The following is a 243,793-nucleotide window of genomic DNA, read 5'->3' as shown; positions in this document are numbered from 1 at the left end:
TTCGTCACTAGAGTTAGACAGGGAGTTCTAAGCTGATCTCCGTTCCTCAGCTGCATCCAGCTTCTACAGTGGTTATTCACTTCCGTTACCGATTGGGTTTTGCTCTGTTTCTACTTTTTATTGGTTCTTTATGAATTTCACATCATGCACCCCAATCCCACTCATCTCCCACCACCAACCACCCTTACAATCTCTCCCCACCCCCAAACAGAGAAAAGAAAAATCTCATGGTGGAAGCTGCAGTGCGTCACAGGGTGTCCCACGGTATTATACCCTTTGGTTCACACGTCTTTGCTTGCAAATGTGCATTGCGATGACTTGTTGGTCTGGTTCGAGGCCTCTGGCTTCTGCTACTCTGTCAATACTGGATCCTCACTGGGACTCCTCTCAGAAATCCTGTTGTTGCCCTGTGTCATGGAGATCCTGTACTTTGGGAATCTGTAGGACTGGGCCCTTCATGAATTCCAGCAGTTCATGGATGGGGTAGATGCTGGGGAGGGCCAATTCAAATTCCTGGATCTGGACCTGAGAGATATCTGAGCTGGTCAGCCCACTAGCTCTCTCCCTTACAACCGCAGGGCTGGCTCATCAGCAACTCCTGCAAGCAGGGCCAGCTCTAGCCTGCTGCCCAGGCAAGATGCGGGGCTGGCTCTCCCAGGTCCTGCAGCTGGTGAAGGACATAGACTGTTCTCCCACTCTCACGAATCTGGGACCAGCTCTCCTGCCTGCCATAGGTGGCAAGGGTTAAGAGGGGGTGGCACCTCTCCCCTTGTCACTCCATGACAGACAAGAGGCAGGGCCAGCTCTCCCCCGCTTACACCCCTGGAGTCATCCAAACCTCTGCCACCAAGGTCAAGGTCAGGCAAGGTGCGGGCTGGCTCTCCTGAGCACTGCAGCTGATGAGGAGCAGGGCCAACTCTCCTGCTCTCATGATCCCAGGGCCAGGTCTGCAGGTAATGAGCGGGAGGAGGAGAAGGGAACCCTAGTCCAAATCACCACAGGTCTCCCATGTTGCTGCAGGACCAGGGACCCTGACGTGGCTTTGGTGGCAGCACAGGACGTAAACCACCATGGTCCCAGGTGGCTACCAGCCACTCAAATCAGACTGTTCCTCACTACCCTCAAGTCTCCAGTTCTGCTTCTTTTCATTGTGCCCACACCTTTCTCTTTCTCTCTCTCTCTCTTCCATTTCTCCACCATTTACTTGCTCCTCTTAATGGAGCCCCAAGTCCTAAGCGTCTGGGGTCATCTCAGGAGTGGTCTTGGGAGTGCCATGCCCCACTCATGCATCATGGCTCTGGGCAGTGGTCATGCTAGGTAGGGGTCATCTCAGACATGATCTGCCCCCACCCCCAGGCCTGCACTGTACTAGACTGTCACCCAGCTCCCCCACACCCCCAGTGGCCCCATGCAATAGTTGTCTATCTCAGGCTCACTCCTGCCTGGGGCTTAGAGGTCCCAGGTGGGCTCCTTCTAGTCCCTGGCTTGCTAACCCTCCTGGGAGCCCACCCTGGCCTGCCTGGTGCTGAACTGGTGTCATCTGGGGCTCGCCGTTTTCAGGGAATGGTAGGCTGTTAATCATTCAGATGTACATAGGTCAGAACACTGAGCGTAGACATAGACTCCCACCTCTCTGCGGCCTACACTGCAGCCACCTGCAGGTCATTACTGATTGGTTTTATCACCTTTATTACCATAACTATGCGTCTCCTGGGGATGCTGGGAGTGTTAAACGCATAAGTGAAATAGCAGGTATACGAAAATTTAGAGCCAAGGAGTTGAGATGTTAGTTTCCAGGCCTAACATTTCAGAGCTAGTCTACCTTCCACTTGCCTTCGCTAGTCGGAAAGCGTTCTCGGGAATGTCTGAGGGAGCACTGGCCATGTGCCGTCCTGACCGATCTCCCACATTCAGGCTTATGTGACTCATGCGTTGATTCTGAATCAACACATGCTCAGGACAGGGATGTGCCCGCTCCTGCTCCTGGCTTGGCCACCTCATGAGGCTCAGCACATGAGCCGTGACTACAGAACCTCTACACAGAGAGGGTTCATCGCTGGCTCCTTCTGCGGCATTCCTGAAGATGACATCTCTGAGATGACTAACACGCTGACAGGAAGGGTAGACAGCTGTTCTTTTCTGCCCAAAAGGAGCAGGTCACGTTGGCTTCTGGTAAATGCTCAAGACTACAGGGGAAATTCTAAGACAACATTTTGGTCCTTAAGAGCACTTTGTTGGACATGTTCACCCTAAGCACTGGCCAGAGAGTAACTAGCTCACTTTTTAGTTATTAGAAATAGCAACTTGGGGCACCATCCTTACTTCAAGGGGAAAGGAGCAGTCCAAAGTTGCTACGAGATGAGTTTACCAATATTTTAAACTGAATATACAGAAGTTACTTAGCCTCCTGTAATCATCCAGTTCACCATGTTGGAAATCCATCACAAAAACTTTGAGCTGCGTTCAGTAATAGCATTGACTTTATCTTACGTCAAAGCATTGGGAAGGACTAGATCTATGGGAGGCTTGGTTTTAATTATTATTAAAACAAAAAATTATAGGGGGATAACTAAAAACACTAAGAAAATAAAATCATCGATCATTCAAACGCCTGTTTTTACACCTGCAATCACTATGATAAGGACTTTCCCCCATGGTTCTTCCGAGATGTACAAGTAGGCAGTGTGCGTGAACGCTGAATTTCATTATGGCAAAACAGACGTGAATGCTTCGCTCACGTTAACTCTGTTTTCTCCAACTCTTCCTCCTGAAGCTCACAGGACTCTCTCTTCTGTATCATTCATCTATGTTCTTATTAGTGATTCCATCCAGCAGGTGGCAAGTTTTATTTCAACATAGAAAATATATAGAACAGCCCTTCTTTTCTGAAAATACAGTTACCCAACAGTTTGCCATAACCTGCAGGTTTAAGAGAAGTGGAAACCCCCACTCTGACCAAGTCAAATCTCTTCTCTGTCTGAAGGGCCCCTGGCTACACAAATAAATGAGGGGATCAGAATGCTCATCTGTGGATTTATAGAATTTTTATGCTATTGGGACCTGGTCAAAAAAAGAAGCCCTACTGGACATAATGGTAAATACCTTTAGTCCCAGCAGTCAGGAGGCAGAAGCAGGCAGATCTCTGTGATTTTTGATCTAGCCTGGGCTACATAGTGAGATGTGGGGTCTAAAAACTTAATCCTAAATAAAATAATAAGAAGAATTAAAACAAGCCATGTGTTCACTCTGTTTATTGGATGCTTTTGCAAATTGTTTTATTGAGAATGGATTTATTGCCAGATGTGGTAGCACATGTGTGTAATCCCAGCCCTTAGAAGGCAGAGGCAAGAGGGTTGATGAGTTCAAAGCCAGCCTGGGATACCTAGAAAGAAATGGCTTATATTGAATGAAATACACAGAATGAATGAATTAGTAATGGAAAACCTGATGAATAAATAGGTTGTTCTTACATGAAAATGATTCTTGACCATGAAAACCTTCCGGGGTTTTTCTTTCTAGAACAATTCTCTGGGTTAGACCGAGCCCCAACCTACATTGTTGCACAATTTTCTAGAATTGTGCCTGTAGATAACAGAGTTGTGTTTTCAATATTCATCATATTTAAAATCTATAGAAAACTCGTGATGAGTTCTCCACGGTGTAAAGTTTATTTCTACAAATACTCCTACCGTTTTATATGGAAAAATGGGGAAAGGAGGAGACGAAAGGGGAAGAGGGGCACTTCCGTCCCTCTGGACTACAGATTCCAGTTGGAAGCATCCTCTCCTGTTGCATTTTACTAACCACATCCAGTTGGAAAGAGAAAAAAAATCCAGCAGTCCCAGAAAGCTAGTGAGTGGATCAACACAGAGCAAATGAGCACCGCTGTCTTAGGGATAATGCCTGCTTATGCTGGCTTACACACCAGAGGGTCCTCTAAGCCCCGCTTACAAACAAGTACTTAAAATCACTTCTCCCAAAAAGGTTCTGCCCATAGTTCTAAGCACCCCTCAAAACTACCAGATCTCAGTAGTTCTCTGGCTTTTCCAATTCCTTCACGGTGATGGCCCTGGTTCCCTGTGGGCTAGAACAGACTTCCCACAAACAAAATCAAGGAGTGCCTGTGTCTTGCCTTTACCTGAAAATGTCTCGAGGTTACAGTTCTGACCTGTCATCATTCAAAGAGATTAGCGCATCAAACTTTAAATGCGTTGGCAACGGAGCGCCTAAGCAAACATAACAATCAGTTACACGGTAGTAAAACCTCCAGGACCAAAAAGGCAAGCAGGAGCTTGTTTCTTTACCTTCCTACGGCAAAAAGGGGGATGGTCCCCGTGGGAAAGCCAGTCTTCACTTCTAATCATGATCTGAAGCAGGAGGCTGCGGCAGGGTGTAGATCAGTGGTGCCACTCCTGCCTGATTTGTGGGAGGCCCTGGGTTCCACCCCTAGAGTCAAGAAAAGAACTTGACAGGTTGGAAACAAGGGCCTGGTCACACTTTCTGCTCACAACAACTGTTACACAAACTCACACTCCACAGTGGAAATTAACTCAGTTCCTGATGCCTGTGTGCAGGAAGCATGCCTTCAAGCCCTTTGTCCCACCACACCCACTAAAGTCTAACTTACTGGATGAAGTTGAAGAAAAATACCAGAAAGGAAGTAAAGGAGGTGAACATGTGTCCTTGGTCTCCTTTGGGAAGGCTCTTGAATTCACCCGCCCCTTCAAATTTGGGGATCTCCAACCTAAAATGCCCTTCTTTCCTTCCTAGTCAACTCCCTTCTCCTCATTCTCACCTTCCCCAGCCCCACTCCAGCTTGATTTTGTGACTTTTATGTGGCCCTGGCTGTGCTGGAACACGCTCTGTATATCAGGCTGGCCTCTAACATCTGCCTCTACTCCTCTGGTGCAGGGGATTAAAGATGCCTGCCAGCACCTCCTGGCTAATGTCACTGTATCTCTCCACACTCTTCCTAATATCACTGTATCTCTTCATATTTTTCCTAATGTCACTGTATTTCTCCACACTCTTCCTAATGTCACTCTCTCTTCATACTGTACCTAATGTCACTGTATCTCTCTATATTTTTCCTAATGCCACTGTATCTCTCCACACTCTACCTAATGTCACTGTATCTCTCCATATTCTTTCCTTTCTCCTCCCCTTACTCCCACTCCCAATAATTCTTTCAGTGAGTTCTGTGCACAGGTCCTGCAGGTACACAGATGACTGCAAGAGCAGGAGCACCATTGACGGGAGTGAGAGAATCCGTGGGTCCCATGTTCAGCATGTTGACATTGACTGTCAGTAAGACATCCGTAAAGGTGGGTAGGGCAAATCGGAAATGCTAATCAGACATCCTTGGGAGAGAAATTTGTATTGGATAGCAAATGTGTGATGCCTGTAATTAGCAATCCAGGGAAAGATGAAACTAAAAACATTTCTCTTGGGGCTTAAGGACTATGAATGTGTCAGAAGCCAGGATGTAAGTGTATGGGAAGGTCTTGAGGATGAACAATGGAAGTGGTCAGATCTACTCCATGTAGAGGAGTGGGAAATGTCAGCCATTCTTCTTCATGGGGCCGACCAGCCAGGATGGTCTCCATAGGCCTTCACTGTGACCTTAAACTCTGAAGCTGGCCTTGCCTATGAATGGCAGCTCTTCTGATGTTAGTTTTCTTTGCTTTGGTGCATATTGATCTTTTGGCTGGAGAATAGTCTGATTCTTTATGTAAAAAAAAATTAAAAAAAAATAAATCCATGGCTACTTTAAGTCCTCTTGAGACTTCACATAATGGAGATTTTGTCAAATACCCAATAACCTCATTACATTTCTTTCCATACATGTTGCAGGACCAGGAACAAGCCTGGGGAAGGATAAGTCTGCCAACCTCAATAAGGTCAGCTTTACCAATCAGCTGGCTGAAGCCTTTTTGCTCTACTCGATACAAGATACTCTGTTAGAAGAGGAATAGCTCTTCTAACGTTGGCAGGCTAGGGTCCTTCAATGCCAAGAGCTTATGAGCTAGACCAGCAGACTCAAAAGCTTACAGTTACTGAGAACTAGCGGCTCATGGCTCCAGGCTGTAGGGCAAAGACTTGTGTTTCTAAATGCCCAGGCTTATTGCTCTAAGCTTTGATCATCAGTGGCCTAGTATTCAGTAGCTAACACATCCTAGACTTGAAGCAGTTAACAGCAGTAGCTCTTGGTACCCGCTAGTGCCAAAGTTCCTAAGTTATGGATGCTGGAATCCACAGTTCATAACAGCAGCCCATGTTACAGCTCTTGAGCCTTGTATGTTGCGGTGCTTGGTCTGAGTGTTACGGCTCATGAACCTTGGTATCACAAGTCCCATCTTTAGCTCTCACAGCCTCCTTTGTTCGCCTACCAGACTTTATCTCCCTCTGCCAGTCTTTGCTTCTTTCTACCAGCTTTGCCCCGAGCCATTGTCTGGAGTTGTCCACTTGCTACCACTGCTGCTGCCATTGTATTTCTACTGCTCAGCAGTTTCCCGCAGTATTTTCATCTCATCCCTCTCTACTTAGAATAAAAATCAAAAGGAGACAAAGAAAATCCACGTTGAAGGCTTTCGTGGACTGAATGCTGCACCACCAGATGATGAGGCAGGAAGGGCTCTCCCCGCTGACTGGAAAAGTAGGCTGAACAGCCCGGTCATATGATCAGGAGTGGGTGGGGTTAAAGTGTTGCCACCAATCCCAGCAGTCTTTCATGCAAATGAAATAGTGTGCTTGCACCAATCATAAGCCTTCTGTGGGCCACTACGGGAAGTGTTTTCTCTTTGGCTTTGGGGAAAATGGGCACAGAGACCTGGAGTCTGTCAAGAGTTGACGTGCTTGGAACACTGCTTTCTAAAGCTAGTGTAGGCTGTCTGGAGGAAATTAGGACTGAACCATGTCTTCAGCCGCAGCTATCAGGAGTGTGTAAAGTGTCCAAATTAGCCAGCAACAATGACAAATAAGACATCCATCCAGTTAGTAGTAAAGAGGGTATGCAGCTCAGGTCTGCCAGGGATAAAGGGTCTATCTACTGCCATCCAAGGGTCCCGCTCATTGATTTTGCTCATTTTCAGAAGAAAACGCAAAACATTATAGAGTATTTACAATAAAGTAACACGCAGCTTAGTACAAAATCAACCCTCTCAGCAGCTCTCAAAGCAATGAAGAGTGCCTAGCTGCTGCCTCAGTTCCTAAGGACAAGGTTAGGTTCCCCCAGACCTTTTCTAGTGAGCATGAATTTCTAGGGGGTACAGCTCTATGGTGGTGCTTGTTTGTATGTAATCTGACCTCGTCTTTGTTCTATTGCTGTGATAAACACCATGATCATAAGAAACGTGGAAAGGAAAGGGTTAATTGGTTTACCAGTCCAGATCACTGAGAGAGGTCAAGTCAGGGAACTGTAGCAGAGGTCATAAGGGAGTTTACTGGTTCTCTTCCCCACATCTTGTTCAGCCTGATTTCTTAAACAACCCAGGGGTGTCACCCCTTCCAGAGGGCTAGGCCCTCCCACACCAATCATTAATCAAGAAAATGCCCCATGGGCCAATCAACCCCAGCTCAGGTTCCCTCTGCCCAGGAGTCTCTAGTTTGTATCAAGTTTACAAAATCTGACCAACACATAATCCTAAGGCTCTAGAGACTGAAGCAGGAGGATTGTGGGTTCAAGACCAGCTTGGGTTATATACCAAGATCTTCTCTCAAACCTTTTTTTTTTTTACCATCATATAAGTACTTCATTGCTGTAGGCCATGTAGCCTATCTTATGAGAACTTATGAAATTATTTTCTGCTTTAGAAACACTTCCCAGTTTTTATGTTGAAATCCCTTTGACCTTGATTAGTCAGACCTTGGAGTTGGAAATAACCTCCCACAGGACACCTCTCCAACTCCATGTCTTTGAGCATCAAAACAGACTCAGGCCTTCCACCAGCCACTCCTTTGTGTCCTTTTATCCCAAAACGGTCCCACCGGCTGACAAAGAGCCAGCCTCCCCCCTCCCCGACCTACACAAATGAAAACTGCATTTCCCTGATGACTAAGGATGTTGAGCATTTCTTTAGGTGCTTCTTGGCCATTCAATCTTCCTTGGCTGAGAATTCTTTGTTTAGCTCTGTACCCCATTTTTAATAGGGTTATTTGGCTCTCTGGTGTCTAACTTCTTGAGTTCTTTGTATATTTTGGTTATTAGCCCTCTATTAGATGTAGGATTGGTAAAGATCTTTTCCCAATCTATTGGTTGCCGTTTTGTCCTAATGACAGTGTCCTTTGCCTTACAGAAGCTTTGCAGTTTTATGAGGTCCCATTTGTCGATTTTTTTTTTTTGGTTCTTTTTTTCGGAGCTGGGGATCGAACCCAGGGCCTTGCGCTTCCTAGGCAAGCGCTCTACCACTGAGCTAAATCCCCAACCCCCCATTTGTCGATTCTTGATCTTAGAGAATAAGCCATTGGTGTTTTGTTCAGGAAAATTTCCCCCTGTGCCCATGTGATCGAGACTCTTCCCCACTTTTTCTTCTATTAGTTTGAGTGTATCTGGTTTGATGTGGAGGTCCTTGATCCACTTGGACTTAAGCTTTGTACAGGGTGATAAGCATGGATTGACCTGCATTCTTCTACATGTTGACCTCCAGTTGAACCAGCACCATTTGCTGAAAATGCTATCTTTTTTCCATTTGATGGTTTTGGCTCCTTTGTCAAAAATCAAGTGCCCATAGGTGTGTGGGTTCATTTCTGGGTCTTCAATTCTGTTCCACTGATCTACCTGCCTGTCTCTGTACCAATACCATACAGTTTTTATCACTATTGCTCTGTAATACTGCTTGAGGTCAGGGATGGTGATTCCCCCAGAAGTTCTTTTACTGTTGAGTACAGACCACATGAACTTCAAGAAGAAGGACGACCAAAGTGTGTATGCTTTACTCCTTCTTAAAAGGAGGAACAAAAATATTTAGAGGAGGGGATATGGAGGCAAAATTTGGAGCAGAAACTGAAGAATGGCCATTCAGAGCCTGCCCCACATGTGGCCCATATATATATATATATATATATATATATATACATATATATATATACACACACAACACACACACACACATACATACATATATATATATATATATATATATATATATATATATATATATATACACACAGCTACCAAAACTAGATAAGATTGATGAAGCTAAGAAGTGCGTGCTGACAGGAACAGGATATAGATGTCTCCTGAGAGACACAGCCAGATCATGTCAAATACAGAGGTGAATGCTAGCAGCAACCCATTGACCTGAGAACAGGAGCCCTATTGGAGGAATTAGAAAAAGGATTGAAAGAGCTGAAGGGGCTGGCAACCCCATAAGAACAACAATGCCAACCAACCAGAGTTTCTTGGGACGAAACCACTACCCAAAGACTATACATGGACTGACCCTGGGCTCCAACTGCATAGGTAGCAGAGGATGGCCTTGTTGGGCACCAAAGAAAGGAGAAGCCCTTGGTCCTGCCAAGGTTGGAGTCCCAGTGTAAGGGAATGTCAGGGGGGTGGGAAGGGGGGAGTGGATGGGGAGGGGAACACCCTTATAGAAGAAGGGGAAGGGAAAGGGATATGGGGCTTATGGACAGGAAACCTGGAAAGGGAATAACATTTGAAATGTAAATAAAAAAATCCAATAAAAATAATATTTATAAAAATAAAGTGGAAGATTAAGATCCAAAAAATAAAAATAAAAATAAATTAAAAAAACAAATGAAAACTGGAAATTCAAAGAGCATATTGGAGCATTTTTACTCCCTTGAAGGAAAAGTCTTCTCGATGTCCTTTTTCTGTTTCTGTGACAAAAGCATTGCTTTATATCTACAGTGTCACTGAACAAAGCAAACAGCCTTGAGTGCTGGTGCGAAGGCTTCTCTGCAGGATGTCAGTGTGGCTGCCATCAACCGGGATGCCTCTTCCCAGCAGTGCCCAGGCTCACCCTGGTTTCCAGTTAAAATTGTTTCCTTGCCTCCAGAATCACCCATTTAAATTTCATAATTTACATTGTGACAATATATTACTAATCAGTTTGTTTTATTTTGCTTTGCTTTGTTTGAGACAGGGTCTTATGAAGCTTAGGGTGGCCTTGAACTCATTAAACAGCCAAAGGGGACGTTGAACTTCAATTCTCTTTCCTCTTCTTCCCAAATCCTGGAATTACAGGCGTGAGCCACCAGGCCTGCCTTTACTAATAACTACTTGAACCTTATTGAGGATGCACTTACAAATTACATGAGAGTATTATAAATATTTATACTGAAGTTAATACCACTTGCTTTATAATGAGGTTTTTTCCCCCATTGTATCTTTTTTATCTTTGTCTTTGTCACTAAGGCTCTGTTGTATAATTTATGCTCTGGTGTTAGAACATCTCCAGCATTGCAGAACTGTTCATTTCATTCTTCCCTCCATACAAGAATATAAATAATTAATGGTGTCCTGGGTGTTAATAGACTTTGTTCCTAGAAAGAAGAGTTAATCCAGAATTTTCAGGGTACCTGGGAGACACAGACGTGGGAAACACAGCAGCGTTATGTGCACAGCATTCTTACAGACTGAGAATATTCAGTATCACAGGGGACACGGATGAGGCTGCTGCCTCTTCATTGTGTCATCCAAACTGTTATTCTTCATCCATTGTCCTTATTAGCGAAGGGCTTAGAAATAAGCACAACCCATTTCTTAGCTAAGGTGTAGGAAGAGAAGTCTGACATGGGCTTTTGAGGAAGGCTAACGGTTTCTAAGAAGACATAAAGGCATAATGTTACTGTGTATCCTGTAAAGATCATCCTTGTATTATTCAAATGCTGAGTTCTCTGTCCCCACATCTGGGTGCAATCTGGGCATGACATTGTAATGCTTATTCTAAGCATTTCCTGCCTCAGTGTTGTTAAGGCTAAGGAAGGTTATGAGTTCAAGACCAGCCTGGGCTACTGATATCTAATCAAGATTGCCAACTTGATTGGATTGAGAGGGCCTTGGGCATCAGTAAAGTACTTCTCTGGAGGTGTCTACGTAAACATTTCTAGAAGGGCTAACTAGGGGGAAAATATTGAAATGTGAGCTCCATCTCTCTGTGTGAGTCTTTCTGTCTCCTCCCACTCCCTGTTCCTGGCTGCTGTGTACCAGGCAGTAATGACTCTTCCCACCATGCCCTACTGCCATGATATACAGTGTCCTCGAACAAACCCAGAAAACTAACAGACCGAAACCCTCCAAAACATGAGCAGAGATAAACCCATCTTCCTCTAAGTTGCTCCTCAGCTCTATGGCCTACAGCCACAGAAAGTCAGATTAGCACAGAAAATTCATAACAGAAGTAGGTCACCCCTGCGACAACCTAAAGGGCAGCTTAGAAGGAATTTGCTGGAGGAATTCTGGATTTTTGGAAATGTTGCCTAAGGGGAACCTAGACTGCTAAGTAAGTGGCCTAACAGTCAATTCTAGGAAGAACTCAAAAGATCACAATGCCCATGGAAATTTACACCGTGCTCCTGAGGCTTCAGATGGCAATGCAGACTCCATTAGGACTAGAGTTGTTTGTGTTACATTAAGGAAAGGACTTGTCTACATTTTATCTGTGCTCTGACACTTTGTGGGAGGTTGAGTTTAAAGGTGCTGGACTAATTAAACTGGTGGAAGGAATTTGGAGGCATCTCGGCATTCTCGGCTGTGGCGTGGGTATTTATTTACCCGAGTTCACAGTAAGAATTGTTGACACTAACGAGGGCAATGGTTTGGAGGGGGAGATGTGTGAAGTCGAGGCCAAGGAGAGTGTGGCTGTCAAAGAGATTAGGTTCATTAAATAGAAGCCATGATCTCTCCACTGGATCAACAGCAAAGATGCTGTCAGAGCATCTCAGAAGAAGGCTGGACCCCGACCTATCACAGGCTCAAAGCCATGAAGTTTTGATTCACTGGAAAGAATTTGCTTTGAGAAGAAGTTTCAGGGCCACTTGTTTTCCAGGCTTCTCCGTCTAAGTACTGGGAAGCTGCTGCAGTCCTGGACCCAAAGGGCCTGGCTACTCCTCAAGGTAGTAGCAAACCCTGGCACCAATCAACTCCATTCTGAATTTGTAGGCAAAACACAACGTTCCAAGGTCACAACGTTACAAGGTCACGGAGGCTTCCACTTAGATTTCGAAGGAAAGTGTAGCGAGTAGTTTAAAAAAACAACAACCGACCCGCCAATGGCCAATGGCGGTCTCTCCGCCCCAGCCCCACCCAGCGGTTAGCGGTTAGCGACTGCTGACTGCTGAACCAAGCCAGGTTTTGGTTTTGCATTGGATACTTTTCTTGCTGGTCTCCTGTTCTTTGAAATGGAAATGTTTACTCTGTGCCATTGTATGCTGTACTGGTCTTTGTATTTCTTTTTGAGGTTTACAGGAACTCAAGGTAAATGTTTGCTTTGTGTCTCAGAGGAGAGTCTGCTCGACCCTGGAGTTAAGCCAGTGAGGGATCTGAGAGATAGAATGAATTTTGCATTAGAAGATGAGAAGATTTTAGGTCCAGGGTGAAATGTTACAATTTAAGGGGGCGTAATTAGGTATTAAATTTACAAGGGCTAAACTTAGATGGTTAATTTTGATCGTTGACTGAGAGGCTTAGGAGATCAATAAACGTATCTCTGGATGGGGGCCATTTCCAAAGAGGATTGACTGTGGTGAGAAGCCCCGCCCTGAATCTGAATGGCATTATCCCATTGACCAGGGGCCCAGATGAGCTCAAAGGAAGGAAAGGAAAGAGTTCACCAGTGAAGACTCTGTGTGCTTCTGGGCTGCCATGATTTCAACTTTGTCCTACTATCCCCCTCCGCCATCGTGAGGTATGGTCTCCCGGCAAACCAGACATACAAGAGTAGCTGCTATGCTTGAAGTCAAGATGACAGCTTCTCACTTAAGTTGTTTTTCTGCATTCTGTCACAGAAACAGAAAGTTTAGCCCAAGTATCCAGCAAGGCCTGATCTGAGGAAAATGATGAAAGGAGACAAAGAATGCTGATTCATACATGGAAGTCCTCAGAATGGTTCTTTGAAGCCGAAAATGATAACACTTCTGTAAGAAAACATATCAGAAAAAAAATCTCATGAACTTTGTTAATTTCTTATATATCATGACAATGGTAGAATTCATTGTAGGAAAAAAATCTAGTCCATGTTTTCAGAAAACCCCGTTAGGAGAACAGCAAGCATAGACAAGGAAAACTAGATATTTGATGAGGAATGTATATGCAGAATGTATAAAGAAGTATAAAATTTCAACAACACTAGAGCAAGCCAGTTTCTAAATAGACAAAATCTCTTGCTGAGTGGTGGTGGCACACACCTTTAATCTCTGAGTTGAGGCCAACTTGGCCTGGGAGTGAGTTCCAGGACAGCCAGGGCCACACAGAGAGACCCTGTCTCAAAAAACAAACAAACAAACAAACAAAACAAAAACCCTTACAAAGACTCACCAGGGAACATATGTGAACAGCAAACAATCTTATGGAAAGATGGTCCGCATCTACTCAACTACAGAACTATAAACTAAAACAATAGCAAAACGCCACTCCACAATCGCTGGAATGGCTAAAATCAACCAGATAATACCAAGAGCTGACAAGGATGCGGGACACCTAGAATTCTCTTACATTGCTCCTGGGAGAAGAAAGAATGCTGTGGGGGTGCAGGGAAAGCGTTCGGTTTGCCCTCGGAAGGTTTGCTGGAACAACACAATAAATCAACGGGAGAAAAGATACGCAGATGTCCTAGCTTGCAGAGGAGTGAGTCACCGCAGTGTGATTACACATGAAGCCAGTCAGAGCCCCATGTGTAATAATCTCATCACAGGGGAAAGGACGTGTGGGCATATAGATGATTCAGAAAGGTGGTAAATCATTATCGGGGAGCAAATGGGCCCCTTGGGATGTGAATGAGCCCGGGGAATAGGCACTGTCCTGTGACATAGTCCCCAAAGGTCAGGTTGCACTTCATGGCCTCTTTTTCTGTAAGTGGAACCTCAAGACGGAAACAGAAAGCTAGCAAGTCCTTTTGGTTCAATCTGGAGGGCATGATACATGACGAAGTACCATTTCCCCACCAAAGCTGCCCTAATAGGAGATGGGGGAGGGCAATGGGGGGGTCAAGGACCTTGATTCTAAGATTATATTTTTTTCTAGTTCAGCATGTAAAAACATCAAAGTACCACAATTTGAGGTGTCGTTTACTGAACCCCAGTAGTACAGCACAAAATTCTGTTACATCTTATGAAGCTAAATATGTATTTACCTGGCCCATCATTACACTTCAAGGTATGTATCCCAAGACAACTGATACAATCCAATGTCCATCACTTTAAGAACCTGAATTAAAAACGTATGCCAAGCAGTGGGAGATCATTCCATCGCAAAGTCAGCCCACAACATGGACGGACCTCGGATACTGACAGGAAAGGTGATACACTGCTTCGCCCATGTAAATTAAATGACAGTCGGGAAAAGGCAAAGTCAGAGAGAGACTAGAACCAGATCCTTGGCTGTCAGGGGCTGGAGACAGGACTAAAGTGGAACAGAAGTGAAGTTGAGGTTGTAAGGGAATTCTGTGCATCTTAAATGCCACGGTGGTTAGTTACTCCTGGACAAGCATTTGCTAAAATCCCTAGGGCCTAAGCTTGTATAGCTCAGTGGTAGAGCAGGTAAAGGCCGGGCCCAGTCCCCAGCAACAAAACCAAGCACATAAGCAAACTCCCCAAACATCACGAAGGGTGGATTTTCCTGAATGTCAACAGCTGAGTAGCACCTCACCACGGCCCGCTAAAGCACCGGGGTCCTCAAAGTCGGAGACCACTGGTGTGATTAGTTCGGGAACTTTTAGATGAGTGTTATTAACCATTAGCATGTGGAGTTGACGGGTGTGTCTGGCACCGAGACCTGATGCTCAGCCTGAGTGAATGTGCTGGAGACATACCCGTGGGGAATATACTGGCAACCACAGGATAGATAATAGGGTGCGGCCTTCGTGTTAATGAAGAGAGTCTTTGTGTGAACATGTCTGTGAAGGGCAGGCCCAGCTCTTGAATCATGGCCTGCAGCACAAAGGAGTGATCACCACCTGACTCAGGCTTTTCAGCTTTTTGGCCTAAAAGCATAAAAATCTGGAAATTAATCCAGCTGTCAAGTAGCTTCCTGCCGTTTTGTCGAACTGTTTTTATTTCTTGTTCCCCAATAGGGATCAAGCGGAACACACATTTCAAACAACTCAGTAAGATAACTCCGTTCTGAGGGCACATCTTCCCCTGTTTTGAGCTTGAGGCTCTGACAGGCTCCTGGGACATTGCTAAGCAAACAACATGGGGAGGAGTTGTCTGCCCTAGAGGTTTAACTCCACCAGGGTGGGCAGAGGCACGCTGCCGAGCTCTAGGCCACCAAGGACTCCCCATCGTGGCAGACACAAACGTTTTTCCTTCTCCCTCTAACAATGAGAGAAATCTTTCATCAGGTTAGAAAAGGTGTCTTCAAGATCTGTTTTGTGTTTCTATACCAGAATACCAGAAACTGGATACTTTGTAAAGAAAAGGATTGATCTCTGTGGAAGTCCAAGATTGGGGGAGCAGACCCTGGTGAGAGCCTTCTCCTTACATGACAGAGCGCATCGCATGGGCAAGAGAAAAAGAGAAAGGCTGAGCTCACTCCTGGTGGAACTGTTAACTAAAGGTGGCCCCGATCTGTTCATGAGGGCGGGTCCCCTGTGACCGCAAGGTCTCTGAAGGGTCTCACCTCTCAATACTGCTCTGAGATTAAGTTTCTAACACATGGCCTTAGTGGAACAGGCTCTGGCCATAGCAAAAGCAGGCAATTGCTAAGGTGAACACATCATGTATTTTTCTGGAGTAGATTGAGCTCTTTTGTTCCAAGAACATGATCGTTAAATAATTAGAAATAAATGTCAGGGTGTTTACAGGGTATGTGTCAGAAATAGCATATGGTGGTTTCTGACCACTTAGATGTGTCCCCTATAGGTGACATGTTCTAGTATGTGTCCCCTATAGGTGACATGTTCTAGTATGTGTTCCCTACAGGTGACATGTTCTAGTGTTGTTCTATTGCTTGGCTCCTAAGTTCTTCAAGCAGAAATGAGCCACTTTTAATTCTCCCATTTTCAACGTGATGGGGCATGAACAAAAGAAGGACTGGAAACAAAGGTAATAATCTCGTTATTGTTTTCATACCCCCTGGAAGGGAAGCTCTAACACAGCCAGGCTTGAGGAAGGTAACTTGGCAGAGAAGGGAAATTGTTGTGGTCGGCGGTCTCAGTCAGTCGGCTTGGAAAAATCCCAGCATCCTCCCAGCGTCGGGTGTCTCCTGCAGCCCAGAGGCCATCACTAAGTGCTATTGTCTGTCCAGCCTCACTGTTATTGCCTCCCACACTGAGCTCCTTCGTTAGTGTGTGTGTGTGTGTGTGTGTGTGTGTGTGTGTGTGTGTGTGTGTGTGTGTTTGCGCGCCCGCGTCCGCGCGCGCACACACACACACACACACGAACGCACACACGAACACAATCACAGACAACTTCTGGAAGTTAGTTTTGTCCTCCCTCCCATCAGGTGACTCCCAGAGATGAGATTCAGTGCATCAGACACTTTGACCTGCTGAACGGCAGCTCTAGCCTTTCACTCTGTTTAAAACCGAGCCTCTCTCTGAACCTCCACCTCAGTTATTCAGCTAGACTAGTTTGCCAGCCAACTCCAGGGATCCTCCTGGTTCAGCCTTCTTAGCGTTAGGATTACAGGCGTGAGCCATAGACTCAGGATTACAGAATCAGGATTACAAGCAGGAGCCTGTGCCCCGCTGTTTATCTGGATTCCCATTGGACCCTCAGGTTTGAGTGGCAGGTGTGTTGTCAAGTGAGTGCTCTCCCAGGCCCCTCCTTTTATCTTTCACCATTTCCCTGAAGCCTCGATAGGATACTTTGTCCCACTGTACTGTGCCTCGCTCTGTGCTATCAGTGGCATTCATTCCTCAGCAGAGAGCTGGCCGCTCCATTTCCTCCTTCAGAAATCCCCCTCACCTTTGGAACGATCAGACTGCCACATCCAAGCCTACTAGCCTACCCCTTTAATCTCCGTGCCCACACTATGCTGAACCACCTTTCCCTAAGCCCTACTCTTTTCCTCTGTACCCCATACTTGAGGTTCTTTCTCAACCTTAGCTTCTAACACCCACCCAGTGATATCCCAACCTACGGGACTATCCAAAGTTCTGGACATTTATAATCTCCCCTGTGCCGTATGCGTAATGAGTAGATTTGTACAACCGAAGTCCACCTCAGCTGGTGCACGCATGCTATAACGACTTGCTTCTGGTGCAGGATCAGCAGGCGGAGGCTCTCCTCTGTTGGCCAGCAAATATGTGTGAGGTTAGGGTGGATACATGAATTAATAGATCTGAGGTTGGAATCTGAAGAAAGGAAACCAGGTCATTTGTTGTTATAATAAAGGAAGCTAGGAGCACAGCTGGGGACAGACAATTCAGGACTTGTCATTGACCTCAAGCCACATGGAAAGGGAGACTGTTCTTGGTGACCGTCTCACATCCTTCTGGTAGCCAAGCTTCTCCACAAACTGTAGCATATGTCCTGATAATTCTTTATAGATGATACATTCTCTTCCCCAGAAACCATGGTCGTTAGGGAAGTCCAGGGAGGCGGATTGTCATCTAGTCCTAGTAGCAACAATTGCAAAACAGAAGTAATTTTTGTATTATTTTTAATTAGTGAATTAGTTCTTTTTAAATCAGTGGATTTGCTATTCAAAAAAAGAGTTGAATCATCAGATATAATATTGGAGTGGTTTCCCAAAATATATACAAAAAAAATCTAAAACTATTTTATCCCCCCCCCCGCTCCCTCTTGGTGTCTTTTACTTTTCTAACCCCCACCTCCACCCCAGACAAGGATTCTCTGTGTAGCCCTGACTGTCTTGGAACTCTGTAGACCAGGCTGGCCTCGAACTCAGATATTCGCCTCCTCTGCCTCTCCAGTGCTGGGGTATATGCCCTTTACTTATGATTTTCTCTTAGAAGCAGTGTGCAAATGAGTCCCCGGGATTTAAGGTCTTTGTCTGAAAGCACTATAGACATCACTGCTGACATGCTTTTATGGGAGGAAACAGAGGAGGTGGCATCTGCAGGACAGAGTCATCAAGAACAAACAAGTAAAGGAAAGTGTGTGCGTTCATGAAGATTTGAGAGGTGCTTAGCAAAAGCCCTCAACCCAGGCCACCAAACCTGGGGTTCTCTGTCATATTTCGGAAATGTGCCCATCACAGACTGCAGAATCTACCTGTTCTGGTCCTGCTCAGCCCGGAAGGAGTCTGGTCACATGCTGCCTACCTGCACCACATGTGAGCAGGCGTCCTTTCTCCTCGGCCTATTTTAAAGTCATCAGATGATTTCAGAAATAGGACTGTTTTTCCGGATGCCTTTTAAGGAACTTGGATTTGACTCCCAGCCCATCAAAAATTAATCAGTGTGAGGCTATGGGAATCGGTGGTTAAGAGCTCTTACTGCTGCTGTAGAGGACCCGGGGTTGGATTCCAGCACCCACAAAATGTCTCATGGTCATCAACAACTCCAGTTCTAAGGGGATCCAAGCCCATTTTCTGGCCTCAAAGGGTATGTCATGCGTGTGGCACACCTAATGTACGCAAAACACACGTGTGCATAGAATGGAAATAAACCCATCTTTTTAAAAAGTCAACAGGTGGCTCACTCACGTGGCTCTGGTTGCGGTCAGGAGAGACAGACCCCTTTCCCTCCGATGTCTTATTCACTTCTGCTTCCTCATTTCAACAGGAATCCCTTCATTTTCTGGTTATTCTAAAGCATTTCTAGTACCAAGAGTTTCACAGAACACAGCCTCTTTCTCCTCATGCACCAAGGTAAGTCTCACACGCAGTTTTGTCAAGAGCTGTAAACTATGAAGCCGGGAGACGTAGAGAGTGAGTACTGAATTTTCTTTTCCTTCTCCCCCAAAAGTGCCCAGTGTAGGATCTGTAAGCATCACACACACACACACACACACACACACACACACACACAGATATGTAGGAACGTGTGTCCTCATATATACACATAAGCTTATTCCCTGCCCAAAGAGTTCAATGGCCCGATTTTCCACGGAATATGGAGAATATCAGTAATACTATAGAATCCAGAAAGTGGGAAACCCGGACGTGTTTATGCAATGGTTGCTTGGCATGTTTAATACAGTAGCCATGGTTAGACAGTTGTCTTAATGAACAGGTTTCTATCTACTCTTAGTATCCATAACTCACACCAGTGTCATAGTGCTGCTGACTGGGGAAAAAACACTATTTTGCAGAAGTTCAGTTTTTATTCTTTGCGATCAGTCTGATCTGGTTGGTAATGCCTATTTTCCTCCTTTTCGAAACTCTGGGTGTGCCAGGCACAATGCTGCCCACTTTAATCCCAGCACTTGGAAGACAGAGACAGGTAGATCTGTAGGAGTTTCAGGCCAGCCTGGTCTACGAAGCACGTTTCAGACAAACCAAGTCTACATTATGAGAACTTATCGCAAAATAAGTATCAATAGACTTAAATGTAACAACGTGTAAGGGTTCAGAGGTCAAGTGGAACAGAGGTTCAGCCATCTATGAGATATAAAGCAACCTTTGGTCAGATTTCCCAGCTCAGGACTTCTCCTTTCTCTTCTATGACAATGAGGAGACCAGTGAGCTGCTCTGTGAACGGACACGCTCGCTGCCAAGCATGAGAGCTGCAATTCAAACCCTGGAACCACGGGAAAGGAGAACTGACTGCCCAAAGTTGGCTCTGACCTCCACACGTGAACCTTGGCGTGTGGACATCCCCAGAGAGAGAGGGAGGAGGAGGGGGAGGAAGAGGGAGAATAAATAAATGTAGTAATTGCTACAGGGATTGTATAAGATAATGTGTGTAAAATAATTGGCGTATAATAGGCCCCATGAGAAATTAGATTAGGGCCCCCGGTGTTCTTCCCCAAGGATCCACAATCCAATCTCCTGGAAAGTGCCTGTAAAGACTAGAAGTTTAAGAACACTTTTCAGGTACCAAAGCCCTTCGTGACCCCTGAATCCTTGTGTGAAGAGAGAACCTCGACGTCCGGTCCTCGCCTGCCACCCCGCCCTTCTCTCTGTACACAGTCTGTATAGAGTCTATACACAATCTGACTTCATCCCTGCTCCTCCAACCAGTTATGACTGTCCCACCTCAGAGCCTTCTGGCAGCCTTGTTCTCTGTCCAGGCTCTATAATACTCTAGACCTTCCGCTCACCTCTGTCACCTCCGTCACAGAGCAATGTAAATGACACTTACTTAGCCCTGCTCAAGATTTTGTATACTTTCATGGTTCCTCGCTCACAGTCCCCAGAACTGCTTTTTCTCAAAGAGTTGCCCCATTCCTAAGTTTGTCACCGTACATATTGTTTTCTTGACAACCAAATTGTGACACAGACCCCCACCCAGGTCTTAGCCCCCAACGTCTCTTGAATGTATCTGTATTGGGATAAAAAGCCTTTAAATAAGTGATTGATTTTAAAACGGGGACATTAGGAAGGAGACCTGATCCAATCTGACTGATGGCCTTCCAAGAAGAAATGAGGGGCTGTTCGATCACTTGGTTTGGAGGACAAGATGGTCTCTACCCTTTCTCGAGCATCCTTCTCCAACATGGGTGACTGAATGCCCGTTGCTGACAATCTTCTTCCTTTTAGGTCACCCTCATAGATCAGGTCACCTCTTCAAAGGAGCAACAGTCACCCCACCAGCTACTCAACCTCTCGGGATTTACCTATGCATCGGTTCGCTGTTTGACCCTCGTGCGTGGGGTCTGGCTTGGCCAGGTTGGAAGAGAGAGGTCAAAGGCACAGGTAGGAGAACCAGATCTTGAACACACATTCTCCATGGTTCTTTCCAGAGCTCAGAGCTCAGGTATCTTGGCCACAGGTCCCTGTGAGCAGTGATGTTACTGGACACACGGGTGCTGGGATTCAGGAACCCTATGTTGCCAAGGGAGGGGATTTCTAGGAATTGCTAGGGTACGGTTATTTTTCAGCTGTGAGGGTAGGGAGGAGTTGTGAAGGGTATTTCCCGTGGGCCAGCCCTTCATTCCCCTTTTCCCTCGGGTCTATAAATGGTTAACCTACTTGAGCTGGCAGGGGAAATTTTCTGCCCGTCTATAAAGTTTGGTTCCCGAAGGCAGATTTTTTTTTTTTTAAATCCAGCAAGTGTCAGATAATTGGAAGGGTGGAGTGAGGCTGCAAACCACGGCGCACCTTTGTCAGGACTTGTTTTTGAAGCAAAGCGCTGAAGGAAACAGGAGGGAGAGAAGAAGCGAACATTTTTGAAAGATCACTCAGCTTTAACACACCTTGACTGGGTCTGGATAAAAAAAAAAAAAATAGTGCCACGGCAAACTTCTAGAAGAAAAGCATCTGAGGAAGAAAGAGAGAGAAGGTGTCTGCTTGAAGCTTTTTCCAGTTCCTCCAGACTCCAAGCCAGGTGAGTTGCAGGAACACTGAGCGCTCTCTCTCTCTCTCTCTCTCTCTCTCTCTCTCTCTCTCTCTCTCTTTCCTCTGAGATTTTGGGTTGAAGCTTGCTTTCGATTGTAAAATGTTTACTGGAGGAAAAAAGATGAAGTTCGTGCCTGGCATTCTGTCTGAACCCGTTAATTGGTCATACATGCATGTGTGCACGCTGCTTAGATTTGGTTGCTTTTTAAGGAATACCAAGAAAGATCCATGTGAGGAGGCAAAGAGAAGGTCAGTGGAGAGCCAGTGGGCTCTCCCGCAAGGACTTTCCTCCGCTCTTGTCAGTGTTGTAAAGTGGCTCGTAGTAAACTGCTCCCGCCTGCTGGCATTCTCACCCTCTCTCTCTTCCACTGGACAGTGGAATGGCTCAGCAGGGGAGCTGGAGTGCAGGTGAGTGGTGGCCTCCCAGGCACAGCCGTGGCTGTCCAGGCCTCTGCTGTGGAAGGGTCACATTAAGCACGGGGGATTAATAGACATGGCTCTTCACCCTGTTATACCTCCCCTAATTTAAGAAAAAGTGAAATCTTCGAATGGTATAACTTTCTAGAGTCAAACTGGAAGGGAGAGAGGGGAGAGAGAGAGAGAGAGAGAGAGAGAGAGAGAGAGAGAGAGAGAGAGAGAGAAGTGTTTCAATGCTTGCACTCCTGATGGCCAATTTGGTCTTTCCCTTTCACCCCCCCCCCCAAAAATGAGTTTAGACTTATCAGTTTAGGTCTAACTGGACCACAGTTGAACTAACTGGCACGTTATCCCTTCACTTTTGGAGCAAAGCAAGCCTTTGCCGTCTCACTTCTCCCTAGAAGCAGTTACTCCACAGTCTAAAGTTCGACGCTGTTCCAGGTGCTTTCTGGAAAACTGGGCCTGATCCTTCCCCCCTCTGTGTTCCTGGAGCTGAGGCACGGATCTGAGTGGAAACTAACCCAATACTTGTCCATCTGCTCCTGGATGCCCTCAGACAATTAGGGGTTCTACCTCGCTCTTAGACCTTGCAAAATACCACGCAAATCAGACCAGCGTGTACTGGGGTCAGAGTCAGTGAAAAGCCCACTTTAAATCTGCAGGGAAGCTCCTTTGATGGGGTGGGGGTATGATCAGGTTGCCAAACACAGATTGTAACCAATGGGAAGAGGTCTGTTAGCAGCGCTTGGCTTATTTGCCACCACCAATGGCAGCCACAGTGGCCAAAGAGCTGACATAATTACAAGTCAACGTCTTACCTGTGGTCATGAAACTCTAAGGTGACCAAATGTAGCAGGCGGCAAGCTTGCCTCTGGATGTTGAGGAGATTAAACCCACGATATGAGCACCAGGACTCTGATTTCCCTGGTCCTCAACCTGCTTGGCTCCTGGGTGCTGTCAGGTCAATGACCAAGGCATGAGTTTCTCATTCTCCAGCAATTTCAGTGTTACTTTATTTCAAAATTTACAGTTTATAGAGATTGGGGTAACAAAAAGCTAAAAAAAAAAAAGAAAGACTTATGATTTTTTAGCAGAATATAGGAGCCTTTATTCCTAAGACTAAAAGCTAGAAATTAAAAAATGTATCTTCATTATTCTCCCTGTCTCAAGAACGGGTGTTTGTGTGTCCTTAGAAGATAAGGTCAAGGCCGTGGGTTGCTGGCACTGACCGTGCTTGGTCCTTATCTATATGTCTCAGACCATAGCCCTGTCAGAGCTGTGGCAAGTGGATCTGACACCATTCGAAAAGAAACGTAAAGGAAAAACTACTAGTCGAAGTAGAAAACTGTCTCCAAATTTTGTCTTCAGACATAAGAAAGTCGAATGGGGGTCAGTTGGATACTTAAAAAAAAGAACATTAGCCGTGAAGTAAGTATGAAGCAGTTGTTAAGAACACAGGGTAGGCATGTTCTTACTCATGGGAAGCTAAGAAAGGTTGACTTCATACGAGGATTGAGAAGGGTGCGCGCTAGAGGCTGAGAAATGTAGGGGAGTGGGAAAGACAGAGGCTGCCTGACAGCTGACAAAACACACCTCGGGGAACTGGTTCTCCTGTTCCACAGCACAGGGCGCGGTGGAGTTGGGCGCGGTGGAGTTGGGTGCATGGAGTTGGGCGCCGTAGAGTCGCCGATGATTTGTTAAGTATTTCATAAACGACTGGAAGAAAGGTTTGTAGGTACCAAGACTCTGAGAAGGGTCTAAGGAATGGAAACATTTACCATGACGAGATCATTGCGTGTACCTGCACCTAATCATAACACCCACATTGCCTATGTCACTTGAAAATACCCCTGAGAGCCAGGTGTGGCCGCACGTGTCTTTGATCCCAGCGCTCAGGAGGTAGAAGCAGGTGGATCTCTATGAGTTCAAAGCCAGCATGGACGGCACAGCAAGCTCCAGCCAGCCAGGGCTACAAAATGAAACCCTGTCATAAGTAAATAAAAACAAACGAAGGTCAGGAAAACATTAGAGATGGAAATTGGTATAACTTTGGAATTAAGAACTTAAACGACCCACTCCTTCTTGTCAGGGATGAAGCAGCCCCAAAATTCTAGGAAGTTAAGAATTGTGTTGGTTGACAAAGCTTCCATTAAGTGGTACTTTGGGAATTCCAGAGAATGGACAAGGCTGCCAGGAACGGCAGGCTCGGGCACGAACCCGGCTGAACTCTCTTCTCCCTACAAGTTCTTGGAATGATTCAGACAGAATTCCTGTGAGGAAAAACCTCTGTCCTGGGGAACAAACCTACCCCAGGGTCCTGTCTGCAGCTGTCATCCTCCATGAAATCATTAACTCATAGCAAGTCTCTTCTTTGACTTAAAATAATCCTGCCATCTCCAACAGTCAGGCAGGACCCAGAAATGCACAGCTATAGCATAGCCAACGTTAGAAAGACAGAATGCTAAGAGGAATGTGCCCACTGGGGCAGGTTCTACCCACAGTGCACTTTCTCCTGAGGAACTCGGGCTAAGAAATGACTCAAAATCATGAAACCTAGGAAGCCACAAAGCACCTATTGCTTTGTGCCTTGTGGAAGCTGGGGAAACCCTGGCTTTTCGCTAAAGAAACTATAGAAACAGAATATTTGTCATTACAATTTGGGGAGTAGACGAAGGACCTAGGCATGCCAGTTATTGTCCTGGATACAGAAAATCCAGCAGAATCAGGCAGGGTTAGCTCTGGGAGACTGGACTTCTCCAAGCTCACACCCACCTGCCCTCATAGCTACCAGGAGAGTCAGCCAATCCCATCAGTATCATGGAAATATCAAAAAACGACACATGTATAGTTAAAAGACTCCAACACTAAAACAAACAGTAATCTCAGAGTAAATTTCCTATTGATTAAGTACCATCCAAGACAGCCAATGATCTCGCTAACCAGCACCCAAGTGTGCTGAACTGGTGTATCTCCTCAGTTGCCTCCTAGTTCGTGGCTCGTGGTCAGTTTGAAGAATAATGGTGGTGGTGGTGTTACAAATCCAACAGGGGACAGCAGCAGTCCTGACACTATTAATTCTTAAACTAAGGATCTCAAAGAGGACACCCATCCTCACACAGACTGGCATGCGCCGTTCTATAGTCTACCACCGCCAGTCTTCCGGCGTGGTCACCAGCCAGCTCTTGCCTTTAATGAGACTAGACTCCCTTATTAAGCTGTTTTATGGAGCTGTTCCTCTTAGCTCCGGGAAGCATACCTGTGAAGGCATCTCGGATTCAGCTAACATTTTTTTTTATATGATGGTGCATTCTTTGTCTGGAGCGAGGTTTAAGAGACACCAATGAACAGGGAGGTGGCACACTCAGCCAGGCCCTAAAGCTAACTCTTGCCAGTCTCAGCTTATTCCAAGTCTGCTCCCCAAGCTGCTTTCATTTTGTCACAGTCTCAGCAAGGAAGTCACCTCAGGCTACACTATGACTTGTATAGATGACTCTGAGACACTTTTGCCTTTGTGGGTCCCTTCCTTCATTACAAACAAAACAAAAAACCTCCCAAGAAAATATAATCCAGAACAGACTGTATTTATTTCCATTCTGAGCTTAAAAGAAATTAAAATAACTTTATGGCTCCTCCTCAATGTACAAACACATGTGCACACGTGCGTGCACATATGCACACACACACACACACACACACAGCACAAACAAATAAACAAACAAAAAACCATGTTGTGGGACTGGAAAGACAGCTCATCAGTTAAGGGCACTGGCTGCTCTCCCAGAAGGGCCCAGGTTTGATTCCCAGCACCCACATGGCATCTCACAACCGTCACTCCCGTCTCAGAGGATCCTCTTCTGGCTTCCACAGGCACCAGGCATGCATGCAGGGTACAGATATACAGGCAGACAAAATATCCACACACAAAATTTTAAGAAACAACAAAAACCATGTTGTAGGGCCCACTCACCGCTGTGCCAGAGCAGTAAGGGGACTGGAAGCCATAAAGCAAGTGAAGAGTGCAGGAGAGAGCTCAGGAAGGGGCAGAAATGGCTCCAGTTCTACAATGCGGACAGCAATGCACTAAAGAGCTGGGGAAGAGACCGGGAGCAGAAGGGGAGGACCACAGGGAAAAGTGGTGAGGGAGTCCTCCCACAAGCTGACACTGAGCACTCAGGCAAGAAGAGCTCAGTGGGGATCCTTCCTGTCCGTTCCTCTGTGTGGGCCTTCAGCCCATAGTCCACCACCACCACCCCTTGTCTTCCCCGCCTGTTCCACCTGTGCGTAGGAACACAGCAGCCCAGAGCCTTTTCCTTCCACAGTAGGGCAAGAGTACAGCTGTTGGTTTGCATTGTCCTGCTTGTGTCTGCTTGTCAATCTCTGGGACTAGTCTGTTATGAGGGGCACATTTCAGACTTTGCGAACCAGAATGATCTAGGCAAGTATACGTGTGCACTGTTCTCACACTCAAACCCTAGCGCAGTGTGGAAGTCATATATTCACAGAGGTCCACCTAGAACACGGGATGCTTAAGTGTGTGTGCATGCATGCATGTGCGTGTGTGTGCATGCGTGCATGTGCCTGTATGCGTGTGTGTGCCTGTGTGCGTGCATGCGTGTGTATGTGTGTGTGTGTGCTCCTGTGTGTGTGAGTGCATGTGCCTGTGTGCTCCTGTGTGTGTGTGCCTGTGTGTGCCTGTGTGAGCATGTGTGTGTGCCTGTGTGAGCATGTGTGTGTGTGTGTGTGTGTGTGTGTGTGGTGTGCATGTAGAAACCTAAAGCTGACAACAGGTGTCTTCCTCCACAACTCCCCACCATATTTATTAAGACCAGGTCCCTTGCTGAACCAGGAGCTTGTCAATTCTAGCTAATCTAATGAGCCATCTTGTCCTGGGGAGCTCCTGTCCTCTGCCCATGCTTCTCGAGTGCTGGAATTACAAGCAGCCACCATACCTGTCTGGGTTTTTTGAGGGTCCTGGGTGATCCATGTTTGTCTCACAAGGATTTAATCCACAGAGCCATCTCCAGGACTGGAACAGAGAACAGTGCAAGGCACACGAACATGCACTCGTCAAAACCCCCAGTGCCTCACAGCACACCCTCCAGTCGTTCATCACCCTGGGAGAGCATGGATGTTACAGTTAGACAAAGGGTGGGGTACCTGGGCTGTGGAAGCCTTTGGAGGCTCAGCAGAAGGCAAGCTGTCTCACTAGATTCTAAAAGGGGTAGAGTGTAGAAGGGAATCATTGGGCTTTGTCTGTTACAATCAATGGCCAGAGTGGAGGCTGATGTCTGTACAAGTCATGCACAATAGTTAGCCGTTGAAAGCTAGGAAACAGGTTTTTTATTAGCTTGACTCTGTGTGCGTGCGTGTGTGCATGTATGTGTGCATGTATGCATGTATGTCAGGTGTGGACTAGACTTGCTAAAAGCAGTGGCTTCTGTTCCTGCAGGTGGCTATGGGATGGATGTGACCAAGAAAAGCATGCGAGATGGCACTGAAGTCACTGAGAGAAGTAAGTGGCCGGACTTCTTTTACTCAGAACCATTTCAGCTTATCTGAAAACAGTGTCCCTCTAAGTCCCCCACCACCGCTGTGTCTCTGCGCAGCGTCACAGACGCCACACCCTTTCCCAGGAGCGCTCCACTCAGTCTTTACTTTCATACATTTGATTATAATCAAATGAGTTCTGTGTCTTGTTCCGGGATGAAAATTGCCATTTCTGGGCCCAGGGGTGTGGCTCGATGGAGGACCACCTGCCTAGCACACACCTGCCTCAGATCAGGGCGCTCTCCTCAGTACCACAGAAAATGAAAGAGAAATAAAAACAGGAGAGGAGGAAGGGGTTGCGGGAGGAAGGAAGTAGAGATGAGAGGAGAAAGAGAAAAGGATATTTTTTTCCTGAGTAGGGTTACAAAGAGCAGAGTTTTAATGCATGCCTAATCTTCCGTGGTTTAGTGACTGCCCAATTCTCTGGTTTATTTAGCTCTTTCTCTACCTAGGCATATAGGACAACAGAAATCTAAAAGTATAATATCCTATGCCTTTTAATATGGGGCTGACACAAGTCTGGTCTCACCATCCAAATGTACACTGAAACCGGAAAACAGACACTTACTGTGTGGAACTGTCCAGATGATAAATTGAGGGGTATTTAAACTGTCTCTCAAGCAACTCTAAATTAGGAAACTTTTTTCACTTATTGTGTGACTTCCATTTATGTCCAACCACAACAAAAACAACAACAACAGCAGCAAATTCTAGCTCCAAAGACTTGGAAAATAAGTTATTTTTATGTGTCAAAAAATCCCAGAGGCCTATACAATGAGAGGTTACTGGGAGCTCAAAGGCCATTACTCAAATGAAGCCGCCGTCTTCCTGTGAGTGAAGAACTATCCCCCTCTATGTCTTCACTGCCGTTTCCACTGCGTTCAAAATCCCGCGTTTCCAGAAGGAAGGGAGAACTGACTGGGAGCATGTCATGTGGAGGACAGAGACAGATGGACGGTGTGACTGGAGCAGGCGCCAACCGCTGGCTTCACGCAGCACACAGTGGCCTGAACCATCTCCTTCCGGCCCTCCTCCCACACTGCTGGCTAAATGTGAGATCCAGGCCCCGAGCGGTAGAAGGAAAGAACTGACTCTTACAAATAGTTCTCTGATTTGCCCATGGGTGCTGTGACACATTCGTGCCCACACACACAGTGACCACAGCCAGATGAGGCCCCAACTATGAGAGAGTACTGATGGTCCTGGTATGGCTTTGGGAATCCACCCCAACCTCATGTTACTTCGGGGGAATGGGGTCCTGCCTCTGAAGGGATTCCCTCGGATCCCCTAAGCTGTTAGCACCTCTGCCTGACACCAGAGGAACTCCAGCAACATAAGGAGACACTCCTGAAAGTCAGCCCCTGGGATACAGGCCTGGCTAATTTCACTGACCTCAAAAGTGATCTACTCAGGCTGCCCTTCCTGTCCACACTGGTGAATGCCCTTGAGGGTTGCAGAAATGAACCATGGCAGCCTAGAGACACCCTCCACTTCATCAGGACGTCCAGAGTGAGACCAGCCAGGTCTTGGCTCCAGCTGGCCTACCAATCTTTGGGAAGGAACAGAGCTGAGATAGTCTTTGGGGATATGAGAAAAGGGAAGCTGGCCCTCTTTCAAACTCAAAGCTAGTCCTGGACTGACAGGATCAGTGGGAGGCCTTGATGCCAAGACAACTCATTCTTCCAGTCGGTGGATGACGTCCTTTGGCACCAAAAAGAAATGTTATATTCTGCGTTCATGGAGCCTCATTGTTGTTGCTGTTCATATTTTCAGATTCCTTGTCATAAGACACAGCTACCCAAAACCTTAATTGAGCCGAATTCTTTCAACCTGTGGCAGACTGCAGGTCCTGCCAAAACCCAGCAGTGCCAATGTCCCACATTTCAAATGTTATCCCCTTTCCCCGTCCATAGACCCCCTATCCCATCCTCTCTCTCCCTGCTTCTATGAGGGTGTTCCTCCACCCACCCACCCACCCCTTCCTGCCTCCCTACCCTGACATTCCCCTGCACTGGGGGGTCCAGCCTTGGCAGGTCCAAGGGCCTCTCCTCCCATTGGTGCCCAAGAAGGCCATCCTCTGCTACCTATGCAGCTGGAGCCATGGGTCTGTCCATGTGTCCTCTTTGGTTGGTGGTTTAGTCCCTGGGAGCTCTGGTTGGTTGGTATTGTTGTTCTTATGGGGTTGCAAATCCCTTACTCCTCCATTGGGGACCCTGTTCTCAGTCCAGTGGTTGGCTGCAAGCATCTGCCTCTGTATTTGTCATGCTCTGGCAGAGCCTCCCTGGATCCAGCCCATATACAGCCACCAAACCCAGACAATGTTGCTGATGCCAAGAAGTGCATGCTGACAGGAGCCTGCTACAGTGTCTCCTCTTTCCTTTGTCTTTTACAGTTGTCACGGAAACAGTAACCACAAGACTCACATCCTTACCACCAAGTAAGTGGCTCGGAGCTAGCGGGTCCCGTGTGAATCTGTGTGTAATCTGTGGCCTTGGTCATGAGAGTTTACTTTCCCGCTGAGAAAATCTAAACCCTCTGGAATATGCTCTTTTGCAATACTGATGTTAACAGACAAGGGCTACCAGCTCGCGCTGCGTGGTTCACGGTTGGAGACGCGGTAGCAACTGTTTGCCAGTGTAGTTTAAGGTCAATCCCATCACTCTCTGTAACATATTCACAGCCACGCCCCATTCTTCTCTGCTCTCCCTGGCCCCTAAGAACTACGTCTGCTGTCTGTCTTTATGGATTTGCTATTCGGCACAGTAAAATACTGGAAATCCTAAGCCTCCGTGAGCACTCCACTTTGGCTCAGCACTTCCTAAGTATTGGTGGATTCTAACAGCAGAGATTTAGGCCCGACACTACCCCTGGGCCCTGATGGAACCCGGAAGAGGGAGGACCCACCCATCTGTGGCCAGAGCAGGGTAGTAGAAGCCAAGAGGAGCCCAGAGCCACTTCTTGTCCTTCCAGCTCTTCTAGTGGCTGCTGTGTCTAGGTCCCTGTTGCGCACTTGCAAGAGGCAAGAACAGACTTCCTCTGAGATAAAGGAGCTTGGCATCTCTCTGCTGCCTAGGCTAATTTTCCTACCGAATAACTTTCTGGGCTGAAACCAGAAAGTTCCCATTCCCACAGAGCAGGACATTCCCTCCAGACATCTGTACTGAAAGTAAATAGGGGGAAAGAAAGGTCAGCTTGGAATTTGGAGGGTGGTAAAAGAGAGAGCCCAGCCAGCAGGATGCTGGTGAGAAGGAGGGAAGGCTCCTTCCTGTGACCGGGCTCCACCTTGAAGCTGTCACGTGCTCTTGCAGAAGGGAGCACCAGCAATGGATACACTAAGACAGGCTCTCTGGGTGGAGGAAGCCGGCTAGAGAAACAAAGTTTGACCCATGGAAGCAGCGGCTACATCAACTCAAGTAGGTGCCTGCGTGTCTGAGGGGCAGGGTGGTAGACAGAGGTGAGGAACGGTGAAAACCCACCCACCATCTGCAGTCAGCTTGTGAGCAGGACCTTTACCCTGTCTGCCACGACTCGTTCCACACAAATGAGTTACCCAAAGGACAAGGGAAGGTGAGACTCACACTCAAATCACCAGCATTAGACACCTACATGAAAATGGGTGAGGTTTTCACTAAATGTCCAGGACAGGTAACACCCAGGACACAGAGTCCCTCTACTTAAGCCACAGCTTTTAGGAAAGGCTGTGCATGGTTAAGGTTTGCAATCAGATTACCAGCAATACACGAAGGGTGAAGGCTGAGTTGCTCTGCAGAAAGACTCCAGTGACATGTTGTCCTGTGCTAGTGACATGTCGTCCTGTGCTACTACTGCTTTCTGCTGGGTGAGCACCCAACGTGAGCCTATTGTTCCCGAGAGGCAATTCTTCATGTGAAAGCAAAAGAAAACAGAAGTGTGACAAAAACATGCACACACATGCACACACACACACACACATACACATACACACACACACATACACACACATACACACACATACACATACACACATACATACACACATACACACATACATACACATACATACATACACACATACATACACACATAGACACACATAGACACACACATACACACACATACACATACACACACATACATACACACATACAAACACATACATACACACATACACACATACACACACATACATACACACATACATACACACATACACACACATACACACACATAGACACACATACACACACACATACACACACATACATACACACACACACACACACACACACACACACACACACACACACACACACACACTCCAGCAGCAGCAGCAGTTCTGGAAGTCACTAAGATATGGGAGAGAAAATAAGAAGGCAAATGGAACATTCAGAAGGGCCCGTCCAACGGGTTAACATCCAATCCCTCTGAGCAGGGGTCAGTGGTCCAGCATCAGGTCAACTCTAGGGTATCCTTACCACTTCCATGCACCCTGTGTGTGTGAAGACATCCTACCTCTCAGTGTCTGCCCCAAAAGTCTGTAACAGCCATCCTGCCTTCTATTCCTTTCACAGTGTCCCTCCCCTGGAGTCCCCTACCCCTCTCCCAGGGCCCTCCCTTAGCATCCAGGGGGTCATTTGGCTAACACCACTGTGTTTCCATGTCGTGGTACCATCTGGTGAGGCAGTGCCACGAGGGAGGCTATGCCCTCTTTCCCACTTGCAGGCGGAAGCCTCCGAGGCAACGCTTCCACCTCCAGTTACAGGAGAGCTCACTCACCTGCCTCGACCCTGCCCAACTCTCCCGGCTCCACCTTTGAAAGGAAAACTCACATGAGCCGCCATGGAACTTACGAAGGTATCTGACCTCTTCCCAGTGTAACATCATTCGCCCTGTGCACGTTGGCTTCTTGGCTTCTCGTGTGTCTGCACCCCTCCCCATCTTGCATCCACACTATTGGAAGATTCATTCATTCATTCATTCATCCATTCATTCATTCTTTTATCTACCTATTCACTTCTCAACTGACATGTCATCAATAGAAGAACACAGAAAGAGCAGTAAGGCTGAGTGGACGGAGGTTTCTGTTTTCCACTAAGGAAACCAAAGCCGACTATGGAGGTGGTGCTACTTAAGCCTGGGCCTCCTAGTCACAGTCACAAAGGACAGGACAGTTCAGGATGGGGAAGCCTTGGCATACAGGACAGCCCAGAGCTAAAACGGGACTGGGAGGCCCAGATTCTGTGCTAGGTTTAGACTTTAGTCTCCACTTAAGAAGATACAGAGCATTTTGAACCAAGCAGTGGATCATATTTGAGCCCCAGAAAGCTTGTCACTGTGGATAGGTGACAAATTAAAAGGAAATCTTCAATAGTGGAGAAAACTCTGGACTGGGACTCGGTGGAGAAGGAGGGGTGGGAGGGGTAAGAGGCAGAGATGACAGGCTTTGCCATTGATGAAATAGGAGGAAAATCTGGAAATAGCCTAGGCTTTCAAATGCGTATTGGGTTCATGATGGTGCCCACAGTTGAAACAGGAAACTCTGGGAGGAAGGCCCTGCTTGGGTGAATTCTGCTAAGGGAATTCTCCTGAAACACTTCCAGTTATGGGGGGTCACACTGCTATAGCTGGCACCCCTGCGCACTAGGAGCCTTATGGAGGTAAGTAGCCATTTGTACTAAGTGGTCCATCTCCTCTCCAGGGAGCTCCAGTGGCAACTCCTCACCTGAGTATCCACGGAAGGAACTCGGTAAGCCCTCTCCTTCTTTTCCAGTGGAATGTTTTAACAGTGCATGGTGCATATGCATGCACACACTTGCACACATGCGCGCACACACGCGCGCGTGCACACACACACACACACACACACACACACACACACACACACACGCCTCAATGGTGGGATGCCGGGCAGGGATACCAGGAGCCCAATAGCTTCTTTAAAGAGTTTGGCTCCTGCTGACTTGCTTTCCACTCCACTCTGAAGCATCCTGAGGGTGACTGCCAGTCCCATTAGCTTGCTGTCAGCAGCATTTGCTCATGACACCATTAAAATAGTTAGCTGTTTATACAAAGTTCACACTAGGACACACACACCCCTAGGGCCAGCACTAACTGCAGGGGTCCTTCTTTCCGTGGGCTTCGCAGAGGCCACCGAGGAGGAGCAGCAGCCTCCGTGTGCAAAGGAACACTCCCCAGCTCCTCCATTGCTCCTTCCCAGGGCCCACATCACTCATGTACGCCACCCTAAGCTGTGTCTTCACTTGACCTTAAGTCTTTTCTCGATGTACAGAAGAACTGAGGTTACAGAGTGATTGTAATTTTCTGTATTTGCTTACCTTGGGAACATCAAGGCAGGCTTTAATAAAGATTTAGCAGTCATTGGGTCCGTTTGACAATGTTCTCAGCTGGTCCAAATGCAACGCACACACACACACACACACACACACACTCACACTCACACACACTCACACTTACACACACTCACACACACTCACACTTACACACACACATACTCACACACACATACACACACATACACTCACACTCACACACATACACTTATACACACACACTCAAACACATACATGCACACAAACTCACACCACACACACACTCACACTCACACACAGTTACACACACTCACACACACTCACACACACATACACACACATATACACTCGCACACACTCACACACACATATACACTCACACATAGTCACACTCACACACACACACACACACACACACACACACAGACCTCTATCTCTCAGACGCCATGCTCTAAGCATTAGCTAACTCAACATTTGCTCAGTTAAATCACATTGAAATTTTGCAAAAACATTATCTACCCCTTCAGCATCTGGGAAACATTTCTTCAGCATCTGCCATACAGAACTCCCCTACATCCCCCCCAACACCCCAGTCTAGATTTAGTCACTTTGAAAATATCTCCAAGTGTCAAAAGTATTCAGCATGCCAGAAACGTGCCTAAGACCATATTTCTCTCTTTCTCAGCCTCTTCTTCAACCAGAGGACGAAGCCAGACACGAGGTGAGGACCAGCACTGAATTCAGTTCAACTCACTCTGAGCAGTTAGTACGCACCAGCCTGGAGCCAGGAAGCCGAGCGCAGAATAAGAACACGTAGCATCCCCTTGAGGAGCCTCAAGCACTGATAGAGTCTTGGCCAACTCCAAGAGCATGGGAAGGGGTTATCTGATAATGACCTACTGGGCTCCAGTGACCGTCTGGACGTCACATTGGTCCTCACAGCTACCCTTCCAGATGTGCTTTGATTGCTAAACGAAAGCCCCTTTGAATATAAACGAAAGCCCCTCTTTTCCAAATTTTTGCAAGGGATAATTTTGTAAAGCCATCGTCTAAAAATGATGCAGGAGAGAAAGGCTCTAGGAGAAGCCACCCCAGCAGAGCCCAGAGTGGCCACAGGAGCCCTGTGTCAGGCTGTGCTAAAGGCAGAGTCCTTTGTGGGCTCAACATGTTCGCCGTGGCCAGGCCCACCATGCCTCACTATCATCAGGAGCTTAAGTTCAGGCTACCCAAGCCACCCACAGCTTTAGGGTGATTGCTAAAACACACCCACTCTCTAACCCAAGCTAATACTGTTAAGCTGCCGGCTTACGGACTTCCTGTTGTGATGACTAACTGAACTTCGGAGGGTTTAGAATTCTTTTGCCTGTACCTTAAATGAGCTGGGAGGCAGGAAGATGCTGGATGCTGAGAACTGGGAAGAGGGTGGTGATAGTGCTCGGGGCCTCCTGGATTTCGTTAAATCTCAGGTTCCCGGGGGAGGGGGCTGCACAGTTGGCAAGTGGAGTGGGAAAGGGACATCCCCTTTGTAGTGACACTGGGGTTTCCTAGTGAAGAACTGAGAAATCACAAAGTAGCCCAGTGAGTCATGCTGTGCTCAGAACCCAGGGTCCAGGAGAGTGTTGCAGACTCCTACATCCATAGCGTCCGTGTCTCTTCTCTCCCCTTCTACAGAGAGCGAAATTCGAGTTCGACTACAGAGTGCGTCGCCATCCACCAGATGTAAGTGGTCACTGTCCTGCCACCATGAGAGTGTCTAGGAAACAGAGTAAATCAGATACAAGTGCAGCACAGTGAGCGGGGAAGGGAGGTGGTTAGGGACTATATTGTTTTCTCTGTCTCTCTGTCTCTCTGTCTCTCTGTCTGTCTGACTCTGTGTGTGTGTGTGTGTGTGTGTGTGTGTGAGTGTGTGTGCATGTGTGCACACAATTGTACTCAGTCATCAAACATCCTTGAGGGCTTCCTGATGTGGGCCCCTGGGTTAGGGTCTTGAGCCAGGTTGCTGAGTAGGACATGCCCTCTGGTTAGTAGATCAGAGTCTAATGGGAAAAGTGGCAAACCACTCTCGACACCCGTAGCTCAGCGTTAAAGGGAGAACAGCCCAGCGGATGGAGACAGAGGCAAGGGCCAGAGAAACAGCCTTCCTATGCTAGGGGTTGACTGAGGAGAAACTGAACGGTGGGTCAGGGTTAGGGCCGGAAGACAGAGCTAGCTAGAGACCTCCCAAGGGCAGTTCTCTAAGGGGTCCCAAAGGAGGGTTCAGATGAGAGAAGCTTTGGGAACTGAAAAACGTGGGTTTCAGCTTCATTTCCAAGGTCAGAGATTCACCAGTTTCAACGCACTGGATACTTTAGATCCCCCTTGCCCTTGTTAGAGGCTCCTTGGCAACATTAAACAATCCTGACCTCACACTCACACACTGGGATTCAAGGACGAGGCATAAAAGAAGGAAGAGCTGGTATGTGGCCTAGGACCCTGAGCGAGTGAGGCTGGCCCCAGAGCTTGACACCTGGTCATAGGATCTGAGCCCCTGTCTAACCCTTTCTCACCAGAGCCCTTCCAGGCTTAGAGATGTTAATGTTGATCCCAATGGATGGAGCTTTCTGGGGAGAGAGGAAGGGCACCTCCCAACACCTGCTGTCTATCCATCTGCTTGTCCCCTGCTCATTGTCCTTGCCCGATACTCTCTTCCTTCCTGCTGGCCACTCCGAGGGTCACAAGGACCTGGTTCTCCTGGCTCACCTTGCTACAAATAGAACCATCCAGATGGACCTGAAACTAAAGCAGACACGAATGCAGATGAAGAGAAATGTTTGGATGTTATAAACCTCAAGTCCCTTTGACACTGACCGGCATACCAGGTCATCCAAGGCACCATATTCAGGAGAAGGACGATTATTAAACTAGTTTCTTAAAGAGCCTAGCTCTCTAACACCCCAAACCCAGTGTCTTCCAGGCACAGACACCTCTGCGGTGCCTAGTGAGGTCGAGTCAGGAAATACCTTCCAAGGACTCGGAGCTCCTGTGTTTATGGCTCTGTTAAGGTTACAAACTGTCAGACTTATAACAGTTATAAATTGACACGATTTAAAATTATAAAGCAAACAGAGAGTGTCCCCACAGAGGAGGCAGACAGCTGCCTCTCTGTTATCAGAGGGCATTGGATATTCGTTCCCTGATCTTTGGACTTAGGAAAGGGCCCTGGGCCTGATGGGAAAGTCTGGGGCTCTTTGCAGGGACAGAACTGGATGAAGTGAAGCGCTTGCTGAAGGGGAGCCGATCTGCCAGTGCCAGCCCCACCAGGAACACCTCCAACACACTCCCTATCCCCAAGAAAGGCACCGTAGAAACCAAAACGGTGACAGCGAGCTCCCACTCAGGTAAGCTTGGCAGCTCCAGTCTGCTGTGGAGGTCATGGGGACAATGTGGCAGGTGTGCCCTGAAGAACTTCCAGTTTTGCCAGAATGGGGAAAAATACTGAACTCCTGCTCTTTCCACACTGTGGAAGTCTGGGCGGGGCCTTCTCATCCGCCCACTTCGTTATCTTCTGAGGATCTGGTACCCAACTCTAAATCCTTGAGATCCCCCTCCAGCAGGTTCTGAGAGTGCTAGGTGTGTTGGTGGGGTTCCCCAAAAGAGACTGAGAGGAGAGTTGTACTGTTCTCGTCATCATCGGGAATGGAGCATTTATCCTGCGCCTACTGTGCGTCAAGCCTTGAGAGAAGGCTCTGTACAAGAGAGGCATAGTCGATGCCATGGAGAGGACAGGGGTCGCTGGGAAGCTGAACAGGATTCCAAGACTAGGGTCACATGGGACGAGGCATTCTCAGCACCCTTAATGGAGCGTGCGTCTTCCATGAGAGAAATGCTTCTTCGGGATGACAGAAAGAGGAGTCGGCAGAGCCATGGGCAGGGATGAGAAAAGAATTGACATCTTCTGTGCGTGTCTGGGAAAGTCTTGATACTGTGACCTTCCTTGTGTGACTTCCCTATAAAGCCAAGCCTCCAAGCATGTTAGCAACGGCCTGGCCAGCCCCCTCTCCCATGTAATAGGTAGAAATTGAAGATCTGTGAAAAGCCTTGTCATGGACAGAGTGCCTTCGGGTCTGGTTGACTCACAGAGATGCTTTAATGATCTAAGCAAGAAAGCTACTGCGAGGGGCTGGGGATTTAGCTCAGTGGTAGAGCGCTTACCTAGGAAGCACAAGGTCCTGGGTTCGGTCCCCAGCTCCGAAAAAAAAAGAACAAAAAAAAAAAAAAAGAAAGCTACTGTGATCGAGGAGTTTTGTTGAGTCCATACCCTGCATTTGCTAAGGGTGACTATGAGTGAACTACCCCTTGACATCTTTGAAAATATTGGGGCAGTAAGGGAGTTAGTTGTCCCCATTGATGGAGACAGGCCACCAAGAGGTAGGGGGGAGAAAAGCTTAGAAGACACTAATGCAAACCAATATTAAATCTCACCAAGAACTGGCAAGAGTTTTGCGATCTAAGAGATCACATCTTGACTTCAGTCAAAAGTAGAGTGACTGATAGGAGTTCTCAAGATATGGGACGTTCAGTGCTAAACTTAGGGAAGACCCAGCAGGGAAGAGTTCAAATCTCTCCCAGTGAAGTATGTGTGCGTTCTGTTCCCAGTGTCAGGAACCTATGATTCAACAATACTGGACAGCAACTTTCCCCCCCACATGTGGTCTTCCACCTTGCCGGCAGGGTCCTCCATGGGGACCTATCACAACAACATAGCGACCCAGAGCACATCCCTCGTCAACACCAATGCCTACTCAGCAGGATCAGGTAGGTATGCCGGCTGGGCTCGTCACCCCCACATGGGGACGGCTGCAGCTCTACTCTGCTAATGACGATCTCCCTTGTGGTATGCCATCCCTACAGTCTCCTGGGAGGGGCTTTTCACGGCCTACTGGCCAAGGCATATCACACCAGATGCCCGTTCATTTCAACCTTATCAACTAGAGTCTAGCAGGTAATTTTTGTAGAGTGAACATTCTAGATGGGATAGACATAATGGGAGAAAAGGGATCAGAAAAACGTGTGTCAATGAGTGTGAATTGATTGTGGGAGTCTTGAACAACTCAATCAATTTTCCGACACCCCACTCTACAAAATGGAGCCACTAACAAGAGAGCCATTAACTGGATCCACCTGTCTACTCCAGGTCTGGCCATCCAAAACCATCTTTGTCTAGGACATAAGATACCACAGGGTAAGCCTCTGGTTCTCTGCATCAAAGAGGGAGAACTGAATACTAAGGTTTTGGTTTTTTCTTCTAACAACAGAAGTGTAACAAGACACACAAGCCAGATCCCAGCATTTCTTCTGACCCTCCCAGAGTCTGAGCTTTTGCCTTGCCCTAAGCCTTATTGTCACCTGCTTTCTTTTCCCACTGTAGTCTTTGGAGTGCCAAATAACATGGCGTCCTGCTCTCCCACCCTGCACCCAGGACTCAGCAGCTGCTCCTCAGGTCAGAGCCTTCCACCTTCTCACCTTGGTTGTCCCCTTATGCTATTTTGAAAAGAGTTTATTTGTGTTTATTTCGTGTAAATGAATGTTTTGTCTGCAAGTGTATTTGCTCACCATTACCGTGAACTGCCTGTCGGGGGCAGTAGAGGGCGCATGACCACCGGGAGCTAGAATCCATATATAGGCACTGAGAGCAGCACCAGTTAAGGCAGTCAAGACAACCCCCTCAGACATGTCCAGAGGCTGACTCGAGGTAGACAGTCCCTCACTGAGAATCTTCCCAGGTGATTCTAGATTACGTCAAGTAGGTAACTGGACAACCACAAGCCATGAGGTCGAAACTGAGGCAAGGATTTAGCAGGGTATGGTGATGCACGCCTTTGGTCCCAGAACCCCTGAGGGGAAGCAGGTAAATATTGAGTTCAAGACCATATTGGTGTACACAGTGAGTTCCAGGGCTGTATAGAGATACGCTGACTCAAGAGGGGGTCTTCAAATAAACCGCTTTAAATAAAGCCCAGTGGTCGTTTTTACGGTGTGCCAACCGGGCCATTGCCCCTGTGCAGACCTGGGGTTAGAGCAGGAGAAGGGGCGTGGCGGTGTTCAGTTCCTGCTTCCAACTTGCCTGCTCCTTAGTCGGAGTAGAAAACACCCAGCCCACAGGAAACACAAAGAGAATCCTGTAACACAACAGGAAGTAAGTGAGTTTGTAAAGAATAAGGTCTAAGAGGCCTTCCTGAAGGCAGTGGGCTTAAGAACTAGGACAAGATAGGACATTAAGCCCCACGCTGCTGGGGAGAGTTGATTTCATAGGCTTCCTCTGGGCTGATCAGACGGCTCCCGAGCCACCTTCCCAGGTTAGCCAGCTTATCGGTGCTATCTTGCGGTGTTATCTCTATGGTGTGTCTCAAAAGTGGGTGGGGGACCGGGGGTTTCAGTGCTTGAGTCAGAAGGGTTGAAAGGGAAGGTGGAAACCCTCCATGTTAGTGTTTCTCAGCTCAGGTGTCTGTGTTCAGTTCCCACACTGTGCACCAACTAGCTAGCCATAGAGAGCTACAGGAACGGGATATTTTAGGATTTCGAGGGAGGCTAATATTTGGCACCGCTGCTATGAAGGCACATGGCTCTTTCCCTGAAACAGTCATTAATAATGCTTACTCTGGATGGGAAATGATCACGTTACTAAGAGCAATGAAAACCAGTAAAGTTTTACAGTCTGCCAAAAAGAGTTCCCACGAAAATGATCTGGGGTGTGGGGTGGGAGGGAGGGGGCTCCAGGAGCCTTCGGACACCTGGGGAATCTCCTTATCTATCCTCCGTCTCTCTCACAGTGTTTGGCATGCAGAACAATCTGGCCCCCTGCTCTTCTGTCCTCTCCCATGGCACAACCACGGCTTCCACAGGTTGGTAGCGCAAGAACTGGGAACTGACAGCCCTCAGAGGCTACAACCTACCACAAACCTTTTTACAAACAGTTGAAAGGACCGAGTGGTCTTTTTCCCACCCATAAAACACAGCCCTCAGGGGCTGGGGATTTAGCTCAGTGGTAGAGCGCTTGCCTAGGAAGCGCAAGGCCCTGGGTTCGGTCCCCAGCTCCGAAAAAAAGAACCAAAAAAAAAAAAAATCCTTTCATAAAACACAGCCCTCCCTCCGAGCCTAGAGAGGCCAACTTTTATCCCTCACCATCTCTGGTATGAGTAAAATACACAGGGAGCCTGTAAACCGAGCCCCTCACCCTGCGACTCCTCGACTTCTCCTTCCCACACATCCCTCAGCCCAGCAGGTCAGGGCAGTGGTCTCTTGAGCTCACAACTCACTTTTCTGCAGCCCACTGCCACACAAATAAATCTTAGTGATCGTTTTTACGGTGTACCACCCGGGCCATTGCCCCTGTGCAGACCTGGGGTTAGAGCAGGAGAAGGGGCATGGCGGTGTTCAGTTCCTGCTTCCAACTTGCCTGTTCCTTAGTTGGAGTAGAAAACACCTAGCCCGCAGGAAGCACTAAGAGAATCCTGTAACACAACAGGAATTAAGTGAGTTTGTAAAGAATAAGGTCTAAGAGGCCTTCCTGAAGGAAGTGGGCTTAAGAACTAGGACAAGGGGGTTGGGGATTTGGCTCAGTGGTAGAGCGCTTGCCTAGGAAGCGCAAGGCCCTGGGTTCGGTCCCCAGCTCCGAAAAAAAGAACCAAAAAAAAAAAAAAAACTAGGACAAGATAGGACATTAAGCCCCACACTGCTGGGGAGAATTGATTTCATAGGCTTCCTCTTGGCTGATCAGACGGCTCCCGAGCCACCTTCCCGGGTTAGCCAGCTCATTGGTGCTTTCTCTCCTGCAGCATATGGTGTGAAGAAAAACGTGCCCCAGCCACCCACTGTCACCAGCACCGGCGTGTCCACCTCTGCCGGTGAGTACTAGTACCAGCTTCGAGGGCCCAGGCTGGCACACAGAAAGAAGTGCTCTGGTAGAACACATGGTGTCCTAGAAGAGAGGCGAGAATCCGTGCGTGGTCTGGGACCCACAGACACAGCTCACCCCAAAGGTCTCTTGGATGTCTCTACAGAGATGAGCACTCCCTTGGTGTCCTCCCAGGAGCAGGAAACTCCACCCCTCGCACCTGCCTACTGTCTGTTACACCCCAGCCACCACACTTATCTGGGAGCTGTTGGCCTTCTCCTATCACGTGATAAACCTACACGATAGGTTTGTCAGAGGCAGGGAGCCCAAAAGGAGCTGCCAGCACCTCACTGCTTTCTACAGAATCTTTATCAGTTTGAGTTCACTCCCCACACAACAAGCTGTTTCTTCCAGTGCTTAGATCCTGGTGGGTCACCTCCTAATCAGAAGTTCACTCATTCAAATTAAAATTTTGTGGACAAGACTCGTGGGGAGAGCAGGACAATCCAGGGAGGTAGAGCAGATTAGAAATACACAGTACACCAGACAGTTCCAGAGAATGACATGGTCCCCAAGCGAGCAAGTGATGTGGTAGACATGTGGTCCATGCACGAGGGGGTAGAGCGCTAGCATAAGGCTGCCCAGGATGACACAACTCTATCCAATTAGTTTAAGAAGGGCCTAGCTGGTGAAGGAGACCTCTACAAAATCAAGGAAGACCTTATGCCTACAGGTAGGGAGATAGCCCCATAAACCAGTCATCCAGCGCTGCTGATGTTGGTCTAACCTCATGATAGCCAGACCTAGCCGGTAAGATGCTTCGTAGCATCACTGTCTAAGAGACCAGGAGCACCCCCATACACGCTGGCGAACCTCCTTTCCTCCCCCCTCACCCACTTCTGTCCTCTACAGCCTGCACCACCAGTGTCCAGAGCGACGACCTCTTGCATAAAGACTGCAAGTTCCTGATTCTGGAGAAAGACAACGTGCCCGCCAAGAAGGAGATGGAGCTCTTGATCATGTCCAAGGACAGTGGGAAGGTCTTCACTGCCTCCCCCGCCAGCATCTCTTCAAGTAAGCCAGGGCGCAGGCAGAGCGGGTGGTGTGCGCTTCAGAAGTGCAGGAGGCCCAACACTCTCACAAGGTGGTTTGAACCGGTTGAGTCATCAAATCATAGGGATCTCACTTTGATGGGGAAAAAAAACTGACTGGACATGCCTGGAGTGCAGAGAAGCCAGGAAAACTTGAGTGCTCCCACAGGGAGTCTATGGGCAACAGGAGGCTAGCCACAGCCCCCAGTGAGGGAGATTAACCCAGGAAAATTAGACTAATTTCCTACTAGGCTGACCTTGGTCTTCCCAGGGAGAGTGGGGGGAGAAGAGACCAGATTATCACCAGCTCTCTGCACAGCTTCTTTTTCAGAGGACACCCTGAAAAAGGAGAAGCAGGCTGCGTATGCCGCTGACACATGTCTAAAGGCAGATGTGAACGGTGAGACAAATCCGACCCTGTCCACCTGACGTCAACAAAGTTGCATCTCATTGCTTTGTCTTCTGGGACCATAACACTGATGTGGGGTCAAGTGACCTCACCCAAGAGTGTTAGGAATGTAGAGACTTACTGGGTGGGAAACTGCAGTTTTAATATGGGAATGGGTGTGTGTGTGTGTGTGTGTGTGTGTGTGTGTGTGTGTGTGCACGTGTGTTGGGTACACTGTGTGGGATGCATGTGTGTAGGGGTGCATGTGTGGGTGTACAGGTGGAGGGGGTCACATGTGGGCATTCACTGCATGGGGTTTCACGTATGGGGGTGCACATGTATGAGGGTGAACTGTGTGGGGTACACATGTACATGCTTGTGTGATCTTCCACTCCTCGTGATCAGCTACAAACTTATGTATGTGCTTCTAGGAGACCTAAACACTGTGTCTACGAAGAGCAAAGCCATCTCGGCAGGTGAGTAAGAGTGGGGGGCCCTGCTGTGGAAGGATCTGAGGGTCCGGCCATGGTTAGCAGGGCAGACGATAGTGCATGTGAGGTGTTCAGGTCAGGCCTCCTAAAGGCCAGAAAGTAAGAAGGCTAGAAAGGGAGTCGACAGGCTGAGGGCTGTGGGTAACCACGGAGTCACAAAGACGATGTTTCCCAGGCTCCAACTCCTAACCGTCAGCCTGTGTGATCCCTGAGGCCCAGAGTCTCCCACCAGAATAGGCTAACAGGACAGGCCCAAGATGGTGCTGTTCCCCTGCGGTTTCGTCACCTCCTCCCCAGCCTTGGGGGAGAATGCATGAAGTTCCCATCTCCCTAAGAGAACTGCCAGCTTTACCTTTTGAAGCGTGTTCTTAGGTTCACGGTGCTAAGTGTATCTCCAAAGTACTGTGGGAACCACAGGCACGGTCAGTGAGGCACAGCGACCAGAATGTGCCGGTTTAGGCTTAATCAGATGAAGGCGTTGGGACAGATGTGTGTGGCACTCTCAAACAGTGAAGATGTATTAAAGCCAGCGCTGTGGGCTGAGTCCTCCGATGATTTCACTCCGTAACCCGTTCTATGAAGCAGGTCTTCTTTGAACCTCGTTTTATAAGGTGTCAGGGTCACACAGCCAAGTCTAGGGTTTTCAGACTTACTCTCCAGCCGTAACCCTGTGTTCATGAAAAGTTGCATGCACGTGATTTCAAATCATCCTCCTCCTCCTCCTCCTCTTCTTCCCCTTCCCCTCCTCCTTCCCTCCTCCTCCCCTCCTCTTCCTCCTGCCCTCCTCTTCTTCCTCCTTCTCCTCCTCCTCTTCTCCTCCTCCCCTCCTCCCTCCTCCTCCTCCCCTCCTCCTCCTCTTCCTCCTCCTCTTCTTCCTCTTCTCCCTCTTCCTCTTCTTCCTCCTCCTCCTCTTCTCCTCCTCCCCTCCTCCTCTTCTCCCTCCTCCTCCTCCCCTCCTCCTCCTCTTCCTCCTCCTCCTCTTCCTCTTCTCCCTCCTCCTCTTCTCCCTCCTCCTCCTCTTCCCCACATGACGTTACCAATTCTAAAGGCAGATAGATAGGCAGGAGCTCCCTGCCTTCAATTCTCTCTTCCTGTTTCTTCCTCAGAAAACCACAGCTACGACCGAGGTGTCGGTGGTGGCAGAGGCAAAAGCGGAGTCGCCGGCGGTGGTGGTGGTGGTGGCGGCGGCGGCAGCGGCGGCGGAACATGGGGGGCTGCACCTGCCTGGTGCCCCTGCGGCTCCTGCTGCAGCTGGTGGAAGTGGCTGCTGGGCCTGCTGCTCACTTGGCTGCTGCTGCTGGGTCTGCTCTTCGGCCTCATTGCCCTGGGTAGGTGTCAAGGCCGCCAAGCCTCTAGTCCCCAGCCCCTCTACCCTTTCCTAGGGATGGGAAACCACAAGTGGTCCTGAGTGTTGGGTCCACGTGGCTGGAGCTCACAAGCGTGAACCCAGTACAGATCACCATGCAGAACGCTGGGAGTCTAAGGTCCCAGGCTCCTTCACGGGTGGCCTTTAATAGGGCCACACTGCCCCGTGGTATTTCTGCCTGAGCAGTTAATCTCTTTCCTTGCTACCACCTCTCCACCTCCCAGAGGAAGGAGAACCAGCTTTGTTTGACTCGGTTCCGGTGGTGACAGGGCCAGGGTTCCTTGAGGTTCAGGAGGACATTGGTCACTATCGGCCACGAGGATTGTCTCTGCATCCGTATTGCTGGAATATGTACCCATGGGTATAAAGAAGGCCCCCAGACCCAGAGCCCCAGAGCAAGTGCCAGACTCAGTCCTCAGGGATGGCTCACGTGTGTCCCTCACAGCGGAGGAGGTAAGGAAGCTGAAGGCCCGCGTGGAGGAGCTGGAAAAGACCAAGGTGCTATATCATGACATCGTCAAGACGGACCGAAGCAGCAGGGACCGCCTCCAGGGTGAGGCACCCAGCCTGGGACCTGGATTAAGCAAGGCTGAAATGGACGACTACGGCCAGGAGGCCATCTGGCTGTTTGTAAGGAACAAGCTGATGACAGAGCAGGAGAACGGTGAGAGCGGGCTAGGGACAAGGCCAGGGAGCCCAGAACACTGGGTTTGGGTGGCCTTATGTCTGTCCTGGGGACACTACTCAGCCTCTCTCCCCCTCCCATCCTGTCCCTCATTACTCTAAGAGGCAAGAGGGAACTGGGCTGGGACTCCATTTTCACTGTGGGAAAACTGAGTCCAGGAGAGAATTGTTCAAGATCATTGAATGACAAGGGGGCGGAGGCTATGTTTCTAATGGCTAGCAGGTATGTGTGTGTCTCAAGATTCACTCTTTCTTGTAGGAAATCTCAGAGGAAGTCCTGGTCCAAAAGGTATTGGAATGGCCCGCCCTTTCCCCTGTTCTTAGTCCGGGAAGGAAGGCATGTTTCCCTGGGATTGGAATCTTTTTCCTCTGTCCAAACGGAAAAGTGTGGATACCACCTAACTGTCTGTCAGAAGGATCTGCAGTCAGTCAGACATCACAGCAGGGTTGGAAGCCTAGGCACCACACAGGAGAAGCCTAGTGGTCTGTGCCTGTGTGTCTGGCAGGGCTGCAGGGGTCGGCCTCTCCCTTTGATATGTGGCTCATATGTTGTCAGACCTCTGTGAAACACGGGCGTAAAAGTGGTTCTTGGTTATTGCACGATCTCACAGTATCGTCTTTCTGGTTTTAGGTGACACGGGGAGTCAAGGACCTAAAGGTAAATATTCCAAAGACCTTAAACACTGGGGAGGTGAGGGGTTAAAGCAAGCAGGAAACACCTCAGGCTGAGAAAGAAGATTTAACCAGCTACAATCCTCACCTGCTGGAAGAGGAGGTACCTGGTCCCACCGGCCCTTGCTGACACAAAGCAGCTTCTCTTGCCTAATTTCACTGGAAGTCTTACGAACTCTGGCGTGGGAAGGAACTACCCAGAGACTCTGGGCCCTTCCCAGTGGACATGGGCCCAGGAACCTTCTGTCTTCACCCCCAGGGGTTCTGCACTCAGGGGTGCCGTACCTAGGAAGCCCCATTCCAGGAGAAAGATTTCCCCTCTGACCTGACTCTGTTCTAACTCACTTCCCAAGAGATCCCAGGCAGGAACTGGGACCCTCCTTTGTCAGTCCTTCACTCCCGTTTGTCTCCTTCATGGTTCCCACACACGTCCAACTTCAGCACACACCCTGGCCCCCCACTTAAGTCTGCCTCCCAACGCCTGCAAGCCCACACTCCTCCTGACCCTACGTAGGATGGGAGCTTGGTGCTTCTGGAGCCTGATATGATGTCAGGTAAAGGGCAGGACTTCTGAATGCATCTGAACTTCAGAAAACCATCCAATTTTCTCTATAATTATGTCCCGGACAACTTATGGGGCCTAAGGATACAAGAAAGTATCTGCGGTTTTAGCAATTTGAATGGAACTGGATGTATCCGCTCCCGAGATCCCCATGTGAATCCTGCTAGTGGCTCCTCATGGGACAGGGCCAGTTCTCCATCTGACATCTCCTTTTCTTTTGTCCCCACAGGAGACCGTGGCCTTCCTGGGATCCCAGGTGTGTAACCTGCAGTGATCTCTGGTGCTGTTGGTTTGGGTGCGCTCAGTCCTAGCTGCCAACTTCAGGAGGAAGCACAGGCTGAGATCTTCTTTTACACCCACAGGTACCCCTGGGCCCCTGGGCCACCCCGGCCCGGAAGGACCAAAGGGACAAAAAGGCAGCATTGGTAAGAACCCCCTTTCCTAAGCGTTCATTTCCTCCTCGCTCTTAAGCATCCATTCAGTAGACCCTGTTTTAGAAGACAGCAGCAGAAACTACAACAGAAAAAGACAGAGAGCTGGACATGGAATTTGAAAAAGGAGAGGGCACAGTAGGCATACACCTAGGGACACATTCAGAACAGAGGGGACAACCGAAGCCAAAGCCCTGGAAGGTAGATGAGGGGGCTGGAAGCTGAAGAGGCAACGGGAGCGGCTAAGGGCAGCAAGCAACATACGACATCAAGGCTAAACCGGTGCAAAGACAGTTTGCCTCCTGGTGAACTGAGAAGGAACTTACAGATTTGGGGCAGAGGCAGGATGTCAGATACCCACAGGGTCACTCTGGTCCTGGGTTGAGCCAGGCTGCAGAGGAAGAGAAACAATAAAGGTCTAGAAGAGGCACTGGGCCATCGTTCTGCTGAGGAGGGGTTGTCTGTGGGCCATGGCATGGGACCCTAACTGTGAGGTTGACTATTCCCACCTTTAGGAGATCCAGGCATGGAAGGACCCATAGGCCAGAGAGGACTAGCAGGCCCCATGGGACCTCCTGGTGAACCTGGGCCTCCGGGGTCTGGAGAGAAAGGAGACAGAGGTAAGACGTGATGCCTACCCCCAAGGGGATGCATCCTCCCTCCCTACCGCACCTCCCTTCTCTGGCAGCATTGGCTGAACGCCTGCAGGGATGGATAGTCAGGAAGGTCCGTGCTACACCCTGCAAAGGCCAGTTACTAGGGGTGAAGTGTGGCCAGGCTGCAGGGTCTGATCCAGGGCTAAGGAAGAATCTGTGATTTGCGGGCTTACCCAGAGAGCGAGGTCTCGGGGAAGTGACCCTCCCAGAGCAGGTAAGGAGCAGAGCCAGGTCCTCCACAGAGCAGGAAGCACAGCCAGGTGTGGGGTGAGCCTTCCAGCCTCTGGGGCTGGGACTTAGCAGAGCAAAAGGCAGAATTCCTGAGTCAGAGAAGCCTAGAGCTTTAGGGAGCTGGGGAGGTTTTGAACTCAGCTTCTTAACCATAAGACAGATGTTACGGGAAACTGAGGAGGACACCAGGAATCTTTTGGTGCCTCCCCCTCCCTAAAAAAGACTGCTCGGGTAAAGTCACTGAGGACTGCTATGTCTGGGTGCCCGAGTTCATGGAGACTGAGGCTCATTAGTAGTCTCACCATGAGAGGCACCAAGTGGACCATTGGCAGAGCGGGAAGCCTCCCTTCCAAACCCCCGCCAGGGCAGGAGTTTCTCAGCATGCTTCTGCTGTTTCTCCTCAGGGATTGCTGGAGAACAAGGTCCTCGGGGTCTTCCCGGTGTCCCGGGTTCTCCGGGTCTCAGAGGTATGTCGTGAAGACCATCTCAAGTTTTCAGGGAGGGGCCGCATTCAGAGAAGCAGGACCTGGACTTCCCAAGAGTGCTGGTTGATAGCCCCAGATCTGTACTAGATGGCTACAAGTGTCCCTCCACAAAGGAGTTCTGGTTGTCAAGACTTGGGCTTCGATTTTGGCCTTACAGCCGGATGTGAGACAGATCCCTATGTCTGTCCAGTGACACATTATGTGGTGTCTAATGAGAAACCAGGTGATTTCTGCCTTGACTTGGACCTAAATACACACACAGGGCAGCCCAGGGGCAGCCTCCCCTCTCCACCTATGATCTAGACACGTGTCTTTCTATATCTTAGGAAGAAGCAGAGGTCTGTGGACCCTGCCAAGCTGCGTCCCCACAAGGGTCAGGCCTGGACCCTCTGGTGTACTGTCCTAGCAAGGACCCATACGGCCCTCAGAATGAGCTCCTGGAACTTCACATGCCCTTTTCACACTGGGGTCAGTTGTCCCAGCCAGTACTTGGCCTTCTGATGATTGTCTCTCTCCTGTTTCTCAGGTACCAGTGGCTCTCCTGGTCCCCAGGGCCCCCCAGGTCAGTGCTGCTTGTAAATACATGCTGCTTCTGTGGTAGAGAAAGGGATGTTGAAGGGAAAACCAAACATTTTGAAAGCAAAAGAAGTGATTGTACGAAAGGCTTCCTGGACATACAAAACGGAAGTCCACGGTGTAGCCTGCGGCTGAGCTTACGTGTCCTATCCAGATCACTGAGGGACTGGTGTCAGGTCCGAGACCTCCCAGTGGCTTCACTATCAGGAAGTTCCCATCCGGCTTCTGTCTTGTCCCATATGTGCCAAATCACCCATCCTGTTACCCGGAGAGCTTAAGCTACAGTCAGTGTCTCTGTCAGCATCATTTGGGGCATTCTAATGCCTGAGCCTGGTGAGTGGCAGGGACCAAGGTGACTGGCTCTGGGCCAGCAGGAGCCTAGAGAGATGAGGGAGTCCACCGGGAGCAGCCCCTGACTTCTGCTTCAAGGTGCATGTGCACCTCTGTGTATGTGTGCTGCCTGGCTTCCAGTTCTCTCCTCAGGGTATCCAGGCTTAAGTGTACACGTATGTCCAAGATGGGACAGTCACCTGATTATATGTTATCCTCTGTTGGGCAGGCTCTGTGGGTCCCCAAGGGCTCCGAGGTGAAGTGGGACTTCCGGGTGTCAAAGGTAAGCTAGGGGAGGAGCAAGAAATAAAAGCATTCTGTGGAGACCTCTTATTCCAGAAGAAGGTCCAGGGACTCAGGGTTCAGAGAGGGTCTGACAGACATGACCACAAGCCACCAAGTGCAAGGCAGGAGGTGAAACCAGTATGGGGTAAAAGCTGTCTTCAGAGACAGACAGACAGAGACAGACTGGCCCTTGTTGGCCATCCCCTACAGGGCTTTCCACACTAAGGTAACTGTCTCCCTTTCAGGTGACAAAGGACTCGTGGGACCACCAGGACCCAAAGGTATACAATTCCCGCCTCAGCTGTCTTCCCCACGGTCTGTTCTGCTGCCAGGCGCCCAGACACAACCTGTGTACAGGGTTCAAGGGCACATATGGCTCTGGGGTTGAGAGGGGGCTGAGAGTCCATTCTTCCCCAGCTTCTCAGAAAGGGAAACTGAGGCCCAAAGAAGGGAAACAAAGTATCCACATCACATAGGCATTGTCTAGTGGTCTTCACAGTGGTGAGGAGGCACACTCTGAGGTGTCTGCCCTCTGTGTGCCCAGGACACCTAAATTAGCCACAGCAGAGGTTGTGGGGGAATCATGTTGTGGGTGAATCATGGGTGGACCAGCTCCTCCAACATCATCCGTGAGCTGACTCTCCAGTATCCTGCTGCAGTGATCCGTGTCATGAAGGGAGATTGCTTTCCTTGTTCATAATTGATGATTTTCCCCTCCCCCTGTACCTTTAGGTGACCAGGGTGAGAAAGGACCCAGAGGCCTCACAGGTCAGTAACCCATTCATGACCTTTTAAGACCTAGCAATCACCAGAAGTAGGACAAATACAGAATTTCTGTCTTAGAACTGTCAAAGTACTTCTACTCTAAGTAAAGCTCTGACAAAAATTAGATACACCAGGGTTGGAGGTTAAGCATGTGTCTAAATGCAGTCCATTTAGCTACAAGCCGTGTCTGTTTGGTGCAAAGGCTAAAGCTGTCTTTGATCCTTTGGGGGAATCCGGCTGGGGAAATTAGGAATCAATTCCCAAAGCAGCCTAAAGTGTACACCAATCCGCCACTCTGCTGCTCACATCCTGCCAACTGCATGGCTTAAAGATGGCTGAAAGTGAGAGCACTTTGACCACAGAGGAAACCGCACTCATACATGTACCCCTCAGATTAGCCATGGCTTCTGGGTCAGTCTGAACCTGCTGCCTACGGGGCAGAGCTGAAGGGTGGTTCTGACCTTGGTGGCAACGCAGAGGTTGCCCCTCTCAGCTCCTCTGGGTGAAGAGTACGCAGGAGGAAGCAGGCAACTGTGTACTTCTAGTTGTGGAGACTCGATAGTTCACTAGCCTCCAGCAGCAGGTCCTTTGTTCTTTGCAGGGGAGCCTGGCATCCGAGGTCTGCCTGGAGCTGTGGGTGAACCTGGAGCCAAAGGAGCAATGGGTAAGTGTCCCGCAGTCTGAGCTGAGCACCCCAGGGGCTCTCTAGCTGCAGGTTTCTGGGAATTTCTCATAGTTCTGGAATAGGCATTGCCCTTCTTCCCTGGCTACTTCCTGTCTACCAAGGACTTCCAAGGTTTGAGGTTCCACAAAACCCTGCAGTGGTCCACCTCAGGGATGGCTTCCAAGCCAGATCCAGGCCATCACCCTTTGACTAGCCATGACTGAGATGCATATATCTAGACAGGGAGCCCAGCCTCAGCCTCAAGTCCCGCAGAAGCTCACCCCTCCCCACCCACTCCTGCAATTGGGATATGGCACTTTCACTACCATTCACTGACTAAGCATTAGTAAGTGCCTACTGTATGCCGGACAGTAAGCTACTAGGGTGTGGCATATTTCATCCCTGCAAGTTACGACAAAGCTTGTCAGTGGTGACAGGGACCACGAGGGGCACAGAGAGCTAGAATACAACCTGAGAAGAGATGGTTTATAGCCTGGGGCACAGAAAGAAGAAAGGGCATTTCAGATGTTCCTTAAATCCGAGAAAGTGTTTAATCATGGCCAGTTTGGAAAACTGTCCGTGCAGAGGTACCAATGGTGTGGCTAATGAGGGAAGTCCTAGGGGGACTCACGTTGGAAGGAAGTTAGGAAGTTGCTTAGGGGGGAAATGACAGGAACCCGAAGGACCTTCACATCTGGGTCCTTGGGTGAACGAGGCAGGCCCTGCTCTGGTGGTGCACTGGGGACACAGAAATACGCCTTAGGAGAAAGAAGCTGTGAGGAGACTGTGTTGGAGTGTATCACCAAGACAGGGCTCCTGAGGTTGGCAGCCATGGGAGAGCTGCATGAACCTTCCACCAAGGAGGCCATGTGCTCCAAGCCTAGTGGGACAGGAGAGTGTATTGAACAGACTTTACTTTTCTGCTCTACCAGGTCCCGCTGGCCCCGATGGACAGCAAGGTTCCAGAGGTTAGTCGCCATGCTGTGGTCTTCATGGTCACCAGCTGCCCTTGCCTGCCCTTGCTTTGCCCCCACACGCATGCCTGGGCCCTCCATCCTGATGACAAAGGGACATGCAGCAGTCTTGGTCACCGTGCTTCCTCCCGCCTACCTGCCAGCAAGCCGCTGAGGAAAACCCACTGGCTCGGAGGCACTTTCCCAAGGGAGAGCCATCCCCATATTTCATTCTCTCTGCAGGTGAACAAGGCCTGACTGGGATGCCTGGAGCCCGGGGCCCACCAGGACCCACCGGAGACCCAGGGAAGCCAGGTAATGAGACAGGAAAGGGACGTCACGGTCCTCTGTGTGTGTGCAACTAGGGAATGTTCCCGTGCGTGTTTGCACACTGGGGAGGTGGGAGGTACACGGATGCTGTATGGTGTGTGCGTGAACCTCATCGGGCTCAATACATAACTCTGACCACAAGTCGACATTTCGAAAAGGACAGATTAAAGTAAGCAAGGAGTTCTAGAAAGGGGCATGAGTGCTCTCAAAAATGAACACTTGAACTCAAGCTCAGGATCTTGCCCGTCTCCTCTCCTGGGGCTGTACCCAGGCCTTCACCAGTAGCTACAAGTCAGAAAGGAGAGACCTTGTTAGCATGTCCACTGAGAGGCAAGAGCAGGATTCTCAGGTCTGTGGGAGGAAGAAGTCAAAACCAGACACTGTGACCATTCACTCAGGAACCCTGACTGCTCAGCTGGTGCTCGGTGAAGTGTAGTGGTGGTGGTGTGTGTGTGTGGAGGGGGTGATGGCAGTATTTGGTGTCATGTGTGTATTTGCGTGTGCATGGGGACCCAGTACTTTCTGGACTCCTGGCTCTCCTTATGTTCCTGAAGCATCTATGAACTAAAATGGGCTCAAGACCATCGCCCAATGGAGCATCGGGTCATATCACAACAATTGCTCTCTGCCCAGAGATGGGAGGACTATGGGTCAGACCACTCTGAGGCGTGTCCTCCTGTCGCCTCTGACCCTTCACTGGCATTGCCCACCCGCTCTGCAGGCATGGTTGTGTTGTGTTGTGGCTTCTTGGTGCAGTCCTTAATCCTTCAACTCTTGGCCCGATGGCTTCTTTTCTGCAGGTCTCACAGGACCCCAAGGACCTCAGGGTGAGTCATTCAGTCCCTCCCAGATGCCATGTCCTGCCAGGCCAAACGCTATGACCAGCACCTCTGTAGTTACATGAACCTGTCCTTCCCTCTCCTGTCTCTAGCAAAACAGACTCAGGCTCCATCACAGTGAGTCCTGAGAAGGACCACAAGGGGAACCCCCCTACCCCACCCCCATGCATAGAACAATATAGGTGACGGTCTGATATCAGTAATGTCAGATCCTGTTTGTGGTGTGCGCTCTGTCTCTGGCAGGAACACTGAGGAAGGACGCTGCTGGCTAGGAAGTCTCTTAGCCAGCAGATGTGGATTACACACACACACACACACACACACACACACACACACACACACACATACACACACACACACACACCTGCATGCCACTGGCTCCCAGAGGTCCCTCTTAGATGGTGGCTTTATTGAAGCCCATTGGTAAAACCTGTTCAGGTTTAAGAAATCTTTACCACACCCAGCCCCTCACTTCCTCTAGTCAAAGATAGCGAAACCAAGCCCAGGCTATGAAAATGTTGACAATTGCTTCTACTCTGGACACAGCAAGACCCCCACAGCAGTAACAGGGAGAGGGAGAGTGACGGCTTTGTAACACAGGGTGACAGGAACCCCCCCCCCCCAGCCTCTGTCTGCTTCAACCCAACCCTGATGGGACTCCATTTCTTAGAGATAGACAGGGTTCTGGATGAGAGCTCCATTGAGTGAATCCTGTTGCTTCTGTCAGGCAGCCAGTGAGGCCAAGTTGAGTGGCAGAGTGCTGGCTGGTTACTGCCAGTGGGAAGAGAGGGAGGGAGGGCAGGGATCCAGAGCCTGGGCCTTCATCATCCTGACTGACTTGTGTTTAATCACATCAGGACTTCCTGGTACCCCTGGCCGACCAGGGACTAAAGGTACGTGATTTCTCCCAATAAGGTGGATCTTTTTTTTTTTTCTTCTCACCAGCCATTTTTACAGCTGGGAGAGTTTGGCAGGTGGGAGGTCTGCTCTGACCAGAGCCTAGACCAACAGTGGCATCTAGTGGCTCCAAAGGGCAGCTGAGAGGTGGGAGCACTGAGACCCTGAGAACTCAGGCCCACTTGCTCTAGGCTCAAACCGGAGACTCATTTTCAGTTCCCCCCAGTCCATGTGTCAAGAAGATAGGAAAGGAAGTTTGCTTGCTCCAAGCTGTCTAAACCTCTGTTTGCCTTTAAAAATGCCTGCATTGCCTCTAAAATATTCCTGTCATCAAGGCCCCATCCCACACTTACCTCAGGCTACCTGAGACTAGGGCCACCCTTGGCTCTACCCTCCACCCTATCCCAGGTGTGACCGAGGACAGCAGAGACGAAGAAAGAGCTCTAGGTAGGAAGGGAGAGGCAAGTCAAAGGCTCCAAGCGGTCTGACACAAAGTAACACTCTAGCTCAGTCCTGCCTGTCAGACCCCAGGCCTGAGCAAACCTAGGAACGCGGAGTGCTTGGGGACACACACTCTTTTCTGTCCTGCGTCCTCATGTTCCTGATCCTCGGCACTCTGACCATTACAAACACCCCCAAGTGGGACCTTAGATGGGGAAAAAAAGGCTTTAAAAACTATTATTTTCAATGAGCAGTTGAGCCAAAAAGATCTTGGAGGATAAATGATTGCAGGTGTAAAATACGACGGCCAAGTTCCTACTTCCCCGGGCCAGTAGATCTCTGGTGGCTTCAGAGGGTTAGAGATACCACAAAGTATTCCTCCTCAGGGACTTCAGGCTCTCCTGAAGGAGATGCACTGGTGAGGCTGGTTATCAACTGTTACAGTGTATTCTCACAGACCTTTCTCCTGCCTTGGCCCTGACCTCCTGCTGTGGGAACGTGAGCAAATCCCACCCTTGTGCTCTCCCTGAGAGGAAACCAAAGCCACCGTTCGTTCCACTGTGGGGCTTAACATAATTGTCCACACACCTTAGAGCCCATGGAAGGACCTGGTCAAGGGAGCCTCTTTGTTTAGTTCTGAGAATAAAGCTCAAGTATGGTAGGCAGGCTCTTTGACTGAGCCTGGCTCCCAGCCCCAGCATGCACGGTCTTCCCTACTCCTTTGCTGGCCCCAAGCCCATCCATGCATCTGTGGATCTCTAGTCAAGAGCTGCTGGAGTGGTAGATATGTTTGGGGAACATATGAATCCGGCGTCCTCTTCCCAGAAGTCCTTCACTCATGAATTCATTCTTGTCCCTCGAGACTAATGGCACAGAAGAGACGTGACCTCAGAACTGACCAGATTTGCCAGTTGCCAAAACTCTTTTCCTGGTGTCCTGTCCTGTCATCCAGGGAATTCGCGCATGGGATTGTGACTTTTATTTACCCTGTGATCTTCAGATCATTTTCTCGCCTATGACCATGACAGGAGGAAAAGATGGGGCGGGGGCTGAGGATGAGTCTCAGGTTAGTCTCCCGTTCTGGCCTCATGGAAGGGCAAATTCTTCCACAGCCTCCCAGGAGAACCCTTCTCTGAGAGATGACTGATGCTCTAAGGCCTGGGTCTTAAGTTGAGAGACGCTCAGTGTAGCGTAGACTCCCTTTATCACTAAAATCCCATAACTTGAGGGCAAGGGGACCACAAATGACCCTCAAATGCAACCAGAACCTGAAATTGACTCATCAAGTCAATTTAATCCTCTCGCCCACTCCCTCTGTCCTCCCAGGTGAACCTGGCGCTCCAGGCAGAGTCATGACTTCAGGTAGGCAGCGGAGGGTTCCTCCCTGAGTTCTACTCACCTGTCCTATGTGGGTCATCTAGGGAGGGACGAAGGTGGGCACAGACCATGTTGTGGCTCCTTGACCCGTAGGTCAGCACAGGGAAGGAAGGATGTCAGAGGGATGAGAAGCAGAGACTCCTGTCTTGCTGGTTTGCAGCCTACTGGGGGGCCTGGCACCTCTGAAGGTGACCTGTACTCCATGTTTGTTTTGTTTCCAGAGGGATCCTCAGCAATCACTGTGCCGGGACCTCCCGGACCTCCCGGTGCCATGGGACCCCCAGGACCTCCAGGGACTCCAGGTCAGTCTGTTCTCTTGCTCTGCCCCAATCAGCAGCAGGCTGTGGATACAATGGATTCTAGCCACATTTGTTCAAACCCTGACATTGAAGGCAGGAACTATGGAGACAGAGAGAGAGACAGAGAGAGATAGGGAGAGAGAGACAGAGAGAGACAGAGAGAGAGACAGAAAGAGAGAGACAGAGAGAGAGACAGACAGAGAGAGAGAGAGAGAGAGAGAGAGAGAGAGAGAGAACGCTCATGCTCATAACGGAGGAGCCCAGTGCTACTCTCAGCACTTAGAGATGAGAAGCTGAGACCCAGAGTGGGTAAATTACTCATCTAAGGTCACAAAGCAGACAAAGGGCAGGGGAGGTCTCCATCTGGATCATTCTGTCTCCAGAACCAGGGTACCTAGAAGGAAGGCTCCTGAACTCTTTGCTTCTTAGAAAAATAATACAAGAGGGTCTGGGTCATCCAAATGCCAGCTCTCTGTGAGGCTGCAGAACTATGTAGGAAACCTAAGAGGAAGTAAAAGAGCCTCACAGTTGGGTACAGCTGCCTTCTTACAAACGTAAACAAAACCAAAAAATACCGCCGAACTAAAACAAAGCAAAATGCTTCGGTGTAAAAAAAAAAATCGTGATTGGGATGCCCCTCCCCCATTTTCCAAAATGCCAGTTACCTTGTTTTATGTTTTGTTTAAAATATTTATATTCCAATTAAATACACAATTTATACCCAATGCAAGTGTACCGCGCTCCTATGTAAGCATGCTGTAGTGAGTGGTGGACATTTAAGTGACCTAGATGTCCCCAAACTGTAAAGAAATTATCAAAAGAGGCAGCCCTGCCCACCTCGGGGTCCGCTTCCTGTCAGCCTTACAGGACTGGCCTCTGGTTGCTAATCCTAAGGTAGCCAGCTAGTTCACTCTGGGAGGACTCCTGTGTCCCCAGTTGCCTGCCCTTTTCTCAGCTTTGGGGGATGGAGGGGCTGTGGTTTAGCCTTTTCTATAACCCTTTCCAGGTCCGGCTGGCCCTGCTGGTCTCCCAGGACAACAAGGTATGTCTCCCTCTGTAAAAATCACAAGCTGTGGGCTGGGTGAGGCCGGGATGGGGTGAGGGTGGGGTTTAAGTCCTTCAGTTATAGATGGGAGAGGGGATAGGAGGGCCCCCTGGACTTTCCAAAACATCGGGCTTCTCTTCACCATGGGCCTTGCAAAGCTTCCACCATCTTTTGTCTCTGCCCATATTTCTGAGAGGGTCAGGGCTCCTCAGGTCAGGATGCTCTGTAGTATTCTGGCCAAGGTTAAACAGACCACCATTTTCATAGTCCTTGGGCTTCAGACACCAGACTCTGATAACAACATTACCGTCCACCAATTTGTCTAAGTATCGGGATAACGATGGTGTTTGAAAAACTGACCTAAGTCACCATGAGCTTTGGCCAAAGTCAGAAGTAGCAGCCATCGTTGCCTTGGCCCTACTTTCTCCCCCCCCCCCCCCTCTATCTGTCTTTCCTCCTTCAACTGGAACGCAGCCTCTCTTCTCTAGATTCCGCCCTTCCTTGCCTCGCCCTTCCTCAACTAGGCCCCGCCCTGAGTCTGGCCCCGCCCAGAGTCTGTCCCCTCCCCACAGAAATCTACTGAAGCAGCGTGCATGCTAACCCTGTGTCTTCCCCACAGGCCCACGAGGGGAGCCGGGACTTGCTGGGGACTCCTTCCTAAACAGTGGCAGTTCCATCTCCGAAGTCCTCTCTGCCCGTGAGTGCACACGCCATCCAGGGCAGGGGTTGCTGGGGAGGGAATGGAAGAGATTACAGTGTTGTCAGGGCCCGGGCAGCTACACCAGTGAGTCATGGAGAAGTTTCAAGTCAGAGTGGCCATGTCCTCTGCTCTGCAGTGGGAGCCGGTAAGAACAGCAGAGAATGTCTTGTGTGAGAGGCACAGTCACAAGAATATGACAGCCAACAGGCTGTGGCCCTCCAGCAGAACCTGGGTCAGGTCAGACACTGGGAGTGAGTGTGACCGGCTGGAGTTGTCTCAGTCCCAGGAGGGCTGACTCTTGTGACCTCCTGTCGGCAAAGAGCCCAAGGGGGACTGCAGTTGGGCTCCCACCTGAACGCTTGGGCTGTCAAGCAATGAAGAAGCAGCCAACCCCAGCGGTGTGAAGCCAGTCAACCCCAGCAGTGTGAAGCCAGCGCATTAGGGGTTCAACATTTGGTTGGCGTCTCGCTGGATCTGAGCCATCCCACTATCCCCATGGAGAGGGTCTCAGTGACCCCGGCATATGGCGGAAGAAACAGAGATTAAGAGAGGATTTGCAAAGTTGCCTCAAGTCACCTGCTAGATACGCAGAAGTGGGGATTAAACTCTGGCTGGCTGACACAGAAGTCCCAATTCTTACCCATCACTCCACATGGCCATACTGTCAGTTGTCAGCCCTGCTCTGCTTCAGAATGGTGGCATCTCAGCAGATGGGAACCTAGGGGGTAGTTGTGCAACTGGGGCATGAGCTGTAGCCCAGACACTAGCCATCTTGGTAAAAGATTCGGAGCCTGGTGAGGAACCTGGCCCAACCTTCTGTTTCTATTTGCTTCTCTCCACAGAAGGTGTTGACTTTCGAGGTCCCCCTGGCCCACCTGGCCCACGAGGGCCACCAGGTAAGAACTCATTGCTCTTTGGAAGGTGGGGAGTCATGAGGCAGGTCATGAGGAAGCTCAGACCACAGGAGTTAATCATGCCCTTAAAGCAAGCACGTTCTCTTCCTTCTGCAGGGCCTTCCATTCCAGGCCCACCAGGACCCAGAGGCCCACCAGGTGAGAGCTGAACTCCTTGCTATGAGGGGATAAAGACAGGGGGGTGGGAGACAAGGAAACCCAGAGCCCAGAGCCCATGTTCTCCTGGGCTGGTTCTCAGGAAGAGCGTTCCTGACTTGATCCTGGTGGGGCTCTTGACACACCTGTTGGCATGACTAAATCCTGGGCTTCTTTTCCCTAGGGGAAGGCGTACCAGGCCCACCCGGCCCACCAGGATCCTTCCTGACTGACTCGGGTAACATTGGGGTCATCCAGTCACACCTACTCCTACCTCAGACCTAACCTGTCTGTGGTTCCACATCGATCTTCTCTGAGGGGAGAGTGAATACAGAATCGCCCTTGCTGCTTGTGGGGAAAATATGGGAGCCAACCCAACTATACTAGCAACCTGGCCGGAAGGGCGAGAACCAGCTCTGCCCCTGGGGAATGGCCACTGCACTCGGGGATTTGATGAAGTAGGAAGGATACAGGCACACAAACAGGGCAACATTAACAAAGAAATGGGGGGTTGGGGATTTAGCTCAGTGGTAGAGCGCTTGCCTAGGAAGCGCAAGGCCCTGGGTTCGGTCCCCAGCTCCGAAAAAAAAGAACCAAAAAAAAAAAAAAAAAGTGTCCACTAACAAAGAAATGGATGGAGTAAAGAAGAGTGTTGGCCACTGTGGAAGACCCATTCACCCATGCATGCACCCACCCACCCACCATCTGCATAGTCACCTTCCCAGTCATGCCCAACCCTTTGACCATGCAGATATCCCCACACATGTCCTTACGGATTCACAGGCACAGCGGATGTCAGAGAGCATCTGCAGTGTGCCCGGCTGTGCTAGCTGCTGCTTCCTCAGAAACAGCACTTCATCCACAGCCCCACTCTCCTTCCTTGCAGAAACCTTCTTCTCTGGCCCTCCAGGTCCACCTGGCCCCCCAGGTCCCAAGGGAGACCAAGGTAAGAACAGTGTCCTGGGGTCCCAGAAGCCATCATGTTGTGTCCTCTGCTCATCTGCCTGGTGACAAATAGTGTGGAGGAGACAGGTCAGGCAGGAGCGCTTCTTGATCCTCCTGCCACGGCCTATGAGCAGCTCAGCAGCCTGCAGCACGGGATGGGAGCAGGAGAGAGGCAGGGTGGTCAGGGACTCTGTCAGCAGTCTCCACCTGACCGACTGTGTGGAATAAGACGCCATGAGTTCTGTCTGAAGTCCCCATACCTTCTCACAGTGGCCAGTGGAAATCACAGTAGCTACTGGTAGGCGTCCTTGTACAAGGCCCTCCAGGACTCAGAGGACATCAGGGTACATCAAACACTACGTGGGGTAGGAGGTGAGGTGGCAAGAGCTGTCCCCCAAGGACTCTGAGCTTGTTCAAAGTGCATTTGGTCCACACAAGTGGATCAAAGAGTGACTGTGAAATGGACAAGTGTGTGCAAGTCTCAGTGCAGTGTCAACGTGCGTGCGTGCGTGTGTGCGCGTGTGTATGGATGTGTGTGTATGAGCGTGTGTCTGCTCAGAGTGCATCCCTCTTGGAGCAATTCTGGCCCTTCAGAAGCCTTCCCAAAGAGAGATACGGTATCTTTGCAAGCATGGAATGACCGCCCCCACTAAGGGTGCTAAACTTCACTGGGAGCTGCCCAGAGAAGGAGGTACACTCAACACTCTTGATTTGGGTTGCAGGTGACCCCGGTGTCCCAGGCACTCCTGGCATCCCTGGTGGTCTTTCTCATGGTAAGAACTAACAGAGACCAAAGTTCCTCTCCCATCCTCCGAGGGAGCCTGAGGGCTCCATTGCAGTGGTGATCCTTCCCTTCTCTGATTTGCCTGTTAACGATCTAGAGCCACCTTTAAGGAGGCCACAGGCTTGTGGGGATGGAAGGAAAGAAATGCAAATCCAGTGTCATCGATTGTGCCTGGGGACCAAAGAGAATGGAGCAGGCCCTTGGAGCTCCCAGGCCCTGAGAGGAAGGCGGCTGAGGTGGGGAGCAGAGTGCTGAAGGAAAGGAAGGGGCAGGACATCTGGCCTGGGCCAGCACCCAGTTCTGCCCCCTTGCAGATGTGCTCCTTCTGCTTGCCACCATCCTAGTTCCTCTATGGACAAAGCCTCAGACCAGGCAGGAACACAAAGCCCTGGCCCGACCTAGAGTGAAGGAGCTGAGTCAGGATGCTTTCTCTTCCGTCCAGGGACGTCGTCAGGCACTATGTACGCACAGGGCCCACCTGGTCCCCCAGGACCTCCTGGGCCTCCAGGATCTCTCAGCAGCTCCGGCCAGGAACTCCAGCGCTATATTGCAGAGTACATGCAAAGTGAGTGCCCCGCCCCCAACACACACACACACACACACACACACACACACACACACACACACACACACACACCCCTATACACCCCTCAGAGAGGAGGTTGAGAGGGATGGAAAAGGAATATTGGGGTGGTAATCTGTGTGAAGGCTGGCCTGTAGTCAGCTGACCAACATTCCTGTCCATACATGTGCCTCATCCTCATCCTACCTGGAAGTCTGTATGCACACATACAAATACACATATGCACGCATACAAGCACACATACGAGCACACATATGCACACGAACACATTTTCAGAAGTGTCCATGCCCCTCCCATCCCTGTGTATAGGTGATGTGTCAAACAGAAGGCTAATTGGAGCCCTGTCTGTTTATAACCTCACGAACAGCACAGGCCTTAGGCTCAGGCGCTGTGTGGACCAGGACAGGTTCTCTCTCTTCCTCCTGGGATCATACGGAAGTCAGATGCTCTCGGCAGCAGGCCTGACTGCTTCATCCCTTGTTGGCAGGTGACAACATCAGGACTTATCTCTCAGGAGTTCAGGGTCCCCCCGGCCCACCAGGTCCCCCAGGGCCTGTCATCACCATCACAGGGGAGACTTTCGACTACTCCCAGCTGGCAAGCCAGGTTGTGAGTTACTTGCGATGTAAGTCTGTCAAACTTCTTGTGCTCTGCTGCCCTCCTAATGTGTACCCCTTGTTCCCCGAAGCTCATCTCTTAATTCATGGGTTGTTCCACTCTTCTCCTGAATACATCACCTTTGATTCTACACCCATTATAGCTGGGCCACAGTGCCCATCCTCAGCAAACCCTGGGTCAGACTGGGACAAAGGCATAACAGGGGCGGGCATGCTAAGCATTTGACCACCATGTGCCCAAGTATGGACTCATCTCTGTTCAGAAAAAGAGACCTTTCAGCTTGGCAGTGTTTAGTAGGAGTCAGGCTAAAGAACATTCTAGAACATGGCACTCCCTATGAAAAGCCAACATCGATTGCTGGCCTCTTCTGGCCTCCTGACTAGCCTGAAATGCCCCATTCATTCATTTCACCCAAAGACAATGACCAATCGACTTAACCTTTCATAGTCTGGATGCAGAGGGTCTGCTCCAAGACCAAGGAGGTCAGCCAAGGTCTTCTTCCCACAGCATCAGGCTATGGTGTTGGCTTGTCCTCTGCCTCCTCCTCAGAAGATATCTTGGCCATGCTGAGACGTGAGTATGACAGAGTGGGGAAAGAGTAGGGCCTCTGTACTCTTTTTCTGTTCTCAATAGGACGGCACATGTATCCTGGGTGGTGAGCTCTGTAGGGCACATGTGTCACTGGGTGGTGAGCTCTGTAAGGGCTGCAAGCAAGAGGAAATCCTCTGTGACAAGTAGCCGCTCATTCACTTTTCTGCCTTATGTGCTGAGTACAAATACATGGAAAATGGGAGAGGGAATCTCACAGCTTCTTCCACTCCAGGCCCCTAGAGCCAGGCTGACTTCCGCTGACGAATGCGTGCTCACCAAGAACCAGGAACTCCCAGCTGTTATTGGGAACCAGGCTGGGCAGGTAGACCCAACTTGGCTCCTAGGTTGATCCATAAGGAATCCTCTCCTTTCCAGGCAATGATGTGTGGCAGTACCTACGTCAGCACCTGGTGGGCCCTCCGGGTCCCCCGGGACCACCAGGAGTCAGTGGAGATGGGTCCCTCCTGTCTTTGGACTATGGAGAGCTAAGCAGACACATTCTCAACTATATGTCAAGTGAGTGGTCAGGAGGGCACAGAGTACGGACAAGGGCATCCAATGCCACTGAGATGGCCCCACTGAGCACTCCCACCCCTGCCCACCAGCTGCGCTGACCCTTGCAGAGGCAGCAGTCTCCAGAGTTGCTCAGAAAGAGCAAGCCTGAGAGCACAGCAAAAGAAGCCAAGAGGAGCACATGGGTATACCACACCCAGCAGCTGGCAGTGTACCTGAGCCCTGCTTAGTGCTCTCCTCATTGGGTGCCACTGCCTACAGTGTGTCTGCATCCCGCTCCTCTCTACCTTCCTTCCTACCACCGTGCTTTCCCTTCCTCAGACCCCACTTTTCCTCCAAATTGCTATCTACCCTCCCCTATCCCACTTGAGTCTCCAACTACTTGGGATCTTGTTCCCTAGGTTCTGGGATCAGCTTTGGGCATCCTGGACCACCGGGCCCCCCTGGCCTGCCAGGAACATCCTATGAGGAGCTACTGACCATGCTCCGAGGTAAGGCCAAGCAGGAACATCCATCAAAAGGTTTGGGATGGAAACTGAACCCTTGGCTCAGGCTGTGACTGACTACTTACTGCCCATCGATGTCCCAGGGTCTGACTACAGAGACATCATTGGACCTCCAGGGCCCCCAGGGCCACCCGGGATACCAGGCAGTGCATGGTCCAGCATCAGTGTGGAGGACCTGTCGTCATACTTGCACAGTAGGACACTAGAGAACAGGGAGAGAAGAGCAGAGGGCTGCAGCCTGGCGTTGAGGGCATCCCCTAGTCCTCTAGGGCTGCCATGGAGAACTGAATTAATGTGCCCTTCCCCAGTGGAGCATGCACAGGAGAGCCCTGGTGCCCTGGATAGAGCCACATGGCTGTAAAGAGCCATGAGCCTTGGCAGGGGAGGAAATGGGAAGAAACAAAGCTCCTAAATATGGCCCTTGCAGAGCCTATGAACTATGGGATTAGTCACTGAACAAGGCATTGCCCTGTATTATGTTCTAATGCCTAGTGATGGTCTAAGAGGACACAGGATGTGGGGTGAGGGGTGGAAGCATCCCTTGGAAGCAGCCATTCCCAGATGATGCCTGAAAGGGACCAACTAGGCCTCGCCCACTCTCCTCTACTCCACCCCCAGCCCTCATCTCTTGCACCCAATCCATGGGGGGCCCAACGTAGGCCAAGGCCAGGCTGAGAATCTAGCTGTTCTGCCCAGGATCCTGACCTTCCTCTTTCTCTCCTCTCACACAGCTGCTGGTCTGTCCTCCATCGCAGGCCCCCCGGGCCCCCCAGGTCCCCCAGGTCCTCGAGGGCCCCCGGGTGTGTCAGCAGCTCTGGCCACCTACGCAGCTGAGAACAGTGACAACTTCCGCAGTGAGCTGATTAGCTACCTTACAAGTAGGTGCCTTGATGTCAGTCTCCCGCGCTCTCCCGCTAGACCTTATGCAGGATGTAAGATGGTCAGCAGTGTGGACAAACCAGTCTCTTTGCTCACCACCATCCTTCTGTGCATGGTCAAGGGCCTCAAAGTTCATTCTAGGGGGTGTTAACACTCCAGAGATCCCTAGCTCTCATGTTGTCCCCCACAGTCTGGGGTAATGCACCTTCCTACCCCACAGGTCCTGATGTCCGCAGCTTCATCGTTGGCCCTCCAGGTCCTCCAGGGCCACAGGGACCACCTGGAGACTACAACTGGGGTAGCGGCTCCTCAGCCAGAAGGGGCACTTCCTACAGCTCTTCCATGGGCACAGGGAGAACCAATGGTGGCTCCCTGGGCGAAGGTGGAGCCTTTGGTGCAGGAGATGGGGGCCCCTACGGCACTGACGTCGGCCCAGGCGGAGGCTACGGGGCAGCTGCAGGTGGTGGTGTATATGGCACCAATGGCGAATCATTCCGGGGCAGCTTCACTGGAGACCTAGATTATAACACGCTGGCATTGCGGGTGTCGGAGAGCATGCAGCGTAAGTCGGAACCTGTGGACCTTGGAGGGGGAGGGGCACGTGTGCACCTCAGCATCTGGGCTTCGCAGAACGACCCTGGCTTTTAATGTACTTGGACCATGCAGATAGCAACTCTGGAATGAGATGGGCGGGGACTGAAAGAGAGGAGACCCCATCCTAATTTTACATCATCTCAGTGCAAGGGACCCCAAGACAGACTGATACCTGAGTAATGGAGACCAGGGCACACAGCAAAGGGCTTGGTACTCTGCTCAGACCAAGTCTGTCAGGAGCGGGTGGGCTTTGTGGAAGTTGTTAGCCAAGAAGCTCGTTCTTTAGCTATCAGAGAAGGAAGCTACACGGCTTTTCCCTCAAACGGTTTCATCTAGTTTAGCTGCTTCGAGTGTGGCAGTCTGAGGGTGCTGCCCTCCTGCTGATGATAGTGAAGTGGTACCCTGGTATTCTGCAGGTCAGGGTCTGCTACAAGGGATGGCCTACACTGTCCAGGGCCCACCAGGGCCACAAGGCCCTCCTGGCATCAGCAAGGTCTTCTCTGCCTACAGCAACGTGACACAAGACCTCATGGACTTCTTCCGAAGTAAGTATATCTTGAGGGCTCTTCCAGCACTAGCCTGCTTAGTCTTGCATGGGGCCCAACAGACAAATACCAACTTAATAATCTTCTCCCCGTAGCCAAGAAGGTAAAATCTGTGACATCTAGCTCTGGTTCCTTGCACAAGTCTGGACACCATCACTATCTGTGTAGCTTTGAACAAACCCTTGACCTCCCAAGCCTCAGGCAAGCTCTAGTCTAAGGCTAGATTTTCTCCCTCCTTGCAGCATATGGCGCTATCCCAGGACCCCCTGGGCAGAAAGGAGACATGGGAACCCCAGGTCCCAAAGGTGAGTGACAGACAGCAGGGCTCACAGGACCAGTTGTTATGCGGCCTCTTACTGGGGTCGCCTGTGCCATCCTGTGCCATGCCTTTGGCTCTGTACTCAGACACTAGTGTCATACCCTTTCTGTCCTTCTAGGTGACAGGGGCCCTGCTGGACCACGAGGTCCTCCGGGGCCCCCGGGCCCCCGAGGGAACAAAGGAGAGAAAGGGGATAAAGGTAAGCACGGGCAGCGTGTGACTTCTGAGGTTCTGGGGTTCAGTAGAGAAGGGGTCATTTGAGAGAGTCAAGCAAAAACTAATGCAGAAAATGGTATTGCATAGCTGAGGAAAAGGGAAGACCAGAGCTGCTGCAGTGTGAGAAAGAACCTGGTAACAAAATAGCAAGATATCTTGAAGGGGGCAAGGTCATAGGTCATGAGGTATTTAACCCCTACTCGTCTCTGGACTTTCAGGTGACCAAGTCTATACTGGGAGGAGGAAGAGAAGTATTGCCATCAAGCCATAAGCTGCACCGGGCAGAGCCAAGTTCCTGGACCAGTTCTTGGGCGCCTATGTCCAAGAGTCACCATCCTGCTGAGACCAAGTCACCCAGCAACACGTGTTTTAGTCTGAATGAAATATATACATACAGCAAACTCAAAGACACACAAAGAAACAGCTCCATTGGTTGGGTGGACCTGCGGAATAGCTGCAGTGTTTAATATGAGACTTAGCTTCTCTGCTATATAGATCTGAGCTCCCTGGCTTCTTCAGCATTTAGCTCAGGCCCCTGCCAGGCCTCAGAAGCCAGTTACTGAAATGCTGGCTGTGGGATCTTGGAGCTTTGCCTAAAAATTAAGCCCAGAAAATGGAAAATGGGAATGGGGACCTTTGTGGGTGACGCATGATGGGTTGGGTAAGTTACAAAGGCTGCTGTCAGCCCCTTACTCCCCTGTCCGCTCTGAATTCTCCAGTCACAGAAGTGGTTCTTGCAGCTGAAGAAACTCGGAAGGTCGCTTCCTCAGAGGCGGCGACATTTCAGTTATCATGGTACGGACACCGATCACCTTCCCACGGGCTTACACGGTTTGACTGGTTGTAGCTGTGGCCCGTGTCCACAGGTACATGCCAGAAGTAACAATTATGACACCACACTAGGCCACAGCAGACAGGACAAGAGGGGCAGTGGGCAAGGAAGAAAAGAGAGTATAGAATTCTTGGCACTGGGGAAACATGGCTTCCACACCCCCATTCTGCACTAGGAAATGGCATAAAAGCCGGGTACGGTGGGTTTTAAGCACTTTTCACTGTCTAAAGCACTTGTATGTGATCTGTAAGATGAGAAATCATTTCAATTGTAAAATTTTTCAATTAAAAGGTTTTTTTTTCTTTTTTAATGTACGTTTAATCATGTGAGAAAGTTTAGAAAAAGAATCTGGGTTAAATAGGTCTGCTTCTAACCCTGTTTATCACAAATGGACAAGATGATTGGTTGTAGTTTTGGCCCAGCCTTTAGCATTTTATCACCGGGGTCTCTGAAGGCAGGCTTCTGAAAGTTACCTCCTCAACCGGACACACCAGACACAGCACTTTGTTGTCTCTAAGTTCCTTGAAATCTCAACACATTAGCAAGCTTCTCTGCAATGAATGTATGAGTGGAAGCCAAATATATAGATGAAGATGTCTGTCTAAGGAAAATACACATGCATAAAATGCCTCAAGAAAATGCACAGTAAAGCCAGAAGTCTGCACTCAGCACGGCAGTCTGTTCATTGGTTACAAGCCGTGACTCTCAATTGCTGAGCAATTAGCTAAGCATGGATGAACGGAAACCCACTTCCACACCTCTGCTCTTCCAAGTCTGGACTTACTTTCCTATATTCTCTCCTGAGGCCCTTACGTGCCATCCTAGAGGAAACGCACAATTTAGGTCCACTCCCACAAGCGGCTGCGAGTGGCACCAATGCATGAGCCAAGCATGAGAATGCTGCGTGGTCTTTTGGCTAGACTATCCCGATGGCTGCCCAGGGGGACCAACATGAGAATATTTGCAAACGAATTCATATGGACTTCACAATTTCAGATAACTTGCTTTACCTACCCATGGGGAAGAGAACCCCCTGTGTTTAATAATAAATGCATCTTTTAACTTTTAAAGAATTTATCAATTTCATAATGAAAACCCTATGAGACAGTACTTTTTACTTTGGAGCTCAAGTATTACTTATTCATGATTCCTACCTTGATTAATCAGGCCTGGGAAATGTTCCCTTGTAGTTAGACGTTAAAAAGACATCATCTAAAGGTCTTCGTAGAGTTGTGCACCCAGAAGAAATGGGAGGAAAGTCCAACTGTGCTACCTTCTCCAGACAAAATCCGAAGAGGACAACAGACATCAGCCATGTCTTCGGCGGGAGAGCAGTGGGTCTGAGCACCTCTCGTTTCACTGGGAGAGTGGGGAGTGATTGGAACGAGCTCAAGAGCACAGATCCCTCTGAGACTAGAGAGTGGCATCAAGAGCTCCTCCAGCCAAGCTGTACCCAGGACAAACCAGGCAGCCACGGCGTCTACTGAGTGGTACAGGCCATATTGATGACAGTGACAAGAGGGGGTTTTAGCATGTGATTTTTCATCCATTTGAAACAAATAATCTACCCCAGTGAGAAGAAAGGGAGATAAAAGCACATACTCATTTGCATGCCAACATAAACATTTTTAACATCTCCCAAAGGAGGAGTTTACAGGTTGGAAGGTACTTACCAGCAAAGCAAAATTTACGTTTGTCGGTAATGGGAGAGGGAGAGGGAGAGGGAGAGGGAGAGGGAGAGGGAGAGGGAGAGGGAGAGGGAGAGGGAGAGGGAGAGGGAGAGGGAGAGGGAGAGGGACAGAGAATATGTATATGTATATATATATATATATATATATATATATAAAATATATACAGACAACATCAGTAATAAACATGGAAGGCCAGAAGACTGGGAAAAAGAAAAGCTTAATAATATAGCTAGAACCAAAAGGGGAAAAAAAAAAGCTTCAAAGTGTCTCAGGCAGGACAATTCATTTTTAAGATTTTTAATTTAAAAAAATGATTCCCAAAAATAGATTAAGAAATAATTTTATTGTTTAACAATCCCATGATTGAAAAGGCATGTTTCTGATCCCAAATAGACAAGAAGCACACTGTGAAACAAAATTCTCTTTGAAAACTTAGCTTGTGAACTTATTATACTGCAAAGAATCACATTTTTTAAGCTGCAGCCAACATTTGAAACTGGTAAAACACTTTACTCCAAGCTTTGTAGCAGAAATTTTAAAGCATTATTAAAACCATGTCAGCCAAAGAACAGGACAGCAGAGGCATCGACTGTGGCCTGTCTTACGAGAAGCATTAAAAATCAGCACCCCGCATCCTGCATGGCCGTCTCCAGGGAGGACCAGAAGGGTCAGAGAGCTGAGGCCCCTTCTTCCACAGCAGCTCTAGGTGTTCTATTCTGCAATGTTTCTAGCTATTAATTTGGCCAAATTTGGCTTCTTAGAAGAGTCTTTGTCATTTAATAAGCACAGTGTAGGATGGGGAAAGTATGAAGGTGTGAGGGAGCGGGAAGAATACAAAAACAATCACTTCTGAGACTTGCTGATGCTCAAGAAATCAGAGAGCCTCCGCGAGGGTCTCCTGACCTGAGAGCGCGTGCTTGAGGAAACACTGCTTAGAGGTAGCTCTGGTTCTGCTCCTGCTGTCCTCACTCACTGTGTCCTAACATGGGAGAAGCTTCCAGTATCGTCAGCAACCTAGAAACACTCCCAACTTCCTCCTCACACGCAGAAAAGGTAAGGAAGAGCTGGATACGACTCCACCTAATACAACAGCTGATGGAGCAGCCCACGGCCTGAGCCTCGACAGGGTTAGGGAGGAAACCCTGTACGAGCTCTAGGAGCTGGACCTGCAGAGGTGGGGAGGGGTGAGGCGTGTCCACAGCATGCAGGGACTGGGGAGGTGACTGTTGACAATTCCCTTTATGCTCTGCATGGCACATTCTGCCACAGCAACCAAGCGACCTAAACAGGAACAGACTCACCGTATGAACGGATGCCTCTGCCCCTCGGCCCCTCCCCACTTGTACTTCATGCAGGAGAGAACAATCACCATTATCTACTTGGGGTAAGGCCTTAGAAGGAGTAGGCAAGTTTGCTTGGAAACAGCATGTTCTGTTACAAACACGTCCTACACATAACCTGAAGTGCTGAGATGAGTGTGCTCCACTAACAGTCCCTGCACACACAGGAAGGCAGCCGCCATGTTTGAAAGAAAACTCCAAGCAGGAGCAGGGACTCTAGAGGGCAGGCTTCAGGGAGACACCCTTTGCCCTCCCTCCCAGATACAATACTCTGAATGTCAAGAACAGGAAGGGGAGACGCTCAGATCAAATCATGTCTGGATTACCTGAATGCAACGGAAAGAAAACCCACTGACTGGGGAGCTGATCTGTAAAACTTAAAGGAGAAAGTGGTCTGAGAGCCTGCCTCCCCTCTCCTCCTCAAATAACTCATTAAACACACTGGGCAACATAATACCATCTTTTATCATAACAATATAAACAATTTCCATCATCATCCTAAATATTACTTTATAAAGATATATATTTAAAGGCTTTCAAACAGTTTCAACCCAGCATCTGAAAATAAAGCATTAAGAGTTCTGTATATAGTAACATATTCATGTGATAAGTGTATGAATTTACAACCATACATTATATATATAATATGTATATATATATTTATATAAAAAAAAAACAAAGTTGGCTAAAAGTTAAGGCTACCACCTACAAGGTTGTCCAGAAAAATTATGCTTGTCAAAATAATTATAAAATTAAAATTACACATGCATTTTTTAACCATCTAAACCAGATAAAGCTCAGCATCCAAAGTTTCAAATGAACTGCAAGAAAGTACTACAGACATCTACAGTTTCTTACGTGGACTGCTGTTCCCACATTACACTGAGACTTCTACTTTTCACCGACCTTGAAATATAAACACTGGTAACAATTTGGTACCCAGCACTCTTAGAAGAGAACAGGTTGCCAATGGCAGGCAGTGAGCAGCGTTCACAAAGGCGCTGTTTATAACACTGTTGACCTGACATGGGGCTGAGACTCTGAACTTCTAAAGGAATTAAGCGTGAGCATTTCCTCAACAGTCACATGACCAGCTACCACATGATAAAGACTTCAGACTTTTCCTACTCAAAGCAGTTAATTTAAACAGAGACAAACTAAAACCACAATGCTCTTGACTAACCTCACTGGGAACGACCCAGGGTCACTTTGGGTGTGTGTTTGCCTGATATGAACGCATATGAATGTCCTTTGTGGACAAACATGTCCCCTAAGACCAGCCTCAGAACTGCAGCTGTGACTGTGGCACAATGCCATCTGAGCTCCCAGTGACGGACAGAACTCGCTGAGATGCAGGCTCAGTCGACTCACATTTTAAAGCCAATCCTTCCATCTTTCCTTTGTTTTAGGATGTAAGTTTCTATTGAGAAGTGATGCTCAGTGAGAAGGGTACTTTGTTCCTGTTGACCAAAAGGAAAACCCCATTTACATATGTTTAAAATTTAGTGTTTTAGGCACTATCTTAATAAAATTAGCACCTTAATAATTAGCTCCTACCCACACAGGCTAATGTTTGTGACAAATTACTGAAATAACTTTTCTCTTTTAAAAGATTTTGATTCTGTTTAGTGATAAAAATATATCTATGTACTCGATCAATAATGTATTTCTGTAACTCATGGCTTTTTTAAATTAAGAGTTGGTTTACCAAAGAAAATTATTCCAATTCTACAGCAGAATCCTATCTATAGAATTTAGCATCATTGAGAAATCAGATAAAACAATATTTTTTAATACTTAGTGATGTAACAGATATGTTTTCCAAATAACTTTAAACATTATGTCTCTGGCAGTTTTCACTAAGAGTGTTAAAGAATACAGTATCTAAGGTTGATACACAGAATCACCTTAGGGATTCCCTGCAGATCTACGCTGCAGCGTGGCCTAGCATCTATCTTAGTTCGTTTGCTCTTCATCTTTGTTTAACAATAAAATCCAAGAAAGAAATTCTAAAAACCAAGATGAAGCAGGCGATTGTCTTTGTAGTCACACGCGTGGGAGAGAACACAACGATGCACTCAGAAGGCAAATCCAGATGAGGACACTGCTGCCGCTATGACCCAGTGGAATGTAAGGTGGGAATAGGGTAGAATTTGGAGATCCGGCTCTGCGCTGAGGGGTTGAGGCATTCGGACTCCCCGGTCATTTTAAAGAACACTTCCTGTTCCTGAAGTTTCCTGGCAAACTCTTCCTCCAGTGTCTTAAGAGGGAAAGACAGACAATTATGCACTGTTTCACATCGTACACAGATTTATCCTGACAACCAAGATTAGACCACTGCCAAGGTCTGGAGACATGGCTCAGTGTCTCTTGCGAGGACCAGTTCAGCTCCTAGTGCCCACACTGGGTGGCTCACAGTTGCCTGTGACTCCAGCTCCAGAGATCTGATGGTCTCCATAGGCACCTCAACTCACATGCACAAACCCACACCTAGATACGAATGCATAACTTTTTAATCTTAAAATAACCAAAATGAAAACAAACAAAAACAAACTTCTAGCCCCAAACATTTTATTCAATACTTAAGTTCACATACTTTGCAACAGCTCTGGGTTCAACACTGGCCGGTTCTCTGCTACAGAAGAGGGGCCCTAGCTAACTCACCTTGTTGGCATGCGCGTGAGCATTACACTAAGCTCGCAGCCTGGGAGCAAGCCTTTTAGTAAGTGTGGCCTGCCTATGTGTCAGTTACGGACACGTATGTCTCTCTTCCACACTGAACTACAAGCCGCATAAACCTAAGATCTAAACTATATTCATCTTACATCCCCACAATACACAGACGGTTTGAGTGGTGATGAGGTCACAAGAGCAGAGCCCTCTAAACGGGATTACTATTCTTTTAAGGGGGAAGCAGAGAGTTCTTCTCTGAAGAAGAAGGTGGCCCTCACCAAAACATGGCCATGCTGGAACTCTAGACACGGACTTCTCAAGCTTTCATCTTCTAGTATTTTGTTATGGTGAATGAATGAATGGTATCAGTAACTACAAATCAGTCATTTAAAGGAAAAGTGCTATTATTTAGGCTGAAACAAAGTACAAGAAGGTTCCCCAGTAGACGTAGAGCATAAGCTTAGCCATGAAGCAATGGTTAGAACTGACAGGCAGGACAGAGAATGTATTCCAGACAAGACAAGCCGGAGCCATGACACAGACACAGAAGCTGTAGGAAGAACTGTCTGCCCGTGCCACAGCACACAGAGTGAGAAAGCTTACAACGCACTGTCTCACTGAAGAGTATCAACCCCCTTCAGTGGCTCATGAGGAGAAGTACTCTGTTGACACCAGCCAAATAAGAATAAGGAGAGAAACTAAGGGTGACACCCGTGAGGACACGGCTGAGCAGCAGCAGAAGAGAGTACAGATTGGAAAGGAGTCACAGTTAACACCTTGTTGAATGCTAAGTGCCGCAGATTTCTAACCTGTGTGAGCTGGGTTTCTAATCTGGAAGTCACTCGTGAGAGAGGATGTGGAAAGCACACTTCCTGTTGCTAAGGCCTCAGGAAGGAGGGGAGGGGAGATAAATACTGAGCTCAATTGGTATCTGCTGGGTTTACGCTCGCCCATCAGATGTAAACAGGTGTGCCAAGGACTCTAAGCAATGGTCAGATCAGTGAGCGGAGACAAACTCCGTCTCAAAGGGGCCTATATTCTCATGGACTACAACAGTAGAGAAACAAACCTGGTGGCAAAGAATATAATCCAGAAAACTAAATAAATACGCCATGACACAGAAAGTTGAGGTGGAAATCAAATGATAAGGACCTCACACACAGCAGGAATGAGACGAGGAAGACAGGGCATCTAGAAGACTACAAAATGAGAGGGTGAAGTTCACACTGATAACAGAAACCAATGGGCTGGGTGCTGTGGGCATGCCTGCATCTCAGTACTGCCAAGCCTAAGGCAGGAGAACTGAATGTCTGAGGCCAGCATGGGACACAAGCAAACCCTGGCTCAAAACAGTAATAATAATAGCACCAAAGAAGAGAGGTAGCAATATAAACCCCTGTGGCCTCAAGTCCTGAGACTCTGCTATACACATCACTCCTTCAACTGGTTTCCCATCTCCTTTTTAAGACTTAGTGTCATAAGCACAGGCTAACCTTCAATTCATTGAGTAACTAAGGATGACCTTGAACCTCTGAGCCTCTTACCTCTACTTACTAAGTAGTACATGTCTGAACACTGAGCACATAGCAGGCAAGCACCCCACTGAGCCACATCCCCAGAACTTAATTTTCTTAATAACCTTCATGAGGAGACAGTATCGTCCTCATACAAATAGGGAAAATTGAGCCTAAATTAATTAAATTCAATTTAATTAATATTAAAATAAATATTAAGTGTCAAAATTATACAGAATAAGCGGTGAGAAGTCATACCTACATGGCTTTGTGATTTTATGCCCTCCCTCAGTACATACTAATTTTTAAAAGTTTAAAGATATCTCCTGGGGGCTGGAGAGATGGCTCAGCGGTTAAGAGCACCGACTGCTCTTCCAGAGGTCATGAGTTCAATTCCCAGCAACCACATGGTGGCTCACAACCATCTGTAAAGAGACCCAATGCCCTCTTCTGGTGTATCTGAAGACAGCTACAGTGTACTTATATATAATAAATGAATAAATCTTTAAAAAAAAAAAGATGTCTCCTGTACAACCTATGTCACCTTTGAAGTGTGCTTAAAACAAAGTCTGACACCTTTACAAGATCTCGGGCACATAGTGAAAACTAAGCACATGTTTACATGTAAAGAGTCACTGAGATGTACACCAGGCTACAAGGCTCATGTCACAAAGATGTGCACTGCAGAGTGACAGCCAGACACAGTGGTTAGCCAGTGCAATCAGGCCAGCAGCGGGGTTCCCTACAAACAAGGGGAATTGAGGGAAAGGGGAAACCAGCCATTCTTCTGTTTCATATCTTAAATTTAGTTCAAGGGCCGTGCTCCTGTGGCTCCAGCTGACACCTGCAGACTGCGGTCTCTGCGGTCCCCTCCCTAATGCCCTAGACCCTGTACTGCCAGCCAGGAGAACTACTTGTAATTTTCGACATGTGATAATATTTGTGCTCGTTCAATTTTCTCCACTGGTCCCATTCCCTTCCAGCCCACCCACCTGCCTCAGTTCTCATTCATGCTCCATACCTCACCCAGCTTCTACCTCTCTAGCCTCCTCACAGATTTCTGCACCCCTCCTGTGCTCACAAGCTCTGCTCCCCTGCATCCTGTTTACCTACCTCTCCACAATAACCCCAGCTTGCACTCACTGTTCATGAGCCCCTGAGCTTGGAGATAGTGTACCGCCTTTTCATCTCTATCCATCCCTGTCATGAGCCTGAGACAGACAGAGAAGTAAAAAACCAGCAACAGACAGCAATGCATGGACCACACAGCAGTGTAAGCACGGCTTCCACGTTACCTTCTTCCTGGGCCTCAGCTTCTCTCTCCACTCCTTGAGCTCTTGGCTGTGCTCCTCATCTAACTCCTTCAGTTTCTGAGTCTCATGTTCAACCAACAGGTGGCATTTTTCATTCTGAAAATAAAGTTGGTATTAAATTTTTTTCAGATCACTGAAGCAGTTTTTTCTCCCTGAGAAGGGGTTTCTCTGTATAGCCTGCCTCTGCCTCCCAAGGGCTGGGAGTACTTTTTAACAGATATAATTTTCTTTCAAAATAGCAAATTATTTGCTAAACATCATTCTATTATGGAAGTTCAAATTCTCCTTTAAAAACAATGTGCCAAAAGTAGTGAAACAGTCTATCTTATAAGTGTATAAATACCTTCACTGTTTTTGAAACTTTTATATCTTTTTGCAAAAATACTAAATATCATATAAAGTTGTTATTATAACATATAAAAAGGACTTAAGTAGAAATACATTAGGCCTTTGCTTTCTAGTTGGTAAAAAATTTTTTAATTATATTCATTCTACTCCAGTAAATTAACCAATATACAGAGTATCAAAGTGACCTCCTTCTCTCTGGAAGTGTAGGCATTGCCGGCACTCACTACATGGACTATGTATGCACACAGTATGAACTCTGAACGCCGTCCTCTCTAAGTCTAAACCACTACATTACTACTGAACAAAGACATGTTCCACATGTTTACTTTGTTCACAAAAACAAAAACAAAAAAGCCAGCCATATCCTTTTAAATGGGAAAAAATAAATTCAGAATCTTAAACATGCCATCACTAATACTAGAAGGCATATTTAACGACAGGTTCAAAAACTATTTCTCAGGTTTTACTTTAGCTCTATCGTTGACATTCATCTTGGTCATATGAAATAAAAACAAGGGTCTACAGCACTGCACAGCTCTCCTCGTGAGTCTACACAGGCAGTCCAAGCTTTTGATTCTAGCTCTTACATAACCAGCATATTGGAACTTGAGTTATCTTCCCCACAGTAGCCCTCAGTTAGCCCCATGGGCGCCCAGCCCCTGCACGTCCTGCTGCCGGGCTCCCGAGCTGACCTGCAGCTGGTGCAGCTCTCGGACGTTGGCTTCACACTGCAACTGAAGGTCCCGCATCTGACTCTCGTGTTTTTGATGCTGAGCCATTCTCTCATTTTTCTGTCTCTTTTCTTCCTGTGCAGCAAACTATAAATAAGACACACAAAACAGTTCAGTTAGGAAGCAGCATGATCTGCACACTCCAGAGTGACAACTAACAAAGCCTGAGATACTGACCACGAAGCTGGGACACTACCCTGTAACATAGCCTGCAGCCAGTATGACAGGTAAAGGCAGAGGGACAACCTTCTGACTTCAAGCCTCTGTGTTCTAACTGCTTAATGACTTCCAGTGGCAGAAGGTCATCTGTGGCTGGGCAAGTATCACGGGGCAGACATGTTTCTGACTGCAAAAGCTATTCAAGTTATCTCACCCCCATGCTCTGAGACCTGTCATGAGAGAGCACGATTTGCCCCCTGCGGTCCTGAGTGGGAAGACTAATTGGTACATAGCATGTACCCTGCCCATCCCAGAAAGTTAAAGTAACAGTCCTAAGCTGAGACCAAATGTCCAAACCCAATTATGAGGTACTTTTAAAGGTCATTCAAATGTGCTAAACCCTCAAAAGGAAAATAATCTGTTCAAATACCTGTTTAATTTTTTCACGGTCCTGGTCTGGTGTAGCTGTTGAGTTAATCCTCAAACTTTTTTTAAACATGGCCATTCGTGTCTTGGCTTCACTTCTCTGAATCTTGGGCAGTCTAGCTCGTTCCTGAGTCTGTCTGTTCTTCAATTCTTCAATAAGTCGTTGATTGTAACGCTGCATTTGTTCTGTTTCCTGAGAAGGATTTAAGCAGATGTAAACAGTGCAACTATAACTTAACTCTCAGAACCTGCATGCATGTTCTAAGACAGCATTTGTTACTGTCACCCTCCCTCACTGCATAATGAGCAACAAAATACTAGGCAAAAATAATTTATAAGAAAAGTTATTGGATGACAGTAGTGTTACAATAAAACTTTCCCAATTTCAGGAAAAACGTGTAGTGGTGTGAATATGCTTGGCCAGGGAGTAGCACTATTAGGAGGCTGCTGGAGTAGGTGTGGCCTTGTTGGAGGAGGCGTGTCACTGTGGGCATGGGCTCTTAAGAGCCTCATCCAAGCTACCTGGAAGTCAGTCTTCTCCTAGCTACCTTTGGAACAAGAGATAGAACTGTAACCTCTGAACTTGTAAGCCAGCCCCAATTAAATGTTGATCGTTATAAGAGTTGCCTTGGTTATGGTGTCTGTTCACAGCAGTAAAACCCTAACTAAGATAACATGTTATTAAGATACTTGAATTACAACTGGAATCAGGGAGGGAGATATACAATGAAGATTACAATTCATAAGATCTTTAAACTATTGTATAATCAACAAAAAAGTTATCCAAATAAAGCATAATCAATTACTCAAAACTCAATGAAATTTAGGGTAAAAGACAGGAATAAAGTCAAGAATCCATCCTCTAAGAAAATAAACTTCGCAATGAAATAATTTTAAAGTAAAACGCGGGAAGAAGCAAAAGAAGTTCCCTTTCGTTCACCTTCTCGTGGCGTTTAAGCAGCTGATGTCTCTGTATGAAATACTGATCTTTAAGTTGCTGTTTAAGCAGCTGGTGCTTTTCTTGTAAATGTCGTTCTTCAAGCTCCCAAATTGCAGCTTCTCGGGCTACAAGGAAGTAGTTTTCAAAATGTCACTTGGTTCTTTTAACTAACACTCTTCATTTTAGTATTTAAAGTATTTTATATATACTAACATACATACAAATTGATATTCTAAGGTATAAAGAAAATATTACCAACATAAAATAGCATTTATTATCACTTTTTATTTTATTTTAATGTCCTAAACTAAGAATCTTCTACCAAGAATGCCAAAATTCTAACTTAAAAACTAATCTGTTAGGAGGAATAAGGTCTTAAAATTCCATCCTATCATCTCCTCATTTTACACACACACACACACACACACACACACACACACACACACACACACACACACACCAGTAATTAGAAGGCATAGTGACTATATAAAATTATTCAAATAGATTTCTAGCTTATCTAGAAGGAAGTGTTTTTGGTTGGGTGGTTGCTTTTTGTCTGTTTGTTTGGAAGGAAGGAGGGAGGGAGTTCACGTCTGAGGTGCCGAGATGAGCCAGGCCCTCAAGTCCAGGGCACCATGCATACACTAAGTCCACCTGCTGTCACGGAGCTACATCCCAGTCGGCTTTAAGGATGCACTTGTGGAGACTTCCACTGTATCTCATGAGGCCTTCTTGCGTACAACATAAGTAGTGCAGCCTTTGCGTGTTGCTGAGGCCCTGTCTTGTGTGCCTGTGGGCTCCTACATACCTCTCAGGAGCTGCTGCTTGTTATTCAAGCACTCTCTCTCAATATTGGCCAACTCTGCCTTCTGCTGCTGGATGATCTTTTTCAGAGCGCCGTCTAACTCTTGCTGTTGCTTCTGAACAAATTCTTGTTCCTAATAGACATGGTTAACCATCTGTTAATACAGAGCTACTGAATTAAGCATTCAATTATCAATGTATTAGTTATGTATTTGGTTATCTATATATTAGTGGTTAGTGATGGTTCTTTCTTCTCGTTTGAAGACAGATAATGGAGACCCAGGCCTTGTGCATGTCAGGCAAGTACTCTGGCACTGAAATATATATATATATATCTCCTTATAAGATTCTAAGTGAAGTTCATAAAGCTGGTGGGATTTAAAATAAAAATCACAAAATTATATTATAGAGGGTCAACACAAATGTATTAGTTATCCAACACTCATCTAGAAAGTACTAAAATGTACAACATTCTAAATTCACTATTAAAAATGATACAAATAAAAATATACATCCCATTCAATTAAAATGCTCTATTCCATTAACAGCTTTGGGAAAATATCAAAATGACAGCTTCTAAAGCTGAATGTTTGCTACACTGCAGCATAACTAGGGCAAGAGTAAGAAATTCCTTAAGAATAGAAGCAATGAAGAAACACAGACCACAGTCAAACCCTATTTTTCTCTAAGAAATAAAACAAGGAAGAAGTCCCACACCCGCACTAACAGAAGAGGACAGTGCTTATCACCCATAACCTGTGCCTAAAAGGAATGGGTTGAAGACCTAGTGAGAATCAATGCATTGGAGAGACATAACGTAGTGGTAGGACTAAGAGACACCTTATGAAGGAATTCCTTATAAAGGAATTCTACCAAAACATTTTGAGACTCACTCATTCACTTAAATATACTTACTGAATGCCTACCATTTGCCACATTTATGCGTTTTTTAAAAAAATAAGTCTGGACCTGAGCCCCTTTGGCAACAATAGAAGATGGTGTTAGTGAAGAGGATGCACAAATAAAAATGTAGGTTTACATTTTAGGACTGAACAATACTTAATCAATCTGTAAACCTTTTCTCTCATGTATCCAGGAAACAGTCAAGCCCCAGCTCTGTTTCAGAGCTATCCTTTGTCACTCTGGATCACTGCCTGCCTGATCCTCAAGGCGCACAGGCTGGCAAAGCTCCTCCAAGAGCTAGCCGATGGCACTGCCTCGAGTTGGTCATTTCAGGCTGCTGTGAGGGAGTGATGTGGAGTTGCAAATATTACCGCCAGTTCATCTGGAGTGTCATGTATGTTTTATTCTGAATCTAAACACACAGTAGAAGACAGACAAGTGAAGTGTCTCTATAAAACGCAATTAGCTCACAGCCTAAAAGCTTCTATTTATGTAATCGTCTAGAATAAAGTCTTTTGGACTTTATTAAAGAGATGTGAGATCTGCATGCTGCCTACAAGCAGCTATAACAAACAACAGAGCTACTCAAGCTCCTCCTTTTCCTAGAGCAATTGTTTGTATTAAAATACTGTTTCTTTCAACCTCTGATGCAGATGTCAACATGCAAACCTGCTCAGTAAACGTCTAACCTCGAGGTACAGTAAGGAGTTCCTTCTGGTTAAGATTTTTATCATTGGTGAGAGATCATTGGTTAAGATTTATATCTATTTATGATAGATTTTTAAAATATCTGTATCAACAGCTTAACTAATATATATGTCAACTTTACATTAGACTCAGACCCACAGACCCATGCAATAAACACGTGTAAACAAAAAGGTGAGCAAAGGCCACGCTACCAGGTGCGTGTCAACTGTGAGCAAAGCCACCCTATATATAAGTGCGTGTTGGCTTCCCTGCACAGTGGTGGCCATGCTGCTATACTCAGGACTACACAAGGTGGGAGTTCAGTTCAAAGAGAACTTTCTTGAGGTATTTAGTACATGCTGGGCAGTGCTAGGTACAGGTTGACTCAGTACATGCCAGGCCCTGTGTCAGGTACAATGTAATTAAAATTTTTTTAAAAAGCCTTCAAATTGCACCAAGCTATTGGTCCCAAGTGCCAATAACCTTGAATCATTAGTCTCTTATGGCAGAGCCACATCAAAGACTTTTTTTTGTTTATTTACTTTGCGTGTATGTGTGTTTGGCCTCCAAGTACACACATGCACAATGTGCATGCTTGGGACCCATGGAGATCAGTAGAGACATTTGGATCCTCTAGATCTGGAGTTACAGGTGATTGTGAGCTGTCACTTGGGGACTAGGCAACAAAGCCCGGATGCTTTTAGAGCAGCAAGGCTCTAACTAGTAAGCCATCTCTCAGCCCAAGCAGCAAACTTTTGAAGGCTCAAAACTAACCACAGGGAAGTCAAAGCTGGGGACGAAGGGCTCAGGGACCTCAGAACAGGTCCCATGCTGCCCCCAAGACAGTCCTGCAAGGTAGCAGTGCTGAAGCGCCTTGAGTGCTTCCTGACCAGAGGTAGCAAGGAACCAGGTGGACTCGCAGCTGACTGAGCAGATAATGCAGGTCAGACACTACACAAATCTTTTAATAAATTTTTAAAAGCCAAATAAATACCTTAAAAAGACCCCAGACAGAAATTAATAGACTTCTTTACTTCAAATAAATGTATCCAAATTTAGTACTACTGCCCATTCACTAAACCTATCAACTTCAAAATACATTTGTAGTACAATTTGTAACTAGAAATTGCTCTTAGAAACAGGAACTAAGAGAAATTACCCATTCTAAAACATTTGTCTTTAAAAATACATATGGGCTTAATCAGTAGAAGTAACAAGAACCAAAAACAAAAAAACCCACACTAAGAAAGCCAAAGCCATTTCTAACAATGGCCTAACAATGAAGTCAATGGCCTTTAAAAGTACAAGCTCAAGATCTCATAAGTAATTTTATATCAGTTAGCCAACTGTATTAAAACTACAGCTTTGTACCTAAAAACTATCAGAAAAAGATTATGACAAATTAAATTATTTGTATGAAATTTAATCACTTACTCAACAAATTTACTCAGAAATGGTAATGATCAGAAAAGAAATTATAAATCATAATTTCTTGATTTAAAAAATATCTGCCAATTACCTTCTGAAATCTAATTTGGGAATAAGGAAAACAGAAATGGCTGAAATCAAGCTGTATTCTATCTACTCCAGTTATACATACCAAACATCGCAAACAAAAATTAGCACGTTATATTGGCTAGCCTTTCCTATGGCAACTGTGAGAAAGAATACAGTTTGAAATTTCAGACTTAATTTCAAACTACAGTAATTATAACAGTACCACAATATTTATTATTATTGAGAATTTGAATAAATGGACACACAGGAGTAAAATCACTACTTTTACCATGGCTTTTCTGACCATATCCATAATTAAGACATCTAAATTATATACATAATCAAAATGTCACTTCACACAAAGATAAAGATCTAAGCACAGCATTCGATTCCTCACATGTGCAAAGTTTATAAAATTCTACCAGGAAGATACTTTACTTTTCTTAAAAATCATGACAATTTCAAGTTAAAAATCTGTGGTGGGAAGGCAGAAAAACAGAGCCCTCCACGTTCTCCATCCAGCTCTGCACTGATGCCATGGATCACTGGCCTGCAGCAGATGGCCAGTCTTCTGTGCCCACATTCTGCATCTGGACGAAAGACATCCTCCAGCCTCCATGAGGATGGTGCCAGTGAGAACCAGATAGGAACTCCCAACATCACTGTTAACACAAAGTCTGCCAGACTACTACTGTTATTCCTGGCATGCACAGTCAGTGCTCCACATTTCAGTCAATGAAGTTAATAAGGAAAGGCACATGTGAGTCAAAGAAAGCACAGGTAAGAGAAGGCACCTCCCACAGCACGCGGACTTACGTCCTGCATTTGGGCGTTGAACACTGCACAAGATGACAACTGAAAAGACTGAATCATGACCTGAGCAACACCCTGTGGATCAGAATACAATGCACCTCCCAGGTGAGAATACAGGTAGGTATCTGAATGGCTTTGTGTAAATGGAAAGAATAATTGTACAAATGCTGGCTTTTAGACCTATAACAACGGAGAACCTATTTCCCATCTCTAGAATAAAAAGATGAGAACTCAGTCAGTAGCTTCCGAACTCTAATGTGCTACCCATTTGTAAATCAGTAGACTTCCCTTTTAAAAGCTCGTCCGAATAGATGACTGATTGAAAGACAGAAAGACAGGAAGATAGAGATAAATAATAGATAGAAGATAAAAAAAGATAATAGATAAAGCATAGATACATAGATAAATGATTGGTAGACAGACAGACAGACAGACAGACAGCTTATAAGTCAGGTTAAAAGTGGTGTTCTTAGGCCTGCAACCCAACCTGAGTGGGTACAGAACCTGCTTAGGCTCCTGTGAGCCTACAACAACTCTCAATGTTATCCTCTGAAAAAACACAAACAAGTGAAATATGAAAATAAAAGAAACAAAGGGAGGGAAGGAGAGAAGAAGAGAGAGAAGAAAGGGGGGAGGGGAAGAATGGGACAAGGAAAGAAAAAAATCCTTCTCTTTCGTGCACAGGGAAGCGGCCCCCTGAGCCCTGCAGCCCTTGCCTTTGAGTAAAAGGTCCTCTGAAGACAGTGTGAAAGCCTGTGGACTAGATGTCAAATATGTACCAACCCCACGGCTACACAGCCATGACTTAAGAACTCTAACAAAATCTAAAACAGACTGCAAAATTACCAGCTTCATATTTTAATAAATTTATCAAAGAAATAAATACATTTGAAATGCTACATTCTAAACACTAAATTTACAGAAAGAATATACCAATTGTTTTATCTTTCGTAGGAAAACATAAACCAGCCCCCAAAACATGTAAAGTCATTTAAGAAGGTGAACTAAAATTAAAGTACAGGATCACTCAATTTCACTCAACAATAAATTTGTATTCGTATGATATACTTATGGAACTAAAACCATCTGCTTTGTCCTTTTTCAGGCAAAACTACATTGCTCTTACCTAGCCTGAAATCTAAACTAAGCACAAGTATCCGTGTAGCCAGCTCCCTTTTCACTTTGTTCATAAAAACACCCAATAAAGCAGATGGCTAAGCACATGGACTGGGCAGAGTAGGCAGCCTGCGTGCTATGTGGGGGTCCACTGTCTGCCCTGGAGCTGAGGTTGTCTGGACGGGAATCATGCTTTTTTACCATTGCCAAACATGCCACCTTCCAAACACCTTCCAGGGCTTCTTCCCTCACCTCTAAGACAGGGTGAGAGACTGCGGCATCAGAGTAAGTGTTCTGTACACAGCAAATCCTATGTCTGTTACCGTGTCCCTCAACTAGTCACCCCACACCACAAGACAAAGTGTCTCAATGGCTTATAGCTAGGAAAATATTGGCTATATTGCCCTGAGTTTATTAAAATTGTAAATTCTAAGATCATAGTTCCCTTTTTTTCCATAGTATTAAAATATTATCAGCTCTGAAATGACATCAGGCAAACAGTTTTAAAATATCCTTACTGCATGCACGCACACAGTCAGTCATTTAAGCTTTAGTAGCAATCTATGCATGCCATGGTCCCTGATGGAGTTTTGTTACTTATGTGTTTCTTTCTAGGGTCCTATAAAGTCCAAAAGTTTAAAAATCATTTGTTATCACATAAAACCACATTAAAATAATATATTGAGGTAACATGGAAATTCTGTTATAATATTCATTTATTTGGTTAATTCGTCCCTCTTGTTAAAAAAAAAAACCAAAAAACTGTTCACTTAACTGTAAGATTCTTAAACCAAAAATAAATATACTAAAAATGTTGTTAAAGTTGATTATGTTCTTGATCTTTTTAAAAAGTAGCAAATGTTTGATCTATCATTTAATATTAAAATTTACTACTTTTATTCTAAATGGTTTTCTAATAGTCATTTTTTTTTCTAAGCATGGGGTTATATATTACCCTCCAATTCTCTCCTAAAGGTCTTCTAGCAAGCACTGGAACCACTACTTAAAAAACAAGCTGGGCTGGAGAGATGGCTCAGCGGTAAGAGCACTGACTGCTCTCCCAGAGGTCCTGAGTTCAGTTCCCAGCACCCACATGGTGGCTCACACCATCTGTAATGGGATCTGGTGCCCTCTTCTGGTGGGTCTGAAGACAGCAGCAGTGAACTCACGTACATGAAAACAAACACACACACACACAAGCAAGCGCTTCCATCATGATAAAACCAGCAAACAGTAGCCATTACCCTAATGCATTCATTTCTTTTATCTGTAATCAACTTCTTAAACATTTCACTTACTTTCATATTAGCAATTTAAAGATCACCAAGTATAAATTCAACAAACATACTTTAAAAAACGATCCCGGGTATCGATAGATGGGGAAAAGTTTGACATTAAATAATAATTACAGTTAAAATCTCCTCTTTCATCCTCTTTGCTGAGTCAAGAGAAAAGGCTGCTTCCTGGTTTTAGTAGCATGAAGCGGCTGCTGTTACCTGAGCATGCTGGCTCTGTGCAAGCTCCTCTTTCCTGCGCTTCATGAGCTCTTTTCTCAGCTCTTTGGGTGCTTTCTCCACTTCATTTATAACCTACAGTATATAAGCATGCAGGAGGTGGGGAGATGATACTTTCTCCACAGAAGCCGTGTATGTGAGCAGAAAGCTACAGATCAAGGTTAAAGCTGTTAAAAAGCTTCCTTTCAGCATGCATTAGCAGAAGCGAGAGTTGGTGGGAAGAACAGAAACAGAGAGCATGCTTGATCTCCATGCAGAAAGAGACAGCAGCACGCAAGGTTACTCCCTGCCTGACTGTCCCCTCGTATTAATCAGTGACAGAGTGCTTACAGCTGAGAGGACGGTGACAGACTCAGAAACTACAAACCCACCTATCCATACATTTAGGACTCAAAGCACACGAAAAGCTAATGCCATTTATAAGGTGCAAATTTACAACTGACTTGACAATACAGAGGAAGAGTACTAAATGCTCCACATCATGGCAAGGGTAGGAAAGGGGTCAAGAAGCAAGTGGGACTTCAAAGGCACAAGAGAAAAATCAATTTTTCCATAAAATATACCATTCATACATGGTATGACAAAATGCATATCGCTTACAACTTTTTGTAGGATTAGATAACATTCTCTTTGGTGGAAACTGAAGCCAAGTTGGTGAGCTTTAAAATCAGTAACATAAGGAATCTTAAAGTTTGGTAAACTATGATTTGTTACACTAAACCACATATATTTTAAAATGGAGCATATTTTTTAATTCCTTCTTCTTTATCAAAAGCCTAAAGGTGAGTTTCACGCAGCAGAAGCTCCAGAGCCCAGCTCTGAAAAACAAGCGCGTGTTCGCAAGAGAAAGAGCCCAGACTCCAAATCACCACATGCCACGGCACCCAAGAAAGAGACTGATTCTGATTCAACAGTGTCCTTAAAGTTCCCAACAATAATTCCTCATGAAACCAAATCACCAATCAGAGCGAGAGACTCCCAAATTGCAAGAAGTTTAGCAGTAAGGAAAAAATACACAATGAGATTATTCAATATAAACACAACACAATCTCAAACAGAACATCCCAAATTCAAAATAGTAACAGAACTACAGACTTACTCATCTAGAATTAAGTCTTTTAATTTAATGTGATGCAAATATTAGCCTCTCAAATGACCCAGGGTTTTTTTTAAATTAGCAAAGATTTTATCATGAAGCAACTCTATATAAAACCTAACAATAAAACAACCTCTTAGAAATGCTAACTACAGCGGATAAAGCTGCACAGCAGCATGTACATGTGCCCTGAGGAGAGCATCAGGTACTTGCTGTTAATGCTCAGTCCTGAGGAGAGCATCAGGTACTTGCTGTTAATGCTCAGTCCTAAGGACAGCATCAGGTACTTGCTGTTAATGCTCAGTCCTACCTGAATATATCCTCAGGAGTTAATAATATGATGTTCAGTTTTCCTCTTAATTAAATGTGTAAGTCAGATGCTAAAATCTTGGTAACTGAGACATGAAACAAAAGTGAAAATGTATTTCCTAGTTTGGCTGAGATATTTTCTTTCAACCCTAATAGATCTGACCGTAATTATTTTCCCCTGGGGTTGTTTATATACTGAAAATGTAAATCCCTCACCTGCACTGCAGATGTAAAACAAATCATAAAATCATCACTGGCAATCGCTTGGATGTATTTGATTTTAATCTAGGAACCTCTTTACTAGCTGATAACCAGCTACAAAACAACCCGGAAGCAGCTCGGGAAAGTCAAAACCTTGTTATAATCACATAATTTTTTTTCCCCAAAGGTATAGTAAGAGGTGCTATTTTGAATATCAAGCTATTCAGGTTTTGCTTGGTAAAATGTCTTAAAAAAAAATCAATAAACCTAATAAAAAAATTCAAATGTCAAGTAAATTGTAAATAATAATTCTGGCTGCTACCAGTAAATACCAAAGAAGTTAAGTTCTCTTGAAAAGGTATTTCCAAAGAAGGCCCTAAATATCGCATTAATAAGAAGGGATGGCAGAAAGAAATACAGCTTGGACTGTATTTGAAGACTTAGTTCAAAAACAGGCACTGAAACCTCTTTTATTCCCGATTTCTTGCCAGCAAAATGAGGATAATATCTGACTTTATTAACTGCCAGCCTATCACTGTTTGGAAGACAGAACAGAGGAACAAATAAATGAGTACTATTCAGTCACCCACAATTATCCCTAATTCCTTAGTCTGCGATTTGCATTTTAAAAAGCGGCTGTGGTAGTTAACAACAATAGCTACCCTTACCTCCTTCTTTCGGTTTCTTAGCATATTCTGGAACTTGGACAGCTCCTTCTCCTGCTCTCCTTTGATGCGCTTAGCTTCGTCTCTCAGGCGGTTTGTGTGTTCTTGTTCTAGTCGTTCAATTGTCTGTTTCTGCTGCTTCTCTAGATTCTCAATTTCTTGGTCATATTGTCGCTTCTTACTCTGTAAAACAATGCAGTCTGCTAGCATGCTAACTAATCATCAAATATCCAAGTATGGCACAATCTTCAATATAGAAAAACTTATTACAAAGTATGCAAGAGGGAAGGGAAGGAAGAAAGGAAGGAAGGAGGGAAGGAGAGAAGGAAGGAAGTTGAAGCCAGGCATGGTAGCACATGTCTGCAATTCTAGCACCTGAAAAGATAAGAATGAACACTATATACTGAGCCACTGTCTCACAAAATAAAGACAAAACAAAGTTCTCAAAAATAAAAGAAACTGAAAACAAAACAGTTTGCAAAAATCTATGCAGGGAAGACATAATTTCTAAAATTATGGAAAACAGAATAAAAGGACCACGAAAGCTCTGGGTGAGAATATCTCTCATTATTTTCTCAGGACACTGTTGTGGTGACCAAACACAAAATCAACAATGCCACACACCACAGTCCTCAACACTTAACACAAGACTGCAAAGGATTATAACTTAAACTTCCATATTATTCTAAATGTTTTTCTTCTAACATACATCAAGCTAGATATTCAACCAACCTTACTGAGATTCTGTACCACATTCCTAAATTCCCCTCCCAACTGCGAACACAGTGAGCCCTCAAAGTCTCCGAAACAAGTGCACAGCACAGCAGCGGTGACGAGGCCACGAGGGCCTGACTAACTGTACGAGCCCGGGAAGAAAGTAAATTCTGAAAAGCCACAAACAAGTTCTAATCTCAGCTCGAGCTAGATTGCCTTAAAACTTTAGAATCCAGAAAACTTGGACAGTTTCCTAGATGATAAAGGTATAGAAAAGGGTTTTCTAAGTAGAATTCTATTTGCCCAAGAATTAAGGCCAACAACTGATAAATAGGATTTCATAAAACTAAAAAGCTCCTGAAAAGCTAAGAAACAGTGAGCTGAACAGGAGGTACACAGAATGGAAGAGAGCCCTTACCAGCTCTGACTCTGACAGGATTAATATCCAGAACACACAACTCAAAATCAAAGAGCAACAACCAACAACCCATTTGAAACCGAGGCCTGAGTAGAGACTTTTCAAAAGAAGAAACAAATGGCTAAGAAATAGTTCAATAAATGTTCACACTCCCTAGCAATTGGGAAAATTACAAATCAGAAAAGTCCTTGAGACTTTTATCTTACCCCAATCAGAATGGCAAAAAGACCAATGGGATAAGTGACAGCAAATGCTGGAGGGGAAGTGGGGGAGTGGGTAGACTGCAAACTGCTACAGCTCCTAGGGGAAGTAGCGTGGAGAATCCTCGAAAAGGAAAAGTAAATCTCCCACACGACTGAACAGACCATTCTTTGGCATATGCCCAAAGGACCTGGCAGATACTTGCTACCTACCTGACAGATCCTACTAAATACAGACACTTGCTCAGCCATGCTTACTGCTGCTCTAACCACAGCTAGGAAACGGAACCATTCTGAATGTCCTTCAACTGGGGAGTGAATAGTGAAAATATGATACATACACACTATGGAATACTATGCAGAAGTTAAGAAAAATGAAACCATGAAATCTGTAGGCAAATGGATGGAAATAGAAAGGACTACATTGAGTTAATCCAGTCCCAGAAAGACAAACATCACATATTCTCCTTCACGATAGCTCTTAATTCAAATCTTCACATTTTACTCTATAACCTAGAGTCAGAAAAATAGCAGAAGCCAGAAAACTAGCAAAGGAGCATGGGGGAAGGTGAGTACAATACAGAAGAGAGTAGCAGGGAGCAGGGTAAATGTAATTTGAAGAGGAAATGGGAGAAATGGGGTGGTGGTGGGAGTGGGAAGTGGGACAAAGGTCAATGCGTAAGAGGAAGGAGGGTATAGTAAGAACATCTGAAAAAGTCATAAGAAATCTTTTTACCTATTTACCTAAATTATACACATAATATATCTAAGTCTATATGTGTTTATGTTTATATATGTGTGTGTGCACGTACACACACACACACACACACACACGCATAATCTAAATAAAATTTTCCCACCTTGGCCGACAATGTTTTTTCCCCCCAAAAGCTATAGACTATCTCACAAAAACCCCAAAACCAGGCATTAGAAGCCCCCTTATGAGCTGTTGGTCAGGGGAGTCCAAGAAACTCCCAAAATGCTATAGCTCACTGCAGCTGCCTCTGGCTGCCTCCTAGAAGTTGAAGGTAAATCCCTATTGCTGAAGACACCACCCATTTCATACACCAGACCAGAAGAAGACCCAGGCTGAATCTAACCTGAAAGCCTCCTCCCAAACGGAGCAGCTTTTATGGTACCAGAAAATCCCATGCAAGCGTTGTGTCCTGCCTATGTGTCCAGCTCTGATGCTTGCATCCTGCCTATGTGTCCAGTTCTGATGCTTGTGTCCAGCTCTGATGCTTGTGTCCAGCTCTGATGCTTGTGTCCCACCTATGTGTCCAGCTCTGATGCTTAGGAACTACACCAACCAGCACGGCAGGGTAACCACATGGCACTCATATCTCGGTGGTAACCAACATGCCTGGTACTGGAAACCTAGCCAGCTTATCTGGAGCTGTAGGTTTGGGGGGAGACCTACAGCCATCACTTCACAAACCCAGCATGATCCCTGACTGCACTTCACTGTTTGTCTTTATACCTACAGGCAACTAGCCTTCACCCCTCCACAGCAACAAACAAACAAACAAAATCATGACAGACCACGACATTAACTAAAACGCAGAGAACGAGTGATCATCTGGTGCCAGCCCCAGCCGACCCATCCACACGCAACTCCTGCACTCAAGGCTCAGGGACACTACGGAAGAGAGAGCAGACAACCGTAAGAAACAGAGGAATAGGGTATCTGCTATGAGACTGAGTCTCCCAGGAAGGTAAGGAACACTACACCCATGAACAAAGAACTTAGTTGACTAAGGAATGCTGAGAGTGAAGAAATGGCCTTCCCCAGAGACAAGCCCTCCAACTGATATGACACCAGTGGTTAGCCCTGAAATCATTTAACATATAAGCAACATTACACAAACTGGGCATGCTACAGTTGTACATTTAGGAATACACATATGCTAGAAGGAAGGAAAAAGAGGTCTGAGACCATGAATTTAAAGGGGAAGAGTTGGAGAGAGGAAAGGGAAAGGGGAATTTATGTAATAATATTTTAATTTCAAAATAGTTTTAAAAAAAAGCAAAACCCTAAGATTATAAGCTGAAAGACAAAACTGGAACCCGAAAGAGGCATTCAGTAACAGGGCTCTCTAAAACCTTGGTAAACAGTCTACCAGGCTCCTAATACTAACTTTCATGACATTTCAAATGAAACTTGGCTTACATGAATCAGTGAGAAGACAGGAATTGGAAATCCCTTTCAAGAAGCTGTGTTTCTAAAAAACCCCTCAGAAACAGAGGCCTGAGTGATCCATCACAAGAACAGGGAAACCTCCTCCTCAGAGATCAGTGTCTGCAGCTACTCTAGGGTCTCAAATGCACGTGGTCTCAGTCCCTGACGTCACACACAGGACCTAAGGCCTCACCAGCATCTCCTGCTCAAAGCGCCTGAAGATCTGCTCGCGCTGCTGCTGCAATTTCCCGTTGAGCTGCTGCTGGGCTTTCTGCTCTTCCTTCTGGAGAAGCCTTAGCTCTCGAAGTTCCTGACGCCTGACAAGGTGTAATAGAAAGAAGCAAAGTGTACTTTGGAGTAACAGTTTACATAAAAGCTTTAACTGTAGGGTTTTAAACCAAAAACAAATTTTCAAATAATCTAAAATTAACCAAGTATGTACTGCCTTCTCTATTCTTCAGGTTCCAGAAACAGCAAAGAGGTTAAAACTCATGTTAATTACATGGTTTCTCTACTTACCTGAGAAACCGCAATTCCTCGGTTTTAGAGTCGCTGTCTGTAACTATCTTTGATGTTGTCACACTCACTTCTACTCCATCAACAATAAATTTACGTGTTTTCTTCAATGTTTTCTTCTGTCTTCTTGTCTCCTGAGTGAGATTTCATTTGGGGTTAGGCTTTGTATAAATATCACCCATGAAAGATATTTTCTTCTTTAAAAATGAAGACGTCTCAACAGTCATGAATACTGCACGTATAAAACAATAGGAATCGTCTGTGCAACAGCTATTATCATCTCATACCTACATTGAGAACTCACACTCAACTTTGAAGATGAAAGAAAAAAACTTTAATTTTAAGTGAAATTGGGCATTCTGGTCATGTGCATATAAAATCCTATGACACTGCATAATTTGGCAAAATAATAATAAAAATTTCATATAAACAGGATAACTTTTACATATTAACCTTTTCATGTTTCACTTTGTGGATTCTCACCCCTACAGGGAGACAATTACTTTGTTTACTGGAGATGGAGGGTGTAGAAAGCCACACCCAGCACTCAAGAGTCTGATGAGAGGTTGGGGGGCTCCATACAAGATTCTAGAAAGAAACAAGAAACACAGGGAGGGAATGAAAGGGAAAAAAAAAACTATGAAAGGAGAAGGGGAAGAGAAAGAAGGAAACAAAGGGGAAAGGAGGGGACCAAAAGGGGAAAGAAAAAAAAGGAGTACCAAAAACTCCCTGGTGGAAGAACAGGCATGAAATTGAAAATGTGTCAGAATTCAGGTTTGACCCAGCACCTTCCAGCCACCTCACTTCTCCATCCTCCAGTTCTAGGGCCAAAATGTGCCTTCCAAACTGGACTACGGCAGCAGCCCCAGCTGCTAACACTGGCATGCTTTAAATGTATGCACATGTACCCGAGAGCACGCACACGCTCGCGCTCGCGCTCTCTCTCGCTCTCATAAGCACGCACGCACACACATTCCTTAACCTATAAATTTCACATTTCTCCAGTTTCTACAATAAGGGATAAGCAATTAGCATTCCCTTAGTTCTCACATAATAGCTACAGTGAAAGAGAACTAACTTCGCCCATAAACATTCAAAGTAACAAACACCCCCATTGCTACATACCCTAACCCTCAGGAGCTTTGTTAAACCTGCTAAGCTACACTGAGATATGTGCAAGAAAGGAGCACACTCTACCAAAACTTCTAACGATTATTCCCAGAATCTCTCTCCAATTCTTTTTGATTGCCTTATAACTCCAAAAGAACTAATAGAATTACTATTACACTGATATAATAGTGTTTTAGGTTGCAATGAACTAGAAACTGCCAAAATAACAAAGCAAAGCCAAACAAGGCTGCAGACACACTTACCTGCAGAGACACCGAGCCACTGTCCTTGGTTTTGCTCAGGAAGCTAGAGATGGACAAGTTCAGGTCACTGCTGCTGTTCTCCACAGTGGACCCAGTCCCTGAGTCCGTGTCATTTCCCTTTCCATTTTCAGGCTCTGGTGGCAGTATGGTTTCAGGTTTTGGCAAAGCACCCATTTCTCCTTTATTTTCTGTGTTTTCCGAATGAATATTAATACTGGGTATTAAGACAGGGGGAGGTTCACTGGGCTGCGATGCTGCAGGAGCTTGGGGCTCTGCTTTAATTGGCAGTTCCTGTGCATTTTCTTCTCTCTCCAAATCTACCTCCGTAGCAGCCTCCCCTTTGCTCCCTAGAGCCTGTTCCTCAGCACCAGTAACTCCAAGTCTCTCTAGTTCCTCAATGCTATTTGACTCGCTGACTTGGTCAACTTCGTCAGTCTCTGGTTCCTCCGTGGTTGCCCGTGTGCTCTCTGAAGTGCTGGTTACCTGTCCCTCACCTTCACACACTGCAGACTGCTGCTCTAGCTGCTTATCCTCTACTCTCTCTCCACTACGAGGCTCTTCCTCAGCACCATGAGCCTCAGGGCCCTCAGTGGCCTTCTCTGTTAGTGTCTGGGCAGGCTCCGGGGCTTCTTCCCCAGCCCCACCCTCTGCATCCTGGCTCTGCTCAGCAGCCTTCTGGGTATCACCTGGAGCCTCGTCTGTTCCCACCTCACTGCTTATATCACTGATCACAACTTTTTGAGTTTTATCATCTTTTCCCAATTTCTCTTGGGTTTCTTCCTTTGTAAACCCAACTTCATTGTCAATTGCCTGAAAATCTGCCTCTTTTTCTCCAGTTTCTTGAGAAACTAAGTCCATTGTTTGAATATGTATATCTTTAATTTCTTCAGATTGTGTAAGTTTATTCTCAATTATCTCTTGGTTTTCTTCATTTCTGTCTTCCTCTGGTTTCAGACAATCAGTGTTTGTTTCTAAAATTACTATATTGCTGTCATTTCCTTCACCGACTAAATTAACATCCACAGTTTGTTGGTCTTCTGTATCTGGTTGACTTTCCAGTTTGGGTCTTTTCTTCTCTCTCCCATTCTCATGGAATCCTACCGCTTGGTCATTTGGTTCAGCCACAGTTTCTAAGTTAACATCATTTGCAGGCCCATCCACATCCACAGCCTTCTCAGGTCCCTCAGGAGTAGGCTTCTCACTAAGAACTTTGTTGCTAAATTTATCCCCAGAAGTATTGTGTTCTGTTCTTTCTGACACAGATTCCAAAATACAAGCATTTTGTGAAAGCTTATCTTCCTCAGAGCTGGCAATGCTGAGGTCAGAGGAGGCGCGTTTATTCGCAGGTATTGGCTACAAAAGATTTTATACATCATTAGTACTAAAACGTGAGCTCAAGATGGTCATCTAAATAATGGCTTTATATATCTATACTCAGATGGTATTTTAATAGCTATATTCTATAAAACTTGAGGTTATAAAATAACTTTGAAAAGTGACCTTCTTCAATAATGAACATGATGACAATAGGGGACAAGGGAACCTTGTCACTAGCGTCACTTCTAACTGAAGGTTTTGCACTGCACCCTTAGATCCATGTGCAACCACACCTCAAAGCCTGCCTCGAAAACTCTTCTAACAAGACTCCTGAAGAACTGACCAGAGCACTCTCTGTCTCATCATCGTCATCTTCCTCTTTGCCATCTTCAACTTCTTCTGTTACTTCAGCCTTCGCCTCAGCAATCAATTCTCGGACTGGTTTGTTGGAATCAACGGTAACAAAGGGATGCTGTTGACCGTTAGAAAAAAAAGCATGCTCAATGATAACTGAAATGCTTGTAAATTTTAAATATATAAAAAGATCCTCCTGTGATAAAAACTATGAAATATGGATATAAAAACATATACAACTTCAAACATTATACCTGGAACAAAATGGAGAGGGGAGTGAGCAAAATGGAAGATTGCCTGAGCTGGAATTTGTTTTGTATAATTTAGTTTTTATTTTTTAAAAACACTATTATTTAGTGTGTGTGTGTGTGTGTGTGTGTGTGTGTGTGTGTGTGTGTGTGTACATGAAAAGGTCAGAGTGTCAAGAGTCAGTTTTCTCTGTCATATGGTCCTGGAGATCCAACTCAGTTTGCAAGCTCAGCTGCAGGTACCTGTACTTAGCCATCTTGCAGACCTCTATGTTTTGCTTTGTTTTACTAATTTGAAGGAATTTTGTCAATAATTAAAACAATTTGGTTTTTCTAAGTTTGAGAGTTTCATTAACAATTTTTTTTCAAGATTTATTTACTTATGTAAGTGAGTACACTGTCACTCGTTCTCTTCAGACACACCAGAAGAGGGCATCAGATCACACTACAGATGGTTGTGAGCCACCATGTGGTTGCTGGGAATTGAACTCAACAACTGCTGAGCCATCTCTCCAGCCCATCATTACAATCTTTAAGATTTAATAAAGCACATTTTAAGTTTAGGCATCATGTCCTTAAGAAGGTAACTCCTTAAGGCCAGCGAGACAGCTCTGTGGGCTAACAACCTGAGTCCGAGCATCAGCACAACCCTGGAAGGACAAGAACTCCTGACAGTCACCAAACACACACAGTGCTGTGGAAAAGCAGCCACACTACACACAGGTATGTACGCCCACACAGTTGTATTACATCAGTATCTACATAAATCCCATCAGAGTATTAGTAAAAACCTTTACAAAGTCCTTTACATTTATGCTAACAGTATCTACAAATACTTGCCTTTTAAAATGATCCTAAGGTCAAGTAAAGGATGTTTCCCTCATCTCTGTGCTCTTAGCTCATAACAGTGTCTGTGTGGTAGCTACTCTTAGTTGTCAACATCTGGAATTAGCTAAAACCCAAGCCGCTGGGTATGCTGTGAGGAATTTTTCTTGATCAAACCATTTGAAATGGGGCCTTACCTATATTCCACCTTCTGCAGTAGGCAGATCCACCTTAACCCAGGCCACACTTTCCACCGGCAGCCTATTTAAAGGATGTGGAAAATGGGGGTTGGGGATTTAGCTCAGTGGTAGAGCGCTTGCCTAGGAAGCGCAAGGCCCTGGGTTCGGTCCCCAGCTCCAAAAAAAAAAGAACCCCCCCCCCAAAAAAAAGGATGTGGAAAATGGAAGCTTTACTTTACTCTTTGCCTGCTCCCTCTCACTCGTGTTGGCAAACCCACTCCTTCCCTGGCATCAGAGCTTACTTCTTTTGGAATCCCATCACATACTGAAGACCATCTGAGACATCCAGCCTTACAGACTGAACAACTACTGGATTCTTAAACTTTCCAACAGGAGACAGCCATTGTTGAAACAGTCATACCATACCTGTAAGTCACTCTCGTAGAACCTGTTTGTACACACAGATCAATTCTATCAATTCTGCTCTCTATCGGTTCTGTTTCTCTAGGGAACCCTACCTAATACCATCTGCTTGAGCTAAGATCTTCAAATACAGGGACAATGAAATACTAAAAGTGTTTAGGGACATAGAGATATACTTGTTAAAACAGAGCAAGGCAATTTTCCCACACCCTATCCCAAGATAAACAGGTCAGCTTAATACACTACCACACTGGCATTACACAACATACATCCTTACAGCAACTGCTCTAAGATTTGTTATTCTGTTTATCTCTAAAATTGTGAGATAATGTAATGACACACTTTTATTTCAAATATAAGGAACAGGCCCTACTTTAAAATAAAATCCAATTTATCTAGCCATCTTCCATTAGAGAGAGAGAGAGGGGTTGGGGTGGGGGGAGGTGCTGTTCACTTATGTGCAGAGGCCAGGATAACCTCGGTGTCATTGTTCCTCAGGCACCATTCACCTTTTTTTTTTTTTTTTTTTTTGAGACAGGATCTCTCACTGACCTGGGGCTTGCCACTTTGGTTTATACTGGATGGCCAACACACCCAGGAATGGACCTACCTCTGCTTCCTCAGCACTGGGATTAAAAGCATGTGCCACCACACTTGGCTTTTTAACATGGGTTCTGGGGATATAGTGCAGGTCCCCACGTCTGGTCAGCAAACACATTATGAATAACCCACCTCCTCAGCCCCTACAGCACTTTGAAAAGTCAACACTATTAACTGTACCCTTAACTCTTGAAATAAAAGGAACAAAAAAAGATTCATGAGCCCATAACCTCTGCAATAAGGTGTTAGCTTTCAGTCATTAGAGAGAGCATGCAAATAGCTATTACAACAAACAGAACATAATTACACAGGAGAGACCATTTACAGACTAAATGCCTGTGAATAATGACAACACATGTGCTCCTAGGTCATGTAAACAGCTACGTAATGCTTTTCCACAGAGACACCCAAGTGGACAGGGTGAACAATGAAGGGCTCTGACAGTGCATCCTCTCAAAGACAATGCTAAGACACTCTGACTTGTCGGCATCACACTGTCCTGTCTCACCTGTAACAGCTGGGATGTGGTCCACCGCGCATCCACATTCTTTTCCAAGCATTTCTTTAGAAAGTCCTTAAAATTTGAAGACCTGCCAAATAAAATGTCAACAAGAGCATTTTATTTTACTTCTTTGTTATTAATTTTAAAAATCAAATAAAACTCCTTAATAAATTATGTTTAGTTTCACTATATTTAGTATAGATTAGTATTAATTTACTAAGGTAAGAAAACTAATAAGATAAGGCTTTATGAAACATATTCTGTAAATATGTTAGACAGATAAGCAATAGGGCACACGGATGACACTGAGGTGCAGCCGCATCCTCACAAGTTGTCAAAATGTAACAAAAACTGTCACACGAAGTCCCGCAAATACATACCAACTGTATACGGGCTTCAGTTTACAGAACAGAAAATGTCTTTCACACAGAACCCTGTCAATCAGTTATTATAACGGTTTTCACGAGCCTTAAGTCTTTCTCGGGTGTTTTTGTTTTTACTTTATGTACAGATGTTGAGTACCTGCATTTCACATAACCAAGTATGTGTCTAGTACTGACAGAGGCCAGAAGAGGGCATCAAAGCCCCAGGATCTGAATTACAGCCAGCTGTGAGCCACCAAATGGGTGCTGGCTCAACCCAGACCCTCTGCAAGAGTAGCCAGTGCTCTTAATGGCTGAGCAACCTCCCCAGGCCCTTCAGTCTTAGAAACAGACCCCCATCAGTTTCCTCACTGACAGTCTCTGTGCCACATTCTCAAACTTAAAGACCCTTAGCAAACTAGGAGAACAGGACACTTCATTTCGGTTCTTTCAGGACCCTCTTTACAACAGCTTACCATCTGGATGGCTGTGCTAGTGTGGGGGGCTCCGACTTTGCTATTTTCAGCAGCACTCGCATTGGGTTTAGCTCATGATGAGGCGGCTCTATCTCAGCCATTTCTATTAAAGTGATTCCCAGGGACCAAACGTCCGCTTTGTAGTCATAGGGTCTGTCCTTCGATGTCTCACACATGACGACTTCAGGAGCCATCCTACAAAGAAAGGAAAATCAAAGTCCAGATGTGTAAATAATGGTCATTACACACCACAGTCAGGATAATGACTATGTGTGGACAGTAGCTACTGCAGACACAACTAACAGCATAAACTCATGAGAACGAGTACCTACCAATACGGTGTGCCAATAAATGAATCCCTCCTTTGAATTGTCCTGGTATTCTTAGCTGACACTCCAAAATCCGCTTGAAATAAATAATCATACAACAATGTTAATGACAGCGTTTAAGCATGATGAATTGTATTCAATGGAGTAAAAGAGGCAAGTATTTCACGTCTTTAGTAAGGCCTCCCTTATTAAAAGGTAAGCAGAACACAAAGAATTTCTTTGCCATTCTAATTCCTTTTTAAATTTCTGTGTGTACTGTGTAGTACATATATGTGTTCATGTGTGCATATAGGGTGTGTGCATACATGCTCATGGAGGCCAGAGGTCAATGTCAGGTGTCTTCCCCTATTCTTCTTCATCCTACTTTTGGAAACGTTACCTCTTAATGAGCTTGGAGATCACCATTTTGGCAAAACCAGCCTGGCCAGGAAGCACTAGGATTCCTCCCGTCTCCAGACCCAGCACCGGGGTTATGAGCATCATCCCCACACCCAGCTTTTCCATGGGTTCTTGGGATCCAACATCAGGACCTCATATACCACACCAGGCACTTTGCCCACTGAGCCATCTCAACCTCTCTAATCTTAACCATCTCCTTTCTCTCATCCTTCAAACAATTGCTAAATTTCTCATCACAAATATACTGATCACATCTAGATACACAAATGATAAGTAATGATAAATTTCTCAGAATTGAATACAAAAAACAGTCACTCTAAATTAAAACAATTACATACTTCAAAACAAATGCCAAGTTTGCACGCTATAATCAAATCAATGGCGATACCTTCCTGTAGTGTGAAAAACAGAAATTATAGCCAAGCCGCCCTCATGACAGCACTGTATCTCATGAGCATCATCAGGAAGCCACGCTACAAAAGCTGAGCAGTGGTGCACGCCTGTGCACACAGTGTGTCAGGTTCAGGCAGCCTGTGCTCACAGTGTGACAGGTTCAGGCAGCCTGTGCACACAGTGTGTCAGGTTCAGGCAGCCTGTGCTCACAGTGTGACAGGTTCAGGCAGCCTGTGCACACAGTGTGCCAGGTTCAGGCAGCCTGTGCACACAGTGTGTCAGGTTCAGGCAGCCTGTGCACACAGTGTGTCAGGTTCAGGCAGCCTGTGCACACAGTGTGACAGGTTCAGGCAGCCTGTGCTCACAGTGTGACAGGTTCAGACAGCCTGTGCACACAGTGTGACAGGTTCAGGCAGCCTGTGCTCACAGTGTGACAGGTTCAGGCAGCCTGTGCACACAGTGTGTCAGGTTCAGGCAGCCTGTGCTCACAGTGTGACAGGTTCAGGCAGCCTGTGCACACAGTGTGACAGGTTCAGGCAGCCTGTGCTCACAGTGTGACAGGTTCAGGCAGCCTGTGCACACAGTGTGTCAGGTTCAGGCAGCCTGTGCTCACAGTGTGACAGGTTCAGGCAGCCTGTGCACACAGTGTGACAGGTTCAGGCAGCCTGTGCACACAGTGTGACAGGTTCAGGCAGCCTGTGCACACAGTGTGTCAGGTTCAGGCAGCCTGTGCTCACAGTGTGCCAGGTTCAGGCAGCCTGTGCACACAGTGTGACAGGTTCAGGCAGCCTGTGCTCACAGTGTGACAGGTTCAGGCAGCCTGTGCTCACAGTGTGACAGGTTCAGGCAGCCTGTGCTCACAGTGTGACAGGTTCAGGCAGCAAGATCAGGAGTTTAAAGTTACTCTAGGCTGTATAGTAAGATTACCTAAAAATAAACAAACAAACAAAAAATTTAAAAACTTAATTATATTACAAAAGAAACTTGGGAAGCTTTATGGTTTCTGATTTAAGTCATAAAGAACAGTGCCACTGAATTTTATCAGAGGTTCAGCCTACATTTAGCTTAGAACTCAGAACCAACTAATTATCTTAAAAACTAAGTAAAACGGGGTTGGGGATTTAGCTCAGTGGTAGAGCGCTTGACTATCAAGCACAAGGCCCTGGGTTCAGTCCTCAGCTCCAAAAAGAAAAAAAAAAAAAAAAAAGACAAAAATAACAAAAACTAAATAAAACATTTTTCTGCTTTTGTCCCAAATAATCAAACAACTAAAGAGAATCTTTTCTTATAAAATTATTAACTTACAGTAATAAAGAATAAACTAATTATAAATTTATCAAAAATAATAAATGAAAAATGATATAATCCATTTTGAGGCCTCAAAGAAAAACTATCTGGATATCAAGGACAAATAAGTTTGGGGTGTTAGTCTTGGTAAGGCGGTTTCCTGGCACATGTGAGACCTGGACTCAATATCCAGTAATGAGAAAAGAACGCTAACCAAAGCAGAAAGGTCCCTGACACCTGCTCAGAAAGCAGCACAAGACAACCTGTTCTATGAGGCCTGAGACGCACCAAGCCCCCACCAAGCCTGTGCTTCAACCACTCGCTCCCTCACTGACTCACTGACTCATTCACCAGAGATGCAGACAGAACCTGAAGTCAGCACCACAGGATCAGCCAAGGCAGCTGAGGGAAAGCTACAGGTCTAGTGGCCAATTCAGAGTTTCTATTTCACTCCTACCTCCTCAACAACTCTTTTAAGAAACATTTTCCTGGGGTTGGGGGTTTAGCTCAGTGGTAGAGTGCTTGCACAAGGCCCCAGGTTCGGTCTTCAGCTCCAGAAAAAAAAAAAAAAGAGAGAGAGAGAGACATTTTCCTAACCATCCAGTCACTGGAAATTTAAACCACATATGTACAGTGTATCTGTTTGCATGCTGCAGACTTTGGAGAAGTCACAACCATTATGATAATCTTTCTGCTTTTCTTTTCTTTCTTTCTTTTTTTGTCTTCCGAGCAATCAAATATTACTCTCTGTAGGTTGATACTATGTAGGTGAAGGCAGACACAAGATAAAACAAGGCCTGTCATTAGATGAGAAGGAAGGGGGATGGGAACAGACGTTTTAGAAGGAGAAGCAGAAGAGAAGGGAGAGGCAACATGGAGGCAGATGTAAACGATCTTCCCCATGCATCTCTACATAAATACAGGTAGTTATGAATATTTAAGGGATGGGTTTCTATAGGTCAATGTATCTTATTTAGGTGGGCGGTTTATATCTTTATCTATTGGTTGTGAGTTTATTGTGCGGCCATATTGGATGGAGAATTTAATATATAAATCTGATTATTGGGTTACAGTTTGTTGAGTCTTGATTTTCCCAGGTAGTTGAGAGCTTATACTTTAACTACCAGGGGGCCGTTACTGGGAGTGTGGGCAGCGTCCATGGCAGGGAACCGCAATAGGCCAGCCCCATGCTGGACTTCTAAATCCTAGCTGGAACCAGAGAGTTCTCGGCTAGCAGAGAGCCACCAGGAGAGATACTAACCAGAGATAAATTATGGTTAGTTCTATGTGGCCCCACAAGTGTCAGAATTAACTCCAGGGACCAGTGTGGCAAGGTGGAATGGCACAAGGACCGCCTGAGTCAGAGAGTACTTGGGGGGAGCATGAAGCCACTAACATAAAGATACCTGGCAGTGCTGTGTGGCCCTATGCGTGCCAGCGCCAGCACAGGATAAAAGGTTCAGGCATTTTATAATATTTGCCATAATAACTCTTTTGGTTGGAACAATGTTAATTTGATGAGAATGCATGCTATTATGTAAAAAGGATAGAGAAGAAATGTGTAATTTATAGAAACGGCAAAGAAAAGTCAAAATTTATATATGAGCAAATTCAAACTCTTGGGATAATGGAGCCATAAAGAGACACAAATGAGTGGTGATACAAGTCAACACAAGAGTGGAAAGGGAGCGGTGGGGGCTGAAGTCAGACAAGCACGTGAAAGACCTGGGGAGGGGTGGGGGCTGGCCGAGTCTAATCCTCACCTTGTCTAAAAACTTACACAGCCTTCCTTGTGGATGTCTGTATCTTTATGGCACAATAAGGATAAAATTTAGCACATCCCACTACATGTTGTGACAATGTAGAATAAGATGTGCAGAATCACTGGAACCAACATCAACATGGCTTTTGAATAATTTTACTTTTTCAGAAAAAAAATTTAGACAGCACTACTTAATATTGCCCAGTTTAGAAAAACTTTAAAAGGCTGCATCTTCTACTTACATGTATACGTGTGAATTTAACTACTCCAACTAGAAATCTACATCTAATTCTATATTTAATCTTTATCTAATAAATGACATTCACCATTTATTCCTTTGGTATAAAAGACAAAATTAAATGCTAATCCTTAAACTTACTTTATTTTCACACCCGAAGTTACTTGTTAGTTTAGTAAGTGCATAGCAGTAAAATAAAGGAAGAAACCAGCGTGGGGGGTTACTGACATGATAGCACGTGCTTAAGCAGTACCCAGCTCTGGGTAGAAAAATGTGGAACAAAACCTATGAAATACATTATCATAAAGATAAAATTGAGTTAGTATTATATCATGTTCCAAATATAAAGCGCTTCCAAGTGTTCAATCTATATTCAGAAACGTACAGGAAGAAATCTGAACTAGTGCTTTACAAACTCATGCTTCTGAAAAAGAGCACACCCTCCTCCTTCCTGTCCAGGTGTCACTAGGCACTCAGACTTAGGGATGCTCACACTGGGAACTGTGTAACCACCGCAGTGTTACAGCAGCAGCTGGGAGGAAGTCTCCAGGGCTCCACACCTGGGTAGGCCGAAACAGCATCAAGTCATCCATTCCACTGTCATTCAAAGGTTTAAATAACTTACCTAATTTAATGTCTCCATCTAAGGTAAAGAGAATATTGCCAGCTTTTAGATCTCTGTGGATGATTTTATTGTCATGTAGGTAATTCAACGCCTCTAATGTCTGCTTGCAAACTACTTGAATTTGGGACTCAGTTAATGGTCTCTCAAGTTCTACAAGGAGAAAGTAAAAAAAATATATATTTTTTTTATTTTTCTACAATGAGAATATACAGCTAATTAAATATTTTTCAGTGCATTCCTTCACTGTGATCTTTTCAAAGATTATTTGCAGTCATTTATTGTAGAAGAGCTAAGTATCAACAAAAATTATTTTCCTGACAGACTATTCAACATTACATAATTATATTTATCAAAAATATAATTAAGTTGATTTCTTAATGTACCGAATTCTAAAATTACATTTATGCACATTATGGTTAAAATTTGAGAACAATTTAAAAATCAAACATAAAAACAAAGATATTTACCAAGCATCACGGCATCTACTGCTCCCCCTGCACAAAATTCAATGAGGATCTGCACACAAATGAAAAAGTGTTTGTAATTATACCAAGTTTCAAAGCTTAGCAAGAACAAACGAAAAGCTACTGCTATAGCTATAGAAACAGTACCATGCCATACATGAAGGGCTCTCTGTCATCAGCTACTGGCCTTAAGTGACGTTCTTCGCAGAATTCACAAGGAGAACGCTATACAAGTATGCCTCCTTTTCTTCTTTTTTGTTTTTGAGTCAGGTTTCCCCAGCTAGACTCAAATCTGCAATCCCCCTGTATCTACCTCCAAAAACTGGTAGGCATGTTTCACCACACCCAGTTATGCTCATTTTTATAAATAAGTTTTTAATATCTTTTTTTCTAAAATTAGCAAACATACATTGTTTAATCATTGTAATATTATATATACACATTTAAAAGATCTTATTAATCTTATTACTAAAATAGTTCATTACCTTCATTTTTCAATTAATTACTATAATGTTAAGTAACCAAATATATTGTCTATCGTTCAATAAATAAATTCTGAAAAAAGCAGGTTTATTTTAAAGATTTATTTATACATATTTAACTATACATACGGGTATGTACCTATGCCAATATATATGAATATATATTTTCTTGAAGGCCAGGAAGCAGTTAAAAGCAGTTGGAAACTACCAAACAACAGGTGCTGAGAACCAAACTTGGCTCCTCTGTAAGAGCAGTACGTGCTCTAAGCACTGAGCCATCTCTCACGCCCTTTTCTTTAAGTCAAAATAAGAAAGGCACACAGATTCAAACTCAATTATCACTGTCATGTGCCCATCTTTAACTGTTAATTAACAGTTATCATCCTAGAATGATTATTTTATTTATATTAATGGCTCCCGTTAAAGTGTCCCTCATAGTAAACTAAATTTTTATTTTGCAGTAATAACAAGGTCTATTTCTTAAAATGCCTGAGTTTTTATTTTGTAATATTTAGAAATATTCTGATAGAACCCTGAACAAGTATTTTAGAAGACATCACACCAATAATAACTATACTTTTTTAAAATAGTATTTTAGCAAAATGTATAATTCCACATATGTTTTCCCTCTTGCTAAAAATTTTTTTCTTTTTGTTTTTTGAGACAGGATCTCTCTACACAGCCTTGGCTGTCCTGAACTCACTATGCAGACCAAGCCGCCCTCCAACTCACTGAAATCCAAATGCTCTGCCTCCTGAGCGCTGGGAATAGGGTGTGTACCACCACACCAGGCTACTACAATATTTTTTATAAATGTTCACCAATAACGATTTACTTTCAAAAATTATTATGTGATCTGAAAATTAATTTGAAAGCTAAACTCTTTATCCTCTGGAGAAATAAACAAGCCCAAGAGGGAGCTCACCCAGCCAAGCTCCAAACCAGCGGCAGCTGCATCCAAGAGAGAAGTCTTTTGATTTCAAGCTACATCTTTATTCTAAGAAAAACATCTAAAACGCTAATTTTTTTCTTTTTTCTTTCTTTTTTTTTTTTTTTTTTTTTTTTTTTTTTTTTTTTTTTTTTGGAGCTGGGGACTGAACCCAGGGCCTTGCGCTTGCTAGGCAAGTGCTCTACCGCTGAGCTAAATCCCCAACCCTGTAAAACACTATTTTATAATAAGCTTTCTTGATAGGCTGGAATGATGGCCAACAGTCAAGAGCACTCACTGGCTGCGCCTCGGAGAGCCCAGGCTTGATTCCCAGCACCTACGTGGAGGTTCACAACTGTTTGTAACTCTAGTCCGCAGACGTCCTCTTCTGACCACCACGGGAACAAGGCACGCGTGGTGAGCAGACACAACACCACATACATAAGTCAATATTTTTTAACTGTTTTTTTAAAAAGACTGTTGATAAAACTAGGTTGGTATAAGTAGTTATCATAGTAAATATTAAAATTTTACTGCTTAATCTATTTGTGCCCATTTTCTTAAAACTGAGCAATATATTTATATATAATTGTAACCACTTCATCAAGAGAAGCTGAGCCTAATATTTAGCATTACTCATAGCTTACAGTATTGTATGTTTCATAAAAACTTTAGAGTAAAAATTATAAATAACACAAAGAAAAATAAACCTTCACTGAGCAGTGGTGGTGCACACCCTTAACCCTGGCCCTCAGGACACAGAGGCAAGCGGATCTCTGAGTTTGAGACCAGCCTGATCTACAGAGGGAGTTCCAAGGTGGCCAGGATACACAGAGAAACACTGTCTCAAAATACAAGAAGAAAAACTCTCCAAAAATATTTAAAATACTTAAATTGAAATTACAGACAGACACATTTTGGAAATGTTAATATTCTTGACCAAGCTCTCCCACCTAGACTCAGTGTCAAATACTTATGATAAAATGTTCTAATCTGAAATCTAAGCTGAACATCCACTGAAACTCTCCCTGGCAGATCAGCCCTCAATCAAGCAATATACATAACTAAACAGAAGAGGTAACACACAAAAGGAGCTTTCACAATCTAATTAAATCATTTTAGCATCTTGGTCAAGGAATGAAAATTACATACCCAAAGATTGTTCTCATAATAGAAGGCATCTAGAAGCTTGACTATGTTTGGGTGATCACAAGATGCTAATATGTCAATCTCAACCATATAATCTTCAAGTTCTTCTTCAGATTTGGTGTCAATCACCTTTGCAGCAGCTAAAACATTGGTCTCCTTATTCTGGGCCTAAAAATGAAAGTATCAGAAATTCTGTCACACTTTAAATGCTTGCTTTTATATTTTAATGTTTTGGGTTTTTTTAAAGTAACAGTTTAGGTTTTCATCAACACCAAGCAGCAGCCAAACCACCCCAGCTCAGTCTACACCAGGCTGGTACATTGCTGCAGGCCATGAGCCTACATTAACATGCTACTATCCCTTCTGTGCACCCTCACATCAGTGCTCCTCCCTCTGGCTGCTACACACTGAGAACTAACAGATGTGTAATGAACGAAACATAACCGCTCTGCTAGTCACCTCTACAACTGCCTGACTGCTGCTAACTGCTCATATTTTCACCTTTTCCAGAATGACACGTAGTTGGAATCACACTTTTCAGATTGGCTTTTATTTAATTATGTGCATGTCAAGTTCCTGCAGGTCTTTTCACAGTTTGATGGCTCATTTCTTTTCAGTGCTGAACAGTCTCCCACTGTCTAGACGTACCACAGCTTGTCACTCTCTCACCTAACTAATGATATGTGCTGTTTCCAAGTTTGGGAATTATGAAGTATCATGTGGGCAATACAGATAAGTTTTCAATTTATTGAGTTAATAGCAAACAACATAGCTACTGGAGCATACAGAGGGCTTAGTTTTGAAGAAAACAGGAAACTGACACACTGAATTCCAAAGTGGCTGTGTCATTTTGCATCTCTACTAGTGATGTTACTGGTTCCACATCCCAATGCTGTCCGTGTAATTTCCAAGTCTCTTGGGTGTTACAAATTATAATTCACGACAGATATGTGTGGGACATCTTTTCGGTACTTGCTTGTCTCTATATGTTCTCTCTGGTGAGGTAGCTGTTCATATTTTATTTTGTTTTGTTTAATTTCTAATTATTGAGTTTTAGAGTTTTCAAACTTTTACCTTATGTTTTCTGAAAATAGTTTCTCCCAGCCTGTGGTTTCTCATTCTTTGACACACAATTTTTAAAAGTTAACTTAAACATAAATATTAATTACGCAGACTGGGTGAGGTAGCTCTCACCTGCAATTCTAGCATTCGGGAGGCAGAGATAGGAGAACCAACACTAGTTTAAGGCCAGTTTGGTCTACACAGAGAATTCCATGCCAGCCAGAGCTACAAAGCAAAAAAAATAAATAAATTGCACTTGCTATACAGAGGGCTAAGTGATTCCAAGCTCTACAAGGAAGAGGACAGCACCCACTGTCCTAGTGTCCCAGGGGCTCAGAGTCTGCAGCTGTCACTTCTAAGCTATGTTGCTTTCAGCAAATGGTTTTAAGTCCGTTTCAGTTTCCTCATCAGTGAATTTTACCTACACTTCACAGTTTTTGAGAACTAAGATAACACATACTAACTATATGTATTATCTAAATATATATATATAATAAATATATATAGGCATTTAATATGTCTCGCACGCATAGTAAGAAATCAAAAGTATCAGCAGTATTATTTAATCCTTAAAACAACACCGTGATATTTCATCGCCCCTACTTCAAAGGAGAATAAATAAATAGGTGTGGTGGTGTGAGAGAGAATGTCCCCAGAGGTTAGAGGGAGTGGAATTATTAGGATTGTGGCCTTGTTGGAATAGGTGCAGTCTTGTTGGAGAAGTGTGTCACCAGGGGTGGGGCTTAAGGTTTCAAATGCTCAAGTCAGGCCCAGTGTTGCTCTCTTCTTTTTCAGCACGTCCATCTGCCTGCACACTGCCATGCTTCCCACCATGACAATAATGGACTACATCCCTGCACTGTAAGCCAGCCCCAGTTAAATGTTTTCCTCATTAAGAACTGCCAAGTTTATGGCGTCCCTTCACAGAAATAGAAACCCAAACTAAGAGAGTTGTCAACAGGCTTCCTCGAGTCTTACAGCTTAGGAAGAGGCGGTATCAGGATGTAAATCCAGACCTTTCCAAGCCCGGTCTCACATTAATCATTACTGTCTAAGAGTACTCCAAATACATCACACCAGCACGAGGGTTACTTTCAACTACACGCCTTGAAAAACATCACACAAAAAATTCTCACCATCCCCATTTCTGAAAATAGAGTTTTCCATATCTTTTAAGGCAAGCAAGAAAGATATCTTTCCTCCGTACACCAAAGGAAACATCTTCGTCCTTTTTCTTCTTCTTTTTTTTTAAAAGATGTACTGATTTTATATGTGCTTATATGAGTTTGTATGCACTCGTGTGTAGGAACTCATGGAAACCAGGAGGACACTGGATTCCCTGGAGCCAGAGGTACAAGTAAAGAGTCATTATATGGATGCTGGGGACTGAACCTGGATCATCTAATAAGAGCAGTAAACAATCTTAACCACTAAAGCCATCTCTCTAGCCCCATTTTATTCTTTCTTTTAAAGATTTATTTATTTCATTTATATGAGTATGCTGTTCCTGTATACCAGAAGAGGGCATTGGAACTTCTGGAAGAGCAGTCAGTGCTCTTAACCACTGAGCCATCTCTCCAGCCCACCCTTTTTATTCTTAATAGAAGCCACAGCCCAGAGAATCCCATACAGGTAGATCTTGTTTAAAAAAACAAAAAACAGACAAACCACAGGCTGGAGAGACAGCTCAGTGGTTAAGAGCACTGACTGCTCTCCCGGGGGCCTGAGTTCAATTCTCAGCAACCACATGGTGGCTCACAACCATCTGTAATGGGATCTGATGCCCTCTTCTGTTGTGTCTGAAGACAGCGACAGTGTACTTATATATAATAAATAAATCTTAAAAAAAAATCTTTGTAATCTTTGTGCATCATGTCTAGCTTTCCACAACTGCCTCCGACCAACCTAAAATCTGGAGCATATGATGTTACCACGTCACTGGGGCCTGGTTCCTTTAGGAGGAATGTATGTAAAGCCTGGGTGACGTCTGTATGCTTTTCTCCTAGTAATCACCCTACATCAGTTTGACTCTCAGACCCAGTTAGGACTCTAAAAGTACAGGGTCAGTTCCAACTCCTTACATCCTTTAGGTTTTCAGTACTTCCTTTCTTTTCCTTGCTCCATTTTGCTGTTTTCCATTTTCTTCCCCTGTAGCTGAATAACTTCTCATTTCCAATGTTTACAAATTAAAGGTCTGAGTAAGTAGTTCGGGGCGTTGTTATTGTTTTACTTTTTAGTTTTATTTATCTTGCTGTGTACTAACAATGAATATTACCCACGCACCAACATGGAAGTCAGGTCTCTCCTAGCCTGTAGATCTCAGGATCTACTTGGGTACCAGGCTTTGTAGGAAGTGTCTAATCTTGGGATTCACCCACCTCAAGATCACTTTTTTAAACGTTAGGAATCAGATCTTAAAATACTAATTAGGTCGTTTTTATAGGATGTTTTAATATTATGTGTTATCATTTTATCAAAACTGCATTATTACCTTTAAAAAATAAAATACACTTTTTAAAAACTACTAACAGTCTTTCTTGGCCTTTCAGCTGAGACCAAGTGTGAAAACTACTAACAAGTAACAAATGAGTGTATAGATAGATGCGTGTTCAAACACTACTCGTTCCAAGGTGGGCATGGTGGTGCATGCCCTTAATCCTGGCACTTTGAAGGAAGAAGCAGGAGCACCTCTGATTTCAAGGCAAGCCTGGTCTACACATAGTTCTGGAACAGCCAGGGCTACATAGTGATATGTCATCTCAAACACAAACAAAATAACAAAGCAAACAAACAAAACCCCCAAGCCCCACTTTTTACATGCACGTCTATTCAGAGAATTCAAATACTATGAAAAGTACCAGAAGTCACAAGTCAGGCCCTCCATCCTCACTGCCACACCATTGCCATGCATACCTGGGATCTGTCTACAAGTGTGCACAGCTTCAGTATGGGAATACTGTACACTTACACACATCCCACACTCTATCAGAAGAATGTAATTCCATAAATGATTCACACATAAAAATGCTATCAAGGCATTATTTACAACGATGCTAGAAAAACTGATCAGCTTAATGTTCGTTAATCAGAGCCCCTTTAAATCACACGGAACAGTTCCAAAATGGAAACTCAGACACTAAAATTGATCAATCAATTAACATTTCTTAAATGTAATGGTAGCCATAACACCTGGGGGGTAGGATATACAGTGTTCCCTTACTGCTCTGCCACTCTAGGATACCCTAATCCATCAAATTTTATCAGACCTAGGATTCCTTTTAAGATACACTATTACTGAGAAAAATAAATTGAGTAAACTAACACACATTTGCAGCTCCAGCCCTTGGGGGCTGAGGAAAGTGCCTTCTTCCAAGTTGGAGGCCAGCATGAGCTGCACAGTGACAGCCAACCAAATTATACCCTACTTCAAACAATAAAAGCAAAACAAAAAGATGTGCTATTATTTTCTAGACCAAAGGAAAAAACTAATTAAATTTGCCAATCCAGCTAAATTGCTCTTGTATATCTATGGTCCCTGTGAATATATGGAACTTTGAATTTGACTCCTGTGAATTACATTTGACTAACCATTATCAGATATTTCTGTTTTTCCATATACTATCATCCTCTGGTCATCAGAAGCTTTAGTAATGAGACACTTTGGTCATCTGGCTGACTGGCTGGCTGGGTGACTGACTGGCTTTATGATGGGATCCTAGCTAGCTGCGGAAACCCAGGCTAGCCTCAAACTAGGTTCCTCCTGCTTCTACCAGTGGAGTGTTGAGAACACCATGCTAAGCTTCAGCACTTGTTAAATGAGCATCTTCCCCAAGATCTTGGAAGATAACGACTCCTATTTTGCAGGTAATACTGCTGATGCTCTCTTGAACTTTCCACAAAAAAAAAAAAAAAAAAAAAGAGAGAGAGAGAGAGAGAGAAATTTTAAGTGAGTAGTACTCACATTGCTTCTTCCTAAGGAACTGAAAATAGGTTAGAGGCTAAAATACTGAGGAGTTGTAATTGTTTAACACTAGGGACACATGAAAGCAAATGATGCAGGAATGGCTACATGATGACAGTTTAAAATGGCATTGACAAAAGCAGCTCCCACTTTGCTACGTTTCATAGTTATTGAAAAAAAAATACAGAGAGAGAGAAAATTTATCACCGCTGGTAAAATGCAGCATTTAGTTTGTCCCCTTTGAAAAGTACTACAGCTGAGCCAGTAACTAAAAAATACTTTTCCTCTGAGGCAGACAAAAATCTTCTTCTATTTTACTGTAGGAAGAGCAGACCCAAAGCAACCCGTCCTGAGAGGAACACAGTGAAGGGTTAGCCCTAGTGAAGAGAATGGAGAAAGAAAAAACACCTAACATTAGGTAATCTATAAAATTCTGTATTGTAACAAATTCTTATATCCCCGTCCTAGATATAATGTTAGACCAACAATGGTATCTTTCTGCTTAATATAACAAACCAAAGTTACATTAGCGTATCAAAAAGCTGCAAGCACAGCTCTGCACACTGGCACACTTACCATCTGAGGGCCCTAGTTCCAATTCCTGGCACACAAAAAAAAAAACAAAAACAAAAAACACCCACAGAAAAAAGGCTTCTACGTTTTCTGCCTGAAAATAATCAGTCATTGGAATGTGGTTCCAAAGAGTCTAGAGCACCCACGCTGCACTAAGCACTATTAAGTACATGACCCTAAAGTCACCTAACAATAACCAAGGCACGAAAATGCCTCACTTGAGGCCTAAGGTATTTTTAGTTAGTTTTGTCTTGTCCTGTTTAATACAGGGCTTGGGATTGAACCCACAGCCTTGAAGATGCTAAACACATGCTCTAACAGCCCCACATAAAAGACTTCATGAAGTAACTAAACAAACATGAATAAAAACATAAGAACAGGATAACAAGTAGTAAAAATTCATTTAAAATATGACTTTTCATAAAAGGTTTCAAGGGTCAGCCATGGACATTCAAAGTCATTATAGTTATATTTGCATAGCTTAACAATATAATATGACCACTATTCATAAACAGAAAACTGTGGAAAAGCATAATTTCCCTGAGTTCTCTACTGATTTTATGCCTACATGAAGGAGGGTAAAAACTAGACTCTCATACACTACTTTTTTAACAATGGTTGCACTTCCTGGGTGGTGAGGAATTTTTAAATCCTATTTTATTTCTACAGTTCTACATAATATTTTTAAAACAAGCAAATTTTAATAAGAATCTCGACTGGAAATTTAAACACCAAAAAAAAAAAAAAAAAAAAAGAATGAGAGAAAGAAATTTAAATGCTCTGCACACAAAATCAAGTTGATTCCAGCCCACAAAGATGTCAATCTGAAGAGAAAGGTTAAACCCCATACATGATAAATATAAAATAAATTAGAAAAAAAATAAAAGACAAAAATGAAATCCAATCCCTAATACTGATCTAGTATTGATTCTGTTAATTTGGCTGCTTCTGATTCTGGGGGTTCAAAGCAAAGGATATTATTTCCACCACCCAACAAGTGGTAAGACCCCAACTGTCCAGAGCATAAAGACACTTAAAATGTCTACCAACTCTCAGATTACATCATCGTCCCACAGAGTTCACAGATTGTTGACTCTGAGCGGCCTGAACATACTTAAAGCAACAGTGACAGATAAGATATGGAAAACTGAGAAAGCAAAGGGTTTCAAGATATATGTTTAAAAATAAGACAAAGGTATACTACCTTCTAGAATTTAAGAAAAAAATGTTTTCAACATTTAACACTCTTAATTGCATTTACAACTGCACTGCAAAAAAATGAAACATCTCAAAAGTAATCAAGAAGACAGAAAGGGGGCTGGAGAGATGGCTCAGTGGTTAATAGCACTGACTACTCTTTTCTGAGTTCAAATCCCTGCAACCACATGGTGACTCACAATCATCTGTAATGAGATCCGATGTTCTCTTCTGGTGTGTGTGAAGACAGCAACAGTGTACTACTCATATACATAAAATAAATAATTCTAAAAAAAAAATAGAAAATCTATACAATGAAAACAACCAAACACTACTGAAAAAAGATAAAGACATTAAAAAGTGGAAACCTACTGTATGCTCATGAATTAGAGGCGATAATGTTAATATTCTGCGTTATACATTCGATGTAAACTATCAAAATCTCAAGGTTTTCTTCAGAAATAAAAAAAGGCCATCCTAAAATACGGGATTCCGAACAACCCTAAATAGGCAAAACAACTTTATAAAAGAAAAACATGTTACGTCGACCCCCAACCATACAACTGTTCTTGCTACTTCCTACCTGTAATATGGCTACACCATGAATCAAGGGTACTGTAAATATCCGTGTTTTCTGATCGTGTTAGGCAAACTCTGTGAAAGGATCAGTCCGACAAGCCCAGGGGATCGATCACCTACAGATTAAGACCTACTAATCTAGACAAATCAGTAAGCGCCAGGTTCAATGAGAGATCATTCCTTTTCTTTTTTTTTTTTTTTGCTAAGCGAGCACTCTACCACTGAGCTAAATCCCCAACCCCTCCTTTTCTTTTTCTAATCTTTTTTTTTTAATTTATTTTATGTATGTGAGTACACTGTTGCTGCCATCAGACACACCAGAAAAGCATCAGATCCCATTACAGATGGTTGTGAGCCACCATGTAGTTGCTGGAAATTGAATTTAAGACCTCTGGAAGAGCAGTCAGTCTCTTAACCCCTGAGCCATTCTCTCCAGCCCCAGAGACCATTTCTTACAAAATGGAAAGCTACTGAATAAGGCACCAAACACTAACCTCTGGCCTACACACACACATACACACACATGTACACATTTGTATCCAAACATATATACCATGTATACATAAATATAATATACATATGAAATAAATATGCAAAGAACTTGAACAAAATCCCTTCAAAGAAGATATGGGAATAGCCAATAAGTATATGGTACATGCTGAGCACCACTAACTAGAAAAATGCAAAAAGAAACTACAACAAATGCTACCTCACTCCTCAGAGCAGCTAACTTACAAAAGGAGCAACATTTGCCAAAAAAAAAAAAAAAAAAAAAAAAAAAGTGGAGGAGGCTGAACCACGCTGCACATCTGTGAGAATGTAAGATCACACAGCTGACTGTGGGAAGCAGCATCGCAAAAGGGTAAAATGAGATTACATGTGGTCCAACACTTTTCTTCACAGAAGCATTATTGACAATAGTTAAAATATAGAAATGACCCAAAGTCCCATCCACAAAGGAGTGGCTAAGTAAAATATATGAATATATGCAGAGGAATATTATTTAGATTTTTAAAAAGTAGAAACGAATTTCTTTTTGTTATTGTTTTGTTCGGTTTGAGAGTTTTGTTTATTTTTTTGTTTTCAAAACAGTATTTCTCTCTGTATCCCTAGCTGTTCTGATTATCAGCTGGTAGATCAGGCAGGCCTTATATTCAGAGATCTGCCTGTCTCTTTCTCCCTAGTACTGGGATTAAAGGCATGTGCCATCACTGCTCAGAAGAAGAAAAAAAAAGTAGGAATTCTGATGACCCCAAATGATATATACTATACAATGTAATTAAAGCAATCAAAATCATAAAGTGGAATAATGGCTACAGAGAGCTGGAGACCGAAGTTATTGTCTTTAAATGGGAAGAGGGTTAGTTTTACAAAATGAAGAGTTATGTAGCCAGGTAGGAGTGGTGGTAAACATTTTTGTCATATTTAAGCCCACTTAAAAGAGTACATATAGTACCAGGCATAGCTATGCATGCTGGTAATCGCAGCATTAGGAAGGGTAAGCAAGAAGAACTGAATCAAAACAGCCTGTTATACACAGTGAGAGCCATGCCAGACCAGCTACGTAGCAAGATCCTGTCTCAAAATCCACTGCTCCACCCCTCCCCACAAAGAAATATTCAGGTTCAACACTGAAAAGCAGAAAGGTAAAGATGATTAAAAAAATAGAAAAGAGCTAAGCATTATAGTACATAACTATGACCATACTCTTTCATATGGCATGAATGAAGATTAATATTACAGTTTGGTCATATGATAAATCTAACTCATAAAAAAGACATTATATTTCACCTCTTCAAATAAGAAACAAAAAAGTAACTTTAACTGATCTGTACACATTGCACATTCCATTCATTGTTAATATAGAAATATATATTACATCTAAAAGTTCACAATTTTCAAGCATGCATATATATGGGGGAGGGGGATGAGACAAGATGGAGGAAAAAAGGAGGGGAATGGGAAGGCCAGAGGGAGAGAAGAAAACAGATGGGGAAAAGAAAGAAGAATGAGAAAGAGGAAGTACTAATTCAAATAGTTTTCCATAAAAGCACTCCTAATATCCCAGCACTAATTTATAGGGAAACGAGAGGAAATACACTGATAAACTGGCAAGGCTGACTACTATCTTACGGATTAAAAGAAGAAAGGCTAAATATTGTTTTACTCCTTCTACGTGAACAAATAATTATAACCACATAGAAAGCAGAAAGCTAACAAGAAAATGGAGGGGTAGAAAATAAGTTGTCTTGTTTTTAACATTTTTCTTTTCATAATCTTGAGATTAATTATTTACTTAAAGCCTTCTGAAATCAAGTTTTAGAATGAAAATAAATTCGGCAGTTCAGGTTAGTATCATACATTAAAAACTATTCTGAAGTTTAAAACTTTTCCGTTCCCATTTTAGTATTTAACAGAACACTAATTTTTATAATGAAGAAGCAACATTTATACAGCAGCAGCAGCATCTTATACCCAAGCAGCTGTGGATCTTGGCAAAAGAACTGTTTCTCTTACTGAATCAGACAATAGCTGGGTAAAGAAAGCACTCTTTGCGTGTGTGCACAAGTTCATCTAAGTGTACACTGGCGTGAGCATCTGCACACACTCACAGTAGACACCCTCACGGCTGTTCCTCAGGTATTATTCATCTTGGTCTTTTTGAGATGGGGCTTTCCCTGGTCTGGAACTCACCACTAAGCTGAGATAGCTGGCAAAGGATTTGTCTGCCTGCACCTTCCCAGCTCTGGGACCATAAGTGTCCCAGCTGTTTCCACAGGTGTGAAGTGGAAACTTCTATTTCTTTGGAAAGTTAGTTATGTCAAATGGTGGTCTGCTGGGGCACACAGGTGAAAGGACGTCTTGCTAAAGCAGACACAAGAAAGAATGTTTTCCTGAAGCAGACACGGGTGAGAGGATGTGTGGATAGAGCAGACACATGAAAGAACCCATAATGAAGGAGTATAAATGTGACCCCACAGACAGTGGGAGACGAGCATGAGCCTTGGTTTGCTCCCTCGAGATTCCTCACTAATGACACGCATGTGTTGGTTCACCTTTCATAGCGTAGTTGATCGCCACTAGTGGTGATGTCAGAGAGAAACTAGCCCAAGAACTGCTTGTGAGGCTCCTGCAGGAAGGAGCTAGTCTCTTCCACAGCTTCGCCACAGGCCGGTTGGTGTTCCTGCTGGTGTCTGCCTAGAGGAAAGTCTGGACTGAACTGCCAGTTCCTGTGTGGTGTCTGCCTGCCTTTGGTGTTTGCTACGGGACTGAACTGCTGCCCAAGAAGATCAAGCTCGCCCCAAAGAACTATTGCTGAACAGTCCACTTCCCCCAGATCCTAATAGCTTTTCTCTTCCGCTGCCTCTGCTGGGTGGTGGGCTGGAGGAGAGGTTGAACCCTTATTAGAAGTAGGTCGCAGGGTTGGGGATTTAGCTCAGTGGTAGAGCGCTTGCCTAGTAAGCGCAAGGCCCTGGGTTCGGTCCCCAGCTCCGAAAAAAAAGGAAAAAAAAAAGTAGGTTGCAAAAAACTGATTCCTACATAGGTGCTCAGAGACTGAACTCTGGTCTTTACAAGCACTTTCCTGTCTGAGTTAAACTTCGTAGGCAGGATATTTAAGTCCCAAAATCACACATTAATGGTATCTGGAGATGGGACTTAAGGAAGCACCAGGATCATGAAGGCTCTGCCACAGTCAAGCTTCGAATCCGTTTGTCAGGATCAAGAAGTTCCCTTGCACACACTTCGTAGTCAGAAACTGCTTCCACTGATGGGTTAATAGATTACTGGAAAAAGTTAGGCTATTAGGCAAACCTTGACACATTTACTGTCTCCATGTGCTGTTTCTTGCCATAAAAGCTCTTACCAGATGTTAAGCAGATGTGCCAAGCTCTTAGATGAGCCTAACTCCAGGATCATAAACCAAATAATACTCTATTCTTTATACTCAATTGGTTATAGTAATCAAAAATTTATCAAAATACTTCTAGAATCCTCCTGGTGGGAGTGCAAATTCACAAAAGTACTTATAAGCAAGAAAATCCATTGGTACAGATCCAACACAAATGAATGAAGGTTCACATGCACACATGCACACAGGCATGCATACAAACACAAAAATACTGATGTTGCCAGGCGAGGTGGCATAAGCCTGCAATCTCTACACTTGAGAATCAGAAGCCAGGAAGACTACAAATTTAAGGGCAGCCTGGGCTACAAATTCTAAGCCAGTCTGGACTACAGAAAGATCTTCTATCTCAGTGGTGAAAAGGCTTACACAGAAGCATGAGGATCTGAGTTCAGATTTTTGAAACATGCAAATTCTATGTAGTCATGGTAGCCTACTGAATTCCAGCTAGGAAAGGGTAAACAGGAGTCCTGGAACAAGCTGGCCAGCTAGACTAGCTCAACCAGCAAGCTGAGTTCAACTGAGAGAGCTCTCGTTTGACTGAGTGAATAAAGTAGAGAGGTAGGGACCCTGAGCCTTTGTGCACTTGTGCACTCACACTTCACACACATACCGCACAAGGAAAAATTCCATACACACACATATATGAGAAAAACCACATATGTACATAGATTAATCTTACTATTAATATACAAAAAGTAAAAGTAATCCAAATGCTACCAACAAAAGAATAAACTGTAAACTGTAGCATTTCAAAATTTTTAATACTGTAGAAAAAAACATCAAATGGTCTAACTCATTATATCAAAACCTTATATATAACCTTACTCAAAAGAATAAACTTATATCAAGCCCAAAACACAGCAATAACAATCACAGTAGTACATGTAAGACAGAGCAGCTGCCTAAAAAACTAGAGTGGAGAGAAGGAGCAAGAAAAGAGCAAGAGAGACAGAGAGAGAGGGGTGGGAAGGGAGCAAGGGTAAGGAGGGGAGGGTAAGATCTGTTTATCAGGTACGCTTTGCCTGGATCGGCCATATGTCTGCAATGGTAGAGGCACATCAGGGGCAGAACTGACGACAAGAGTTCCATCCCAGGGAGAACCAACTCCTGAGAGTTGTCATTTGACAACCACAGGTCTTGTGGCATGAGGACCTACCTACACACATACACGCACACACGCACACACACACACACACACACACACAAACAATGGAAAATAACAATGTACACCTGGTTTGGTGTTAGGTAAACAAGTTGCTACGGTGGAAGGGAATGGGAGTAGGAGTTGGCAGTTAAGGAAGATAAGAGAGCAAGAACATGCGAAGTGGGGAGCGGGAAGGGAGGGCCAACCAAAACTAAGCATGTATGAAATGCCACTGGGAAACCTACTTTGTAAGCTAATTGAAAAATGAAATTAAAAATAATAACCTCTAGAAAGCAAGAAATGGCCCACTAGGTCAGTAATCCCAGAATTTGGAGGAAGAAGCAGGAAGAGGCAAAATTCAAAGCACACTGTGTTAAATACATGAGACCCCCATCTTAACAGAAAATGTGTAAGCCTAAGCAAACAGTAGCTCCAGATGGTAAGAAAATACTGAACAGGCCACAGGAATAAAGTAGGGGCTAACCTATATGGAATTCATGTTCTGGATTTGTTCAAGGTAAATGTCGACTCAATTCTAAATTACTGACAGCCACATAAAATTACATCACCAAGCCTGAAATTCCAGCATTCAGGAAACTAAGGAGCCTAGGCTCCTTTGACAGTTCAAGGCCAATCACAGATACACAACAAAACCTGTTTCAAAAAAAAGAGCCAAGACACTGCTAATGGACACCTGGACACGCGAATTCAAATTTTGAGAATATCTGAGCACAGACTTAAACTACACGTCAGTGGCAATTAAAGCATGAGACAAAAAGGGTCCTCATAAGCAAAGGAGAAAGGGAGAAAAGGAAACTAAGGTGGTAGCATGTCTGTAATCCTAGCACTCAGGAGGCAATAGCAGAAGAGTTGCTGTAAATTCAAAGCCAGCCTCACCAGCACAGGGAGTTCCAGACCACCTTGTGGATCCGAGGGTGGGGGTCAGAGGTGTTGGGGGGAGAAAATGGCACTCCCAAATCCTTGAGAAACTCAACACTTAAATATGAGCTACCAAAGAAGCCTGGGAAGTAAACACAGAAGAAACAGGAAATAAAGCCAACGGAAGGCTTTAAATAGGAAAGAGGGGCCAGGTGTGTCACAGGATCCTGAAAACTCAGGAGGGATAGTAAGTAACCACTGAATTTAGAGACAGTGAATCTTAAAACCAGACAGTAGCTATTGGGACAGGGGCAGGGGCAGGGGCAGAAACTGCCCAGTAAACAATATAGGAAAATGACACAGACATGAAGGGCATGCATGAGCCCTGCACTGCAAGGACTAAGTCCAGCAAGACGGACAGGAAGTGAGGGGCACATATTTGTCTCATGTTACCATAAAAATAAAGTAAATCCTAGAAGCTATGAATCGAAAAAGATCACAAGGAATCAGGAAATAAACTGACATCAGATTTTCAACATGAACACTTGAAACCAAAAGAAATGAATGGAACAAAATCAGAAAATTTCTCATTCTTAAAACCTGTGTTTTGAAGTAGAATTCTAGATGCTACTCACAGTAATATAAAAAGAAGATATTCCAACAGGCAAGGTATAAAATATACTTCCTATGGATTCTTTCTCAGAAGGCTACTAAAGGTTTTACACAAAATCAAGAAAGAAATCCTAAACACAAGGACCCCTGGAAGTAGTTTGTGCTCCCAAGACTTCCAGGAAAAAACTAGAACCCATTACTGAGGAAAGACATAAACAAAAATTAAAATATACACAGCAAGACATGACCATTTTCCCAACACTACCGAATAAATTCAATAACATCAAAAACAGCACAATGGTGTGTGGGGTTTTGTTGCTTTTTCTTTTGTTGTTTGTTTTGAACTTCAATCAAGGTATTTGTAAAACAAACAGGGAAGTGTTAAGGGCCAGGGATACACTAGAGACTTGAAAAGAATAAGGAGCTGTCTTATTCTACTAGGAGCTTGCTTTAATGCTTTTCTAATTAAGACAGTGGGATAGTGAGATAGGAACAGACTGATGAACTGAAAACTGCAGAAAGACACAGTTTTATAGTAGATAAAACACTTCAGAGCAGTAACAGTCCTTAAGGGAGAGATCCTGACTGGTGAGAGGACTATAGAACACAGCACACAGGACAAAACTTAGTAGCCTGTGGACTTGTTACAGGTAAAATTCTAAAGCTTTTGGAAGATTAAGTCAAATATCTCCACGATCTGTTTTAGTAAAGAATGCCTTGAAAAGATTGAACTGAAAAATTGTGCCCTTCTGACTTGAAGAAGTCTCTCAGCAAAGACGCTGTAATTATGGTAAAAAGACAAGGCACAGAATGAGAAGGTATTTAGGAAACCATAACCAGAAAACAGTTAAAATGATACACATGTACACGTTTGGAATATACTACAAATATGCACACTACACTGAGATGCAGAGTGGTATTAATAAGAAAATGAACAAAAGAATGCTTTACAAACAAATGTGAACCACGACAAACATAAAAGGCATTTATTAATAATCAGACGCCCAAAAACTCTAAAAATATCTAATGCTGGCAAGGATGAAGAGCAAAGACACCTTCACACAGCCGCAGGGATGTAAAATAGGTTAGTTTGACGGCATCTAATAAAATTAATGTCATACTTCTCCAGAAACATAGCCATGCCACTCCTAAATTATGTCTTAGTGAAGTATCCTTGAGTTTTATGTCAGCATCAAAACTTAGAAACAGCCAACATGCTTCCTAGCAGTAAAACGTCAAACAAGCACAATACACCGTATAACGGATGCTGCACAACAACGAAGACCACTAACCACAGCGACAGATAATAACCAAGGTCATGTAACTAACACACACTCAATAACGGCTCTGAGAGGGAAGACGCGGCATACACTCAATGTGTTCTATTTTTATAATGCTCAAACACTTATAATCTGAATTGAGAGTCTGAGGTACAACAGAATTCCTTGACCTGGATGTTGTCAATGTAAACTTATTATCAGCTAAACACACACACACACACACACACACACGAATTACACATTTCACTGCTTTCTATAAGGCATAGATAGCTAGGGCTGCCAGTTGTGACATAACAAACACACAACCAGGACTTTCAACCACTTAAATAGGTAACAGTTTCTAGACTTGCAACTCAATACATATTTTTCATGTTACCTTTTTGTTTCTGATTAAATGAAGGATATTACATATCCTCATTTACATTTAACCACACTACATTAAACAGAAAACAAACTTAAAACAGAGGTGACTTTTCAAGCATGTGAGTAACTGTGAGAGCCACACAGATGTGGGCTGAGCGGAGGGAGTGCAGCTATACGATGGGAAGCAGACTCTGAGAACTGAATGCACAACGCGGCTGCCTGGCTATAACTTAACCTTTTAGTAGTCATCAATTTCTATAGGCAAATGGTAGCTGGAATCAAGTTTTAAAATAGTTGTCTACTGCACACTACCAAAAACATTAAGGTATGATGGCATCCACCACACAAAAAGAAGTCTAGCTTCCCTCAGGTAAGTTTACAACTTCCAGAGAATTCTAAAAAAAAAATAAACAATTTCTGGAAGTGGGAAAATAAGGCCAAAAGTCGGAGAGGTTTAAATGTAAATTTTTGTTAAAAAAACAAAACAAAATTTCCTGTCTGACTCCTCAGAAACAGATGCAGAGAATCTGTTAGTCCACATCACTGTAAAGAAATCTCTGAGCCCCCAGGAATTATGCTGGCACTTGGTAATGTTGAGCTACACAGTGCCTCAAGTTTCTCAGGAAATTCAACTACCATTGCAATAGGATTATACATCAGCTCCTGCGGAGTACAACTACACATCTGCCCTAGGAACCAAGTCAGTAGCTTCTAGGTCCCTTTCCTCTCTCCCATTCCACATTTGGCTTCCCATCCCACATTTGGCTCCTACAGCCTCTACAGACAATAAAAAAATTGTACCATTTATTGAGCCCCTCTGGCTGCCTTATACTTTCTACATATTAATACTACAGATACTGAGCAGGCCCTCTAACGAGGGAACTCAGTCACTGAATGAATAGGTACCTTGCCCAAGGTCACAGACTTCTGAGTTGGGGAGCTATTTAAGAAATACTCTGGTATGGAAGCCCATGCTCTTGATCCTGTGCTGTTTACATTTGATGAAATGTCTTCACACCATGAAAGCTGTTCCTGGTCACCGACCACTTCTCACTACAAGATTCCAGGTCCCTCGTGAGTTCATCGCTGATTCAGAGGACATTACTATGTGGAAAGATCTGAAGAAATGTTTAAGGAAGCCTATAGTTTTACAACTAAGAAAAGTCGAAGTCGGAGGAGGTCATGGCCACCAAGCTGGCTATGACGGCCAGTACTCAGAGTCTCCTCTGGAATTATTTCCCTACCACACTTCAATGCCCTTCCTATCGTGCACCTTACACAGTAGCTCTTGCTGAAACCATATATTCGCCCACTTTCACCGCACTCATTTGAGGGTAACATACACTATTTCTTTCAACAAATACGTGAGGTAATGCATGTACTGAGGAACAGATTCAAATGTGAAACGTCGGGCCTTAATTTTATTATATAAACGTAAAAATGTCAGTTATAATATGTGACAAGTGCTAGAGTAGCCATGTGAACAAGATGTTCTCAAAACACATAGAGCAATCAAAGTATGTCTTTCAGACTGAATAAAAAAAAAAAATGACTGGGATTTTGACAGAACGCAGTCAAGGCACGCATTACAAGACAAAGTGTACCATGCTTGGAAATTAGAGGACATGCTTTCTACTGAATGGAGTTAAAGTAAAAACACTTAACTGCATATGAGAACAGGAGACCTGAGTTCAAGGCCAGACTGAACCAATGTGGCCATGAACTAGGTGGACACTGCCACGTACCTGCTCACCTCCCAGGACTTACATAGGACACAAATTATATGAGACTTCAAAGTCTAGAATTTATGTTTTCACTTCTAGGCAACCTGTGGGTCCTTCCCCTCAAATGTGGCTCATAAGAACCTCACCCTTCAGGAAGTAAAAAAGTATTCCAATGACATCATTCATATACTTCCTAAACAGTGAACATTCACACCTCTGTGTTGAAACATCAACCCTCTATTGAAATAAATAAATACTCGTGTATTTTTTTTTAATTCCTCAAGCACTGGTATTGCCTTCTAGCCAATGCTTATCATATTTCAAAACTAGGGTGAGATGCAGATTTTCTTCTGGAAATTCTGTCAGAAATTCCATCCCATGTGGCCAAGCGACCAACTCAAGAACACACTCCAAGCTGGCAATCATCTTGTGCTCGTTTTATTTCAACTATAGATACTGCCAGCTAGATGTACCCATCTCCAAAAAGTTACCTGTTTCATGCACACAGGCAAACGCCATTAGTAAACAAACACTAGCACAGTGAAAAGCTACTGAGTTTCCGATTTTAAAAGACACGAGGGCCACAACCGCCCGCTCCTCCCATTTAAATTATACTCATTCCTTTCGGAAGTTTGACAGGGTAGACTGCAGAACCGTCACTACTGAAGCTGCATCCGGCCCCAAGGTATTCAGTAAGCCCGACCTTCCGAGCCGCTGCTTGGATGCTGAGCTGAAGTTTCAACCTACAAAGCCAAGGAGCGGGCAAGACACGGCAAGGGCTGTGGGGGTGAAGTCCTCGTGCCACTCCGGACAGGCGGGCGTTTCATCTCCTAAACCAACTTCCCGTTTTCTCCCTCTTACCTTATACACTTTCCCAAAGGCTCCGTCGCCCAGCTCTCCGATAATCTCCCAAAACTCCTCGGGGTTCAGGTCTCTCTTCACGTGTTCGTACTGTTTCTTCTTCTTCTCGCTCCCCAACTTGAAGATCTTACGGAAATTGAAGAAGGACATTTTTCCAGCCCAACAGAGCCCCTTGCACTTAAAGGGCTAGGAACAATAAAAGGCAAAGTTTGTGGCGCGTCGTCTCCCGCGCGAGCCCGGGGTCCGGGCCGCTCCCGCCGGGCGCTCCCCGGAGAAGGCGGGGCGCCGACAGGGCTCCGGCCCCGGAGGGGGGCGCGCGGCCGCTGCGAGCCGGGACGGGCCAAGCGGCGCGGTGGGCACCTCGCTGGTGGACCCCGGAGGCTGCACCTGCCCGGGCGCTCGCCCCCGCCCCGCACCGGGCCGCACGGGTCCGAGCGGCGCGGACGCCCGCGGCCCGCGGCGCCTTAGGCCCGTGTCACCGTGCGTCTCCCGGGGCGGCGGCCGCTCCGGGCCCGGGAAGCGGCCGGCGCCCACCGGGCGCGCAGTGGCGAAGCCGAGCTCTCCCGCTGGGGCACCGCGTCTGCTCCGAAGCGTCCGCTCCCGCTGCGCGACGCCCGCGCGTCCCCTCGGCTCTGGGGCGCCGCCGCCTCGCTCGTCGCCTCAGCCCACACAGCCTCGGACTGCAGCGCGCACGGACGCCGACGCCGACTCGCGGCGCGCCCGAGCTCCTCGGCCGCGCGCTCGCGCTCGCGCTCGCCCGCCCGGTGACGCGCCCCACTCACCGCGCGCTCGCGAGGGCGTACCCTCTGGCCCCGCGCACGCGCGTTGGGTCCGCCGGGCTGGTGGCTGGGCGGCTCGCTGGCGCCTGCGGCGGGAGGTGTGGTGGATGTTTGAGCGCCTCCATCCTCCCAGCGTGTTTCACGTTGACCTCCGTGAGCCGGAGCGTCGTTGACGAGGTCTCCTTCGGCGCGACCCTGTTGATTGCGCTGGCGGATGTTGCCTCATTCTGCACAGGGGGAAGCGGGAAAACAGGCTTATGCTAGTTGGTCCCTGAGAGTGGACTGTTTCCGCTTCAGAACCCGTACAAGAGTCCAGTGAGAGGGAGAGTGGGAAGCCACAGTCCAGTGACTTTGAATAGAGCATCAGATTCCCCTTTGCGATGATCCCCATAGTCCTTACTGGTAGGTTGCAGCATAGATCAAAAGCGACAATAAAAAGGAACCCTTTGCACGGGGCCTGCACCAGCAAGTGCTCAATCTTAACTCTGCTCAATAGAAGGGTAGTGCAGACCTAGGTTGTAAAAAGATTGTTTAAAAGGTATAGGTGTGGTGGAGACCTGGGGAAGGAGCCAGGGGAAGAATACGAGTTCGAGACCAGCCTGAGCTACATAAAGAAGCCCGGTCTCATAAAGTAAAGAGGAAATTGTTTAAACTCGATTCTGGAGTGGTGACACTCCCTTAAGGATAACCTCCCGGTCACCTCCACAGCCAGAAAACTGGTGCCGCCCTTCCTGAGTCTCACCTGAGCTAATCCAGCCGGGGATTCTAGATTTGCTGGGCCTTTGTGGGTGTTGCCTGGAGTCTGTCAAATAATTTACCTTCCCCTCCTCCATCTGACAGAAGCCCTTTCCGGTCAGAGGCGGGGACACCCACCAAGGTGTCCCAAGTGCTGGGCCACATTCCAGGGTAGGAGTAGAAAGCAAACCAGGAAATGAGTGAAAGAACCACGAGGAAAACGTTTTAAAATTGAAATAGTAGAGGACAAACGATGAAGCCTATGACCACAAAGGGGACAACAGTAAGCGCTTACATTTGGGGCTGGAGAGATAGCGCAACAGTTAAGAACATTTACTCTTAACCACGTTTTTTGCTCCAACCTCAAAAGGTAGCAGCTTTCCAGTAAAAGGCTTAAGATTGGTTTTTCAAGATCCTTCTGATTGTTCAAGATATTTTATGTATAGTTGATATACATTGAACCGCATACATTAAAAATATACACTTTCATATATTTAAAGTTACACACACCATGAAGTAGACCTAGTCAGTTTTAATACCATTTATGGAGAAAAGGAAGAAAGGTATAAAGAATAAAATAAAAAGTACTACAATTTCACCATCCAACATAACCACTGGTAAGATTTTTCTCATATTTTCAAACAGGGCTTTTTTTTTCGTGGATTAACTTTATATTTTTATATAAATTGGATTACACTCTGTATAAAGATGTCTGTCTAGCACTTGCAGGGTTCCAGTATAATCTGTATTGTTCTGTTTCATAACGACAGATTTGGATCGTTTACAATATTTCTGCATCACCGACAGATACCTTTGTATACAAATCCTTTCTCACAGTCCACCATACATGATTACTTCCTCAGTGTAAAGCACCTGAAGCAGACTTGGGTGAAAGGCTGGGGTTCTTCTCGTTGCTGTTCATTTCAGAATAGGAGAGGCTTTCTCGGCTTCCCAGAAGATTGCATACATACATGTTAAATCTTAAGAAGTAAAAGTTAGGCGAGACAGTTCATACCTGTAATCCCAGCATTCCTGAGGCTGACAATGAATTCCACGCCACCCACAACACCTCGTGGGTTTTAATTCCAGCCTGACCCTACAGTGTGAGATTCCATCTCAAAAATAAAATACAGGAACTGTAATCTAGGGAGCCGTCTATGCCTCTCACCGTTTGAATTCTTCCTCAGTCAGATTCATTCCTGGTAAAAAGCTAAGGCTGGGCTAGGGAGGTGGCCCAGTGGGGAAAGCACTGTTGGACATGTTTGAGGACCTGAGTTCAATCCCAGCAGCCATGTAAAGCCAGGCAGAGTACCTTGATAACCCTAGTGCTGGGGGGAGGGAGAGGAGAGGACAGACTGACCCCAGGGACCTCAAACACCAGGTTCAGTGAGATAAACTATCTCAAAAAAATTAGGTAGGGAATAAGAGACAAAAACATCCGACCTTGGCCTCTGCCTCCACATGCACAAAAGTGCACACATGTGCACTTGCACACAGCTAAGACTGTAATAGTAGATATATTCAATACATTCCTGACAGGCACCATTGCTATGGCTCCATGAGTATCTACCTATTTTCAAACCCTTCCTTAGCTACGAGCAGATTTATATGTGTCAATCATACTTCAATAAAGTGTTTTCTAAAAAAGTAAATTCAAATAAACGAAAAGCAGCCAATATAGTAAAGAAGATAGCCAGAGGACAAGGAGGAAGACCAAAGCCCAGGGAGGTGAGTGGATCTCATCTGTGGCTCCTCTAAGGAAAGTGTCTGCTGCTCTGTGTTTAGAAAGTAAAAACATGGGAGCTGAGAGAGAGCTTAACTGCTGGAGAGACAGCTCAGCAGTTAAGAGCACTGACTGCTCTTCCAGAGGTCCTGAGTTCATTTCCCAGCAACCACATGGTGGCTCACAACCATCTGTAGTGGGATCTGATGTCCTCTTCTGGTGTGTATGAAAATAGCTACAATGTACTTATATACATAAAATAAATAAATCTTACAAAAAGAAAAAGTAAAAACACTAAGCAAAGGAAAATTTCAGATATATTAACAACTATAAATATTGTCATAGTTTTTTTTCCGCATATATTGTGGAAAAAATAAGTGGACCTCTTTTTTTTTTAAAGATTTATTTATTTTATATATGTGAGTACACTGTCACTGTCTTTGGACACACCAGAAGAGGGTGTGTGATCCCATTACAGAAGGTCGTCCGCCTCCATGTGGTTGCTGGGAATTGAACTCAGGTCCTCTGGAAGAACAGTCAGTGCTCTTAACTGCTGAGCCATCTCTCCAGTCCATAAGTGAACCTCTTAAGAAAATGTTTTAAAATTAAAGTACTAGGCATGGCCAAAGATGCTAAGCCTATGAATATGAAGTAACTTGAAGTGGAGATAATTAAAAGCTCTCAAAGTTGGGACTGGAGAGATGGCTCGGCAGTCGAGAGCATTTTGTTTTTGGAGAAGATCCAGGTTCAGTTGCCAGCACTAACCTGGTAACCCACAATGTTCCATAACTCCAGCTCCAGGAGATTTGACACCTCTTCTGACCTCCATCAACACAAAGCATGCACAAGGTATATGGTACACGCAGTCAAAACAGAAGTTCTAGAATGCTGTTGCAAAGCCGCGAGTGATAAAACGCACTTATAATCTTAGACTCCGGAGCTTGAGACAGGATGACTAAGAATCCAAGATCAGCCCTGGAAAAGTAGTTGAATTCTGACACCGCCACTACCACCTCCCAAAAAAGCCTTCAGAACATAACAGGGCCAGCACACATACGAACTCAGAGACTAGGGAGCATGCGCAGAGCCTCCATGTCTCCGCATGAGATGGGGTCCTAGAGCAGAAAGGAGAAGCGGGCCTATGCCCCCACCCATACCCCAAAACCTGTCTCCAACTGATCCACTAGCAAATGAAAATGTAGTTGACCAATGGAAAATGAAGTCAACGGTATCTTTAGAGGTTCCCTGACTCATAACGTCTGTCGCATTGGTGTTCTTTGTCTTTTAGTTTGGGAGTAATGGTTTCTTATTATTTTTACTCTATTTTATTAATATTTTTCTTCTCCCTTTTCACCCTACAGGTCCTCTGTGTATGTTATTATGGCCTCTAGTTTAGCAGTTTTTATGGGACTACTAAGTGTACAAATGAGTGGGTCTCTGTTTCTTGTGTCTTCTCTTGGGCTCTTTCCTTCTGTTTTTGTTCTGTCCAATTCCCCTGTGATAGCTTTGGTTTATCGCGTTATATTTTTTCTTTTTCTTTTTCTTTTTCTTTTTCTTTTTCTTTTTCTTTTTTTTTTTTTTTTCCGGAGCTGGGGACCGGACCCAGGGCCTTGTGCTTGCTAGGCAAGCGCTCTACCACTGAGCTAAATCCCCAACCCCTATCGCGTTATATTTTATTTTATCTTATTGTCGTCCCTTAGAAGCCTGTTTGCTTTCTAATGATTTGACAGTAAGGGGTGGATCCAGATGGGAAGGGGAGAGGGGAGGAGCCGGGAGCGGTAGAGGGTGGGGAAAGTGTAATCAGGATATATATTATGTAAGAAAAAAATCAATTTTCAATAAAAGGAAAAATAAAAGAAGTTTAAATAGGCACTTAGCATACAGTAAGCGCTCATTAGATAGCAAGCCCTAAGTCGTTTATATACATCATCTTTCAACACTGTCATTAGTCAATCTCTCTAGCTGTTTTCAGTGGCTGGCTAGAGCCCCACATCTACTTAGGTCCTAATTTATTGGACACCTCCCTATTGGTGGCATTCAGGTGGCTTCCAGAGTTCGCCATTATAAACACTCCGTACAGTAGCAGGCAGATACGAGCATCTTTGTGTAATTCTTCTGATTGTTTTCCCTTAAAGCACAATCCAGGTAGAGTTGAGAAGACGAGAGCTGCACTAAAGTGATTTGCCTATACTGCCAAACTAGCTTTGAAAGTGTGGCTCTCTCCAACTTAGACTTCCATCAACAATGCCTGGGTGTGGCAATTGCACTGCACCCTCAGCGAGTGTAGCCATACTTGCTTGAATCATCGCCAGGCTGACAGCCCCAAATCCCCTCTCATTTAATGAACGACGCTCGGATCACTGGTGAGATTACGCCTTCTCAGATGGGTTTTTAGCCACTTTTATTTCCTATCTTATAAATTATCTCGGGTCCATGATGGCTACCAGATGATTTTGTTGGTACCCTACTGATGAGATGATCAAGTCTGACCTACTCTGGAGATGTGTTCATAGAGCTAAATAATAGCTTGGACATTTCCACTTTGAAGTCATAGGCCACAGGAATTATTTGATGATGCTGGGTGAGATGCCGTTCAGGCTGATCCAGATTTTCTGTTAATAAACTATTCTACCTACACATTTATATCATTTATAATCAAAGTCTGTCTTTCCTGAATTTTCTGAACGTAAGTAAGCTTTAACCAGTCATCATGTACTCACTTAATAAACAAATTTTAGCTCCATTTTAACCTCACTGAGGAGACTAGTAATTTACCTGGTAACTCTGATAATAAGGATGTCATTAGAAATAGACACTTAGGGTTGGAGAGATGGTTCAGTGGTTAAGAGCGCTGACTGCTCTTCCAGAGGTCCTGAGTTCAACTCCCAGCAACCACATGGTGGCTCACAAGCATCTGTAAATGGGATCTGATGCCTTCTTCTGGTGTGTCTGAAGACTGCTACATTGTACTTATATAAATTAAAAAGTAAAACACTTGTAGAACTGGCAACATTAAAAAAAATAGACACTTAGCATACACTGAGTGCTTCCTACACAGCTGGCCCTTGCTAAACCGTTTGTGTACCTCACCTCATTTTAGCCTCATACCAAAGCTGATAGGTAGTTGCTATAATAACCTGTGTTAAAGGGAGGGAAACTGAAACGAAGCTCTCACTTCTCACGGATAAAGATGGCAACTGCGTTTGAATGCAGCTCGAAAAACCTAACTATCTGGTAATTAGCAACTCCACAAAGCTGCTCACCCTGGCCTCACTACGCTTTGTAGTAACTTTCTCTGACTAAGGTCCCAGCTTGCTTCTTCCTCCCTTTCTTAACTTAACAAAGGCATGCTCCGCTCCCAACCTCAACTCTGTCAGCTCTCAAGCACATAAGCTTGTGAGTGTGCGTACACGGTCACTCATGTGTTTATGTGCTTATCTGCGCAGTATCGATGTGTAGCGATGTGTGTATTGTGTATATTGTATAAGGATGTGCAGATGTGCGACTTGTGTGTGGGGGTTTGCATGCGAACATTGTATGTCAGTGCACATGTGTGAGGGTGTATATATGTTTCTGTGTTCAGAGTAGAAGCTCTTTGAGAGTAGGGACTGGGCTAACCCTCTCATCCTTGGACTCCTAAATCTATCCCAGTGTCTTTCTATTGCACAAACTTCTCTTGAATGAATAGGTTAAAGAAAGTACACATTCATTCCTTTCCACTTCCGCAATTCTAATTTAGACGGTAAGTTTGCCAGTCAGTTGGTATTGCAGAGGTAGCAAACTCCTCTGATGTGCTCAGTGGTTAAGCACATTTTTCTATCTTTGGGTATAGTATTTCTGGAAAGGAATTTTACAAGTCCTTTTCTAAAAGATACCTGCAGTTATGGCAATTTATCTCCTGAGACAGATGTGCGTGTCCTTCAGACCATTCCAAATGGGAAATTTGGTCATTTTCTCTGTTTTCAACGTGAAAGAGAACTAAACAGTCACCTGCTTTAAGCTTTCTTCTGTTTAAAAAAAAAAAGGGATTCTAAAAATATCCTCACTTCCAATTCAGCTCTCTGCGTCACAGGGAATTGTTACATCCCTGCCCTTCTGGTTCCTCCTCACTTCTGCTAACATGAATCATGAACTCAAGACAGTGTAATGGAAAAGAGTAACACATTAAAGCCTTGGGAAAACAGAAAATGAAAACAATATGGGCACAATTGGCTTATAAGTGACATTCAAATTCTGTTTAAAAACCTAGACCCACCCCATCCCAAACACCTGGCTGCTTGTGGATAGTTTGAATATGCTTGGCCCAGGAAGTGGCACTATTTGGAGGTGTGGCCTTATTGGAGTGGGTGTGACCTTGTTAAAGTGGGTGTAGCCTTGTTGGAGTAGGTGTGTTACTGTGGGCATGGGCTTAAGACCCTACTCCTTGTTGCGTGGAAGTCAGTCTTCCACTAGCCATCTTCAAATGAAGATGTAGAACTCTCAGCTCCTCCTGCACCATGCCTGCCTGGATGCTGCCATGTATTCCCACCTTGATGATAATGGACTGAACCTCTGAACCTGTAAGCCCCAATTAAATGCTGTCCTGTATAAGACTTGCCTTAGTCAGTCATGGTGTCTGTTCCCAGCAGTAAAACCCTAAGACGATGGTCAATATTGAATTTTCTTTATTCTGACATTGACCAAGTGAGAGCAACCCAGGAGTAGAAACCACTAGCAACCAGCCCTGTAGGCCTGATAAAGTCAATAGGACACGGAGTATGCAGCCCAGAGACAGAGCATTGCCTAACACAGTAAGGCTCAGGATCTAACCAATCAACATCAACAAAAGGAGAGAGATGAGGAGGAAGATGAGGAGGAAGAGGAGGAGGGAGTTTGTGTTAGCTGGTTTGTTTTGAAGATTTATGTTATTTTACTTTAGACATGCAATTGTTTTAGCTGCACGTACATGTGTGCACCACATGTGTGCTTGGCCTGGTCTCTGTAGAGGTCAAAAGAGGGCATCTGATCCCTTAGAACAGGACTCATGGAAGGTTGTGGGCCACCTTGGAGGTTCCGAGAACCGAACCTGGGTCTTTTTTTTTTTTTTTTTTTTTTTGGTTCTTTTTTTCGGAGCTGGGGACCGAACCCAGGGCCTTGCGCTTCCTAGGTAAGTGCTCTACCACTGAGCTAAATCCCCAGCCCCCGAACCTGGGTCTTTTGCAAGAACAAGTGCTCGTAATGCCTGAGTCATCTCTCCAGCCCGTCTCTCCTTTGCGTGTACTATATTTGTTCTGTGTTCTGTGTTCTGTGTGACAGTTCATCCTCTCAAAATTATTTGTCCTCAAAGTCGTACAAAGGTCAAGAGGAGGGAGCACACATGGGAGAGCTGGGGGGGGGGACGGGAAGAAGTGATCAACACACATTGTGTGAAACTCAGGAAGAATTCAATTTAAAAGATTATTTTGGAGGCAGGACCTTACAACGTAGCCCTGGCTAGCCTGGTCACAGTGTAGACCAGGCTGGCCTCAAACTCCTCCTGCCTCTACCTCCCAAGTGTTGGGACTAAAGGAATGCATCAAAACAAAACAAAATATAACGGCATGCATGACCACGCTTGCCAAATAAAAATAGTTTTAAAGTAGTTGTCCTGTCACTAAGCTGCTCTGACCACCAGGCTTGCGTGCATTGTACTGTTAGCACACATGGCTTCCAGGAACTGAAGCAGCTCAGAGTGACAGGGCAGCATCACCGCTAAGGTCAGATCTTTTGTAGCATCACCACGTTAACTGACTACATGATCTCCAAGGGCTTCTGTGGGCATACAGTTCTATTTCCACCTTGCCCCGAGGTTTGATTTCTTTATGCATTAGTAAGGTGACCATTTTTGTTTTTTTTACTGACATAATTATGACTGGCCAGTGAATAAATGCAGGGATACATTTCAGAAAGGACAGCTGGTAAAACTCACAGAAAAAAAATCCCATCCTCCCACTGAAAAGTATTTTTGGGGTACCCTTAAGTGATTTACATAGTGAGATGGGCAAATTTTTTGAGATGAGAATTTTACATAGTGAGATTGGACCCTGAGGGAAGAGAGGGAGATTTTTTTTTTTTGTTTACACACAAAAGCAAACACTTTTATTATACGAACTATGAATGGCGGTTTATTTGTCTTTCCGAACTTTGATCTTCCACAGATCTAGCTCCTTGCCTTCGAACACAAAGCCATCTGCTCTGCCACACGGGCCGGTCTTGAGGCAATACAGGCGGGAAGCTTGCCCTGCTGAAACTGCACCTCCAGAAGACTCCTGATTTTGGCTTTCTTTTTCCTTTCCGGGTATTTCTTTTGAATTTTCTTTAATCTTTTTTTTTGCTTAAAATCTCTTCCTCCTCAGGAGTCAGCTCAACCCCCTTCTTGCAGCCCAGGGGCAATGCATAGTGGGACTGGTTCCACTGTGGGTACGGTGTGCTGTCAATAAGCACGATGTAGTTCTTCCCCAGGGTCTTGGTGCAGACCAGCTCATTATTGAATACCTTGTAGACAACACGAATGATCCTTGTTTTGCAAGTACAACACTCAGAGCCCCAGGAAAAGTTCCCCACATCCAATCTCAGGGCGACGTACTTCTTATTGCCTCGAACTCAGATGGTGTGTATGCGGCAAGGGGCAATCTTAGCATTGGCAGCAGGCCATTCCAGTTCTTACTTTTGTTTCTTTTTTTTTTTTAAGATTTATTTATTATATATAAGTACACTATAGCTGTCTTCAGACATACCAGAAGAGGGCATCAGATCTCATTACAGATGATTGTGAGCCACCATGTGGTTGCTGGGAATTGAACTCAGGACCTCTGGAAGAGCAGTTTTAGTGTTCTTAACTGGCTGAGCCATTTCTCCAGCCCAACCCTTGTGGCTCTTGTTCCAGTTATCCCAAGAGATGGCTGGGAGAGGGAGATTTTAAAATAGTATCAACGTCTATCTTCCAAAAGAGGTATTTAAGTTTCTGCATGCTGTCATAATAGTTTCCTCCTAGATTAAATCAGTCCATCCTTCAGGGATACTCCTTAAACCAGAAGGTAAACAACTCAAAATAGCTTCAGGAAGTCCCTGAAACTAACCAGATTCACTAGGCCCCACCCTGCCTTCTATTGCAAACACTAAAAGCTGGAAGTCACCCTCCTCAGAAGCTACAGCGAAGCTACAGCTGCGTGGAAGAGGTTTAAACCAACCCCCAGGCTGTGCAGTGTTCCAGGTTCCCACCTTTGTGAGCTGTCACCCATGCTGGGGTGGGCTTTGGTGATGCAGTTGTCTTTGAGTCAGTTCTGCTCCTGTAAGAGACCCCTCACCCACATTCCTGTAAGCAACCCCAATAAAGGTCATGGTTCACTAAGTTAGACTTGGTGGTGTCTGTGGTGAGTAGATTTGTATTGTCTCCCTAGGGAAAGTTTTGTCACACAACACTATTGTTAAGCAAGAGCTTCCTGAATCATCTCTGCGACAGTTCTGATTCACAAAACTGCTACGAACAGCGATTACAAACCAGTTCCAGCCTTGATAGATTATTGGCACTGTCACAAGACAGTGCCTCCGTGTCTGGCAAATCACAGTCTTTTCTATCTCCATGGTACATATTTCATGTTGCTATGTGAAGCAGTTAACCAAGATGGCTTCCTGTCAGAGACAAGTGTATTTTGTATCAATGCCAGTTCCGTAAAATGGACATCACTAACTATAATGAGTCAAATGACTTGTGATTAAAGATCCAGTTGACTTAAAAAACTATATATCTCAAAGTTGACTATTTCCAAATCGCCATTTATTCTATCACCCAACAGGAGAGCATCGGTTTTTCATGGCGTGCCAGACAGGCTCCCAGGAATCATTCAAAATCAAAATAAACCAAAAAGATCTTACACTCACACATGAAACTTACATCCCGGTGATCACACGGGATTTCACTGACTCTTCTCAAGGTTGGGGGATGGTTTTACATGCTTTCAGCAACCCTTTGAACATCTGGTAATTTCTGAAGTCTGTTTTGGGTTGTCATAGCTAGGATAGCTAGGCTGCAGAGAACTAGCGGCATCTGAGGGGTTCAGGGGAGGGATGTTGTTGACCCGTCTACAAGCCCAGAATAAACAGCTCAAAAGAGTTCCTTGTTATAGCGTTGGAAGATGGTGGCTACCCCTGAAGGAGCGGTGACTGCAAGAGGGCCTAAAAAGGTTCCTGGGTGCCAACTGAACACAGAACCCTGCATTTGTGTTTTCTTCATATTATAGTGTAGAGTCCTCACATTCTTTGAATGTCCTCCCAGAGAAAGTAGGACCCATGTGCCTTCCTCTTGCAACTTGGATCTCTGGCTACTTAACCAACAGGATGCACCAGGCGCAATGTTGCTTGGGTTTCCAGAGCCAGGACTTACGGAGTTAGCAGTTCTAGACCAGTAAAATGATTCAGCTTGGCTCTTGCTGCCAAGCCTGACAACCTGAGTTCAATCCCCAGAACCTGCACGGTGGAAAGAGAGAACCAATTCCCATAAATTATCCTTTGACCTCCACTAGCATGCTGAATGTGAGTGAGAATGAGCACACGCACATACACACACTCACACTCACACATTCACGCATAATAAATAAATATTAAAAGAAAAAGGAGCAGCTCCCACTCCTGGTACTTAAGTGGGACACTCTCTTGGGGAACCCACACCATACCTGGTGAAGCTCAAACAGCCTTCGAGAAATCCCTGAGTCCTGACTGAACTGCCACAGACAGCTCCCATCACCTTGCCAGCCATGTGAATGAACAATTCTGAAGTGGATCTTCAGGCTGCTAGACAAACTTCCCTTCCTGCCCCTCTGTGCAGAAAAAACACATAGCCCTGCTGGGCCCTGCCCACATCACAGGTTGAAGAGTAAACCACTGCTGCTAGGTAAAGCCACTAGGTCTTCGGGAAGTTTGGTCTGCAACCGGAAGCATGTTAAATTAAAAACTTTTTTTGTTCTTTTTATTGTTTTTTTTTATTCTTTTATTTAGCTGGCCTCGAACTCGTGATCCTCCTGCCTCTGCCTCTTTCAGCAAACCCTACCATTGTGTGTCACCACGACCACCATTAAAAACATTTTTTAAAGGAACTCTAGGTGCTGGAGAGATGACTCAGCTTTGACCTGAGTTCAGTTCTCATAACCCACATCAAGTGGCCCACAACTCCCTAAATATACACTAATGTAAAGTTCTGTGTCTCTCTGGATTAAATCCTCAGACTTGGGGTAGTGGGGGAAAGAGTCCATACATACTTGTGCAGGTTTGTTTTGTTTTGTATTATTTTGTTTAAGTTTTACCCCTACTCAAGGAACTTCTAAAACTTCCACCTTTTTTTATGGAAAATGACGCCCTTCCTCTTCAGACACATAATATAATGTTAGATTACCTTTACAAATAATCACAGGTTCCTTTAACATATGACTGCTGTTTAGAATTACTCATCAAATTCCTCTTCCTTAAAAACTCAGCAAAAAGAAGTTGAGGAGATGGATCAGTTAGTAAACACATACACACACACACACACACACACACACACACACAGAGAGAGAGAGAGAGAGAGAGAGAGAGAGAGAGAGAGAGAGAGAGAGAAAGTTCAACAAAGGGCCTGGGGATTTAGCTCAGTGGTAGAGTGCTTACCTAGGAAGCGCAAGGCCCTGGGTTCGGTCCCCAGCTCCGAAAAAAAGAACCAAAAGAAAAAAAGAAAAAAAAAGAAAAAGAAAGTTCAACAAAAAGAAAATATATGAATAAGGTACAGTGTCTGTTCTTGTTATTACCCCCAAACAGGCTTTATTTTTCCTACCCATTTCTAGCCCCCTATACACCTACAATTCCTCTATATTTCTCCTCAAACATAACCATCCCCCATACCTAGGAGTATTTGGGGAGCACAATTGGAACAGTGAGCTCTAAAGAAAGAACATGAGGTTGGGAGGAGGTGGAGACAGGGGTTAGACCCGGGAGGAGTTAGGGGAAACAGTGGAGGTGACTATGACCAGCAGACATTACATGGGATTCTCAAAAAAAAAATCAAAATATTATATTTAAAAGGCATGTTCATTGAGCATGGCTGGTTAGAGGATGGAAACTACAGGGTCCAAGCATAGCTTTGAGAAGGCTAAGGCACGCATCCATCTCCGGGTGCCAGGGGATCATCCCTCTTTAGCCTCTCAGACCCTCTTACTAGAACCTGCTTTCAAAATGTCCTCCATTCAGTTTTACGTTTGTTTTGATTGGAAGATGGTCTCAAGTAACACAGATTGTCCTCAAACTTGCCAAGTAGCCAAGGATTACCCAGAATTCCTGCTCCTCCTCATTCACCTCCAGAGAGCAGAGACTACAGATGAGTGGTGCTCCCCTCTCACTCTGTCTTGTTTCCTCCATTCTCCCAGGGGGCCTGCGATGCCTTGACTACCCCCCAGGTCTGACCCTCGATGACCCGGATCTGATAACCCAACCAGGCTTTTTTTCCTCTTTGAACCTTTGTGTCCAAAGTATGCTGACTCTAATCTCCCTCACCAACCAGCTGTGGTAGGAATTCTGGTTTCTAGATTTCTCCTCAGCTTGTGGAATAAGCGTTTGTTTGGCTTCTGTGTGCCTTGCAAAACCACACCATGAAGGGGATCCAGGTGGGACTGAAATTCATTTGTCTGTCAGTCTGAATGGCCAGAGTCCCGTTAAGTGGCCACCCAGACAATCCTCTTTTTGCTGACTTTAACAGGGTTAATGTCCTGCCGTAGGCGACACAGAACATCCAGGATGCCTCATTTCTTAAGTGCTGTGTCACATTTGATTGTTTTCTTGTTGTTGTTGTTGTTGTTGTTGTTGAGACAGAGTCTCTCTATGTAGCTCTGACTGCTCTGGTATTCTCAGAGGCTTCTCTCTGCCTCCCAAGAGCTGGACTAAAGATGTATGCCACCACTACCTGGTCTATGGTTGCTTTTTTTTTTTTTTTTTTTCTTTTTTTCGGAGCTGGGGACTGAACCCAGGGCCTTGCGCTTGCTAGGCAAGCGCTCTACCACTGAGCTAAATCCCCAACCCCCTATGGTTGCTTTTTAATGAGTTTTTTTTTTAAAAAGAGACAGCCTAAAATAATTCTGATACATATATCTTGCCTTTACACAGATGCATGTGTGTGTATATACATATGTGACATATATGTGTGTGTGTAGGTCAGAGGTAAATGTCAATCACCTTCCACCACTTTTTGAGACAAGATCTCCAATTGAATCCGAGTTCACTGATTCAAGCACATATTTCACCAAAGATAATATATAGAAGGCACATATATGTGAATATCCTCAAAGGCAAATTAAAACCGCTATGACATACTATTTCTCACCTACCTACCAGAGTGACAGGGTTTTAAAGGACACTCCCCAGTAGATATTAACAAGGAAGCAGAACAAGTAGATCAACTCTCCCGCACTGCCGGGTACGAGAACTCGAGGTGGCTGCTCTGAAAACAGCTTGATGGTTTCATAGAGAAGTAAATATATGGGCTGGAGAAATGGCTCAGTGGTTAAGAGCACTGACTGCTCTTCCAGAGGTCTTGAGTTCAAATCCCAGCAACCACACGGTGGCTTACAACCATCTGTAATGAGATCTGATGCCCTCTTCCGGTGTGTCTGAAGACAGCAACAGTGTACATTATTATTTACTTATTAATAAGTAAATCTTTTTTTTTCTTTTTTCTTTTTTTTTTTTTTTTGAAGCTGAGGACTGAACCCAGGGCCTTGCGCTTGCTAGGCAAGCGCTCTACCACTGAGCTAAATCCCCAACCCCTGTAAATCTTTTTTTTTTAAAGAAAGTAAATATAGATCCACCATACAATCCTGTTATTCCACTCCTACATCTACTGAAGAGGAGAGGAGATGTATGGCCGTATGAAGGTTTGCCTATGAATGTTCAAATTAGCTGGAAAGAGCCCAAATAGTCACCAATGAAGAAATGGATAATGAAATTGCCAGATGGCGGTGGAACATGTCCTTAAACCCCTGAATTCAGGAGGAAGAGGTCCCTGAGTTCAAGGCCAGCTGGTCTACAGAGAGAGATGTAAGACAGCCAGGGCTACATAGTGAGACCCTGTCTTGAAAAACCAAAAAAAGAAAGAGGAAAAAAATTTTTTAAAAAATTTGTGATATGCTCCTAAAAAGGAGCACTAATTAGCAATACAAAAGAGCTACAGCTGCACACAGTAGTGTAGACGAACCTCAAAAGAATTATTGTGCATGGGCTGGAGAGATGGCTCAGTGTCTAAGAGCACTGATTGTTCTTCCAGAGGTCCTGAATTCAAATCCCAGCACCCACATGGTGGCTCACAACCATCCGTAATGAGATCTGATGCCCTCTTCGGGTGTGTCTGAAGACAACTACAGTGTACTCGTAATAAGTAAACAAACAAATAAATCTTAAGAATTACTGTGTGAAAAAAAGGCAGACCCTCCTCCCTAAAAAATTCCAGCCCATTCATACAGGAAATGGAGATTAAAATACGAAGTACAGAGAGGTAAAAGGAGAGACTGGTTTTTGACTAGAGAGTCTGGGTAGACATAGACAGAGACTTTCCAGAGGAGCATGGGAATTTTGGGGTGACAATCATGTTCAATGATTGTGGTGATAGATTCACAGAGGTCAAGACGTCCAACGACACACCTCAAATCTGTGTAACTTAGTTGTCAATTATACCTCAACGGAACTGAAAAGTACTTTCTAACAGTTGTCTCCTCAGCGGATAAATGCAATCAGTGTAATCTTGTATCTGCTTGACAGGCAACTGACAGGTTTGACCTGAATAGCATTGCGGTTAACAATCCCCAGTCTTTCTGTTACTGTTGGAATTTGTTTGCTCTGTTTTAAAACATGTTCTGTCTCTGAAACTCAGGGTGTCCTTGCTTGCACCATACTCCTACCTCGGCTTCCTTAATTCCAAGTGCACAGTTATGAATGCGTTGCCGTAGCCTCCTTGGCAATCACTGTGCTTTGAAATGGACAAATAGAATAGATGCCTTTCCCCCACCCCTTGGTATGAGATAAGACGCTATGAAAGCGGTTTGAAGAGAAGTTCTCTGTCTGATTCTAACCAACCCTAACAAACCCTCTACCACCCGACAAGGCCTTCCTCCTATTGTGACCCTTCCTGTAACATGAAGCCACTTCATTAGTTCTTAGAACTTCAACTGCGCCGATAGTTCGCTGATTTGTAGACACCGCCCTTCTGACCAGAATTCATTGAGTTCGCAGACGTGAGCAGACCCTCTTCTGAGTCCTGCGCTTCCGTGGAAAGCGCGCATGTGCGCGCGCCTCTGCTTTACTCAGGAGACCATCCTGATTCTAATCTTAGCGAGTGCGTTTCACATGTTCCCCGGTTCACATTAACAACGAGGATTAGGGATTTTATTAGGGGATAAAGATTGCTTTGAAACCAAGTATTACTGCGGCCCAGCGCCAGAACCAATCCTGCTGAACCAACAGCCTCAGAAGTCCTTGTTCCCTTTCCTTTGTCCACCTCTCAAGCTGTGTGATTTGGTTTCCCTAAGCGGGGGCGGGGTGTTCCATTCTGTTTTGATAGTATCCGGATCCTCCAGATGAACTCATTCACAATGTGGCATGCTCCTGCAAAGCCACCCAGCCGCGTTATTTCCCAATCACTCACCACTTTATTGAGCTAGCAAAGCGAACCAGCTCAATTATTAATATAATAGCACTGGAAGATGGTGTGCTTCCTCGCTTCAGGGAGACAGCAGGTTTTTTTTGTTTTTTTTTTTTTTTTTATTAATGAGGTTTCTGTAAGGAACAATTCAATAGCACCTTAATTCCCAAGAGCTTGAGGCAAATTAACCAGAGGATTTTAAACCACTTTACCAAGAATTTTTAACAATGAATGGAAGCAGGGTTTAAAAACAGAACACACACGAGAACAAAACAAAACAAAGAGAAATTTCTGGTACCAGTGATATCGTTGTCTTTTTTTAATGTCTTAGCACAAATTAAGCTCATAAAAGACCCGCAGATTGTTCTGTTGTAGGGGTGGTTTTCTATCGGTACTGGGGATTGAACCCAGGACCTTGCCTATGCTAAAAGCAAGTGCTCTACTAACCAACCTACATTCCTAGCCCGAGGCCAGCAATGAAATGACATTGGTCTGTACTTTAGAACAGACAAGACAGCTAAGGCCAAGTAAAAGCAAGGTCAAATCCCAGAGCTGTTCTTAGCTGTATTCAGTGGTTCCGAAAGTAAGAGAATTTATGATGTTTAAATTGACATTAATCTAAAAGCAGGGGGTGGTGAGTGGGCTGGGGGGATTGTTACAGAAATGAGCTCAGTGTGCCATACTGCTCCACTTTAGAACGCTTCAAAATTGTGACGATTCACTTTCTAGGCCACACCCATTTCCTTGGACGAGCTCGCCCATTGGCTGAATGATGCCAGGGTCTTTCAAGGGTCTCTTAATATGAAGAACTCCCAAGGACCCTCCCAAACCTGGGAATCACAGTGAAGTTTGCTGAGGCCTTCCTCTGTTGAGACTATTCCACCACGTTCCTGCCCAATCCTGTTTTCCTCCTTCCCCTTCTACAGATATGGAACCCAGTAGCACTAACCAACACCCTACAGCCCACTCCTCGGCCCCAGCGCTGACTTCCAAAAACTTTTAGTGAGTGGTCAGAATCCCGGTCCACTAAAACTGTTCCTTCGAGCAAATCATTACTATAACCTAGATATCTTCCAGAACTATCCGATAAATCTGCATCTACAGAAACATTTATGTACCCTTTTATCCGCCCCCCCCCCCGCCTTCCCATGAGCCCCCTCTCTTCCTACGCATTACTTTTTATATAAACAAGAGTTGTATTACTTGTCACTGTGACCGAACCTGTTACATGAGCTTAGGGGAGGAAGGGTTCCTTTCTCTTGTGATTTGAGGAGAGACAATCTGCGGTGGTTTGGAAGGAAGACACGGCCATGTGAGGCTTCTTGCTCTAGCCTCGTCGGACCAGGCAGCATAAATGAGGGAATATTTGCCCAAACTGAACTTTCACTCTGTCCTTTTGCCCTTTTCTTCACGACAGGACCTCAGCCTACGGGATGGAGGAAACACCTTTATTGATGCCCTAGGAGTGTCTTAAACCAATCAATTTGACTCAAATTAACTATCACAAGAGCTTAATAGATAAGTTGCCCTACTCTCGCATTGGTTTCATCTCCATATATTCTGCATAAATAGCTTTTCCTATTAGCATATGCCAATCACTCTGTAACATAACTATAGCGTGCTTTTAACTAGTCTTCCCTACAGGAGTATATCAGAATTATTTGGATGTTTCCCTTTCACGAACACTAATTTCAAAGAACTGATCCTCAACTACTCGTTGCCTAGTTGTATAGTATTATAGCCATGAGACAAATTCATAAGGTAGGATCTAGAATTCTTGGAACAAAAGCTATGGGGATTTAATTTTTTTAAAAAAATATTACCAAATAATCTCCTCCTGACCCCCTAAGAGCTGTGCAGGTTTAAACTCCAAAGAGTGCCAAAGCCGATGAAAGAGAGTGCCTCTTTCCATGAAGGCTCATCAGCTTTAAACACAACAAAACATTTTCATCTTTGCCAGTAGCAGGTAGAAAATACTATTTTTAGGGTCCCCATAGACCCACAGCACCTTTGTATGTAACATGTCTAAGGGAAAGAATTTTAAAATCTTCCCCTTCTCCTGGACCGCTGCTACTGTCTGGACAGATAGTCATGTCAGAACATGGGGTTTGCCGTACAGAATACTGTTTCTATCCAAGTTGTCCCCTTGGCCAAACAGCACTGATCAGCTTTCAGGCCAAGCTGCATAGAGCACCAGGGCCTTACACTGGGCCTCTTGAATAACAGGTAATATAAGTGTTTTAGTTCTTTTTTTCTTTTTCTTTCTTTCTTTCTTTCTTTTTTTTTTTTTTTTTTTTTTTTGGAGACACAGTCTCATTATGTAGAACAGGCTGGCTTTAAACTCACAGAGACCTGCCCACCTCAGCCTCCCAAGTAGCTGGGGCACGTGCCATCATACCTGGCTACCTTGTCTTTCACATGGTTGCTTCAAGTAACATTTCACATAAAAAAGAAAATGCTACTGTTTCTCCAAAAAGTGACTCATTATCTGCATCAGAGTAGGAAATCTCAGTTTCCAAGGCTGCCACGTCTCTTCGCCTACTTTTCTAGACTTCGTTCTCAACCACAGGCTTCGGTCGCCTTACGGATTACACTGACTGTTTGCTGCCTGTGCACGAGATTATTTTTTCCTTTCGACGGGCGGCTCTTCGACATCAGCATAACAGTATTTTCAGAGCTGGCAGAGTTTCTGACACTTCCAGACACTCTGCACTTGGCCGCTGGATCCACAAAGGGATCATCAGTAAAGAAGCCCACTACTACAATGAAATCTTCTGAACACTTTTCTTGGAAACAACTCAAATATGCTTCCCGCTACCAAGATTTCCTGGACAGACCTTTAACGTTCTCACCTTCATGTGACTCTTAATTCTATCTTTAACGCCAAATTCAAGTCACATGTTTCCTATTAAGGAAGTTCTGCTTGTCCTGGTTGGAAGTCTTCTGTTGCATGACTTGTGAGAAGCCTGTACAGCCAATCTAGCAGCACAAACTTCTGTGCCCTTAACTCTGTTACATTCCCTGCTGCAAAGAGCAGTAACCATATCTTAAGGTCCTTTACCCTTTTGTTACTTAATCCAGTCCTGTATCCAGCGTGTGGTCAATAAGTATTTGAGACCTAGATCAACAAGCCAATGTGTTACTGTATGCTTCTTTGATATCTTAGCCACTGCCTACAGAAAAAAAAGGGTCAGGGTTCATACAGTGGGAAACAGAGAGGAGCTGTTCGTTTTAGAAAGTATCATACATTGGACTCCTAGCACCGTGGGATAAGGTGAACACTTGCTTCACTGATGAGTGGACCCTCAATTCTACAGTTACCGAATAACCACCATATACATTTACTGCAGTCTACGTTCAGGTTGTAAAGCAAAAATAAAAGAGAACTATTTTTTTTACTTTCCACTTTTAATTTAATAAATTAATAAAACATTTGGAGAGGCGGTCCCTTTTGTAGTCTCTCTAAAGTGGGATTGGCACCTCTGGAATACAGTGGGACAAATTTCCCTATCACACGGGCTGGAGAGATGGTTCAGTGGTTAGGAGCACTGACTGTTCTTCCAAAGGTCCTGAGTTCAAGTCCATCAACCACATGGTAGCTTACAACCATCTGTAATGGAACCCAATGCCTTCTTCTGGTGTGTCTGAAGACAGCCACAAAATAAACAATATAATATACATATTAATAAATCTTTTTTTAAAAATCTCCATTACAGGACCTTAAAATATTGATGTTCTATCGTATGTCCTATTCATTGGCCATCTGGGTCCTTCCTTTTCAGTCACTTTTGGAGTCACTCAGGAACCCCTGGTCATGTGACCACCTGCCCAGAGCTAGAGAGTTCAAGATGGTGTCTTCACACGTGTGGTAGCTGGAGTTGGGTCTCCGTGGGGTTCACGCCATCTATAATACAGATTGACCTTCTCCACTGCACAAAGCATCTCATTGGTTTAAGATGCTAAAAACTTAAGCTGCAAAGCCTTTTAAAGTCTACGATCCACATAGCATCACTCTGCCTAGGGAGTCAAAGACCATCACGTGGACAACCCAGAGTCCGCGGATGGGAAATTAGACTCTCTGCGCTCTCGTCAGAACAGCAGAGCAAGGTCACACTGAAGACTAGAGAGACGGCATTCACTGCGGCTGACACACGACAGGCAGTTCTATCCGCTTCGCCGCTGATACTGATGCTCCTACTAAATCTTCTACAGCCCGGTGAGTGTGGGCTAACTACCGTGTTGAAGGAGATGAACGCCTGCGTCTTCTTACAGAAGGAAGAACACGTGGAAATACTGTCAAAGCAGAGGAAAGAAAGTAGCACTCACCCTAAAGCACCCGAAAATGGCCGGCGTGGGTTAGATGTGTATATTCAGCCTGTGAATATTCTAGAATACTGACAGCAGTGCATGTCTGCAAGACTCTGCACACATTCTGGCCAGACCCTGGGTTTGTGTCTCACTCACTGTCATCATGCTATGAGATTTATTATATTTCTATACTGTTTTCGATCTAGAGGAGGGGAAGTTGGTGCTTACAAACCTCCACTAACCTGCTCGGTGTTTTGTACGGACGCATATGCCTTCAACAGCTTTAACTGTTCTTTTCTTATGTAATCCTTGTATCACGAACTATTCCTTATTTGATTGCTTCTGAACCGGCTGAATCGATACAGAGCATCAACAATGCCTTTACTGTCTTTGGGATTCTGGGTGCTTGCTCCCTGGGCCTGTCAGGTGGTTGCAGATCAGAGCAAAGTAGTGACGTGCGCCCTTCGCTGCAAAGTACTGGCTTTGACATTTTAATCTTTTTCTAAGAGCCTCAAAGCTTGGTTTTGGCAATGCTGGTTGGTGGAGAATATAGCATCTGATCTTTTTTTTTTTTATATCTTATTTTTAATGCTATGACACATTTTCTAAAAGCTCAGCGGCATGACAGCAAAGTTGGAGCTTGTCCATCTCCCAGGAGGCAGTGCGGCAACGACAGGCATCAGTCGGTAAAAAGACCTCGAGTCCTACTGGGCTGAAGGCGTTTGTGGCTTGTTGCACAGCTAACCCTAAGTGTTCTTGATCGACAAGTTTGCTTTTCGACAAATGAACACATCTCTACACTGACACGGGCCTTACATGTCCATCTTTAATCTCTCAGTGTTGGGTATTCGGGAGCAAGAACCGGCCGAGTCTGTGCCTCTTGGGAGGGGGAGAGAGAAGTGGCAGCCGGGAGCGTTTGAGAAGAGAAATGCAGCAAAGTCCTCTGGGCATGAAACCTTAGAACGATAACATGGAGAGAAGGGAAAATGGCGTGCACCCTATGAAAAGCAACACGCTGTTCAAAATCACGTGATGGGATTTTTTTTTCATTGCTTTGTAAATCCGGCGTGCATTTATTCTTGTTTATGACTCACCTCAATTTCTAGCCGTCAGGAATAAAAGATTCGGCAGACTTCCCTGGAAGAGTTTTTAGAAATTTTAAAGCCCTTTAATCCACGTATTGAAATCGGGCTGGGAGTTCTCATTTCCAGCCAGTCACCTAATAAGAAAGATAAACTCACGAACAAAGAACTTCACTAATAAAGGGGGGGGGGGGTAATGTATGGAGGCCTGCTGCTGGGTTCTACTCAGATATCACTGTTTTCAACTTACGAAGAAATCCAAAGAAGAGGTCGTTAGGCTGAGCTGCGCTGTGGATATCCTGTGGCTATACCTTTGGAAGAATGAAACCCTCGCTCCCTAAATTTCTTTCTCATAACAATACCAAATGCCAAACCGGTTAGAGGTTAAATGCTATTAAATTTTAACAAAGCCTACGGTAGCTTGGCGAATAAGTCATTGTTCCTATGCCAGTTACAGGAGATTGGAAATAGCTGCCTAGAACACCAAGGTTGACGGTTGAGCTCAGAAAGAGTCCGGAGATAATACAGTGGATTTTGCCACTAACTGACAACATGGGGAATGTCAGTGTGCATATCTCAGTGTTCTCACTCCTATTACCATGTGAGAAAATTCTATACTACACGAAGCACCTCTTTAATATTAATTCTTTCTTTATAACCATCGAACATTTATTTGTGGCATACCAACTATCTTTCAAAAAGTATTCTAGGGACTGGGCACACAACAGAAAGCAAATGCACAAATATGTATGCCTACATACCAACTAACACTGGAGTGAAATGAGGTACTTTCTGATGGCATTTCATTTAAACTTCATAATGGTCACTGGGTGATGGTGGTACGTACCTTTAATCCTAGAACTCAGGAGGAAGACTCAGGTGAATCTTTCTCTGAGTTCAAAGCCAGTCTGGTCTACAAGGCAAGTTTTAAGATAGCCAAGGCTACACAGAAAAACCGTGTCTCAAAAAAAAAAAAAAAACAAAAACAAAAACAAAAAAAATTTTTTAATTAAAAAACAAAAAAACAAACAAAAACTTTCATAATGGTCTAATAAAGTGTGCAAGATGGGTGGCAATATGGATATCATATTATGTATTGAAGAGGGCTTGAATATGCTTTCTTTGCCTAAATATAGCTATTAACAACATAGAGAAGACTCAAATGGCCAATGATTATAGAACTGAGAATAATGCTTAGAAACGCTTTTAAAGACAAGAATAAGGGGCTGGGGATTTGGCTCAGTGGTAGAGCGCTTGCCTAACAAGCACAAGGCCCTGGGTTCGGTCCCCAGCTCCGGAAAAAAGAAAAAAAAAACATAAAAAGAATAAGATTCACCACTTCCGTGCAGCATAGTACAGAATGAACAAGGGAGAATCCAAAGACTACTTGGTCTCACTAAGAATACAGGTGATCGACAAATTCAAAGCGTTCCACAGACGCTAAGGGTACAACAATTTTCCCCGGGCATAAAAAAATTAATATTCACGCACATCACTGACATCAACATGTAATAGCAGAAAGCTACAGAAACAAGAGATGCAAATCCAATTTCAACGGAGATGCTGGCTCAGGTTTTTGTGTAGAACGTACCAAGTGCGACATCAAGTTCTGCTGACGTGCAAAAAGTCAATGTTAATACGTGAGACTAGTGACTAACAAGATGCGAGGTGCATCCAGATAACAAGACTTGCAGCAAACATGGCAGGACGGTAGGACAGGTGACTAACCCAACACAACATAAAGCAGCAACTCTCAACCTGTAGGTCACAAGGGTGGCAACCCCCTTGAGGAGTCAAAGGACCCTTTCACAGGGGTCGCAGGTCACATATTCGGCCTTACAGATATTTACATTATGATTCACAACTGGCAAAATAACAGGTAGGAACTAGCAACAAAAATAACTTTATGGTTGAGGGTCACCCCAACATTAGGAATTGCACTAAAGGGTCGCTGTAGGAAGTTTGGGAACCACTGTTGTAAAGAAACCCCAACATGAACAAACCATTGATATTGGCAACATTGTTTCACTATCCACAGAACAGATGAGCAGGTAACAAGTTTACTTTGGGAAATTGGCCGGTTCCTGGGGCGGTCTTTCTACCCACCATCCCACCCCACACCCACCCCCATGCAACTACAGTCGAAGTAAAAATCGTAAAAGGTCTTTAAAACATTCAAAAGATACTACAGGAGAGGACCTTTATGACCTGGAAATAAGAAAGGATTCTTACACAGAACCTAAGAACTAAACCGTGGTCAGTTGAAACTTGTTAAGCAGAGACAATGAAACAACACAGGAACATAGCCAGTATTTGAAGAAAGTATCTGCAGCAAATGCAGATTAATAAAATAAAAAGATTGGGTTCCAAAGAATAAAAGTGATTCCCTCAAAAATAGCTCAGTGTTTAGCAAGCACAGTTGCCTTGGTTCATTTTGTAGGGGTCTCATGTAGCCCAGGCTGGCCTTCAATTTACTTATTTATATAGCTGTAGATGGTCTTGAACTCCCATCACCCTGCCTCCACCTCTCGAGTGCTGGACTTACAGATGTGTGCACTATGCCTGGCTCACCATTGCCCTTCTGCTGTTGATGTCGGAAGAAGGAATAAACATGAAAATAAAACTAGAATGAGAAACTCTTCCCAAGGGCACAGTGAGCAGTGAACACAGACAAGAGGTGTTGGCTAACTCTGTTTCCATAACTGTGACAAAAGACTTGAGTTAAATTTTAAAAAATAAATAAAACCATTTTATATTGGTTAAGTCACAAATAAAATCATCACATGGCTAGTTTAAGGAAACCACTCAAACACTTGCCCAGTCCCAAACGCTATTTTTTATTTTTATTGTTAGCCAAATAATAAATATTCCCTTTGGGACATGCCCTGAATATTCATTCATCCCTTGGTTGAGGAACACCTATGTTCCTCCTGGGTTGGTTCAATGCCCTTAGTTACCAGGGAAATAAAAGGTAAAGCTTCCCTGAGACAATGTCTAAGTCTGTCGGAGGCTGTCAGCAAGAAATCTGCCAATTTCCCTGCAAATTCCCCGCAAGCCTATGTTGGTTCTGTTTCCTTGCTATGGTATATGGTGCGGTAGCAACAAAAATGAATGAGTAAATAAAATAGCTCTGGGATAGGATGATAGGATGTGGAGTTTGAGGATGTGTGCCCAGGAGTGGAATAGCTGGGTTATGTGGTGGTACTATTTTTAACTTTCTGAGGAACTTCCGAACTGATTTCCACAATAGCATTACTAAATTGCTCCCTCAACAACAATAAGTAAGGCACATTTGTTGGCAGATTTCTTGACCCTCGCCTCTGACAGGGTGAGACGTTGTCTCAAGGTAGCGTTAGTTTTCCTTTCTCTGATAACCAAGGACGTCGAACACTCAATAGAGCCGTTAATCGGCCAGTTGTGTTCCTTTTGAACATTTCTTTCTGTTCACTTCAGCAAGATAATTGGTTCAGAGATTTTAATCCACATTCTTAGGTGTCACAGGTTTTGGACCCGATTAGACAAACTACCCTGGCCGGGAACTCATGGTGGGATGTAACTGCTTTCTTCATAGCTGAAGGAGAGGAGAGAGAAACTAGCCTCTTGCTTTTATAGTGAAGTTCCTCCAAGAAAAAAACAAAAATCTATGAATCCGCGAGTGGATTAGTCCGTTCACTAGGTCAGAACCCCGAAAACCTATCAGCTTCCACAGGACCCACTTCTAAACGACCCTCTAAGCCTTCAGCACTGCCGCTGTGGGGCGCTTTTCAGACTGAACGGCAACTGGGGCACTTGCAGATCAAGCCCACAAATCCTAAACAAGCATTCGAAAAGCTGCTTCGTGACACCGAGGGTCAGCCACACACAAGCTAAAACAATGGTTTGTAGACCATCACGCTCACTGAGAAATGTTATATAGAGGGCAAAACCCAACGCTCGCTGCTCGCTTGTAAAGATAAGCGGCAAGGGAGATTCCCAAACGCTAATCCACAAAACCACCCAAGGGTATGGGCTGCCTACAGGAGAGCCAGTGTCTCTGGGCTTTGCTATTTCAAAGCAGGATGGTTTCCAGGATCTATGCATCAGGGAAGTGTAATAAAAAGGATCCAGTCATTCCTCTAGGCTCACCCTGCAAATAACACATACCACTCTGCTTACGGTGGCCCGGTGGTGGAACTTGCGCCATGGTAACAGTGTCACCACAGGGGAGGCTGGGAAGTTCAGTCTTGTAGTGTTCCCAGGAAAGGAAAAGGAAATAGGATCTAATGAACACAGCACTTTTTCTGGCATACTTGGTAAAATATTAAAATAGCACGGATATGAGTGGAAGATAGGTGCTAATTTTGTTAATCTTTATAGTAGCTTGTATGTTCAAATTTCTCATACTGTTTTTTTTTTTTGGGTTTGGTTTTTTTTGTTTGTTTGTTTTGGGTTTTTTTGAGTCAGGATCTCACGAAACTAAGGAAAAGTTTGAATTGACTATATAGCAGAGGGTGACCTTGAACTCCTGATCTTCCAGCCTCTACCTGCCAAGGACTGAAATCACAGACTGGCACCACCATACATGCCTGAATGCCTTACACTTTCCAAAAGGGAAGGAAATGAAAAGAGATTAAATGCTCTATCCTAGGTTGCAATCTAACTGAGAAATCAAACTGTCCCTATAAACTCCCTTCCTGGAAGAGTTAAATTCCCCACAAAGGGGTTAGATGGTAAAATAACCCTTGTAAGGAAAATCCTTCACTTAAGCTTGTTAATCCCGTTTATATACAATTTTGGTTTCCATCATCTAAATATGGTCACTCTTTTTTTATTTATTACATATGAGCCACCATATGGTTGCTGGGATTTGAACTCAGGACCTCTGGAAGAGCAGTCAATGCTCTTAACCACTGAGCCATCTCTCCAGCCCAATGATCATTCTTTAAGACTAAAGTATTTCTCTCTCTCTCTCTCTCTCTCTCTCTCTCTCTCTCTCTCTCTCTCTCTCTCTCTCTCTCTCTCTGCTGTCCTGGAACAGGCTGGCCTCAAACTCAGAGATTCATCTGCATCTGCATCTGCCTCTGCCTCTGCCTCTGCCTCTGCCTCTGCCTCTGCCTCTGCCTCTGCCTTCTGCCTCTGCCTTCTGCCTCTGCCTTCTGCCTCTGCCTTCTGCCTCTCTGCCTCTGCCTCTGCCTCTGCCTCTGCCTCTGCCTCTGCCTCTCTGCCTCTGCCTCTGCCTCTGCCTCTGCCTCTGCCTCTGCCTCTGCCTCTGCCTCTGCCTCTGCCTCTGCCCCTCTGCCTCTGCCTCCTGAGTGCTGGGACTAGAGGCGTGTGCCACCAACACCAGTCCAGACTAAAGGATTTCTTAAAGGAGTCTTCTGTTTCTGAATGTGAAGCTATGTTTCCCTTGAAATTTTTGCAGATTACATACATATGGAGGTTTGAATCATAAACACCCCTCTTAAAGTGTTTGAACACTTGGTTCCCGGTTGGTGGTACCATTTGAGAGAAATCATGGAATTTTTAGGCTGTGAAGCCTTACTGCAGGAAGTAAGTCACAGGGCACAGGTTATGGAACCTGATGGCTTCAACCCACAACCAGATGGTTCTCTCTTCTCTCCTGTGTGTGGATAGAACGGAGGTCTCTAGCTTCCTGCTCCTGCTGCCCTGCCTTCCCACCCTGATGGATTCATCTGTCTAGGTCTAGATCTGTTAAGTCAACATAAACTCCTTTGTCTAAGTTGCTTTGTTCATGGTTTTTTATCACAGCTACAGAAAAGAAAGTAACATAATATGGGGAAAATAAAACTTACTTTGAAATTTAAAACAGAAACAGGCAGGAGAAAACAGCCCAGTAAGCAAAGGCTCTTGCCACCCACCCTAATGAGCTTTTACTTTGAGCCTATATGGTTGTCATGGTTTGAATATGCTTGGCCCAGGGAGTGGCACTATTAGGAGGTGTGGCTTTGTTGGAGTGGGTGTGTCACTGTGGGTGTGGGCTTTAAGACCCTCATCCTAGCTGCCTGGAAGTCAGTCTTCTGCTAGCAGCCTTCAGATGAAGATGTAGAACTCTCAGCTTCTCCTGAACCATGCCTGTCTGGATGTTCCCATGTTCCTGCCTTGATAATAATGGACTGAACCTCTGGACCTGTAAGCCAGCCACAAGTAAATGCTGTCCTTAGAGGAGTTGCCTTGGTCATGGTGTCTGTTCCCAGCAGCAAGACCCTAACTAAGACAATGGTAGAAGGGAAGGACTGACTTATTATATTCCTGCCAACGAGAATGGCACGATCAAATAGTCAGAGACACTGACCTATAAGTAGGTTATCCTAACACTATGGAACACGGAACAGATACTGGACAGAGAGTGCCTGACTGGGATAGCCCAGGTAACATAAATCACTGAACACTTCTGCATGGGGAAGCGGGCATGGTCCCGGTTCCCAGAGATTGTAAAATGTGCACTAGGAGCCTACAATATCAATGTCAGCTCCCATCGAAAGAGGCGAACTTCTGTGGACTTGTTTCAGGGAATGCCTGGAGTTAAACTTTACTGTGAACTCCACCCAAGTCAGTCTTAGCTCGCTCTAGGGAGCAGTTTCTAAAATGGCAGTCTTCTTGGACCTCATGACTTTAAATAGAAGTTCTTTGCTCTTTTACACACACACACACACACACACACACAGAGAGAGAGAGAGAGAGAGAGAGAGAGAGAGAGAGAGAGAGAGAGAGAGGAGAGGGAGAGGGAGAGGGAGAGGGAGAGGGAGAGGGAGAGGGAGAGGGAGAGGGAGAGGGAGAGGGAGAGGGAGAGGGAGAGGGAGAGGGAGAGGGAGAGGGAGAGGGAGAGGGAGAGAACACTAATTCCCTGTGGAGAGAATTGGTCAGCTTGTTAATAGCAGAATCTTGTGCTTCATCCACAGAGCACCTAGGCTGATAATTCTCAATATACGTCAAATTTATAGAGGCCAATAGCCAAAAATACCTACCGTATTTTCTAGACTCTTTGACCAAGAACACAATTGTTTCTAATAGTTGCCCTACTCATAATTCCCTCAGTATAACTGTGTAAATTGCCACTAGATGTGCAGATATGCTTCGTGAATGAGCTGCACAGTCTCGGTCATTCACGTATTCAACCAAAAAAATTATGTATTGGGAGGAATGCGATGAGGATCTGAGGGAGGGTGGACCAGGAGGGGGCAACGACTTGACTGTAAAAAAATAAAAGTAAAAAAATATAAATAATAAATAAATACATAAATAAATAAATCCTGAGATGAGGAATCATCTCATTTGAGTGATCATCAAAACAGACCTGTCCTCTGTCCTTGGGAGCTAATAATCCTGTTTGGGGAGCAAGCATTAATGAAGCAAGAGTATCAATGAATATCTGGCACATATGTAAACACCATGGAGAAGAATGAAATGTGCTGTGAAAGCAAAGAGAAGCTGTTACAGATTCTAATTTGGAGTTAAGTAGACTAGGAAATGCCAGTCTGGGATGGCGAGAGCAGACTAGGAGAGTGGGAGAAAGGAAGCTATTCTATTGGTGGCTAAAGTAAGAGGACTCAGGCCAGGAATGAAGCTCAGTGGTAGAGGGTTTGCCTAGGAAGATTCTGGGATTGGTCTCTAGCACTAGAATTAAAAGGGAAAAGAAAGGAAGGAGAGAGGAGGGGAAGGAAGGGGAGGAGGGGAGGAAGGGGAGGGAAGAACAAAAAGAAACAGGAGAGTATGTGCATGTAAGTGAGTCATGCATGCATACCATTCATACATGCATGACTCATGCATTTCTTAGCCCCAGAAGTTGCAACACCCCAGGAGCAGCAAACACACCTGTGCCCAGATCTTGATCCCCATGACCATTTTTCCAATGAAAGAAACCAAGGACTTCCTTGGTAAACTTGAAAGTTTCTTGCAATGTCAGAAGGTTAAAGGCAAGGTATGAAAATTAAAACAAGGTGTCTAACAAAGGAACCCGGGGAAATGCTTCCAGGGAAGAGACGGGGAGTACATCTCTGGTAGAGCCTTTGCCAATAATGTGCAAGGTTCTAGGCCCAAGAGCCAGCAATCCACATGCAAACAGCTCTGGACGTCAGAGCTGGAAAAACCGAATAGCCATGAGTTTGTGCTGATACAAATAACAATTAAGTCAATAAATTAGTGGCCAAGGAGAACCTCACACAGAGAACTTGTGCAGGGAGCACAGTTGGGTATGATGCTGTGAGCTTGGAATCTCTGAGCTCACTCCAGAGGTATAGTTAGAGGATCAGGAGTTCAAGGCCAGCCTCAGCTACAGAGTGAGTTTGAGGCCAGTCTGGGCAGCATGAAATTGTGCCCCCAAATAAGACAAAACAATAACAAAAAGGATTATTTTTTTAATAATACAAATATGACGAAGGATAACACAAGATTTAAGTATCAGGTATCTGAATATTTACCATAATACTCTCCAGTATTGCTGTACTTGAAAACATACATAATTAAAGGAAAAAGTGCATTGGTGTAATTAAAAGAATCCATCTCATTTTTTTCCTTTTTGTGCTGTGGGTTTTTTTTACCATTTACTTATGGGCCCTGGTTGTACATGCAAAGTTAAAGGGGGAAGAAAAAAAAAAGCAAACTCCTACTGAGACATTTCTCTTCTGGTCGTTATTGTAATTTTTCTCTATGATCACAACTAAAAAGTATTTTGCCACATGGGAAGGTGTTTAAAATTTATATTCGTTGGGCTAGAGGGATGGCTCAGAGGTTAAGAGCACATACCGAGCTGAGGTCAGTTCCCAGCATCCACATGGCACCTGCCATGTAACTCCAGTTCCAAGGGATCTGACGCCCTCTTCTGGCCTCCACAGGCACCTGCACTTACAGGCACATCTACCCCTGAGTTAGATATAATTAAAAGTAAAATAAAGCTTCAAAACGTATATTTCCTGTGCACCAATCACCCCCACTGTCTCTGACTATGCATTCCCCAGATTATCTCCCATGCAATCCCTTTACAAGGGACAGGTTGAGAAGACCATTCCTCTGATGAGAAGACCATTCCTCTGGGCTCTTTAGGGGTCCTGGAAGCCCAAAGGCCCACAGCTATAACGGCTGCACGGGAACTAACAGCACGGGCAGTGGCCTCACCCCTATTACGGCAGGAGGTACATGCTCATGGCATGGGCATAGGAATTTGGAAAAGAATCAGGCCTTTTGGGCCCAAGCTTTGGGAGCCTTGGCTGCAGACAGGAGCCCAGGATGCTGGAGCAGGGCAGTGGAGGCCCGTGGTAATGTCACCTGGTCACTGATGGGAGAGCCAACCAAACATGATTTCACTGGAGCGGCCCGGCTGTGTCCCCATCAAGCTAGTGGGGAACCATGCATTCACTTGACATTATTCAAGTTTCTTGCGGGCAACCGTAGCCAGAGCATAGCCTTGTGTTGCCTTTTAAATGATGTGATTTCCAGTTCTAACTACTCCCTATCTTCCTCGTTTATATATCGATCAATTAGATAAGCACACAGTTACTGACTGGGGCCCCTGCCCTTTTCATCCTTGGCTCACTTTCCCCGATTTTCTGAACATTTCCTCTTATTCAAGTTCTCCATAGCCTCTCTGCTTATACCCCACATTAAAGTCTCCTTCACAGCATGTGGATCTGGAGGTGAAACTCTCCGTAGGGGAACCTGGTGTAGCGGTAGAAGAATTTATGCGGCAGGGCAAAATGGCTTCCACGGCTTAGGGCTGCTGGTGAGAAAGACCAGCGACGCGGGGCTGTTCTTGCATCCTGGACTTCTGTGAAGCACCAATCACAGCGGAAACATCTCTCTGTTACTGGAAGGAGGCCCAGAGGTAAACGCGGCTTCCAAGAGACCTACCAAGCATCGCACTTCAGTCCGAGTAGTGGAAGAATTAGGAAATGCAACCATTTGTCCTTTACTTTGAAGGAAACGTCCCAGGAGAGCCAGGTCTTCACTCTGACATGGCACGTGTTACCTGAAGTTTTCACTGATGGAGAGCACAAACCTCACAGTCGTCTTACCAAGGCCCCCTAAGACGTTCGTATCTCATGTAGCTCAGGAGCTTGTCGGCGTTATTGTTGATGTGATGGGCCAATTCTGGTGATGTCCAATCGAAGTTCTAACAGCTATCCTGGCAATGTGATGGCACCGTGTTCCCCGGATCCTTGCCAAGCCGAATACCTTTAAATCGGAAGAATGTTCTGTCTCTACATTATTAGTCGATTTTATATTCTACTTCCTTCAACGTGTGTTTTTAGTATTCATACGTAGGAAGGCTCCTCAGTTTACAGCGGGGTACTCCAGATGAACCCGTTTGTGGTGATTGGACCAAAAATGCCCCCCCCCCCCCGCAGGCTCACTTCTGTAATCCTAGCTTTGGGAGGTAGAATCAGGGCAACTGGAGATCAAGGCCAGCCTCTGCTACTTAGTGAGTTTGAGGCCAGCCTTGGTTCCATAAGACCTTATCTCAAAAAGAAAAACAAATCGTTTCTGTTGAATCATACCATTTTGGCACCATCATAGTCTTTAAAAAAAAAAAAAAAAGCTATTAAATCGTCCTAAGCCCAGAATCATATTTACTCTTCTAGCTTCTACTAGCAGATGTTGTCCAGGGCCTCCTCCTTCCTTTTCCCTTTAGCAAGGCCTCATATTTCAAGGCAAAAGTCTCTACGGGTTGACTCCCAAAAAGCACTAACCTTGAATGCACTGATAGACTGGGCCCCTTTCCTAGGCCCAGGGGCTGGAGGAAATCTGGGGCATCAAGATTCACAAGGTGATTGCCTTGTGTCCCAGGATCTCACTCCTCCTCTGTTAGGATAAGGATCCTTGTCTCCCCTGCCTTCTGGTGCTTTGTCAACCCGGGTTCAGGGTTCCTTCCTCAGAAATCTGAACTTTGCAGACTCTCTTTTGTGACCAAAGGGAACTTTGATTTTATACTCAGCCTGAAATCGGTGATTCATCACCCCAAACCCTCCCAGTCTCTCCCACGCACTGCTGTGCCAATTCACCCTCCTAGAGTTGATGCTTGCCTGCACCTCGGCATGCCCACGGGGCTGCCCTCATGCCCGCCACACCCACTTCCTCCAGCATCCTGTCCTCCAGCTTTAGGCAGTTCCTTTGGATTCTCAGCCTCCAAGACTTGCCCAGAAGTAAACACCAGGATGCATTTTCAGGAGCTCCCGCTCCCCAAAAGAGGCAAAAGGAGAAGCTAAATTGAAGAGCTGTTGAAACGGAAGCTGAGCACAGGGTGCCTTGGTGATGTCACAAACTGGGACCATGGCAACTGGTTACTGGCATCAAACTCAGGGCATAGCTATGGGTGAAGCAATTTCCTGGAGAAGGTCTCAAATATTATCTATGGCTCTGTGAGGAGATGTGTATAACATACCACGGCATCCACCACAGCTAATGAAGCTAGGAGTATCCCAGACTGAGAACTGGCTTTGGACACGGAAATATCGAACTCTGACAATGTCCTTAGTATAGTGAGCTGTTCAGTCCTTAAAGTATTGATATGTGCTACGAGTTTCCCAATTGTTAAGTCCCTGGTAACAGTGAATATACATTAGTAGATTCTATATTAATAGCTATGATACTGGGGCATTGGGAAGAGCAAGGAGGAATTTCACTACAAAAGGCTATTAGATATGAGTATATCTGACGTCATCTTCAGCAAGTCATCCAGCAGAAATATTAACATCTCTTATAAATCTTTTTTGAAGATTTTTTTATTATATATTAGTACAGAACAGTCAGCGCTCCTAACCACTGAGCCATCTCTTCAGTCCATATTAACACATCTCTTAAGTTAGGTCCATGGCATAAAAATAGTAGTTGTTGTTCAAATAAGACTAAGATATGCTGGGCTGGAGACAGCTACAGTGTATTTATATGTAATAAATAAAAAAATGTTTTAAAAAGACTAAGACATGTACATAAAAGACTAAATTAGATAAACTAGTAACCAGTTGGTGCTGTGGTACCTGCTTTTAATCCCAGCACTTTGAATCAGGCAGATCTCTGTGAGTTCCAAACCATCCCAGTCTACATAGTGAGCTCCAGGTCAGCCAAGGCTACACAGAAAGACTGTCTCAAGAAAGAAAGGAAGAAAAAGAAAAGATGGGAAAAGGACAGAAGAGTCTATCACCCAATGATGTCGTTACCTGGCAAACGAGGGAATTCTCAAAACACTGAAAAGCAGGACAGCAGATTAGACCCCCGCATGATTCCACTGCTCTTTGAACAAGTATTAAAGTACGTATTTGCTAACTTAGGCATACTGTGTCCCTGCATGTGCAGACACTTGTGGAAGCCAGAATGCATTGGAGCCCCTGGAACTGGAACCTGTAGGTGGTTGTGAGACACCTGATGTAGACTCTGGGATCTAAGCCTGGGTCCTTTACAAGAGCAGTAAGCACACTTAACCACTGAACCGTCTCTCCAGTCCCAGAACAATAACTTTTTTTTAATTAAAATTTGTTCTGTCCTCCTTCATGCTGTCAGAATATAGAAAAAAAATGGCATTAAGTAGGAATTAGGGGCCCAGATCCACACCCACAGCATAACCAGCAAAGCACTGGTGTGTGTGGGGCTCGCATCGGTACGAACACTGGGGGATGAGTGCCAGTCAGAGGGATGCTCTGGGACCAGTCAGCATAGCTGGAGTGGTTTCACTGGGAGCCCAGCTCGGTTTGGACCTGGTAAAATCTGCATATAGAGAAATACAAACAAAATGGATGTGGTCCCTAGGGGCCAGCCTGACCAAGTGTGTTCCCTCTGGTTCTGTAAAGTCTCCTCCTGCCTTTAACACACACACACACACACACACACACACACACACTTACTTCCTAATGTAATCATCAGGGACGGAGTCTCCTCCTGCCTTTAACACACACACACACACACACACACACACACACACACACACACACACACACTTCCTAGTGTAATCATCAGGGACGAAGCAGCTGTTCCCCATCAGGGTAATGTAACACTAAACACCTCTACAAATAATATCACCCCAGTCAATCTGTTCTTAAAGGTGTCAGCGTAATAGCAGTTCAATCTTCCCCAAGTGCTTGGTTAATTAAGCTCTGGAATGCGCTGTCTTTAGCACCATTTGGGAGTTAAGTTTTTCTTTGAAAGTGTCCTTGGGAAAAGCAACATTGTATTCCATTCCCCGACTTGATGTTAAGGATTGTGACGTCACAGCCATTTGACCCCATGGGCGCCGGTCAGACAGTAAAGAAAAATATTGGATGGTGCTACATCTCTTCCTCTTGAATTATGTTATTATGAAAACTACTCCACTAAATGACGGGGACACAAACTGTGGGGTCTCACACATTTAACAAGCTCACTTCTTATTTTCTCTCAACTGAGAATGCAACGTCAGGGGCTGGAGAGATGGCTCAGCGGTTAAGAGCCGGAACTACTCTTCCGGAGGACCAGAGTTCACATCCCAGCACCCCCATCCAGTGGCTAACAAGCTCCAAGGGGATCCTCTGCTTCTGACCTCTTCCTAAACTGCACTCGAGTGTACATCCCTACACACGGGCAAACACATAGATACATCATTAAAAACAATGAAGATGAGTTAAAATTCAACAGAAGATACTAAGGATATAAATTGAAAACATTTTATTGAAACATAACTTGCTGGGGAATAGCTTAGCAGGGAAAGTCTCTTGCGGCTAAACCTGACTGCGTAAGTTTGACTGCCTGGATTCATACGGTAAAAGGAGACAAGTGAACCCCACAAGTCTTTCTCTCCGATGTCCACATGTGCACTGCGGCACACACACACACACCACACTACTCACAGGAAACAATCAAACATGTAGACGCAATTTTAGAAAATTATGGAAAAAAAAAAAGGGGGTTGGGGATTTGGCTCAGTGGTAGAGCGCTTGCCTAGTAAGCGCAAGGCCCTGGGTTCGATCCCCAGCTCCGGAAAAAAAAAAAGAAAGAAAATTATGGAAAACGTAATATAGGTTCAAACAAGAAATGGTAAACAGCCTCGAGCCACACAAGGCCCCTTCACGTGTCCACTGTGGTTTACCCTGCAAGGAATAGCCGTTCACTTGACTTCTGACGGCACAGGGCACTTCCGGGTGGCTTTGTACTTTATATAAATAGAATCATGGACCGTGTGCGCCTTCGTTACTTGCCATTGCATTTGTGAGATCTGGGAAATGATAATTTAAGACATTCTCGATATTAAGCAATATATATTCAAAATCGAAACGTCCCATTAAGATTGCCTTAAAATAGTACACGTGTCCGTGAGCAATCTATTTGCCCAACTTTATAAGTTTGCTTTTGTCAGTGCCTTACGTAAAAAGAAAGAGAAACTCTGATTTCTTTTTTGATATTTTTCTTAATCTCTTTATTCTGGCCTGTTTATGATTATTAATCTGAATTCTCCAGCATTTAGTGTTTATCCAGCTCCAAATTTTTTCTAATAGTGCAGCAACATTATCATAAAAATATGAGTCCGGTGTTTCTCAGCTGGTGAAGGGGGGGTGGCCAGCTCTGACTCTGTAGGGGCACGGGGGCGTGGCCAGCTCTGGCCCTGTAGGGGCATCTGTCAGAGAAACCCTGTGTGACTTCATCAGAAAAGGGCGTGTACATGTAATCCATCCCATAAACTACCCTAACAATGGGACCTCTGCCTTTGGCAAGGTGCGACCAGAGTTGTGGCTTTAATGACCAGGCTTAATGTAAAACACAGGGGACCGGCATGAACGTTTACGTGCCATGCTCAGCACTGCTGTGGGATAACCGTTTAAAAATCTCCTTTTTCTTTTTTTTTTTTTTTTCTTCTTTTTTTCGGAGCTGGGGACCAAACCCAGGGCCTTGTGCTTGCTAGGCAAGTGCTCTACCACTGAGCTAAATCCCCAGCCCCAAAAATCTCCTTTTTTCTTAAAATCGTACAGGCTTTTACACCTCACCTTAGAAATTTGAACGGTCACCACCAATCAAGTCGATAAAGAATCTTCATTTCCTCTGCCATCACCAATCACAGGTCACTTCTGCCAGCATCACCCTGGGCCTTTCCATACAGCCCGTCCCCACCACCCACCTCCACCCCATCCTCCACCCCCCCCAACTGACCTTTACCCCTTTCACCCACCCACCCACATTCACCACCCACCACCCATCCCTACCCCATCCCTCACTCCCCCACTGACCTTCACCTCAACCACCCACCCACCCCCACTCACCACCCACCTATCCCCCCATCCACCCACCACCACCCACCCCCACCTCGGCAGCCCATCCCTACCCCCATCAGTGACCTCCCCATCCTCCCTCCCCAACCCACACTGACTCCCATCCTCCCACTAACCACCACCCCCACACCCTCACCCCCTTCCCCCACTCGTCCCTACCCCTACCCCCCACTGAACCTCCCCCCCACCATCACTGATCCCTCCCCATCCCCCACTGACTCCCATCCTCCCACTAACCACCACCCCCACACCCTCACCCCCTTCCCCCACTCATCCCTATCCCTACCCCCCACTGAACCTCCCCCCACCCATCACTGACCCCCCCTCCCCATCCCATCCCCCACTGACTCCCATCCTCCCACTAACCACCCCCCCACACCCTCACCCCCCTTCCCCCACTCATCCCTACCCCTATCTCCCACTGAACCTCTCCCCCCATCACTGACTCCCCATCCCCCATCCCTATCCCCCACTGACTCCCATCCTCCCACTAACCACCACCCCCACACCCTCCCCCCTTCCCCCACTAACCCCTACCCCTATCTCCCACTGACCCTCTCCCCCCATCACTGACTCCCCATCCCCCATCCCCATCCCCCACTGACACCCCCACCCCCACCCCCGCCTTCCTTCATCCCCCTCTTGCCTCCTTTGCACTGGTTTCTAAACTCCTTTGTTAGAGCTGTGTCTTGCAAATCTCTGTTCTGGCTCCTTTTTCTTTCTCTTGGCACAACTCAAGGACTCACAAACCATGCCAAAGCCAACAGACAATCTTGCCCCCACCTAAGTGGGTTCTAAATCCACTCACAGAGATGACAGCCAGTGTGATCTGGACATTTTGGCTAGTTTTTTTTTCTTTCCCAGTTTTCTGTCTGAGGGACTTTCGATGTCCCAGGTTAAAGACATCAGTAACTGTTTGTTTCTCTGATGTAGACATCAGGTTCCTGGTCCAGACAATTACTGCATCATTCATGACCAAGGTGGATGGATCCTCGGACAGTTGAAGAACCTAAAACAAAAAGCCCCACTATTTTCTTTTAACGTTTAAACTTGTGACATGTCACGTAGAACATAAAACATTGCAGGTACATGCAGCAGTGTCCAGCTTTTATGTAGGTACTGGGGATTCAAACTCCGGTCCTCACACTTGTGCATCTAGCATTCTTACCCACTAAAGCCATTGCTTCATCCCCCAAAATGGACTTTAAGACAAGTCCCCTCATTTGAGACTAAGCAGGGGAGTTAATATATTAAGAAGATATAACTCGTGAATGTGCTCTGAAGAACTAAGCTCAAAATATGGGAGGTGAAACTGAGGCCAGGTGAAGAATCGAGAGCAGAGTTACTGTCCTCTGATCCCATAACTCAGCTCCCCACCCTGTGCTGCCAAGACACCCTCTTCACTCTAACATAACAGGTGTCTATGTGGTTGGCTCGCCAGAGCCTTTATTCCTGCTATCTGCCAAGCATTTAACACTTCTTTTTTCTGTATCCCCTGCACATACAGAACAGTTATTTTTGTAGCTCCTAAGTGATTGGCATCCCAGGCAGAAGGGGAGGAGAAAAAGGCAGCTTGATACATTCCAGGATGTATGTATGCTCCAGATGTGTTTTCCCAACTGAATTCACTGAAGTTTGAGGGTCAAACTGTACCCACTTGGCTCCTCTCTCACCTCTTCTCAGCGGCATTGTTGTCTTAACTACCGCCCAGAATGATCTTTTCTGTTTCCCTTCTCTTTTTCTTTTTCTTTATCTTTATCTTCTTTTTATTTTATTTTTTTTTTAAAGAGGGGCATGACTGTCCCAGAACTCGCTTTGTAGACCAGGCTGGCCTCTGCCTCCTGAATGTTGAGATTAAAGACCTGCATCACTACATCTGGCTCAAGATCTTTCCTTAGTACTTAGTTTGAGTCTCCTTACTGGATTCAAATCCAAACTTATTTAGCCAGACTTCCTTTGATACCTTGAGCAAAGCCTCCTCAGATCAGCATTGGGAGGTGCCAGCTGCAGTGTGGCTCAGCCATGGGGCATCATGGGAGATAAATCTAGAAGAGTCACGGTCAGGCTGGGACTGGGACGGACTGACTTGAAGTGCAGAGAATGTCAGATTTTATTCAGCCATCCACATAAAGCCACTGGGAGATTTTAGACAATGAACCAAGCAGTCCAGTTTGCCTTCTACAAAGAGCATCTGTGTTGTCATGTAGATGATGAAATGATGAAGGTGACATCAGCAATCTAGGCAATCACTTTGGAAGCCTAGATGAAGACCTCGACAATTAGAGCAGGGAGAGAGCTAAGTTAGAGAAAACACTTTAAAAGCAGGATTGATAGGTTTGTGACTAATTGCATCTCACGTGACAGAGGGTGAGGCGCCTTGAAGTCGCCCAGTGTTCTGACTTATAAAACAGGCAGATGAGGTTGGCATTCACCTTGGTAGGGAGGAGAGAGACAGAATGGTGGTGAGGAGCAGTCATGGGGGAGGACTGAGGTACCAGGAGAGTCCACCAGAAATTGGCATCTGGGGCTCAGGCAGAGCTCTTGGCTAGATGTCAGGCCTTGAGAGTCACTGGAATGTTGACTTTGTTGAGTCCTAAGCTTGAAGGAGGCTTCCCGGTGTGCCTAGGGTGAGGCAGGCTGGATCCTGAGGGAGATAAGCTGTAGACAAGAATAATGAAAAGAGACGGGGAGATCTGAGGGAAACCAGAAAGGAGGCATTTGGGAGTCAAAGGTCTGGAGAGAACCCAATGCCTAACCCTAGAAAAAAAAGACTACAACAGGGTGGGGGTGAGGGGTTGGGATGGGCCTTGCCCTTTCAAATTTGAATACAATTGGGGACATTAGGAGAGCAATTTCAGTGCAATTGGAGGTTGGGCTGGGGCTGGGGCTGTTTGAAGCTTAAAGGGAGTCTGGTGTGGTGAGCTGACCGGGACAGTCACCATCAGGAAGTGTGCATGGAGAGTGAGTGACCAGGACTCCCTCGAGGAGCTCAGTTCTGAAAGGAGGCTGTGAGTCACAGGGCAGAAGTGAAAGGGTGGAGGTCTTCGAAGAAGTCATTTTTCCAAGTGGATAAATGCTGGAAGGAGGGGAGAGGAAGGGAGGGAGAGAGGGAGAGAGGAAGGGAGAGAGGAAAGGGAGAGGCAGGGAGGAAGGGAGAGAGGAGAAAGGGAGAAGGAGGAGGAGGAAAAGGGAGGAGGAAGAGGAAGAAGGAGAGAAGGAGGGAGGGAGGGAGAGAAAGAAAACTCAGAGCTCCCAGGGCAGAATTATGTAGGGGTTAAAACAGGTGGCATAGATGAGGACCACTGAAATGGGTCCCCAAATATCTTATTTTAACTCCTTCACTATCAATCGGCCAATATCCCTAAAATAAAATTTTCAGGATTGATTCAGTTCATTGGGTAGAGAACACTTTTTACATATTCCTGTAGTATGTCAGATGTAGCAGGTAGACCAGGATTAATTTGTTGTCGTTTTTTATTTATTTATTTAGGACAGGGTGGGGCATACAGCCACAAGTCAAAGGTCAACTTCCGTGTTGGATCCTGAAGATTGCTTGGTGGTCAGGACCCTCAACCACTCAGTCCTCAACTGCCCCACAATTTCAATTTGTTAAATCAAAAGCAACTCCTCCTCATTGTTCCCGGGAATAAAGTTAGACGTTTATTCAAGCTTTCAGAACCTTGGTCAAGTCCTGACCTCACTGCCTTCCACAGCAAGGCTGTTGGGTTGGCTTGCCCAAGAACCCATGTTGTTCACAACCAACCAGCTCGTTTAGACCTGCTCTCTGCCGACTTCCTGTTGCATGGTGCCCCACGCCCCTACTCTTTACTGTTCCTAGAATAGCTGCACCCCCAGACTTCCATGCTTGTCTTGACTACCCCCTAGAATGATCTTTTCTGTATCCCTTCTCTTTTTCTTTATCTTTTTTTTCTTTTTTTTGGAGAGGGCGTGGCTGTCCTGGAACTCGATTGGGGGACCAGGCTGGTCTCTGCCTCCTGAGTACTTGGCGCCACTGACCTCTTACCTCACAGGCCTCTGCCCCAGATCCACGTCATCTCATCTGATGAGAGCAGGTCTTATACACGAGACACAAACATAGGTTTCTTACGTCTCCTAAGCAGTGACTGTTGTTACTTCATTCACTTGCCTTTGTCCATTGTTTGTCAACTCAGGAAACAGAATCTCTGTGAGGACCCAATCCCATCCCCCACACATCTCGTCTCCCTCCTTCCCTGTATCCAGGACACTGCTTGACAGGAGCTTTGGAAATATATTTCATCAATAAAGGAATGGTCAACTCCTCCATTCTTTTTTTAAACCCAGTTTGAGTTACACGTCCTTGGTGAGTATGAATCATAGTTCATCCGTACTGCGCTTCCTTTGTTCTAGCTCTTGCTATACCACATCGTTTCATTTAACGGTAGCTGTTACTCTACTGCATTATCTCACTTAATGAGTCCCTTCTATTAATCTCCCATGACTCATAGAGTAGCTGTAACCCAGGCCACACACTACCGGCCTCTTGCTTGCTTTTATTTTTGCTGGTGTTTTGTTTCTGTCTTTGATTTTTTTTTTTTTTCAGTGCTGGGTATTGAACCCAGAACTGTGCACATGCTAGACTCTAGCAGCTAGAGAAACGTTCTACCACTGAGCTACACCCCAGCCCTTGCTTTATTATTTAATTGATCAGATGCACTGCCGCCACCCCACCCCCCACTCTCCCATGACTGGTTTAGTGATCCTCCACACATACAGGGCTCGGAAGATACCAAGGAACTGAAGATGCCCTTGGGGCAAGTTGTCTTTTATATCAAAGCTAAACACAGCATGACATGAGTGAAAACAGATTATTGTTCTGTAACCACGGACAAGAAGAAAAAGTGGGGTTCATTCAGTGGGGTTTTTTAAAAGAGAAAAATGAGGGAGTGGGGACGGTTGGAATGGAGCCAGGACTTGAGCAGTCAGGGAAGTGAGGAACTGAAGTCTGAAGGGAGTTTAGCCCATGTGAAACTAATCTAAGTGTGTTAACTGTTGCCTCTGGGAGTCAGGCTCCACCCCTCCCCCAGAGGCTGGGGGATGGCTCCCTGTGGTTGGGTGTCGGCTAGAGCAAACAATTCTTCTGCAGTATGGAGTTCTCTGGGCATTTCAAGGGGGGACAAGGGGTACAAGAATGAACCTAGCTCCTGTTATAAACGATGCCAGTGTTTGATCAGATCTTTATAGACCAAGGTTGTCTAGGTGAGCATCGAGGAGCCTGATTAAGGTCTGATCAGGAAGACAATCTTGAACAATTAGAAGCTTCAGAAAGAAAATCACTGGCAAGTAGAGGAAACCCTGTCCCACCTGTAAAGACGGAAATCACAAAGCACACTAGCTTGAGCTTTGAGTTATTTCAGACATGCAGTCCAAAGTCACTGTTTTCCAAAGAATCTGCTAGAATCTTAGCTTTCAGGAAAGAATGATATGATCTGTCAAAAAAGAAAAGTCTACAAAACATATTTAGCACCAAGTTGCCAAAGAAAGGGCTCCCAGCATTGACTTTTTAAATACTGGCTTTGGATATTGTAGGGTGCTGTGCTGGTCGTACAGGGTTGGTGATTTCCGGATCCTCCAGGAAGGCCTGGGAGTCTGGGAGCTCTACAGGCTGGAGGCTGAGATCTTTACAACGCTCCCCCAAAGCTCTCAGTGTGGTTCTGCAATCTGGAAATTCTATTCACATCTCACCTTCTGCTTCATGACCACCTACTGCTCAGGTCTGGGGCTTAGATCAAGAGGCACACTCCCTTCCAAAGAGTCCTCCCATCAGTGTAAAAGATGACATCAGGGCTCCCAGGGATACCACAAGGCGTGGCCCTCCCCCAGGTTGGCAGTAAACCCAGAGTCCTAGCCCTCTGACCTAGCACTCTAGCCCTGACAGCCCTGAGAGTCATCTCTGAAAATACCTCAACTTCTGAGGACATCTGAGACTGGTTTTCTTCCTGGCCTCCACCCTAGAGCAGATGTGTGCAGTCCTGAGAATGTCACCCAACCTGTCTGTCTCTACCTGGCAGGTGAACTGGAATCATCAGTCCTATGTGTTTCCTCAGGGAGAACCTGCTCTATTAGAGAGGGGTTAGGCTTGCCTACACAGATCTTAAAACGCCACGGGCCCAGCTGTTTCATGCCATAGAGTCTGGGAGACAGTTTTTCAACTCCTTCTGTGGCCAGGGAGGTAACTGGAAGCCACGGTTCTAGTGACACCCTGTTTCCATTCCAGCCCTTCTCTGATAGTTTAGCAATGATCTCTTTGGCCTCCTGCCTCTTTTGCCGCTGGAGTGAGTGACCTATCCTTTCCTAGTCGTGAGAGTGAGTCCCTGTGAGTAAGGAAGAACTTCTTTATTTATATGGGTGGAAACGCTGGAGACAGGGCTCCAACAGGGTGGCCATGGTTTACAAAATGCCAGCCTCTCAAGAGTTAAATGTACAACATCCCGGACTATACGTTAAGGAAGGGGAAAGGAGACAAAGAGAATTCTGGTCTAGTTAGGGGTGGTTTTCGTTAGAGATAAGACCTCACATTCACTCGGGGCCTCGGGTTTAGATCATAAATCATCTGCAAGCGAGACTACTGCATCCCTACGGCGCGTCCGTGGATCATTGCCAGCTGTGGAAACCGTAACACACTCCATTGCCTAATTTTGTTGGTTTAATAAGCCAAGACAACCCCCTGCCCTAATTTTAAAAAAAGAAAATTAAGTTTGACTGCCGCCCCAATTTCCTGGAAGCGTCTGAGGGAATCGGAGTGACAAACGTGACGTGAAAGGCGGGATTTGAGCAGCAGGAATTCCCGGGCTTCTTCGGGAATCTCCGAGATTATCCGAGACCCCGAAAAGCCTGCGCAGCGTGCGGACCCGGAAGACAGCGTGGGCGGAGCCTATGCGTGTAATGGGCGTGTCCTGTGAGGCGGACGTCGGGGGCGTGGCCTCAGCGGGAGTGGCTGGCGGTAGCCAGGCGCGGGTGGCGGGAAGGAAATACGCCGGCGGGAGTGTGCTAGCTTCCTTCTCGCAACCGGAACTATTTCGGCAATCTTGGCCAACTGCTCCTGCTCCGGGAGAGGCTGTAAACCGCTCTGATTCTGCCTCCTTTTCCTTTCCTCCGCTCTTCCCAGAAGGTGAAATGTCGAAGAGTGGATAGACACACCTCCAGGGCCCAAAGTCCACGGCCACAGGGGCGCCATTCACTCTCCGGACTCATTCGTTAAAACTCCTTTGGGGTACGCCTGTGTGGATGGTTATCCTCAAAGTGAAGAGTTAGTATTTAGGGGATGTAGATCAGTTGGTGGAGAGCACTTACCTAGTGTGCATGAAGCCCTGCATGAATCCCTGCGTTCGATCCCCAGTGCTGTATAAACCAGGCCTGATGGGACACGCCAGGAATCCCAGTACTGGAGGAGGAGGCCTGAGGACCAGTAGTTCAAAGTCATCCTCAACTACATAGCCAGATTTCGGAAGGCCAGCCCGGGCTATCCGAGACCATGTCTGAAAAGAAAATTTGTTATTTAACTGATTCTCAGTTGGAATTTCGCGGAAAGGGGCCTCACACAAAGAGCCACCCGCTAGGCATGAATCTTGACAAGATCCCGAACCCCTGTTTTACCGTCCTAAGACTTCTGGATGAACCTTATCCACAGTAAACACCCTGAAACCTTGTTTTCGTATCTTTTATAGAGTCTTGGCTCAGGGTTAGCAGATGCCAGAACCTTGCCTTTTGATGCAGTGCGAATCCAGTCCAAAAGAAGAGGAGATCCCGTCCCTCTTTTGGGGTCTGGATCCCGTGTTTCTAGCCTTTGCAAAACTCTACATCAAGGACATCCTGGAGATGAAGGAGTCCCAACAAGTGCCAGGTATGTGGCCAGTCAGCTTAATGGATGCCCTGTGCTGTACGTCCTGACTGATCAGTGTCCCTCCAAGATAAAGCCAGAGCCTTAGGGCATCTGAAGAGCCCCGTCTGAAAGTTATCTAGCCTCAAACTTGGAAAGAGTTCGTTTCTGTGATTTTTGGTGCAAATCAAAGACAATCTAAAATTTTTAAGTTAAATAGAGATTTGAGGGTGTAACCTTTGCTCTGAGCGCCTTCTCCCAACCTGTACATGACCAGACGTACTTCTAATACTTTCAGGATGGAAGTAGGAATGGTCAGTGTTCAAAGCCAGCCTGGGTTACGTAAAAGCTTTCCTCAATAAAATACACAACTAAAACCGCCTATGCTTAAGGGATCCCACACTTTAAAATGCTTTGATTCTTGAGAGCATGCTTTTGAATGGATTAGACAGGCGTAAGCCTTAATGTGGTACTTACCTTTCTGGTTATGTGACTCACTTTCTACAACGTCTCAGTGTCCTCTTAGTAAACGTGTGGGGGTTGGTTTTGGTTTGAGTTCATCACAATCAAAATAACAGAAACTCCTGTAAGGAAGGGTGTCATCTGGCTGGTCTGTGAGTTGCAACAATGTCTGCTTACAGTAGGTGAGCCCTTGAGAAACCCGAGAGGAAGCAATAAAGCTCTGTCTATATAAGTCTGTGCACACGTGTGTAGTTATATGTACATGTTCATGGGGGTCGGTATGTATGCACCTTTAGGTGTCTTCTTGGACTTTCCACTTTCTAAATTTTGTTTTTTACATTTCTGAATATTGTGTGTATGGATGTTTTACTGTGTACCATGTGTGTGCAGGTGCCCTCGGAGGGCAGAAGAGGGATTCCCTAGAACTGGAGTTACAGCTGGTTGTGAGCCACCATATGGGTTCTGGGAATTGAACTCAGGACCTCTGGAAGAGCAGTCAGTGCTCTTAACCGCTGAGCCATCTCTCCGGACTGAAAGATCTTTTCTTGTCTGCTTGGTCCCCTACAGGGTTATGCATATATGCAGACAAGATGGGCTTGTCTGTGGGTGCCAGCCGTCAGAATTTAGACCACTCTGCTTGGGTGGTAGGTGTTTTACTAACTGAACCATCCCCCCAGCCACAATTTTTAAAACGAAAGTATTGGTTACTAGAGGTACAATTATCATAACCTAAGTTTGACAAATACATAGATTAGAGTAATTAGGTGGCCGCAAGAAGCCCTCTGGGAGCTTAGTACTGTGTTTTCCGAGAAGTTTGGTTAAACCCCTTGCAGTTTTGTGAAGTTTTCAGTTCAAGAACCTTCTGAAAAATAAACTGTGAGTCAAACAAGAAAGTCAGGGTCTCAGATATCCATAGCTGGGCTGGAGAGGTGGCTCAGTGGTTAAGAGCACTGACTGCTCTTCCCAGAGGTCCTGAGTTCAAATCCCAGCAACCACATGGTGGATCACAGGCATCTGTAATGGGATCAGATATCCACAGTGTGAATGAAAAGAAGTTTACGCAGTCTAGTCCATTTTATGTGCTTGGATGACCCCCTAAAGCCATTTGTACAGCCGTCTCTACACCTTTATTCCCTACCAACTGTTGAACTTAGTCTCTGGATTTTTGTCTTTTCCCCTCCACTTGGAAGGCAGCCAGCCTCCTCCAGAGTTTTCCAGAATTATCTGGTGTTCTTTATAGCTCATCTCCCTGAGAAGAAATTAATCCACACCAAATGCTAGTCTTTCTTAAAAGATCTGTGTAGGGAAGTAAGTACCAGGAGCACCCCTGTGGGCAAAAGGATGTGAGGGTGTGTTAAAAGCAGCGGTCATGGGGGCTGGAGAGGTGGCTCAGCAGTTAAGAGCACTGACTGCTCTTCCAGAGGTCCTGAGTTCAATTCCCAGCAACCACATGATGGCTCACAACCATCTGTAATGGGATCCAATGCCCTCTTCTGGTGTGTCTGAGGACAGCAACAGTGTACTTAAACATAAAACAAATAACATATCTTTTAAAAAAAAGTGATCCTTTCCCTCTCTGGTGAGACAGAGATACTCACTTGTAAGAGGAAATCTCACAGATAGTTTTCTTTAGATTGTGCTGTTTAAATTCCAAGAGGGCAGGAAGCCCCACTACCTACTCTAGGTTTTTTTGGTTTGGCCTTGTGTCTTAGGTCACCGTAAAGAGAGTCCTTGTGAGCCACATGTGGATTCCACAGCTGTAATCCCAGCGTTCAGGAGGTGGAAGCAGAAGGTCAGGACTTCGGGGCCATCCATTCTCAGTTACATCCAAGGCCAGCCTGGTCTACGTGACACAATTGCTCCAAAAGCAAACAAGGCAAGAGGGATGTGTGATGCTTGCCTCTAATCCTGGGGTTTGACAGGCTACAAAAGCTCTCGGATAACCTCTGTGGGCTCGAGACCAGAAAACAACAACAAAACAAAAACAAACAGGGTGCTTGTGACTCCATAAAATTTAGAACTATTTAAACATAAGAGAGTATCTGAAACAGAAAGTAGAGGTTACCAACTGCAGAAGACAAAACAGGACACAAACGGTGTTCTGAAATGAATTTGCTCACTCTTTGTCGTTGGCCCTGGGCACTAATCTCTCAGTCTTTGGAATTTCCTGAATGAAGGTGTGTCCCAGTAGCTGGAGGTGGGGGCCACACCTTAGTTTATGTTAACCGAGCATGTTATCAGAGTGGACCTATCTATACCCAATTAATGGAGGGTTGGGAATGGAGACCCTATCAGCCTGACCTTGGAGGGTGAGGTCATATGGCCAGTGGATCGATCATGCCTGCACTATAAAACCCCTTAAAAGCCTCTATGGTGAGGCTCGCATGAGCCTCCCTGGTTAGGTAAGTATGCCGTGTCAGAGGACGCTGTGTCCCAGAGCTCTCCACACCTTCCTCTGTACTCTATTTAGCTGGCACTGATTTGTGCCCTTCCTTAGACGTTGTAATCATTGGTATGGTACCTCCCTGAGTTCTGGCTAAGTGAAGGAGTGACAGAAACAGCACTGTAACAGGCTAGACAAGAGGATCCTGGCAAAGCCAGAGGCTAGTAGCTGAAAAGCTGGGCTGTCTTATTGGAGCGTATGCCCTAAACTGGTGAAATTTTACCTAACTGGGTACTGCTTGGTGTGCTTTGTAAAACACCATCTCCATAAGCCTGAACCTTGGGTTTCCCTGGTAGAAATGTGTATTTAGTCTGAGATTTAGTTGTGTTCATTGTCTTACATGTTAAAAACTTTGCTTCTATGTCGGAGGATACTTTCCCTGAAGGTAGGATTTCTCTGTGTAGCCCTGGCTGACCAGATACTCACCATGTAGACCAACCTGGATTTGAATAGTTTTTGGATCTCTCTTTCTCCCTCTCTCTCCCTCTCTCTCCCTCTCTCCCTCCCCCCCCTCAAGATTTATTTATTTATATGAGTACATCATAGCTGTCTTCGGACACATCAGAAGAGGGCATCGGATCCCATTACAGATGGTTTGTGAGCCACCATGTGGTTGCTGGGAATTGAACTCAGGACCTCTGGAAGAGCAGTCAGTGCTCTTACCTGCTGAGTCATCTCTCCAGCCCCAAGATGGATCTTTTTAAAAGTACTATTTTTAATTGTTCGATTTTATTTTTATGTATGTAAGAATTTTGCCTGCCTGTGTATCTGTGCATCATAAGTGTGCAGTGCCCTCAGAGGCCAGAAGAGGGCGTTGGATCCCCTGGAACCGGAGGTACCTTGGGTGCTAGGAATTGAATTCAGGTCTTCTGGAAGAGTAGCCAGTGCTCTTAACCCCTGAACCATCCCTCAAGGGCTGTTCTTCCAGAAGTCCTGAGTTCAATTCCCAGCAACCACATGGTGGCTCACAACCATCTGTGAAGAGATCCGATACCCTTTTCTGGTGTGTCCTTATATAGAATAAATAAATAATATTTAAGAAAAAAATAAAAATAAAAAAGTATATTTAAAAGAAAACAAAAATATGGTCCTGGGGTTGTGGATGTTCATTGAGAGTGGCTGAAGATCTGAATCAAATTTGCCAATGACCTTGGCTTTTTAAGTCCTCACAGCATGGCTTCCTTTTCTTAGGATGTGAGCATAGGGAAGCATACGTACCCAGGATGGCCTAGGCCATGTGGGCTCTACGGAAAAGGCTGGACCTCGAGCGTTCTGTAAGCGTGTCTGCTTGATCACTTGAATTACTTTCTCTGTGGACAGAGCTGTGCGCCCTTGGGCTCCAGAAGAGAGAGCTCCCTGTGGTGGAAGGAAGTGGCTCTCTTCTGCAGTGCTGTAAGCCATCGTCTCGAGGACCGGCTTCTTATCCTGTGGTTTATGTCTTAATGTGCTCTGAAAAGTTTCTTCTGTGTTTTTAAGCAGTGCATTTCTTCCTCAGCCAGTTTCCTCAGAGCCGACGCCCCCCCCCCCCCAATTCAAGCCATCTGCTGTTTGTTTGTTTCTGTCGTTCTGCATTGTTCTGTGATGCTTTCAAGATTTACTTCTGCTGAGTGCTGTGAGACTGGAAGGATTTTCTTGCAGCCTCAAGTGACTGCTCTTGAACGTGGGTCATTGTTAACTCGAAAGGCACACAGTCGTGAGATCCATGTTTAATCTTTTTCAAGGAGGTATAGTATGTCCTCAAGGTAGAATGCTTTGAGAGTTTTATTATTGTCAGATATGGTTTGTCGAATGAAGATCAGCGACTCGGGGACCCTGGCTTGTGCGATATTTCAGTCTTCTTTCTGCCTTTGGAGACAGACTTGTTTAGCCCCTCACCCCATCTTAAGGACCATAACACTGTTGACTATAGGTCCATGCCATACCCAGTCAGCCTGTGTGTTTGTGAATGAAAGCAGCTGGCACTTGCAGGTGACTCTGTATCCTGGGCTCCCTCCTTCAGGGGGCCTTGCCCTCATCAGCTTCTGGCCTCCTGGGTTGCCCCAGTCTCCCACCCACAGACTCATCCAAAGAAGAGGGGCCACTCAGAGCTAAGTTTGCTGTGCTTTTCTCCCCAAGCCACACCCACTCTCCTACTATCCCTCTGAGAACCACCCAGCAGCAGTGGCCAGTGTGAAAACTCAGGCATCGTCTCCTAATGGATTGAAAACCAGAAGTCTGACCAGCTAGGCTGGTAAAAGCCTGGCCAAATGCCATGGCTTCTCTGCTTACAATCCGAATAGGCAAAAGCCACTGGAACATACATGTACGGGGCAAGAGAGGTGGCTTAATATTTGAGTGCTGCTCTCTCAGAGAACCCTAATTCGATTCCCAGTGCCCAGTTGGGGAACTGATAACCAACTGCCCCTAAGTTCAGCTCCACGTAATGTGACACTGTCTTCTGTGGGTTCCCTCATCCACATCTGTGCAAATCAGTAATAATGATAATTATTATTTTAAAAATAACGTATTGCCCTCAAAATAGAATAAGTAAAAAAGGAAAGAATATCTCTTCTTCACGTCTGAAGGTAAAGACTGCAGGTGTGTCAGGGGCTGAAGGCGGAGAGAATACTTGGGAGCCGGTGTTCGATCCAAGTATATTTCGGAGGCTGACTCAGGAGCTTGGTGGGACGTCCTTGGAATAAGAGTGGAATGAGGAGCTGGTGGCTTCTAGAAACCCCCAGGACTTCGGTGCACGTCAGTCGCAGCTCCCGTCTGGTCTCCCCAGCAGCAGAAACTTGCCTCCCAGCATCTATGTAGCCTGGGCTTTACAAACAGGGCTTTAAGAAGTGCTCTCGAGCTGCGGTCAGCTGGCCCAGTGGGCAGGGCTTGTGTCTTTTCCTCTCTGGCTCATACAAATGATGACAGGGTCTCTTAGGGAAGTTGTGGTTTTACAAAGTCAGGGAGCTGGAGAGAGGGCTCAAGAGCACTGACTCTTCAATTCCCGGTACCCACATGGCGGCTTACAGGATCCATACCTCAGTTCCGGGAGACCCAGCAGGCATGCGTGTGGTGCACATATATACGTGCATACGGGCAAAACATTCATATGTGGAAAGAAAATAAATCAATCTTTAAAAAAAAAAAAGCCACAGCTTCCCTTGCAGTCACTTGGAATCAGTGGTGTGCTCACGTCAAGTGACAGCTGTGTTCAGCCCTGCGGCCTGTGTTCATAGCGCACAATCCTGTTCACTGTGGAAAGGGAGCGAACCAGCCTGCATGGGAGACCCTCTTCTCCCTGTGTGCTAGTTCAGGCTTCTCAAGAGCCTACCTTTCTGCTTTCTGCTCCTTAAAAGGACCACTTAGCTTCTTGGAGCCTGCCACTTGCCAAGGACTGACTCTTAAGGCTGGAATTTGGACGCACAGCTCGCCAGTGACTTGGGCTCTCCTGCCCAAGAGACGTTTAATGCAAGCAAGTGTGGCTGTGTTCTATAAACTACTGCCTCTTGGTTTTTTAGGCATGTATTTTTACAATGGACATCCAATAAGACGGGTGGATATCATGGGAGCTGTCATCAGTGTGAAAGAGAGAGAGACTTTCTACAGCTATGGAGGTAAGAGCAGTCACCTCTGAAACTCAGTTTTCCCCACGCAGCTGAAAGTTGAATTTTCACCTCATGCTTGTGAGCAGCTGGGGCCTCACAAACAAAAAAAAAACAACAAAAAAAAAAAAACAAAACAAAAAAACCCAAACAAACCAAAAACAAAACAAAACAAACAACCAAACAACAACAACAAAAAAACAAGGGTTGAGGATTTAGCTCAGTGGTAGAGCACTTGCCTAGCAAGTGCAAGGCCCTGGGTTCGGTCCCCAGCTCTGAAAAAAAGAAAAAACAAAACAAAACCAAAAAAAATGAGTGCTCTGTTGAGAGGCTTGTGGAGTCCTGAAGCAAAGGAGGCCACAGGTAAGGATGAGGGATGAGTGCGGTGAGGCGCCGCTGCAGGGGACAGACCGTGGAAGAATTGAAATGCAACCGTGTAGGGTCACCGATGGTCAGGGAGACACCTGACACCTGCCACACAGCTGTGCGGAGCCAGGGACCCAACCGAGTGGTTATTTCGATCCCTTTGGAAAGAGTCCCAGTAAATGTAAAAATAGACCTATTTAGATAACAATCGTTTTTAAAAGATTTATATCCAGAACAGTCAGGGGAGAGAAAAAAAAACCGTTTTGTTACTCGAGGTGTAAATATCCGTTATCAGACTTGCCCGTCCCTCATGCGGAAACTAAGTACAGAGCCTCCATATTTTAGACCCCAGACAATTGCTAGAGTGGGCTTTAGTATAGTGGGCCTTGCTTTTCCCGGTGTGTGGCTAGGTGCCCGCCTGTAAGTACAGGTGCCTAAGGAGGCAAGAAAAGGGCGCCAGATCCCCTGAAGTTAGAGTGCTAAGCAGCTGTGAGCCACCCACTAAAGACCTGGCTCCCCTGAAGAGCAGTAAAGGCTGTGACACTGCGAGTCTCTCCGACCCTAATGCAAGCATCTTCATCGGTCACATCACTACACGGGTCGAGCAGCTCCAAGACTATGGGGAAGAAACGTTCAGGGGGTACACCTGAATTGCAGACCTTTGCTCTGACTGACCCGATCACTTGTGTGGCGTTGCCTGCAGTGTGCTTTCTTGCTGTATGTGAGGAAAGGTAGAAGTTGACCTTTATGTCCAAGAGCATTTGATTGACACTGCCAGGATTGCTGCATCTCCACCTGTACCTGTTTTCCCTTTTGAGATGAGATATCTCTCTCTCTCTCTCTCTCTCTCTCTCTCTCTCTCTCTCTCTCTCTCTCTCTCTCTTCCTTCCCTACCTCCCCTCTTCCTCTTCCTCTCTCTCTGTTGTTAAATCTTGCCATCCCTCTCCTGACTCTTTGCTTTATTTATTTATTTATTTATTTATTTATTTATTTTTGGTTCTTTTTTTCGGAGCTGGGGACCGAACCCAGGGCCTTGCGCTTCCTAAGTAAGCGCTCTACCACTGAGCTAAATCCCCAGCCCCTCTTTGCTTTATTTTACCAAAGATGTTGGTCCTCGTTTTCTCCGACAACTCAGCAAGCATGCGCAGTGCTCCTCCAGCATGCCCAGCTGTGGGCATGCGCATTGTGTGTGATACGATACTCTTGCTGTTCTCTGTGCCCCGTGATAACATAATCTTGTCTTTCAGTTACAAAGCACGTTTCACATTCATCGTTCCATATTATTCTCCCTGTTTTCTTTAGAAATAGTTATGGAAATACTATTAATAGAAAATGGACAACTATTCCCATTTTGCAGGTGAGGAAACTGACTCACTCAGCTCTCTCAAGGCTGTGTTGAGATAGGCTGATGAGCCCATTTGACTGCTAACTGGTCCCAGCATGCTGTGCTGTCAGCATAGAGCTCAAAATAGCTTTCTCCAGGCTCCCAAACCCAGTCATCTGGAGTTAATGTTTTCAGATCAAATAAGAGACCGTTGGGGACTTCAGTTCTGGCCCTAGAATTGGATCTGATCTGCCTTGTGACATAAATGCCCTTCATGTAACTCACTTTCCCACTGTGGAAGCGTTTCAGATGTGTTTGGCTCTTCCCTAAGAAGACTTTCCCTCCAAGTGGGTGTCGTGAGAGCATGACACATCTGTGGGCTGCAGGAAGGCAGCCGTGTGGAAGTAATTAGGAGCAGAAAGGCTGTCTGCACTTAGTTCTTGTGTGGCCAGCTGAAACAGAGAGCCACTTACCTCCTGCTGGATCTACAGGCCTAGAGTGGCTCTCCCTCCTGTGCCTGCTCCCTGACTCACTGCAGGTGTGGACTGTGTCTCCGCCCACACTGACTCCTAGTGTCACCAGAGGGAAGGATGTGGTCTGGCTTTGTAATGGGTCTCCTCTCCTCAGTCACTCAGCAGCAGGCCTCAGGAACTGCTTCATGCTCTGCAGAGAGGCCAGAGAAGTCAGGGCCTGGTGGCAGCGCCCCTAGTTTACAGAGCCCTTGGCAGCAGCTTGAGCTCTCGTGTGGTTCTAAAGATGCTCAGGTTAGACCTGGATAGCCTCACGTGCCCTAGAACAAGTGTTTACTCATTTGCTGCTAGTCTTGCTTCCAATCTAAACACTTCCAGCCAGATGCAATGGTTCCCGCCTGTAATCCCTAGTGCAGCGGAGGTGAAGGATTCCTGCATGGTAGAAGCCAGCCAGGGCTAGGTAGTGAGTCCCAGCCAGCTATGGAGTTAGTCTCTTCATTTTTGAAATCTACCTGACAGTTAATGTTCACATTGAATGAAGGCTTTTTCTTCCATACTTCAAAGGGTCTACTATTAGCATTTAGCGTGTTAAAATAGTTTCTGTGGAAGTGTACTGTTTCATTTTTATACATGTAAGGTTTAGAAGGTATATGCAATTTGTGTTTTACAGAGCAACATGTGTACCTTTCAACATTGAGGACCTAGGTCCTGTCCTAACACGTTAATCTCATGTACTACATTATTACAATTCAGTTAACCAGCTGCAGACTCATGAACATTTACGGTTTTCCCATTTTCAATGTTATAAGCACGCACTTCAGTGAGCAACCTTATCCTAACTATAGATATCTGTGCACTTGTTCTGGTTTTCTCTGTGGAATTCACTAGAAGGACTCGTCAAGTCCAAGGGTGCATGTGTGCGCTTGCTGTTTAGAAATGAGCTGCTGACTTCACTTCCTCCAGTAGCCAATGAGGGTATCAGTATTTTGTTGTGTGGTTTTGTATTGTCTCCCCAGTACAAAAAAACCCAGGACCCAGGATGCTACTCGATAAGTGCTGTACAACTGAGCCCTGTCCTAGCCCTGGCTACCAGTGTTTAACCTGTCAATTTAGCAGCTGAGAGATTATGTAATCTTGATTTTTTCATGGCAGCTAGTGGGTTTAGCACATGCGTATTTCTCGCTGACCACTACACATTTCCCACGCATCGCATATCCCTTTTCCTTGGTACTGCTTCTCTTGGGCTTGGTCTTTCTCACTAGTTCCTAGGAGCTCTTAGTATATTAAAGCAGTAACCATATATTGGAAAAGTTGCTGTTATTGGTTTAGGCTACCAAATGTATCAAACTTTTTTAAATGAGTTACAATTTTCAGATTCTGCTTTAGAAAGTCTAAATCCAGAGCCGGAAGACCAATGTCTTCTTCTCACTTTATGTTAACAAATAAACTTATATTTACTATAGAGAATAATCCTCTTTCTGCCGAAATTTAATCCAACAATAAAACATTTTCCCTTATATTCTATATTACATGGACCTTCGGCCTTTACCACAGTCTGCTGTTTCGTTTCATTTGTTTTATTTTGTTTCAGTTATGAGGCCCACTACTTTGTGCTTAGCAAGCTATGTTTGGAGGTTGTCAGAATTCAGACAGAATTCAGCAGACATCTTCAAGTTCCTCCATAATCACAGATCCAAGTCTCATGGAAACTGATTTTTTTTTCCTTTTGGTGCTATAAATAAAGCAAGGCAGAGCAGTTCTATTTTTGTGGCCAGGGTATAATTATTTTCTGTTAGGAAAATAAAGCCAAGTCCTGTGATGAGCTTGATGCCCTCCCTTAGATCCCTGCAGAGGTGAGGACTGGGCTGAGACCTTTTTACAGAGAACCCCTGGGCCAAACGATGTGGGCCACTCTGCTCGGGGAATGAGCTAGCTAACAGAAGAAGAAATGACAGAAGTTGGATCCAGAGTGCCAGTGCCACAGACCACAGGCCACATGGCGCTTCCTTGTTTGAGAGAAAGAGAGAAGAAAGTTATAGATGTGGGCACTCACTCGGGTTGTTTTGCATCTAACATTACCCACTGTTACCAGAGTAGATATGATTCGTGACTGCCATAGAGGTAGCCTGAGGGAAACCTTGGATGTATCCATTGGACTCATGTGTGACATGCTCACAGGTAAGCCGTTCATGCTGGTGTGTGGCGAAAGGTTGCTTCTACAGACAGGGAGCCTTCTTTAAGGGGGTTGCTCCTCTGGGCTGTTGAGGCTGTCATCTTTCGGTGTGGCTGAATGCAGTGATGGCATGTGAATTCCAAGTCTGGAATGAGACAGGAATTCCAGTCGTAGCCAAGTCTCTCACCTCCCTTGCTGCTTCTCTTTCAGTGGATGACGCCACAGGGGTTATAAACTGTGTGTGCTGGAAAAGGCCAAGCAATGCCGAGTCTTCATCAGGTAATTATGTCTGCCATGGCTTTGATCTCATGCACGACAGCTCTCAAACAGCAGTCAGGGTTTGCACATTAAGCTGCTGCTGGGCTGCATTGGTGGCCCTGGCACCTTGTCCTTGTACTAACGAAGGGCAATTGCCTCTCTTCTACCTCCCTGGTCCTCATCGTCTCTAAACCCAGGGCTTGAGAAAGGCTTTCTGGAAGTTTCTGTAGTATAGTTTTTACCTCACCTATTGTTCTGCAAGCCAAGATGTTGTAGCCTTATGGCCCATCAGGTCAGAATTCTTGAGCAAAGATTTTGAAGATTGCTCCTCCCACTAATGTCTCTGTTACCATAATCCAGATTTTCTGAAAACTCTTAATTATTCAAATATATAGCAAGGATTTAAAGCTTGTTAAGGTAGGATTCCCTTGGAAGTTAGCTGCCAAGCAATATAAATTTTAAAATTATACTTTGAACATATTGACTAACTGAAGCATTTGGAATTATGTGAATATATGTCTGATGCTTGGTGTGCGTGTGTGTGTGTGTGTGTGTGTGTGTGTGTGTGTGTGTGTGTGTGTGTGTTAGTGCTGCTAGGGGTAACATCTAGGGCCTTAAACATACTAGGCAAGTATTCCATCAGGGATTAACAGTCCCAGCCCTCTTGGGTAATTTTTTAAAGTTTATTTACTTTATTTTATATGTATGGGTGTTGTACTTGGATGTATACCTGTGTAGCATATGTGTGCAAGGCCTACAGAAGCCAGAAGAGGGTGTTGGATCCCCTAGACTGGAGTTACAAAGGGTTGTAAGCCACCATGTTGGTGCTTGGAACCCAACCTGGGTCATCGTCAAGGGCAGAAAGTGCTCTGAACCACTGAACCTTGCCTCCAGCCCTTTAAGTAACCTTTAAAGTTTCCATGTTCGGTTCCCAGCCCTCACATAGGCTCTCAGCTCTCCATGACTCAGCTCCAGGCAATCCAAACCCCTCTTCTGGTTTCCTCAGACGCCGGGCGTGCATGTACATACAGATGCGTTCAGGCAAAACAGTACATCTAACAGTTAATTTTTTAAAAAATTAAACCAAGTTCATAATTACTGATAGGGCGTTATGCAGTGCCAGCGTTCCTTTCAGGCTCTTAAAAGTCACAGACACCAGCACTGTCTTTGGTTCTGTTGTTACCAGAAGAATGAGGCGTCCATGCACGACTATCAAGTTTCTCGATCCAGTGCCTCTCCCCCGGTCTGTTGGTTCATGCTGGATGCCGCAGGGACGCTGTGTGCTCAGGAGCTCTCCTCATTTTTCACCATATTTTGTGTCAGAATCACGACTTCCCTTTGGCTGCACTGGCCAGTGGGTGCTCATTTGTTTACTTTCTGATACTTAGGGTTACCTGTGTAATCTTAGCTTGCCTGTTCCTAATGTGGCAACATCTAAGTTGGAGGCTCTGCTTTGCTTAGAAGGCAGGAAATAAAGCTGTGAGACAGTCAGCTCTGTGTGGTCTGGGCGACGTATCCTAGTCTGTGCTTAGGTTAACTACTTTTCCAATCACTGTGACAGAATACCTGATAAAGGAACTTTTCCGGGGGCTAAGTCGGGTAGATCACACTGGCTGGCCTGAACTCACTATGCCAGCCTTAAACTCAGAGATCTACCTGCCTCTGCCTTCCGATTGCTAGGGTTAAATGCACATGCCACCATGCCCGGCTGTCAGAAGGAGCATGGTGTTTCTGCTCATAGTTTGTCAGGGAAGGCATGGAGGCAGGCGAGTGATGTATGTGGTCACCCTACATGCACAGGAAGCAGAGGAAGATGAATGCCACTGTCCACCGCTTTCTCCTTCTGTCTATCTGCAGGCGGGGATCGCAGCCTGTGGAGTAAACAGCTCAGATTCAGGGTGGGTGGATTTCATCTCATTAATTCTCTCTGGAGACATCCTCACAGACGTACCCAGAGTGTGTTTCCATGGTGATTCTAGATCCAGTCTAGTTGACAGTGAAGACCGATCATCACAGAACTGTTCCACAGAATACTCTAGTAGTTTATGGCAGTTTGTCTGTCGGGCCTGGAGGTTGGGAAAGCCAAAGTACCTGCAGGCTCTGATGCTTGGTGAAGGCCAATCTCCACCTCCAAGATGGCTCCTTGAGCGTTGCTCCCTCCAGAGTGTTCCTCTCATGGCCAAAGAGCAAACAGAGAGAAGCCCTGTGCACTCTCATGGTAGCATTGACTCATTCACACTGTCTGGCTCTGAATACCTCCTGTTCAGTCCCACCCCCTAACGCTGTTGCGTTTTGGCTAAGGTCTAGATCAAAGTCTCCCGGAGGTCTGTGTAAAGACTTGGTCTCCAGGGTTGGCAGGAGTGGATGATCTTGTGGACCTGTAAGAGATGGGAACTAATGTGAGGTCCTGTGTCATTGAGGACATGCCATCAAAGAGAATTATGGTACCCTGCCTTAGTCTCTTTTTGCTGCCTGGCTTGGACACGTGCTCCTGCTATGACAAGCCTCTCTCTGCAAACCAGAGAGACTGCCTGACCTTGGACTTGTGCGCCCAGACCTATGAGCCAAATGCAGCTCTCGGTTTCATAAGGAGTCTGTTATTCACTCCCAGGACGGAGCACTGGCGAGCACAGTTAGTTCACTCCCAGGACGGAGCACTGGCGAGCACAGTTTGGACTCACTTCCCAGCACATAGGACTTGAAGTGTAAAGAAGCATGCAAACCACGGCAGCGTCAGGCGTCATTTGCAGATTTATAGCTTTACTCACAACCTTAATCTGAAGGTGGAGTTTGTCTAGCCACACCTGAGTTAGGTGGAGGGTGAACAAACTTCTATAAAGAGACAGACGTGTGTATTTTCTGTTTATGGATGTGATCTGCCTTAGCTGCTTGACACTGCCATTTTAGGACAGAGTGGGCCGTGGATGATGCATGGGACAGTCAGGCATGGCTCTGTCCCAGTAAAACTCTAGACAGGTTACAGATTGCTTTGTTCTGTGGTCTAGATATTGGTTTTATTTTCTAAATTAACTCCATTGTGTCTCGGACAGGGTCTCACTATGTGGCCCAAGCTCAGTGATCCTCTTTGCTTCTGCCTCCCCGATGCTGGGATCAGAAGTGTGGGCCTCCACGTCCAGGCTAGTTCACTGCTTCTAAAGAAGTGGCATAGAGCACTGTGGCACTCCTCCACTTAGTAACAGCAGTGCTTTAGATCAGCACAATGGGTGTTAGTACTGCACACGCCAAGAGGAAGAAAGATGTCTTAAATGTCCGAAAGCAGGCGAACCGGTGAGCAGTCTTCATTTAAAGCTGCTTTGCAAATATAAAGAAAATGGCTACTTTCCAGAGGAAGCCTAGGGAGGGCCCTTGTCGTGTTACCTGTGACGTGGTATTTTAATTGCTCCTACCTCGTTCATTCTTTCCTTTTAATTTAATTGCCCAAAGCTTAAAGGCTTTCATTAGAAGGGGACCAAAAAAGATCATTTTTAAAAAACAGAATTCAGTGTGAGTCCAAATCATGTTCCAACCAATTAAGTAAAAACCATAATGTAAAACCCCACGGACCTGACACTGACTATACTATTCACACTTAGCTTATGAGCAAAGTCAAGAGAGGTCGGCCCTCACCATCACAATGTTAAAGGGGATTTATCTCAGGACGGAATAGACTTCTAAAATTAAGCTCTGTCAGGCTCCAGCTGTCTCATTACACTCACTAAGTACACGCCAGAGCCTTCTTCACCAATTTGGCTAACTCTTTAAATGAAAGCGAGGCCTCTCTCTGAGATCAGCTGTCAACCTGATACCGTCAGTGGTGCCCCTAGGAGCTCTCAGCGTCTGCTATGGTGTCTGCATAGCGGTAGTGGGGTTGTAAACACCCCAACGTCCTGAGTGAGTACACAAGGGCTGGGGGTACGAAGGGAGGGAAGAGAGGGCCTGGAGGTAGAAGGTGGGAGAACAGCCTTTAAAACTGATAAGCAGCGAGCTAAGAGCAGCCATTGCCCTGCATCTTGGTTCCCAGGTATCGGCCACCGCATGCTCGGCTCTTCGTGCTTCCTCTGTTGCTATGGACAGCAGATGTGCATCAGTGCTGCTACACATTACAAAACCATGGCTGTCAGAGTTGTAGGTGGTCAGAAAGCAGAAAATTTGAGCAAAAGACCAAATCAAAAATCCCTCTATTAGGAAACCCTACTGAGACAAACCGGAGCTGCAGGAAATACAGCAGCAGTTAACAAATGTCTCGCAGGTAGAGAATTATATCTGGAAAGAGTTGGCCATAAATCCTCCTGTCCTGCAGCTTACAAAAGGAACCTGAAGAAGGCACATTGTGTATCTGTCCTAATAAACACGCTATGCTCCAGAAACTCCCAGCTGCTGGATTACTAAAATCAGGGTAATATGAGGCGTGAATTAAAAAAAAAAAATCAAGATATTTTTTAAACTTATGCAAGAGAATGAAATAAAATAAATAGACAATGTGTGTGATAAGCATCATGGGCACAGTTTGCTTGACGTTTAATGAAACTAACAGTGTGGACTCATCAGCCAAGAAACACAGAGTTTGTCAGTCTCTCATACAAACAGCCAGCTCAGTGTCTGGGACAAACCAGTAATCCCAGTATTTGGGAGGTAGAGGCAGTGAGAGTCCCCAAAGAAGAGGAGAGGAGAGGAGAGGAGAGGAGAGGAGAGGAGAGGAGAGGAGAGGAGAGGAGAGGAGAGGAGAGGAGAGGAGAGGAGAGAAGAGAAGTTACCTAGAGAGCTCAGTCATTTTCTGTCACAAACAGCACAGAGTTGTCACTCCCTCTGTCCACAGTTGAGTCATGCACAGCAGCCGTGTGTGTGTGTGTGTGGTGTGTGTGTGTGTGGTGGGGGGGGTGTGTGGTGGTGTGGGGTGTGTGTGTGGTGTGTGTGTGTGTGTGTGGTGTGTGTGTGTATGGTGTGTGTGTGGGGGTGTGTGGTGGTGTGTGTGTGTGTGTGTGTGTGTGTGTGTGTGTGTGTGTGTGAGCAGTAGTATTTGTAGACTGCCATTCTCATTTCTTTGATTCATTGAGTTGAGGAGAAAGGGACATCAGAGTGGAGAAGCATTGTACATGGGGAGGTGTCACAACAGCGAGAACCTAGCCGAGATACAAATTGGGTTTCTCTGGCTCCGGGAGCCAAATGCTACCCTCCACCTGCCTATTCAGTGATAAAAATCAAACTCAGAAGCCATCCAAAGGGGAGGACTGTGCAGCCAGGCGACCGGCCCACCCGCCGTGTTAGCATGACAGGGCGTTCTATGCTAGGAGCTGCCGATCGGCTCTCAGCACTCCAAAAGCTGAAGTAGAGGTTCGAGGCCATCTGGGGTTGCATAACAAAACCACATTTCAGAAACCAAAGCGATAACAAAGCGCACAGTCATGCAGCTTCTGTGGCCACATCTGTGTTTGGAATTACAGTAGGCAGAAGCACAGAGCAGTCTAATGAGCCACTCTGACTACAGAAGATGGCCATCTCTGGGGCAGGCGATGCAGAGTGTGGGTAATTACGGTCTCTGCAGCCAGATATTGCAGTTCAAACAGCAGCCTTTCTTCTTTTGAAAGAAGACTCTGACTTTGGAATGGCTGCTTGACCTCTCTGTGACCAAGTTTCTCATCTCTGAAGTGGCGCTCCAGATGGAGCAACTGTGAGGGCTGGATCACCTGCACATTATAAAGTCCCTAGAAGAACATCTATGTGCCCAGTGTCCTTTCTTATTTCATACAACTTAGAAGTAAAAGCTAGGTGGAGGTAATTCAGGGTTGAATGTACATTAGCTTCTTTTCACCATGAGGTGATGGTTAAAGACAGGAGGAGAGTCCACACGTGGGAGGGAAAAGGGTTATTCTAGTCCCTTCGACACTGATGGGTGGGACGAAGCCTGCACAAATACTTTTGTTATTATTGTTTTGAAACAGGACCTCACTGCACTGCAGACTAGCCAGGAGCTCACCATCCTCCCCGATGTCATCTTGAGTAGCTGGGGTTACTGACATAGACTACCACCCAGGCCTCCACATCCATAGGCAGGCCTGGCAGTGCAGTCCTAAGTTCTACCTACCTGGGAAACTGAGGCAGGTGGAACATGAATTCCGAGTCTGAAGAGATGGCTCAGCAGTTAAGAGCTCTTGCTGCTCTTCCAGAGAACCTGAGTTCAGTTCCCAACACCTCTGGCCTCTGTAGTTGTCCGCATGTTCATGCACATAACCTCACACAGACACATGCATAATTTTGGTTGTGAACCTAGCCTTTAATGGCTGAGCCATCTCTCTAGCCCGTGACATGTGCATAATTAAAAATAAAATAAATCTATGCTTTTAAAAGTCTACCTGGGCTAAAGAGTGAATGAGTTCAAGGTTAGGGTAGCCTGGGCAACTCAGAGGGCGGGGGTGGGGGGTGGAGGTGCTGCTCAGCACAGTGTTGCATAGTGTGTGAGAGTCCCTGGGTTCAATCCCCAATACTGCCAAAACAATATGAAGCATTTGAAATAGAGGGCAATGTAGTGCCTTTGTCCCCAGTTGCTCAAGGCTATGGAGAGCCTTCTGCCCTGGTGATGCAGGAGTGGGAAGGGTGTCACCACCACCCTAGAGCTTGCCCACTTGGCCTCACTCCGGAGTCTTCTGCCTTTGGATACACTTCTCTCCTAGTTAGGGTTTCACTGCTGTGAACAGACACCATGACTAAGGCAACTCTTATAAGGACAACATTTAATTGGGGGCTGGCTTACAGGTTCAGAGGTTCAGTCCATTATCATCAAGGCGGGAACATGGCAGCATGCAGGCAGGCATCGTACAGGAGGAGTTAAGAATTCTACATCTCGGGGTTGGGGATTTAGCTCAGTGGTAGAGCGGTTGCCTAGGAAGCGCAAGGCCCTGGGTTCAGTCCCCAGCTCCAAAAAAAAAAAAAAAAAGAATTCTACATCTTTGTCTAAAGGCTGCTAGCAGAATGCTGACTCCCCGGCAGTTAGGACAGGGTCTTAAAGCCCACACCTACAGTGACACACCCACTCCAACAAGACCACACCTCCTAATAAATAATGCTACTCCCTGGGCCAGCATGTGCAAACCATCACGGACACTTTATGCCTCTGGGTAGAAGGTCTGAAACGGTATGAAGAGCTCTTGTACCTCATCAGGAGAGCAGGCAGGCATACTGGGTTCCTCTGACCCTCAAACTGTGTCCCCAGCATGGAAGAACCCTCGTTCCATCTCTTCTTCCCCGTCCTGACAGACCCAGCTATTCTGAGCACTTCGAGAGAACTCAGCATGACCTCACAGCTTAAGAAACTGCAGGAGACCATTGAGCAGAAAACCAAGATCGGGATTGGGGATATCATCCGAGTCCGAGGCTACGTGCGTATGTTCCGAGAAGAGCGAGAGATCTGTGCCACCATTTATTGTAAGTGCAGCAAGTTTCTGCCAAACGAGCTGCTATTCTGGGCGTGTGCTCAGTAAATGCTTGTTTAGCTCAAAGTCAGACTCCCAAAAGGTTCACAGAAGATTTAATCCTGTTGGGGGAAATTATGTTTAGCATGCTGTTTTTAGGAAAGCAGCATTTTAAAATTTTATTTTGAAGAATGTTAATTAGAAGTGAATTGGGAAACAGTGAACTACTTGACTGGTTGGTTGGTGAGTTTGTTTGGATCGTGTCACCGTTTCTGAAGCACTTCAGCATGCTAAATGCCAGCTATTAGGGTAGAGTGTTCCACTAGTTCAAAAGGACAGGGATATCCTGAACACCATGAAGCCCACTGACTGCAATGAACATATCTGATTAGACAAGCTTAATGAAAACAGCTAGAAGTAACTCCAAATCACCTCCTTTGCACTGTGCTGGCTGGTTTTCAGCTGAAAATCTCAAAAGTAGCCAGGCATGGTGGTATATGCCTTCAACTCCAGCATCTAGGAGACAGAGAGGCAGACAGATCTTCCTGCATCTGAGGCCAGCCTGGTCTACCGAATGAGTTACAGGCTAACCAGAGCGACATAGGGGAGACCCTGTCTCAATAAGTAAATATATAAATTACAAAGGCTGTCCCAGTAGTCCATCAACATAACATACAGATTGCTGGTGACAGACCTGTCCCCACCCTAGATGTGCCTGTCACACATAGGGCATTGCCTTGTCTCTCCGGGGATGGCGGGAACTGTTCTCTGACTCTAGACTATTGTCCTAGTGGTAATTTGGACATGGAAAGACTTCTCTCAGGGTTACTCCTGTGGTCTCTCTTTCCTGGATTGTTAGATAAGGTGGACGATCCAGTGTGGAACATGCAAATTGCAAGGATGCTTGAGCTGCCAGAGCTCTACAAGAAGGTGTATGACCAGCCCTTCCGGAACCCAGCCCTAAAGGAGGAAGAGGCACTAAAGTAAGTCCCCTGTCATCACTGACAACATGATGGCCACAGGGAAGCCTGACAGTGGGAGCCACATGTTGGGGTCATCAAATATCCTCCACCTGAGTACTATGGGCTCTACCTCCCTGTGCCTCAGTTTCCTCTCCTGAAAAGTGAGAGTGACTACAGCATAGAGGTATTAGGGTTGTTGTGAAGGAAACACAAACATCGTTATTATATATCATATAATATATTATAATTGGAGTTACTAGAGGAGTGGAGAGAACACAGACAAATATTTGGATGGTGGCTGAAACTTGCTCAAGTCAGAGGAGAACTAGAAACTCAGGTCCTAGAAGCTTAGCAAACCTCCAGGTGAGAACCACAGAGAAGTCTGCACTGAGGCACATCACAGTCCCCACAACAAAGGACCATGGTGCCCTGCACCATGACCCTGATCTGCATCTCCCTATCAACCGGGCGGCTGTCAGCAAGGCTGGATTTCGCTCCTACACAGAGGGGACACAAAGCCCAGGAAGAATATGAATGCACACACATTTGCTAAAATGTGAGGTAAAGAAAATGGCTTATGGCTCCCTAGAGGTTTGGGGCTGGGAGGACAGAGTGAGGTGGTGTCTTACTTAGGGTTACTGCTGCTGTGATGGAAGGCCTTGACCAGAGCAGCCTGGGGAGGAAAGGGTTCATTTAACTTATACCCTCAGCTCATCGTTCATCATCCAAGGATGTCAGGACAGGAAGTCAAACAGGGCAGAACTGGAGGCAGGAGCTGATGCAGAGGCCATGGAGGAGTGCTACCTAATATCTAGCTCATTCTCCTTATAGGAGGATGCAGGACTACCATTCCAAGGATGGCCTCACCCACAGTAGGTTGGACCCTCCCATGTCAATCACTGAGGAATTTCCCACAGGCTTGCCTGCAGCCCAGTCTTCTGGAGGCCTTTTCTCAATTGAGGTTCCCTTTCCTTAGATGACTATGGCTTGTGTCAAATTGACATAAAACTAGTCAGCATAAGGGGGCATTTTTTATTCTGTCTTTTATTTTTATTTATTTTATTGGGTTGGTGGCAGAGGGTTAGAGAGTCAGTGGTTAAAAGTACATGTCCCCCAGCGTGAGCACCTAAGTTCAGATCCCACCCTAAAGTCTGCACAGGCTGGTGGGCACTGAAGGGCATGGAAGCCAGGCAGTCAGTGGGGCTTGCCTGTCCACTTGTTTATTTCTAAAGCTAATGAGAGATCCGCTCTCAAGGGAATAGGTGGAGAGTAGTAAAGCAGGGCACCAGTGTCTTCAAGTTCTGGCATCTGCATGCGCATGTGCACACAGAATACACACACGTACAATGCATGCACGCACACAAAGACAGCATACACAGGCCACACATATACACAGTGTGCACGCACAGCGCGCATGCACGCACACACAGCACATACACAGCGTTGTGCACATAACACACAGTTTTTCCTCCATGGTAGAGAATGGACCAGGATCAGACGAGCTAGGCGAGTGCTCTAGCACTGAGCTGTACCCCGGCCCTCCCTTGAACTTTTCAAACATGTAAGGATATGACTTATTCAGTAAGTCAAACAGTGCACACAGTAGATATGTATAACTTGGAAAGTGCAAACTGTCTCTCAGCACTCCTGCCCAGCATTGCCAGTGTTCCCGAGTTGGTGCGGTTCCTTCCCTTTAGATGCCTGTATTCTGTGCATACATGAGCAGGAATGTCACCTAGATGTTTGGTGGGCTCTCTGCTCCCCTCACAAAAATGGCCCTCCTCCATGTTGTTCTTGACCCACTTTGTCATCTATCATGAATGTCTACCAAGTGACACAGTTCCCCCAAAGCTACACTCGGGCTCGTGTTAATCACCCTTTTGTAAAAACAGACTGCCCTCAAAAACAACAACAAATAAAACCAAGCCGAGCTGGTACAGGATGGCTCTTCCAGGCAGCTTTCGGTTTTGTGTTCGAGGAAAGGGGCAAAGTGATGGGTTTTTCTGCAGGGCATTTTAAAACTTTGCCCCCTGCAGCAGTAAAGACACTTTGGATCTCGCTGGCCTCACGGCTTTGTTGAGTGAGAAAGTTAAAGAATTTCTCCAGGAGAAGAAAGTGCAAAGCTTCTACCAGAAGGAGCTGGAAATGGTGGAGCCCTTGCAGTCTCTGGCCAGTCAGCCCGTGACCCACAGCACGTGCTCGGACCAAGTAAGTCAGCACATTGGGGGGTGGCGGGGACACAGATGCATGAGTGACTGGTGTAAGAGTCACACGGGACAGACTCCAAAAGCGGAGGTCACTGATCTAGCATGTGCCGTTTCTATTCTGGAAAGGTCACTGACCACTAAGAATTTGAAATGTGCCGGACCTGCCCCTTTCTGCTCCTCGAGTAGTCACATTGCCTGTGTTTGAGGAGAAAATAACGGTAGGCTGAGGTCACAGCACGGGGTTGCCAGTACTCACTGAGGTGGGCGTCAGTCAGGCGGGGAGGTAAGAGGAGACAATATCCTCTACCCAAGAGGACGTATTGCTCAGCAAGATGATATCTGAACCAGGGTTTTTAATGGCTTGCTCCCTTTTCCTTGGAAAAGGTTAATCTATCCAGTTGTAGGAATTCAAGTAAAGGCCAAGCTGCACCCTGTCACATCTGTAACTAAAAGCGCTGAGGACCAGTGTTCCATTCCTCCTTGTACAGCCCAGTCTTGCACTCCTAGTGTTCCTGGCACACTACTTTGGGTGTTTGCTGTTTCTATGTTAGTACAAAATTAAGATTTACTGGACTTTTCAGGTTTAGGCTGTCACATGTATTACTGTTCTTGGCTCGCTGCTTTGTGTGTGACTTGTGTATTTACTTTGAAGTGAATAGTTGGCTTAGAGTCATCTTCTGACGCCTCATCTGCTCTCACTGTACTTGCCCCTCAGTGTCTCCACAGATCTGTATCATTGCTGGCCCTGGGGCATCCCTGTCTGGTGTCACCGGTACTCAGCCTTCCTGCCCTCTGTTCCATCCATGTCTGTGATGTCACTGCCACTCGTTCCTTGCAGTCCTCACCCCGTTACATCCCAGCCTGTGATGTCACTGGCACATAGTGTGCTTTTTTTTCCCACCTGTTCTAGCAGAATTAAAGAGCTGTGCTAGCAGAGACCCTGTCTGCGTGTTCTGTGCTCTCTACATGGGACTGCATAAAGCAGCTCTGGTTCTTTGTTACTGAAAGGAATGAAGATTTGGTTTTGGTTTTTGCTTTTTCTTTAATTCGGTGGTCCTAGAGAGCGACAGGCATGTTTCCTCCCCATCCTCTCCCAGAGCATGACTTTGGCCAAATGCTGCGCTTCTATTGACAGTGGTGGGTGCCTCCCTTCTTTTTTTTTTTTTTTTTTGGTTCTTTTTTTCGGAGCTGGGGACCGAACCCAGGGCCTTGCGCTTCCTAGGTAAGCGCTCTACCACTGAGCTAAATCCCCAGCCCCGGGTGCCTCCCTTCTTGTTACCCACATGGGGTGCACTACTGGCTTAGGAGACCTCAGTTTTCAGTGAACAGTGGCAAATCTTTCTCTTCTTTCTGTACATAGAGATTTGCTAGCATCTAAAAGCTTGCATTCCTCCTACCAAGGATGAGCTCACCGCATAACCAGGCTCTGTCCTGCAGCTGCCATGATATTTCTCCAGTCTTCTCCCGTCAGCGCCAGGCTGCTCCCAGTGTCCTGACTTTTCTGTATGCTATAGGTGGGACAGGTTCCATCTCACGGGCCAGCCCCTCTCCACCCTTGCTTCCTGGATTTGTTCACACACCTAATACTTCTTCCTGGCAACAGGCTGTGTGCCCAGTGACCCAGGACTTCATACAGGGAGTGAGGGATAGCGTTTCAGAAACACCCGGGTGGAGAAGGTTGTGGCTGGGAACTTTGTTCTTTGCCAAGGTTACCTCTAGACTGCCTCGGCCTCCAACTGCCCACTTCCCTTTGGCCTTCTTTCCATTTCATCATTTAGAAGAAACTCAGAGCCAAACTGACCGTCCTAGGCCTTCTGGCACCTCTCTGAGTATTTTTAGTAAAATCTCCTTGTCTTCTCTTCCCTTTTTCATTTCCTTTGAAAACATTTTAGATTGGTGTGTAGGTGTGTGCATGAGCGTGTGTGTGCACGAGGTTGAAAACTATTTACAAGTTCCATACTTCTGCCACTGGGAGCCCACTGGTCAAACCCAGACCACCAGAGGTGGCCACAGGTGCCTTTCCTGGATGCTAGCGCCTTTTTATCTTTTCTATTGAGACATGGTCTGACTCAGTTCACGCTGTCCTGGAACTTGCTACAAATCCCAGGCTAGCCTCAAATTCACGGTCCTTCTGCCTCAGCCTCTCATGTTTAGGACTTTATGTATGTATGCCCAGCTCTGAGGAAACATTAGTAAGTAATGAAGCCCACCTTCATGTTAAGTCATGATGGCCACAATTAGCTAGAAAAACGTCAGGACTGCCTCAGGTAGAGTGTTCTATGGCGAAGTTTTGACATGGTATCTTTTTGGAAAAGCTTAGAGCAGAAAATTGTTCCTGTGCAGTGTATTTAAAAAGAAACTGATATGGTGCTGTATTTGTTTCTCTTTGAAAACGATTTCTTCCATCAATTATGAATCAGTTGGTCAAATTGCCCTGCTTGGGATGTCAGTGTCCCTCAATTGAATCCCACTTAATAGTGCCCTGGGAGACTGCAGATGCTTGGGCGATGCAGAAACCTGAGAGCCCTGGGCGCCCTGTTATCATCACTCATGAATGCTCCCTTCCCAGTCTCTCCCTTTCTTTCTTCTGATTTCTGTCTAACGTCACCTTTCTGAGCAAACCCAGGAACACGATAAGCAGATCTTCCAGAGCCATTGTTTCTCTGACAGCTAGATGAATGCTGACTGGTTTGGGAGTGTAGGTTATATTTACTTCAGGAAGCCACCCAGTTCCTGGCCTGAGCACCAAGCTGCTTCAGTCTGTGAGCAATTTTGGCTTCCTGAATCCTGAGTGTCTGTCTTTGTTCTTTTGAAAATGGCAAGCGAAACATAGAACTCGGTCCCAGAAGCTGCTGGCTTTTCAGAAGAGACCCCCAGAGTCCTTGCTCTCAGGACTGTGGCTTTTAGAACAGGCTAGGAAGCACATCCTGAGGCCACACGAGGTAGTCATGTCTGGAAAGGATACTTCCCATATTGTTTGTAGTCACTGGGAGCTGAGCTGCAGTTGCCTTTGCTCCCCCTGACTGCATGTGCTTTCCCTGCTGACCCTGCCTTCCAGAGGAGGGAGCTGATGCTCATGTGAAAGATCACCCATCAAAACTGAAGCACAGCACGGTTATCCAGTGTGACCCCCAGAGCAGACTTCCAGCCCTGCCTAGATACCGGCCTGCTCAACTGACACATGCCTAGATTGTGTTGTCTCAGCACAGGGAAAGCCTGTTGGGTGAATTCATAAACCAGTCAGTCTTGGGAGTCAGTCGCAGGAGATGGAAGGTAAAACTTACTTCTTTTTCTTCCCTGTGCAGGTGGAGTTAAAGAACGACGCCGCTTCTGACATACACAGTGTGTTTAAGAATGCTCTGCACCTGCTTCAGGAAAAGGGGTTCGTGTTCCAGAGAGACGGTGGCTCCGATAAGCTGTACTATGTAAGACACCTGCAGCCTAGTTTGTCCTCATGGCTTCCATTGCAAGTACAGTTAGGCTTAGGAATAGTACTTGTGTCTAAGATAGTCAGTCAGAGTGAAAGCTACCTCTTACCCTTTCGCAATGTAACCACATCTCCGCTCTTGTGAAACAGTCTTACTCTGTAAACCCAGGCTGACCTTGAACTCCTAATCTGCTGACTCCACCTACTCCTGATCCTTGCTGCCTCTTGAAACCTAGTGTCCTTCTAAATATTTAAGTACATTGACATATATATAAATTGCAAGCAGTCCCCCCCCTTTTTTTTGTCTTATTTAAAGAAGGAAGGAAGGAAGGAAGGGAAGGAGGGCAAATGAGTTATTTTCTAATTGAGAAACCCTCACCCTCAGAACCTGTGGTCCAGATGATGCTGCACTGAGAACTGTCCTGTGCACCACAGAGTGTTGACCAGCATCCCAGGCCTCTCTCACTAAATGCCCTAGCATCTCGCATACTGTGACAATCAGAAATGCCTTTGGGCATCCCCAGATGTCCCCCTGCTGTGAAGAGTGCTCAGCATGGCTTTCAGTGCCTTTGTGTCCCATCACCTACAAGTCTGCCTCACTCTCTCTGACCAGGAGTATTTACCAGAACTTTCTAGCCATTCCTTTATGACGAACACTATGGTGCTGTATAACTTTTGCTGTCACCAATAGTGTTTCCTGGCCCTATCGTGTGGCTATCTGTGTGAATTTGTGTTGGTATTTCCAAGAATGGCTCAAGCAGGAGAGTGTCAGGCGCAAAGGACACTTAGTCAAAGCTTTTGGCTACATTCCAGCCAGCCTCCATGAAGGCCTTGCCTGGCAGCCTCCCTTTGGAGAACGGGCTCAGCTGCTTGTTAGCCTCTTGCTGTACCGCATACCTTAGATACTGTAGGCAGTAAGCTGAGAGCAGGCCCGCCGTGCCCACGGCAAAGAAGTGGCTTCAGAGTAAGATGGGTCCTGGAGACAGACTGCTGGGCCTGACTGCTTGCAGACTCACCAGAGGTCTACTTGGCAGGTCATTTCCTCTTGGGAGAGGCTTGCTTTTATTTATTTAAGTAGGAGGGGTTTCCCGTGGTATCTAGAGGTAAGCCAGCATAACATGAGTGCTGTCCACTCACCCTGGGATGGGAGGCCAAGCAGGACTTGGTGACCGTTGTCACACTAGGCAGGGAAGCCAAGCTGGAGTCCTCTTAGAGATCTGTGCCTCCTCCTACCCTGGGTTGGCTTCTATGAGGGTCTGTGGAGAGCAGCCCTTCCTGGGAAGCAGCCAGGGCCACTGCAGCTGCCCAGGGGCGAGGTGTGGCAGGGCTCGGCACTTCCTCCTGTGAATCAGCAAGAGCTGAGGGATCAAACAGGGGTAGATCCCATGCCCCCTTCTGTGGCTAACCCTCCCTTCTACTCATCCCCAGTTTGTGGGTTTCCTCTCTCCTGAAGCCCCGCTGGGGACATAGTTGCAGCATGCCCATAGTTCTGTCTGCACTCTCGGTTTACCTTCATACTAGTCTTGTGAGTCGATAGTCATCAGGTCTCGGGCGGCCATGGACTGTCTCTACCACCCAGCTCTTCCCTGGTGATTCCAGGCTTGGGCTCTTCCTCCTTCCTTCCTCCTCTCTCCTTTTACATACTCATCCCTTCCTTCCCTCTTCCCTTCTCTTCCTCCCTCCCTCTCCTCTTCCTTTGGTTGCCCTCCCCTCCCTCTCTCCCTCTTCTCTGCCTCTCTTCCCTCTCCTGCCTTCTCTCTTCTCTCTTGTTATTAGATTTCCTGCTGGAGCTGAGGGTGAAACCTGCTGCTAGTTGAGAAACATGGCTGTGTCTGCCACAAGAGCTGAGAGCGCATCCACAGATAAACTGGATTCTCTAGCTTGCTAACTTCCCGTGGCCATCTCTTCCTTAATTCTTCCTTGTACTTAGAAGAAGGAAAACTAAAGAAATAGAAGATAGGGGAAGGGACCGAGAGGAAGGAGGGCTGGGACAGAGGGCTGGCTCGGAGCATTTGAGCTCCTTCAAAAACAACAGGCAAGTAAGTGGAGTGTCTGTCCGAGTGGGCCACAAGTGTAGAAAAGGGCAACTGCCCCTCCAAGGCACAACATTCCAGCTGTATTTCCCCTCTGGCCCTAAGGAACCAGCTCCTGAGAGCTGCAGGAAGTTACCAAGCATCGAATCACATCGGTGGGGGAGGGCACTGGGGGAGGGTGTGTAGGGAAGGCTCGTGATTGTTACAGAATTTGTAGAATTGCCTCAAAGGCTGGTCTTGAATTCCGAGTGACACACTGCTGTGTTCCCAAACCACGTTTCCTCTCTGGATTCTCCTTTCTAGGTTACCAGTAAGGACAAAGACCTGCACCAGAAGATCTACCAGATCATTAAGGAAGACTGTCAGAAACCAAATCGTAAGTGTTTGGAGGTTCAGATGATGGTGAGCTGGTGCACACAGGGTTCCCTCGCAGAAGCAGACAGTGAGGATGTTCTGTACTGACTTGGGAAGGAGACAGCCAGGGCTTCTGTCCTTCCTGAGCCTCAGTTTCCTCTCCTTTAACACATGTTGCTTGGACTTTGGCTGGGCAGAGGAGTCAGCCCTGGGGTTTCTGATCCTGTGGGGACAAGCTGGAGGCTGATAGGTAAGCTTCCCTGAGATTGCCGCCACACTGAAGTGAACCACCGTGCTCGGCTCTGAGATGTGCTGCTTCTGGTCCCGTTTGTTATCCATGCTCACCACTGCCTTTGAACATGAACTTGACATACCCTCTCATTTCAAACATCCAGGCTCTTGCTATTAGGCAGCGTGGTTCTAGGCATCACAGCTCATGAATAATGAAATCCAGTCATCTTGGAGACTGATGCAATATACATGAAATGGCTTAGAAAATAGTATGGTTTTGTGGAGTTAGGTCGGCCCCTAGTGGCTGGACACTCAAACTACAGCTAATCTGACAAATCGCATATCAGTTCACCCTAACTACAAAGAAAACATCAGTCTTATCTTGAGTCTGTATGAACTTGTCAGTCTTCAAGGTGACCTTTCAGAGCCTAGCTTTTGCAAACATATGCCAGTAGCAAATACTTCTATCAACATGATCCTGGGAACAGAAAGGGCTGTTAGTCCTGGGTTCCCATTCTATTTTCTTTCTGGAGAAGACATTCACTCCTTTCAGACTCAGACATACTGGCTGAGTTACCAGGTAGGGCGGGGCCAGGTCATCTACCCTGTTGTTTAGGAATCAGTGAGAGCAGAACCCAATGGGGTGTGGCAACCAGAGTTTAAAGAAAGAAAGGAAGGAAGGAAGGAAGGGAGAGAGAGAGGGAGAGAGGAGGAAAGGAACCCTCAAAGCAGTCTGTGGCTTTAGTAATGAATGTTGTTTGGTCCACTCATAGCAGTGATGGAGCGGCACAAGCAGGCGTGGTAAGGTGGACCTGTAACCCCAGCCCTGGAAAGGCTGAGGCAGGAGGTCAGCCAGGGTTAACACAGCGAGGTGTGCATTCCTTCTCCCCGCTCCATACCCCTCTCTTTCTCCTTCCCCCTCATATGTGTGTGTGCGCGTGCGCGTGTGCATGCGTGTGTGTGGGTGAGAGAGAGAGAGAGAGAGAGAGAGAGAGAGAGAGAGAGAGAGAGATGGGGTGAGGGTGCATGGTGCATGGAAGCTGAAGGGAGACTCTAGATGCCCTCTATCCCTTTCTGTCCTATTCTCTCTCCTTTTAAATTATTTATTTACTTTCTAAATGTTGCCCTCCTTTCTGGTCCTCCCTCCAAGAGTTCTTCACCCATCCCACCTCTCCTTTGCCTCGGAGAGGGTGCTCCCCATCCCACCCCTTCACCCACCCCCACCTCACCCCTGCCCCCACATTCTCCTTCCCTGGAGCATCTAGTCTCTGCAGGATTAGGTACATCCATTCCCACTGAGGCCAGACAAGGCAGTCCTCTGCTACATATGTGCCAGGGGCCACAGCAGCCCACGTGTGCTCTTTGGTTGGCGGCTCAGTCTCTGGAGCTCCCAGGGGTCTGGTTGGTTGATGCTGTTGCTCTGCCTATGGGGTTGCCCTCCCCTCAGCTCCTTCAGTCCTTTCCCTGTTCTGTTCTCTTAAGATGGATTTGTCACTGAACCCGGAGGGAGGTTGGCAGCCAAGGTGCTCTAGCTCGTCCCCTATTCCTCCCCTCCCTCCTCATGTACACACAGTGCTGGGGTGACAGGGTCTCCTGCGGCCAAGCCTGGCTGATTTTCTGTGGCTAGTGGAGATTTGAAATCTCAGGTCCTTATGCTTCCCAAACAAGGTGCCTGCCTCTCCAGCCCACAAGACTGTCTCAAAAAGCAAAACCAATGGACATCCGTTAATTGAAAGGAAGCCTCTCTGCTGCTTTGTGAGAACCTCAGCCAGAACAATGATCCCAAATGCCACGTTTCTCCACACTGAATCCCAGGCCCCTCAGCCATGTTCTTAGGTTGACACACATTAGGACTGCAGAGCTTGTAGCCAGACACCTGTAAAGGAGAGGAAGTGGACCTGTAGCACAGTGGCAGAGGCACAGTAAGAATGACAAGTTTCCCTGCAAAGATGGCTCTGAAAGCAGCCTGATTATCAGAGTTCAGATCCCTGGAACCCACAGAGAAGTTGGGTTCCGAGGCACTCATCTGTGTTCCTAACACCCCTATAACAAAATGGGAGGCAGCTGGAAGGTTGTCCAGGAAGCTTATGGGCCAGGCCAGCTAGCCTAGAACATACCGTGCAGCAGCAGAACCAGCTCCCAAATTCATATCCACGCCACGGCGTGCGCATACGCTCGCACATACCCCAATAGACATTTAAAAGAAATAAAGAAGTGGCAGGTTTTGTATGCACTGGTTGGTCAGCTCCTGCCTAGCTAGTGAGCCTATCAGGGTGGATGGGTCTGCCACCATCTGTACGTGAGTGAGGGGTCCCTACCGGTGGTCACGGTGGGCAGGGAAGTGAACCAGGAAGAGGTGAGAATGAAAACTCGCTTCAGATTGGCATCATCAACCTGGGTCAAACCTTGGGGAGTCTGGTGCCGGGGGTTTACTGCCAGTGTATTTACACCCAGTATACTTTGGGAAAAGGTCCCCAGTACACAAGCTTTAATTACACTGACACTCAACTCGAGGCACGTGGGCTCTGGAGATGGGCCACATGCATTAGCTTCAGGGTCTCAGGAGGATCTGGCTGGCCTGCTCATACAGGGCTGTCGAGATCATTTAGGCTACTGGCCACCCCTGGTCCTGGTATGAGAGTTTGGGGGAGCCCTTGGCTACACAGATATTGAAACAGTCATTTAGACTATTAGGCATCTTTGGTCCTGGTTCGGGGAGGCCCTGGCTGTACAGGTAATGTACAAGTCATTTAGATCACTGGCCATTACTGGTCCTGGTTGTAAGAGTTTGATATGTCCTGACCCAACAGATACTGCAGATCAGAAGGCTGCTAATCACCCCCAATCCCCAGATTTCTGAATGGAAGAACAAGCTTTACATACCTCCCGTTGGAGACCTCGTGGTTTCCCTGGAGATCTGGGTGTTCAAGAACCTTTGTGCTCTGCTCCCAACACATGCAGGCCTCTAAGCTATAGGCCAATCACCTAGTTCAAATACTCCCTACATAGTGCGGGTGCAAGACCTCACAGGAACTCTCTTAGCATTGGCTGTGACCACCTGTCTCTCTGTTGTCATAACCCATGACACTGAATATAATGCATGCAGATCCTGAAAGTCAGACGGTGCAGATCTGCTCAGAGGAGCTCAGAGGCCCTCTCCACACCAGACCACTTGCAAACATACAGTTCTACTTGTCTCAAAACTCAAGGTCGGCCTATAACCTGCATTGTCCGCGCCCAGCATTGACCTCTAGTGGGCATTGGCAATTGCCTTGTGTGTGGAAAAGGGCCTCAAACTTCTGAGTCGCCGTATGCTATTCATTCCACAGTTGTCACGAGAACTCAGCCTCTTTATTTCATCATTCCTACTGGGCCTTTAGTTCCTCTCCTACCTTCCATAGAAAGTAAGTGATGGGCGGACATTTAGAAGAACTGGGGCAGAGACCACAGCAAGGGAAGTGTCTGCACTAAGCCCGCGTTGGCTCCCTGAGGACTAAGGTATTTGTCCAAAAAATGAGCAGCATGTGGCGTCAGAGAGCCGTGTTGCAGAACAGGTATAGTAGTGTCTACCTGAAGGATGTGAACAGCTGTTCACAGCACCATTGAGAGAATTCTAATTTAGGCTAGAAAGGGGTGAGAAAAGTGAGGTTCCCTTTCCTGATGGGACCGTGACTGGTAGCCCTTACCTCTAACCAGGGGTCCTGAAGGCTCGCTCTAGCTCTCTACCCCTTGGCTGAATACTGAAGCAGAAACTAGCAGTTTCAGATGGGATTTTTGAGTGGCTTTTCTCTATTACCGGTGACTTATAGGTTTACAACCCTGGACTTCAGGTTTGCGTATGGTATAGCAACAGTAAAGTATCCTAAAAAGAGTTGTACACTACAGATGTCTTTTGACTCTGACAATGTTCTCATGAGTAGAAAACTTAAGAACAAAATGTGCACATAAGTTCCCTGGAAGACTTCAGCTCTTTAGCACAGGGACGCTCTTGTGTATTCACTCTGCCCTTTTTACATCTAAAGGGTAGTGTGTAAAGTACATGTAAAGTGCAATGAGTAGGTACAGCCACTAGGGGTCACAATCTCATCTTTGTTAGCCCAGGACCTTAGGCCTTCAGAAGATCACAAGTGCTCTCTGTCCCACAACCAGGAAACAGAACTGAGCCTTTCGGGTGCTGTGACTTGCTCAAGGCTACAAAAATACATGAGGCTCAAACTGCTTCTCTGAGTGCCTTCCCCACTCAAGCCCTTTGGTTACCATGTGAACGCACATCAGCTTCAGCCGGCGTGTGCCAGGGCTGGGGCTCCGAGGAGGGCCTGGCTTTTAGTGGTGAGGTTCCACTGTGCCTTAGGATACTGTTCGTGTCAGATGTGTAGACAAAGTAAAGCGGCAACATAGTGCAGTGCACTCGTTCTTCTGTTCTGGACCACGTCAGTCAGCTTGGTGGGGAATAGAGGGTGCTAACCCGTGACTTTAGAGTTAGTGATTCCCTGATGCCATAATCCTCTGGAGGAAACCCGAAGGTCTTCAGGTTTCATCACTAGGTGCCCAGTGCTCTTAGTTCGGGGTCAAAGGGTAAAAGATTTGTAAGCTACAACTGCTGTAGGTATGACCCAGTGAAAGCCAGAAGAGGAAACATGGAGCAGGCTAACGGTAAGAATCCCTTAGCCTCACGACCCCATCAAGTCAGGATCTCTAAGAAAGACCAACTCTGCTTCGAGTCTCCAGGGGCCTCCTGGGAAGCCAGGGTTCAGTACTGTGTACCAGAGAAAAGGGTTTGTCAGGGCCATACAGCCATTAGGTCAGGGGAATACAGACTGATTGGAAGTCTTGACTGTTGAAGATCAGAGCTCTGAGAAACAGGCTGTGTCACGGAGGCATGCGTGTAGAGCCATAGGCTGTCACGGCATAGGCGTGCATGTGTGAATGTGTGAACCAGTGCACTTCAGACCTTAGAGTGAAAAGAATCACCTTGGATCGTAGTGTGGTGCATGCTGCCTCAGGAGGCCTGGAGAGGGACTGAGGAAGGCCTGGCCGTCGTGGTCACACTTAGTGTCTGCCTGCCCTTGCCCGTAGATGTGGAGAAGGGCTGCCACTTGATGCACGTCCTGAACTGCGTGCTCCTCAACCTCCGCTGGGACCTGAACAAGGCTGTGCTGCAGCAGGTGCTGGAGCTCCTGGAGGACCAGAGCGACATTGTGAGTACTGGAGACCACTACTACACGGCCTTCTGAGCAGAGCCACGGAGAGGCAGCAGGCAGCTTTACCCCAGGTTCTGCTCCCAGGCGTTGTAGAGACTTATTTGTGTATAATCCCCTAATAAAGTCTGATACAGCCACAGGAAAATAGGACTGGACTTCCTGCTGCTTGCTGTGTCCTGGGACAGATGACTTTGATAGCAGCCATGACACACACAAACCTCCCCTGTCAGCTCCCTGGCTGCACTTAGTGTCACTCAGAGTAGAGTGAGAGGAAACAGTGTTGCTGGTTTAACCACTGTGTCAGAATCCAGACTGGGCCCGGTCTTGATAGAGGGACATCCCAGGGTCAAGGCTCCTACACATCTGAACTAGAGAGGCAATGCCAGACTGCACTGTCTGAAAACTTCACACCAGGTTACCACTTACATCCCCACCAGGCTCCCCTGGTGTGCTGAAAGCTCATTAGGGGCATTGTCACCTGCAGTAACTGACTCTGCCTCTGGTTCCTGAGGCTTCCGCAGCAGCAGTGAGGCTGCTGAGACGTGCGGGTCTGCATTGGAGTATAAGGAATCCGACGCATGGCTTGGCGTTTTAATTCATTTCCTTATGACTTGAAAGTTACTTCAGAACACTTCCCTGCACTCAAAGAGGTGCCCAGCCAAATGTGTGGTCCCTCGGTGCCCCTGAAGATGGCAGAGGCTGTCTGCTGGTAGTGTTATTTTCAAGAGCCGCTGAGTGTGCAGGGGATGCCGACACCATCCAGACGAAGCTTGGTATATGCCCAGACAGGTGATGGAGTCGTGCTTTTGCTCAGAATGACAAGGTAAAGAAAACATCTGAGTTATGCAGCAGGCTTGTTCCAACAGCAAATGGCCGATCCAGCCAGCAGAAGTAAAGTATGGAGAAAGATTTGGAGCTAATTACAGTCATTTTGCAGAGGGCACATCTGCCTCAGTCTGCTGTGCTAGCTTTTGACGTAACTGAGTCTGGATGGCTCAGCTGGAAATCCCTTGGGCCCAGGAGCTGTTCCAGACCTCTGGTGACTCCTTATTAATAAGGATGACACAGCCACCTTCTCTTCCCTGTGCCTGGAAGGGTCTCAGGTGAATAAGATCTGCATGGAATTCTTATTCCAGACCAGCAGCTGGTCCGTGTTGAATGAATACATCTTGATCAGTGGAACCTTTCCGGAGGGAGCCTAGAATGGGGGTATAAATGGTCATGGGCTGGACAGAGCAATTCTGTGAGGAGAAAAAAAAACACAAGTGTGAAAATCATGAATGTACAAGATGTCCATCCCTGTCTAATCTACAATAATTTTATATGTGGAGACGTTAACTATAAACCACGCACACAGTGAAATACTACACAGCCACTAAAATGATGGCGCAGACGGACAACGTAGCTGGTTCTCCAGGAGGTGTGTGAGGAGAATCGAGTTACAGGGCCAATTGTGTGCTATCCTGCCATTGCTATAAAACTCCCTGTGTGTCTTCCCATAGTGAATGTGTACAGCGCAGGTCTACACAGACATAGCTCCTCATTTCCCACAAGAAGCACTTCTGCATTTGCCTTCCAGGACACCGAGTTCCCTGGCTGCAACTTTACTTAATCCTGCGTCTGCCCAAGTGCTCAGGAGTCCTCTCAGCCCCAGACTGCATTTCTGGCTGTCTCGTTCTTTAGAGACCTTACCTCATGGATCATGCTATTTCCATGCTGCCAGGCTTCCCAGGCGGCATGCGATGGGCCTGTCTGCCGTCCTCACACCCATCTATCCCCATACTGCATCTGCTTAGGGGTCGGAGAGACATCACCCCCTAAATCTGTTCAGGAGATGCAGGGCCAGGCTCGGATCACCCCAGCCCCTGCTCTTAAGCCCCGCGCCCAATGCAGGAGATGCCCATTCCATTCCCCAGACTCTCAAGTCATCTTTCTCACAGTCTGCACCCAAGCCATATGCTGTAGCTACACGTTGTCTTGACTCCTCCGGAATGTTTCTAGAATGTACTTCTTCCGCACCTACTTCCTCCTTGAGTATCACCTGCTCTTCCTCCTTGCTCGATGTCAGTCCTCAGCCCCCTTTGTCACACCCTCAGCACAGCAGTCACAGAGATCCTGTGCTGGTCCTACTCTCCACGGCTCTGAGTCTTCTTCAGACTCTGCTGGGCCTCGCTTCAATGCACTGTGCTCAGCCTTCACTGCCCTGGCTGGCTGTGCTGGGCACACCAGGTACTCTTGCCTGGTGACAAGGTCTGTGTCCCTCACCTTCTCGGCGAGGCTCATCCCAGCCCTGTGTTGATCGAAACCAATTTCTGCTCCTTGGCTTTGTTCTGCCACAGTGCTAGTGACTGCCTAACGTACTCCAGATGTTTGCCCGCTCACCCTGTTTATCATGTCTCCCCAGCAGAATGCTCCAGAGGCTAGAATTCCTTCTCTTTTCCTGTGTCCCTCGTACCGGGGCAGTGCCTGGCACATTTCTCACAAGTCCCACTTTTGTTTGTGGCTAGCTGTTTCCACCTCCTCGTGCCTCCATCTCCTGAGTGTCTAGGAGCGCTCAAACTAACATCACCCCGAAACAAATTCAGCCAGGTTACCTGGGTTATAGCAACTCAGATTCCCTTGTCCTCAGAGATGTGACTGTGATATGTGCTGTCCAGTTTCTCTCCACAATCAAGTGCTGGCCACACATCCTAATTTTATCAGCATTCCTTCCCTGTCTTCTCGCCCCTCACCCCTGTTTGCTGCATCTCCCAAGAGGAAGTTCTTGGCTTTCTTGAAGTCTTTGCCTCTGGGCCGGTTCCTGGGCAAAACTACATTAATATCACTGATTCATTTGAAAAGTGTTACGGGGATGACTGTACATATCAGACATTATCAGAAATGCTCAGCAAAGACTGACATCTGTTTCCTCGGAAAGGTGAGATGCCAATGCTTTCAAATTCCTGTCTTCACAAATCCCTGCTCTAAAAACATAATGGAGTGGACCAGTGAGTGTGAGATTCAGCAAGTAAGGGATGGATGTGCTGGTGCCCTGAGCTCATGCCTGGAACCCACGTCAAACTGGAAGGACAGACCCACTCCACAAGGTTGCACTTTGACCTCTACATGTGCACTGTGGCAAGCACACACACAATTAAACATTTAACATAAGAGGCTGGAGAGGCCGGGTGGTGGTGGCAAACACCTTTAATCCCAACACTCAGGAGGCCGAGACAGGCAGATCTCTGAGTTCCAGGACAGCCAGGGGCCTATAAAGAGAAATCCTGTCTTGAAATAAAAAAGAGGCTGGCGAGATGACTCAGTGGTTAAGAACATGAGGGCATGTGCTATTCTCCCAGTGTTCCATTTCCAGCCACTATGTGAGGTAGTTCACAACCACCCGTCCTCCAGTTCCAGGGAACCCCACAGCCCTATCCTCCTCCCCACCAGCCCTCATACATGCCCTTCTCCTCCCACATAAAAATAATGTATTTCCCATCCCCCAGAAACAAGACTGAGAGGTCAGGACACTGCAGAGCTGAGGGAAGCTCTTGGAAAACCCTCGGGGGGCTAAATGCAGTAAGGCTATAGCTTACACACATACAAAGACTAACCAGAGGGTCCCTGACAGGAGGGGTGTGGAATGAAGCCCTCCAGCTAGGGGTGTCTGGGTGTACGCTTGTTTGGAGAAGTGTGGGCCCTCACATAGCTTATGGAGGCAAGAGACAAATGGTGCTACTGTCTAGCCATGGGTTTGTTTGAAGAGCCATGATTATCCCCATCTGGTAAACTACCAGTGCTCTTCGCTCCTCTAAGACACTCCTTTGTAATTAGTTTCCCCTCTGATGGTGTGCCAGGGTACTGGCCAAAAAAGCCAAGTGGGATAAAGTCCATTCAACTGTGAGGGACTCAAGAGCCAGTCCCAATGGCTGAAACCAAGCAAACTTCTAATTTCCCATTGGCAAGAGCATCTACACTTTCTTATTAATGTGGTTTCTCTTCCACAAGTGGCTTCTACAAGGCTACCCAAAAACATCCCTTTGTTCCCTTTCTAAGTTTATATGAAGCCTATGGGAAACTCAGATTGTGAGGTGTCTCACTAGAGACACCAGCAGCAGGCACCAGGAAAGGGTGTGCAGGGCCACCCTGAAGGGGTGGGGTCCCAGGGCAAAGCTTTGTACCGGGCTTTGATGCCCGCTGTTCTGGCAGAGGGCTAAATTCTGCTCAGACCACTGGGGTCTGCGTAGTGCCCAACTTTCCTTCAGCCTGTTTCTTTTGAAGTTTGACAACCTGACTACTGCCTGCTGACTTCTGCTGCATTTATTAAGACAAACAGGGAAATCCCAGAATAACACCAGGTTATATATTCACAAGAATTCCATGTCAGTTCCCAAAGGTCTGTTATGACGAAATCAAATGCTACATTTTCGTTTGAGATCAGAAAGAGGAAGCTTGCAGAACACTTGATGGCGTCAGCTTGGAATTGTTTTTTACATCTGTTTTGTGTGTGTGTGTGTGTGTGTGTGCGTTTGCGTGTATATGTATGTGCGCCTGTGCCTGTGCCTGTGCCTGTGCCTGTGCATGCCTAAGGACACACACAGCAGAGACAGCATTCCTGAGTTGTTTCTTTCCTTCTACCATGCGGGTCCCATTGGTTGAAGTCAGGAGATCACTGGGCCTGACGGTGAGTGTCTCTACCCACTGAGCCACCCAGATCTTAGGCTTTCGCTTCTGTTCAGTCAGGAAAGGTCGTATTTCATTAGTTCATAGTTAGTGAGCAGTCCATATGGATGAGTGAGAGGTCGAAGTGGTGCCGTCTCCCTACGGCAGGTCTACCAGGCAATCCTTATTAAATCCGGCGGGCCGTGAGAGAATGAGTTTCTGCTCTTACAGAACCAACCCGCTATAATGAATGAATGTCTTACTTTGGGCTATCCATTATTTGGTATCATTTAATGATATGTTATTTGTTAAAATTTAAGTGATTTAAAGTTACTTGAACCCGGGGCCAGAGAGATGGCTCATCAATCAGTTAGGAGTGTTTGCTGTGTTAGCATGAGGCCCAGAAACAACGTGGGAAGGAAAGGGTTTGCTTGGCTTACATTTCCACATCTCAGTTCATTATGAAGTCAGGACAGGAACTTAGGCAGGGCAGGAGCTGACTCAGAGGCCATGGAGGGTGCTGCTTACTGATTTATTTAATCCCTCATGACTGCTCAGCCTGCTTTCCTATAGCACCCAGGGCCCCCAGGGCCCCCAGGCCGGGGATGGCCCCACCCACAGTAGGTGGGGCCTTCCCCCAACAATCACTAATTAAGCAAACGCCCCGCAGGCCTGCTTATGGCTGATCTTAGGGACACATTTTCTTAATTGAGGTTCCTATCAAATGACCCTAGCTTGCATCAAGTTGATGTGAAAACTAGGAGCATATTACTAATAACCCTAAGTGGAAACAACCCACTGTTTATCCACTGACTGAACAGAGTGGTCCTCCTCATCTTGAGTACCATTTAATTGGTTTGTAGTCTGTAACTGTTGCAACCAAGTATGCAGGGAACATCTTCATAGATTTTTCCAGGAGAAAGTGCACAAGCATGAAATTGGAACTGATGGCCAGGGCTGGTCATCCCAGAACACAGGAGGCTGAGGCTGATTGCGAGTTCAAGGCCAGCCTAGGCCCTATGGAGAGATTAAAAGCAATCCAAAAATAAATAAGTGAACAGGCATTGACCAATTACCTCCTGAAAAGTCTGGTCCACTGTTAACTGCCATCAGTGATGGATGAGTTGGCTCAAAGCTCACCCACAATGCTGCCCCTGTAGTTTTCGCCACTGTCCTTGTGACAGATGTGAATAGCTGCTGGGGTTTTGTTTGTACTTGTTTCTTGCATATGAGCCGAGTCGAGCATCTAGATGCTCATCATAGGTACTGTAGACAAGGTTCTGTCCTGGACAGTGGCCATCTCTTCTACCAGGAGCTGAGAATAGCCAGTCACCTGCTAGCAACAGCGTCAGCCTCAGGACTGTCCAAGAGCCCAGTCAGCATGGGTGATACCCAGCTGGAATAGACATGTGGTTTTCAGAGTCTCAACATGCTACTTCACATACTTGGCCATGTGCCCATGCCAGCGTTAACACATTAAAACAGAAAGCTCTCTCTCTCTCTCTCTCTCTCTCTCTCTCTCTCTCTCTCTCTCTCTCTTTGTGTGTGTGTGTGTGTGTGTGTGTGTGTGTGTGTATACATGCATGTGCATGCTCCTGTGTGAATGTGAGTGCACAGCATGCCATGCACATGGAGGTCATAGGACAACCTTGAACGCAAGCCTCACCTTTCACCTTATTTGAGGCAGGATCTCTTTCATTGTTGGATAGCTCCCAGGGATTCTCCTGCCTCCTCCAATCACACCACAGGTGCACTGTGACTGTAGACGTGCACCACCATGTCCATCTTCATGTGAATTAAATGCAGGTTCTCATAGGTTCTCACACGCCTGTGTGGCAAGTGCTTTACCCAATTGAGCCATCTCCCTAGCCTGACTGAGTTTTTAAAGACAGGCTTTCAGTGTGCAGCCCAAGATGGCATCGAACCCCTGATCCTCCTGCATCAGCTTCCCAAGCAAGGGATTCCAAATGTGCACCATTATGCCTGGTCTTGGTGATCGCTTTAAATCCAGTGATGATATTACCAGCCCAGACCTCTCACGGATGAGACACCCTTCAGACACTGTCACCATTGAGATAAATGCAGAAAACCTGGAGTGCCTATAGGGTAAGGGCTAGTGAGGACCACAACGTTAGCTAGAGGAGCAGCAGGCTTAGCGGGGCTGAGCTGCCGTCTGCATCTCCCAGCATAATCACCCTAGCGGCGGGGCTTTCATTTTCATTAGTGGAGTGGGTTGGTGCAGCTAACTGAGGCACTGGGCAACACCCATTTTGATGGTCTCTGCTAGGAATTGTGTACCCTTGGGGCCGAGGGTCTTTATTTTTCCTTCCGAGGATGAGCCATGAATAAAGGACTGGAGGGAAGGGAAGGGGAGTACGGAGCACACTTCCATTGTGTTCTTAGCTCTGCTTCCCAGAATAGTGGCAGCGCTGCAAGACAACTGCTGGCTTCTGCACCATACCGAAATTTGTGGACAATGGATTTACTCTTCGATGATCAGTGAGTGGCATGCTACTCTATTGAGTTGTTAGCATAGCCATTGTTTCCCCTCACAAGGCATTGTCTCCCCAAGCAAACTTTACCTCAGGGAAATTCAGTGTGGAGCTGAGTTGGGGAGTTGCTAATGCGGACAGCCTAGGGGATGCTTTCTGGAAGCCTGGAGCCTGGGGAGCGTTTCCAGATGAGTAGACGATGCAGACCAGAAAGTCCTCTCTGACAGTCCTGTGGTGGAGGCCAGGGTAGCAGTGACTGGAATGGCAGGGGCGGTGATGGCAGGGGCTGGGAAGGCAGGGCTTCTGGGCAGAGGCTCCTTGATGTCTCTGAGAAAGGTAGGACCTCAGCCTGAGTCCTTGCTTCAGCTAAGATTCCAGGCCTAAGTTTGCTAAGGAGGGGACCACAAACACCCTGTCCAGAAAGGACATGAGGTTTGAACCCTGGTCTGTTAGCACAGGTTTTGGTCTCAGAAGGAGGAGTCCTGTCCTGTTCCTCCAGCTATGTCATTCTGCATTCCCATGACTCCTCAGGGAAGGGCGAACCTGCCTCATTCACCCTCCCACTACCGATAGTTTCCCTGCCAGCCTAGAGGATAAAGGTTCACTCAAGGTAACTTGAAATTAAAGACAAGGAAAATGACAAGTCTCAGTTTTGAAAGTAAAACTCATAATGCACAGTTAGAAGAAATTCCATGTGAAGCTCAGAATGAGGTCATTCTTACCCACTTGTATTTCAGAATGTTATTTTGAGTGGGAAGAAAAAGCCTGATGTCATGGTTTGGTTCTGAAGACATTGCTGGTTATTATTCTCCCAAGGACAAAATAAACCCATCCTGCATCACTGCCGAAACACAGTCGGAAACCACTCCCTAGAGAAGGTGGCAGAGAGGTCATCAAGATGGCTCAGCAGGGGAAGGCAGTTACCTCCAAGCCTGATGACTTCAGTTCAATCCCCAGAACACATGGAGTGAAAGAGCTAATTACTATAAGCTGCCCCGTTAGTGTTGTGGTACACATAAACACTGTGTGTGTGTGTGTGTGTGTGTGTGTGTGTGTGTGTGTGTGTGTGTGTGTGTACACAATGTCTTGACAGGATCCACCCTTTTATAACCTACTCTGTCGCACAGGCCTTGGACATACTAACCAGCAAGGAAAAATGACCTGTGGATATGACCCTGCTTGCACCTGGCAGGGAAAGGAGCAAGCAGATGCTTGTGCGTGAGCAATGTATTCCAACTCAGAAGATTCCAAAAGCCCCTGAGCCATGAGTCTTCTCTCTTAACATGAAGGAACAGGATGGCTTGCACACTGCAGTGGCAGCTGCTAGCCCAGCCCAGCCCAGCCCAGCCCAGCCCAGCCCAGCCTAGCCCAGCCCAGAAGCTTCAGTAGTGTCAGCAAGCTCTGCCGGTGCTTGTGGTATCTGCTTGCGTCTGGGCTTGCCTGCCCTTGGTGAAGGGCAAGGGATAGGAACTGCTCTGCAGGAGAAGACAGATGGCTTAGGAATGCTGCTCTCAGCACTCCAGTACAGGTTGGGCCACCAATACAGACAGACTGGGAATTTTCCATCGATGGGTCATAAGGCTCATGATTTAAAGCTTTGAGGTGCAACAGGGTTTGTTTGACTTCAGGCTTTAAAAAATGTTATAGCAACATTTGAACATTGGTTAGTATCTGTATATAAAGAAAAAGTGTGTGTCTGTGTGTGCATGCGTGTACATGTTTGTGTGCGTGTGTTTATGTATCTTTGGCAGCAGAGCTCAGAAACAGTGCATGAAAGTCAGCCTGAGGCAGGTAGACCAGATAGCCCATGCCTACTGCAGTGGTCCAGGAGAATTAACATTGTGGTGGTGGGAAAGAGATCAGACAATACAACAGAACCAGAGGCAGATAGAGAAGGATAAGTTAACTCCTAGGTCCCACCAGGCAGACCACAGCAAATGCCTCAGGATTGTCAGACTAGTGGGGTGGAGGGGGGAGGCCTCAGGATTGCTTTGGAGGTCTGAACTGGTAACAGAAGAAATGCCAGAAGAGGACATATGAAAGACTAGAGGGGTTCTATGTAGAAATGGACTACGAAGTCTAGAGAGACGGCTCCACTGTTAAGAGCACTTCCTGCTGTCAACACAAGAAACAACTATTACCTCAGAGAATACCAGAAATAGCTAATTTTGGACCCAAATCTGAGTGACCATGGCCTGGGAATACAGCTTTAGGATACCTCAAATTCTATGTTCCAGTGTGGAAGGAGTTTAATGAAGTTTTTATGGTAACAAAACAAAGTCATAAATCAAGATGCTTTCAAATCCATAGGGGAGTACATTGGGCAGTTAGGTTATAGCAATACGGGGAGCACTCCAGGCCATAGGCACTAGCTGAGAGCATTCTGAGTCCTTTGATTGCTGGTTGGAACTAGGGTTTGCTAATACATGCCAAGAGGTTTTTATCTGTTAGTCACAGGATCTTGGGCTTTGTCTGTTAGTCATGGGCTGTTAGGTCCAACCCAGAGGTGGACAAAGAGTGGGATTAAAGATAGCCCCAAACGGATTGTAACTAGGCACAGGAACTGCAACATCCTAACCTCTTCCCATCTCAAGGTCTAACCAGTCAGCCTTTGCAGATGCAGCTCTTTCCGGGAATTCTCATCCATACTGCTCTTCCACAGGACCTCAGTTTGATTCCCACAACCTATGGCGGGTGGCTCACAACCAACAGAACCTAGAAGAGGTGTAGCTTCCTCTAGGCATTCACCTTCAATCCCAGCACCCAGAGGCAGAGGCAGGCAGACTTCTATGAGTTCAGGGCTAACCTGGTCTATCTAAATAAAGAGTCCCAGGGCAGCCACAGCTATGAGGCTTGCCTCATAACCAAAAAAACAAAAACAACTACATAAAATGGATTACAGTTTTCATGAAAGAGCATGTGGAGGGACACGCACACAGACACACACACAGACACACAGACACACAGACACATACACAGACACACACAGAGAGACACAGACAGACACACAGACACACACACAGATACACACACATACACACAAACACACAGCAAAAGTAAATGGTTTCTGGGTTGGGGATTTAGCTCAGTGGTAGAGCGCTTGCCTAGGAAGCTCAAGGCCCTGGGTTCGGTCCCCAGCTCCGAAAAAAAGAACCAAAAAAAAAAAAAAAAGTAAATGGTTTCTGAAGAAAGAGTAATTCAAAATGAAATTTTTAAAAATCAAACATGATGAATTTGAGGCGTTTGTGGCAGTGACCACTGCGTGCACCATGGGACCTCACTACGGCCTTCTTTCATGAGTACAATATGCTCACATTGCTTGTTGGCAGAGGCCAGTGAACGAGGGAGCACCTCAGCTCAGACTGGACACTTCTCATGAATTTCAGTGTTTTTTTTTTTTTCCTTTTTCTTTTTTTCGGAGCTAGGGACCGAACCCAGGGCCTTGCGCTTGCTAGGCAAGCGCTCTACCACTGAGCTAAATCCCCAACCCCTCAGTGCTTTTTCTGTACAAAGACCTCTGCTCCTACAAAAGCACAATAGCTTACTTACAGAAAACAAAAACTCCATGTTTTCCTTCCATCGCTCCTCCGGAGGTAAGTATCAGATAGGTGAACTTTTGATTATATTGTCTCAGAATGTTTGAGATTTTTACATTTATTTCTCTCTCTCCATGTGTATGTATGTAGTGTGTGTGTGTGTGTGTGTGTGTGTGTGTGTGTGTGTTGGGTATTCATACTTGTGTACGTGGAGGTCAGAAGGCAACTTGTAGGAATTGACTCTCTCCTTCCAGTGTGTAAGTTCTGGTGTTCGAACTCGGGTCGTCAGGCTTGGTGACACTACTCTGTACTCACTGAGCCATCTCAACAGTCCAAGGTGCTTGACTATAATAATTAATGATTATAATAATTGCTGTTTGACTGACTGGCTTGGGTTTTATTAAAAAAGTCATTAAATATTTTGGTTTAGGATTATGACATAATTTTCAACAATTTCCGAAATGGCTCTAAATATATTTCTGCCATTTTGTGCTGTGTGTTTATGCAAAAGAGCCTTCTCAGCACGAGTGCCTTTATGTTTGTGTGGGTGTCTGAGTTTACGTATGTGCACCTGTGCGCATGCAGAAACCTAGGAGGCCGAAAGAGGGCACCAGACCTCCTGGAACTGGAGTTACAGTTATGGGAGGCTATGTGGGTGCTGGGAACTGAATCCATACAAACCCACAACATTGATAATCATAAAATCAGAAAATATCTGTCAACTCTGAAAACTGTTGGAGGTGCTCTAGGTCCTGCCTTATCAAACATTCAGCCAAGATTTATTTTGATATGTAAAAATATTACTGGTTGTGTATAGAAACTTTCTTTTATCTTTAATAAACGATAAAGTTATATGAATATCAAAACTTGCTTTATAATAAATCTCTTTCCCTTTTTTTTTGAAACAGTGATTTATGTAGCCCATGCTAGTTCAGACTCACCATATAGCTGAGGCCAGCCTTAAACTCCTGATCCTCCTGTCTCTACTTCCCAAGTGCTAGATTTACAGATGCGTGCTGCCACGTCAGGTTTAAAATAAATGTCTTTTTAAATTTATTATCGGTAAATCTTTCTTGTGTATAGGATTTTCCCAGTTAAAAGGGGTTGTGAGTAGAAGAAATTTAAGGAGTGTTAGTTTTAAAAAACAAAGCATGGCTGAGGCTATAGTTCGGCTGGTAGAGCGAGTGTCTAACCTGCTCAGAGCCCTCACTGGTCCCTGACACTTGAATTTGGCAGAGTGGATCAGACCTGTAATCATGACCCTCAGGAGGTGGAAACAGTAGGCTCACCTTTGAGTGCATAATGAGTTCAAGGCCAGCCTAAAACATATACATGTATATATGTACATATGTATTATATATATAAAACATATGTATATATACACACATACATATACATGTGTGTATACATATGAATGACAAAGGAACGTCAACTGAAAAGTAATTGAAATTCCGTGCCCTTAGGGAGTGTATTTTCTGGGATCTGGGTTCAACCTTTACAGCTTTTTATTAGTCATGGTTAAAACCCTTTGGGGTTTTGAAACCACGGGCCACCAGTGGGCGCTGCTCCCAGTTCGATACCCGGAGCATCTCTTCCCGACTTGCAACTCTTGTCAACAAACAGGTAATGTGGAGCCAAAGGACAGGCGGAGGCCCAGGCCCTGGGGCTGGAGGAAGACAGGACAGGACAGGAGCCTGCTGCAACTGCTGCCTGTCTCTTTCTTCCTAGGTTTGAGCCAGCATTTCCAAGTCTTTCCAAAGCCAGAAGTAGGTGGTTCCTTGCAGGTTGGAAGTTAATTTCGAATGTCTCAGCACTTTCTTCTTAAGGTTGGCAGGTATCAATGCAGTCACCCTGTTGCCTCGGACTTAATCCATGGTATAAAAAAAGATGTCCCAAGAAAAATCAGCCTAGTAGGAACCAGTCACACAGCAAACTTAAATCGTCTCGTAAATCCAAACAGGCCAATGCTAAGATCGCTCCTATTTGGCAGACGGGAAAACCGAGTCTTAAGAGACCTGTGTGCCTAAAGGCCTGCGACCCAGACTTCTACGGAGTTCAACTACAAGAACACATTGCTTTCAGAGTCAGAGAGAGAGGGCTCTCCAGTCATCCTAAACCATAGATCCAACACTCGTCTTTAACACAGGGTCAGCACTTAGACTTTTCTAGGCTGCAGCTGAGTTTCCGAGAGAATGACACTGCGGTGATGGATGGGTGATGGATGCCCGTGGATGCTGGGCTGACCGCAGGACACACCCATGCCGCAGAGGGAGCAGGTGTTTACTGAAGGTGGAGGAGGACTTGGACATGCAGCCTCCCTAAGCAGCATCACCGCTGGGAGGGAGCCAAGAGCTTGGCCCAGTGGCCTCAGGGGTGGGGGTTGGGCTCATGCCTTCACAGGGATTGCTCCTTTTAATATTGCAATGTTTAATTGGGACGCATTTCCAGATGTTCAGAAACTCACAGAGGGGCCACCTCAATACCATGAAAGTAGACCAGCTGTTGACATCCCCCTCGTGCTCCAGCTCACCATGCCTTATACTCGTGATATTTATTTTAATTGTATACATTTGGGGACATGCCCATGTATCACAGAGGAGGAGGTCCTTGCAGGACTCAGTTCTCCCAGCTTGTCTGAGGCACGGTCTGTCTTGCTGGTGCTTACTCCAGGCTAGCTGACCTGGAGCTTCTAGACAGTTCTCTGGTTTCTCTACTTCCTTGCCGTAGGAGAGATGAGATTGCAGATGTGTGCCACGGCAGACAACGTTGCCAGGCGGGTTCCAGGTGTGGATCAAACTCAGGCCATTGGACCTGAGTGGCTTTGCCCACATGACCCTCTCTTTACCCTCTGAGCCACCCGCCCAGCCCAGTGTTTGAGGCAAGGTCTCATTATGTAGACAGATGACTTCAAACTCACAACTCTCCTGTCTCAGCTCGCTGGGAGTCTTTGTGCCACTCTGGCCCCTTTCCTCCCCACCTCTTTAAGAAGGCATGGTACTAGAAACAGGGGTGAGACCCCGGTCCCTTCTGTGCCTTGTCTCCAGAGACAAGAGTGCCCATGTTTTCATGCCTATTTGAATTGTGGCATCACGTGAAAGAAGTTAATCATACGGACTGATGGATTTTTACATACATACATACATACATACATACATACATACATACATACAAAATAAAATACATGACTATCCCCTCTAAGGGTTCCTTTTGTCTCACAACTTTGCAAAAATAAGCAGATAAAGTTACCCACATTTTGAAGGTTTTAAAAAATCTAAATATTTAATGTTGAAGAAATCCCAATTTCTGGATTTACCTTGAAAATTTAGGACCCTCTGGCCACACGAAGCTTACATTCTAGCACAGGGACATGGTAGCACTGCCCACTGCCCGCAAGGCCAGTCACTCCCTACCTCTGCCTAAGGTCTCCCTAAGGTTGGAGAGCCAGCTCCCCTCCCTTCAGCCGTAGAAGTTGAAAGATGCTAGCGTATTTCAGCCTTTAAAAGTACTATAGCTATGAAAAAAATGAGCGAAGGCAGAGTCTGAGAAAAAAAGTCCTGTCTCTCCCCTAGCTAGGTGACTTTTGGAGCTGCTGACCATGCCGCACAGTGTCCAGGAGGCACATTTTCCAGGAGTCTGACGTTCAGCACGAGGTCCTTAGATCGAAAGTGCCAGCGGCATCCATGGCCGGTTAGGAAAGCAGATTCGGTTCCTCCCGGATCTGTGCCATGGTTTGCTGGGCGATCTCATTAAGCCTTGGCATCTTCGACTGGGAATCTCACAGTTCCAGAGGTGGAAAGTCCCAGTCTGAGGCTTTCCCTCTGAGAACACCGCACTGAGTTTATAAATAGCCATCCTCTCCCTCTTTCTTTCCACGTGACCCAAGATCCTCCCCACCCCCTCTCTCCTTCTTTCTTCCTCCCTGTTATCCCCGTCCCTCCCTCCATGTCCCTCCCTCTCCCCCCTTTCCTCTTTTAAAAAACATTTGTGTATTTATTGAGAGCCCCATATACACCTCACCATGAACAAGTGGACGTCAGAGGACAACTTGTCAGTTCTCTCCTTCCACAGTGTGGGTCCTGGGCGTCAAACCCATGTCATCAGGCTTGGTGTCAAGTTTTCTTACCCACTAAGCTACCTCGCTGACCTGCTTTTTCTTTTCTTTTCTTTTTTTATTACTATTTTTAAAGATTTGTTTTTGTTTCTTTTTTGTTTGTTTTTTTAATCTGCATTTATTCTGTGCTGAATTTATTCCGGTACCATGAGTTTTTATTTGTTCTGGGATATCCTTTTCTTCTGTGCAACCTCCTCTTCCGGCTTTGGAACAGTCTGTTCCTTCCCAGTGAGGATCATCTCAGTGTGGCAGGGGGAGCTCATGGATGGGTTAGTCCAGCCATGAGCTCTGTAGGTTCATCGGCGCCATCTTAGGTGCCTTGTTCACCTGAATGTGTTCAATGACTAGAGAATCTACGTCTAAACCCTTAAGTCCAGCACTACTCTCTGCATTTTTAAGCATGCACAGCAGAAATTCAGCACTCTTTTTTGGCCACTCTCCCTGTGTCCAGCCCCACTGTTTGGCCGAGACGCACCTACCAACTCCACCATTACACCGCCAGAATGGCACACATGGCCTCTTTAAAGTGACAGCCTTCATTCAGGTGGTGGCTTTGAGGATAGCATACCCTTGATGGCCTGGACAGTTTCCCGGGTGTTCTTAAAGTGAAGACGAAGGTTTGGACCTCTTGATTTGCATGATTTTGTGGGGTTCTCTGGGTCAAGAGAGTAGGAAACCATCTTCACACGTCACCTCTGGCCGCTTACAGGAAGAGAGATTTGTTTATTTTTATGTGGTGTTTTGCCTGCATGTGTGTCTGTATGAGGGTGCCAGATCCCCTGGAACTGGAGTTACAGACAGGTGTGAGCTGCCAAGTGGGTGCTGGGAACTGAACCCTGGTCCCTAGGAAGAGCAGCTAGTGCTCTTAACTGCTAAGCCACCTTTCCAGCCTCTCTCTATAGAGCTTTTTGAAAGGCACATCTCACTGATGCTCATGCTGTTCTACAGGTGTTTACTACCATACCAAGCTCCCAATCCTCTTAAGAGGATAGAAATGATTGGATTAGGGCCATGTGCTTATGCTCCCCAGTGAGCCTTAACTGGTGCTTTAAAAACCATGTTCAGGCTGGAGGTGTAGCTCAGCCGGTAGAGTGCTTGCCTCTACTGCACATGAAAGAAGCTCTGGGTTCGATTCCTGGGCATGGTGGCACATGCCTATCCTAGCCCTCTAGAGATGGAAGAGGGATTGGGGTTCAGAGGCTCCTTCAGGTACACGATGAGTTTGAAGCTGGCCAGGGCACATAGACCTGCAACACCCCCCCCCCAACCTCATTCCCCCAAAGGACTGTATTTCCAAACTAGTCACACTCTGAGGTACTGGCGGCTAGATTGTCAACTTTTGAGATTTGACAAAATACAGTTTGGCCCACAACACCTACTAAATCAGGATCTAATTCTAACAAAAGTATCAAAGGACTTGTGTGTACATTTACATCGAGAAAGTGCATGCCTGGGTGGGCGGTCTCTCTGGAATGGGCTCCTTCCTTTGGGTACGATTGGAAAGGAAAAAGGAACAGTGGTTATCTTAGGTGCGTTTTCGCCCTGTCCTGCATGGATATGGAACAGGGAAGTACTGAGGAGCCAGAGGTCTCTTGCGCTTGAAGGGGAGTCCCTGGCTTTTACTGAGGAGTGAGGACTCTCTGCACATTGAGGAATTCGAGCTGGATAGAGAAACCAAGCTGATCAAACCAAGCTGGTCCCTCTTCTGAGAGCGAGGTGGGGCGTGGGAATGTGGCGGTTCCTAGCAACCAGGTCTATTTTACCTGGTTACCACCTGCAGGCTGCCTCCAGCAAAGGTGCAAGGCAAGGTTCTGGGATTTCTAGAACAGGAACAAGGAAGACACCACACTGCATCATCCCTCTGCTCAATCTCACTTAGCACCTCTACCTTGGGCCTGATGCTATGGTGACGGTTGCCATAGAGACACACCTATGCTTGGTCGAAACTGTTCCCCAAACTATGCCTGTCATATGGCTCAGAATACATGGTTTTCCTTTTTCTCAAGACACGGTCTGAAGCAGCCCGGTCCAGCCCAGCCTCGAACTTGCTTTGTAGTCATGGGTGACTTTGAACTTCTGACTCTCCGGCCTCTACCTTCCACGTGCTGGCATCACAAGCATCCCCCACCACATCTGGTTTATGCGTCAGTGGCCATGGAACACACAGCTTGGCCTTTAAAAGCACTGCCTGTTCTTAGAGCAGACCTAGGTTGGGTTCCCAGCACCCACATGGTGGCTCACAACCATCTGTAACTCCAGTTCTAGGTGATCCAACTCCCTCTTCTGGGCCTTTCAGGTACTAGGAGCACGTGTGGTGCAGATACATATATGTAAACAAGCACTCGACATACAATAAAAATGATCTTTTTTTTTAAAAAGTGAATTTGGGTCCGGCAGAGTACAGTGATTTGCAGACTAGTCCTTTCACAAATAGTGGGATCTGAGCAGGAGGGACACCTCTGTGTGAGGTCAGAGAGCCTTACAGTAAGATAAGGGGACAAGAGCCACACTTGCGTGCATTTTGTCTTATGGAAGGCTTGTTCAAACACAGATTTTGAGCAGGCAAGATGTCTGAGCAGGTAAGGGTGCTCGCCACCAAGCCTGATGACCTGAGCTTTATCCCCATGTGATAAAAAGAGACAACTGATTCCCTTGAGTTGTCACCTGCCCTCCACACACACACTGTTCTTCCCAAGGGTTCAATTCCCAGCACCCACATAGTAGCTCACAACCATCTACAACAATAGTCCAACGAACTCTTCTGGCCTCTTCAGGTACTGCATATACAGGGCGTACAGACACATTCAGGCAAACACACAAATTTTAAAACACTAAAAAAAAAACAAAAAACAAAAAACAAAAAAAAAAAAACAGATCTAAACCAAGCTTTAATCAAAGTGTTACAATCTATCAATGATCTGACAGTAGATACAGTATTTCCAACTATAACAACATGTTTTGGGGGGTGATGAGATGGCTCAGCTTGGAGATACACTTATCACCAATCCTGACTTCCTGACTTCCAGTTCAAGCCCTGGAGCCCACATGATAGACAGAGAGAAAACTCCTGAAAGATGTCCTCTGCGTGCATGCACTTTATAGCAAGAGCACTGCCACATGCAAAAACATGTACAAAATAACAAAAAGTAAAAACAGTTTGAAAAATGGAAATGTTCACTGGGTGGTGGTGGTAAGTGCCTTTGATCCCAGCATGAAGGAGGCAAAGGCAGGTGGATCTATGAGTTTGCAGCGAGCCTGGTCTGCAGAGTGAGTTCTAAGAGAAACCCTGTCTTAAAAAAAATGTGGGGTTGGGGATTTAGCTCAGTAGTAGAGCGCTTGCCTAGGAAGCGCAAGGCCTTGGGTTCAGTCCCCAGCTCCGAAAAAAAGAACCAAAAAAAAAAATGTGCGTGTGTGTGTGTGGTGTGTGTGTGTGTGTGCGTGTGTGTGGGAGGGAAGGTGTTCTTCAGTGAGCAATAGTAGAGTCCAGTGTCTACAATTTGTCACTCACAAATTCACTCACAAAAATTGCTAGATATGTAGCCAAGCATGGCGACTCATGTCTGTAACCATTTCATTCCAGGGGCTAAAGTAGAATTTGTAAGTCAAGGCTAGCCAGGGCTACATAGCAAGACTTTGTCTCATTTCCTGCCCCTACCTCCAAGTACATATGTGAAGGAAAAAATGTGACCCCATAATAAAGAGATAGAAAATATTGGTCAGTAGAACAACCAAGATGCCAGAATTGACAAGTCTTGGGGAAAACTATTGGTTGAAGAAGTTTGAAATAGATCTAGAAACTGTTTTGAAGAAGAGAAGGAGGAAAAAGAGGAGAAGGGTGGGAAGGAGGAGGAGCAGGAGGAGGAGGAGGAGAAGAAGAGGAAGAAGAAGAAAAAGAAAAAGAAAAAGAAAAAGAAAAAGAGGAAGAAGAAACAAACCTGTAATCCCAGCACCCAAGAGGTAGAGGTAGAAGCAGGAGAACCAAAGGGTCCAAGGTCAGTTTCAGTTACTAGTGAGTTCAAGGCCAGCCTGGGCTACAGAGTGAGTTCAAGGCCAGCCTGGGCTACTTGAGACCATATCTTAAAACAAAACAGGTGTTGGGGATTTAGCTCAGCAGTAGAGCGCTTGCCTAGCGAGCGCAAGGCCCTGAGTTTGGTCCCCAGCTCCGAAAAACAGAAAAGAGAAAACAAAACAAAACAAAACAAAACAAACAAGGGTTGGGGGTTTAGCTCAGTGGTTTAGCTCAGGGCAAGCGCAAGGCCCTGGGTTCGGTCTCCAGCTCTGAAAGAAAGAAAAAATAAAAAATAAAATAAAATAAAACAAAAAACCCTAACTAACTAAAAAGACCTACAACTGTCCCCACAACACTTGGATGACACAGTATGCCATTCACTGTAGTACTTTAATTACCTTGTCATCACTTTAACTGGGGAAAACTATCACCCTAAACTGCAGTGAGGAACAAAGATGAGTTGGATTAGAGTGGACTGTCCCTAGGGATTCAATCCCATGGGGATGTCTTTGTCACCTGTCTTCCTCTCCCTGTGTCTTAGTCAGGGTCGCTGTTGCTGTGATAAAACACCGTGGCCAAAAGCAAGTTGGGGAGGAAAGGGTTTATTTGGCTTACACTTCTACATCATAGTCCATCATTGAAGGAAGTTAGGGCAGGAGCTCAAACAGGGCAAGAATCTGGAGGCAGAAGCTCATGCAGAGGCCATAGAGGGGTGCTGCTTACTGGCTTGCTCCCCATGGCTTGCTCAGCCTGCTTTCTTATAGAACCCAGAACCACCAGCCCAGAGAATGGCTCCACCCACAATCACTAATTTTAAAAATGCCCTCAAGGCTTGCCTACAGCCTGATCACATGGGGACATTTTTTCACTTGAGGCTCCTACCTCTCAAATGACTCTAGCCTGTGTCAAGTTGACATAAAACAAGCCAGCACTCAATGGGAACAGGACCCCATGTGTGCTGAGACCTGGCTGGGTACAGGTTCACAGCTTTTTCTTCCCATAGCACCAGTTAAAAAGTCATAATGGAGAAGTTTCGTTAGCTCAATGTGAGTTAGTCTCCGTCAACCAACCACTATAGCAAGGGTAAAGATTTCAGTGACTTGGATCAGATGTTCAACTCCAAGCAATCATTGTGGTAGGGGAGGCGGGTCTCACTGGTGAAGAAAACACTTCTGCAAGAACACATGTGTGAGAGAAGTATTGTGATCTGAACAGACATTTCAGTTTGTACCGCTGTGCCACTACAATTGGGTGTGGCTCCTCCTGCTTCCTGTGTATGTTAATTAGGGCTCAGCAGTCTCATGTCAGTGATGTGGATGTGGATGACTTTGAGGTAACACCGTAGAGCAGCATGGTAAGGACATGGGGAGGGAGGATGTGAAAAGGAAAGAGTCAGTGAGGTTGGGCTGATGAGAGCACTTTGAGTCCAACCCCACTCCTGGTACTTTCTCAAAGACAGTGTAGAACATGCATGCCTCACAATTGCCCTACCAAGGGACCAGGATGGTGTGGAATGTATCCGCCAACTCCAGTCCTGCACTTGTAGGTGCTTCTAGGGGCCATAGCTTCTGGAAAAACTCCCAAACAAGGGCTTGCTTTGTTTCTAGGTCATTTGGGTGCCAGAAACTGAACTCAGGCCTTCTGCAAGAGCAGGTGCTCTTAACCACTGAGCTCTCTCTCCAGCCCTCAAGCCTCTCCTGTGCAAGGAAATTCCATAGTCCACGGAAGCTGCAGGCCTCTGGGATGAGCTGACGTGTAATGGGCAATGCCTGATACTCATCTGATAAATCTCTTTCTGTAAACTGGATTTTGTTGCATATTATTTTGTAAAGATTCAGTTTTCAAAACTGAGCATATTTGAGCTGTGTTAAAACATAGACAAGCACAGTCATATCTGAATGTGTGATCATTCCAAATGGGGACGTATTGGTCACCTCAGAGCTGATGCACTCTCCATTGCTCACAAGCCCTACCAGAGCTGTTTTGGATGCCATACTCTTTATGGAGGTGCTGCTGGTCTACTACTGTAGCCATGAGCTGTGGCTGCCGGAAGAGCTAATGTATATTAATGTAGTCATTTCTCCAAGCAGACTTAGATAACTCCCCTTCACTGATGAAAAACGAGGCGTTTAAGGAGAAATTCAGCTGGACACAGCACATGTGAGTAATCTTAGTACTTGAGAAGTGGAGACCAGAGAATCAGGAGTTCAAGGTCAACCTTGGCTACCTAGCAAGTTCAAGGACAATTGGTAAATATGTGACGATAGCTCAGAACAAACCGAAAAGCAGGAGTAAATAGGTAAATTAAAGAAAATGAAATTCTGAGGGTGTATAATGTATTTCATCAATATCCCACTGGTTCCCCATACCAGCCGCAGTGTCAACAGCCGATAACGCAGCGTGTCAGAGATGCTCCCATGAGGAAAGACGAGGAAGATAATACTTCATCGTATGGAGGAATCGCTTTTATGCTAATGAAAGTTGGCCGAGTCCTTAATGTGTTTCAGGTAGAGGATTTTGCAGACGAGTTTTATGGATCCTGCCGAGTTGTGACGCCATTGCAACACTAGACACAGTGGAGCATGAAAGCGACCTGCTTCCACCCGGGGAAGAAGGGCCACTCGATGCCTTTGAAAACAACATACACAAAGAAGCCTGGTGAAGAAAATGCCCTTTCCGTGATGCTTCTGAAGAGCACGCTGCACGGGAAGGAGAACATTCCATTCAGGAGAAGGCTGGAGGCGCGGGGCTGTAAACCAGAATCTACTGATGACAGGGCAGCCGGAGCGCTGAGTAGCTGCTCTGGAAGGAAGAGGAACCATCATGCTACAGTGACTCAGCCCAGGGAGGATGACAGATGCTGGCTTTCTCCAGAAACTCACATTTCCAGAGGACAGGGGTCCAGTCTACCCCGTCAGTGGGTTCTGTGCCTTTCCTCCTCTGAGACACCCTATAGTTCTGGAACTCAGTGTGCAGATGATGTTTGCCTCAAACTCACAGAGATCTGCCTACCTCTGCCTTACTTAAGTAAAAATAAGGGTTGGTTGTTTAGGAAGAATGACTAACATTTACCAAGGGTTACCGTGTGCCTGCACCATGCTGACCACTTTACGCGAGTATCTCATGATCGCCTGCCAGTGACACCATAAAGTAAACGTCGACGTCTCCGTTTAACAGGAACAGGGCGTGAAGAATAATGACGAAACAGACATCAAATCGGGGCTCTCGGGACGCAGAGCGCGCATCCCCCTACGTTGCCCTCCTCTGTCCTCTTGTATTCAGAAAAGTCAGGGGGTCATTTTCAAATCGGAGCATTGGGAAAACGTAGCGGTGATGTTCAAATGGAGAAGACATAGTGACGTGTGCTACTTGCTGGTCTGTACTGCGCTGTGACCACACAGTAAGTGCCAGCCACTCTCCTGCGGCAGCGTCTTGGGGGCGCTGGGGTCAGCGCATCAGCGTTGGGGTGCACTCTTTACACTGCGGAGTTTCCAGCTTTGGGGTGTAGTGTAAGACTCAGCACGGAGATCCAGAATTAGCTTCTAACTCTTCAGACCGACTGAAGCACCGCTGTTAACATTTCACGGGAGAAAAACACAATAGCTACTCTCAACCGTGTGGTTGGCTAAATATTTATTTTCCTTAAGTGGATTCAGTTCGAATTTGGTTGTTCCCACTGAAAATTTTATAAACCCGAGCAGGCCGAAGTCATACTGCATTTAGTTATATTAGCTGTCTGGACTTTATATAAAAATATAGTAATCGTGGCTGGTTGTGTAGTGCACGCCTTTAACCCCAGCACTCAGAAGGCAGAGGCGAGTGAATCCAGCCTGGTTAGTCTACTGAGCGAGTTCTAGCATGGCCAGGACTATGTAGACTCAAAACCACCCAAACAAAACCAACAAATAAGTAAGCATAAAAATAGTCATCGGACCAACAAGACGGCTCAGGAGATAGAAAAGCTTGAGTTCGATTCCCAGAACCCAGACACTGAGAGGAGGGGACTGAGTGGTTCTGGACTCTTTGTGCTGACCTGACACAGTCTCAGAGTCACAAAGACATGATAATTAAATAAAACAAAAGTTTGAGGTGTGTTGAAAATCCAAATGTGCACTTTTGCAAGATATCTGACACATTAAGAACCTCAAATGTGGGCTGGAGAGATGGCTTAGCGGTTAAGAGCACTGGCTGCTCTTCCAGAGGTCCTGAGTTCAATTACCAGCAACCACATGGTGGCTCACAACCATCTGTAATGGGATTCCATGCCCCTCTTCTGGTGTGTCTGAAGACAGCTACAGTGTATCCTATACCTGAAATAAATAAATAATTCTTAAAAAAAAAAAACTCAAATGTTAGCGACTTACCTCAGTGGTAGATCACTCACGTAGCATATGCAAAGCTCCTAATCACACGAACTCACTCACGAGGCAGGCTGCCTGATGTGGTGTTGCTTGCTTGCTTGCTTTGAGGCAAGAGCTCACCCTCTGTCCCAGGCTGGTCTCAAACCCTTTGATCCTCTTGCCTCAACCCCTGAAGTGCTGGTGGGATTATAGACCTGCACCACCATACCTAAGAAATACCTCATTTTTTTTAAACAGGCTTCATAGACTACCTCGTAAGTTTGTTTCTACTATATCTGAGGGTGTTTTGCTAACCAAAGAGACAGTGAAGCCCTTCACTGACCCCCACACCCTGGAACCAACTTTAGAATGGGTCAGCTGTTAGATATAACTTCAAAGAGAAGTATCTCTTTTTTTTTTTTCAAACTTCTGGAAAAACTTCATTGTAAAACGTCAGAGGACGGTAAAGCAAGTCACTTATAAATTTATTTGCAAGGACTTTGTGGAACCAAGTTGCTAGATGTGGCACACTTGGAGCAAAACATGCCGATGGGTTCCTGGCATGACTGAGCAGAACTGTCCTCCACAGCCACCAACTCTGGTTTCTGCACTCATTAAAGCTCATTGTCCCCACTGGCTTTCTGACTTAGCTTATAATAAATGATTTAGAGCCATGAATATTTCAAACACTTCATAGTACAAAGAACAATACAGGAGAGAAACCCTGAATTATATATGCTATAAAACTCATAACCCACTTTTGACAAATATTAAAAGTTTATCACATTCTTTTTTCTCTCTTTGATGCAAAATGTTGCTATGTAGCCCAGGATAGCCTTGAAGCCCAAATTTACTACGTAGCACAGATATACCATCAACTTGCAGCAATCCTTCTGCCTCAGCTTCCCCAAGTGTTGGGGTTACGATTATGTTTGCCGCCATCCCATCCCACCCCGCCAGATTTCAATTACTTTCGGAAAAACCACAGAATGCTACAATTGCAGAATCCGGGGGTGTCGTTCAGTTTTTGGAGTGCTTGTCCCACGTGCGTGAGGCCCCGGTAGCACATAGACCTGAAAATCTTTAAGACAGCTTAAGGCAGCATGATGTCACAAGCCTCCAATCCCAGTGCCCCAGAGGCAGAGACAGGAGGACCAGAGGTCCAGATTCGTCCTTAGCTGTATGATTTTGAGTTTGACACCAGTCCTGGGGTGCATGAAACCTTCTCTCAAAAAAAATTAAAAATAAAACAAGAGCAAACAAAACAGAAGTCCTACAATTACGGGATTCCCAAGTTCTCTTTCTCGCACAAGAGTAACCACTATTTTTTCAGTGTGTGGTTGGGTGTGCCAAAGCACACTTAGAATCCTACCACTTGGTGGCGGAGGCAAGAAGGTCACAAGTTAAAGGCCATCTTGAGAAGAAAAAGGTTTCATTGCAGATAAATTGTTCTCTAAATATATGCATATCATATATCGTGTTTTGCATAATGTATATATCTTTTCAAATTGTGTGTGTGCACATACGTAAGGATGATGTCTATGTGCACACTCTCAGAGGCTAGAGGACTCTGTATCCAACTCTATCACACACTCTGATCTATTTTTTCATGACAAATTCTCCCTCTGATCCTGGAGCTAGGGAGGCAGCCAGAACCCAGAGGTCCTCCTGTCTCCACTCTCCACAGCTCTGAGATTACAGGTTACATGCATAACCACACGCCAGCTTTTGATGTGGGCACAGGGGTTCAAACTCAGGTCCTCAGGCTTATACAGCAAGCTCTCTTACACACTGAGCCATCTCTCCAGTCCCTTCTCACATTGCCTTTACCCAGTAGCATCTACCCGGGGCTTCCTCCGGGCTGATTCAGTCTCTTTTGGCTGAGGTGTAACATCCACACCCTCAACCCACAGCTCCAGTAAGCAGCTCGGAAGCTCTATTTGGGGCAAGCATGGAGGCACTTGGAACCAACTGCACCCTATCAACCAGCCCCCTCCCAGTGCGGTCCTCTCGTCAGCAACTGCTCTTTTGACCTCCGGTACCATAAGTCTAATTTTGTCTAATTTGAACTTAGTACTTACTTATTTAGAAATGGGATCTCAAGTATCGTCAGCTGCAACAAACTTCTGTTCTTCTTCCTACTTCCACCTCCAGAGGGCCGGAGCCCGCAGAAGTGGGTCACCATGGACAGTTTCACCCGGTGCTGGAAACCGAACCCAGAGCTCTGTGCATACTAGGCAAGCACTCTCCCAACTGAGCCATATCCCAGCCTCGTGCTTTGAACTTTATATAAATGGACTCGTGTGCTGTATTCCCTCTGAGTCTTTGCCCCTCAGTGGCATGCCCGTGGGTTTCATCCGTCTCACTGCAGAAGGCTGGAGTTGTCCTTTGTTGATGACATGCAGTCCTCTCTCGGGCCACCGTAACATTACTTATGGATGCACTCATCATCGATGAACGGTAGCACACTTTTAGTTTGGGTAATTGCGAATAATGCTGACATAAACACTTCAACACGATTCATGTGGACGCTTGCACTAACTTCTCTTGGGTCTGTTCCTTGGCGTGAGCTTGCTGGGTCCTCCACAGTACAGGCATATGATGGAGAAATAATACTGCATTTCTACCCAGGACAAGGCCCTTGGTTTTCCTCACCCTTTCTTTTTCTTTAAATTTTGTAATTATATATATATGTATAGGAAACTTAGCATACATTTAACCCAATTAACTGGCAAGTTCTTTTTTTATTTATTTATTTATTTTATGTATATGAGTACACTGTAGCTGTCTTCAGACACAGCTGAAGAGGACATCGGATCCTATTAGAGATGGTTGTGAGCCACCATGTGGTTGCTGGGAATTGAACTCAGGACCTCCGGAAGAGCAGTCAGTGCTCTTAACCACTGAGCCATTGCTCCAGCCCAACTGGCAAGTTCTTTAGCCTTTGCCTTTTCCAGCTTAGCAACGCCAGCCACAGGCTTAGGACCCAGGACGCTGCCTCCCCAGTGGCGGTGGATCTCTTCCTATCTGTCATTATAATTGGTCCTAATAGCTTCTACCAGCTTAGCCAGAGCACCCTTGTCTTCCGAGTTCACCTGTGTGAAGGTAACAGTGGTGCACGTCTCCCTGTGGACCAGGCGCTCCAGCCTGGCCTTTCCCGTGATGATGCAGTAGGGCACCCCCATCTTTCAACACAGGGCAGGCAGGAAAACCACCAGCTCAATGGGGTCTACATCATGGGCAGTCACCACCAGCTGAGCCTTCTTGTTCTCCACCAAGGTGGTGACTGTGTTGACCCCTGCTGGGAGGACAGGTGGTCTCTCAGTTGGGACGTCCCCCTTGTCAGCAGCTTTCTTCTCAGCACGGGCCAGCAGCCTCTGCTTCTTCTCCTGCTTTGTCTCTGGTCTGTACTTGTGGGCGAGCTTAAGCAGCTGAGTCGCTGTTTGCCTGTCTAGGGCCTGGGTGAGCTGGTTGATGGCAGGAGGTAACTTTGAGCCGCTTATAGAGGGTGGCTCTTTGCTGCTGCAGCCTGATGTAGCGGGGCCATTCGACGAAGTGTGTGGGATCTCTTTTGGGCTGGAAAGACAACAGCAGGTGGGTCAGCTCCCCACATATGCACTCTTATGTCACAAGTGACATGTATATTAGTACTTCATAGATTTTAGAAGAGACCAAGAGAATCTCTTGTTTCCTTATAGCATCCAAAGCCTATTAATTGTGTGGTTTTTTTTAAATATGTAAGTCAATGAGAAAATCAGAACTCTGGAAGTTATGTTTCAATTGACAACGTTCTCTTCACTTTAAAAAAAATACTCTGCCTAAGAGTCATGGGACGTCTTAGTTCAGATTTGCTGTATGTTAGATGCTACGCTTAGCGCTGGGAGTGTGTAGCATTTAATCAAGCCCAGGCCATCTTTCTTGTCCTAGAAATCGGCATCTGGATGTTTTATCGATATCACTGCTTTCTTTCAAAGTTTTCTGCAGGGTTTCCTGGCTCTCTATGGTGAAAAATTTCCATTTTGCTCCTAAACTCCTGGACAGGTCACTTCAGTTGTACTAGACAACATAGACAAACGGCCAACCATCTTGGCTTAAAAGAATGGGGTTTTTCCAAGGGCCTGTGGGTGTGAGCACTCCAGTTCTCACCACGAAGGCCAGCATCAAGTGGGTGTAAAGAAGGAGGCACGCACTTAACAGAAAACTTATTTCTCATAGCCTTTAACGAATGCTGAACAGACACTCAGAGTAGCAAGCTAAAAGGGCCCGAATGTAATCGTTTTCCGTTGCATAATTTATTGCCAGCCAGACTGAGCTCCACGAGGGAATGGCACTCCATTTGTGAGATTAAAGATACGAGCACTTGGGGCTGGGGATTTAGCTCAGTGATAGAGCGCTTACCTAGGAAGCGCAAGGCCCTGGGTTCAGTCCCCAGCTCCGAAAAAAAGAACCAAAAAAAAAAAAAAAAAGATACGAGCACTTTCCCACTACAGTTTCTAGCAGGACGCACGGTGGGACTTGGTAAGCAGCACACACACCCCTCCCCTACAGCTCCCCATCATGCACAGGACTCTTGGCACTTGCACAGTGTGCCGGGCGACCAGCCCTGCCCCTGCCTGTGACAGCCTTTTAGTCAGCAGCAGCACTCCAGTTGCAAGGCCAGTATGCAGACGAGTACAGCCTGCCGCTGGTTCCTTGGAAGGACAAATTTATTTTAAGAACATCCATGGGCTAAAATGCCTCTCAATAAGATAGTGAACCAGAAAACTGACTACTCTCAGAGGAAGAGAGAGGCAGACGGACAGACAGGCTGACTGACTGACACAGACACAGACACAGACACAGACACAGACACACACAGACACACACACACACACACACACACACACACACACACACGGCAGGGAATGATGGAAATATATCCAAAAAGGTAGGAAACATTTGATTTCTAGAAAAGTAAAAATAATGATCTAAAAACGAAAGCATCATTAACACCCCCCCCCCCCAAAAAAACATCTTTCAGGACTTTATAAGTGTGAAACCATGATTGGACACCATGACCAAGAGCTGCGATTGTCCTTATCACCATGATTCCCGAGGTCCCCACCAAACAGGCCGTTCTGCAGGTACAGTTCCCTGGATTCTTCATGAAGACCATGATTGAAGTCCAAGCTGGGTGACCTGAAAAACCTCAGATCCCTCCCCGCCAGCCAGGCACCTGTGCTGAGAAACAACCCATCTATCTTTCATTCTGCAAATGTGCATTGTGGGATGGGGGGGGGCTTAGTTTACATCTTAGATCTTTTAAGATGTAGAACTTTCCATTCTCACCCTGAGAGATTACACATTGGAATACGTTGGTTCTGCTTAAACAACGTTTGCCGCTATTATAATTTTGTATTTATTTTTATGACTTTGTAATGTGCATCTGAATGTCTGGCCTTCGTTGGTGCCCACTGATGCCAGAAGAGGATATTGTAATCCCCTGGGGCTGGAGATGGATGTGAGCCACCACATGAGTGCTGGGAATTGAACCTGGGTCCTCTGGAAGAGTGGCTTGTACTCTTGTACCACTGAGCCATCTCTCCAGCCTCCTTCTAGGATACTTTTGAACAATGCTTGTCTTTTACAAAGCCATACAATTATTTTTTTTTAAGATTTATTTATTTATTATATATAAGTACACTGTAGCTGTTCAGACACACCAGAAGAGGGCACCAGATCTCATTACAGATGGTTGTGAGCCACCATGTGGTTGCTGGGATTTGAACTCAGGACCTCTGGAAGAGCAGTCAGTGCTCTTAACCGCTGAGCCATCTCTCCAGCCCCCAGCCATACAGTTCTTAAATGACAATTTGCCTCTGACTGCTGCCCCAGTTCCTAGTAGAGTGGGTGTCTTGTGTTGGTAACTTAACAAAACTTTTTAGTGGATAAATAAATTATCAGGCCGGGGAGATGGCTGAGTAAATGTAGATGCACTAGGTCAAGCCAGCTGACCTAATTTCCATCCCAATACCACAGGGTGGGAGAGAACTGACTCCCACAAGCTGTCCTCTTACCGCCATGCCCCACCTCAATAAACAAATGCAAAAAAAAGATTAATTAACTGGTTAAAGAAGCCCTCTAAAAGGTGAACAGCAATTTAGTAGCTGTATTTGGGATATATGAACCTCTTTCCTCTAATTCTCTAATTAGTTTGCTTCTGGTAAAGTTTCTTCTACCTAACTCAACCCAATGATACTTGCTTGGGTCAGGATGAACACATGACCCAACCTGAGCCAATCAGCTTCTTCCTTCATAGTAAACGTGGAACTGGACTCCTGGGGCAAGCCATGAGCCTTGGATGTATCCGGATGAGGGGTTGGCGGATGCCGGTGGAGAGGAAGTTTCCCACCCCTCTGTAAAGAAGCAGAAAAACAAAAGTCAGCAGTCAGAAAGTAAAACAAGAAGCCTGGTGTAATACAGCAGTCCTCACTTGGAAGGCGAAAGGGGAGGATCACAGGAACACATGCACACAGTGCGGGGAGGGGATAAAACAGGCACACAGCACTAAATGGAGACAAGAGATCGTGCTTGTATTCTCAAAGATTTGCCTCTTTATTCAAGATGTCCAGGTGTCTGTGACTCCATGAGAAACTGCTATTATATGTTGTAAATACATACAGAGTCTGTGGTGGTTTCAATAAAAATGCCCCCTGCAGACCCAGAGCATAGGGAGTGGCACGATGAGGTGTGGCCTTGTTAGAGGCAGTGTGTCACTGTGGGGGCAAGCTTTGAGGTCTCCGATGCTCAAACCATGCTCAGGTCATCTCTTCCTGCTGCCTGTCTATCCCGACGACGTAGAACTGTCGGCTCGCTCTCCAGTACCATGTGTGCCTGGATGCTGCCATGCTTCCCCACCATGATGATAAGGGACTGAACCTCTGAGCTGCAAACCAGTCCCAGCGAAATGTTTTCCTTTACAGAAGCTGCCATGGTTCAGAGTGTCTCTTCACACCAATAATACCCTAACTAAAACCAAGTCCCACCCCATCCTCCGTTAGACAACTCCACCCAGCGTAAACCTGAGTCCTAACAAAGACACACCCCGTGACTATTTCCGGAAGGAAGATAAACCAGGTCGATTAATCAGGTTGATCACACACCTCTGGCAGATTAGTTCCTGATGACAACCCAGATCTCAGCCAGACCAGGTCCGATGCTAAGCCTTTCTCTGCCTTTGTTACCTATTGGGTAAGAAATAAGCCAGCTTTGGGGAGAGCTTCTGCTTTATAGGGGGTGGGGCTTATGCTGAAGTCAGACTTGCCCTTGAGAGTCTCAAATCTTTTACTTGAAAACGAACAAACTCATGGGTTCAGACAGGACAAACAACAGCGATTTCAAAAATATTTCTGAATAGAGAAATGAAAGAAAATGAATGGGGGTGGAGTCAAAGTTAAACTTTTTTTAAAAATTTGTAACCTCAGGCTATATTTTTTTAAAAAGGAAAAAAAATGCCTTTAAAATTCCCCAGTGAGGGCTGGAGAGATGGCTCAGCGGTTAAGAGCACCGACTGTTCTTCCAGAGGTCCTGAGTTCAATTCCCAGCAACCACGTGGTGGCTCACAGCCATCTGTAAAGGGATCCGATGCCCTCTGCTGGTGTGTCTGAAGATAGAGACAGTGTGCTCATATACATAAAATAAATATTTCCTTAAAATTCCCCAGTGGATCTCTCTCTCTCTCTCTCTCTCTCTCTCTCTCTCTCTCTCTCTCTCTTTCTCTCTCTCTTTTCATTTGTCATTTAGTGGCCAAGTCAGGGTTTGCTGGCTTCTGGAAAAATCCAGGGGAATTGTGAAAATGAAAATGTAAGGTTGTTTGTGGTTAAAATAGAAGTATACAGAATAATCTTTCATACCGAGAGGACGCTGGGCATTCATTTGCCCGTGTTAGTTAGGGTTACTACCACCGTGGTGAAACACCATGTCCAAAAGCCACTTGGGGAGGAGACCCACTGGGGCTTACACTTCCACATCACTGACCATCACTAAAGGAAGTCAGTACTGAAACTCTAACAGGACAGGAACCTGGAGGCAGGAGCTGATGCAGAGGCCATGGAGCGGTGCTGCTTACTGGCTTGCTCTCCATGGCTTGCTTGGCCCATTTCCTTAAGGAACCCAAAACCACCAGCCCAGGGATGGTATCACTCACAAAGGGCTGGGCCTCACCATCAGTCACTAATTAAGGAAGTTCCTCACTGTCAGCTCTTCCCTCCCTTCAGATAACTCTAGCTTAGCCAATACCGTTGAGTAGCTGAGATCAGACACCATGGGATCATCCGCATCTTCATTTCTGAAGGCCTTGAAACGGAACGCACTAGTCTGGGGACCAGATGTCTGGGCAGGGTTAGGGATGCAGCCTAGAGTTACAGAATAATATTTTTCCCCTCTATGAATCTAATTGTGTTTTTGGCTTCTTTGGTTGTTCAAGCTACCAGATTTCCTTCTGGTATTCTGGGAGCCTGGTCATTTTCTGAGGCTAGAATTCCAAGTGGTTCTATCAAAAAAAATCTGCATAATAATTTTTAGAGCAGGAGTCTGAGGCCCTTCATAGCACCGTGTGAAGCAGCAGACGGAGTCCTGCCGGGGGAAGGTTCTGTGTGGGACATCAGGAAGAGGTGACTTTCACCAGCTGATGGCTCGGCAAGTGGCCACACCTTGTTATCAGGTCTGCAATTAGCCGTGGGGCCGTGCCAAGAGAGAAGCTCTGGTGCCCTGTCTTTTTCCATGTCCAGCAACCGAGAAAGCAGAAGCCTATGAAGGGCAACCACATACACCGATGGCAGGGACAGCCACTGTAGTGTAGCCACTGTAGACACCAGCATGGAAGTTCCTCAAAAAACTAAAACTGGGGGCTGGGGATTTGGCTCAGTGGTAGAGCGCTCGCCTAGGAAGCGCAAGGCCCTGGGTTCGATCCCCAGCTCCGGAAAAAAGAACCAAAAAAAAAAAAACAAAAAAAAAACCAACTAAAACTAGACTGTTTAGTGCAACTGAGCTATACTCCATTTCTGGGTAGTCACCCAGAGGACTCCAAGCAACTTCACAGAGGTGGTACACACCTATGTGTACTGTAGCCTTCTTCACAGAAGCTAGTTTATTAAAGCAACTTATGTATCCAGCGTCAAAGGAAGGAGCAAAGAAAGCAGATGCCTATGCAGGAGAATGATCCAGAGACAAGACTCATGCTACTTGCAGGAAGATAGAGGCACCTGGAGCTCGTTTTGACAAACAAGTTGAGTCAGTCTCATTAAGACAGACATCTGTGCTTTTCCTCATAGGTGATTTCTAGATCTTATATAGGTATATAAAATCACACGCACATACACATATGTCTACATGACATGGAACTAGAACTGTCTGGGGCAGTGGCTCTCAACCTGTGGGTCGTATATCAGATATCTTGCTTATCAGATATTTACAATTCATAACAGTAGCAAAATCACAGTTATGAAGCAGCAATAATAATTTTTTTTTGTATTTCTTTTTTTTTTTTTTTTTTAGTTCTTTTTTTCGGAGCTGGGGACCGAACCCAGGGCCTTGCGCTTCCTAGGCAAGCGCTCTACCACTGAGCTAAATCCCCAACCCCAGCAATAATAATTTTATGGTTGGGGGTCACAACATGAAAAACTGTATTAAAGAGGCATGGTATTAGGAAGGTTGAGAACCACTGGTCTAGGGGGACAAAGAGGTCAGGGATTATAGGGGGTAACACACTTAATGTCTAATACATATTTGTATAAGAATGTCCTTGTGTAACATAGGACCATATACAATGAATATTCCCAATGAAAAATATTTTAGTTAAAAAAACAAACTGTCGGGCTGGAGAGATGGCTCAGCGGTTAAGAGCACCCGACTGCTCTTCCAGAGGTCATGAGTTCAACTCCCAGCAACCACATGGTGGCTCACAACCATCTGTAAAGAGATCCAATGTCCTCTTCTGGTGTGTGTGAAGACAGCTACAGTGTACTTATATATAATAAATGAATAAATCTTAAAAAAAAAAAACAGTCAGTGTGTGTGCCCATGAATGAATGCATGTGTTTCCATGTGTCTCTCATGTAGCTAAGTCTAGCCTTGAACTCTTGATCCTTCTGTCTGTACCCCTCCCAAGTACTAGCATCAAGGGCTGTACCATTTTACCAGCTGGGTATGGTGGTGCATACCTTTAATTCCAGCAATGGGGAGCCTGAGGCAGGTGGGGCTCTGTGAGTTTGAGGTTAGTCTGATCTACAGGGTGAGGTCTAGGAGATCCAGGGCTACATAGTGAGGCCTTGTCGGAGGGTTAGAGAGATGGGCCAGCACGTAGGAGTGCTAGCTGCTCTTCCAGGGGACCCAGGTTTGAATCCCAGCATTCACATGGCAACTCACAACTGTGTATAACCAAAGTCCCAGGGGTTCGATGATCTTTGGCCTTCCTGTGCACTCATGTGATACGCAGACACAGAGGCAGATAAAACACATACACGAATTAAATAAATGTGTGTTGTTTAAAAGAGAGACAGAGGGCTGGGGATTTAGCTCAGTGGTTAGAGTGCTTACCTAGGAAGCGCAAGGCCCTGGGTTCGGTCCCCAGCTCCGGAAAAAAGCCAACCATCGAGTGCTGGAGTGAAGTGTGCATACACAATCCTACTGGGGTGGGGGGTGGGGGACAGGTGGCAGGGGGCAGAAAATGTTTCAGTCAGCAAGGTGTTTTTGTGCTCTGTGTAAAGGCTATCCTTGTGCTATTTGAGTGCTAGTTTCTCTGCTCTCATAGCTTAAAGATTTATTATTTACTTTATTTATATAAGTACACTGTCGCTCTCTTCAGACACACCAGAAGAGGGCATCGGATCCCTTTACAGATGGTTGTGAGCCACTGTGTGGTTGCTGGGACTTGAACTCAGGACCTCCGGAAGAGCAGTCAGCACCCTTAACCACTGAGCAATCTCTCTGGTCCCTGCCCTCATATCTTATTTCCATCCTGACACAGCATTGCAATGCTTACTTAGGTCAAGAATCTCTCGTCTCAAGTTTGTATAAACAAGTCATCATCTACTTTCTGCCTTGTCGATAAATGCTGATGCAGTATCAGAGATGACTTGGGGCTGGGCTGGCATCCTCCCACCTTCGGTAGCTCAGGGCTGAGCATAGATTCTGGGTGAAGCCTTGTTCGCCAAGCCAGACTCAGCTCCGACATTCCCTGTCAACCAAATACCCCTGCCTGCCCCAGAGGAGTGCTTTCTTCTTGCCTCCTACCAGCACCAGCAAGGGTTTTCCATTACTGTTCTCTGAGATAGAGAAGCCCCATGCCTGGTGTCAAGACTCCTGCATCCATCTGGTTTGTGTGTGCTTAGTTGTGTATGTGTCTATGTACATGTGTATGTGTGTGCTTCCGTGCAAGATGTCTGATATCCACCTTATTCCTTGAGGCATGATCTCTCCTGAACCCATAACTTATTGTTTCTGTGGCTAGATGGCTGACCATCAAACCCCCAAATCTTCATAACTCCATCTCATACAGTGCTAAAGTCACAGGTTCGAGGCTACACCTGGTTTTTATCCTAGTACCAAGGAATCTGAACTCTGGTAGTCATGTTTGCCCAGCCAGCACTCTTTAAAATGTTATGTGTTTAAGTGTTTTGCCCGCATGTATGTATGTATATGCACCACGCTGGGTGGCCAAAGAGGTCAGAAGAGGGCGTCTGATCCTGTGATGGTGGTTGTGAATCATTGGGGAACTGAACACGAAGCCATCAAGCCATCGTTTCTTCAGCCCCCTCAGCCAGTGCTTTTCCTGAAGAAAATGCAGAAGTCTCAGAACGGCCCAGGGCTCTGCCAAGGAAAAAAAAAGTCACCAAAATCCTTTGCCCACATTTCGGATGCTTTCCATGAGTCCCCAAGCACAAAACACAAAACATTACTGTATTGTGAAACAATTGGATTCGTTTTGAAAACACCTACTCCGTTAAATATTTGAAAGTAGAACAGGGGGGAAAAAGATGAAGTGCGATGTGTCTCTTCTGTGTGTGGTGGTGGTGGGGCTAAGTTGAATTGAGTAAAATTGAGCTTCAAGACTTGGAAAGTCGGCTTTCCAGACTAGAGGGAGTGATGATGAGGAAGCGTGAGCCTGGAGCTAAAGACTATCTGGTTCCCAGCACAGTGGATTTTTCCCACCATTGTGTGCTCCTTTGCCGGTTGCCAGCCCTGGGAGAGTCCCCGGGGAGCCCGGACTTAAGGCTAAAGTGGTGTTTGTAACCTTGTCATTGGGAAATTATGTCGCAGCTTAGTTACACAGGCCCTGATCGATGACGGAGGCAGCAGCAGATCAATAGATCCCATTTCCGGGGAGAAGTTACCCGTGGTGACCTGCAGGGGGGCAGGTGGTTCATCAAAAGAAGGCTGGCTTGAAAGATTTAATGCTGGTCTCTTTTCCATCCCCGTCTCCTTTTGGAGGGAGCTGTAGGCAGTAACAGGCGGGTAATAAACTACTTTTCCTTAAAGAGATCTGAGGAGATGGCAGTGGTACAAGGGACAGAAAGGTGGCCACAGATCCTCTGGGAGACCGAAAGCCAGGATGGGGGCGCTCTGGGCTCACTTTCCCTGAGCCTCCTCCCTCCAAAGCTACCCTGAGTTTGGGGACTGAGCAGAGTAGCCCTTCCAGGCCTGGCAGGGTTGCAGCCCCTCGCCGTCCGCCCGAGCCCCTCCCCCGGCCCGGAGCCCCTCCCCGCGCTTCCCCTCGCCGCGCTCCCCTCCCTTCCCTTCCCCTCCCTTCTCTGCTCGCCCTGCCTCCGCCTCCTGCGCCCACAGCGCCGGCCAGCGCCGAGCCCCCAGGAGCCCGAGCGCGGCCCAGGGGCGCCGCCGGCCCCTCCCCGGCGCGCTGACAGCAGGCCCGGCCCCCGCCCCGTACCCTCGCCGGCGGGACACACCCCCAGCCCTCCTCTGCGCCGCCAGTTCCCGCCGGCCCCATCGGGCGGCAGAGAGAGCGGGCAGGCGAGCGGAGCGCGGCGGCGCGGGAGGGAAGGGGCGCGCGGCAGGCCCACGGGAGCAGCCTGGGGTGCACGGAGCCCTCGTGCCCTCCGGGACAGTCGCCTGCCTGGGAGTCGCAGCTGTGGACGTCGGGAGTCTCGGTGGCGACTAGCGCGTGGGGCAGGGGTGGCGCGTAACCGCAGGGACCCGTGCAACGGGAGAAGGAGCCGGAACCCGGCCAGGATGAGAAGGTGAAGCCGCCGGGGGGCGCCACTCGCTTTGTGGGGAAGATGCTCGCCTACTGCGTGCAAGATGCCACCGTGGTGGACGTGGAGAAGCGGAGGAACCCCTCTAAACATTACGTGAGTACTGCTTCCACCGACTCCGGCAAGGGGCTGGCCAGTCTCGGAGAGCCATGCCCCCAGGGGCAGCCTTTGGCTCCAGAGTTTGTTCACAGGGCTGTGATCTCTAGGGAAGACTTTTCTGTCCTTCTTCTACTCCCCTGTCCCGGGTTTCTTTTTTTGGCATTGCAATTGGCAAGTGGCTGCCCTTGTCTGTTACAACGGTGAAGTCATGTGTCCGCCCGCTGCTTGGATGGATGGTGGGGGAAGCTTTCGTCAGCCCCTTGCAGAGCAGTCCCTTTGGGAAAGAGCATCTTCGTCGCGCTCCCTAGGGGCGCGGGACACTCACGCACTCGGCCTGGGATGCTTTTAATTTTTTGACCGGAGACCCACGCTTCTCTTTCTGCCTTCCACGTTTGCTACTCTGCCTGCACCGGCTGGGGACAGAGGAAGCGCGTTGCCCCCTGCCCCCTCTACTCTTCGTTTCGAGCTTTGATTTCCTTCTTAAAACCATTGTGTCCCGCGGTGTGAGGAGAATTGTGGCTTTTCCTTTTATCCCTCCTCTGGACGTGACCCTTCGCCGGGGTCATTTCCTCGTAAGTGATGCTCTGACTCCAGACACGAGTAGGCAAATGTGGTCTGTGGTCTCGGAGGCACGGTTGACTGCCCCGCCGCCCCTCCCCCTTCCTTACCCAAACTTAATGAGAAGAGGCTAAGGTTGACCAGCTGGACTTCAGAGTGTGTGACAGTCCCCTTTCATCTCAGCCGGTCCTGTCTTCCAATCCTTTACACCTTTGGAAGAAAACACTGCGTCCTTCCGAATTGTTTGTTCCCTTAAGATGGCTTGCTGAGCTCTGCTCCTGGACTCCAGATAGAAGAGACTCACAGTTTTAAAGTACCCAAAACACAGAAAACACAGGGACAGTAGGGCAGTCTCTTATTTGCAAATTAGGCATTTAAAAGAGCGTTTAGAATGCTCAAAGCATTAATTTTAACAATTAAAACGGGCTGTCGGTTGCTGCCCAAGATTGCACATTAGTCTCTAAAGTGCCTTCTAGTTCCCTGTTGAAGGGAGGCTGGGGTTTGTGGTGTAATACCAGCCCGGGGCTACTCTTTCTGCCAGGATCACAGCAGACTTGAAGGCAGAGTTCTGTACAGTTGACTAGTGGGGCTGGACTCAGGTTGGGAAGAAGGTGAGAGTGGTCAGACCGGAGGGTCAGATCTGTGGTGGGCGATCCCTGACACAGTCAGAGATCCTTTCCAATTGTGTAGTCTGGTGTTGAAAGCCATTACAAAAAAAATCAAAACAAAAACACCCCACAATTCTTTTAGGATCCGAGGAGGTGGCTAAGTAGCAGAGTCCTTGACTAGCAAGTTCGAGGTACTTCTAGTACCACATTGAGAGGGGGAGGGGAAGGGGGAGGGGTAGGGGAAGATGGAGAGGGGTAGAAGAGAGAGAGAGAGAGAGAGAGAGAGAGAGAGAGAGAGAGAGAGAGAGAGAGTGTTTGTGTAGGGCTTAGATGACCAGGTGGCCACCCTGCTCCAAGGGCTGGTGTCCATTTGCAGGTCTCTGGGTTTCGTATGTGCTGCCAACCATCTTGGTCACTTTGGGGGGCCACTGTAGACTGTCTTAAAGATTTTTTTCAGCCTTCAGTTGAGGCTGGTACTGCTTTCAACAGATGACTGTCTCTGCCCTGAGACCCTAGCAGGTGCTTTTCCAGCTCCGGATTGTACACGAAGCATCCAATTTAGCTTTGATCAGCTATGCCCAAGGTTCCAATGTAAGACGCACTGGCAACAGAGTAGCGGCTAACAAGACCAAGACCTGTTGTTAGAAGTATGGAAACTGTTTGGTTTCCTTAAATGGCTCACCCACTCACTGTGCAACACTGTATACATTCTTTAAAACTTCATGGGGCCTTGTATTGAAAAAAATTCAGTTCTTTTATGTGTCCGGGCGTTTTGCTTGCACGCATGTCTGTGCACCACTTGCTCGCAGTACCTACAGAAAGCCAGGAGAGGGCGTAGGATTCCCTGGATCTGGAGTTACAAACAGTTGTGAGCTATTTTGTGGGTGCTGAAAATTGAACCCGGGTCCCCTGCAAGAGTTGCCAGTGCTTGTAACTGCTGAATCATCTCCCCAGTCCTAGTTTCCTTACTTTTAAAGTGAGGGTATTAATATTATGTATTTCATAGGGCTGTCAGGAGATGAGATGACATCACCCCTGGGAAGGACTTAGCCCAGTTCTGAGTACACACTGAGTACTCATCAAATATTAGCTAACTGTTGGCAAGAATCTGACAAAGAAAGTTCCTGAAAACCAGCTATTAAGGGTCTGACTGAGAGGAAGGGAGACTTGGCGTTTTTAAGATTGATAATAAAGTGTACTGTGTGGAAAATACAAAAGAAGTCCTGTCCACTTCCCTTGGAATGATCATTTCCTCCCTTTCTACAGACAGAGTGTTTCCTGGGTCATCTCCACTTCTGTGTGAGAATGAATGGATGATGTGATCCTTGGGGCAGAGAGTGACGTCACCTAGCAGATGGGATCACACAGAGTTCTAGAAAACAATGAATGGAGTGTGCTATATGTTGTGGCTTTGTGGAGCTGGCTGGGGCGGATGGCTCATTTGGTGCAACCCTTTACTTACAGATGAGGGAACACAGAGCCAGGTGGGTTACTTACAGAGTAGCTACTCACAGCACTGGGGCTAACCGGCTTTCCAGCCTGTGGTGTGGGCTTTGTCCACAAGGTACCCCAAGTCTGGTTGAAGTCAACAAAGAAGAAAGATACATCGCTACACATTTTGGGCACTGATACATAACCCAGGGGTGCCCAATAGTTGAAAGAGTCCAGTAGGGCTCTGAGGCGGCCCTCTCTCTTTTTGACCCCTTGTATAGTAGATACCCCACACGGAAGGGCAGGTGTTGTGGATGAGGCATTCCGGTGTAGTTAGCTGGCAGGACAAGTTGGACCCAAGTCACATATGTCTGTTAAACCTTACACTGAGGAAGCACCGATGGAGTACCGAGCCTGTGCTTTGGTGAATTGCAGAGCGGAGTTTTTTATGGATGTGCACATTAGCCAGAGCTTGCAGATGAGGGAAGCTTGGAGCCCACGCAGGAGGAGCAGCACTGGCTTCAGAACACTGGGAACACATGCAAAGGTTCTCTCAGGACACCCAGCAGAGGGTGTGCACATCTCCACAAGGAGCGGGGGCTGTGGGGCTGGAGGGGTGTTTCTGTGCCTTGGGTCTGTTTATAAAAGGCAGACAAGTAGCTTCCATCTTCCATGGTGTTCATGGTGCAGCCAGCGCTTCCTTCCTCTCTGTCAGCCCCTGCCTCGGGTGGGGCTGGGAAGTGTGAGAGCAGCTGTTGCTTGGGTCAGTCTTCCTGCCTGGGAGCTGGGCTCCTGTCCTAGCTCTCAAGAGCTGTTCCTTGGGAGACCTTAGGTAAACTGGCTTTGGCCTCAGACCCTGTGTCTTAAAGATGGCCCTGCAGGTGCCACATGCAAGCCGCAGCTGCCTCTATTGGAGGGTTTGCTGATGTGAGTTGGAGAGCACAGAGTTCTTTGCACTCACAGGTGTGTATAGGTGTGTTTGGGGCCATATGGTGGCAGGGAGAAGCTTGTTTATCCAAAGCAAAGGAGACGTTATGTCTGTTTGGATTTGGGAGGTGTCCTGCTTTCACAGTCATTTCCTTTCCTGAGTGTTTATTTCAGACAAATACCAGTCGTGAATGCGCTGATCCTCCACAGGACTCTGGGAAATACAAAGAATAGCCAGTGTCAGCAGCTACTTCTACGGTACCCAATGCTAACAGGCGTGCTCTCCTGTTGGTTCATTTACTGTAGAGTGTATGTGTGTGTGTGTGTGTGTGTGTGTGTGTGTGTGTGTGTGTTGCTTTGATCTTACTACACATGGATTGACCAAAGCTTGGTGACGTTAACTAGTTGCTTGGACTCCCCCACTCAGCCTCAATGGGATCTGAGTAAACACAGCTTAATTTTACTTCCCAAGGAGAAGCCCAAGACTTGGCTCTCCCCACTTGGTTAGTGAGTGAGTCCAGGCTCAGGCCTGTGTGACAGTGAGTGATACAGGGTGGCATTCGAGGGCTGCCTCTCTGGAAAGGTTACTGCTCATCCTGTGTCATGAAACTGGGTTTGACTGGTGGAGGGA

The 243,793-nt window shown here is 46.1% G+C and overlaps 4 protein-coding genes, 3 long non-coding RNA genes, 1 other non-coding gene and 2 pseudogenes across 20 annotated transcripts in view; 4 read left to right on the top strand and 6 right to left on the bottom strand.

Moving 5' to 3' along the window:
• Positions 1 to 1,562: 1,562 nt before the first annotated feature.
• On the bottom strand, positions 1,563 to 1,662 carry LOC120100451 (small nucleolar RNA SNORA17; annotated as a pseudogene).
• Positions 1,663 to 21,366: 19,704 nt separating this feature from the next.
• On the top strand, positions 21,367 to 67,576 carry Col17a1 (collagen type XVII alpha 1 chain). Of its 2 annotated transcripts, NM_001415840.1 has the most exons (54): positions 21,367 to 21,578; positions 27,456 to 27,518; positions 29,946 to 29,990; positions 30,862 to 30,966; positions 32,255 to 32,386; positions 33,231 to 33,278; positions 34,547 to 34,582; positions 35,533 to 35,580; positions 37,095 to 37,238; positions 38,497 to 38,655; positions 39,269 to 39,340; positions 40,671 to 40,742; positions 41,676 to 41,744; positions 42,647 to 42,808; positions 43,145 to 43,225; positions 43,645 to 43,689; positions 44,811 to 45,032; positions 45,516 to 45,734; positions 46,014 to 46,043; positions 46,386 to 46,412; positions 47,218 to 47,244; positions 47,351 to 47,413; positions 47,935 to 48,039; positions 48,711 to 48,773; positions 49,318 to 49,353; positions 49,927 to 49,980; positions 50,228 to 50,263; positions 50,715 to 50,750; positions 51,349 to 51,411; positions 52,344 to 52,379; positions 52,608 to 52,679; positions 53,495 to 53,521; positions 54,391 to 54,426; positions 56,198 to 56,233; positions 56,470 to 56,550; positions 57,554 to 57,589; positions 58,212 to 58,289; positions 59,135 to 59,188; positions 59,303 to 59,344; positions 59,526 to 59,579; positions 60,228 to 60,287; positions 61,009 to 61,059; positions 61,513 to 61,635; positions 62,141 to 62,278; positions 62,779 to 62,844; positions 63,238 to 63,378; positions 63,777 to 63,866; positions 63,965 to 64,075; positions 64,613 to 64,759; positions 64,981 to 65,322; positions 65,771 to 65,899; positions 66,142 to 66,204; positions 66,337 to 66,417; positions 66,653 to 67,576. In NM_001415840.1, the coding sequence occupies exons 2-54, from the start codon at positions 27,467 to 27,469 to the stop codon at positions 66,703 to 66,705; spliced, it is 4,398 nt and encodes a 1,465-aa protein (NP_001402769.1). In that variant the 5' UTR covers positions 21,367 to 21,578; positions 27,456 to 27,466; the 3' UTR covers positions 66,706 to 67,576. The 2 variants fall into 2 exon arrangements, with proteins under 2 accessions (NP_001402769.1, NP_001402770.1); NM_001415841.1 differs by lacking the exon at positions 63,965 to 64,075.
• Positions 67,577 to 69,281: 1,705 nt separating this feature from the next.
• Slk (STE20-like kinase) lies at positions 69,282 to 125,211 on the bottom strand. Of its 2 annotated transcripts, XM_006231558.5 has the most exons (19): positions 124,894 to 125,085; positions 106,752 to 106,916; positions 104,193 to 104,241; positions 103,726 to 103,875; positions 99,025 to 99,097; positions 98,693 to 98,887; positions 97,861 to 97,942; positions 95,067 to 95,195; positions 93,407 to 94,759; positions 92,037 to 92,167; positions 91,711 to 91,834; positions 88,010 to 88,189; positions 85,718 to 85,810; positions 79,210 to 79,339; positions 78,402 to 78,526; positions 77,466 to 77,654; positions 76,838 to 76,963; positions 75,780 to 75,893; positions 69,282 to 72,557 (listed from the first exon to the last, which is right to left on the bottom strand). In XM_006231558.5, the coding sequence occupies exons 1-19, from the start codon at positions 125,041 to 125,043 to the stop codon at positions 72,411 to 72,413; spliced, it is 3,705 nt and encodes a 1,234-aa protein (XP_006231620.1). In that variant the 5' UTR covers positions 125,044 to 125,085; the 3' UTR covers positions 69,282 to 72,410.
• An 8,146-nt stretch (positions 125,212 to 133,357) lies between these two features.
• On the bottom strand, positions 133,358 to 135,489 carry LOC108349794 (40S ribosomal protein S8 pseudogene; annotated as a pseudogene).
• A 20,041-nt stretch (positions 135,490 to 155,530) lies between these two features.
• On the bottom strand, positions 155,531 to 161,173 carry LOC120100049 (uncharacterized). The gene is made up of 2 exons (XR_005499719.2): positions 158,211 to 161,173; positions 155,531 to 157,356 (listed from the first exon to the last, which is right to left on the bottom strand). It is a non-coding gene; the product is annotated as an uncharacterized LOC120100049 (long non-coding RNA).
• A 7,907-nt stretch (positions 161,174 to 169,080) lies between these two features.
• Stn1 (STN1 subunit of CST complex) lies at positions 169,081 to 203,308 on the top strand. Of its 7 annotated transcripts, none has more exons than XM_017589043.3 (10): positions 169,101 to 169,560; positions 170,117 to 170,292; positions 176,668 to 176,763; positions 181,295 to 181,363; positions 188,594 to 188,761; positions 189,608 to 189,731; positions 191,747 to 191,918; positions 195,223 to 195,342; positions 197,681 to 197,753; positions 203,039 to 203,308. In XM_017589043.3, exons 2-10 carry the CDS (start codon positions 170,139 to 170,141, stop codon positions 203,194 to 203,196), a joined length of 1,134 nt encoding a protein of 377 aa, XP_017444532.1. In that variant the 5' UTR covers positions 169,101 to 169,560; positions 170,117 to 170,138; the 3' UTR covers positions 203,197 to 203,308.
• On the bottom strand, positions 182,012 to 199,146 carry LOC120100048 (uncharacterized). 3 transcript variants are annotated; one of them, XR_010063273.1, is made up of 2 exons: positions 196,482 to 199,146; positions 182,012 to 183,720 (listed from the first exon to the last, which is right to left on the bottom strand). It is a non-coding gene; the product is annotated as an uncharacterized LOC120100048 (long non-coding RNA). The 3 variants fall into 3 exon arrangements; XR_010063272.1 differs by lacking the exon at positions 196,482 to 199,146 and adding an exon at positions 188,491 to 188,619; XR_010063274.1 differs by lacking the exon at positions 196,482 to 199,146 and adding an exon at positions 188,091 to 188,597.
• LOC134485242 (uncharacterized) lies at positions 199,688 to 202,575 on the bottom strand. The gene is made up of 2 exons (XR_010063271.1): positions 200,846 to 202,575; positions 199,688 to 199,838 (listed from the first exon to the last, which is right to left on the bottom strand). It is a non-coding gene; the product is annotated as an uncharacterized LOC134485242 (long non-coding RNA).
• A 31,871-nt stretch (positions 203,309 to 235,179) lies between the features above and the next one.
• On the top strand, positions 235,180 to 235,254 carry Trnap-agg27 (transfer RNA proline (anticodon AGG) 27). The gene has a single exon. It is a non-coding gene; the product is annotated as a tRNA-Pro (tRNA).
• Positions 235,255 to 239,103: 3,849 nt separating this feature from the next.
• Sh3pxd2a (SH3 and PX domains 2A) overlaps positions 239,104 to 243,793 on the top strand; it is a 206,130-nt gene continuing 201,440 nt past the window's right edge. For 2 of the 3 annotated variants that reach the window (NM_001415946.1, NM_001107606.2), the window contains 1 exon segment: positions 239,257 to 239,635. In NM_001415946.1, coding sequence (NP_001402875.1) covers positions 239,564 to 239,635 — 72 coding nt within the window. In that variant the 5' untranslated portion in view covers positions 239,257 to 239,563. 3 annotated transcript variants of the gene reach the window in all.

This window comes from Rattus norvegicus, chromosome 1, assembly GCF_036323735.1.
Source record: "Rattus norvegicus strain BN/NHsdMcwi chromosome 1, GRCr8, whole genome shotgun sequence".
Classification (NCBI taxonomy): Eukaryota; Metazoa; Chordata; class Mammalia; order Rodentia; family Muridae; genus Rattus; species Rattus norvegicus.
The sequence above is the reverse complement of the archived record's forward strand: the minus strand, read 5'-3'. Positions and strand labels throughout refer to the sequence as shown.

Excerpts from the sequence above, each read along its gene's own strand:
- Stn1 (XM_017589043.3), top strand. The coding sequence starts at position 170,139 with ATGCCAGAACCTTGCCTTTTGATGCAGTGCGAATCCAGTCCAAAAGAA. Across the intron at positions 181,364-188,593 it reads CAATGCCGAGTCTTCATCAG|ACCCAGCTATTCTGAGCACT; the intron begins GTAATTATGTCT and ends CCGTCCTGACAG. Across the intron at positions 197,754-203,038 it reads AGACTGTCAGAAACCAAATC|ATGTGGAGAAGGGCTGCCAC; the intron begins GTAAGTGTTTGG and ends CCTTGCCCGTAG.
- Col17a1 (NM_001415840.1), top strand. The coding sequence starts at position 27,467 with ATGGATGTGACCAAGAAAAGCATGCGAGATGGCACTGAAGTCACTGAG. Across the intron at positions 41,745-42,646 it reads CGGCGTGTCCACCTCTGCCG|CCTGCACCACCAGTGTCCAG; the intron begins GTGAGTACTAGT and ends TGTCCTCTACAG. Across the intron at positions 66,205-66,336 it reads GGGAACCCCAGGTCCCAAAG|GTGACAGGGGCCCTGCTGGA; the intron begins GTGAGTGACAGA and ends CTGTCCTTCTAG.
- Slk (XM_006231558.5), bottom strand. The coding sequence starts at position 125,043 with ATGTCCTTCTTCAATTTCCGTAAGATCTTCAAGTTGGGGAGCGAGAAG. Across the intron at positions 106,917-124,893 it reads CCTTTGGGAAAGTGTATAAG|GCCCAGAATAAGGAGACCAA; the intron begins GTAAGAGGGAGA and ends TTTCATTTTTAG. Across the intron at positions 91,835-92,036 it reads GAGGAATTGCGGTTTCTCAG|GCGTCAGGAACTTCGAGAGC; the intron begins GTAAGTAGAGAA and ends ACACCTTGTCAG.